The 287713-nt window shown below is 44.8% G+C and overlaps 6 protein-coding genes, 2 long non-coding RNA genes, 1 other non-coding gene and 1 pseudogene across 17 annotated transcripts; 6 read left to right on the top strand and 4 right to left on the bottom strand.

Moving 5' to 3' along the window:
- Nucleotides 1-27137: 27137 nt before the first annotated feature.
- Nucleotides 27138-57741, top strand: Dlgap5 (DLG associated protein 5). Of its 2 annotated transcripts, NM_001135802.1 has the most exons (19): nt 27243-27290; nt 29308-29543; nt 32091-32278; nt 32478-32540; nt 33833-33917; nt 34009-34134; nt 35651-35721; nt 36577-36833; nt 38832-38926; nt 39408-39534; nt 44223-44308; nt 45475-45635; nt 47241-47333; nt 49900-50119; nt 51463-51640; nt 54102-54162; nt 55043-55283; nt 56260-56306; nt 57388-57741. In NM_001135802.1, the coding sequence occupies exons 2-19, from the start codon at nt 29309-29311 to the stop codon at nt 57499-57501; spliced, it is 2448 nt and encodes an 815-aa protein (NP_001129274.1). In that variant the 5' UTR covers nt 27243-27290; nt 29308; the 3' UTR covers nt 57502-57741. The 2 variants fall into 2 exon arrangements, with proteins under 2 accessions (XP_063130164.1, NP_001129274.1); XM_063274094.1 differs by lacking the exons at nt 54102-54162; nt 55043-55283; nt 56260-56306; nt 57388-57741 and adding an exon at nt 51806-54083 and having other exon boundaries at nt 27138-27290.
- Nucleotides 57742-59687: 1946 nt separating this feature from the next.
- Nucleotides 59688-71624, bottom strand: Lgals3 (galectin 3). Of its 2 annotated transcripts, none has more exons than XM_039093700.1 (6): nt 71177-71376; nt 65563-65584; nt 64745-65104; nt 63688-63776; nt 60781-60946; nt 59688-59964 (listed from the first exon to the last, which is right to left on the bottom strand). In XM_039093700.1, exons 2-6 carry the CDS (start codon nt 65578-65580, stop codon nt 59809-59811), a joined length of 789 nt encoding a protein of 262 aa, XP_038949628.1. In that variant the 5' UTR covers nt 65581-65584; nt 71177-71376; the 3' UTR covers nt 59688-59808.
- Nucleotides 71625-81078: 9454 nt separating this feature from the next.
- Nucleotides 81079-85312, bottom strand: Tpt1-ps8 (tumor protein, translationally-controlled 1 pseudogene 8; annotated as a pseudogene).
- An 18994-nt stretch (nt 85313-104306) lies between these two features.
- LOC120097123 (uncharacterized) lies at nt 104307-106709 on the top strand. The gene is made up of 3 exons (XR_005494379.2): nt 104307-104871; nt 105310-105540; nt 106127-106709. It is a non-coding gene; the product is annotated as an uncharacterized LOC120097123 (long non-coding RNA).
- A 13520-nt stretch (nt 106710-120229) lies between these two features.
- Mapk1ip1l (mitogen-activated protein kinase 1 interacting protein 1-like) lies at nt 120230-146662 on the bottom strand. 4 transcript variants are annotated; one of them, XM_063274394.1, is made up of 5 exons: nt 146518-146658; nt 144875-144973; nt 136502-136523; nt 134283-134972; nt 120233-125103 (listed from the first exon to the last, which is right to left on the bottom strand). In XM_063274394.1, the coding sequence occupies exons 3-5, from the start codon at nt 136517-136519 to the stop codon at nt 125092-125094; spliced, it is 720 nt and encodes a 239-aa protein (XP_063130464.1). In that variant the 5' UTR covers nt 136520-136523; nt 144875-144973; nt 146518-146658; the 3' UTR covers nt 120233-125091.
- A 7141-nt stretch (nt 146663-153803) lies between these two features.
- Nucleotides 153804-168289, bottom strand: Socs4 (suppressor of cytokine signaling 4). Its single transcript, NM_001107256.2, has 2 exons — nt 168212-168289; nt 153804-155740 (listed from the first exon to the last, which is right to left on the bottom strand). Exon 2 carries the CDS (start codon nt 155645-155647, stop codon nt 154337-154339), a length of 1311 nt encoding a protein of 436 aa, NP_001100726.1. The 5' UTR covers nt 155648-155740; nt 168212-168289; the 3' UTR covers nt 153804-154336.
- A 309-nt stretch (nt 168290-168598) lies between these two features.
- Wdhd1 (WD repeat and HMG-box DNA binding protein 1) lies at nt 168599-213927 on the top strand. Of its 4 annotated transcripts, none has more exons than NM_001107255.1 (25): nt 168599-168899; nt 170316-170427; nt 172184-172335; nt 172775-172886; nt 173089-173139; nt 174027-174122; nt 176026-176118; nt 177260-177366; nt 177815-177956; nt 179202-179394; nt 180346-180527; nt 182150-182334; nt 184266-184507; nt 186714-186851; nt 187974-188130; nt 192135-192249; nt 192837-192968; nt 195256-195470; nt 195568-195683; nt 196045-196098; nt 197694-197737; nt 198072-198242; nt 198386-198513; nt 199506-199644; nt 201562-202399. In NM_001107255.1, the coding sequence occupies exons 1-25, from the start codon at nt 168823-168825 to the stop codon at nt 201760-201762; spliced, it is 3354 nt and encodes a 1117-aa protein (NP_001100725.1). In that variant the 5' UTR covers nt 168599-168822; the 3' UTR covers nt 201763-202399. The 4 variants fall into 4 exon arrangements, 3 of the variants coding, with proteins under 3 accessions (NP_001100725.1, XP_038949190.1, XP_006251857.1); XM_039093262.2 differs by lacking the exon at nt 201562-202399 and adding an exon at nt 212364-213927 and having other exon boundaries at nt 168760-168899; nt 196039-196098; XM_006251795.5 differs by having other exon boundaries at nt 168760-168899; nt 196039-196098; nt 201562-202398.
- On the top strand, nt 175446-175549 carry LOC120097314 (U6 spliceosomal RNA). The gene has a single exon (XR_005494523.1). It is a non-coding gene; the product is annotated as a U6 spliceosomal RNA (small nuclear RNA).
- A 14798-nt stretch (nt 213928-228725) lies between the features above and the next one.
- On the top strand, nt 228726-237682 carry LOC102548428 (uncharacterized). The gene is made up of 3 exons (XR_359879.4): nt 228726-228906; nt 237046-237181; nt 237403-237682. It is a non-coding gene; the product is annotated as an uncharacterized LOC102548428 (long non-coding RNA).
- Nucleotides 237683-254006: 16324 nt separating this feature from the next.
- Nucleotides 254007-287413, top strand: Gch1 (GTP cyclohydrolase 1). Its single transcript, NM_024356.1, is given in 6 exon segments — nt 254007-254449; nt 273185-273294; nt 275894-275949; nt 284585-284616; nt 285589-285673; nt 287124-287413. Coding segments are annotated over 6 exon segments (726 nt in total). The 5' UTR covers nt 254007-254133; the 3' UTR covers nt 287251-287413.
- Nucleotides 287414-287713: the final 300 nt, after the last annotated feature.

Below are 287713 nucleotides of genomic sequence, written 5' to 3'. Positions count from 1 at the left end.
AGTTAATTAAGATCACAGGCCTGGAGTTAGGCAGTAACACCCCATTTTGCTTACTTCCTTCTATTCTTTGAGAGGAAATTTTGATTCCACAACATACTGTAACATCGTGCTGGAAAAGATGACAGAGTCCAGATCACCGGGAAAGCCTGTAAAATGAGGGAAAAAATAACAGAGCGTTCTATTTTTTGTCTTAACATGTCAAGGAAGACGTAAGGTGTGCTAGGAAGTACAGTAGACCAAGGAAAAAATACAGGCTCTGTTTCCAACGTATCACTAGGAGACTGGGTAGTTTTGGATTAGACTTTAGCAGCCACATGAGCTCCAGGGTCTACCTATCTAGATTCCCTGCTGACCTCTCATCGGCAAAATCAAATGCTTGTTACAACCGACTTCCTAGGTTCTAGTTCCAGAACAACTGGACCCGATGTTTGGAGCCTTAGACGAAGGAGTCCATCAGAACCACAAGGTCAATCGAACAGCCCTGACTGTCCTAGAACTCACTCTGTAGACCAGGCTGGCCTTGAACTCAGAGATCCATCTGCCTCTGCCTCCTGAGTTCTGGAATCAAAGGCATGCACCACCACTGCCCGGCTTCCTAGGTTTTAAAAAATTACCATATAAAGTTAGGCATGTGGTTAAGAAGACAGCTGTTCCCTTTTTCTGGGGACAGGATCAGCATAATTTGCTTCATCCTTCACAAGGTTGCTTTCCCACCCAGTGAACACATCGTACTCAACAGTCATTCCCAAGGGGCTGGAGAGATGGCTCAGGGGTTAAGAGCACTGACTGCTCTTCCAGAGGTCCTGAGTTCAATTCCCAGCAACCACATGGTGGCTCACAACCTTCTGTAATGGTATCTGATGCCCTCTTCTGGTGTGTCTGAAGATAGCTACAGTGTACTCACAGACATAAAATAAATAAAATCTTTTTCTTTTCTTTTCTTTTCTTTTTTTGGGGGCTGGGGACCGAATCCAGGACCTTGCGCTTGCTAGGCAAGCACTCTACCACTGCGCTAAATCCCCAACCCCAATAAATAAAATCTTAAAAAAAAACACAAACAAAAAAAGCAGGCATTCCCAAAGCAAGTGGTATTGATTTGCTGTTTGGCAGAATCTGTAGCCCCCTAATTTTCAACCAAATGTCTAGCCTGGGATTGTGGTCTCATTAAGCCTGAAGGCCACAGAGCAGGCTGTAGATAAGGTTGGATCTGTGCTCCATCCCCATGGGACTGGGTTGTAACTTGTCCACAGGAGTCAGGAAGGAACAGTGAAGGGGACAGCAGAGCAATGACAAACTCAGCTGTGCTTCTGGGCCTCTGAACTCAGGACAGACTTACACCCTCCTCAGAGAAGGCAGTGTAAGCTCTTCTTGCTGAAAATGATCACCAATATTGAACCACACAACAGGCCACCATTCAAAGAGATGGAGACTAAGAAGTGCTCAGTCCTAAATGGGATGTCCCCACTGCCCAAGGCTCAGGGATCATCTTGTAAGATTGTGATCCAGAGGTGGTAGATGACATCAGGCTAACAGTGTTTTCCTGACACAATGGAGCAGCTGCATATAGGAACTCAGAGCAATTGTGAAAGCAAGCAGTAAGGCTCCCAGCACGGAAGGGGGAGGTAGACAGGAAGTCTCACCCCTTAATGGACCAATCAGCATTTGATAGCTGCTGGGAGAGGGAGAGTCAGCTTTCTTTAATGATGTGGCCCTGGTAGGTCCACCATGTTACAGGGCCAAGTCCTACTCCCAAGAGTAGTTGGGTTACACAAATTGGGCTCAATGGTTTGAGAGAGAGAGAGAGAGAGAGAGAGAGAGAGAGAGAGAGAGAGAGAGAGAGAGAGAGAAAGAGAAAGAGAGAGAGAGAAGGAAGGTAGGTTGGTAAGGATATAGGAGTAGATCTGGGAGGAGTTGAAACACTATGATTAAAATACATTGTAAGAAATTATCAGAGGATTAATAAAGTATTTAAAAGGTAATAGCTGAGATACAACTAACACACAACAATTATAATTTACCTGTTTAAAATATTAAATCAATTGATTACGGTATATTCTTATATCAATAGCCACAAGGTAATGGTTCTAGGACCTTCCACAAATGCCAAAATCCATAGATGGTGAAATCTCTTGAACATAATGGTATAGCATCTATATATCATCCATGGCCATCTTCCATAGAACGTGAGTCACTTTCATATTACTTATAATATATAATAACATAAATATATTGCACAAATAGTTATATTGTTTAAAAGATGGTGGCAAGACAGTGAAAATCTGTACATTTCAGTAGAGAAGTATTGTTTTAAAGATGTATTTATTTATTTTATTTTATGTATATGAAAATTTTTCTGCATGTATGTCTGGGTAGGATGTGCATGCCCAGTGCCCATTGGGTGGGGCAGAAGAGGCATCTGAGTCCCCAAACTGGATCCAAGTAAAGCAGTTTTGATTCTCCGTGTGGGTGCTGGGAATCAAACCCAGTCCTTTGCAAGAGCAGTGAGTGGTCTGAACTGCTGATCCATCTCTCCAGCCACAGCAGGAGCAATTTCAAAAATAAATTAAGGATAAAGAATAGGAGAGGAAGGACAATAGAGGGCGGGGAGAGGCAAACATGAGCAAGGTACGGAATGTCATCCTCTGTCATCCTTAACAAGTTAGTAAGGAAGAGAATAAATGTTTTCACGCAGCTTGGGGTATCGCCTTCAGCTTGGGGTATCGCCTAGTGGTATGACATATGGTAGCATGCACAAGGCCCTGGGTTTGATGCCCAGTGTACATTTGTATACACTTGCCCCAATTTGTGGTTGGCTCAAAGTGAGGATGTGGGCTGATAAGATGGCTCAGTGGTTAAGAGCACCTATTGCTCTTCCAGAGGTCCTGAGTTCAATTCCCAGCAACCACATGCTGGCTCACAACCATCTGTAATGGGATCTGATGTGCTTTTCTGGTGAGTCTGAAGACAGCTACAGAATGTTAGCAATCTAAGCTCCACCCCCACGGTTACCTGGCAACAGCCAGGTATGCCTGACAGTATAAAAGGGGCTGCTTGCCCCTCCTCACTGTCTTGTTCTCTCTTGCTCATGCTCTCTTCCCCCTTTGTCCCTTCTCTCCCCATTCTCCTCCCCTTTTCTCTCCACCTGCTCACGGCCGGCCTCTACTCTTCTATTTCTTTCTCTCTCTCTCTCTCTCTCTCTCTCTCTCTCTCTCTGCCTTACTACCCTCTTAACTCCCCTCCTCATGCTCTGAATAAACTCTATTCTGTATTACACTGTGTCCCTCAGGTGGAAGGGATGCCTCAGTATGGACCCACTGAGGCACCCCCTTTCCCCAGACCCCCATAGAACATATCCCCCCTCTCTTCTTTATCCTTCTATTAACAACACAAAGTAATACTCATATACATAAAATAAATAAATAAATAAATCTTTGGAAAGTGAGGGTGTGGGACTGACTATGTCACAGAAGTTTGGTTGGCATCTCCACAGTCAATTTTAGAAGGCTTCATCCTCCCCATGTGCCCCCACTCCCTCCCCATGTGCCCCCACTCCCTCCCCATGTGCCCCCACTCCCTCCCCATGTGCCCCCACTCCCTCCCCATGTGCCCCCACTCCCTCCCCATGTGCCCCCACTCCCTCCCCATGTGCCCCCACTCCCTCCCCATGTGCCCCCACTCCCTCCCCATGTGCTCCCACTCCCTCCCCATGTGCCCCCACTCTCTCCCCATGTGCCTCCACTCCCTCCTCCCCACGAGCCTCCACTCCCTTCTCACACTCTCCAAACTCTACAACCAAGCCCTAGTCAGCCATATGTGTCTCCTTAGATTTATTGGTTTGGGGGACTGATATAAACACAATCAAGGAACAGCAAGACTTCCATCTCAAAAATAAAAAGGGGGGAGAAAGAGGAGGGAGGTTTCGTGTCCTGTCTTACTCACCGTTTTAGGCAGAAGTCAGTCTTGTGACATGTGAGCTAGCATTTGACTTTTCATAGGTGCTTTTTTGTAGGTTGGGAAAATGCCCTTCTATTGCTTTTATCAAGCAGAGGTATTAGGAGGTCCTCCTGGGACAACCTGTAGAGGTGAGTCTCCTGCAGTCCCCTGAGTCTCATCTTCTAGCTCTTGGCTGGCTCTTAGGTCTGGAGGAAACCTATGGGACCCCCCAAGAGCCTCCTGCTTCCTTTTGGAAACCTTTGAGGAGCCCAGGATTAACTGCTTGGAAACCCTGCTCCACTAATCCTATCCCAGTCAGATCAGCCTGCCATCCCAGTTGGATCAGACTGGGACAGAGCCTGCAGAGTGGGGTCTTCCCAGGACACAGCCTGTGCAGACTAGACTAAAAAGACCAATCAGCCAGGCAAATTGTATGTGTCCACCTGGTGAAAAATCTCAAATCAAACAAAATAGCTGTAAACATGAGACAATTGGGGAAAGGCGCAAGATGAGCCTGTCAGCTCTTGGAAGGATGACCAGAGTTTAATAATGATGCTTCTGAAAAAAAAAATCTGTTAACTCATTGGCTGCCAGGTCAGTTTTGTCATGGATGGCTATGGCTTCCTAAAGGCTGTGTGCTAAGGACCACAGTTCTCTTCCGGCATTTTGCACTTCATATGTGCAGGACACCACAGCTGAGGAACGGATCAGCTAACGTGCCTATCAAATATTTTTACTCTTTAACAAGTCTAATAAAGAGAGGTATCCTTATGCTAGTGAGTTAGACACTAGCTCTCCAATAGGAGAAAAGGAGATATTAACATGGCAGCTATCACTGAATGTATGCCACAAAGACGTTCGCACGGGAGTCAGGTGAATAACCAGACGCAGCTGGAACTCCGTTTAGGTTGTTGTTTCCCTTCTGTTAACAACAGAAGAATAAAATGAATAATATTTATTCACGTCATATCCTAGTCACAGCCCCCTCCTTCCTCTCCTTCCAGTCCCATCCCCCACTAGCCCATCCCCTTTCTCCTCAGAAAAGAAGCCCCCCCTTGCCTGCCCTGGCTTGCAGCAGGATTAAGCAGACCCTCTCTCATTGAGGCCTGACCAGTCAGTCCAGCTGGGGAAGGGATCCAATGGCAGGCAACAGAGTCAGAGACAGCCCCTGCTCCAACTGTTAGGGGTCCCACATGAAGACCAAGCCGCACATCTGCTACAAATGTGTTTGGGGCCTAGGTCCAACCCCTGCACCTTCTTTTGTTGGTGGTTCAGTCTCTGTGAGCCCCCATGGGCCCAGGCTGATTGACTCTGTATGTCCTTGACCCCTCCAGCTTGCTCAATCCTGTGTCCCACAATTCCATATGACTCCCTGAGTTCTGTCCGATGTTTGGTTGTGGGTCTCTGCACATCAGTTTCTTTGGAGATAGTTATGCTAGACTCCCCTCTGCAAGCGTAGCAGAGAATTATATGGTGGTAAAAGATCATAATCTGACTCCCAAAATCCAAAATCCAGAGACAGCACAGGGAAGAAGACAAGAAAAAGACAAAACTATAAGCAAAGGTCTTGTGAGTATCACTGGGTAGAGTTTTTGCCCAGCACTCACAAAGCTCCAAGTTTGAGCCTCAATGCTAGAAAACTAGGTGTGGTGGTGCACTCTGTAATCCCAGCATAAGAGGGGGAGGGTGGAAGAATGAGAGAGACGTTTAAGGTCATTCTTCACTATGTGGTGAATTTGAGACCAGTCTGTGCTCCTTGACCTCTTGTTTATAAATAAATAAATAAATAAATAAATAAATAAATAAATAAGAAAGAAAACAAAACTTCAGGCTAGGGCTGTAGTTCTGTGAGAGACTGAACCTTTGTGAGGCTCTGAGTTCAATTCCTAATAATGTCAGAGGGAAAAAAGAAACCACTGACTCACTTGACAGTACTTCATGGGCTTAGGACTGCAGCTCTGTGGAAGTGAACTTGCCTGCCATATATGAAGCTCTGTGTTCAGTCTCCAGTACTTGCTGGAACAAAAAAAAAGATACACAAAAACTAAACAAAACCCCTCTGAGCATGACCGCACATGTACAAAATGCACAGACTAGGTACCACGTGATGATGAGTTACACTCCTACCAAAATCATAGACTCTCAGATGTGGGTCAGCAACAAGGTTCACGTGCTGCTACTTGAGGAAACAGTAAATGTGGGAACCATCTTGAAGAGCGGTTTGGCAGTTTCAGCCAAGAGGTGAGAATGGCCTAAAGCCAAGCCGTTTCCTTTCAATAGTTGACAACCTAGGGAAATTCTCAAACACGTGCTTAACACAGTATTTATTCTAGAGAAAAGGGGGGCATAAATAACCTTATTAATTTTAGAATACAAAAATCAGTTCATAAAAATGAATATATACTACCCAGGCCTGATGGTGTACACCTTCAGTGCCAGCACTCCGGAGGCCGAGGACGTCTGATGCAAGGCAGCCTGGTGTGGATAGCAAGCGCTAAGGCTTTGTGGTGAGACCTTGTCTCAAAAATGAAAACAAAGACCAAAAAATGAGTTAGTCTTCTACAGGGGTTACAATGTAAGGTCCTGTTGAACAAGGACAGCTAACAGCAGAATGAAAAGCACTCTGTGATACAATTTATACAAATTCTCAAGATGCATCTTAAACACTTTTAAATGGTAAGACCATAGAACTACACTGCTTAAAGCTTTCAAAATCATCAGTGATTTGCTGGCAAAGGCCATGTCTAATTTAGGTTTAAAGTAAGGGATTAAGAAAGATAAGGTAGAGGCTGGAGAGATGGCTCAGTGGTTAAGAGCACTGACTGCTCTTCTAGAGGTCCTGAGTTCAAATCCCAGCAACCACATGGTGGCTCACAACCATCTGTAATGGGATCTGATGCCCTCTTCTGGTGTGTCTGAAGACAGCAACAGTGTGCTCATATTCATTACATAAATAAATATTTTAAAAAATTAAAAAAAGAAAAAAAAAGAAAGATAAGGTAGGATGTGGGGTGGCAAAAAGAGCAGGAGAATCAGTAGTTCAAGGTCATTGTTGGCCGTGTTGAGTCCAACTTAGGATATTCGAGACTGTGTAAAAAAGAAAAATAAGATAATACCCTAGAGATCATTAATAAAATTGTTTAAAAAACTTTTTGGATGATCTGCATATATATATATATATATATTCTTCAATGTTGTACTTAATGTGTGTGTGTATGAGAGAGAGAGAGACAGAGAGAGAGATATGTCTGGACATCGTAGTGAGTATGGAGGTCAGAGACAACTTGCAGGCGTGGGTTTCCTTCTTTTGCAGAGATTAAACAGACAGACATGCCGGGTTTCATACTGTCACCTTTAAGCACTCGGCCATCTCTCAGCCCTGCTGACTCATTTTCAAAAGGAAGAAGAAAGAAAAATTGAGCAGTGGTATTGACTACAATTCCAGCACTTGGGAGGCAAAGGAGTTCAAGGCCAGCGGGCTCTAAAAAGCCACTTTCAGGACAGCCAGGGCTACACAGAGAAACCATGTCTCAAAAAAAAACTCAAAGAAAGAAACAAACAAGCTAAACTGTCATTTAATTCTTTCTGCAAAACTGTTCCACTCTGGTTTGGTGGCTCATGACAGAACTTCATCAGCCCTTGGAAAGCAGAGACAAGAGGACGTCAGAGAATTCAACACCACGATGCACAAGGCAGTGAGTCCAAGGGTAGGTTTGACTGCAGAGGGAAACCTTGTTTAAAAGAACAAATCACAACAAACTAAAAAGTGTTCCGCTCTCTTCTCACTGGTCCTATTGCTTTGCTTTTCTACTGTATCCTTCACCCTGCAAGTGCAAGCAGACCCGAGAATCTCCTCTCCAGTACCCTCGCCTTTCACACAAGCAGAACTCTTGTCCCCTTCCAAGGGAACAGACAGATATTACAACCTAAAAGTAATCTCTTCTCCTGGGGTTGAAATAAGTTCTAACAATGGGATCTAATCCTACATTGCTGGCTGTGCTAGGACAGGTTCGATAGACAGGTCCTTCTGTCCTTTATTAGCAACATTAATCGGGAAAGTACCACAGTACATGGTCAGCCTTTCATGGGAACCTTCATGAAGTCTCACAAAATCCTTGCAGACCCTGATGTGACTTGTTCAAGGACCAACTGTTTTTTTTTTTCTTTTTAAAGATTTATTTATTTATTATATATAAGTACACTGTAGTTGTCTTCAGACATACCAGAAGAGGGCATCAGATCTCATTACGGATGGCTGTGAGCCACCATGTGGTTGCTGGGATTTGAACTCAGGACCTCTGGAAGAGCAGTCAGTGCTCTTAACCGCTGAGCCATCTCTCCAGCCCAAGGACCAACTGTTAACAGTTTGTTTATTCAGTCTTTTGTTATTTCCTCTCTCATTTTACCTTGAAGAATAAAGGAAAATATTTAAGCCTTTGGTGCATAGGAGGAAAGTTTCGGTTAGGTAAATGATTTCCAGCAACTCACACACATCAGCTGTAGAAGAGTGGTTTCCTCTAGGGAGTGGCTCTCAACCCTTTGGGGTTGAACAACCCTTTCACAGGGGATGCTTAAGACCATCAGAAATAACAGATGTTTACACTATAATCCGTAACAGTAGCAAAATCACAGTTATGAAGTAGCAATGACGATTGTTTTGTAGCTGGGGGTCAGCACAGCATGAGGATCTGTAGTAAAAGTGGAAGCATTGGGAAGGCTGAGAGCCGCCACTCTGGGGGGGGGGCAGGGTTGAGAAGCATAAAGGCAGAAAGGTTTGTAGGAAGGTTTTATTAACTTGTAACCCTCCACTCTAAAAAGAAAAGCGTCTGGACTGGAGAGATGACTCAGCCGGTTAAGATGCTTGCCACCAAGCCTGACAGACAACCTGAGTTTGGTCTCCAGGAGGCGCTTGGTGGAAGGAGAGCCAGCTCACAAATGGTGTGTCCTGGCCTCTATACATGCGCTGTCATGCACATGTGTGTGAGCGTGTGCTCACTTACACCGCAGCTTGTGACTCTTTGATTCTTTGGGAACTTCACATCCTGCACCCCAATTTCACTCATCTTCCCGTTTCTCCATATCTGCCTTCTGCTCTTGTAATGTCCTCCCCAAAAGAAAAGTAATAATAATTACTAATAATCCTCATCATCATAATAACTTCTCCCAGTGGAAGCTGTAGTGTATCACTGTGTGTCACTTAGGACACCCTTTTGCCTAAACTCTTCCCTTTCAGATGCTCCTTGCAGTGAGCGTTAGTCTGGTTTGAGGCTTCTGCTTTCTGCTACACTATCAATACTGGATTCTCACCGGGACGCCTCTCAGATAGCCTATTGCTGCCCTGTAACTTTTTTTTTTTTAAACCTAGCCGTCTTTCTGGCTTTATATAAATATTCTTACAGAGATTTTTACATAGTATATTTTACCATGTTTTTCCTCCTCAATTCTTCCCACACCCTTACCTCTGTACCCATCCAATTCTGTTTCTTTTTTCTTCCACCCTCCCCCCCAAAAAAAAGGAAGAGACAAAAATACTCCCCCAAAACACTAAAAACAAAAACCAAAATAAAAGGCAAAAAGGCAAAAAATAACAACAAAATTCTGCCAGAACAAAGTAAAAATATAATCAACAGAAATATATAACGGGGTTTGTTTTGTGTCGGCTCTATTTTTTTTTTTTTCGGGGCTGGGGATCGAACCCAGGACCTTGCGCTTCCTAGGCAAGCGCTTTACCACTGAGCCAAATCCCCAACCCCGTCGGCTCTATTTTTGAAGGCTGTGGAACTTTCAGGAGGCAGAGCTTAGGTGTGGGTCACTGTGGGTTCACTTTTCCTCCACCATGATGGATCAGACCTATTCTTAGTATATGAGCCCAAATCAACCCTTCCTTCCTCCCTTTAGATACCTTTCGCATGAATTTGTCAGTACTGAGAAAAGAAACAGACACACACACATCTCTGTAAAAGTTTAAAGCAGTGTAGGTCTTACCCGCCAGCGCGCATGTGCAATGGGTATAGCTGATGCGCTCTTAAGCCAGGAACCAAAACATGGAAATAAGAAGTCCTCCTGGTCTTTTATGGTTTCAGGTCAGGCTGACACACAGGCGACAAGATTGTACCTGCTCTAACACTAGGTGCATCCATTGACTCAATTTAACTGAAACATCTGAGGGTGGTTTCCAGTCCCTCCTGGGGCTCCTCGATGCGACCATGCCTTTTCTGACTGCTCGAGTCACGAGTTGCACACATGCGTGGTGCCTTCTGGTGGCGTGTACTCACCGCTCACCCTTGCTATCTGAATGGCTGACTTCGAGTTAGCAATGTGGTCACTCCTTACCAAGCTTTACCATTTTCCACAGGAAGATCAACAGAAGAGGGAATGCTTACATCCCCCCCCCCCTCCCGAAGTATCTTGGCTTGTCACTTCTAACTGTATTATGTGCTCTTCCTGGAATCATTGTCTTGGGACCAATTCCTGCCAAACCAAATAGCAAATAAGGCATGTTAGATTGTTTCCCAAAAGAAGGGAGACTGGGCAACAAAGAACAGACAGCCACTGTAGCTAACTAAACTCCACCGGGCCTGTCATCCCATTTGTGTCTATGTCACCAATATTAGAATCTACAGTTGTGTAGTCTCTAAGACCCATAAGAGGGGCCTATGTCTGTGGCCTTAATGTCACCCTGTCTTTTGAGCTCTCCTCAGTTTCTGACAGCAAGCCATCAGAAAGAGAAAGTCGCAGATGCAACAAAGTAGTGTAGTTTGCATCCGCTCCAAATCAGAAAACAAAAAAACAAACAAACAAACACCATCAGGTCTAAGTGAGCATAACCAGGAATATCTTGCATTATATATTCATCCAAAACTAAGAGAAGAGAGTCTGATGCATTAGGAGATGATGGCTCTTTGAAACACTTGCCAACACTGCTTTTGGCTGATAGAAATTATTTGAGACGGCTTGCAAATTCACTTAGAATGGTTGCAACAAAGATTGAACTTAGAGGATTCATTTACACCGTTATTCGAAAGGAGCTTAGGGTCAAACTAATTTATTTATTTTTCTTCTTCTTCTTGAGGCTTGTCTGGTCATCACTTTGCTTCTTCTTGTAAAACTTACATAATGGAGGTTGCAGGTGTTAGGGTTCTACTGGAGTAAAGAGACACCATGACCATGGTAACTCTTATAAAGAAAACATTTAATCTGGGGCTGGCTTAGACTGTCAGAGGTTTAGTCCTTTATTGTCATGGTGGGATACATGACAGCATAGAGGCAGACATGGTGCTGGAGAAGGAGCTGGGAGTTCTACATCTTGAACAGCAGGCAGTAGGAGACTGTGTATTCCACTGGGCATCCTCTGAGCATGAGACTTGAAAGCCCACCCTCGCTGTACTAATACACTTCCTGAAACAAGGCCACACCTACTCCAAAAGGCCACACCTCCTAACAGTGCCTCTCCCTAGAGGCCAAGCATGCAGACCGCATGAGTCTGGGGGGGGTGGGGAGGGGTGTCAGTCCTATTCAAATGATCACAACAGGTAAAATCTTTGATGCTTCATTTTATGTAACTTCCAGATATATAATAATCTTGATCATTTTAAGTACACCCGAGATGTTATACAACACCAGCTATTAATTGCATGAAGATATATTATTGTTAAAGATTGGGTATAGCTCAGACGTAGAGTTCTTGTCTATATGGGTTTGACCCCCCCACCCTACAGAACAGACCACAATACTTGTCATGTACGTGAAGATTACAACTAACTGGACACCCTGTGTTTTCATTTTCTAGAGTTCTGTATTTATATCTCTTAAAATCTGGCCACCCAACAGATAATTCCAGATACTTACGACTATTTTTAGTTTGCTTTGGGGCTTCTTAGAGTATAAAATTCTTAGCTCCTGGATTATGTGTTTTTGATCTTCCTTTTGCTCTAGGAGTTATTCTTTTTTTTTTTTTTTTTTTTTTTTTTTTGGTTCTTTTTTTTCAGAGCTGGGGACCGAACCCAGGGCCTTGCGCTTCCTAGGCAAGCGCTCTACCACTGAGCTAAATCCCCAACCCCAGGAGTTATTCTTAGTAGTTATAAATAAAGCCCCACAGGGCTACCACCCAAGCTAAGCACTATGTGGGGGGCTCTTAGACCTTAGAAGCCCTGTTCCCCTCCACAGCTGCTGTCCTTGTGTGGGTCTCATTGCTGTCAAGAGAGACCATGACACAGCCACTCCATAAAGCAAAGCGTTTATCTGGAGCTGGCTTACCGTTCCGAGGTTTAGTCCATTGTTGTCATGGTGAGTCGCACGATGGCACGCAGGCAGACGTGGAGCTGAGAGTTCTACATCCACATCTGCTGACAGCAGGAAGAGAGTGAAACATTGGGCCGGGCTTGAGTGACCTCCAAGTCCATACTACTCCAACACGACCAGGCCACCTAATAGTGCCATTCCCCTCTAAACCAACACAGTCCTCCCTCCCCACTATCCTGATTTCACAGGACAACAATGACAGTTCTCTGGCTTTTTGTTTTTTTTTTTCAGTATTTTGAGACAAGTTTTCACTATGTAACAGCCCTGGCTGTCCTGGACTCACTTATGTAGACCAGGCTGGCCTCAAACCCACAGAGATCTGCCTGCCTCTGCCTCCCGAGTGCTGGGATTAAAAGCATGTGCCCATGCCTGACACTCTCTGGTACCTTTTTTTTTTTTCAACACTTGCTATCCTTTTTTTTTTTTTTTTTTTTTTTTTTGGAGCTGGGGACCGAACCCAGGGACTTGCGCTTCCTAGGTAAGCGCTCTACCATTGAGCTAAATCCCCAGCCAACACTTGCTATCCTTACGGACATCCCTAAATACACTTTATTTTGAATATTTTTGAACTTACTTTTATAGAAAAGTTTACAGACAGGTGAGCGTTGTGACTTTTTACTCAATGTGTTTATAAAGTTTACACGTGTTAACAATGCATACAGACATGGTCTCGTAGCCTTGTTTTATACAACGTTGTTTTCTGTCATCCTAATGTTCATGGTTTAGCCACCTGTGGGTTTTACATGAACTACAATAAGCTAAAGCAAATATTCTAGAAAAGCTCTAACCACCCAGGAGCTCACACTTGGCCCTTCTCGTGAAATTGCATTACTCTGTTCAACAGTGGGGGAGAGGGAGTATGATTTCTTATGTAAAATGTTTCTTGTTCATCTGTTTTAGGTGCTATGAACAGACACCATGACCAAGGCAACTCTTATAAGAGACAACATTTAATTGAGGCTGGCTTACAGGTTCAGAGGTTCAGTCCATTATCATCAAGGCGGGAGCACGGCAGCATCCAGGCAGGTGTGGTGCAGGAGGAGCTGAGAGTTCTACATCTTCATCTGAAGGCTGCTAAGAGAAGACTCACTTCCAGGCAGCTAGGATGAGGGTCTTAAAGCCCACACCTGGGGCTGGAGAGATGGCTCAGCTGTTAAGAGCCCTGACTGCTCTTCCAGAGGTTCAATTCCTAGCAAACATATGGTAGCTCACAACTATCTGTAATGGAACCCCACACCTTCTTCTGGTGTGTCTGAAGAGATCCATGGTATACTCATATACATAAAATAAATAAATCATAAGAAAAAAGCCCACACCCACAGTGACACGCCCACACTCACAAGGCCACACTTTTTTTTTTTTTTTTGGTTCTTTTTTTCGGAGCTGGGGACCGAACCTAGGGCCTTGCGCTTCCTAGGCAAGCGCTCTACCATTGAGCTAAATCCCCAACCCCAAGGCCACACTTTCTAATAGCCCCACCTCCTGGGCAGAGCATAACAAACCATCACATCATCCAATTTTTATTTGTTTAATTATTTTTCCATTTCTGTGCATCAAAACACTTCTTTTCATTTAGGAGGGAGAGAATATTGTCAGTTTTAGCTACTTCACAAATTTGAGCCATCCTGGGCTACATGCAACCTCATATCGAGAAGAAGAATTTAAACTTTTTGCTAATGTATAAGATGTGTGTAGTAAGATGTACACATCTTAAACACACAGTTTAAAGAATTTTCATATATACATCAGATCTTTAATAGAATATCTGACAACTGCATATTTCCTGCTGCAGCCTGTACACACTGTCAACATTTTTGAACAAATAAGGTCAGGGCTATGTGCATGGTTTCCTAGGCCTCGAGGCGCCCCCACTTGGAGTATCTGCTGTACTGCAACTTGGTTCCTTTAAAGGAGGGATTTAGAATTGCAAAATGAATTGAGACTGTGTAGACTCTGGTGCTGGCAGGCAATGGTAAAAGCAGATGAACTGGTCTATTTACCAAGAAAATAAGGTTTCCTTCCAAAAACCGACTTGAAGGTGGCCATGGTCACCTGTATCTGAAATCCTAGCATTTGGGAGGCTGAGTCAGGAGGATTGCTTTAAGTTGGAGGCCAACCTGAACTATATAATGAATTTAACGCCAGTCTGCATGGCAAAGCGAGAGACTGTCTCGAAACCAAAACAGGTCCAAAAGAAAGAGAGACGAGGGCTGGAGAGATGGCTCAGTGGTTAAGAGCACTGACTGCTCTTCCAGAGGTCATGAGTTCAATTCCCAGCACCCACATGGTGGCTCACAACCATCTGTAATGAGATCTGGTGCCCTCTTCTGGCCTGCAGTCACATATGCAGGCAGAATGCTGTACATAAAATAAATAAATAAATCTTTAAAAAAAAAAGAGAGAGACGATTTAAGATCAGCGAGACAATGATGTCATGAGATAATTACATCACATACTATGAGTATAATAAAATTGAACTATTAGCACACAAAGCAAAAAATGGGGTGTGGTCGCACACACCTGCCATCCCAGCTGTACCTCACTCTCTGCCGTAAACACGTTTTGGCGACGGGTTCTGCCTGTGCACTGAGGTGCTATGGCCTATTTTAAGATAAGCTATGTCCATCTCCCTCACACTTAAGGTAGGTAGGCAGGGCAAGCGTCATCCTGTGGTAGCTGTGAAATGCCTTGAGTCTGACAGTGTATGGAAATGATAAGGTTAAAGCCAGGTGGTTGTCCTGACTGTTGGACTCGCTGCTGTATTGTCGCTATCCTCTATTCTGATGGATCAAGTAAAATCTCTCAAACTGTGCACCAAGTTTTAAAATTATTCACTATCGGGGTTGGGGATTTAGCTCAGTGGTAGAGCACTTGCCTAGCAAGCTCAAGGCCCTGGGTTCGGTCCCCAGCTCCGGAAAAAAAAATTATTCACTATCATGGTGTTTCTCTGAAGTGCCTCCCACTGGCTCGAACTTCAGACACTTGGTACCCAGCTGCTGGGACTAGGCTGGGAGGCCGTGGAGCTCTGGATTTCAGGTGACTTCTCAAAAGAAGAGATGCTGGTCAGCAAAGAGCATAGGGGGGCATAGCTACCATAAGAAGGTCACTGGAGTTAAGCCTTTAAATGCCATCCCTGACCCCTGGTTCCTTCCTTCCTCTCTGCTGTGATATCAACGGCTTCCACTGCCATGAGGGACTGACCCCCCAGCCTGAAACCCTGAGCCCAAATAAAATGTCCTCAGGTCATTTCTGTTGGGGAATCTGATGCAGCTATGCAAATGTAACTAATATACTCACTAAAACACACAACTCTAATAGGTTTTTGTGGTGCTGCTCAGGAAAAGGAGAAAGAGAATCCAAGTCCAGAGAGCTCAATAAACAATAAACAGACATGTACTGAGTCATGTCTTGGGGTTTCATTGCTACAAAGAGATCCTGTAACCAAGGCAACTTCTTCTCTTTTTTTTTTCCTTTTCCTTTTTCAGATTTAGTTAAGTATGAGCGCTCTATCTGTATGTACACCTGGGTGCCAGAAGAGGGCATCAGATCCCTTTATAGATGGTAGTGAGTCACCATGTGGTTGCTGGGAATTGAACTCAGGACCTCTGGAAGAGCAGCCAGTGCTCTTAACCACTGAGCCATCTCTTCAGACCCCCAAGGCAACTTCTATAAAGGAAAATATTTCATTGGGGTAGCTTACAGTTTCAGGAAACAAGTCCGTTATCACCATGGAAGGAAGCATGGCAGTGTGTAGGCAGACATGGTGCTGGAGGAGCCGAGAGGTCTCTATCATGATCCTCAGGCAGAAGAAGGGGAGTGTCTTCTGAGGCAGCCAGGAGGAGGCTCTCTTCTCATACTGGGCAGAGCTTGAGCACAGGAGACCTCAAAATCCCCCAACACAATGATACACTCCCTCCAACAAGGCCACTCCTCCAAATAGTGCCACTCCCTGTGGCCAAGCATTGGGACACATGAATCTGTGGGGCCAAACCTGTTCAAACCACCACAGCAGATAATGGATCCAATGACTAAACAATTTCCATGACGTGCTTGGCTTTGGGCTGGACCCCACTGAGACAGTGGGGAATCCAGAATTGACAGACATAGGAAAGGAAAGTCAATATCAGGAAGGCTGTATGCTAGAATGGATCCCCACTAGCAGTTCAGGAAACTCATCAAGTTCATTCAGTTTAGCTGAATGAAGAAATGGGTTAGCCATTTGGTAGAGGTGGTAGAGAAGGCATGATAAAGCCATGCTCGTGGGGTTGGGGATTTAGCTCAGTGGTAGAGCGCTTGCCTAGCGAGCGCAAGGCCCTGGGTTCGGTCCCCAGCTCCGGAAAAAAAGAAAAGAAAAGAAAAGAAAAACGCCATGCTCGTGACAGGAATGGTCATCCACATATCTTGTTCCCTACTACCAATCAACTCTCAAAAATTTATTTTACATTTGAGTGTGTGCTTTGATCGTGTATCTTCTATGGGTATGCACATATAAATGCCAGTGTCTGTGGAAGGTGTCAGATTCCCTGAGGCTGGAGTTACAGGGGGTCATGAGACATGGTTACTGACCCCGGTCCTCTGCAAGAGCAGTACATGCTCTTAACCACCGAGCCACCTCTTGAGCCCTGATCCAAAGGACGGTGTGGTGCACAGAGCTCTAGATAAGTCTGAAGACTTTGCAACATGGCTAATCCCTCTGAAGCACCATCAAAATCATTGTTTAAAAATACAGCAATGGTGGTCGAAAGGTGGCTCGGTGGAAAGGTGGCCCAGTGGTTAAGAGCACTGGCTGCTCTTCCAAAAGATCTGGGTTCAGTTCCCAACATCCACATAGCAGCTAGCAACCGTCTGTAACTCTGATTCCAGGGGATCAGATGCTGTTTTCTTCCTCCATGGGCAACACTTGCATACACCGCACAGACACACGGGTAGGCAGAGGCACATAAAGCAAAAGCAGATAAATCTTTAAAAACTGTAACAGTGAAGCCAATTCAGGTATCGTTGACAAATCACAAATCTTGAGAAGTGCATGGATTTGAATCTTTGTATCTCAAAACTTGGAAAACAAGTCAGGTTCTTTCCAAGAAAGCTTCAGAGATATTCCAGACTCAACATCAAAGACAGAGCAGGGGACTACAGAGCAGTAAAAGTGATCGCTAAAGATGCTTCTAGTGAGAGAACCAGGGCCAGAGAAGAAAGTCAAAGCCTGACTGGCAACAACGTCAAGATTCGGACAAAAATAAATAAATAAATTAATTAATTAATTACAGGAAAGAAAGAGAAAAAAAGAGAAAAAAACCCACTAAACATGGGACAAGTGAAATGACACTGTGGGTAAATGCACCTGTCACCAAGCCTGATGGCCTTCGTTCAAAATTCCAAACCCATAAGTTAAGGACAGACTGAGTCCCACAAGTTGTCCTCTGACCTCCACACATGTGCCATGGTATTCGCACACACAATAGATAAACAAACAAATGAATGTTTAGAAAACACTAAACAAGGCATCTTGTAACAGCAAAGGGAGCGCTCACAGTGGAGCTGTGACATCTCTTACCAAATAACAGAGCAGCACCATTCACGAAGCAGGAGTTGTAAGAGATGGCGAGACTCAGAATAGAGGAGGGGTACAGGCATCAGTTCAACTTTCTTAGCCTGCGTTAGTGCAGACAGATGAGAAATAGGAGACACTGAAGGATAAGGTCTGAGGAAAATGCTTTTAACTCAGCACTGTCATTAATAGGAACGAGGACTGAATAAAATAATTTGGGAAATAAAAAAGCAGTGCTGCCCATGGAGGAAGTAGACAGTGTCAGATCCCCTTGAACTAGAGTTTCAGAGAGTTGTTTGCTACTGTGTGGAGGTCGGGAATTGAACCCAGATCTTTTGGAAGACTTATTTGTTGTTGTTTTGTTTTGTTTTTTGTTTTTTTGCTTTTTGTTCTGTTGTTTAGTATAGAATAGAGTTTATTCAGGGCATGGCGAGAGGAGTCAAGAGGGTAGTAGAGGCAGAGAAAGAGAGAGAGAGAGAGAGAGAGAGAGAGAGAGAGAGAGAGAGAGAAGGAGGAGGAGGAGGAGGGGGAGGAGGAGGAGGAGGAGGGGAGGAGAGGAGAGGGGAGAAGAGAAGTAGAGGCTGGCCGTGAGCACAAGGAGAGAAAAGGGAAGGGAATGGAGAGAGAGGGGGAAAGGGAATGGAGAGAGAGCAGGAGCAAGAAGGGAAGACTAAAAGCAAGAGCTCGGCCAGTGCTCTTCACCACTGGGCCACCTTTCAACCACCATTGCTATATATATATTTTTAAAGACTTTATTACAGATGGTTGTGAGCTACCATGTGGTTGGTGGGATTTGAACTCAGGACCTCTGGAAGAGCAGTCAGTGCTCTTAACCTCTGAGCCATCTCTCCAGCCCCCCATTGCTATATTTTTAACATTCACTCCGTATATGTAGAACCGGAAACAATACGAAACGAAATGACAAACTCTTAGAATTTTTTTCTTTCTAAATTAGTTCGGATCATACTATTTAACTTACAGAAAATTATATTTATGTGATTAAAATATTATTACACATCCTATTGTCTAATGTGCTTAGATTTTAAAGTGTACATGGGTATGACTGTTTTGCTTACACGTATGTATGTATGTATGTATGTATGTATGTATGTATGTATGTGCACACCGTACATGGTTGGTACTCTCAAAGGTCTACCTGGACTGGAATTATAGGTAGTTGAAAATTATCATATAGGTGTTAAGAACTGAACACATGTCTTCTGAGTAATCCTCATTATAAACCTGACTACACTAAACAGGCCTGAGTAGTTTACCCCAGGAGTCAAGAGGCCAAGAAGGAAGGGTGCCAAAGAATTCAGAGCCAGCCTGGGCTACACAGTGAGTTCTAGATCAGCTTGAACTACAAAGTTAAAGAGAGAGACCCTATACAGAAGAGACCCTGTCCAAGAAAAGAAAAAAATGAAGAAAGGGAGAAGGAGAGGGCAGGGGGAGGGGGAGGGAAGGGGAGGGGGAGGGGGAGGGGAGGGGGGGAGGCAGAGGGGAGGGAGAGAGGCACAGGGAGAGGGAGAGAGAAAAGAAATAACCCCTAATCCATAGGGTCAGCAAAAATGTCGCTGTGGGTAAAGGTGCCACCAAGCCTGATGACCTAAATTCAATCCTCAGAACCTCCGTGACCAATTCCTGGAGGTTGTTCTCCGACCTTTTTTTTTTTTCCTTTAATATTTTTATAGATTTGTTTATTATGTATACAGCACTCTGTCTGCATGTACGTCTGCAGGCCAGAAGAGGGCACCAGATTTCATTGTAGATGGGAGCCACCCTGTGGTTGCTGGGACTTGAACTCAGGACCTCTGGAAGAGCAGCCGGTGCTCCTAACCGCTGAGCCACGTCTCCAGCCCCGTTCTCTGACCTTCTAATGTGTGTGGAAGCACACCTATGCATACACACTCATAAAAAATAAATACATGAATACCATTTAAAAGAGAGGAAAGGAAATAAAGGAAGAAGGCATGCCTATGGGGATTAGTGACGCACACCCTTACGTATGCTCCTGAGGGGGCATCCGGAGACCATTAGCTCCGAGGATTCCGGTCTCATTAGTGGAGTAATTTAACCCCTGGATGAATTCATGATACAAAGGCACTAATGGGTCATAAAGGAAGTTGGGTGTTCCTACTTGGAAGCAAGTCACTCTCAGTGTACAAGGCGGCTGGATCTTGCCCCAGCCTCATTTTATGTCATCAATTTCTCCCCGTTTCCTATATAATGTGAGGTGAAGAATTAATTCCACCAGACATCCCTGACATGGCATATTCCCCCAAACACACACTTGTGACAGGACACATTGCTGCTCCCAGGGAGTGCTGCCCAAGCACACGGGGCCAAGTGACGATGGCTTGAACACTTCAGCCTGTGAACCAGAACGGATCCCCCCACCCTTTAGTTTATTCTCAGGGACTTTAGTCACAACCACGCAAACGATAGCTAAGAAAAATGGAGGGTGGAAAGAAAGAAAAGTGTAGCACTTCCTTTTATCTTAGCTAATCTATGCTAACCTGGGAAAGCCAAGAATTAGACACGTAAGCGTCGGTGCTTGTGATAGCTATTCTTGGCTGTCCACCTGACTACATCTGGTGTTAACTAAAACCCAAAGGCTGGGCACGCTGTGAGGGATTTTCTTTTTCTTAATGAAATCATTTCAAGTTGGAAGACCCATTTCTGATGCAGATCTTTGGAGGTGGGAAGATCCACCTTTAGTCTGGGTCACAGCTTCTGTTGACAGCCTACGTAAGGGACGTGGAAGAAGGACGCTTGTTCTCCTTGCCTGCCTGCTTCACTCTAACTAGCACGTCCATTCCTTCACCGGCATTAGAGTTTACTTCTTCAGGATTCTGTCATACACTGAAGACCAGCTGGGACATTCAGCTTCATAGACTAAACAAGGACCAGACTCTTGGCCCTTCCGTTTGTAGACAACCATTGTTGGACTAGCTACAACACAGCCTGTAAGCCATTGGAAAAAAATACCTTTTGTAAGTTCATTCTATAATTTCTGTTCCTTATGAGGACTCTAATATATTATCTAAATGAAGCAACTATTAGAATATTAAAAAATAAATATCAGTAATAAAAAGGCAGGGGAGTACGCTATAGTACAAGCCCATACCCTCAGCACTCAAAAGACAGAGACAGGAGGCTCATGATCTCCAGGGTAGCTTGGGGTGTATAGTGAAACTCTGCTCCATAACTGAAGGAAGGAAGGAAGGAAGGAAGGAAGGAAGGAAGGAAGCATTCAGAGTTGGAGGGATATAGATACTTCATAATAAAACTATAAGTGTTCATAGAGGAAAATCAATCGATTCTATGCAAATCTGATAAAACTTGAAGACGTGGAATATATTAAACTTAAAGCAGAAAACTATCATCACAAGTTATTTATGGAAATGAATACAGACTGGGAGAGAGAATTAGGCAAAGTAGGGAGATTTAATTTTTTTTCCCTATTAGGCTTGTTTTATTCTAATTTTTATATTATATGAATGTAATACTTTACTAACAAAATTAGATTGATTAAAAATAAATAAGGCTATTTTTATCACACAGTCTCATTAATATTCATAAGATACAGTTAATGAAGAACTTATTAAAATATGCCCAGGGGCACTAGGTTTTTTTACTTTTAAAATTCATTTCTAAATCTCTTCCTATATCATGAACAACATCTAAAAACATGTAAGGAAAACTCCTGGGCTCAGTGAGAACGCACAGAGGTCAGAAGCCCCTGATGCCAAGCTTCTGACCTGAGTTCAATCTTTGGACACCATAGAGTGAACGAAATCTCACTTCTGGAAGCTGTCCTTGAGCCTTCCACATGTGCGCCATGATGCGTTTTTCAATCGAACACAGAAAGAATGAGCAAACAAATACAGGAAAACGAGAAAACAAACAAACAAAAAACTCTTGCCTTTTAAAAATAAAAAAGCTATACATTTATAACTTGTTAATAACAAAAACATTAATGAGGGCTGGAGAGATGGCTCAGTGGTTAAGAGCACTGTCTGCTCTTCTAGAGGTTGTGAGTTCAATTCCCAGCAACCACATGGTGGCTCACAACCATCTGTAATGGGATCTGACGCCCTCTTCTGGTGTGTCTGAAGACAGCTACAGTGTACTCATATATAATAAATAAATCTTTAAAAAAATTAATGAGTAAGAAAACAGCATCAGGGGGTTGGGGATTTAGCTCAGTGGTAGAGCGCTTGCGTAGGAAGCGCAAGGCCCTGGGTTCGGTCCCCAGCTCCGAAAAAAAGACCCCCCCCAAAAAAAAAGAAAACAGCATCAGTGAGCACATAGTCTGTTGAAAAAGGAAACTAGTTAAATATCGATCATGTTATTTGAGCCATTTTATTACATTTGTAACAGACCCCTAGACTTTTTAGTGTCTCCCAGGCCTCAACACAATTGACTCCATGACCGAAGTACCATTTAGCTTGTAAAACTCAGAAAGTAGAGAGCACCACTAGCCAAACGAAAACAAAGACTTAGTCCATCGAAGTCCATAGTCCTGGGAAAGACGCTAAATGCACTAACCTTGATTTCTGTAGTTCTGCTTCTGGCTAACTGTTCTTGTTAACTGAAGTAAATCAACCCAGGATCTGTTTCTTGAGCTTCAAAGCTCAACCTAAAAAAGGTTCCGGGCTACTCTGGGATCCTGGACACCCAAGGTAGTCACTGGCTCACGAATAAAGAGTTTATGTTGGCTTAAACAACTTCTGAAGAGTCTTGTATGGTGGAGACCCTACAACACATTTTAACTAATTTCCTGTGTTTGTGTGTGTGTGTGTGTGTGTGTGTGTGTGTGTGTGTAAATATGTATATATACATTTATACATGGAAGTCAGAAAACTATAAGAAGCATGGAGGTCTCTGCTCACAGACATGCACTAGCCTAGAATGTTAGGCTCACATGGCTGTTCCTTCGACAGAAGGAATGCGAAGCCTGTCTTCCGTCCAGAAGGCTGGAGTGGATGTCCTTTCTAGTCTGCTGACTGTTGAGCAGTATGCGTGGCTGAAGACTTTGCAGACGGGACCCTCCTCCCGACCCATTCTCAGAAGCTTGCTCCTCTCAGTCAATCCGTACCAGGTGTCCTTACGGACGGTGTCACGTGCACTTTATAGAGCACGCAGACGGAGTCACGCTCTGATCTGTATTCCGCTTACTTTGTCCCTCGAAGAGATGAGCTATGCTTTGCTGTGCACACGGGGTTGAGTTGGCCATCCCAGAACAGTTTCTACCAGATTGTGCTGTATTCAAAGATGCCTGAAAGGAACAACTCTTGACGTTTGAACCTACACCAGCTGCTGAGTAGTTTTGAGTTTTTGCCTCCTGAAGCTCCACCTACTTCTCTTCTGCCTATCCCAGGCTGTAGGCATCTTGATTAACCAATCAGGGATCACTTGGGGCGGGGGCAAAGTTTACACAACAAAAGCTGGCAGAGGTGGGGATTAGCTCATCTTGGGGCAACCAGATCTTGGAATACATTATTCAGCATTTAGTGCATAGCAGCACCAGACCAGCCCCAACACATTCTGGCCGACTGGTTCAACCTAGCTGTTCTTGCTCAAACTCCTCTCAGAGCTGACTGATTCAAACTGGCTTCTCTCTTGCCTCAGACAGTGCTAAGTCTCCTCTGCTGCTCTCTGTGACCCCTTCGTTCCTTCAAAACCAGTCTACCTGGGTGACTCGTACAAGTCTGCTGCCAGCACAATGTCTATCTCTGGAACAAAGCTTCTTTGTGCTCCCAGAAAATACTCTCCAGATTTCACCTTAGTGATGCTGGGTCTCCTTTTAACTCCAGCTAACCAGCATCAATTGTTCTGAAAGACCCCCAGAGCGCAGAGACCCCTCACTCAAGTTCCAGTAATCCCTTCTATTCTTGAATCTAAAGCCAGAGCCACATGGCCAAATCTGCCAAGTTCTGCTGCTTGCTGGGCCTGGAAGACTGCCCCCTTGTTCTATTACATTTTACTCAGATATGCATGCCTCTGTCTCCTGGGATTGAAGGTATGTCTGTATTCCAATTGGATGACACAGACCTACAAGATCTTTGTGTTAGGGTTTAAATCTCGGCCCGTGCCGGGACAGAACACACCAAGCCAACATGGTTCCACATGGAGAGGTTTAATGAGAGAAGAAGAGTAGAGGAGAGGAAAAGAGGCTGGCCATGGGCATGTGGAGGGAAGCGGAGGTAGGTAGAGAGAAGGGACAGGGAAGGGGGAACAGGGGGAACAGCAGGGAAGAACAAGAGCAAGCAAGGGGGAGAGGAGGGAGCGAGCAGCCCCTTATGTAGTCAGGCACAGCTGGCTGTTGCTAGGCAACTGTGGGGCGGAGCATACCTGGCTGTTTCCAGGTTGCTGTGGGAGTGGAGCTTAGACAGAATACTAACACTTTACGTGTAATCCTTTGCCAGATCAGCCATGTTGCTGGATTAAAGTTTCTCTATACAAATATGCTCATTTTAGTCATGCAAACATTCCCTATAATCCCATGCTAATATAAAAGCTAAACGGACATCTCATGGAGTGGAGAACTTGGGCAGGACATGCTGCAGGCTTCCACTGGGGAATCTTCTCTGGAAAGGATGCTTTGGAAGCTTCCTGGCTCTACCCGTGTCGGCCATGAAGTCTTTCCAGGCTGAGAGGAAGGCACTAATTGGGGACCAGAAGATCAATGAGAGTATAGGCCAGCATTGACAGGAGGGCAAATGTGAGCCCAGGGACCATGCCAGGAGTGGAAGTCCAGAGGTCACTGACACCAGAGCCACACATGAGCTAATCTCAAGTCCTTTCACCCATGGTTATCAATGAAGATGCTAGAGAGGCCACACCTGGGGAGTGCTGGAGCAAGATCCTAGGGACCATCTCCAAAGTTCCAGTTTCCATATCATTTCGTTGAGCAGTAGCTTTGTGCTTTCAGGGTTCATAGATCAATGGTGGTTTACTAACTTACATATCGAGGCCTGCCTTGGCCTTGGCTCCTACCTGAGCTGCCATGTGGCTGGTGATAAATTATTTCTCTGTCAGTGAAATGAGCCAATTTAAGCCAGATTCGCTTATATTAAATGCAGGGTTATTGGAAAGCTGCTCTCAGGCAAGTTCACTGGCCCCAAGGACCGAGGCCAGGAGAGAAAGGAGTTGGGGCTGAGAAGAGTGTACACATGCAGAGGGAGAAGAGAAGGAGAAGAAAAGAGTGAAGGGAAAGGGAGTCTAAAATGTCTGGATTATGTAGGGAACAGCCTCCGGGAGAAGGGAAGCTGAGCCCCTGGGCTGGAAAGTTCAGGGTTGTAGGCAGGGTAGGACTGGTTGGGACTGAAAGAGGCTGGGAGAACCAGGAGGCCAAGTCTGCTTTGATATGTAAAATATGCCCCTTGTCCAGGGGTTTCGGAACCAAACAACTGGGTCTATTGACACGTGGAGCTTGGTTCTGAGAGGCAAGCTCTCATATTCCAAGTCACACAAAATGGATTTTAGGTTACACAGGGCGTTTTCACGTATGCTCCCAACAGTTTTGTTTTGATTAAGATAGCATCTCACTGCCCCGGAACTCAGTCTACCAGGCTGGCCTGGAACCCCTGGCCTCCATAAAGCGGGGATTACAATCATACTTAGTATGGTCTTAGCACTTTCCTTTTTTAAAGAACTTGTTTATTGGGGTTGGGGATTTAGCTCAGTGGTAGAGCGTTTGCCTAGCAAGCGCAAGGCCCTGGGTTCAGTCCTCAGCTCCGAAAAAAAAAAAAAAAAGAAAGAAAGAAAACTTGTTTATTAAGTGTTTTAAGATTTATTTTGCTTTCTGCCTATAAGTGTTTTGCCTGCTTAAGTGTATGCGCCACATGTGTGCCCACAGAGGTCAGAAGGAGGTGATGGATCTTTTAGAAATGGAGTTACAGAGAGTTGTAAGCCACCACGTGGGCAATGGGAACTGACCCTGGGTTCTCTGCCAGGGCAAGAAAGCTCTCAACTGCCAAGCCCCCAAGTCTCAGCGTTTTTAAACAACTGTGAAGCCAAACCAGGAACCACATCCTCGCACACTGTTACTAAGTCTCCATCCTTAAGTCCCTTACACCTTACAAGTACAGGTCTGTTTCCTGCACATCATGTTTTTCAACTTTTGCTGAACTCCCGACCCCATGATGTGCGCCCACCCCTCTGCCTGGCTAAATTCCTGAACACCTGTGGTGACTCCGCCTCTTCAGGTTGTGTTCCTGCGTTTATCTACCCTACTGGCAGCCTTGAACCCCAGTCGCCCACTCTCCTGTCCAGGTGCTACAGGTGCTAACAGCCAATTATCTCCACAGCTGTTTTCCAGCAACCCTAACCCTTTCCCATAAAAGGCACCTCAAACGCCAGTGAGGGGCTGCTCTCTGGAATCTGGACTTGGGTAGGTGCACCTGGCTGGCCAGTTCTAGATACAGCTTGCTTCAATCAGTTAGTCGTGAAATCCGTGCTTTCCCCCCCTCTGATCTAACATAACCATAAATATTATGTCAGTGATCTATTTTCATCTTTCTCTTTGCATGTCCTAGAGGTCTCGTCGCTGCTAGAGTTGCAGGCACATGGTACTCTGTCCCAAGAGGTTGGCAGGGAAAAGCAAAAGCCAAACTTAAAAATGTTTTCCTAATTTATCTTCCCAGCGTCTACCTGATACCCATTAATCTACAAACACAAGCTCAGCATAGCTGTACTGACCCAGGCTTTTTTATTTTCTTGGTATCTCATGGGATAAGTGCCTTGGTCTATGGGTGCGTTGTTGTTTCTCCATTGATTTTTTTTTTTTTCCCCCGGAGCTGAGGACCCAGGGCCTTGCAGCTTGCTAGGCAAGCACTCTACCACTGAGCTAAATCCCCAACCCCTCTCGATTGATTTCTAACGCAGCTGTTAATTTTGCTGTCAGAGGGAAGCAGAAAAGGAATAAATTATCTCATTTAACCTTACTTAAAACCTTTTTTTTTTCTTTTTTTGAGCATGCTTGCTCACGCCTTTAATCCCAGCACTCTGAGACAGGCAGGAGGATCTATGTGAGTTCGAGGCCAGCCTGGTTTACATAGTGAGTTCCCAGACAGGCAGAACGATATAGTGAGACCGTGTCTAAAAAAAAAATAATAATAAAATAAAAAAAAAAAAGTTTAAGAGGAAAGAAGAAAAAACGGCCAGGAGGCCGGGAAAGAGGAGTTCTCTGTCCCTCAGGCCCGCCCCACCGCGCTTGGTGCCTCGCCTCCCCGCCCAGCCGGTTTACCGCCTCACTCCTCGGCCTCCCCCTCCCAACCCTTTGCCTTCCAAACAATTTAAATGTCGCACGGAACCAACCTATCGCAAGCTTCGTTCGAGGGGAAGGGGCGGGAGCTTCCGGAAGTGTTGGCTGAGGTCCCTCCAATCAGCGGCTGGCAGCGGGAAGTTTCAGTTCGGCGGAGGGTCGGTTCGGGGGTTCCTTCTGCGGATCTGTGGAGTTTTCTGTGTAGCCGCATTGTTGTGGATCCAGAAACTGCTTCAGGTAAGTGGGATCAAGAGTTCAAGGTCCTCCGTGGCTACCTGCCAGCTCGAGAGTGGCCTGGGTTACATGAGACTCTGTCTCCAAAAAATTTAAAGATGGCTTAGAAGAGATGGCTCAACAGTTAGGAGCACTTGTTTTTGCACAGTTAGCTTTCCCAGCATCCCACATTAGGCAGCTCACAAACTCCTTGTAGCTCTAGCGTCAAGAGGTGTGACACCTTCCTCTGGACGCCAGTATGCATTTACCCACACACAGAGATAAACATAAACACACATAAACGACAAAAAAAGCCTTTGGGAAAAGAATTGGCATGAAAAACGTAGTAGATTTAATAAAGTATTAGAGACGAGAATCTACCCGACCTGGATGCTAGAACCTCTCAAAAGAGCCCAGAAGTGGCAGTGGATTCTGCTTTTCCTGGCTGTCATTTCTCTTTAACTTCCTGAGAGTATTAAACTGATAATCTTAGAGAAAGGCAAAAGCTTGAAGTGTTTTAAAATACCGGGGAGTAAGGTGAGAGCGCAGACAGGGAACTGACGTGAGAGGTACATTTGACCATCACCATGACACAAGTTAAGAGTCATCAGAGCCTCAGTTGAGGAAATACCTCCATGAGGTCCAGCTGTAAGGGATCGTCTCAAATAGTGGTTAATGAGGGAGGGCCCAGTACATTGTGGATGGGAGCCATCCCTGGGCTGGAGGTCCAGTACCAAGCGCTCTTCTATGGCCTCTGCATCAGCTCCTTCCTCCAAGTTCCGGCCCTGCTTGAGTCCTGACTTCCTCTGATGATGGACAGCAACATACAAGTGTGAGCTGAGTAAACCCTTTCCTCCCCAACTTGCTTTTTGCTCCTGGTGTTTCCTTGCAACAATCGACACCCTATCTAAGACAACCGTATTACCAAGTTCTTCTTAAACTCTTTTTCTGGTAGTTGTGTTTGTCGTTGTTTTGTTTTGGTGGGGAGAGGATTAAAACGAGGTTTTAACGGAGCTCTCGCCATCCTCCTCTGGAGCTGAGACTGACTGGGAGCACGCCCTCTTGTTTTGGTTTTCCCGTTATGGTCTCCCTGTGTTTAATTTAACAGGCTAGCTTTAGCCAAGGGCTAGAATCACAGACGTGTTTTCCTCACAGTGGGGTGATGCTGGAATGAAGGATATAGGTGGGTTTCTTACTGCGTAGACCAATCTGGCTTTGACTCCATTGAGCTTTCTGTGTCAGCTTCCCAGCTGCGCGCTCGCGCGCGCGCTCTCTCTCTCTCTCTCTCTCTCTCTCTCTCTCTCTCTCTCTCTCATGTGTGTGTGGGGGGGAGGGGGGCCAAGGGCAGACATTCATTCTCCTTATCCCTCTCTTCATCTTCCATATTTTCTTGAGACAGAGGTTTTCACTAAAGCTGGAGCTCCTTGGTTGAGTTAGGCTTGCTGGCAGAACCACCCCAGGGAATTTCCTGTGTCTGCCTGGCATTACTGCAGTGCTGTGGCCAGCCCTTACATGAGTATTAGAGCAGGTACTTAATGACTGAGCCAGCTCCCCAGACCATTGTGGCTTTTGAAGTTGAAATGCCAAGGTTCTTTTATACCACCAGGGGGAGCTAAGGGTTTGTTCTGCAATGTAGCTGTTTTCACTTACATGTGCCTCTTGTGTATATTGTATAGTTTTTCTCTGCTTCATTTTAATCTGTTGAGCAGCTCCCTACTCATGACCCGCCAAATAGGCCACGGTATCTCATCTGTGATAACTTTTCTTCTTTCATATGTACTCATATTAGTTCCGGTGTCCATTGTAATGGTTTCATTTCAAGGAAACGCAGAAGTGGGATAGGAGACGGACTGGTCTTGATTTTATTAGTTTACTTATTTTGCTCTTTGAGAGAGTATCTTACTCTTTAGCCCAGGCTGACCTCGAGTTCACACGATTTGCTCGCTGGGGTTTGTTGGTGGTATAGTAATGAGCTGCCGAAACCTGATAATGATAAAATGAAATTCCACTTAAGTTGGTGTTTGTCCCTCCTTTGTGGCAGGATGCCGGTGTCACGGTTTGCTGGTCGGCTTCGGAAAGATTCGAGCATCGAGATGATTAGGACTAGCTTGGCTCACAGGAAGTCGCTGTCTCAGAAGGAAAACAGGCACCGGGTGTATGAGCGAAACAGACACTTTGGTTTGAGGGACGTCAACGTCCCACTGGAAGGTAGAGACCTTGTTAATATACATGAGATGTCTCAAGACCTCACTCTAGAAAATGCCAGCTCCAAAACAAGTAAGTTAAGAATCTTTTCTAAGTTTAAGTACCTTTGAGAGGAAAGGGTCTGGAGAGACGGCTCAGCGGTGAAGAGCCCTGACCGCTCTTCCAGAGGTCCTGAGTTCAAATCCCAGCAACCACATGGTGGCTCACAACCATCTGTAATGGGATCCGATGTCCTCCTCTGGTGTGTCTGAAGACAGTGACAGTGTACTCATATAAATAAAAAATCATGGGGTTGGGGATTTAGCTCAGTGGTAGAGCGCTTGCCTAGGAAGCGCAAGGCCCTGGGTTCGGTCCCCAGCTCCGAAAAAAAGGACCAAAAAAAAAAAAAATCATTAAAAAAATATTTCACCAGTCACCTAGAGAAAAGAGATCATTCTTACAATTTGCCCAAAGTGGTTTGGGCCATAAAGAAAGGAACTGAATAAATGAAAAAGAATAGTCTCAGAAAAAGATGAAAACAATGAAAATAGTATCCTAGACGGCCAGGAGTTAGAGGGGCGGAGCTGAGGAATGGTTTCCCTCCAACCAGGAGTCGCTGGACTCCGAGCTTGTTCTCTTTCTTTAGCAAGTGTCAGAACTGAATGGCAGAAATACAGAACAAGGGTATGGGAGGAGATGATGTTCTTAGGGCTTTTTTCACACTCCTTGGAGGAGGTCATGTGTGGGAGCACAGGCTCTCCTGTGAGCATGAGGAGGTGAGAGGACAACTCTGGAGTTTAGCTCTCGAACACGTGCTGTTAGGATTGCTTGACAAGCGCTTTAGTCACTGAGCTCTCTTCCTGGGCCCCAGCAGGTTTGTTTTATAGTTTCTAGAATCCATGTGGCACGCACACCCAGTGCGTTTGAGCCTGGTTTTGTGACAGCTGATACTGGGGCCGGAAGATCATATTCTGAATCACCAAGGCCGACTTTCTCACAGATTCAGCACCGTGATTCTGAAGAAACATGAGGGAGGGATAAGAACTGGACAAAACAGTTGCAGGTTTTGTGTTTTCTGACCTGACGGGAATCCTGTGGTAATCTGTTTGGAGAGGGGAAGTCTCAGCCCGTCTAGCGAGTTGGCAGAACAAAGGACTGGCATCAAAGGGTTCTGAAAGGCTGGTTTGTTTTTTGGTCTGAGCACAACTGAAATATACAGTGACTATTGTAGAAGACAGCAGTAGCTTTAGGGACGGGTATTTTAAAAATTAAGAGCTCAATTTTGGACATGTTAAATTTTTACTTTTTTTTTTTTTAAATACATTTTCAGTTAAAGTAGAATTACCTCCCTTTCGCCTCCTCCCTTGGCGAGTTCCTCTCAGACACCATCCCTCTAGACCCTCCTAGCCCTCCTCTCAGATCGATAAGTCCCTTTTATTATCATGTACATATGCATGTATGTGTTTGTATGGAGAAATATATAAATTCAGCCTGCTGCTGCATATGTGGGAGTTATGATGCCTACTAGGCATGTAAGGAGAAAAGATTAATCCCAGTCCTCAGAAGGCAGAGGCATGTTAAAGCCAGTCAGGGCTGTATAGTGAGATGCTGGCTCAGAGGGGATGTGGAGGAAGGGGCGGGTTCCAAAGAGAGTTGGAAGTATCCTCCAGGACATACTGTTTCTTCAAAGCTTGGGCTTGAGTCTAATGAACCCCTCAGATGTAATTTCTACCCTATAGAAAAACATGGAGGTTAGGAATAAGTAAGAAACTTGAAATAAGTAAAACCAAGAGCCCATGGAGGGTCCAAGAACCTAATTTAATGCAGGAGCCAATCACAGGAAAACTTATAAAATCTATGTTGGGTGTGAAGGGTTGCCTTCATAAAGAGGATGAAATCTGAAGAAAGGACCAGGGTATGTGATGTTTCTCAGTCCAAAGATCATAAGCCTGTGAGGGTCTTAGTGTTGGGACAGGAGATGCACTTGGGCCCAGGAGGAAAACCTGTGGGTGCTCATATCCTTGCTGCCCCAGTAAGGGAGGCTGTCGTCTTGGGCTCTGTGTGTGAGTCACATTCCTCCCAAGATGGTTTTGCATGCAGGGTGTTAGGGATTGGACTCAAGGCCTCAGGCGTTGCTAGGCAACTAAGCAAGTGCTTACCATTGCACTGTACTCCTGACTCCCAAAAGAACCTTCTGGTTTTGGAGATCAGGTCTCAATAGATAGCTCTGTCTCACCTGGCATTGCTAATGCCAGGCTGGTCAAGAAAACCTGCATTCCTCTTGCTTCAGTCTCTCAAGCGATGGATGGTAGCCATATGTTAAAAGATACCCAAAGAAATTTTTCAAGCTTGTTGCATATAGGAAAAGGCAAACCAGATGGCCCTTCCTAAAGTTCTTTGAGTGATTTAGCCTAAAGTAATCAGTGTATCAATATTTTTAAAAAGTTGAGCAAATGAAGTCATACATAATATAATATAATTTCAGCACGATTAGAACTTGGAATAACTGTATTAGAGTGTTGAAGATTGAAAGCATGTATTAGCAGATGGAGTTAGACACAGTGTGCCGTTAGAAAGTTGATGTCATATTTTTGTCTGAAATGTTTTATGGATTGTTGTTTGACACCCGCCTCCCCTTAGAGTCAGTGAAAATGGTTCTGAGTGACCAACGGAAGCAGCTCCTCCAGAAATACAAAGAAGAGAAGCAGCTTCAGAAATTGAAAGAACAGCGAGAGAAAGCCAAAGTGTTCAAAGTGGGTCTCTACAGGCCTGCCGCACCCGGCTTTCTTGTCGCAGACCAGAGGGGTGTGAAAGCTGAGCCACAAAAGGTCCGTGTATGAGCAATTGTTCTCTTAACTCTGGAACTAAAAAGTCCATACTTAGCAGTGTCTATATACTGTAAATTTTTAGGGATAAAATTTAAATTTTAAACTGAGACATGAATACATTTTGCCAGTGTGGTTTATGTTTTGTTTTGTTTTGTTTTTTGTTTTTTTTTTTAATTGACCTTCTTTTGGCTGTTTAAAGGCTTTTCCATATACTGGGCGGATTACAAGATCAAAGGCCAGAGACCATATGGAACAGAGTAAGGTCGGTATCATTGTGGATAGATAATTACTACTGAAGAGGACATTATATTTTCCCCCTCCAAGTTTATCATCCATTAAAGCCTGAAACGACGTACAAGCATAGAGGTGCATTTATCAGACTTGAAGTATGAAGATTAGTGATGGCTTAGAGCAGTTGTGGCTCCATGCCAAGGAAGCCGTCACAGCGTTCTTTGCATAAACGCTTCCTGTGTGACCTGTCCCAGGCTTTACCATTTTGTAGCCGTCTGTCTGTCTGTCCGTCCGTCCGTCCATCTGTCTGTGTGTGCGACTGCCATGCTTTCTAGGCTAAGTGCATGAAGTGCAGATCAGAGTGGAGAGCACAGAGCAGTGGGGGATACAGTTCTGGGTTCTCTACTACACCAGTGGGGGGCCTGGGAGAGAATGAAGTCTGCTACTGGGAAAGGCAGCGACTTCAGTCGAGTAAGGAACCTAAGTTTTGTTTTTAACAGATTGGAGTCACTGCCATGTTCCTGTGACTTCTCTAGCCCTGGGCTACACACAGTCCTGAGTAAAATGCCGAGGCTTTATGGGTCTTAGTGTGGGCCTAGAAATAAAACGGAGGTGTTTATGGTATATCGGGAGGGAGAGTACGTGAGTCCAGCCACTGAGTAACGTTTTGATTGGATCAAGGAAACCTTATTGAGATGCCTGTATGTGGGCAGTAGTCTCGAGGTGAATGAACCCCAGGACAAATCTTTTGTCTTTAGGAGAAATGTAAAATTGAGGGATTTTTGCTATTGATTTTTTTTTTTTTTCTCAAGCAGTGTTGAGAATCACAGAGGCCGGGGATCTGTGCTCATTAGGCCTGTTCTATCCCACCTATACCACTGAGCAAATAACCAGACCAGGGTGCCCACGCCATTGACTGTTCACAGCTACTCATGTGCCTGAGTACATGAGCTTGAGGCCAGCCCCACAACACAACAAGGCCTTATTTCAGGGCAAGAAAGCCACAGTTAATGTTTTATTAGTATTTTCAGCATCTAATCAGCATATAAAGAAAATTTTGTTTTCTGAGGTAAGGTCTCACGTTGCTCTGACGGGCCTGGAGTTTAGAGAAATCTGCCTGCCTCTGTCTCCTTAGTGCTGGGATTGAAGGCATGTGGCATCTCCGGATTCCTGGTATGGTTTTGAGACAGGGTCACATGCAGCCCAGATTCTGCTGCAGCTTCCTGCTGGTTGAAGCTAGTCTTGAGTTGATGAATTTATGAGTTAGAAGTGCGCTTTGATTTACTATGCAGTTAAATGACAGAGTCTCTAATCTCTTCACAGACTGGGAGCAGGAATATCCCTCAGGCAGCTCAATTCGGCCAAAGACAAATTTCTGAAAAAAAACCATTAGACAGAGAGAAAAAAGGTAGGAATATTAGTGATGATGGCCAAGTTGGTGCTGCCCTGGGAATGACTCGAGAATGACAAAAGGCATCTGATTAGAACGTTTTTCCCAGTTATGCAGCCCATGGGTCCCACATCAGGGAAAGCGGCTGGATCAGTGGCAGCTACTCAGAGGGCCAAGCAGATGGCTGGAACAGTGCCATCTACCACAAGAAAGCCAGTCACAAGAGCCACCAATGGTAAGAAGAGATCATTGTCTGCATGCATATGTAATACAGTTTATAAAGACCAAGAAAGAAAAAAGGATCATGGCCCTGAAATATGGTGTGTTAATAATATAAAAAGTATTGGATATGCACGCTGAAGTACGAAACTGTTAATGGATCATGGGTGAGGGGTGTGTGTGTATCTGTGTCTGTGTGTGTTTGGATGTATGTGTGTATGGGTGGGGTGTGTATGGGAGTGGGGGTGTGTATGTGTGTATGTGTGGGGGTGTGTGTATGAGTATGTGTATGGGTGTGTATGTGTGGATGTATGTGTGTATAGGTGTGTGTGTGTATATGTATGGGGGTGTGTGTGTGTTTGTATGTGTGTATGGTTGGGGGTGTGTATGGGGGTGGGGGTGTGTATGTGTGTGTGTATGTGTATGTGTGTGTATGGGTGTGTGGGTGTGTATGTGTGTGTGTATGTGTGGGGGTGTGTGTATGAGTATGTGTATGGGTGTGTATGTGTGTATGGGTGTGTGGGTGTGTATGTGTGTGTATGTGTGGGGGTGTGTGTATATGTCTATGAGTATGTGTGTGTGTGTGTGTTTGTATGTGTGTATGGGTGTGTGGGTGTGTTATGGGGGTGTGTGTGTGTATGGGGGTGTAGGCCACAGGTCGACAGTGGGCTTCTTCTCCGTCACTCTTCACCTGGCTTTGGGAGGTGTGGTCTCGACCTGGAGCTTGAGAGTACAGCTAGACTGACCGGCCATTGAGCTCCAGGGATCCAGCAGGCTTCGCTTCCCTAGCTTTGGCTGTAGATGAGCGCTGCAGCTCACAGCTTTTCTAGGCGTCCCGGGGCCCTTGCGAGTACACATGTACAGTAAGCACTTTACCTGCTGGACTGCTGCACCAGCCTCTTGTAGCTTTCTTTCTGGCTGGCTTTTTTTTTTTTTTTTTGAGATTTAGTTTTACTTTATGTGTTATGGCTTTACCTGACTGTATGCCTGTGTACCACGGGACTGGTGCCCCTGGAAGCCAGAAGAAGGCATCTGATCTTCTGGGACTGGAGTTATAGGTGCTTGTAAACCTCCATGTGGGTGCTGGGACTCAGCCTCTGTAAGAGCAATCCACGTCCTCAACCGGAGCTCTGAGTCTGGTTTCTTTGAGACGAGGGCTCACCGTGTAGCCGAGGCTAGCCCGCATTCTCGATCCTGTTGCCTCAGGCTCCCTAGGGAATGCTGCAGTTACAGGCATGTGAGTCTGTTTTGTTGGTTGGTTTAGTGTTGACAGTAAGATGTGTTTTCTTTCATAAATAAGTCTTCATTTAGCAAACAGAAGAAGAGAAAGGAAACATTTTATTTTGGAAGGATGGTTTGTATTTCACAGGAAATTTCATTCGTTTTTGTCCCTTTCTGGTGTGACTGAAATCATAAAAGTTGAAGACATGCGTCCCTGTTTTTGTCTCGTCCAAACTCTGCCAGATTACCTAGCACTTTAGTCTGCAGCATTGATGTTATAAAGTGGATACGCTACTTCTTTTCTGTTTCAGAGAACGGATCAGAAAGAAGGGGACCAAGTAGAGGGAGACCTGCCGGAAAAGCAGAAGGCGAGCTGGACAAGGTAGGGTGCAGGCCTCACTTCCCAGCGCCAAACCTCGCTGTCAGGGAGCACTGAGTCACCTCGGAAGAACATGCTGTTTCCTGTTGGTTGGCCTCATCCTCTCACACTGAGAGCTGTTGTTCTGGTGATAAGATATTATTTACAACCTAAAGCTGTTTTTAAGTTAGTTATTTATCTTTAATTATTTTATGCCTATGGGTATTTTGCTTGCACATAGACTTTGTGCCCCCTGTGTGCCTGGTGCCTGAGCAGCCAGAAGAGGAAGTCAGGTCCCCTGGAATGGACGTTTCAGGTGGTTGTGAGGCTCCCTGTGTGGGCTAGGAATCTCTGGGTGCCCGGAAAGGAAGCCAGTGCTCTTAACCAGAGCCTTTGACCCAGCTCCCATAATCCAAGGTTATTTTTACAAAGCATTTGGTCCTCTAGAACAGGAGTCGGTCAATAAATACTAGGTTCCTCATTCTCAAAGACTTGCAATATTTCATGTAATTTTGGTAAAAACATTATTTTGTTAGTTGGATTTTTCCATTTTAGTTTTAATACATTTTTATTATAATAGCTACAAGGTATGGATTAATAAGGACTGGCTCTGAATTACAGCATTGGCTTAGTATCGCTAACCCTCTGATTTCAAGTGTACATTTTTTAAAGAGAGCCGGAGTTGGAGGCAGTGGTGAGCCTGCTGGGACCCCTCCTCTCTCTAGTTCTCCAAAGATCAGCTGTCACTCTCAAGTACCGAGCCACCACAGGGTCCAACTCGCTTTTCTGTAGCTGCTCTTGTTATCTGTGTCCTTTTGTAATGGTTGGACGAGTTCCTGGGAGAGAAATTCCAACTCTGTGCTGCTGGCTTCTCCCTAGATCATTTCTTCCCAAGGCATTGCATTGGGAAGTGAAGAGAAGCATTTGCAGTCGCAGAGCAGTGTGACAAACGAAGTGGAAAGCTTGCAGGAGACAGTGCCCGCAAAAGGGAGAGAGAGGGAGTCCTTCGCCCCTGAGCGCTGTGCCTTTCAGCCCCCACGTGGTCTGAAGACCTACCAAGTGGCTCCCCTGAGTCCCAGAAGTGCCAACGCTTTCCTGACGCCCAGTTGTGACTGGAACCATTTAAGACCAGAAGTGTAAGCAGACACAAATACTAACACACAAATAGTCTTAATAATGAGCACTTTCCTTTTAAGGGGTAACAAATGCCTTTCTACATTTCTGCTTTTTTTTTTTTCTGCACTGTGTTTAGCTAGTAAAAGTATGCTGGGTATAAATCACAAAAAGTAAATTGTTTAAAAAAAAAAAAAGTAAATTGTTGAGAAAAGTTCTTCAGAAGCCTACGATAATATCTGATAGTTTTGCAATTTCCTCTGAATTATCTTCATCATAAATATGTAGGGTATAAGTTTTTCTGTGTAGCCCTGGCCGTCATGGGATTTGCTCTGTAGACTAGGCACTATTGCTAGTGCTTTTTGCTTTTAATAGGGACTTAATCATAACCTGTAAATAATATTTACCTAATTTATTTACCTTTGTAGAGCTTTATTTTATGTGCATGGGTGTTTTGCTTTTGTGTATACAAGTGCACCACGTGTGTGCGATGCCTGTGAAGTGAGCTAGAGTTCCAGGTGTCGTGAGCTGCCTGTGGGTTTTGGGAACTGAACTCGGAGTTCTCTGCAAGAGCTACACGCACTTGACCCACTTCTCCAGCCCTGTAGTTGTTCTGTTGTCTCTTTTTTGTTGTTGTTGTTTTGTTTTGTTTTTTTTTGGTAGGGCTGAGATAGCAACTCACTCTGTGGCCTAAGCAGTCTTAGGAAATCATTTATGATTTTTAATTATGTGTGTCTTTGTCTGTGTGTGTGTGCGAGCGTGTGTGTGTGCATGTGCAGTGCACACATACTCATGTTTGTATGTCAGTGCTCGTTAGTATTGAGGCCAGAGGCATCAGGTCTCCCTAGAGCTAGTTAGAGGCAGTTGTGAGCCACCTGATGTGGGTGCTGAGAACTGAGCTTGGGTCCCCTGCAAGAGCAATAGGTCCTCTTAACCCGGGAGCCACTGGTCTCTTCTGCCTGCCTTCTTGTCAGCTACCTCTAGTGATAGGAAATCTGTACACTGGGGAGAGGAAGGCCAAGTGGAACCCTCAGAGGAAAAGGCAGATCTGCCCTGCCCGCAAAGACCAGGTTGTTGTTGTACACTACTAGGAATCACTCAGCAGCATCCGCAGCTGCTGATAGCTTTAAAAAGTCTTTTAAGAGTTTGAACATCTTTAGATTCTACTGTAACGAGTTTAATAGAGTTGCCTTAGTCTCATTACTGTTTAAAAATTTCCTGCCCAGAATAGGCTTTTTTAAAAAATTTTTTAAGACAGAATTTCTTCGTGGAGCCCTGACTATTCTGAAACTTTTTCTGTAGACCAGGCTGGCCTCAAACTCACAAAAATCCTCCTGTCTCTGCCTCCAGAGTGCTAGGATGCACTAGCCCAGTCATAGTAAGCATTTTTTTCTTTTTAAGATTTATTTATTGTATTTTATGTGAGTTAACTGTCACTGACTGTTGCTGTCTTCAGACACACCAGAAGAGGGCATCAGATCCCATTACAGATGGTTGTGAGCCACCATGTGGTTGCTGGGATTTGAACTCAGGACCTCTGGAAGAGTAGTCAGTGTTCTTAACCGCTGAGCCATCTCTCCAGCCCCCAGAATAAAAAATTATAAAGGTAGAAAGCCAGGTTGGCTGGTACTAGCTGGGAAGGCTGAAGATGAGGTTTGAGAGTGTGAGGCCACTCTCAGTTTCATAGCAAGATATCATGTCAAAAACAAACAAGAAACCGTAAAAGGTGTCTTTTTATCCCAGCATCCATGATATTGGACATCTGTGGCCAACACCCAATCCTCTGCTGGGGCTAAGGGCATGTATCGCCCCATCTGAAGAGAAATTTATTAAATAAAAGCCACTCTGTGTGTGTTACATAATGAGGCCTGCTCTCTAAAAAGCAAACTTTTCTATTTTATCCTTTTTTTTTTTTTTCTTTTTTTAAGCAACACTTTCAAATCTTTTAGATACATACATATATGTGGACTTCATTTTTTGTGATTTTTTTTTTTTTTTTTTTTTTTTTTGCCTATTTTTAGTGCCACAGCTCAAGACACAGCAAATGAAGTCTTGGTACAGCAAGAATCAAATAAATCACAATTTGGTTTGGATTCACAAACAGACTCTAGGAAAGGTATGTTGTTTTAATTAACACTGTCACTTCTCTGGCTTACGATTTTGTAGAATTTTATGTGAGCTCATTTTCACCGTGTAGTTCTTGTGTTGTGTCCAGGGCTTGGGAAATGAGGAGGAGGAGCTCTGGGGAGGCTGCTCAGCCACTAAGCTCTGGATCGGAAGGGCAGAGCTGGGTGTGGGCGGGGCTCACCCTGGGAGGAGGAGACACTGCTGTGGCTTTCCAGGCCTTGGGAAGAGACCCTTTCAGAACTACAGGAGAGCAGAGAGCATGCTTGAGGGCTGATGCTGGTAGATGACCTGTGACCTCCACACGCGTGGACACAGGAATATTAACAGCCATGACAGAGGAGATGTGAAGAAAGTGACCGAGGCGGAGACAGAGTTTAGATAAAACCGCAGGACTGTAAAAGTCTCCTGGGGAGGGGGGAAGTGTCACTTTATGAATTGGTCTTTAATGAATGTTTTTGTTCGTGCCGTAGAACGTGGCTTAAATCAGAAGGACGCGTCTACACCAAATTCAGATCACCTTTCAGTGAAAGGAATCACATCATCTGAAGCAGGTGACGGTCAGACGGGTCAGCCGCAGCACGACGTGCCGTATTTCAGGTTTGTGGTCGTTACTGTAAGACTTGGCATTCACGGCTAGGCCGCTCGTCCCAGACTGAAGTGTTGGATTGTGTGCACAGACGTTGAGTACGGTAGCTGGGGAGGAACTGGCTTTGGATGTCTTCCACATGCAGGTGGCCGTAAAGATGGTTTCTAGTCAGAGTGGCACGTGTGAGGGGAAGTCTCCTTCCCAGCCCTGGGGTCTGACTCTTCCTTGCAGGCCTTAACTGGCTTTCTGTTTGTTTGATGGTTTGTTTGTTTGTTTTGTTAATATTTTAAGGGATAAATACTGCATTTCAGGACAAACACCTTTAAGTCTTGTACAGTCTATTGTTTTGTTCTCGTCTGTGGTAAGTGTTGCTGGCATCCTGTTCTAGCGCCTGAAGAACTTTCTCGTGCGTGGGTACAAACCCCACCTGCCCTGCTCTGTCTCCGCTCACTTGGTGGGACTCAGTTGGTGTGAATAAACGGGGTTCAGCTGAAGCCAAAACTGAAAAGAGAAAAGCTGGAGGTGTCATTCGGCAGTGTCCCTCCTGGCATCCATTAGGTATTGAATAAATGGGCCAGGCCTGTAATCTCAGCACTCTGGAGGTAGAGCCAGGAGGATCCGGAATTTAAGGCCATCCTTGGCTACATAACAAGTTCCAAACAACTGGGGAAGCATGAGAGCTTGCCTTTTTCTTTTTAAAATCCTTTGCGAATTCCATACAATGTATTTTTACCAGATTCACCCCAGCTTTATTCTTTAATGCTTTCCTGGTCCGTACGTGCCTCCAAACCCCAGCAAGTCTTTTTTTATTGGTTTAAATAACCTAGGACTTCTCTTTGTGAGTGTACTGTCCACTGGAACATACTCGACCTACCAGAAGTCATACCTTTAAAGAGAACCGACTCTTTCTATCCCCCTGAAGTCATCAGCTGTCAGGGCTGAGACCAGACCGTCTTTGAAAATGCAAAGCAAACACTGATTCCCATGCCATTCCCTCAGCAGTGTCGGAAGTTGCTGTTATTTCCCCAGGACAGGTCTCGCAGTGTTTGAGCTTCGTCATCCAGCTAGAGGACATGCCATCTTCCTGTGGTACCTCTGTTGTTGGTTGGTCGGCATGTTATATATGTAGTTGTCATGCTTACACGTATGCTAGCCTTACACGTATGCCAGTGCACTGCGTGTGGCTGCTACCTGCAGAGGCCACACCAGAGGATTTTAGATCCCCTGCAAGTGGAGCGAGCAGAGGGCTGTGAGCTCTGTGTGGGTGCTGAGAATCAAACAGCACTCCTAACTGACAAGCCAGCCTTCTTCTATTTTAATTATCCTTTTCTGAGCCTTTCGTGTTAGCAGCCACTTGAATTGCTTCTACAATTATAATGTAAGAGTGTCTAGAGGTGTCCCTAGTTTTCGATGCCCTAAGACCCTGAGGTGACTACACATCCAGCTAAGTGATGTCAGGGCTAAGCTTCATCCCCGCCCTCATTACCTCAGTCCTTGTGTCTTAAGTCTGTCTGTTGAATGAACTAAGCCTTTTTCTTCCGTTCATTTCTGAGCTTTCCACTGTTTCGTCAAACCCAGAGCCGTGCGTGAGCTGTGGAAGTGCTCTGTCACTGAGCACATCTCTAGGCCTAACTTCTCTTTTAGGAAATCAGAGCTGAGCCCGGTGCAGAGGCTCACGCCTGCAAACCAGCGCTTGGGAGGCTTGGGTTTCAGGCTGTGTGTTACACACTGAGCGCGTGCACAGGGAGTCGACCCTCCCATGCCTTGTTTCGTTTCCTTTTATCTCCCCTGAGTTTGTTGGTATTTTTCTAGTTTTTCTTATTAAGGTAAGGGGTACATCATGTAAGTGTCACTGTATGTGTGCAGCGCACAGGTATTAAATACACTCATAGTGTCATGTGGCCATCACCTCCACCATCTCCATAACCTTCTTCTCCTGTATTCTGTATCAAGACAGATCCCCATTTCTCCTAAGAGCCCCTAGCAAGCGCCTTTCTAGTCTCTGTCTCCATCTTTTCTACTAAGTGCATCGTGCAATTAAATAGAACCACACACTATTTGCCTTTATTAATTAATTTATTTGGGGGGAGATTGGAGAGTTGTTTGAGACAGGGTCTCTTCATAGTCCTTCTGTCCTGGAACTTACTCTGTAGACCAAGATGGCCTTGAGTTCCCAGAAATTCACCTGCCTCTTCCTCCTGAGAGCCGTGCTTGAAGGTGTGCGTCACCACTGTCCAGCCTCTTTTTTTTTTTTCTTTTTTTTCGGAGCTGGGGACCGAACCCAGGGCCTTGCGCTTGCTAAATCCCCAACCCCTTCTTCATTTGTTTTTTTTTTTTGTTTTTTTTTTTTTTTTTGGTTCTTTTTTTTTTGGTTCTTTTTTTCGGAGCTGGGGACCGAACCCAGGGCCTTGCGCTTCCTAGGTAAGCGCTCTACCACTGAGCTAAATCCCCAGCCCCCTTCATTTGTTTTTAAGACAGTCTCAAGTAGCCCAGACTTGGTGAGGCAGGAGATGTTCCTGCATCAGCCTTCTGACTGGTGGGATTTTAGACATTTATCTACCACCCCAAACCAGCGTTCATTTTTGTGACTTGTTTCTTCCTCTTAGCATAGTGTCCTTAAGATTGATTGATTGATTGGTTGGTTGATTGATTGATTGATTTTTGAGTTGTGATCTCAATGTGTAGTCCTAACTGGCATGTACTTTACTTTGTAGACCAGACTGGTCTCCAACTCATGGGCAGTCTTCCTGTTTGTGCCCAAGAAGTGCTGAGATTACAGACCTGTGCTGTTGTCCTTTCTCATGGTTGGATAGTACTGGGGGTGGGAGGCTGGGCTGGAGGGAGAGCTCAGAAATTAAGGGTACTTTGCTGCTTTTACAGAGGAGTTTGGTCCCCAGCACCCACATGGCAGCCCCCAACCAGCTGTCACTTCAGGGAATCCGTACCCTCTTCTGTCCTTCAAGGGCCAAGCATTCATACACATGAAAGTAAATAAAGAAACGTGCTACTGCATATGAATCACAGTTTGCCTCTCCCTGGATCTGTCAACTGTGTTTCTGTTGTTTGTTTTGTTCTTATTCTTGTTCATGACAGCACCATGCTGTGTTCTCCTGACTGGCTTAAAATTCACTCTACACATTTTGAACCTGACTGGCCCAGAGCTCCCTGTAGCAGTCTCCAATGTCGATGGATCCTTCTGTCTCTGACTCTGGTGCCACCACACCCAGCTGTGATGGCACTTGGCTCCTGTCCATCTTTTATTGGCTACAATGTCTGGGAACATGAGTGTCAGTGTGCCTTTGGGACCTTGCTCTCGGTTCTTTGTGTGCACTGTGGGGTGTGTGTATGAGCACAGATTTAACTCCTCCTACGTCAGGTCTCAGCCTTAGCATTGTTCACATTGAGATTGCGTCCTTCTTGTTTGGGGTCTAATCTGCACGTTGTTGGGTGTTGGGAGCAGCTCTATCCTAGAGTGACAATCAAAAACGTCTTCAGCCAGGCTGTGACATACACCTTTAGTCCTAGCCGAAGGGAGGAGGATATTTGAGTTCAAGGTCAGCTAGGACTCTACAGTGAGTCCTGATCTCTTTAAAAAAAAAAAAAAAGTTTCTAGAGCTGCGCTGTGGTGGCACTCACCTTTAATCCTAGCACTTAAGAGGCAGAGGCAGGCAGATCTCTGAGTTTGAGACCAGCCTGGTCTACAGAGTGAGCTCTGGTATAGCCAGGGCTGCACAGAGAAACAACAGCAAAAAGGTCTCTGGACATCAAATGTTGTCTGTGAGCAAAACTGACCAAGACTCACCATCTAATCACCAGCCTCTGTACTGAAGGCCTCACCCTTACTGGAGAGAGTGGATTGTTTGTTCTTACCTCTTCCTTGACCCAGGGTCTTGCTCTGTGGCTGTGCCAGCGGCACTCAATAGGTGACCATGCTGGCTTTTCACTTGCAGAGAGCTCCTCCTCCCTCAAGTGCTAGGCCTGCAGGGATGCACTGCATGGTGAGCTTTAACCACAGACCTCACAGGGTTATCTCCAGCCTTTGGCACTCGGCTTGTCCTTAATTCCAAAAAGAACCATGTGTGAGTATGAATTAGACACCAGACTCGTTAGACTCTAGTGAGCCTCTGAACAGGGAACAGAACATTAGGAGTGGTGGTTGGAACGGAGGGGGGCGGGGGGGGATCTTGGCATCATGCACCCAATGTGAGTTTTAGGGAGAGAGGAATGGCCATACACAAAGTATACAATGACAGAAAATGTGTCTTTCATGAGTTTTAGTATAGTTCATTAAATCCTTACACATAAAGTCTCCACAATTACTATTGTCACTATTCTTTTTTTTTTTTTTTGGTTCTTTTTTTCGGAGCTGGGGACCGAACCCAGGGCCTTGCGCTTCCTAGGCAAGCGCTCTACCACTGAGCTAAATCCCCAACCCCTCATTTTTTTTTAATACCTGATTTTTAAAAAATATTTGGTTGTTTTGGTTTGGTTTTTGAGACAGGGTTTCTCTGTAGCCCTGGCTGTCCTGGAACTCACTTTGTAAACCAGGCTGGTCTCGAACTCAGAGATCAGCAACTTCTGCGTCCCGAGTTCTGGGATTTGTTTTAAACCATTTTAGCTTAATGTATTATGTCAAAATGGTAAGATTGAATTATTGTGGGCAATACTTGGAACACTAACATGTATATCATAATTTTAGAAAAATTCTCCAATCAGAAACTGACAGACTAAACTCACACTGCCTAGACTGGGAGAAGAAGCTAGAACTGGACATTCCCGATGATGGTAAGAAAAAGGCTATCTCAGTTCTGCTTCTTTTGTTGTTGTCATTGTGTTGGTTTTAGTTGTAGAGAGGTTCTCTCAGCACAGGCTGACCTAGAGCTCACTCTGTACTTGAACCTTGAACTCCAGGTCATCCTTTTTTACCTCCCAAGGGCTTACAGGGTCACACCTGACCACAAAAAGTGTTATGTTGTGTATTAAGGGGTGTGTGTGTGTGTGTGTGTGTGTGTGTGTGTGTGTGTGTTTGGTTTTTGTTGTTGTAATAGTAGTAGTAGTAAAAGAGATTCGGCCCAGGGTCTTGTATGTGCTAAGCAAATACTTGAACATCAAGTTCTATCCATAGCCCTTATTTCTGTTCATTTCAAAATTAAAACTCCTGTGTTGTCCAACTTTGTAGTTTTTAAAGATTTACTTATTTACATGAGTACACTGTAGCTGTCCTCAGACACACCAGAAGAGGACATCAGATCCCATTACAGATGGTTGTGAGCCACCATGTGGTTGCTGGGAATTGAACTCAGGACCTCTGGAAGAGCAGTCAGTGCTTTTAACCGCTGAGCCACCTCTCCAGCCCATATTTTGTTTTCTTAATGTGACTTAGGTATAGTAGTGTTATCTAGTATTCCTTTAATCTCGTTGTTCTGGAGGCAGAGACAAGGTGGATCATGAGTTCAAGGCTAGCCTGATCTACAGAAGAAGTTCCAGGATAGCCAGGGCTACACAGAGAAACCCTGTCTCAAAAAAAAAAAACAAGAAAAAAATATATTTGTATGTGTTTATATATGTATATATATGTTTACTCTGAATTATAATTATGTAAATCAGTATGAAAACAAATTTTGGCAAAGGTCCTTAGTCCCACTTATTTGGAGAAGCCATTTATAAAAAGTCACCAGTCCAAGGTCCTTGGATACTTACATGCCTTGGCCGTGTGAGGTTGAAGTCTCATAAAATACAAGGTGGGGGGATCCTATTCGCTGTGAAGCCGTGTATGATTGAGGGTGGACGTTGTTAACTGTTACTGGTTCTTCAAGCAACTGCTGCTCAGTGTTGATGGCCAGTCATTTTTGTTGCTGTAGGAATTTGATCTTGCGAGCTCCAGGGTATGAGATTAGGTCTCAGTTGTCTGGCTGCTATAAAGGCCTGTTTTCATTTCTTAACTTCTTTAGCTAAAGATCTTATCCGGACAGCGGTTGGTCAAACAAGACTCCTTATCATGGAGAGATTCAGACAGTTCGAAGGACTGGTGGATAATTGTGAATATAAACGCGGGGAAAAGGAGACCACCTGTACAGATCTGGATGGATTCTGGGATATGGTTAGTTTTCAGGTATGTGTCAGGTGTGTTGTCTACTTCTGCTTCCAATATCAGTAAAATGGGACGATGGTCGTTCAGCTGCTGTATAGGATGAAAAGAGAGAGCTATCGGGAAGCCCCATGCAGCTGCACCACCTTCTCCCCCATGTTGTCAGTCTGTAACAATGGTGTATGGGAGGAATGAGCTGGTGCGATACTGAGTTCCTGTTGTGCACCAGGCGTTGTGTTAGAGACGACCAAAAGGCAGGAGAGAGCAGGGCATGGTGGCACACACGGTGCCCAATCCCAGGCAAACACAGGTGGGTTTCTGAGTTTGAGGCCAGCCTGGTCTACAGTTCCAGACAGCCAGGGGTCACACAGAAACACAGAGAATCTGTCACCCTTTTCCAGCACCCAACTCAAGTGGGACACATATGACCTCTCAGGCACATGTATATAACATACACACATAAAATAAAATCAGTCCTGAAGGAAGGAAAACAAAACAAGGTCACTTGTACATGGTGGCTCATCGCCCTGGGAAGCTGAGCCTATAGAATTTGCATTCAGAATTGGATTCAGAATTAGGAACAACGTACAGTGCTTTCTGCTGTGCAGGATATTCGTAGGTTACATGCAAATGCCAGGGATCCCACCCTCTCCGGGGTGTGGTGCTGAGGACCTGACTTGGGGCTTTCCCTCTGCTGGGCAGGCACTTGGTCATTAAGTTGTTCCTTCTTCTCTGGATTTGGAATTTGTAGGGTTTCTTCTCTCTCCCTTCCCCTCCTCCTCCATAAAAACAATAAGAAAGAAAGCATGAAAATGAACAATCCAATTTAAAATTTTGGAAAAAAGAGCTGAATGGATGGATGCCTTAGCACAGGACAGAAGCTGGTGAGACGGTGAGTTTCTGAAGTGAAGCTCAGTATCGCTCGCCCTCAGACGTTAACTGATGAAGCAGGAAGGTCGCTAGGCAGGCAGGCAGCCTGGAGAGCTGGCCATGTGTGCGTCCTTTATGCAGGGTTTAAAAGTTGCTAGACCAAACATGTCAACAGTTTTACCACAAAGGTTCTTGATTTGGGTCAGGCACATCTTTGATCCCAGCACTCAGGAGGCAGAGGCAGGCAGAACTATGAGTTCAAGGTCAGCAGGGTCTAGGGAGAGAGTTCCAGGGCAGCTAAGGCTGCACAGAGAAACCTTCTTTCAAAGCAACGACAAAAATCTTGAACACACAATTTCCAGTGACTTTAACTGAATAAGCCCCGGCTTTGGGAGGTGGAGGCTGGAAGATTGGGAGTTCCCGATGTTTTCTTGGACTGTACAGCAAATTGTGGGCTATCCTGGATTGATGTGAGTCAGTCTCTCTCTCTCTCTCTCTCTCTCTCTCTCTCTCTCTCTCTCTTTCCCTCTTTCTCCTCTCTCCCTATCTATCTCACACACACACACACACACACACACACACACACACACACACACACACACTACTCTACACATACACCCCAACACACAGGATTTTAAGTTTAATAACTACCAGTTCTAAATCACCATTTTGTTTTGTTTGACATGGTCATTCATTTTAGAGTCCTAAAGTAGCAATTAACATAACATTAATTGAATGAACTTTGGCTTTTATTACCAGGTCGATGATGTAACCCAAAAGTTCAACAACCTGATGAAACTCGAGGAGTCTGGATGGAAAGACAACAATAATCCAAGCAAAAAAGTCATCCGGGTAGGTTTGTGCGCTTCCTACCCAGTTTTCTAGCATAAATTCTTCTCTGACTTTTGTTTTTTTTTATTTGTCTGTCTGTCTGTCTATCTATCTATCTATCTATCTATCTATCTATCTATCTATCTCTGTGGGTGGGCAGGCCAGTCGGGTTGTGCTACGAGGTGCAGGTGAGGATCAGAGGACAAGTTGGAGGTGCTGGTTCCTCACTTCTGCCATGGAAACTTTGACTGTTCACAAACTAAATTTCATATGGTGCTTATTCTGATTGGTGTGGGGCCAGGGGAGCAAGAATATAGTCAACACAAAATGTCTTCTTCCAAAAGGAAGAAAGTGACACATGAGCGGTGGAGTTGAGGTGACTGAAGCGCTCCTAGACAGTAGGTGGATGGGCATGTGTTTTATTCTGAGAGCTGGACCTGTGTCGATGTGGGCGGTGCGACAGCTTTGTAGTGCCAGCTCTTTGGAGGCTGGGCAGAATGATTACCTTGAGTTCAAGGCCAGTGTGGGTTGTAGCACGGATCAGGACAGCAAGGACTATAAAGCAAGACTCTGCTGTACAAAACCAGAGCAAACCTCCTATGTGTATGTATGTGCTTGCGATTGCAATAGCAGATACTTTGCGTTTTGTTTAAGCTGAACTCTAGAGAGTCACACACATGTTAAGCTTCAGAGCAGTCCAATTAGAGGGCGCTGCAGTCACAGTTTATGGTTGAAAATCCCCAAACTCCAAAAGATGGAATCATTTGCCCAAGGATTTCACTCCAGGTTTGTTTGTTTTTAAGTTTATTTATTATGTATACAGTGTTCTGCCTGCATGTATCCCTGCAGGCCAGAAGAGGGCATCAGATTCCATTACAGGTGATTGTGAGCCACCATGTGGTTGCTGGAAATTGAACTCAGGTCCTCTGGAAGAGCAGTCAGTGCTCTTAACCACTGAGCCATCTCTCCAGCCCCATTCCAGGGTTACTTGTTTCAGAGCGCATGCCCTCAGTGGGCAGATCGCACCCCCTCACTGTTGGCATGCTTCCTGTGGGGCAGACTGGAAAACATGCTTTGCTAATCTAATAATCCACTTAGAGGGCTTAAAAACATGTGTTCTGTGTCTTACACAGAGTAGCTTGCAGAGACCTGTAACTCCAGCTCTCGGGGGCTGGACTCTGGGGGCGCCTGCACTCATGCATATTCTCACACAGAAACACACACATGTACACACATCTTTTAAAAAATCCATCTTACTTACGCCTCATGGACATTTGTCAAATTAAGTGGTCAGTTTTCTTCTGATTTTAGAAGTACACTTAGTTTATAAACTTAGGTTGATACTTTATACTGTGTTATACAAACTAAGATGTTCTGAATTCTGTCTTAGTAAAGAAACTTTATTATTTCTTCTCAATGAAATCTCACTACAAAGATCTGAGAGGAGGAAAGGTTAGATCGTTGAGCATAGTTTAAATCTTCTGTAATAGCAAAGGATGTTGTTTAAAGAGGGGCTAGTGTAATATTTGTCTTTTGGGATGGGTCTTACTAAGTATCCCAGCCTGAATTCAAACATGAAATCTGTTGGGGTCTAAAAGTCACCCCATACCACACGAGTCCCAATCTCAGTTAAAAGGGATGGTTTATGGAACACATACCCCAAGCCTGACTAACCAGGGCAACAGCTCAAGGCTGTGCGCTGGACATCTCTCAGGGCCAGCTTATGAAGGCTAAACCCACATGAGCCCCTACGCAGGTGCTGGAAGTGCTGCCCAGCCCCGGCTCAAGCCGTTTTAAACGCACTTTACTTTGATGGGTCCTACATAAATGAACCTTATAGTCATGGAATTTCAGATTAACAAACCTCAGAACGTTTAGAACGTAAGTTACATGGGGAACATGGCCCTAATCTGAATCAAGTTGTTTTTCTGGGTCAGTGACTGGCAGGCATATTACAGCAATGATACAAAATAGCTGGAACAAAATGGCTGCCGCTATAATGGGGGCGGGGGAGCTTCAAAAGAATCCTCTGCCTCAGCCCAGGGTCCTGGGATTACAGGCTTGCACTGCTGCTCCTGACATACGGTGGGTATTTAATTGCTTAGCTCTCAAAATAATAATATATCAGTGGCTCTATCGTATAATAATTGTAATTCTCCCCGTGACCACCAGATGTCTCTCCTGCATTGTTTAGTCTGGTTGGGGCGAACTTTATGAAACTTCAAGTTCCCCCCACCACCAGTGACACACTTCTCCAACCAGGGCCTACCTACTCCAGCAGGGCCACATCTATTCTGCCAAACAGTTCTCTTGACTGGGGACCAGCCATCCCCACACGTGAGTCTGTGGGTTTATTTTCACCCACATCACACAAGGTGATGCTCAATTGGTGGGGCCTCCTTTAATACCAGCCGGTCCTTAGGTTGAAATGGGTGTGGATTCAAGCTAGCGGGGACAACATAGGGAGACCCTGCTTCAGAATAAAAAGTTAAAAGGGAACTATGTCAGGGCTCGGGGGCAGTCTTCAGTACCACAGGGACAGGAGAAGGCGGGAATGAACACCTTTAATTACTATTCTTCCTTGCAGAAAAAAATTGTGCCTGGTAAAACAAGCAAAGCAAAGCAGGACGAAGACGGACGAACGGCAGCTAGGAGTCGTCTCGCCGCCATAAAGAACGCAATGAAAGACCGGCTGCGGCAGGAAGCACAAGCCCAGGCTGCAGTTCCAGAGATACCAACGGCAGCTGACAAAATAGTGTTTGATGCTGGGTTCTTCAGAATCGAGAGTCCTGTTAAGTCGTTCTCAGGTTTGTCGTTTGGCTGAGGGGCGAAGTGGGGGCTTGAGTAAAAGGTCAAAAGTGACTTTCACTTGAAAAGACCCCATGCACTGATTTCTAGAAATAGGCTCCGTGCTGGCAGGCCCACACGCACATCACGGTTTGAGAGGTGTGCTCATACTGGCTTGTGTGGGATTTGTCTTTTAAGATCCCGTTGGTGTTTTCCAAGTGATGTCATAGCTGCCGCTGCCGTGCAGTCCCAGTCTGTGAGGTTCTATGGCAAGCTAGGTTAGAGTGACATGCTGAGGAAGCGGACCTGAGCTGTCTCACTTCCCTCAGACGTGCAGTCAACCACAGGCCCTCTGCATGGGGCTGGGGAGGCGACTGAGTTGCTGCGATTGAGATCCTTGGGGTCAGACTCAGCTTGACTCGTGCTCGGCAAGCACTTGTCCTTTGAGCTACAGGCTCCCTCTCTGAATTCTCTCAAAGACAAGGCCTGGCTAAGTTCCCCAGGCTGTCCTTGGACTCATGCAGACCTGCAGCCTGCTGTGGTCCTGCTGCCCAGGCCTCTGGAGAGGCTGTGGTGTGAGGCCGCACATCCCTGCACTCAGGGCTTTCTGTGTGCCGCTCACCGGCGGTCATTCCCCTACCTCCTGCTAGGACTGTGCTTCTGGCACCGGCCTCTCACGTGCATGGTGGAAGAAGCCAAGGGTCTCAGCGGTTTGTTTGCAAACACGTGCTTGTTCTTCGTTCCCATGACTGACCTGTGTTTCAACTGTGCTTGGTAACCGTCTACAGCAGGGTGTAGCCTGTCTCAACTTTACCAGGAAATAAATACTCTGAATGATCAAAGGAACTTGTTAACACACTAGGTTTCGTTCTTTTTCCCTCTTTTTTTTTTTTTTTTTTTTTTTTGACACAGGGTTTCTTTGTGTGGCCCTTGCTGTCCTAGAACTCACAGTATAGACCAGGCTGGAGTCAAACTCACAGAGATCTCTTGGCTCCTCCTCCATGCTGAGACTAAAGGTGCATGCCATGGCGTCTCGGAGTCAGCACTTAGGACCTAAGTACTCGCTTGCCTGAGTGAGCTAAGGCTAGCTCGCTTGCTAATTTACATTATGCCTTTAAAATACTCTTACTGTTACCGCTTATTGTAAGTTTTAGTGTTTTATTTTATGTATATGCATGCTTACCTACACGGTTGTCTGCATCGTGGGCACGGCATAGCAAAGCGAAGCATGGGCTAACGTGGTAATCCTCTTGTCACAGAAGGTTCCTGGCACCGGCAGTAACAAGAGTAGGCTCTGTACTGCCTTTCTAAACAAAAAAATGATCGAAAAGACTTGCGATGGAGGTTGTTTTTTCTTTTCTAGTCCTGTCCTCTGAACGTCGTTCTCAATTCGGAGCACACGTGTCTGCCAGCAGAGCTGTGCCTGAGGGCAGGGCTGCAGGGGACCTTCTCAGACAGAAGACGCCACTGAAGAGGCCTGACCCGCAGAGCAGCACGATCGAGCATGTTGATCGGACGTTTTCAGATGGACTTGAAAGCAGGTATCTCTTTAATGTGTATTGTGAGATTAACCGTGTTGACGTGAGCTGCCATTCCATACAGTTAAGCTGGTGGAGTGTGACAGCTGTACGTTTCTAATTAAACTTATAACCCCGCACTGTGGGCAAGTCTGGCTGTATTCTGAGGAAACAGACGTCCTGTTTCAGGTTGGCGTCAACTGGAGTAGTCCAAGCCACTCAGGAGACTGAGGTGGAAGGAGTATTACCAGCAGTTTGGAACCAGCCTTAGCAACAAACACCAGTGTCTTAAGAGAAAGCACCAAGACTGAAGTTGATAAGTGGTCCTGTTGTGAATGGCAAAAGTGCGGTACATGGGAGAGAAGCAGTGTGGTGTCTTCTGTGCACGGCAGATCTCAGCTCAAAGCCACCCATGTGGCATGCAGCTTGAGCACGTGGGACAAGTCATTCGCTCAGCCTCACTCTCCTCATCTGTGGAACAGGAGCGCTCTGCCGTTGGTGGGGGTGAAGAGGCTCGTGCCCTCGTACCGTGGTTATAGAGAAGATGCCCAGTGTGTAGACATCGCTTTAGGACGTTAACTCGTGACAGCCCTTACAGTAGCCATGCCAGACGCTGGAGGAGAAACCCAAGTGTATCCTAGTGAGGTTGAGCTTGCGATTGACCCAGCTGATCCGTTCTCTACACAGTCGCATCAGCTTAGCCTGCTGCGCTTACAGCGGCTCATCTGAGAGGGAAAGGGAACCGTGAGGAGTAGGAAGCTGTACTCTGATGTCTGGAGAAGATGCGGGGCTTGTTACTAATCTGAACTTTGGAAAATATTGAACACTCCTCATTGTAAAAACATACCACTAAGTGTGGCATGGGGTGGGGGCAGGCCCTGTGCGTCAAAATAGAAGAGGCACATGGAAGTCCTTAACTATTCTTTAATACATACCAAAAGCATTTTCACCTTTTAGGGCCACAAAAATGCTTTTTGGTATTATAAAAATCTGTGTTTTTTTTTTTTAATATTTATGTATTTGAGTACACTGTCACTGTCTTCAGATACACCAGAAGAGGGCATTGAATTCTATTACAGATGGTTGTGAGCCACCATGTGGTTGCTGGGATTTGAACTCAGGACCTCTGAAAGAGCAGTCAGTGCTCTTAACCACTGAGCCATCTCTCCAGCCCCAAAATCTGTGTTTTTTAAGATACCAATTTATTATCATGCTGCTTTGTATAATTATATTCGTTATCTGTATTAGGAAGATCTGTAATAGCAGTTGAGTTATATTGTAATTGTCCCTCCCAAAATCAGGTTCTGGGACCAGCAACAGTGGGTAAAGGCATTTGTTTTGCCAGCCTGTGGCCTTCAAATACACACACACACACACACACACACACACACACACACACACACACACAAAATGTTTTTTAAATGTTTTGTTGCAAACATCTTACAAGAAGGCATCTTAAAAATAAACAGCTTAGAACCAGGCAGTGGTGGCACATGCCTTTAATTCCAGCACTCGGGAGGCAGAAGCAGGTGGATCTCTGTGAGTTCGAGGCCATCCTGGTCACAGCAAGACAAAATTGCAATCTGTTTAATTACTTCGAATGTGTAGATTCACGCATGCATGCTGTGACATGTGTGGAAGCCAGAGGGCAGCTCTCAGCGAGCAGTTCTCTCTCCCCAACATGTGGCTCCAGGGGTGAGCTCAGGTCACCAGGCTTGGTGGCAGGCTCCTTTACCTAGGAATCACCTTATTGGCCCCTGAAGAGACTATGACAGATAAATTTTTTAAAGTTTTTTATTAACATACGAAAGAGTGGGTTTGTGGTTCTGATTTTGGTGGTCCTGGGATTGAACACAGAGCTTTCACATGCTAGGCAAGCACCCTCTGCCAGCCCTGGACTTCGTTGTCATTGTTTCCAGTTGCATTGTTTTCTATGTTCGTTGTGTCTGTCTGTGTCTGTGGGCACAAACATGCTCAGATCTGGTCTCTACTTACGTTTATGATTAAAATGTATTGAGTTATACTATCAAGTAAGCATGGCCAACTTGCAGGCGTGATAGCCCATCTGTGGATCCAGCACTTGGGAAGCTGAGGCAGGAGAGTTGAGAAGCCAACCTGGGTTATGTAGCAAGAATGGTCACACAGGACACAGCAAAGTCGCTTCACAGTGCCTGAGCTGCTTTGCTTCAGAGCCCAGCCTCACCCTGACCTGTTCCAGTCCTGTGGCTCTGGGTTTGGCTGACAGTCAGCATTGCAGGTGGAACCGTATTAGCCTGAGCGGTTGGCATGGGAAGGGGCCTGTGAGCTTCTAGGGAAAGAGGGCGTCGTCTGTGTGGCCATCATAAACTGTCCAGTCTGTACAGAGGAGCAGGCTCCTGGGCCAGGCTCTATGTTCAGTTCCACTATGCAAGCTAGTGGCCTCCATGCAGGGTGGATGACTGTGATGTGTTTCGTTACTGGTGTATAATACCACGGCTCGTTTCAGGTGCAGCCAAGTAGAAGACATCCTGTGTCCCGTACAGCAAGATTCAAGTGACGTAGAGCGTGTAAGTCCTTGTGCGCGGTGGTGGCAGGCAGCCATGGGTGTGGTGTTTATGAAGACACTAACAGGCAGAGTCGTCGTTCCCGTTCGACTGTTCCTTGGGGTGTTTGAAGCCATGCTGTGTTCTTCAGGACACATCAAGATGGCCTCTTTAAAGTTCTTTGAAAGAATTGCTTTCTGTCTCTGTGTTTTGCCTGCATGTATATCTATTCACTGTGTGCATAGTCTCCTGGACCTGGAATTACACACGGTTGTGAGCTGCCATGTGGGTGCTGGGAATCAAACCCAGGCCCTCTGAAGAGCAGCCAGTGCTCTTAACCTCTGAGCCATCTCTTGCCATGGCCTCTAATCTTTGAACCAGATTTGATGGTGACAGTAACTACTCGTCTGTGTTATTACATCTGGTTTCCTTCACTCCGTAGGCCTTGAACTGGAACCTTCTTGCCCCAGAGTCCTGGGGACACCAGGCCCAGTTTGCTCTTGTAATTTACTTTCTCTTCCCAAAAACATGTGCCACTCTGTGCTGAGTGGGCGCTTGCTGAAAAGGCTGCTGTCTTCCTCACGGTGTTCTTTATGATCTGTGCAGATGTCCTGAAGCAAGACAGTGAGACTCAGGACGGTCTTCACACGTTCTGTTTTGTTTTTTCCGGGTAGAGTTTTTCTGTGTAGCTCTGGCTGTCCTGGAACTTGCTCTGTAAACCAGGCTGGCCGAGAACTAGCAGAGATCTGCTTGCCTCCGCCTCCTGAGTGCTGCCTTCCATTCTTTGGATTTTTTTTTTAATATGTCAGCTTTCTTTTTTCATATATTTAATAGCAGTAAAACTGTTTTCATTTGACTCAATTATGGGTGATTGGAATCTATAACGCCCACTTTTTGCCTCTAGGATGTAAATAAGATAAAGGTCAAAATGGAGAGTTTTTCTGTTGCGACAATGAATTTGCCTCTTCCTGCTGGTGAAGTGGCCGGCGATGCTAATAGTAACCAAAAGGACGCAGTCTCGGCTGCAGCCGTGGAAGGAGTGGGCTCTGCAGTCCTCTCCCAGGATGTGCTGATGAGTCACCCTGAGACAAATGCCTTCTCACAGCGTGACTCCTTACAAGAAGGAGCTGAGCTGTCCCAGTCAGGTAAGGTCTTCAGATACAGTGAAGCCGGAAGAGAGGGTGAATGTAGGTGATTGTTGTGGAAGTCTGAGAACCAGGTTCTCACTGTAACTCTCTCATACTAACTAGTTTCAGAATATGTTGTTCTTCAACCAGCGGTGAAGGGCCACACTTATAATCCTGGCAAAAGAGAAACCGAGACAGGAGGCTTACTCCTAGGTCAGGGCCAGCCTGTCCTGCACATAGTGTTCCAGGCCAGCAAGAGCAGCACAGTGAGACCTTGTTTCAAAATGGGAAGAAAAAAAAAAGTGGTGCTTTTAGCACGAAGGCTTCAGAGAGAAGCGCTGATGCGCACTGGAGAGGAGGAGCCTCTGATGTTAGACCTGCTGACGATTAGACTGAGAAAAGTCCCTTCAGCTCTCTTCAGCCCACATCCAGACACTCCTTCAGAATGTTCTGCTTTTCCTCTCTGGTGCATATTGTACTAGGCATTCCTATGTACTATGTAGCGATTGCTCTATTAAGGGAACCGGGCCTCATATTTGTGTTACAATGCAGCGGTGGCCTGATTTTCCTCTGCTATCCTGTAGGTCTGTTGGAGACCTAAGGTAAAGTAAAATGTTACGGCTGTGCAGTCAGTTAAGGTCTTTTACCTGGGTTTCTTTGTGTTGTACATGATCTCACTATGTAGCCCTGGCTGGCCTGCAACTGGCTATGTAGACCAGGATCCAGGACCTCGTGGAGATCCACCTGCCCTGCCTCCTATGTGCTGGGTTACAGTGCTGGGTTACAGTGTGTGCCACCACACTGGCCTCTGTCTGTTCCTCTTCAAGCTCTGGGTCCCTTCAATATTACAAGTATGGTACTTTCTTACAGAAGACTCTTATGCTTAAAGAAAGACTTCACCTGAAATCTAATTGCATTTAAACAGTGTGACATAGTCAAGCCTGGTAGGTCTTTAAAAGAATGTTCTTTTAAAATCATTTCTCTTATTTTTCAGTACTGCTACATAAAAGTCTCACTTCTGAATGCCATCTTCTTGGTCCAGTAAGTTTTCATCTTAACTCTGTTTTGAGTGTGTCTTATTTATGGTTATTGTGAGGGAGGGTGTGTGCATGCCAGAGCATGTGTGGAGGTCAGAGGACAGCGTCGGGGAACCAGTCCTCTTCCGTGGGGTTTCAGGGATGGAACTAAAGTCCTCAGCCCTTTAACTTGCTGAGACCTCTCAACCACCCTGTTTGGTTTCAAAATAGGGTCTAAATTAGAGACCAAGCTGGCCTGAACTCTCCTCTCTGGTACCGAGATTACAGGTGTCCCAGTGCTAGATTTGTTTTATAAAATGAACATTATTCATCTTTCAACCTGTGCAAGGTTTAGAATGTATGGTTTCCCATTATCTGTACATGTGTTGAGTTTTATACAGGATCTGTTCTAAAACTGAAAGAGGGCTGGAGGGCACTCAGAGCACCGGGGTTATTAGTTCCTAGCACCCACTCTGCCCATAGTGCCCACCACCCTCTTATGCCCTCCATGGGCAAAGCACCCATGTACATAAAAAAATGTTTTTAATTGAGAAAAGTCATACAATCTAATTAGTCATAAACCCTGACATGTATCTTGCTATTCAAATTTGATAGGAGACATTGGATGAGTGTCTAATATTTAGTGAGTGGCTTGGATTATGGTAGATGTTTCTAAGTGACACAAGTTTTTATAATAAAGTATATTTAAAAAGAAAACACAACATAAGACAATGCTTCTGCTGCTCTGGAAAGCCAGGGTGTGGTGGGCAGGGTCTGCCCCCATCACAGGGCTCCTCAGCTGTGTTCACCCTGAAGTTCCTTACTCCAGCCGTGCTCTGCTGTGGGGTCTTAATTTTGGGGTTCAGGGAGTAAAACGAGGTTTCTCTGCATAGCCCTGAGTGTCCTCTAACTCACTCTGTGACCAGGCTGGCCCCTTGAGATCCACCTGCAATGGTGGCACACAGGAGTAAAATTAAAGCTTTACGTTGGGTCTTACGCTGTTAATTTCATGGGGAAGCTTACTCTTTGGCATTCAGTTGACTAGAAAGCTCATTTGGGGCAGCTGTTGATGGTGGATTCCGTGACTGCTCTGCTGTGTTCTTTAGCCTGACCTCAGCTGCACCAGCCCCTGCACTCGAGAGGACACCAGACAGCAAGATCGAGGCCGACAGTTCTCCTTTGGCGGTAACCTCATCGTCTTCTCACCGCTAAGACCCTGAAGAGAACACCAGGAGGGCTTTTAATTTAAAAATTATTGCAAACATTCTTTTCTTCACATTGTTACTTCTTTGATACATTCTTAAATTGTTGAAAATATGCACTGGTATGCACTTCTCTTTGGTCTGTTTATATTGCATTGCAGTGTTTTAATGTTCCCTGTTCATGGATTTTAATGGTGATACTGTAGAAACCCTGTAGGATATTTAAAATATTAAACGTGAACCAAGGTTTTGCATCTGCACCCTCATTTTATAGATTTTTCATTTGAGCGCTGTATCTGTAGACATCAGATCGCTTTGTTTTCCTGTATTCCTTTAGATGAGGGTTTCTGAATCCGGAAGTCCACTTATTTTACTGTTCAGTCCTTGCTGCCTCTGGTCATTCTCCCTTTACCAGAGCTGGCTACCACTGACAGGGTTGAGAGAGAATAATCTTCACAAAAACTCTAAATTGCAGGCTGCTGCGAGCTGCTTCACGTGGACTGTGGAGAGTTTTCTGGAAGAGCCGTGCGTGCTGAGCCGCCACTCCAGCCCTTACGTTATAAACCCTTAACTTTATGATTGTAGAACGCTGCTGATAGGGAGAGAGACAGCTCAAAGATAAAGACACTTGTCCTCCCACACCATGTCCATGTCGTAGCATATCCAGCCCTTCCCCCATACATACATACATGTACATATGTGTGTACACAGATATGTAGTAGAACATAAGTAGACAACTGAGTGCTGCAAAGGGCACTCAGCAAATGCTAACAGCCCTACCCTGTGTCATGATTTGGTCTGCATATGAGCGGAGCTTTGGAAGAAGACATTCCACTCGATAGGAACCTTGTAGGTATAGGATTAGACATTTTCAAGAGAAAGTTCAGTCTTCTTTTGACGTCAGAGTTAGATGTGTTTGGCTTTGGGGAAAGGTGGTCTTATCATGATGCCCAGACAACTTCCTGGAAGGTTACATAGGTGTCTGCATAGAGAATGTTCATAGGATGCCACCCCTTACCGATGCATGAAGACAGATGAAACGGCCTAGTGATGGACAGTTGTGTATGGCTTCGGGGATCGCTCAATGTGTAAGGACACCAGACCTGACCGGCTGAGGTCAATGCCAAGACCCAGCTCTCTGCATGTTCCTGTCCTGTCAGCTGTGACCGCAAGTGCTTGCTTTTACCGACCTCCTGATTTCTGGTTTTCCTGGGACTCCAGCTTGTGACATTTGCCAGTTTAAACTGAGAAGATAACATCGTAGAACAAAGAACCTTGACGTTTTCCTATTTGCGCTTGCTGCTGATAGGAAAGATAGGAAGTGTTAAGTGTGAGAATGGACGTAAAAGCCAAGACAAGTTCTCAGCGGTGTTGAATACTGGTTTGAAGGCAATGACCTGTGCCTTTAAAGGGAAAAAGAGGTTTAAGACCGGCCTCCTCCACATCATCCATTTCAGGACTGCACACATGATGGTCCCGGAATTACAGAGATGCGCGTGTCCTAGAACAGAGCAATGCTGGAAGACAGTGCAGGCTCAGCGCCAGCCATGGCCTCACATCGCTCTCTCCTGTCCCCTGATTGGCCCTTACTTAGGGTTGTGTACTTGGGCCCTTTGATCTTCCCTTGGGATCACTACAGCGGGAAGTAACACAACTCTATCCAGATGTCAAGGGTAACTATCTACTGGTGAGCTGTTCAATGTATTTCCTTTTTAAAATTCGGGATGTGGGGGTGGGGATTTAGCTCAGTGGTAGAGCGCTTGCCTAGCAAGCGCAAGGCCCTGGGTTCAGTCTTCAGCTCTGGGAAAAAAAAAATCAGGATGGTTTATTCATAATTCCATATTTCCCTTTACGTACTTACACTGCTCCAAATCAAATCACATATAAAGGCAGGCAGCTGGAGGTCCATCGGTGGACCTGACCTGGCCCGAGTGGGTAAGTCAGTCACCCACCCTCAAGACTGCTCTCCCACAGGATCTGAGTCTGGTTCCCAGCACCCTAGTTGGGAGCTTACAACCACCTGTAACTCCAGCTCCAGCAGCCTGATGCCGCTGATGTGAGCAGGCATCTGCACCCATGTGCACACAACACACACACAAAGTTCAAAAGACTAGGGATGCGTGACTCAGTGATAGAACACTGGCTTACTGTTCACAAGGATTTGACACCTACTATCAAAAAAAAATAAAAGCCAAAGCGACAGGTATCTCTCAGCACGAGACTTTATTAAATGGATGTCTTACAAGAAGTATAAGGAGAGAGAAATGCAAAGTTTCCCGCTCATAACACACAGGGCAGTTCTGGTGCCGGCCCACCCCTTCTGGCTTAGATCATGGCGTGGGAAGCGCTGGTGAGGGTTATGTCACCAATGATCCCCAGTTGGCTGATTTCCCTGAGGTTCTTCATCCGATGGTTATACTGCAACAGATGAACATCATTGACCGCAACCTTGAAGTGGTCGGCTTCAACCAGGACCTGTATCTAGAACCGAACATGGAAGCCGTCAGAAGCATGTAATAGCCAGTGCAGTGTGGGCATTCCACCCTGTGTGTATCCCAGGACACACTGTCTGCCCTGTGTCATTCTCGTCTGTCAATTTCTATGTGTAGCATGAGTTCCGGAAGTTCCGTTTTTGTTTTACTTGTGGGATGGAAATGATCCAGAGCAGTAAACTGAACAGGAAAACTGATGCTAGGTTGTCAGATTTAAAACACAGTAAAAGGATAGCGAAGTTATCGAAGGACAGATAATGGCCACCATGAAAACTGTTTGCATACATAAATGTTTAGTTTTAGCCAGGCAGTGATGGTGCACGCCTTTAATCCCAGCACTCTGGAGGCAGAGGCAGGGGGATCTCTGAGTACCAGGATAGCTAGGGCAACACACAGAAACCCTGTTTCTGGGCTCCAGAGATGGCTCAGTGGTTAAGAACACTAACTTCCAGAGGTCCTGATTCAAATCCCAGCAACCACATGGTGGCTCACAACCATCTGTAATGGGACCCAATGCCCTCTTCTGGTGTGTCCGAAGGCAGCAACAGTGTACTTATATATAATAAATAAATCTTAAGAAAAAGGAAAGCAGTGTGCTATTAGAAGACTGGAGAGGTGCCAGTGGCAGCGAGGAGGCTCCTGAGGGAGCTGGAGAACACGCTGCTCGTGGCTGCATCGCTAGCCTGTGGAGGCTGGGTGCTGCGTGCTCAGGAGGATCCACCGGGTGCCCAGGGCAGGTTTTCCAGTGACTCCTTCGATAAGAGAACGCTGTGTGCATACAGCAGCAGCTGCAGCAGGAACTTACTTTGAATGGTTTGCCGCTCTCAAAGGGGAAAGCTGACTGTCTTTCTTCCCTTCCCCAGTTATTGTCCTGCTTCGTGTTGCACACGATGACTCTTCTGTTGTTCTCATTGAAGCGGGGGTTAAAGTGGAAGGCGATGTCGTTCCCTTTCTTGAAATTCAGAGTGATACTGTTTTAAACCAGAAATCAAGGATAAGTAGTTAAGTGTGTATCAAGACAAGAACATCTAGCTTTCTAAAATGCAAACCCTTTCATAATATGTTGGAACTGTTTTTCTGTTCTGGAGACAAATACGCCACAGTATCAGATCCAAGAACTGGCCCATCCTCTCGTTACTGCGATTGCCTTGTCTGTTTATTGAGACAGGATCTCGCTGTGTAGCCCATGCTGGACTCCAGCTTGCGAGCCTCACATACTTTAGCCTCCTGGGGGCTGTGATTCCAAGTGTGGGACACCAGCTGGCTTGTTTTGCTCCTGACTGTAGTGCTCTCTTTTCACAGACATTCTCTTGTGTACCTGGGCAAAGGTTTCTAGATAGCCTCATAGCTTCAGACCCATCCCGAGAGCACTTCGTACCTTGCTATAAGTAATAATAATGGTTCTCTTCCTGCCCTGTTAGATTGCTCTTAATACTTGGCAAGCCAGCTCCCAAGTATCCAACTTTGTCACGGTTAACGGGAAAGCTCAGAACAGCAGGGTACACGGATGTGGCTGATGTTTCCTTCCCGGTTGCTATGTTGTAAAGTCAGGACGTGCAGCGCTCTGAGGTGGGACTGGTGAAAGTGCTACTTGAACTTTCTGACCCTTTTTGTTCTTGTGTGTTAAAGCAAACACGAGTCTTCTGTTAAGGGACTGGCCCTACTGGATTTCTTAAGGTGAGCTCCCAACAGTAATACTAGAGGCTGATGTGCGTGATCTAGAACTAACAGCCATTCTTTGGGTGTTCTGAATAACTTAGCAGTCAGGGAAAGCGACAGTAGTGTTTGGGTCTAGTCCTCCTGTGAATAGAGATTGTCATCTCTGTCACACAAGCACATTTTTCCCCATAAATTTATTAGAGTGTGGATTCACACAGTTAATTTTTCTGTTTACTATTTGATCCAGAATCAGTTTTGAGTGTCGGTACACAGGCTACACTGCCAGTGTTACTGGAACAAGGTTATCCAGTACAATAGCCCTCAACTGTTAACATTAACTCTATGGTTCTGCATTAGGTGGGGACAGATTAAATAAATGTATATTTTGAAAATAACATATACATATATAACACATATACATATAAGAGAGTATTATATGTATAAGTGAAGTTTTACAATGTGATGGGCACTGAACTTAGAGCATCTCTCCAGGCCACCTGGGAAGAAGAGTGGCTTGGGACAGTGCTTCCCACACAGAATGAGAGGAGCTTGGCTGGAGGAGTATGTCAGTCTATCTAAGCTGTGTCCATCTGGTGACAGAATGTTGCTCCCATTCCTCTACCACGTACAAACTGATACAGAGGAGTTCATAGCTTCTTTGTTTGTTTGTGTGTTTGTTGAGATAGAATCATATAGCTCAGGCTGTCCTTGAACTTAGAACCTTCCTGTTCCCATCTCCTGTAAGTTAGGATGTTGCGTGTGCACCTGCATAGCCAAGCCCATACTTAATTCTTGAACAAACCTGTACATCTGCTGAAATGTCTACCTTTTCCCCATAAGACAGACTCCCTGATGGTGACAGGAGTGTTTGTGGCACCACTAAGCACAGGGACAGGTGAAACAGGTTGCTGGGGACATTCAGCTTCTTCATATTATATGTAATTATGACTGGAGGTAATCATTCAGTTCAGATATCTCTGGGTGACTATTAATTGGCATGTAATTACCTCCTCACAGCATACCTGGTCTACCCTCGGCTAAACCTGTTCCAGTGGCAAAGGCTGATTTGATGACATCTTTAGCAGGTATGTGGTGGTTTGAATATGTATGATCCCCATGGACTCATGTGTTTGAATGGGCCATAGAGGGTGACACTAATAGGAGGTGTGGCCTTGTTAGAGGAAGTGTGTCACTGTGGGAGACAGGCTTCGAGATCTCCTATGCTCAAGCTACATCCAGTGACACAGCCTACGGATCCTGAAGGAGAACTCTGGGCTCCTCCAACACTGTGTCTGCCTGCACTTGGCCATGTTCTCCATCACGATAATGGACTAAACCTCTGAAACTGTAAGGCAGCCCCAGTTAGATGTTTTCTCTAATAAGAGTTGCCATGGTAATCTTCTCAAGCCCTTTGAAGAAATGACACCTACCCAAAAGGCTGGGCTTCTTAACTTGCTATTCAGTAAACATAAGACCCAAGCCTCGGTTTTATTTGTCTAAAGGGGAGTCAATGGTGTCTTAGGGTTTCTGTTGCTGTAAAGAGACACTGTGACTAAGGCAGGTCTTATAAAGGACACCATTTAATTGGGGTTGGCATACAGGCTTATAGGTTCAATCTATTATCATTATGGGGAGAAGCATGGCAGCATCCAGGCCAGCATGGCGCTGGAGGACCTGAGAGGTTCACCTCTTGTTCTAAAGGCTGCTAGGGGGAAGCTGTCTCAAAGCCTTCTTCCACAGTGACACACTTCCTCCAACAAGGCCACAGCTCCTAATAGTGCTACTCTCTGGGCCAAGCGTATACAAACCACCACAACTGGCCACCACCCTGCACTCACTTATAAAGATCAGAGCATAGGACACACACCAAAAGGATGTTACCATTTACTCTGAACAACCTGACAGAAAAATCACATAGAATCAAGTACTACTCTGAGACAGTCTATGTGATAGCCCAGCTTGGATTCTAACGTGTAGTTTCCAAAATCTTAATTAAGACTGTTTTTATTTCAAAACGATTCAAACAGTCTGATCGATGGGGTCACCCTTGTACCTGTTTGCGTTGGGCTTCACTGTGCCTATGATTGTGATCAGCATGCGAGGCATGACTCCTCCAGGCAAGGGCATATCGTAGGGCACTGTCTGGGATAGACAAGAATCCCAGGGTCAGCAAAGCGTTGTGTTTTCTTGGGGAATGTAAGAGTACGTTGCAAACATTGTTACAATGCATGTGACAAACATAGAACACTGTGTGGCTTCTGAGGCCACCCTGTCCAGGGCCTAAAGAGATGGGAGATAGCGTTCCCCGTGAGCATGAAAGTTAATTGAGAAATTAACAAATTAGGGAACAAGTGTTCCTGAACCGTCCCTGGGGCCGTTTCCACCCATAATTCATCTGCATGGAATCATTTTTGCAGCGTTTTAAGCGAGACTGTTGACCGACAATCTTCGTGCATAGGTCCCTGGGTCCCCTTGACATGACATACAGAACTGTAATTCTGCCCCCTGAGGAAAGGTTTGTGTCACCTGGGACTTCTGTGCTCCCAGGTCACCAGCAGAATGCTTTACGCATGAGCTCTTCTACAGTTCATTCCACAAGTGTTAGGCAAAGTGCTTACGGGCTGGTGGACTTCCCCGGAGCTCTGTCCCTGCCTCTGGTCTCTCCACTACGACATTTCCTCCTAGGTTCTGCTGTCTCCCAAACGTCCATCTCTAGCCTTGGTCTGCACTAGGCCTTGCATATGCGTCCCGCAGTTGCTCCTCCCCACCCCCCGGGTGACTAGACTGGGTGACTGGAAAGCCTGCTTGCATGGGTACGAGGTGGAGGAGTCACCTCTACCCCATCATTTCCCTCCTTGCATCCCTGGTTTGAGCTAAAGTTTTGCAGTCTTGAAAAGCTCTCAGTGTTTACTGGAGTTATAGGTGTAAGCCACCCAATGCCTTATCATAACAAGTTACAGAATCAACTCAATATGAACACATTCCTTTTCCTACTTGACTGATTACACCCCTGCCATTGACTCTTAAGACATGGCTAAGCAGCAGGCTTAAATTCCCTCTAATGTCCTCCCCACTGGTACAGCAAGCCCATGAAACAACTTCCTCCTTACCAGTGGTCCAGTCGGGGCACCAAAGGGGCCAGTAGCAGGATAGGCCCCAGGAGCACTGGGGTAGGCCCCAGGAGCACTGGGGTAGGCTCCAGGTCCCCCAGGTTGCCCTGGGAAGGCTCCGGGGGCAGTTGGGCCAGGATAAGCTCCAGGGGCAGTTGGGCCAGGATAAGCACTAGGGCCAGTTGGGCCCGGATAGGCACTAGGAGGAGCCTGTCCAGGATAACCCCCTGGAGGAGCCTGTCCTGGGTAGGCCCCAGGATAGGAGGCCCCTGGGTAGCCTCCTGCCCCAGGCTGGTTCCCCCATGCACCAGGCCATCCTTGAGGGTTTGGGTTTCCAGAGCCAGCTAAGGCATCATTAAGCTGTAAAGAAAGACAAACAATTAGAGGATGGGACTCCTTCACCACGGGACTCCAGGCACTTGTGATCTAAGAAGCTGAGAGTACAGGAAAAAGATTCATATTCTTCCCTCGCCTTTTCTGCTGTTTTGTGTTGTATTTTATTCTGGTCTCTCATCTTCGTGGGTCGGGGTGGGTTAAGCTCTTCTGGTTTACACCAGGAACTGGCTGGCTATAAACACACGCTTTCTAGTCAACACGAGAGACAGCTGCAGGTGTTGGCATGAGCGCACCAAGTCACCGTCTCGCTGCTTCCAGGAGGGACATCTCCGCTGTGCAGGCCACACCTCTCCCTGTAATCTGCTGCTGGGAAAGCAAGCCTGCTGCTAACAGGCCTGAATGCACACGAGAGCCAGAGGGAGTTTCACAGTAGGAGGGTCAAAGGGAAAGCTCGGCTAAGAGAACACACATGAAATACTTACTGAGAAGCCGTCTGCCATTTTCCTAAGAGAGAAAAGCCAAAGGGGGTTATTAGTACTTGAGCCTAAAACATTTTACAAAATCTCACGAGATTAAACATAAATAGTTCATGGGCAATTCTGGTCAGTCTACAATCATTTCACCTAGATCAATGGCGCTGGATCATAAAAACATCTTGCGGACAGGCGGGATACAGTCTAGCTAAATTCCAAACCCACTCAGGTTCTGAAGTCAGACCTTGACGCCAGGAGCTTGTGCTCTGAGAGTAAAAGGCCTTGAGGGCTAAGGGGTAGGTTGAGAATTTCCTGTCTCTCCTCTCGGTGAAAGACGGTAAATTCTCTTGGCTCCCTGCTTCCCTGAGTTTTTCTACCCTTGCAAGGATACATGGGAAGTACAACCCTCCCTCCTCTCTTCCCAGCCACAGATTGGAGGAAATCCATCTGTCGGTTCCTACCGAGATCTCTAAGACAGCTGATATGGCTGCTGCCTGGTTAGTTACCCTCGCTTGGTGCACCCTGACGCCTGCTCTGAGCCATCGCTTTCCACACCATCCCAGGGCCCCCAGGGCCCCCAGGCCAGTGAGAGATATGAGACGCATGCACACCAGAGTGTGGTCGGTGCTGCTGGGACATTCAAACCTGAGAACTCACTTGTGAGCTGGGAAGGGCGTTGGTGGTGGACAGGCGGCATTTGGGAGTGTTTGGTTGGATTTCGAAGTATTGTAAGTATTAAGGTCTTTCTATGTAGTTCATCCTGACTTTGAACTTAGGATCCTCCTGCCTCAGCACCTCAAGTGTTGGCTGTGGTGCCTGTGGGTTTTTGCTGTTGTTTGTTTGTTTGTTTCCAACAACAAATAAAACAGCAGTAAAACAGCCAAGCAAAGGCCAGTCAGGCGGCCTGAGGCAGCTGCCTTCAAGATACTGCCAAACAGGTTTGCCTTACACGGATTGGTCACGGGGCTGGTTTGCAGACGTACCCTGTTTCCTCCAGCTCTTGCTCCTGTGCCACACCTATCAAACCACAGGATGCATGAAACCTGCCCCCCTTTTCAGCAGATTCCCTCAGAATGCAGCAGAGAGCAGCTGTGGTTTGGAAACGTTCCTTTCTTAGGGCGCTGGCGATTAAATTAACAGCAATTGGCATATTTGGCAAAGGCTAGCACTAAGGCACGAAACAATGCAAGCAGCCACAGGGAGGGCAGCTTTGGACGGGAATGAGATCGATCAGAGCTCAGAACGACTGCAGCCATCTTGCTGCCATGAGAATCACCTGAACATGGGGTTGGGGATTTAGCTCAGTGGTAGAGCGCTTGCCTAGCAAGCACAAGGCCCTGGGTTCGGTCCCCAGCTCCGGGAAAAAAAGGGGGAAAAAAAAAAAAAAAGAAAGAGAATCACCTGAACCTAATACATAATCAGACTCTCTTCTGACTTCATTTTGCCCATCTGTGATAGTTTACTCAGTTATCCCGAGAAATAACATGATTAGGTGAGCACCGTGTCCATCATGCCTGTGAGCGCAGCATTCTGTAGCCTGAGAGTTTGAGGTCAGCCTGGACCACATACCAAGCTCCAGGGTCTCATTCCAGCCTTGATCACTTACAGCAACCCCCCTTCCTCAGCCTCCCAGGGACTGGCATCAAAGGCAGGACCCGCAGTTCCTGGCTTCAGATTTTTTCTTAAGAAAATAAAGCCTAGGCTGGGCATAGTGGTACACAGCACCCAGAAGGCAGAGGCAGGCAGATTTCTGTGAGTTTGAGGCCAGTCTGGTTTACAGAGCGAGTTCCGGACCAGCCAACGCTACATTGTGAGATCCTGTTAGGAAGTGGTTTTGAAGCTCAAAGTGGACAGAGAACTTAGCACTTCTGATTAAACCTTTCCCCACCCCTTCAGCAATATCTCTGGCTTCAAGCCGTTAGATGCCGGTGGCACACTGCCCTGTAACTTGTGACAACCCAAAATGTTTTCAAAGGTGGGAAAAATCTCTAAGGCCAAAAATCACCTCTGGTTGAATTGAAGACTACCAATTCAGGCTGTCAGTGTCTATCCCTAGATAAACTTACATACAAGGGGCCATAAAAACCAACAAGGAATTTTAAAGTAGCGAAGGTTACCAGGGAGGATGGTCACCACCTGCCACCTCAAGTCTAGGGGGGGCTGAGGTAAGAGGAGCAGAAATGTGGAGCCTGTCTAAGCTGCACAAGCAGACAAACAAGAGCAATCCTCTGCTGGGCATGGTGCCACACACCTCTATCTTAGGCTGAGGCAGGAGGATTGACTTTACCGTTAACCTAGGCCACAGAGCAAGACTGTCTCTAAAAACTAACCAACGAGCACTTCCCCATAAAGAAACCCTTTTCCCCTCTTAAGTACGCTTCAGTTTTAGTTTGTTTTTTGTTTGTTTGTTTGTTTGTTTTTTTCTTGGAGCTGAGGACCAATATGCTTCAGTTTTGTTTTGTTTTGTTTTGTTTTGTTTTGATTCTTTTTTTCGGAGCTGGGGACCGAACCCAGGGCCTTGTGCTTCCTAGGCAAGCGCTCTACCACTGAGCTAAATCCCCAACCCCTGCTTCAATTTTAAGAGACTTGAAGATTTACAAGTTAAACTCTTAGGTCTGAAGGGTCAAATCACTGTTAAATAATATGTCACTCAAAAGAGCCTACATGGGAAAACAAACAAACAATCGAACTTTCCCATTCTCCTCAAAAGGTGCTCTATTAACAGAACACCAGTCAAATTCTGTTTAAAGAGTGATACATCTAGAAACGCTAAGAGATACTGTGCAAAGCCTCTGATCAAGGCTGGCTGGCTCCATCTTCCAATCTGACCAAATGAAATCCCAAAGGCAGCAGATTTCACTGTGACTCACGTGGGCCTTTGGATGATGTCAGGGTAACGACGCCCTCCCTGCACTGTGATTTTCAGTTCCCAGAGAACTTTCACTGAGCTGTTCTTTTGTTAGCAATCTGGTAACGCTGGCTGGAGAGAAAATATTCCCACTGTGAAGTGAGGAATCCGAGAGCTCATTCAGTGGCCCAAAGCATTGGCATCCTGGGGACAAGAGCCCAAGTTTCCTGACCCTAACTCAAGTCTGACCTATATTTGTTTAAAACTGTACATTTTTGATATTTTAAAATAGAATCCTTGGAACTTTTTAGTTACATCCCTGAAAATTCAGCTTGTTGGTTCACCCAGAGCGACACGACTGAAATAGTAAACAGATTTAAAATAAAAAGGAGCTCTGGGCAGACACTGACTCGTGAGTCATTCACTCAGTGACTCGTGAGTCATTCACTCAGTGAGTCAATACACGGGCTGCTGGGTATAGAATGCTTTTGCACACAGCCACATTGTTAAGAAAAACCACATTTTAACCAATACACTGCATTTTTCCAAAAAAAAAAGTATTCATTGTTTTTAGTTAGAATTTTCTTTACAGTATTTACTTCTCAAATATAGATTTTTTTTAAATTGAAGTGTATCTGTGTGTGTGTTTGTCTCTCTGTGTGTGTCTGTCTCTCTGTGTGTGTTTGTCTCTCTGTGTGTGTCTGTCTCTGTGTGTCTGAGGGGTGTGTGTCTGTCTGTCTCTCTGTGTGTGTCTGAGGGGTGTGTGTGTGTGTGTGTGTGTGTGTGTGTGTGTGGTGTTGTGAATGTGTGTGCAGTGTCTGTTGTAGCGAAGACTTAGATTTTGGCTACTGAGGGTGCTGGGCAAATAGGCACCCGAATCGTCAATAAGACTGACCTAGGACACGAGTTCACTGGCAAGAAGTAAGAAGCTTGTTTATTTATTTCAAGGCAGGTCTGTCTTACTCTTTGGCCCCGGCTGGCTTGGAATTCTACATGTAGTCTACACTGGCCTCGAACTTGAGATTCTTTGAGTTCTGCTTCCTGAATGTTGGGATTATAGGCGCTCACTCCCACACCCACCTGAGGAAAGGTTCTTTGGAAAGCATCTGTGCAGACCCAGGAGGCAGAGGCAGGTGGGTATCGTAAGTCCAGGCCTGCCTGATGTATGAAGTTCCAGCCAGTGCTACTTGTGAGACCCCCATCTTGAAAAATGATAAACCAACACTTTTGACCCAGTGAACTCTCTCACTGATTGAGAACCCTCGAGCCAATCCTCAAGCAATTCTCTACCCCTTCTGCTTTGTGTACAATTTAGTGAGCTGTCCATTAAACACTTCTAAGCATAGGCCTGAAAGACCCCATCAGAGTCCTCTCCAGAATATGGAATGAGTGCAGATTTCAAACCAAACTCCTAAACATTGTGAATTTAGGAAGCTAGTCCCCATCAAAGAGAAGTGTGACTATCTTAGGAAAAGAGTCTAGGGTAAAGATGGCCACATCTATAATCCCAGCACTCAGGAAACCATGGTAGAGAGAGTGCCATAGGTTCAAGGCCAACCTGAGCTCTGAACTGAGTGTGAAGCCAAGCAAGGCTATATTGTAAGACCCTATCTTGAGAAACAAGCAAAACAAAGCAAAAAGTATCAGTGACCAAGAGGACAATTGCTAGGTGTGGTTGTACTGGCCTGGAAAATCACAAGTTCTAAACCAGCCTAGACCACGTAGGAAGACCTTGTCTGAACAAAAAATTCTTTCAGTCTCAAGGTCTTGACCTGCACCACCCCCACACCAAAGGCTATTGTTGCAGAAAAGCAAGCTTTTCGTTATTAAACGTCAATATTTAGGGAAACAGTTGGGGGTGGTAGTTTAACATCGTTGGTCCCTGCACTTAGGACACTGAGACAGGATTGAAAATTGAAAGCCAGCCTGGGCTATGTAGTGAATTGCAGACCTGCCTAGGCTGCAGTGGCATCCTGCCTCCCTGTGATGGTTTGTAAAAGCTCAGCCGGGGAGTGGCACTATTAGAAGGTATGGCCCTGTTGGAGTAGGTGTGGCACTGTGGGTGTGGGCTTTATGACCCTCGTCCTAGCTGCCATGCTCCCGCCTTGATGATAATGGACTGCGTCCCAATTGAATGCTGTTCTTCTAAGAGTTGCCTTGGTCATGGTGTCTGTTCACAGCAGTAAAACCCTAACTAATACACTCTCCCTTCCCCTCCAACCCCCCCTAAAGTAAATAAATAAAAATAAGGAAGTATAAACTTGAAGCAAACAACTTGGAATGTTAGAAATTGGTGAGTTTTTGTACATTGTGATTCCTGTTGTTTTTCTCAGAATTAGCCGGGTCACTAAGTCCAATTGTTATCATCCAGAAACCCTACTCTCCAGGGATTGCTTTACTAATATTCTAGTTTCTAAAAATAGGGGTCACTTGCTTCCTACTAGGGTTAGCCTAAACCACAGCCGCGATTCCCCCATCATCGATTTCCCGCATTCCTGTTGGAGTAACAGATAATTCGGGATAAATGCAACTTTCGAAAGCCTCTAGCTTCTGCATTCTGAAACAAACACCACCACACCCAAGACTTCCTCCACCCAGACCTAGAGTTTATTGCACAAATATGCACCGGTCAGGGATAAGTCACTTGGCTTACAACGAATTTTAGAGGTTACTGTAGTTCTCCATCCCGGCACATGCGCACTAGAGCCTGGACAGTGTGTGTGGTCAGTATCTAGGGAGTGGCTGTAGCTCCTACCTCCGCTGAACCTGACTCACCGAAGGAGCCTGCTGGCCTGAAAGCAGGGCAATGTCTGCCGAGTCCTCAAACTCCCACCCGCAACGTGCCAAGAGTGGCACCTGATTCCTATGGCCAAGCTAGGGGCAACCGCTTGGAGCCAGCTACAAGGTGGATCTCCGTAGGTTGTGGTTCACTCGAGCTCAGGGCTTCGAAGGCGTGCCCGGGGCCCGCTGGCATCCTGCCGTGCCAAAGAGAGTTAGTGTGTTAGGTCGTGACTAACTCTCTCCGAGAGTTACCCGCAGGAGAACCAGGGCGGTGGACCGGCACCTGGGACCCTGAGGTCACCTCCCGGGCTGCAGAGCCTGGGTCCTCCATCTCCCGCGAGCCCAGCCCTTTCTCGGTGCACCGTGCAGCACCGGTCCCCTCGCCCCGTCGCCCCGCGCCGCTCACCTGGTTAGTGCTCCTCCTGCCGCTCCGCTAGCTGTTAGAGCAGGGCGGTGGCTCGGCGGCTTCTAGTACACTTTTGCCCGGGCCCGCCCTCCTGGGGCGGGGCAGCATCCCTCGCCCTGCAGGCGCCTGGCTGGACCGCACCCTGCGGACCCCGGAGCTTCCCCGTGGTGGACAGGGACACACCCGCCAGCCTATGTCCCTCACCTGTGCCGGACAGTGGACCCTGGCTGTCCACACCCAAACTCTCACACTCACCCGATTCCCTCGTCTGAAACTGCCCCTCATGGTCTCATCCTGCCCCTATTCCCTTCACCGGAAGCCTTCCCTAGAAATGTGCAGTGACTTTGAGTGTGAGGGGAGGGAGGACCAGGTGTCCCTGACACATCTGAGATGTAAGAGGCGCCTCCCCCCCAAGATGTTTTCTCAAAGATTATAGGAGAGTACAGCACGACAAAGTTAAATCAAGGGAACAGGGTGTAGCTCGGTCTGTATGAAAAGTTTTTACAAGAAACAGCCGCTTTTGCAACAAGGCTGATAACCAGTTCGGAAGCATTTATATAGATAAAAACTGAGTGACGTTGTTAAGAATATTCAAGATAATGTTCCCCCGGTTTCAGATAGCATCAGCTAACATCCACCAAATGGGTATGCACCCCATCCTGTGCCTAGGGCTTTAATACGTTTATGGATTTGGCATTATTTTAATCCTATTAGGTCCAAAGCAGTCCCCGAAAAATGTCAGCGCTGGTCCTAAACAGAAAGACTCTGGCCGATCAAACAGAAGCTTAGAAGTGTTTTCTGTTGACCACGAATCTCCCTTAGTCTGCCCCCAAATGTCAACTACCTTGGGCAAGGGTATCTACTTCCCTGTCAATCCCAACAGCCTGTAACAGCTCAAACCGCTCCCCCCCCTTCTTCTGACTTCTCCCCACCCCGGGGGGTGGGGGGCTGTTTGTTGCCTTGGTGGTTTGAGCCCCATTTTTCTCCACCCACAGAGTCAGTTCGGTTCAGTTTGTTTTCACTGTGCCCTTGCTCACTAACCCCATTTTAGACATGAGAAAATACGGGTACGAGAGTTAAGAATGATCCGCTAAGGCCACCTGCTGCAAAGCCTCACAGCCTTAGTTTGATCCCTGTAACTCACTCACGAGGAAAGGAGAGGACCAGCTCTTAAATGTTGTTGTCCTTTAACCCACATACATACACATGCTCACATGCATATGTGCAAAAAAAGAAATGCACTTTAAAATATTAAAACAGGTAAATAAAATTTTAGAAATAAATGAATGGGGCTGGAGAGATGGCTCAGTGGTTAAGAGCACTGACTGCTCTTCCAGAGGTCCTGAGTTCAATTCCCAGCAACCACATGGTGGCTCACAACCATCTGTAATGGGATCCGATGCCCTCTTCTGGTGTGTCTGAAGACAGGGACAGTATTGTACTCAAATAAATAAAAAGTGAATAAAAAATATTTAAAAAAAAGAAATAAATGAATGTTTTATTTTTATGTAGGTGTGGTGGTTCCTGCCCTTAACCCTCCTGGGATCTGCATGCTGTTGGGATGCAGAAACAGGCAGATACCTTCGAGTCTAAGGCCAGCCTGATCTGTATCCCTGAACTAGAGGCCACCAGGGATACACGGTATCCCTGTTTCAAAAACAAAAGTTAAAAACCCCAAGCAATCACTGGCTTATGTAAACCATGGAGCAGGCCAAGTGTTACCTGGCTCCCTGGATTTCCTGTAAGCACTAAGGTAATCAATTATTGGTGTGTTAATTGATAGTCTCAGCCAGTTTCCCACAACCAGAGGGAGTTTGCACGCAAACCCTCACTCAGCAGTGGCGCTGAGGAGGCCTGCTCTGGTCTCTAGGATAGATTTACAAGCTCTGCAGAGCCTGTTGCTGGGGATGCATTCATTGCTGCCCCCCACCCCACACACACACACGGAAGTCACTGTGTAGCTGGAGAAGCATTTGGACGCCATGAACTCTCCTCTACACAGGTAGCCTGGCAACCAATTAGTTTGAATGAGTCATGTGTGGATGATTAGCGTGTGGGTACTGAACAGGATGGGCTGAGAGGAATGTCTTTCGTCTCTTAGGAAAACACTTAAAGTCTTAGGACTGTGAATCATGAGACACTCTCTGAAGGTTAGCTAGAAGTGGACAGCCGAAAAGGTTGCTATAGAGATAAGAGATGAGTCACACACACTCTTGCCCTGTGGGTAATCGTTGGTCATTTTTAAGGATCGATTAAAGTTGTGTCTTCGTTACTTAGAAGGCTTACTTCTTATGCCAAGCTGAATCATGAGGTCAGACTTATGTCTTCACTGTCCATCAAAAAGAACACTTTTACGCCAATTTTATGCCAAGTAAAGCTAGCAAAAGGGTCTTGCTATATATCAAGGAGTGTCCGGAGTTTACGATCTGTATAGGAGCAGTAAATGACTCTTTAGAACCCAGCCCAAAGCCTATATAAACTCTTTGAAAAAAAAAAAAGTACAAGACAATCTCATAAAATATCACGGAATGACTTCTAGATATGGATGGTTGTGCTGTTTGAAGTGAGGGGCAAGCCTGACCTGGAGTCTCACTCAGTCACCTGGTTTCTTCTGATACAGAGATGTTAGGAGTCTGACTTAGTAAACGAATGAACAAGCCAACCCCCCCCCCCCCGCCAGCAGCTCCATACAGAGCGAGGAGGTGTGTGTGTGTGTGTGTGTGTGTGTGTGAGAGAGAGAGAGAGAGAGAGAGAGAGAGAGAGAGAGAGAGAGAGAACAGTAGTCAGTCTTTAAACAGGGAAATTAAAATTGGAGAAGGCGGCTGGAAATAGAATAGGAAAATAATGGACACAGACCATCAAGTTGGAGGCTGGTTAAAAATGGAGTATCAAGTTAAGGTGTCTCTCCCACCGAGCCTGATTGCCTGAGGTCAAGCCCCTGGGGCCAGGCAGCAGGAGAAGAAAACTGACTCAAGCACGCTGTCCTCTAACCTCCATTCATGGGCCGCAACAGGCACATGTCCTCCCACACACCAATAACTAAATGAAATAAAAATTGAAGCGTGAAGAATTATGAAATACAGCCAGAAGGAGAAACTTCCCAGAAACTAGCTACTCTGTGCCAAATAAGGAAAAATGCCCCACAAAACTCGAAGCCCTAGGGAAATATAAACAGAACCACATTGACGGTAACTCTCATAGAGAGCAGATGGTTAGAACAATCAGGAAAGAGAAAAGGAAAAGATCTTCCCAGTTGTCGTATCTGGTCCACAGAGAATTTCCTGGTTCTGCCTGTGTCCACGTCCTATCAGCACGTCCAGGTGACAACTGAGAAGCAGAGCTGACCTGGGGACATTTGGTGCACATAATACTCATAGCTGGCTTCTGAGTTGGGACAGAGAGTGAGCCTTTGTGTCATGGGGAAACAATTCGTGCCTTGGAGACAGAACACTTTTCAGTGTTCTGGAGCCAAGGTACGATTGTCATCTGCTGCTAACATCCCAGCTGTCTGAAGCTGGCCCTTCATTTCCGGTGTGCTTAGCAGGTACCCAGTGCGTGCCTCCGCCATTTTTACAAACCTGCTCTTTGCAACTCAGTCAACAGGTAAGTTTGTTGAAACCTCGCCAACACATAAAGTGGGGTCAGTGGTAACATACCAGTTGCTGATTAACACAGTCTCCCTGCCCAGGCTGCAGCCCAGGTCCCCTCAAGAATATACTGGAGCTCCAACCAGCTAGCGTAAAGAGAGGCCAAGAGAATGAGGGATTTTGAGGTATCCTCCGAATGCCCCTTTCCCTACCTGCCTTGGCTCTAGTAAGCTCTGTCCTTTTCCTGCCACAAGCCTAACCCGAGCTGGCCTTTAGTACCAGCCGCACAAAACCCACACACCTACCACAGCACCTCCTGAGAGCGCAGGAGCTCGGCTTGGACATAAGCTCGACACACCTGCGGCCTATGGCTGCCCCTGACAGAGCCCACTTCCAGGGTTAAGCATTTGACACATGTCAGCTGCCCCCGTGAGTAGACAGAAAGTAAGGCAAGGGGAAGGAAGGAAAGCTATGGCTGCTGTGGTGGAATACTGTAGACTGGGTGCTTCAATGACAGATACTTTCTTGCAAATATGTAGGCCATAAGTCTAAGAACAGTTATTTCCTCCTCTTCCTCCTGCTCCTCCCCCTCCTCGCCTTCATCCCTGCTCCTTCCCCTCTTCCTCTCCTCTCCCTCCTCTCTGCTCCTGCCCCACCTTCCTGCTCCCCTTTCTTCTCCTCTTTCTCTTCCTCCTCTTCCTCCTCCTCCTCTTCCTCCTCTTCCTCCTCCTCCTCCCCACCTCCATTTTGAGACAGGTCTCTCTATGTATCCCTGGCTGGCCTAGAACTTCCTATGTAGACCAGACTGGCCATAAACTCGTAGAGATCCATCTGCCTCTCAAGTGCTGGGATCAAAGGTGTGTGCCACCATGACTGGCTCCTCCTCCTCCTCCTCCTCCTCCTCCTCCTCCTCCTCCTCCTCCCCCCCCTCCTCCTCTCCTTTCTTTTTTTTTTTTCTTTTTTTCGGAACTGGGGACCAAACCCAGGGCCTTGCATTTGCTAGGCAAGTGCTCTACCGCTGAGCTAAATCCCCAACCCCAGAATATCCTTTCTTATTCTTTGACAGTTTCAGACATGTGAGAAGTGAGTTTCTTCTTTGGCCTCTCTCCTTGAGGAAATGACTGAGTTCTGTCTGATGCTCATATGATCTTTCCTCTATACATCTCCATGACCCAGTCCTCTCTTCATGGAAGGCCACCAGTCATGCTACCAGATCAGAACTCACCCTGGTGATCTCACATGTACTTCTCAGCCCCTTAAAGGCCTCCCACTTCCAAATACAGTCACATTGAAAGGTACCGAGAGTTAGGTCTTCAATATGAACGAAGGGACACAGTTCAGTCTATCAAATAGGACCAAGGAAGGACTAGAGGAGGCAGTTGTCCTGTTAGCTAAAGCAGTTGATGGCACTTTAGCGGATGATAGCTGAGCCGAGGCCTACGTACTGAGAAGGGCACCTGGGCAGACTGGAGGAAACGGGCAGCAAGGACACTGAGTTGAGCAGGGAGACAGGTCAGACGACACACATCCGGTGGCTTCTCATCTCTCTCTGAATGACCTTCCTGCCACGTTTGAAGGGGTGGCCCTGGCCCTGTCAGAGCTGCTTTACCCCCTAGAGTTGGTAGAGTCAGAGGCAAACTGCCTTCACAGGCTCAGTGTTTGGGTTTTCCCACTGGAGTGTAAGTCTGGGCCCTGAGTAACATCAGGCGGGTGGTAGGAGGCTGTCCCTGTACAGTGTTAGCCTCTAGGTATGAAGGGTGGAGAGACATGGTCTGAGGTAAAGAGGCTTGATGGAGCAGGAAGGAAGCAACGGCGACCAAAGGAAGTATAACGACTCAAACATATGACCGAAACCTCATGAAACCCAGGCCTTTGGGGGCAGTCAGAACTGGAACTGAGAGTCTCACATGTGGAAAGAGAGAACCGTCACCAACAGGTTGTTCTCTGGCCTCCACAAGCAGGCAGTGCACATGGGCCCAGGCTCACACATCTTCCACATATTCAGTCACATACACAATAATAAATACATTTTAAGGTAATTGAGTAAATAAGTAAAGGGCTTAAAACCCCAATTCCTTTGTACCATAACTTAAATTTTTTTATTTAAAAATTAAAACACAGGGCTGGAGAGGTGGCTCAGTGGTTAAGAGCACTGACTGCTCTTCCAGAGGTCCTGAGTTCAAATCCCAGCAACCACATGGTGGTTCACAACCATCTGTAATGAAATCCAATGCCCTCTTCTGGTGTGTCTGAAGACAGCTACAGTGTACTCATATACAAAATAAATAAATAAATCTAAAAAAAAATTATTAAAAAAAAAATTAAAACACAGACAAGGAAGCTTGACGACACTTGGGAGGCGGGGGCAGGAACTTTGTGATTTTAATCTAAGCCTGAGCTATCTTGCAAGAGCCTCCTGAAGAAAACTAAGAAAGAAAAAGAAGAGGAGAGAAGAGGAAGGTGAGGAGGTAGAAAGGAAGGTGAGAGGGGGGAGGAGAAGGCTTTGACGGAGGAAGGGATGATACTCAGGTGGGGTTCTGAAATATTTAGATACCCAATCTCATGTCTGAATTTAGACTGTGCACCCCACTCTCGACCACGCTTGACCTACTCGGACCCTTCTTAAGCATAGTTTTTTTCTAAAGCTTAGACTGACTAAAGCCGGTTTCTCTCACAGGCTACAAAGGGCAGAGCACAGGCTCCCCTAACCTGCTGGCTTGTGCAGGGCTTGAGTGTGGTGGATCAGGCATGAGCCAGAAAGCACTGGTTTCCTTGCGTGTTACCATGGCTACGTAACTCCAGGATTTCCCCCCACGAAGCCCAAACCAACCACCCAACTTCCCTGAGGAACATCTTTTTCTGGATCTGCTGTTGGGGTATACCTTCCAGGTAGTTTCCAAGCTCGGGCATGGGACAGACACTCCACTGTCTTTCCTGACTCGTTCTTATCAGTTTTCTCTGTTACATTGTTGCAGACTCGAGGACTCTCGTCACACTTCCTGTCTGCGCTCAGCACAGTCTATCCTTTTCTCTACTCCCGAGTGAGGCTCTTCTCCACCCCTCCACCACCACCCCAAAAGGAACGAAGGCATAGACTTGCTTAATAAGTTGTTCCTCCAAAAGCTAAAACAAAACGAGAGTCGAAATGAGAGCTGGGAGCAGTGCTGGAGGAGGATTGGTGTGAGTTTGAGGCTAATGAGTTTACGTAGTGAGTTCCAGGCCTGACGGTCTCAAAAGGCCAAATCACAACAGCCCTCTCTGGAGAGCTGCACAGAGCAGAGGAAGGGCAGCTGGTGGGTGGGTACATGGGACGCTCCTGATAAGAATCACTCCCCTGACTTAAACGTGCTCACACTGCAAACAGAACTGTGGGGCTTGCCAGGGCTGTGGCAGGGTGGGAAAACAGGACAGACAGGCTATGAATCTGGTTGGCTGGCAACCCAGTGCATATTTCCAACTGTTTCCTGGCCTGCAACCAGCAAAATTTTTGCGACGAGATGGGGAGAAATGATTTGGGCAGAAAACCACGGAGGATTTTCCTCTCTGCATTTTTGTTTATTTGTTGGAGACGGGGGTCTCACTTAGCTGGGGCTGGCTGTGAACTGCATATATACTCAAGAATGGCTTGATTCTTCTAACTTTACCTGCTGGTATTTGGGACTCCAGGCGTGTGCCACCAAGGCTGCCTTTCTGGGCTTTTGTCTTATTCCCTTCGCTTTCTGTTGTTTCGTTATACAGGTGCGGCCACGCACCGTGTGTACACTTAAGGAGGAAGAGGTCCTGAGTCTTGCTCCTTTGAGACAGAGGCTCTCACTGAACCTGGAGCTAGGCTGGTGATTGGCAAGCCCGGGAGAGACTTTCACTCTTGCTCCTCAAAGGCCCTGGAGTGAGAGGTGGGCGTGGCCACGCCTGGCTTTTTATGTGGACACTTAGATCTGAACTCAGGTCTCCGACTTGCTCAGCAAGTGTTTCTACCCACTAAGCCAGCGCCCTAGCCCTCTCTATACATAACAAAAAAGAATATCTTTATCTTATAAGTACATGTGAATGCCTGCGTGCATGTCCTTGTACCACATGTATGTCTGGGGGGCCCACAGAGGCCAGAAGAGGGCTTGGATCTCCTGGAACTGGAGTTGACTGAGCAGCCATGCTGGTGTTGGGAACTGAGCTTGGGTTCTCTGAGGGAGCAGTCAGTGCCTCTCCAGCCCCTCTCTGCACTTTTGAAGGGACCCCCATGGGTTGTGAAACCACAAGGATCACAACCAACCTTGCAGAGTTCTCAGAGAATTCAAAGAAGCTTGACTTAGCCTGGCGGTCTCCTGTAAACCATGGCGGTCTAGTAATAGGAATGCACTGGAGTTCGAGGCTGTCACCTCTTTAGCTCAGGCAACAAATTCCGGGAGGTCGAGTTCAGAGGGACTAATTCCGTCATCTAATTGTAACCCAACGCTCTCCAAAAACCTTGCCACCACTCGCAGCCATGATAGTCACAATCTCGGAGACCACAGCGTCCATGGTCTCAACAAGAATGAACATCAAGCTGGGCATGGCGTCAAATGCCTTCAGTCCCAGTACTTGAGAGGCTGAGACGGGTGGATCTCTGTAAGTTCTAGGCTAGCCAGAGCTACATAGTGAAAAGAAAGGTGTGTGTGTAGGGGGGCACAGGGTGGGGAGTGTCAGGAATCCTGGAGTAGAGAGGGGGAAGTCCTGTTTGTTCTTTACCTGGAGTGGAACCTGAGTGGCGGAGGAAATTAGTCCATGAAAAACCGCAATCCAGGTTTATGGCGACGAGAATGAGCGTGATAGCACTGAGCTTCACAAACCCCCTCCCAGGAGCAAACAAGTCAGAGCGAGCCAATTCCCAGCTATGCCATAGCAGAAACCAATGTGGTACTCCCGGAAGGAAGGAGGAACCTGCAAGGAAGATAACTAACAACTTCAGTTCTGACCAGTATTGCTACTCAACATCCATCCCTGCCTGTGCCGGCAGTTCATCCACTCCCTAACACAACACCGTTCACCGTCAGGGCTACTGTCCTCCAGACACTCAGCAGAAGAAGCTAACACAAAAGCAGGCAAGGCAGACCCCTGCCTTTAAGGGGCACCCAAACCCTGGGTCTCATGAACACACAGACACCAATTACTGCCTGCCCAGGTACACGCTGGAGCAGAAGCATATGACACACGCCGTTGGCGTGCAGAGAGAGGAACAATTTACTCCTACAGGGAGTGGAGAGAGGCGGGGCAACACCAGAGAACACCCTGACCAAAGCCAAGGAGGAGAAGGGTTCCAGGTGTGGTAGCAATGTGAATGGACATTGCCCTTGGGTTTATTGCACACAGGAGCTAAGGTAGGCATTTTCTGTCCTTTAACCTGTGTAATCCTCACAGCAGCTATCAATGAGTAATGACTGTTCTCCCTTGTTTGATGAGGAAACGGAGGCATAGGGACTTAAATAAATGGACGGGGTCGCCCAGGGGTTGCACAGGTAGTAAGTAAGTAGCCGACGGAGGGGTTGAAATGGGGCAGGGAGACATTGGGTCTTCTGTACCATGAACCACAAGACTACACTACAGTGTGGGGATCAGATAGTGAAGGTCCTTTGGCAGTGGTTCTCAACCTTCCTAATCCCAAAACTCCCTTTAAATACGGTTGCTCATGTTGGGGCGACACCATAACCATAAAATTATTTTCACTGTTACTTCTTTTTTTTCTTAAGTGAATTTAAATGCACTTTATTTTTAGACAACCCACATGATATGTTTTTTTAAATAGATTTATTTATTTTTATTTATATGAGTACACTGCTGCTGTCTTCAGACACACCAGAAGAGGACATCAGATCCCATTATAGATGGTTGTGAGCCACCATGTGGTTGCTGGGAATTGAACTCAGGACCTCTGGAAGAGCAATCAGTGCTCTTAACCACTGAGCCATCTCTCCAGCCCCATGATATGTTTTTTTTTTTCTTAAAAACAAAACAAAACAATGCCTTCACTCCAAATAATCACGGTCAAAATAAAAGCTCGAGATGACATCAGTCCCACTTGTCCTAAGTTCTGGTGTCATATGGATGGTAAGCAGTGGCCAATTATGGTGACAGGCGATAGATCCAATTTCGTTAACATTTTTCCATCTCTAAGCCCTTAAAGAAAATCATGAATGGAGTCCCAGCATCTTCACGGTAGTCCAGGAGAGCAGCCATGCCATCTGGATTCATGTTTTCACCAATAAAAAAACTGGTAGTCATTGAAATTAGCAAGGATGTGCTTAATTGGCTCTGCAGCTCAGTCATGAAAGGCTTTACTCTTCCCAGGTTCTGTTCTTCAAGTTGGCCTTTGAGTGATTTCATGCAGTCTTTGATGGGCTTTCTTGTGGGCCTCTTCTGTGAAGCTGGCTTCTTGTAAGTGATGGTTCCTGACAAGGTCAACACCAGTGACTACTGGTGCCCTTCAGACCTTCAGTGGAAGCCTTTCCACCAATGAGCCAATCATTCATGACATCCCCTGTTCTACTGACCATCTTGCTCTCCGCCTTCAGGCACAGTTCATCTGCCATCTCCCAGATCTTGTAGAAGTCGGAGACCAGCTTGTCATGGCTGATGAGATCCCGGTAGATGATCATGGTGACGGTCAGGGACAGCCTCACTAGCCTGACAGTGTGGAGCGAGTGCTGCAGTGTGTGTGTGTGTGTGTGTGTGTGTGTGTGTGTGTGTGTGTAGAGGGGAGGGGGAGGAGAAGTGGGCAGAAAATCTCCACTCTTCTTGCGATACTTGACAAGTTTTAGAATATTTTTGGTATTCCAAGACTCAGCTTCGTGGACCGCGAGTCACTAAACGTGGAGCTTATTTGAGGGGTGATGACGCTGGGAGCTTTTCAGACCCACGGCTACCCCAGATTAATTCCAAATCAAACAGGGAACAAATCTGAGGGGTTTCCAGCAGTCTTCACCCATCTTCACACAGGATCTCAATGCAGCCTTGGTTCTCAACAGACAGAGTAGCTTTGTGCTGTGGGCGCTGTCTGACGGATACACTGTGTCTCACGTCTACTTTATGAGCAGCAGTGCTTCTGCTGTACGAGACTTTTTGCTCTTAGAAAAACACAGTGGTTTACTTCTAGGAAGCAAAGACTTTTAATATTTCTGGCTGTCATTATTTAGCATGAAGGTATCAAGGTATCAGAAGGCTCCATTTTAAAAATTGCTATTTGAGCTGCTTATTTAAACCCTCTTTTTAAACGGTTAGGGCTAGAGGGATGGGACAGCACTGAAGAGTACCAACTGCTCTTCCAGAGGACATGGATTTGATTCTCAGCACTCCACGGTGGTTCACAATAGTCTGTCACTTCAGGACTTCTTCTGGTCTCCCCGGGCAGCAAGTACACACATGGTATACAGGTATACATGCAGGCAAAACACCCATACACATAAAATAATAATAATTTTTTAATTGTTGGAGGATTTGGGTTTGTGATTAGAATAGAGTTTTTAACAATCTCTGAAATCGCTGTGAGCATATTTCTGCCATCGTATAGTTCCACAAGGCATCATTCTCAGCTCTATCTATCTATCTATCTATCTATCTATCTATCTATCTATCTAGATTTATTTATTTATTTTATGTCTGTGAGTACACTGTCGCTGACTTCAGACACACCAGAAAATGGCATCAGATCCCATTGCAGATGGTTGTGAGCCACCATGTGGTTGCTGGGATTTGAACTCAGGGCCTCCGGAAGAGCAGTCAGTGCTCTTAACCACTAAGCCGTTTCTTCAGTCCAGCACCAACTACTTAAAAAGCAAAATATCGGTCAACTTTGAATAATACGTCTCTACATCTTACAGGATCAAATATTCAGCCAAGATTTAAATTTATGTAAAAATAAGCAGACACACATTCGTCCCCAGCACGTCACGATTACTTTCCTCGATAGTAAATGATAAATACAACACACACCAAAGGGTTGCTTAAAATAAGCTTCTTTATAATGTACTATCAATACATGTGGGATCGCTAGTCCTCACTGACACACCTGTATGTGCAGAGGGGCATCAACATTTCTGTGGTGATGAGCAGTCACAGCGGGAAACGTTTATTAAGGGGCCCTGTCCTGAGAGAGCACCCAGGGCAATGGCAACCAGCAACAGGAGTGGCTGAGCTCCCTTTGTTCACCAGAGATGGTGCAGGGCTAACTAGGAAGCGAAGTGCGCATTCTGGGGAAATCAGGCAGAGCAGAGCTAAATGCTGTCTCTAAATCCTTACCACATTATTCAGGCGAATATGACGCATGAGATGAAACCGATTCACCATCGCTCGTTAGGGCTGAGGGCTTGGGGTCAGACCTAACGCATCGCAGTGGCGGGAAGACTGCCTGGAAGAGAAGGGACAGTGTGGTCACAGATGTCACAGAGGCTTCTGACTCAGCCCCCGATGCCGTTGATTGCAGTAGGGAGGAGTGAGTTCCAAAGGAAGACCATAGTGTTCGTTCTTCTTTCTCATGGATCTGAAACCCAGCAGCATGCCCAAGAAGAAAAGTTAGAGGCAAAATAAGGGTCTGAGGTCAGGGGAGACTCAGGTTAGAGCAAAGAGAGAATGTCACCAAAGTCTTCAAGGTGACCATCATCTCCCAGAATGGAGACAGGAAGGTGGAGACTGGACCCCTATGCCATAAGGAGAGAGGAGAAGGTGATGTCAGCTATAGAGAGATCCAGACAGAAGTAGTCATGGATGACCTCTCTGGGGTCGAAGGCAAGAACAGAGATAACTCTGCCACAGGGGCCAGCAAACATCCTACCCACCGACAGAGAGAGCATTTTCAGAGCCATTGTGTTGGTGGCTGGCCGACTGCACAGCTTGGTGGCTGAAAAGATTAGGAATGCACATGGTTCTTCCTAGAACAACCACAACCACTTCTGGGCGGAAGACAGCCTGATGCTGACTCAGAAAGACTAGGCTGAAGTAAGCGATGGAGCCGGGGAAGTGGGGGTGAGGAGTCAGGAGGTGTGAAGAGGGAACAAGGGTTTCTTCTCAGAAGAAGCAGGCCCTATTTCAGGAAGAATTTCGTGCTTACCAGTGAGCTTCTTGGCGCCAGCTCAGGCTGCCATCCCTTGGTCACTTTGTCCCCAGTTTCTGGCAAAATGCCGGGCATGGACCGCTAAAAGAGGTGGTCGAAGAGGCTGTGTGATTATTTTGTTTTGTTGAGGCAGGTACTTTCTGTGGACCCCAGTTTTTGTCTCAGATTTGGTCCCGTGATTGTGCTTCCTCCTCCCAAAGAGATATGGGCTGTCATGCCCAGCTGATCTCATTCTTCCTCAGACACGATGGAGTCATTGAGGTGGGTGTTCTTGAAAGTAGTGGGTGGCAGAAAGTCAGTTTCTAACTGGTGACCTACAGACTTGTGGGAAGTTTGGGCACTGTGGTGGTCTGAATAGATACGGCCCCCATAGTCTCATGTGTTCGAATGCTTGGCCATAGCGCATGGCACTATTAGGAGGTGTGGCCTTGTGGAGTAGGTGTGGCCTTGTGGAGTAGGTGTGGCCTTGTGGAGTAGGTGTGGCCTTGTGGAGTAGGTGTGGCCTTGTGGAGTGGGTGTGGCCTTGTGGAGGAAGTGTGTTTGCAGGCTTTGAGGTCATATACATGCTTAAGCTCCACCCAGTTGGGGCCCTCTGACTGCCTTCAGATCAAAATGTAGAACTCTAGGCTCCTACGGTACCATGTCTGCCTGCATTTTGCCATGCTTTCCACCATAATGATAATGGATTGAACCCCTGAAACTGTAAGCCAGCCCTAAGTAAATATATTTTTCTAAATATAAATATATTTTGCTGTGATCCTGGTCTTCCTTCGCAGCAATGGAAATCCTAAGACAGGCACAGGAAGGACTAAACCAGATTACCCAGGGCTAGACCACAGTCAGCAGTCATTTCTTTAGGAAATACAGAGGAGAAGCCATGATGGACACTTCCCAAGGTAACTAATGACAGCCATCATCTGCCTTTTAGTTTCCTCTATTTTTGCGAAAGAACACAAGACAAGGGGAAGTAATCATAACTGTCTCCTTCTTTGAGCATTCCCCCGTTAACAGAACCAGGTCTCGGTAACTCTGCCGACACACATGTGCTTTCTCAAGGTAAACGTGTCCAAATCTGAGGAGGAAAAGGGTTCCTTTCACCTGGTTTAAAAGTTTTTTTTTAAATGTATTTTCCTTTGCCACCAGCCTGTGGGAAAGCAAAATTATACAGCTGTTTGACAAGCAAGCAGGCAAGCAGGCAAGCAGGCAGGCAGGCAAGCAGGCAAGCAGGCAAGCAGGCAAGCAGGCAAGCAGGCAGGCAGGCAGGCAGGCAGGCAGGCAGGCAGGAAGGCAAGCAGGCAAGCAGGCAGGCAAGCAGGCAAGCAGGCAGGCAAGCAGGCAGGCAGGCAAGCAGGCAAGCAGGCAAGCAGGCAGGCAGGCAGGCAGGCAGGCAAGCAGGCAAGCAGGCAAGCAGGCAAGCAGGCAAGCAGGCAAGCAGGCAAGCAGGCAAGCAGGCAAGCAGGCAAGCAGGCAGGCAGGCAAGCAGGCAGGCACTACCACTAACCTACAGTGGCAGCAATGCCATCTTGTTAGGTGTCTCTATGATCCAACGAAATGTCAGTTTTTCTATTGGAAAAAAAAAACAACAAAACAAAAAATCCTCAGCTCTTTTTTTCTCTGGGCTAATCGGTTTTCTTAGCCTCCCATTTAAAAAAAAGATTTATTTACTTATTATATATGAGAACACTGTAACCATCTTCAGACACACCAGAAGAGGGCATCAGGTCCCATTACAGATGGTTGTGAGCCACCATGTGGTTGCTGGGAGCTGAACTCAGGACCTCTGGAAGAGCAGTCAGTGCTCTTAACCACTGAGCCATCTCTCCAGTCCTTCTTCCTTCCTTCCTTCCTTTCTTTCTTTCCATCTATCTATCTATCTATCTATCTATCTATCTATCTATCTATCTATCTGTCTATCCATCTATCTGTCTGTCTGTCTATCTATCTTTCTTTCTGAGTAAAACATATTTATTTTGTTAAATGTTATAAACAGGCAGAGTAATGAAAAGTATAACTAAAATTTGGAGTGTCCAATCCTATTCTTTTTTAAAAAAATTTTTTATTGGACATTTTTTTATTTACACTTCAAATGTTATCTCCTTTCCCGGTTTCTCATCCATAAACCCCCAGGGTTCTTCTATGAGGGTGTTCCCCCCATCCAACCACCCACCCCTTCCCACCTTCCTGCCCTGACATTCCCCTACATTGGGGCATTGAGCCATGGCAGGACCAAAGGCTTCTCCTCCCACTGATGTCCAACAAGGCCATCCTCTGCTACATATGCAGCTGGAGCCATGAGTCAGCCCATGTATACTCTTTGGATGGTGGTTTAGTCCCTGGGAGCGCAGCCCTTTCTTTCTTAAAATGATCTTTTGTTTCATTATCCTAGCATGTCTATGATATGTGCAGGCGTGAGCATGTGTGCCCCAACAAGAATATGGGGGTCAGAGATTCTCTGGAGCTGGTTCTCTCCGTCTATCATGGGTTCTGGGTATCAGACTCAGGCTTGTGGAGCAGACTCTCTTACCCACAGAGCATCTCACTGATCCCTCAGAGAAAGAGTTTCATTCACAGTCTACTTGGCCACTAGAGCCCAGGAGGCTAGAAGGCATAGCTGGAAGCAGGAAGGAGAAACGGGGTCATCCTACGATGCTGGGTGAAAAGACTTGAACTCGTGTCTCTGGGGACAGCGATGGCCACAGGCCTTCACTGGAGTTGTGAGACACTCAGCTGTTTGGGGTGGCGTCTGCAGGTTGTGGCCTCCAACTTAGGTTGCAAAGCTGAGTGGACGATTCACTGTCTAGTTCCCCCTCTGTTGCTGTGACAAAGATTGTGACCCAAAGCAGCTTGAAGAGGAAAGAGTTAATTTGGCTTACACACCACAGCTCACAGAGTGCTGAGGGATGCCACAGCAGGAAACCAGAGTAGGAACTTGGAGGCTGGAGCTCCGCAGACAGACATGGATGGAGAAGTACTGCTTGTTGGCTTGCTCTCCATGGCCTGCTCAGCCTGCGTTCACGTACACCTGCCACACCCACTCCAGTAGAGTCTGTGAGACATGAAGCTCTTGTGCTTCATTTCTATCCAGACAGAGGCAGGTGCCTGGAATGGCTTGACCTCCTGGAGGTCCCTGGCAGTCTCCCTACAAATGAATGATGACTAGGGTCTAAGCTTGCGGTGGAGGTGCCTTCTGTGTTCTAGCCTTGGTGATCTTAGCAACTTTAAGCCTGTCAACAATGTCTGATTTTAAGAATATAGCAGTGTGGGAAAATGGTCATGTACCTTTAAATGTCTCAGGAACTGAAAGTTCAGAGACAGAAACATCTCACACCTTTTTTTTTTCTTTTTAAAGACTTATTTATTATACATAAGTACACTGCTGCTGTCTTCAGACACACCAGAAGAGGGCATCAGATCCCGCTACAGATGGTTGTGAGCCACCATGTGGTTGCTGGGATTTGAACTCAGGACCTCTGGAAGAGCAGTCAGTGCTCTTAACTGCTGAGCCATCTCTCCAGCCCGATGTACCTGTTCTAACTGTTAAATCTATGCCAAGAAGTAAAGCTTTTTGCAGCAGCACACACCTCGAGTTTGTGTCTGTCTGTCGCGCCGAATCTGTTCTCTACCTGAAATCCAAGCCTTGGTCCCTCTGCTGACACACTCCCCTGGGTGGTCTGCAGCATACACCCAGGACTACCAGCCCAGGGGTGACATTGTCATCAATGGGCTGGGTCCTTCCAGGTCAATCACTAGCCAAGAAGTGATCTACAAATTTGTCTACAGGTAACTGAGACAGAGGCGTTTTCTCAGTTGAGGTTCCTCTTCCCAGATAAGTCTAGATGTGTCAAGGTCACAAAGATTCAACCAGGAAAACCACAAATCGGAGCGCAGTATTCTTGTGCATAGGTTTTTTTTGGTGTGTGTGTGTGTGTGTGTGTGTGTGTGTGTGTGTGTGTATGTGTGTGTATGTGTGTGTGTGTATGTGTGTGTATGTGTGTGTGTCTGTATGTGTGTGTATGTGTGTGTATGTGTGTGTGTATGTGTGTGTATGTGTGTGTATGTGTGTGTGTATGTGTGTGTGTATGTGTGTGTGTATGTGTGTGTATGTGCGTGTGTATGTGTGTGTGTATGTGTGTGTATGTGTGTGTGTCTGTATGTGTGTGTGTGTATGTGTGTGTATGTGTGTGTATGTGTGTGTGTATGTGTATGTGTATGTGTGTGTATGTGTGTGTGTATGTGTGTGTATGTGTGTGTGTATGTGTGTGTGTGTATGTGTGTGTGTGTGTGTGTGTGTGTGTGTATAAAGTAAAATACAATCCATTTCTTTTAGTTTGTGCAGTGCTGGCTACCCCAGATCCCCCTCTGTAGACCAGGTTGGCCTCGAACTCAGAGAACTGCCTCCCTGGTGCTGGGATTAAAAGTGTGCACCATCACCACCCGACTTTATAGTCTATTTCTTATTGTGGATCATAACTTTGGGGAGATTTGATTGGAAAAGGATGGATGAGGGTGGAGAGGAGGCTGAGAACTCAAGGGAGAAGCTTCAGGAAGGGGAGGATGGGTAGGCATGAGAGACTCCATTGGTGGAGGCAACTCAGGTTGTGACCCTTGTTGGATGTGAGGTTCAGGGGGAAGGAAGAATTAGTCAATGTGACTAAGTCATGTGGGTTCTTGGGAAAATGCTGTTGCCTTCACCATGGGAAGGGTTGGGAGAAGCTAATGTGAGAGGCAGCGCAGAAGGCTAACGGACACACAGAACTATCATCCAGGCCAGTTAGGGCCCAGCCTCAGATGGGATCCATGGGAATGGCTGAGATAAGGACAGGAACTCCCAGAGCTGTGGGCGGATTTAGAAGAACCAGCCTGGGTTGACACGGCTCCAGAGAGTAACTTTAGTAATCTTCTCAGGTCCCTCCAGGCCTGAAGCTTCTAGAACATTCTCTCCTCACCTTCTCTTCTACTCGCCTGTTCCTGAAACAGGTGCATGGCTGCAGAGAGGCAGAGAGAGAGAGAGGCAGAGAGAGGGGGGGGGGAGAGAGAGAGAGAGAGAGAGAGAGAGAGAGAGAGAGGCAGAGAGGCAGAGAGGCAGAGAGAGAGGCAGAGAGAGAAAGGCAGAGAGAGAGGCAGAGAGAGAGGCAGAGAGAGAGAGGCAGAGAGAGAGAGGCAGAGAGAGAGGCAGAGAGAGAGGCAGAGAGAGAGGCAGAGAGAGAGGCAGAGAGAGAGAGGCAGAGAGAGAGGCAGAGAGAGAGGCAGAGAGAGAGAGAGAGAGAGAGAGAGAGAGAGAGAGAGAGAGAGAGAGAGAGGCAGATCTCTGTGAGTTCGAGGCCAGCCTGGTCTACAGGACAACGAGCTGTATAGTGAGACCCTGACTCAAAGCCCAAACAAGCAGACAGTCATGAGCTTACCTTTGACCTCCCCGTGCCAGTCTGCCCTCCCCCACCTCCCCACCTCCTCACCCCCCCAACCCGGTCTTCTTTTTTTCTTATCCCTGGTCTGCCCAATCAACACTCACCCACCGTCACACCCTATTCCTTCAAGTTCTTGTTAGTTCGACCTCTGGAACTGCAGATGCAGACAGGTATGAGCTGACTTATGAATCCTGGGAATTGAACCCAGGTCCTCTGGAAGCACAGTGCTCTTAACTGCTGAGCCATCTCCAGCCCATGCCTCTACTTGCCTCTACTTCGAAAATGTCAAACAACTCGTGCGTATATATTTGAAGTTAACATTTATTTTCCAGTCACTTCTTTTTCTTTTACTTTACAGTATTAGTTCTTTTTCATTTTCCCTTTGGGAAATTTGGACGATCAATGTGTATCGAACACAGCTATCCCCCCCACCCTCTCCCACCCACACAACTTCACCCCCTCTTTTTTTCTTTTTTTTTTTTTTTTTGGAGCTGAGGACCGAACCCAGGGCCTTTCGCTTGCTAGGCAAGCGCTCTACCACTGAGCTAAATCCCCAACCCCCGGTGGGACACATTCCCAATCCTCCTTGTCATGCAGGGATTTGGTCTGGTTTGACTTTACACGTGGCTTCTGTATGCTGTCACAACCACTGTGACTTCATATTTGCAGCCAGTAGTTACTCCTTCCACAGCCACTCAAGGAGAAACCCTTTCGGTTAACAGTAATGACTGGCCTGGTAACTGGCTTACCCATTGCAGCCTATGCTGTGCTCTGCAGTTAACTTACTTCTCCATATTTCTCTGTTACAAGGGAGGCCATAGCTCAACAGCCGTGTGACCGACCAGCAACTATGGGGTCCTAGATCCAGTCACAGCCTTGGCAAAGCAAAATACCGATTCTAGTTGCGAAAAGTAACTATTTTATTTACTTATTGTTTTTCTTTTCTTTCTTTCCCCTTGTTTTGTTAATGCTGTCTTATTTTGTTTGGGAAAAAGTGTTTTTTTTTCTGTGTAATTCTGGCATTTCTGGAACTCTCTGTGGACCTGACTGGGCTTGAATTCAGAGATCTGCCTGCCTCTGCCTTCCAAATGCTGTGTTAGTCAGCTCGGTAAATAGTTTTAAAGCAGCTTACCTCGTTATTTGTTTATTCCTTAAATTGATTCAGGTTTGTAAAATGAAAATTTGGCACACACATGTTAGGAGGCAAGAACTGACTTTTCTAAGTTGTCCTGTGACCTTTACATATATACACACTGTAGTGCGTATATATCTACACACACACACACACACACACACACACACAGACACACACCACACCACCAATATCACATATGTACATACACACAATAAATATAATTTTTAAATTTAAAAGACTCCTTTTTAAAATACTTATTTTTGCAATGTATTATTATCTGTCAATCTTTGCCTTCTATACCCATTTTTATATAGTTATAAGCCCTGAGTTGTATAAAATTTTCTTAGGCAAGAAGGCCCTAGCATGTATTCACATGCCGGTACACGTGCTGGGACACAGACATCCATGTCTTTGACATCCACGTGCTGTAGTGTGGGCCCACCAGCCTTGCCACCTCTGGCTCCATATGCCAGTAGCAGGACACTAGCTTGTTGCTGGAAAAATTGATTTCTGTTGCCACCTTCCCACGTTCTTCACCCCCTTTCTTCAAAAAGAACTCTCTCTGCTCAGTTCAGGAGGCAGAAGGAAAATCAGGAAGGGCAAAGGCAGCAGGAGCCCATTTCCCAAGTCTTCCTCTCACCAGGGAAGACAAATGTCTTGCTAGTAATTAAATGCCAAGTTGTGAAGCCCATGCGAGAGGTGAGGTGGATTCTGGAATTGGGTGTGGCCGCAGCACTCCGGTGTTAGTCTCCCGACTCGACTCTCGCAGCTGATCTTCCAGAGCATTTTGTCCTTAGGACCAACATTACTGTGCCTGCAGGGCCAGGTACCCCACCCCAACCCGCCTCAAGTCACTGCCTGAAGGACGTGCTTTGGAACTGTGAGGAAAATAAATTAGGCCACGAGGCTTGTCTGTGGCGCTCAGGTGCCAGCCCACCCGCCTTCCAGGTCATCTCCTGTAAACTGTAGTTCTAAAGTCAGACATCGGAGGCAGCACTGCCCTGGACTACACAGATCTCAATTCTAAACCAAAACTTCCTGTCTGGGGACGAAAGATGGAGGGGACTTTCTGTCTGCAAAATTCTGTCCAGGCGGGAGCCCAAGACCAACAGTAATTAAAGCCAAAGAGACAGATTCCCAGCTACTTCTTGTCGGAGCTGAGGACCGAACCCAGGGCCTTGCGCTTGCTAGGCAAACGCTCTGCCACTGAGCTAAATCCCCAACCCCCACCCCCCAGCTACTTCCTGCTCATGGACCTGAGCAGGCGGCCAAGCTGCACGTCTGAGTACTGCTGCCTCTCTCTAGAGCAGCTTATTTCGTTCATGAAGTGAAGGCCTCGTGAACTTGTCTTTCAAAAGTGTTACAGGGCTGCTGAGAAGGCTCAGTGTGGGCTGCTCTTCCACAGGACCCGGGTTTGATTGGCTGCACACACCCCATCTGACCTCCAGTCCCAGGCAGTCTGACGCCCTCTTCTGGCCTCTGTGGGCACTGCATGCACGTGGTGTACAGATACACGTAGGCAAAACACCCAAATGCGTAAAATAAAAATATTAAAAGGTTTAAAAAGGTTAAAGGGGGGGGGGGCGTTACAAAACCCGGCCTAGATTCTGTCTGGACTCTGTTAGCTCTTTATGTTGCAAGAATGAAACAGAGGAGTGCCTACACCCAGATGACTCAGCATGGCTCAGAGGCATGGGTGATTTTCCATGCCTCCCTGTGGCGGTACCCGCAGCGACCTGGCCAGGTGTTTCAAGGGCAGGCACCTTGTCCCGTGTCCCGCAGTAGGTAAATTGCGTGCAGGCCAAGTGGGCAGCAGAAAAGGGAGAGCAAACATCTGTCCCCGTCCCCAGCAGCTCAGAGTCATGGGGACACATTTGTTTGCTGTTTGCTGCATGGAGCCTATGAATCATCTGACACAAAACAGCTGCAAGACCTCTGTTCTCAGGGCATGATGGCTGTGCCAGGATTTGCGTCCTAGCCTCCGATCCAGTGCTGCCCAAATTTGCATAGCAAATGCTCCAGCCACTAAGCCTGCCTCGGAGAGTGTCAACCTGCCCCTTCCCACTGGTCTCAAAGTGCCTTCCTTTCCCTTACTCTGGCCCCAGCAAGAAGCATACACCTTCAGATTGACAGACCCAGAGTGCTTGTCTTCTGACCACATCCATGGTCTGCTTCGCTCTTAACTTAGATAGTTGTTGTCAGACAGAAAAATGGCAAGAAAGAACCCAATGTTTAGTTATTATTTTTATGTATGGTTATGTGTGAGTGTTAGGTGCACAATGTTTGTGCAATGTCCACAGAAGACAGAGGGCATTGGATCTCCTGGAACTAGAGTGAGGGTTGTGAAAGCCAGATACTGGAAACCAAATTCAGGTCCTTTTTGCAGGAGCAGTCAGCATTCTTAACTGCTGAGTCAGCTGTCCGGCCCCTCACAGGATTCTTATTCCCCAGTCACTCACTGAGTTCATTTTCCATTGTGACAACAGAGCACCTGACAGTGACTCATTTATAAAGAAAAAGGGTTCATAGTTTTAGGAAGGTCAAGAGAGAGTTGGGCTCTAGGCTGGTTTAATTCACAAAGAAAAGCAGAAACGCAAACAGATTCTTTGTAACAAGAAAAGCAAGAAAGCAGGGACAGGGCACATTGTAGCTGTCTGCTCTTGCGACAGCTAACCCATGCTCATGGGAACTCTGTGCAGGAAGTGTCCAAAGACTTCCTACAGGTCCCACAATTTCTCAAGTCACTTAGAAGTAGGAGAGACAGGGTGGCATTTACCCAGAAACACTTGAGTGCTGTGTTTTCTAAGACATAAAAGACAGACTGCTCTGTTTTGTTGAACTTCTCAGCCTTCAGCCTTCAACCTCTTGCTCCTAAATATTCTAGGATCACAGATAGACGTGCTCCACCTCGTCTAGCTTTTAGGAAAGAATGTTCTTTGCTCAACCACAGTGCAGTTAATACAATCAGAATCGACTGTTATTCTTATTGTTTTCCTTGATTGCTCCAGCAATCTTCTTGGTGTTTTGTTGTTTTGTTATTTTTTTTTCTCTCTCTCTCTCTTCTCCAGAGTCTAGGATTTCCAAGACCACATAACATTTTGTTGCCAAGGTTATTTATTCTCTTTTATTCTGGAACAGTTTTCAAGACTCTCTTTTTGTTTCCTTACTCTGATAGGTCAACCGTTCACAGAATGTCTTTGAATGTGGGCTTGCCTTGTGTTTCCTCATGAGTAGACTTGGGACATGCCTTTTGGGCAGGGCTATCCTAGGGACAAGGATGTGTCCCTCTCTGAGCATGTGGTATTAGACGTTGGTCTATACTAAAACACAACTGTTAGGTGACTTCATGATGTATCATTGGCCACTATCGGTGAGCAGCAAACTGGGTGAAGGCTTGAGCTCCTGGTAAAGACACAGTATTTGTACAGAGTCTGTACACAGCCTTCCCGATGGCCGTGACCTTGATGTGCTGCCAAGGATGGATGTGGATTTCTAGTCCCTCTGCTTTCACTTCCCAAGTGCTGAGATTAGAGGTGTACGTCACCACCCATGTCTTATGGTTGGCATCTGGCCCAGGATTTTGTACATAGCAGTCAGCTTCTCTTGCAACTGAGCTCTATCCCTGGTTCCTACTTCCTTCCTTCTTTTCCTTTCCTTCTTCGTTCCTTCCTTCATCCCTTAGTTTGCTCGTTCCTTCCTTCCTTTCTTTATTTTGAGGGGTGGAGGGGAAGCAAGATGTAGTTCTGCAGCCTGGGCTAGAGTCAGATGTGTGATTCTCCTTCCTATGAGGTTGGCCGTGGACTTGTGACTCTTCTCCAACAGTTTCTGGAGTGCTGGGATCACATGTCCACCGTCGCTTTTACCCCTCCCCCCCCCGTGATAAATTTCACTGATTTTTTTTTTGTTTTTAATTTAATAGTTTGGGCTGAGAGACGGTTCAGTGGTTAGGAACACTGGCTGATCTTCTGGAGGACCCAGGTTAAATCCCCAGTACCCATATGGGAACTGACACCCTCTTTTGACCTCTTTTGGCACCAGTTAGTTACACATGTGGCACATAGACATACATGCAGTCAAAACACTCAGACACTTAAACTAGATTAACTTAAAGAAAATAAAAAAAGAAGCTCTCTTGGCCTCAGCACCATCTTCCTTGAAGTCCCTGTGTCAGGAGAAGCAAATGAACAGGCTAAAGCACAGGAAGGATGAGGCAGAGGCCCAAGTCAAATAGACCGTGCATCCGCAGAGGCCGGGGTGCAGAGCTGATGGACCGTGCATCTGCAGAGGCCGGGGTGCAGAGCTGATGGTGCTGAAGGCCGGGATGCTGGCCCAAGGTGTTACACTGTTCTGTACTGTACACTGCTGTCTGAAATAAGTCTCAGCGGATCTGGGACATCACCATCAGCTCGCCAGGACCACCTGAGACCCATTGCCTTCCTCACACCAAAACAGCCTCCCTGGCTCTCTGCCCTGCCCCTGCAGTGTTCTGAACTAATCCGTTCTCACTCGTGGCCAGGTGTAAACCATGTACAATAAATTATCTTTCTTGCTATCTCTGCTAAGGAATCTAAATAAGCAAATAAATAAAAATAAAAGTAAGGTGGTTGGAGAGGTGGCTCAGTGGTTAAGGGCACTGACTGCTCTTCCGGGGTCCTGAATTCAATTCCCAGCAACCACATGGTGGCTCACGACCATCTGTAATGGGATCTGATGCCCTCTTCTGACCCATAGGCACACATGCAGGCAGAAAGCTGTATGATGTATACATAATAAATAAATAAATGTTTAAACATAAATAAATAAAAATAAGTAGTTTTCACATTAAAAAATATTTATTTTTATGTATGTGAGCACCCTGTAGCTGTCTTCAGACACACCAGAAGAGGGCATCAGATCCCATTACAGATGGTTGTGAGCCACCATGTGGTTGCTGGGATTTGAACTCAGGATCTCTGGAAGAGCAATCAGTGCTCTTAACCACTGAGCCATCTCTCCAACCCTAGTTTTCACATTTTAATAACAAACTTATGGGGCTGGGGATTTAGCTCAGTGGTAGAGCGCTTACCTAGGAAGCGCAAGGCCCTGGGTTCGGTCCCCAGCTCCGGAAAAAAAAAAAAAAAAGATAAAAATAACAAACTTATAAGAGTAAGTGCAGAAAATGAACAATATTAAAAATGAGCATTCCCTGGGACAGGAAAAGTAGCTCAACTGTTAAGATCATGTCCTGACTTTTCTTGAGACCTCTGCAGAGGCATGCACACACACATACATGCACACACTTGCACATACACAGACACACAGACACAATGCACACAGACACACATGCCTATACATACGCATATACCCATGAACAGACAGGAATATACACACAAACACACAGATGCATACACACATAGACACAACCACAGAGATACATACATTCATGCATACATACATACATACAAAGAGAGAAACACACACAAAGACACACACACACACACACACACACACACACACACACACGACCAAAACTGAAAAACAAGTACATCCATGTAGGCCAACTCTGAAAAGCATGGTAAATAGGTGGGCTCTATTTTCTTATAAAATGCTACCAACACCGATTAGTTGCTCTCAGTACAAAATTTTACTTACATTGAAAAGTCCAAATACATAGGAAGGGACTCCAGCCAGCTCGAGCTCTGGCAGGCCTTGCCCTTCTCTGCTGTTCCCTGCCTCACCAACAACCATTAGACTGCATTCCTAAAGCTGGCCACCAAGGTCTGTCCCCTTATTTGGCCACTTCCTTCTCCTGAAGCTGCCAACCCAGGTCCAGCTACCAAAGTAATGAAGTCCAGCAACCAAAAGCCCCCTTTGGCTCGCCTAATTAACATGACCAATTAAAATTAATCACCTTGTCTTAACACGGGCTTTCCCCTTTTACCTTTATAAAGTAAAGATAAATGAGACAAATGCCCCTTCTCCCTCTCCCTTCCCTCTCCTGTCTCTCCATTGTTTCCTTCTCCTTCTCCCTCATCCTCTGTGTCCTGTCCTTGTCTCTCATTCCCTGCCCTTTGTCCTTCTGGGGCGGAAAACCTCCTTCTGAGAACGTGGTCTTGGAGGTTCCTGATCTGATACTTTCTCTTTTGCAGCGTCTGCTTGGTGGCTAAGGGCGTGCGCTGCTCCTGCAGAGGACCCGAGTTCAGTTCCCAGCATCGATGTCAGGCGGCTCCCACCCACCTTCTGTTCTTTTGCTTTCACACATGAACTCATACACATGACTAAGGGTGAAACCGTTTGTATAAACATCCAAACACTGACAGTTCTGAAAACCTAGCAGCTTCATTTTCTTATCGCTGTGAAGCGGAAGGGTTCTCTAAAACATTGTGACCTGTTTCCACATGGCGATGCACAAACCACGGAAACCCGGTAAATGGCCGAAACTTCATCCTGCTCACAGTGACATACTTGGGGACCTTTGACCCCAGGCAGATGTCTAACCATTCCGAACCGTGGATAACAGGAATAAAAGAGAGAAAAGGTTTTGGAGTCCTCTGACCCCTTCCTTTTCGTTTTCTGTATTGAGGCCAAACACAGGGCCTCAGGCTAGTGCCAGTGCAGACCGGAACATTGGCTTGCTCAGGGGTTAAGGGTGCACACTGTGCTTTCAGAAGACCTGAGTTCAGCTGGTAATTACCATGAACCCCCAGCACCACAGCAGAGTCTACACTGTTCTTGTCATCATTGTAGCCGTGGCGCAGGACCAACGAGGTAGGCCTAAGTGTCTTCTCGCACAGGGCTGATAGCTGGGCTCTCCAAGGTACAGCTCTCTTTCGAATTCCTGCGCAACCCCTCACCAGAGAGCATGTGAATGCAAACATGAATCCAGAGCTTCTCACATACTAGGCAAGCACCCAACCACTGAGCTACATTTCCTTATATTTACTTTTTTTTTTTTTTTTTTTTTAGGACAGCCTTGAACTTTTGACTCTGCTGCCTCTGCCTCCCTAATCGCTGGTGGTTACGGGTGTAGCTGCTGCACACCCTGGGTTGCCTTTTTTCTGGTTTTCTTTCTTTCTTTTTTTTTTTTTCGGAGCTGGGGACCGAACCCAGGGCCTTGTGCTTGCTAGGCAAGCGCTCTACCACTGAGCTAAGTCCCCAACCCCTTTTTTCTGGTTTTCAAGTGCAGAGTTTCAGACTCAGGGTCTCATCCACAGGAGGCAAGGAGGCTGCTTTCCACATCCCAGACCTGTAACAATGAAGTTTCTTCATCCCTCCTCCCAGAGGGCATATTCTCCCAGCAGCTTCTGTAGCCACGAGTTCCCTGGGTGCTTTACCAAGGAGAAACTCTCTTCTGCAAGTGGAAGCGGGGCACTGTCACACCGGTATTAAAGAGCAGGGACCCTGTGGTGGCTACTCCATGTACCTCAAGTCTTCTTTAGATTGTTACCTGATAGAAATAACTATTACAGTGTCATCCTTTACAAAATGGTGCAAGGAGAACAGATACAATGTTTTGACACAAGTAAGGGAAATATTTTTGATCTGCAGTTTGTTCAGTCCAAAGACACAGGCTCTGAGGATAAGGAGGGCTGTTACCATTGCCTTTTCCTTACCAAACTTTCACCAGGTTAGGCTTCTCCTCTCGACTCTCCACCTCCATCATCCTGTATTTATTGACACTTTCTTGTAATGAAGGGTTCCCTCATCCTTGCTTATCGTTTATTTATTGCATTATACTGGATTATTTGTTTGCTGAAGATTACTGAGTCAGTAAAGAGCCTTACTCAGTGAGGTGCAGGCGACATTACTTGTTTTGATGTTCGTCCCACATTTGACCAGCGGCAACCCTCCCATACTGCTTTCCAGGGTCTTCCATTTCAGCCTCAAAGGATGACAATTCCTTGAGCACTACTTACTTTCTGGTGCAGCCTTCAATTTCCCTAACCCAAATCAACAGCAGGCCAACCCCCTGTTTGCTGTGTAGAAACTGACGATACCCAGGGTCAAGCCTGATCAGTCTTGCTCATCAGAGAAGCTTCCTCCTACGGAAGACAGGAACTGATGCAGAGACCCACGCCCGACCAACACTCAGAGACAGACTCACCTTGGAAAACTCAGTCTAGAGGGGATGTCTTTATCAAATTCCTCCCCTCAGGCCTCAGGGAATTTTGCAGACTAGGAAGCAGAAAGGCTGTAAGAGCCAGGCGGGATGGGAGACACCAAGGAAGCAGCGTCTCCCAGACACCACAGACTGGTGTTCATGTGAACGCACAGAGACCGTGGCAGCACACGCAGGGGCATAGGTGCAAGCCAGGTGCGGTCCCAGTGCTGGGAGAGGGAGATGGATGGGGAGAGGGACATTAGTTCCCATTCCTAACCAAGAAGCTATCTCTAAATGACAGCCGCTTGGAAAACAATTAGTTTTGTATGGAGTCGCTTATTCTGTATACTCTTTCTTTGTTTTGTTTTGTTTTTTTTTCTTTTTCTTTTCGGAGCTGGGGACTGAACCCAGGGCCTTGCGCTTGCTAGGCAAGCACTCTACCACTGAGCCAAATCCCCAACCCCCTGTATACTCTTTTTTTTTTTTTTTTTTTTTTTATTAACTTGAGTATTTCTTATATACATTTCAAGTGTTATTCCCTTTCCCGGTTTCCGGGCAAAATCCCCCTCCCCCCTCCCCTTCCTTATGGGTGTTCCCCTCCCAACCCTCCCCCCATTGCCGCCCTCCCCCATAGTCTAGTTCACTGGGGGTTCAGTCTTAGCAGGACCCAGGGCTTCCCCTTCCACTGGTGCTCTTACTAGGATATTCATTGCTACCTATGGGGTCAGAGTCCAGGGTCAGTCCATATATAGTCTTTAGGTAGTGGCTTAGTCCCTGGAAGCTCTGGTTGCTTGACATTGCCCTGTATACTCTTAATGGCAGGCCCAATGCCTAGCGGTAGATGGTCAACGCAAAAAGAATGCAATGGTATTTTGGGAGATATTTTGCTTTATACTGCCTTTTGGGGCATTTTTTTTAACCTTACTGGTCTTTTGCATGTATATATGGTTTCCAATTCTATGTTTTTATGTATTTTTTTATGATTGTGTGTGTTTCTAATGCTCTCTCTCTCTCTCTCTCTCTCTCTCTCTCTCTCTCTCTCTCTCTTTTTTCGGAGCTGGGGACTGAACCCAGGGCCTTGTGCTTGCTAGGCAAGCGCTCTACCACTGAGCTAAATCCCCAACCCCCTCTTTGTTTTTTTGGTTTTTTTGTTTGCTTGTTTGTTTGTTTGTTTGTTTTGGTCTTGTTTGGTTTATTTTCATATGTCAATTTGTTTTCTAAAAAGAGAGAAAGCCGGGGCTGGGGATTTAGCTCAGTGGTAGAGCGCTTGCCTAGCAAGCGCAAGGCCCTGGGTTCGGTCCCCAGCTCCGAAAAAAAAAGAAGAAAAGAAAAAAAGAAAAAAAGACAGAAAGTCTGGAGTTGGATAAGGGTGGGGATACGAGGAGGAGGATCCAGGAGACAATGAGGGAGGGGAAGCCACTGTCAGAATATTTTGCTAGAAAAAAATTATTTTCAATGAAAAGAAAATGAAGAGAAAGTGGTATCTGGTTCCTAACTACTCTCACTTCTACTGGTGTCTCTGCCAGAAGGCTCCAACATGGAGTTTTACGTGTGCGTGCACGCGCGCGCGCACACACACACACACACAGAGAGAGAGAGAGAGAGAGAGAGAGAGAGAGAGAGATGACTGGTGTGGTGAGCATCTTTAATCTCAGCACTCAGGAGACAGAGGTTGGTCAATCGCTGTGAGTTTGAGGCCAGTTTAGTCTACATAGCAAGTTCTAGGACAGCCAGGGCTATGCACTAGAGAGACCTTATGTCAAGAAACGAAAAGCAAAACAACAAAAGAAGATAGTGAGGCACGGGTACGTGAATTTACACTGCAGGTTCTAGTTCCAGTGCAGCAAAGACCTCCTATCCCTGTGCCATCCATCTTTCCTGAACACTGCGAGAACCTCTATTAAATCGAAGCCCAGTAAAGCACAGGACAGCGTTTCAGAATTGCCAAGCTATAGTTCTTCTGGAAGGAAAACGAACCAGAATTCACACCGATGGCAGTTCACTTCATAAGTTTTTTTTTTGTTTTGTTTTGTTTTTTTTTTTTTTTTTGGTTCTTTTTTTCGGAGCTGGGGACCGAACCCAGGGCCTTGCGCCTCCTAGGTAAGCGCTCTACCACTGAGCTAAATCCCCAGCCCCCACTTCATAAGTTTTGTAAGATTTATTTTATTAATTTTTATGTGTGTGAGTGTTTTCGCCTTCGCATATGTATGCTCACCACATGTGTGCCTGGAGCCCTCAAAGATCAGGAGAGGGTTTTGGATCCCTTGGGACTGGAGTTGCGGTTACGAACTGCTACATGAGTGATTGCAATGGAACCTCGGATCCTCTGGAAGAGAGACAAGTGCTCTTAACCAATGAGCCACTCTTCAGGTCTTGACTAGAATTCTTCCCTTCCTTCCTTTCTTTATTTTTTTAAGATAGATTTATTTATTTATTTATTTATTTATTTATTTATTTATTTATATGAGTGCCATATTTGCATGTATGCCTGCATGACAGAAGAGGGCATCAGATCCCTCTTCTGATGGTTGTGAGCCACTATGTGATTGCTGGGAATTGAACTCAGGACCTCAGGAAGAGCAGTTAGTGCTCTTACTGTCTGAGCCATCTCTCCAGCCCAATACCTAGAAGTCTTTTGGGCAAAAAGTATGTACAGTGAAGGACAATTCCAAGTACACAACCCTGCAGGTTCACCGCTGCAGCACGCTCGCCTTCTAAGTCCTGGCTATTCTCAGGTTTGCTTGTTTTTGTTTTTGTTTTTTTCCCCAGAAAGCCTCTTTAGTGTCAGCCACCCCAAGTCAGAGACAGCCAGTGCTCCCATGTCTGTGATAGATCTGTAACAGGGGCTAGCGTCCACCTTCCATTGTACCTAACTCCAGCCCTGCCCCCATCACTGGTCCTCCAGTTCCCTTCTGTGGCTTCTCCAGATCTGTTTGCAGTTCAGCTCTGGACGCTTTCCCCAAGCAGGTGTTGTCATGAAGCTTGATGCAGAATTGGTGCCCACAGCCTTGATGCTGATTTGATTCCTGCAAATCTACATTGTGCAGATTTTGAATCCAGCTCTACCCTTGAATCCCAGCATTCGGGAGGCAGAGGCAGGCTGATCTCTGAGTTCAAGGCCAGCCTGATCTACAGAGTGGGTGCCAGGACAGCCAGGGCTACACAGAAAACTCAGTCTGGAGAAAAAAACCCACAAATACACACACACACACACACACACACACACACACACACACACACACGTATGTGGGCTGGAGAGATCTCTCAGCGGTTCAGAACACTGTCTGTCCTTCCAGAGGACTCAACTTCATTTTCCTGCACTTACATGGCAGCTCACAACTGTCTGTGTAACTCTAATCCCAAAGCATCCAATGCCTTCTTGCCTTCTTGGGCACAAACATACATTCAGACAACACGCATGCAAGTGAAATAGAAATAAATAACGTCTCAAAAGCATTAAACTTTCTAAAATTTAAAATTGGCATACAAGGTATTAGAGATCATTACAGCATTTTCTAATCTAAGTGTCTTAATGCTTCTTCCTCTCATCTTCCCGCCCCCGTTCTTATCCCCGCCCCAGCCCTTCCCTGGGGGCCCCTTTCCATCGTTCCTGTCCCATTGTCCCACGCACCCTCTCCCCCATGCCCATTCATCCCTGTCGCCTGTTTTTACCCTTCTTGGTTTCCTCTCTAATTTCCCAAGCCTAACTCTTTTAACTTTGTTTTCCCTGCCTTTCTAGTTTGGAAACATTGCCTCTCATCACCCACAGTGGCCTCGAACTTGAACTTGCTAATCTGGTTTGGATCAGCTCCTCCTGGCTCCTTCTCCCGAGTGCTGGGAACACAGAGGGGCATCACCTCAACTTGCTCTATTTGATGGTTGCAGTCTTCCCTTCCCACTGACTGTCTAGCTGGTGACATTCTCACAAGGGTGCCTTGTGAGCGTTGCTGTGACAGACGGTTCAGCAAGTGTGAAACCACGCAGCCCACCACCAGGACTTGGCAAGCGGACAGCATGGAGAAAATAAGCAAAAGAGGTGGGTGGGCCCCCAAGCACCCTGCAAACGCTTATGAATGACTCCCTTTGATACAACCTAGAGAGGACTCTGGAGGGTAGGAACCAAGGCAAGGCCCTAGAACCAGGAAGTTACACCCTTGTTAATATTTAGAGAACCGTGGGGTTGTAATAGCCTGCTTTCTGTGCCTCCGAAAGAAAGAGTCAGTGTGGTTCAGCCATGAGAGTGTGTGAAAGGGCTCTTTGACACAGCCTCACTCAGCTCCGGTCTTTACTGGGGCCCTTAGTAACACTTCCTTGCTCTGCCATGGAGTCTATACAGAACACACCCAGACAACAAAATTCTCAGCACAAAGGAGAGTACCCCAGAGGGACGAGTGGGAGGGATGGGACTGCCTCTGGGTCAGACAAAGACAAGACAGCCGGTGTTTCTGCAGGAGTGGGTTTTAAGGACAGAGAGGGGAGTCTGTGCTGGGTTGAGTTGGTCAGTCCTGATTGGACAGGCTAGCCAGAGGAGCCAAATTTTGATTGCTGGACCTTGGAATTTTTAGTTAAGTACAGGGAAGTGGCCAAATAAGAGAGTAGACCTTGGGGGCTAGCTTTAGAAACTAAAATCTAGGGGCTGGGGATTTAGCTCAGTGGTAGAGCGCTTACCTAGGAAGCGCAAGGCCCTGGGTTCGGTCCCCAGCTCCGAAAAAAAGAACCAAAAAAAAAAAAAAAAAAAAAAAAAAAAAGAAACTAAAATCTAACGGATGAGCAAAAGAGAAGGAAGGGGGTGGGTGAGACCTGCCAGCACAGTGTTTGCAGTGCTGTTCGTTCTGTATTTCCCACCACCAAGGCTAAAGCCCCTCAAGGGTGGTGGAAGTGTTATAGATCTTTCTGTCATCCTCCTGCCTCAGCTCCAGCTGCCTTTCTAGTAACCAGAAGTGTATAGTCCATAGTTTTTTGTTTTTGTTTTTTGTTTTTTTTTCGGAGCTGGGGACTGAACCCAGGGCCTTGTGCTTGCTAGGCAAGCGCTCTACCACTGAGCTAAATCCCCAACCTAGTCCATAGTTTTAATGGAATCTTCTTAGTCACCCGGATGAATCTCGTTTCCCAATGCAGCCTATTCAAGTTGGTTGGATAATCGATGAACTAATTCCACAGACTCGTTGAACCCAAGTGTCTTTCCTCTCAGGATTCTGCATTTTAGAAGAGGGTAGCCTCGATGGTATTGCTTATCAAGCCAAGTGGGATTAGGTCAGCAGGGGAGCAGTGGGCAGGCACTGAGCCTGGCCAGAGGGAGACAGTTACAAGCGAGGCCTGGGTTGGTACCCTGCTGTCCCTGCTCCTCTCCTGTGCTCCAGGAATACTGGGCAACGAGGGACCATTCTGTCCTCTGTTAGGCCTCTCTTACTCCCCACCTTTCTCCCACACATGCACATCTGTTTCCATTGCTCCAACAGCAGATCAGCCTGTGTGCCTTCTAAACAGACTTACAGGCGGCAAGAGCCTTCTGCTGGACTCCCCAGTGCAAGCCCCACCCTGAGCTTGCTGCTTTTGTCCAATAGCAAGACCAGCCAGTAAGTAACAAGTGTATCCCTTCGGGTCAGGCACCAGCCAGCAAATAACAAGTGTATCCCTTCTCGCCAGGCTACACACATTCCAGGGTTTTGTTTCAATTCCTCGAATCTGTCTTTGGCGTCCGCAACTGTGCAGATTCTATTGGTCGGGGCCCAGCTATGCTGGTCCTATTCCGGTTGCCTCTCACTGCTGTCCTGACCCACTGCAGCCCCAGCATCTCCTACTTCATTGTTTCAACACCTGCTGTCTACTGAGCGTGCCGGCCCGCCGCTGGCTATGGTAAGATGCATCCGCCATTATGTCAGAGTCGAGATTGGCCTCCTACGCAACCTGATCCAATAGCGTTCAAGAAACAAAGACAAGAAGGTGGCCGGTGAAAATGACCTTGTCCAACTTCAATTAGAACGCCTTCAAACTGAGCTCGTGAGTTGCTGCTGTATTTGGGGGGTGTCCCATTTAAATCTAGGGGAAATGGTTCTTTTTTTTTTTTTTTTTTTGGTTCTTTTTTTGGAGCTGGGGACCGAACCCAGGGCCTTGAGCTTGCTAGGCAAGCACTCTACCACTGAGCTGAATCCCCAACCCGGGGAAATGGTTCTTAACTTTGATTTTAGTTAGACTCACATGTTCAAACACACACACACACACACACACACACATGCACACACACACGTAAGTAAATAACTGGTTAACAAGGCTTAGCCAATCAATTTTCATTCATTCATTCATTCGTTCATTTGTTCATTCATTCATTCATTCATTCATTCATTCATTCATTCATTCGTTTATGGTGGAGCTGGAGAACTGTGGTACTGAGCCTTGTCCAGCCCCGTTGAATTCTATGCTTCTCTTCTGCTTCCCCAGAAATGCTGTCTGAGCTGTCAGTTGGGATTCTTAGATTCTGGCCTGGAGCTGTCTCCCTCTGGAATCCCTTTTGTTTGCCTTGTTCGGCTAACTCGACTGGATTAGATACTGGTCTAAGCAAATTTCCTTTTAAGGATTGTATGGACAGGACTCAAGGCAGAGCTGTGGCCCAGGATTACAGGAAGGTGCATTCACCCACGTGCTCACCACTGTAGGGCTCCAACTAGGAAGGTAAGGCTCTGCGGATTTGGGGGGTGTGTGTGCGTGCGCATGTGCGTGCGCGTGTGCGTGCATGCGTGTGTGTGTGTGTGTGTGTGTGTGTGTGTGTGTGTGTGTGTGGTGCCGGTGTTGATGGGAGTGCTTTCCTTCTTTAAAAAAACATTATGACTATTTGTGAGTGTCTGTATATGTGAGTGTGTGTGTGTGCGTGCATGAGTACTCCCGTGCCTGTAACTGAATGTGAAGACTAGTTTTTTACTCCAGCTATATTCTTTTATTGTTCTTCCCTTTATTACAAAATACATTTATATGTATGCGTATATATGTATGCCTGGGTGTATGTATGTGAGCATGTGGGTGCACCTTAGAAACCAGAAAAGGGCATCGTATCCCCTGGGACTGGAGTTACAGGCACCTGTAAACCACCTTGTGGGTGCTGGGAACCAAACCTGGGTCCTCAGTAAGAACACCCAATGTTCCTAACCACTGAACCATCCCTCCAGCATTCTCCAGAATGATAGATAATACCAGACCTGAATTTTAAGTGAGACCCAAACTCAGATCCTCATCTTTGCACTTTGCCCATCTCCCCATCCAGGTTAAGAACACTTACTGCTCTTCCAGAGGACTTGAGTTCACTTTCCAGTACCCGCAATATGGCTTGCAACTGTCCCTAATAGCAGTTAGCTCCAAGGGACACCTCTGGCCTCCAACTTCCACAGGCCTGTACTCATGACCCCACACATGCAAATTAAACAATAAAGGTATGTCCATTCTTAACTGAATAGGGCTGGGGATGTAGCTCAGTTGGTAAAATGTTTCTCCACCATGAATGAAACACGGGGCTCAACCTCTAGCATCACATAACAACTTGAGTTACAAGCAGGAGGATCAGGAGTTCAAGGTCATCCTCGGATGCTCGGCAAGTTTAAAGCCAGTCTGGACAATGTGAGATTCTGCCTCCACAATAAAAAAAAAAAGTCTGTTTTCCAGACATGTGTTTTCCCGTGTTGCCGTGGCTGTATTGGAACTCACTCTGTGGACCAGGCTGGCCTCGAACTCACAGAGATCCACCTGCCTCTGCCTCCTGAGTGCTGGGATTAAAGGCTTGCTCTCCCCAGCCCCCACCCCAACACGGTAATTTCTTTTTTAATTACAGACATATGTGCCCTAAGACTGAGCTACGCCTCGCATTTAGTGTTTGTACTTTGTTGTGTTGTGTTTTGTTTTGAGGTAAGGTCTTGCTGCCTTACCCAGGCAGGCCTTGATGTTGAAATCCTTAATCTCCTGAGCCACTGAGATTCCATGCTTGCTCCAGGCCTGGTTTGGCATGAAGTTTTAAAATACTAACAATGACTACTACAGTTGTGTGTGAGTGCTTGTGCACATGAAGGTCAGAAGACAAGTTTGTGAGTTCTGGGGGATTGAACTCAGGTCACCGTTTAAAAGCACTTTTACCTGCTGAGCCGTCTCACCTGCCCAAGCCGGCCACTCCCAGTTCCTCCTGACAGGAGGCACCATTTGAGGATTTTTAAAGAAGAGTTAGCTCTTTTATTATTGGCATCAAAATAAAGAGTTGGCTATGGTAGTCTCTGCCTGCAATTCAAGAGTCGGGAGGTGAGGCAGGTGGATCTCTGAAGTTCTCTGGCCAGCCTGCCTGTCAGTTGAGGAGCTTCGATCTCAGTGAGAGACACCATCTTTAAACAGAAAGTGGAAACCAAAAACATAAAAAGAAAAGGAAAGACGAGGAGCTGGAGGGATGGCTGAGTGGTTAAGAACACTGGCTGCTCGCCCAGAGGACCTGGGTTCAGTTCCCAGCGCCCACGGGACAGCTCACAGCTGTCTCCAGTCCTGGGAATCCAATGCCTTCTCCCGGCTTCCTGGGGCACCAGGCAAACAAACGGTTCACATACATGTATACAGGCAAAACACTCAAGCACACTGAACAATAAAAAGAAAATAAATCTATAAAAGGAAAAATATGCAAACAAAAGCAGGGTGGAAACAACAAACAAAAATGGTGTGGTGATGCACGCCTTTAGACCCCAGCACCGAGGATGCAGAAGCAGGTGGGTCTCTTAGTTTGAGGCCAGACTTGTCTACAGTGTAAGGACAGCCAGGGCTACACAGAGAAAATGCCTCAAAAAAAAAAAAAAAAAAAAAAAAAAAAAAAAAAAAAAAAGCCAACAGAACAAAAAAAAAAAAAAACCAAAAAAAAAAAACAACCCAAACAATACTAACAATAAGACAAATACATTGTTGTGAACATGCTCCTGTGAGTGTCTTTGCTGTTACACCCATGCTTGGCACAATCCAAAAGGAGAAGCTCCTACTGCGCATGCCCTATGCAGACATTCGTCGTTCATGGGCCCCAGAGGGTATGAGGGTGTATTTTTGATGAGGGAAGGAACGCAGAGCTTGCATCAGGTCCCAGGTTTCTGGTTACCTTCCAGGCTTTGCTAACAGGAAGCCAAAGCAAACCATTTACCTTCCGTGTTTCCTCAGCTGTAAATGGAAATAATTAGTACCTTCGCTCTTTGATGTGTGACGGGAGAGCGCTCTGCAAACACGCACACAGCAGAAATGCGAGCTGTCATTAAAGTGGGAGCTTTTAATTATCAATGAGATCTAAGGGGTTATTAGACTCATGTGGGTTTCCATTTCCATTAAGAAACCAGATTAGATGTGTCTGCTCTGCTAACGAGAGCTGCACGGCCAGGCGTCATGAGGGAATTCCCAAACATGCCCTTAGTCTTGGCTAGAAGATTCCTCTCAGTGTTTTGCCTTCGGTTGGCAAATATGGCAATCTTCTTCTTCCCTCTGGCATCAGCCTGAGTTAGCCTGGTCTGGAAAAGCCAACTGGCTGGGGTCTGCCTGGTTGGACCAACTACATCTCTCGGGGAAAGTCACATGGCAAAGTTGGCCCGCGCCTTCGTGCAGGATTAACTTAGTGGTTCAGTATTGCCGATGAGATGCTCTGGGACCGCAACGAAATAGCAAAGGTTATATAATATACTAAATCAAAAGCTTTAAAAAAAATAATTATTTGAAAGTACCATCATTTCCTGGCACGTTGGATCCCAAGAAGATTGTTACACAGGCAGGAGACAGCGCCCTCTTCTGGCCAGTGTCACACTTGCATGGCTGTGACAGGGGGTTTCCAATCCACTGGACTGGCTTTTCAGTCCTTCGGCAGGACCATGCTGGGGTTATTATCAATCTTGAATGAGTCACTTTTTGTTTCCTTCTGCCCTTTCCTCTTTAAACAAGAAAACTTAAACATGCGATGGGTGATTTAATGAGTCACCTTGGATAGGCAACAGTGTCCAGTGGTTTGATCAAACCATTGCTGTGAAGATATTTTAATTAATTAGTTTCCATTCACTTTCATACAATATTAGACTATTATAAAATAAAATGATCCATTTTCTTATGCTAAACAAGAGTAGCTACATATATTAAGTTGAATTGAAACAAAAAAGCATTCGTTAAGATGGCTTTACTGGGGTTGGGGATTTAGCTCAGTGGTAGAGCGCTTGCCTTGCAAGCTCAAGGCCCTGGGTTCGGTCCCCAGCTCCGAAAAAAAGAAAAGAAAAAAAAAAAGATGGCTTTACTGATGCTTCTTGTTGTTTGACCCAGGTAGGTGAGGATGACATGAACTCCTGATTCTCCTCATACTTCCTTCTCCCCAGTCCTGGAAATGCAAGCCTGCCCACCCCCATGATCAGCCACAGGGCTTGTTTGTCTTGTGCGTGAGCGCACGCGTGTGTGCGTGTGTGCGTGTGTGTGTGTGGGGGGGGAAGGCAGCAAGAAATATCTACTGGGCCAAAGCCTTAGACCCCGCACACCCTGCCCAGTACCTTATACTGTGGCTGTCATGCATAAAAGAAAGAGAGAGGGAGGATGTTGAAGGCTGTGGAGACAAGGAAACATGAACCACAGCTGTGCTCCTCAAGGTTGTCTGCTAAACCCGTCCTCCAAAGCCAGAGTCCAAGCCTCCTAAGGCCCTGCAAAGAAAGGAGTGAAGCCGTCCCAAGAGGGCGAAGCTGATGCGGAGGAGGGTAGGAGAGACCCTGCCCAGAATGTAGAAGCCAAACAGAGCAGACACAGAGGACTGAGGTGCTGTAGATGCTGAGGGAGGTGTGTGCATTGTGACTGAGTACACAACTCTGGTACCTATACAGTTCGTTTCTCTTCAAATGCAAGCATTACATAAGTGGTGGGGTTCATCTTTTTTTTTTTCTTTTCTTTTCTTTTTTTCGGAGCTGGGGACCGAACCCAGGACCTTGTGCTTGCTAGGCAAGCGCTCCACCACTGAGCTAAATCCCCAACCCCGATGGATCTCATCTTAATTTCCCTATGAGCTATGCTATGTCGTCAGCATGCAGGACACTTTCTTTTATCTGTCTGTCTGTCTATCACCTATCATCTGTCTGCCAGTCTATCCATCTGTCTGTCTGTCTGTCTATCTATCTATCTATCTATCTATCTATCTATCTATCTATTCATTTATCTATCTAATGTAGCTTTAGCTCTGGTTATCCTGGAGTTTTCTATATAGACCAGGCTATCCTCAAACTCACAAGAGTCCACCTACCTCTGCCTCCAGAGTGCTGAGATTAAAGGCTTGCACTACCAAGCTAGGCTGCTCTGTCTGTTTTTTTTTGGGGGGGGGCGGGGGCAGGTGCTTCTAACACAATGTTTCCAAAGCTGGGTTGAGAGGTTGTGGGGGAGGGGAATGTCTTTTCTTGCTAGTTTTGAGATCTTTTTGGATCCCAGAAAGAATTCCCTGATAACACACAGAGCTGCTGCAGCCCGAACACTGAGGTGTGGAAACACTCAGATTGATTTGTGTCTTGTCCTCAACTCCCTTAAAACCTGTTGGACTTTGTGGTAATTTGAATAAGAATGGCCTCCATAGACTCGTATATTTGAATGCTTAGTCATCAAAAAGTGGCACAATTCGGGAAGGATTTGGAGGCGTGGCTCCTTACAGAAAGTGTGTCACTGGGTGGTGGGCTTTGAGGTTTCAAAAAGCCCATGGTAGACCCAGTCTTCTCTCTCTCTCTCTCTCTCTCTCTCTCTCTCTTCTTTGTGATCAAGATCACTTTTCAACTGTTTCTCCAGCACCACACCTGTTCCCCACCACCATGTTCCCTGCCATGATGATAACAGACTTCTGAAATTGCTAGCAGGTCCCCAGTTAAATGCCTTCTTTTGTAAGTGTTGCCTTGGCCATCGTGTCTCTTCATAGCAATAGAACAGTGACTGAGATGGACCTGACTTCCTAAACTTGGTTTTGCCAGTGTGTCAGAGGGAAGGGACCTGACCTTCACAATGGCATCACTGAGGTGGCATGAGAAGAGCAGTGGTTCCCCTCTCTGAAGAACAATGGACCTTCAGAAGGATAGCTCTGCTCTTTGTGTATCATTTCCTGAAAGTCGGGGTACGCTTGTCAGATGTCGTTAAGCAGCTTAATGTGACCCGGCAACCCTTGCTCTAAGCCCGCCTTGTTCAGATCACCAAACGAGGATCTCGCAGCTTCCACAGTGGACTCCTGATCCTGGTGAGGATCTCACAGCTTCCATAGTGGACTCCTGATCCTGGTGGTGTACTGTTGGGAAATGGTTCTAGTGCTTTGACTTAATTCAGCTCACAAAAGCCATGCTTCCAGATGCTGAAGGTTCCTGCCCACAGCTGGCTTTGATTGGAAATAAAGAATTGCTGTACAGCCAATGGCTGGGCAGGGAGACGGAGGCGGGATGTTTAGATTTCAAGGGACTGAGGGAGGGGAGAATCACCAGGACTCGGAGGAAAAGGGATGAGACTTAAGAGCTGCAGGAGAGAAATCATCCAGCAATGTAGGGGGAAAGGGAAAGCGGCCATATTGGGGGCAGGGGGATGGGAGGGGCGCTGCCCAGGAGGAAACAGGGCAGCAAAGATAAAATACAGATTTAGAAGGTGCTAAGCCAGGAATACCAGGGGGGAGTGTGTGCTGGTGCACAGAGGTTTAGAAGTGCCCAGTCACTGAGCTAGGAAGGCATATCAAACTTAAGCTGGTGTGTGTGTGTGTGTGTGTGTGTGTGTGTGTGTGTGTGTATGCATGCATGCATGAATGCACGTGTGTGAACGTGAGTGCACACGTCACTGCATTTAATTACGGTTGCCTGTATAAACATGGGTTGGGGCTATTTGCTTGAGCAGATCAATGTGCCAATGGTAACACAACTGAGGAACAGGACTTCCATTCCCCCCTGACATCTAGGCCAATAAATCTTAATGTACACTCCCTACTAAGATTTATTATAGTGTTGCCTATTCTTAGGGGCTCTCATTGCTGTGAAGACACACCATGGCCAAAGCAATTGTTATTATAAAGGACAACATTTTTAGAGCTGGCTTACAGCTTTAGAGGTTTAGTCCATTACAGATAAGGCAGGAAGTATGGTAGCATCCAGGCTGATACGGGGTGGGAGGAACCTAAAGTTCCACATCTTGATCCAAAGGCAGCCAGGAGAAGACTGCCTTCCAGGCAGCCAGGAGGAGGGTCTCAAAGCTCACCCCAAAATGACACACTTCCTTCAACAAGACCACACCTACTCCAACAGGGCCACACCTTCTAAAATTGCTACTTCCTGGACCAAGCGGACCATATTCAAACCACCACACTTACTGGGCAAACATATCAGGAAAAAGATGGGGATTTGTTAGGTTCAGACAGATTCAACATTGGCTTCCGAGGTTCTTCCTTGGGGCAGCTCACCCCGAAATACTTCATACAGTGTTCTACAGAAACAGGCGTGGAATGTCTTTTGCCGGTGGAAGTCTAACGTAGTCTAAGGCAGTCATGCAGATTGCTCACATAGGCATAGTCTGCTGTGTGCCCGGCATGGCAACCAAAAGTGGGTCTCTCAGGATGAGGCCAGGCAAACATCATGAGCCCTGATGGTTTTGGAAAGCAAACCTGACAAACTACCTTAGCAGTCATCAGTCACTAACAAAGGCCATCCAATGGCTGCATCGTCAGCGTCGGTCAAGGTCTTACTAATGGGTCCCTAAGATGTGTGCAAGCTCTAAGCAGGCTTTCCTGCTCTTAACTCTTTCCTCACAGTCTCTGCTTTCTAAGATGCCTGTAATTAGCTCTATATATTACTTTATAGTCATAAATGGGGCTACGAATATAAAAGCATCCAAAGTTAATGATTTTCTTTGCTGCCCATCAGTGTTTTATAATGTTGGCACATTTCCTTGTGCATGCGACACATCTCACAGAGGCCCAGCAGTCTTTTTCTTCTTTGAGGTAAGCTACAAGCTCAAGCATAAAGGAGCTTGTGATACCCAGGGGAAGACCCCCCTAACATCTAGTTCAGCTTCTCCATTTTACAGACCAGTGAATGAGATCATGGAATCGCTTAGATGTATGCTCAGTTGCTGCGCTCTCCCTCTCTCTCTCTCTCTCTCTCTCTCTCTCTCTCTCTCTCTCTGTGTGTGTGTGTGTGTGTGTAATACAGGGTTTCACTATGTAGCCTTGGTTGGCTGGCCTTGAACTCACAGAAATCCACCCACCTCTGCCTCCTGAGTGCTGGGATTAAACTCCTATGTGACTGTGCTTGGCTTGTTCAGTTGCTTTCGAAGGCCTTTAGCATGGGCAGCGTGACGGTGACACTCACTGGATCTAAGCTTGGAAGAGCCAAGCATCTGGGAATTTCCTCAGAGAACTGTTTGGATTAGGTTAACCCAAGTGGGGAGATCCCCCTTAAATGTGGGCCCCACCATCCCGCAGCCTGGGATACCCTAGCTTGATTCTCTGCATGAAAAGGGGATGGGACCGGCTTTATAGTCTCTGCCTCTTGGTGTTAGGTGTAAGAACCTCACCTTTCTGTCTCCATTCGCCTTCTCCACTATGATGGATGGTGTCTCTTCCACCTATGAGCCAACATGTCCTCTCCTCTGTAAGCTACCTCTTGTCGGTTTTTAAATTAAAAAAAAATAATTTATTATATATTTTATGTTTATGAGTGCTCTCTTCATGCACACCAGGGAGGGAATCAGGTCAAGGGAGTCGGGGAGGGAGTACAGATGGTTGTGAGTCATCATGTGGGCGTTGGGAATTGAACTCAGGACTTCTGGGAGGCCTTCAAGTGCTCTTAACTACTGAGCCATCTTCCCAGTACCACATTAAAAAAAAAACAAACACTTTTATTTTTCAAGACAGGGTTTCTCTGTGTAGCTCTGGCTGTCCTGGAACTCTGAAGACCAGGCTGGTTTTGAACTCAGATATCTGCCTGCCTCTGCCTTCCAAGTGCTGGGATTACAAGCGAGCGCCACCACTGACCGACAGATTGTATTTTTTTAATTGTAGTTTTAATATAATTTAAGGTCACAATGCTCTTTCCTAATTTCTCCTTGAAGTCTTATTTTTAGGTATATAATCCATTTTTAGTCTTTTAATATGGTATTAGGTATGGATCAACATTGTTAGGCTTCTTTTTTTTTTTTTGCCATTCTTTTTTTTTTTTTTTTTTTTTTTTCCGGAGCTGGGGACCAAACCCAGGGCCTTGCGCTCGCTCGCTAGGCAAGCGCTCTACCGCTGAGCTAAATCCCCAACCCCCCATTGTTAGGCTTCTAACTTTACTAAAGGTTGCCCTGCTGGGCGGGCTGGAGCATACCTGTAACCCCGGTGCTCGAGCCAGGAGGATCTCGTTCTAGCTTAAGGTCGGCTTAGCTGCATAATTGTGTGTGTGCGTGAACTTGTGGGTGCAAGCGCCTCACGAAGCCAGAAGAGGGCGTCAGGCCTCTTGGGGGAGGACTTACAGTGGTAGTGAGCAGAACCGGATGTGCTGGAACCAAATTGAGGTCCCACGCAGGAGCAGTCCTGGTTCTTAACCGCTGAGCTATCCCCCGCAGCCTTTCTCTTTCTTGAGTCTTATACACGTCCCCAGCTTGATGACCAGTCAGCCTCTAAGTGAGCTGGTACCCCTATGTCTCCACTCTGCCTCCTGAGTACTGAGCTCATATAGGCATGGGCCACCACGCCGCCCTCTTCCTTCGGTCCCTTTTCTGTTACCTTTCCCTCTTTATCTTGTGGTATCATCCTGTGTCCTGGCCTGGAACTCATGGCCCTGCTTCAGCCTTTGGAGTGCTTCCCTAGGGTCAAGAGCTGGACTACTGCTCACATCCTGACTAGAGGTGTTTAGCACTCCTAATGGGTCTAAGACTTTGGGATGAATAGTTTCTGTGTTTCCAAACACAGCGGGAAGGGACGGTGCGGCTGCATGTAGCCAAGAAACAAGCTGTGCTCGCAGGCTTGCTGCTGGCTTTATGGGGGTGGTGATGCATGGAAACCTGTACCCAGTGAACCAGTTTCTGGTCTGTGGAGAAAGTCCCTGCTCAAGGCTGAATGGCTCCTATACACTTGGTTCTTCTTGGGCCAGAGCATCTGTCTACCCTCTGCATTTCCCTAAAAGCCACACCTAAACCTGTTTCCCTCCTATCACAGGGCATGGATTTGATTCCGAAAATATGTCTGAGGATTAAGTAGCTTAAGGGGCCCCCACTCTGAGACAGGTTTTTCTGAAGGGCCAGCTCCTCTGAGAGGTTTTTCTGAAGGGTCCACCCAGAATGTCACACCTCGGTGCACGTCGGGAGGGCTTGATGAGGGGATTTTGAGAGGTGTTCGACTCAGGGCCACAGCAGCAGCTGAGCATCTGTGAGGCTCGCCCTCTTGAGTCAGTTCCCACACCAGTGGCATCACACGGGGCAGCAGGCTCGGCTCTCACTTGTTTCCTTGGCTTGATTCTTAAGTCCCGCAAGCCTGAGATAGAAAATGCCCTCTGAGCCTCAGGAGAATCATGCATATGACATCTGACGCTTAGTGGTTACGGGGCTCTCAACTCACATAACTCTGTGTAGTTACGTGCGTGTAAACTGCGACCTCAGTTCTACAGCTGATGTTTTACAATGACGGTGGTAATGAGCGAAGGTGACTTGCTCAGTGAGATGTATCCAGTGAGCAGTGGGACCAGGACTTAAGACGCAACCAGGATGAAGAATATGGGCTCTTTGTTGTTTTCTTCCACTCAACCTTAGTGACACAACGAGAAGCATCACCCAGTCTGCTGTGTTTGCAGGGCTACACCCAGTGTCTCATTCTCTCCTACACCAGGCCTACCAGGCTGGAGTGTTTCCCCGATGGTCTCTTTGTGTGGCATGCTGGGTGTGGCATGCTGGTCCATGACTCACGGATGTTCTTTCTCAAGAACACGTCTTGGTGTCAGACAAACAGGAGGCTGAGCCAATCGCTGGGGAGAAGACCCTGAACGCTCAGATTCTTTAAGATTTATTGTGCTAATGCAATTAATGAAAAAGAAGAAAAAGGGCTGGAGAGGTGGCTCAGTGGTTAAGAGCACTGACTGCTCTTCCAGAGGCCCTGAGTTCAAACCATCTGTGAGGGGATCTGATCCCCTCTTCTGGTGTGTCTGAAGACAGCTACAGTGTACTTATATATAAATATGATAAATAAATAAATCTTTTAAAAAAAAGAAGTAATGCTAGGTATGGCTTCGTGCTACTGCTTCCTGCTCACGAATCATTTTCCACTGATTTTATGTTTATTTGCCTTTCTCTACTCAAGAGAAAACTAGGGCTTTGATGATTTATGGGAGACAGGCTCTCGCTGTGCAAACAAGGCTGGCCTTGAACTTAGAATCCCCGGAAGTGCTGGAATTCCAGGGATGCACTATTGCACAGATTCTTTTCTGCAACGAGATATCTAGGTTCCATGTACATTTTACTTTTATTGTTTGTGTGCCTGTGTGCATGCATTCCATTTGACCCCAGTGCCTATAGACACCAGAAGGCATCAGTTCCACCCAAGCTGGTTGTAGGTGGTCGTGAGCTGCCTGGCTTGTGTTGGGAACCCAATTTGGAAGAGTAGTCAAGTGCTCCTAACTGCCGCATCATCTCCCTATCCCCACAACAAGCTTTTAAAAAACGTGCCAGTATGCACACAAGTGAGCATTATGTTGAATCTATGACTTTGTACAACACTGGCCCACTTGGTGTATCACACCAAAGCCTATCAGGTCTCCACGTACTTCTCCCCAGCTGCCAACACTCCCCCTCCCTGGTGATGTGAAGCCTTTCTTTATGTGTCGTGTGAGAGTGAGACATTTCCTGATGAATACGGTGTGATTTCTGAGAACAGCCCATGAAAGGCACTCGGAGGATTCTGAGATGCCATGCAAACTTGCATCGAGCTGCTTGTGATGTCAGTCGCACGCAGTCTGCATGGTGAGACAGACGTCATTCACTACATGGAGGTCTAGGTGAAGAACTGCTCGGTCCATTCTGGAATGTTCTATGAGTAAATGCTGCAGATGGCAAGAGCATAGTGTCAACGGTAGGTGTGAGGGACAACTGTGACATTGTACAAAGCTAATTTCCCAATGTACAAGAACATTGCTCCCGAACTGTGAGACAGTCATGGCAGTGATGACCAATGAGCCAAGGTGACAATTCAGAGGCATTTGATTCTCCTGAGGACCACAGGCCCCAGAGTTCAACAAGATGCCTCAAACAGCCAAGAGACGACCGCCTCCGTTTAATAGGCCTTTGCTGTTTATTCCTTGCCACTGAGGTGTCCTGTGACATAACTACTTCTACTGTGCCTCTCCTCTTCCAGTAAGACACTCCCAGGGCTGGAGGAAGTGAGGCGATTTCACCACACACTGGGTCATATTTGTGCAGCAGCCACCAAGATCCAGGAAATATGGACACTGTTTGAGGCTATATGGTTCATTAACTTGGGGAGAAAAAGATAACTGAAAATGCAAGGTGCATTTGAGGGGAAAACACCCAGAAAAGCTGGAACCTTCCCCCATCCATTTGCAAGCCACCGTTCTCTATATAGCTTGTTTATCCTAACACATATGGCTTCCAATTCTGGGAAACTGGAATACGCTCGCTGGTGAGTGTTACTGCAGAGAACGTGGTGCAAGGCATGACTCAGACATTCTTTAGTTTTATAAGCAGCAGAACGAATAGCATCCTAATACACAGGAAGTGAACGTTAGTTTCTGTGCTAATAATTAGTTCGGTTTGGGGGTGCATTCAATCTTCCAAGCTGAACATAAAACAATCTATACTAGTGTGAGTGTGTGTGTGTGTGTGTGTGTGTGTGTGTGTGTGTGTGTGAGAGAGAGAGAGAGAGAGAGAGAGAGAGAGAGAGAAAGAGCGCACATGTGTGCATGCTATACTTAGGATAGCCATAAATATAATTCTTAAAACAAGATACTTTCCAGTTGGGCATAATGCATGCCTTTAATCCCAGCACTCTGGAAGTGGAGGCAGGAGGATCTCTGTGAGTGTGAGGCCAAACCAGTCTACATGGTGATATCCTGTCTTGAAAAGCAAAAACCAACTAAAGAAAAACAGTAGGGGTTGGGGATTTAGCTCAGTGGTAGAGCGCTTGCCTAGCAAGCGCAAGGCCCTGGGTTCGGTCCCCAGCTCCGGAAAAAACAAAACAAAACAAAAAAAACAACAAAAAACAGTAGCTTCCACCCTAGGACTGGAGATTAAGGCCAGGGCTTCACACATGTGAAACACAGCCCCAGCAAAAGGAAGACACCTTTGAAGCAGGGGCAGAGGGTGGAATTAATAATGATTGTGCTTGGAGTTATTCCAGGCAAACTGGCAAGCACGATCACCTCCTTATTGTACAGGTTTAGTGTTTGCTAAGTGTGTGACAAGCACAATGTAATTTCACTTAGCACGACATGTAGCATATTAGACTTACATTACTGTGGTCATTCTAATACAGCATCTGTCTCTGGCTAGAGGGAAGAATGTTCCACCATTTCCCCCCTAGGCCTATGGACACCATCTCGTGGATAAGACAATGAGCACAGATGGTCAATCGACCCAAATTGCACCCCAGCTCCTCAAAGCTTGAAATAAAACTCAGTCCGTGTGCTTAATGGTTTGCTGAATCGAAAGGGGCTTCCTTCTGGAATCCATCAGATTTGATGTGTAGATAATGCACCAGACAGAGGTGGGCATTTCTCACTACCTCACTGGCAAGGAATCTCACTTGAGGCCCCTCCTAAAAAGCCCAAGTCCTAATAATTGGTCCTATATTTGGACTTCCTATGTTAGCCTCTGGTACAGATCTGAAGGCATTAGAGAAGGAACACAGCTGTTGAGCTCAGTACTGGAGTCATTCAGCAACCAGTAAGACATATAACTCAGCAAGATTAAAGGAAGAACTATGGGGCCACTCATCAGAATTGAGGGGGCCAGCCACTTGGTCACCTTTGGCCTAGTCTTTACCACTGCTGGCTACCCACTGTGCTTCTAATACTGGTGACTACAGACTGGGTTGAACTATTGGTCTAACCCTTAGCTGCCTGTCATAGCTGTTCTCAGACCCACGTTTTAAATGCTGCTCAACTCTGACACCCTTGAGCACTATCTGCTTCTGCAAACACAACTCTCAAGTTCTAAGTCAGCACTAGAAGGGCTGCAACTCTCTATGCAATAAGGACTAGCCCTTTGCAGTCAGTGAAGCCCGGAGAAGGATGTGTGGAAGATCTGCTCCACCATTCACTCAGTTCTAGATGGCATTCTGGAGGAAGCTCAGTGCTTGGTGGCACAGAACAGAGAAACCCTTCTTTGGAAAACAGCACCCTACTATGGCACGACTTTGTGGACTCATGCCCAGAACTTTGACCCCAGGCCTACAACAGGGTCTGTAAGAAACCTAGTACTAATCAGCCTTACTGCAAACTTCAGAGTAGCTATTTCTCCTTGAAGGTGTTGGGACGACCAGAAAGGGTATGAGTAGCAGGCAGAGCTCACAGGAAATGCAGCCCAAGAAGTCGGGTGATGGAAGGCCTCTCAAAAGTCATTTCCTTGAAAAGCATCCCCAGAGCTACGACACCTATTCAGGGTGTACTAAGAGGACCAAGCCATAACACAATGACTCATGGTAAAGGTCTAGCCAGACTAGCCATGAAGGAACCATAGGAAAGTGTAGCAGGTGACCGAGTGTAGCACAACCCAGTGGACAGGCAATCTCACTAACAGGAGAGATGGCCTAGGGCTTTTACTTTTGTTTTTTGAGGCAGTTTCTGTGTAGCCCTGGAACTCCATCTGTAGACCTCAAACTCAAGAAATCTGTCTGCCTCTGCCTCCCAAGTGCTGGGATTAAAGGTGTGGGTCACCACCTTTTGGCTTATATAACTTCTTTTAAACTTGGTTTCTTGGGGTTGGGGATTTAGCTCAGTGGTAGAGCGCTTGCCCAGCAAGTGCAAGGCCCCGGGTTCGGCCCCCAGCTCTGAAAAAAAGAAAGAAAGAAACAAACAAACAAACAAAAACACAAAAAAAACCCCACAAAACTTGGTTTCTTACCTCTAAAGAGCTGCTAACCTTTCTTCTAATGACTGTACAATGTTTTACCTGTATGTTCGTGCCTGGTGCCCAGACGTCAGAAGACGAGCATCAGAACCCCTGAGACTGGAGTTACAGATGGTGGGCTGCTACTCAGGTGCTGGCAAACAAGCCAGGACTCAGGACTGCTGAGTTACCTCCAGTACCCCCACAACTACCTTTAAGGAAGACCAGCTGTTCCTTACTATTTCTAACTATGTAACAAGTAACTCAGATAAGAGACGGCTTACTAGGCAATACACACAGTACGAACTTGTTTTTTTTTAATATTTTTTGAGATTTATTTACTGTATATAAGTACACTGTAGCTGCCTTTGGACACACCAGAAGAGGGCATTGGATCCAATTACGGATGGCTGTGACCCACCACATGGTCGCTGGGATTTGAACTCGGGACCTCTGGAAGAGCAGTCAGTGCTCTTAACTGCTGAGCCATCTCTCCAGCCCAAGAACTTGGTTTCAATGCCTTATTTTTGTGCACATGCATTCATGTGTGAAACATTCGTGTGTGTATGTGTGTCACGATACGCATGTGGATGCTTGAGGACAACCTCAGGTATCTCTACCTTCCCTTCCTTGATGCTGTGAGCCCCGGTTACCTTGTCCCCAGGTTACCTTGTCCCCGGGTGCCCAGGAATCCTTCTGCATCCCAGCAGGTTCGAAGAGATTACAGACACCGGCCTTTACAGAGGCCTGGAGGATTGAAATTTACATCCTCATTCTTGTCTGATAAGTGCTTTACCCATTGAGCATCTTCCCAACCTCGTAGCTTCCTCTTGGCTTATGAAAAGCCAAGACTTGAGTAGGGCTAGTGGCCTGGACATCCAAGACTCGATCGCACTATGGCCAACTTCAACCAGGAGTCAGTGTAGTAATGACGTACAATACTAGTTTCCATAACCTAAAGTGGGAAATCTTCACCCCACTCTAAACAACTTATGGGTAAGTAGGTGAAGTTGGTGAAGTAGGTCTCTTCTAGTGGCAGTGCCAAGAAACCCTTTCTACTCCATCTCTGAACTCCAGAGCACCACACAATGGTATCAGGAGGAATTGCTTAATTTGTTCAATTAAGAAAACATACAAGGGCGGGGGAGATGGCTTAATGCCTGAGAGCACTTGCTGCTCTTCCAGAGAACCTAAATTTGATTCCCCCGCATCCACATCAGGCGGCTGAACAGCATCGCTAACTTCAGGTCCAGGGATCCGATGCTCTCCTCTGGCTTCCAAAGGCATATATTCAGACATATGCGAAATTACACATAAAAATAAATATATACAGAAAGAACACAGGTAGATACCACAGAAATAAACTTTACAGGATGGCTCACATAGTTCTTCATGTGTGTGTGTGTTCGTGCGTGTGTGTCTGTCCTTTCTGAATAAATGTGGTCATGTTAGGTTTCAGTCTTATGGTAGTAAAAAGATTTGCTGGGTCAGGAAACCTAGTGTGTTAGAAGATGCCATTTCACAACGAGAAAGCCAATCGACCAACTGGGCCGCCCCCAGGATTGGCTTACATTTCAGTTCCCTTCTTCTTAGCTTTAGTTTAGGTGGGCACTTTTAGGTGCACAGAGTATCATAAACACCCCAAGTTTATTTTAAAAGGTCAAGGCTGTAATCTCTTCCAAAATGTCCCTCTTGGCCCATTCTTTTGAGGTTGTCTAACTCCCAAGGACAGGACCAAGTACATTGGGCGTACTTAGTGTGACCAACTCTACCGTACATGTGACAGTCAAAGCAAAAGGAGTTACTGCTGAAGAGAAAGTGGGGGTGATGGACACAGGGGCAGAGAGGCATGGTTCCCCTACTTTAGTTAGAACCCGGGTGGCCTTGCCTTGGGGACAGTCCTAACCACAGGTACTGGCATCCTGTGCTAAGAGGTTTTTTGCCTGGTAAAGCTCCTTAGAGAATGCAGGTCACATACAAACAGGCATTGCAGACCCTTGTTTCCTTTATTACTACAAACAGGAAGCTAAGAGAGCTCTGAACTTGTTTAGGGAAGCCTAGAATTGGGCCCAGGTAATAAAATACACAAAGAAACTGTGAAATCACGAAAATACATTTCTTAAAAAAGCTTTCAGGTATTACACACAAAAGCAAACAAGTTTACCTTAAAAATATCAATTATCACAACAATAGCCTACTTCTAATTATAATTACTTCTTCAAGCAACATTTGTCTTTGTTTCCAAATACAGCAGCAGGTGACAAAACCTAGATCTTCCATTGCTTATGGTATAAACATATGTCTCAGACCACACTTCAGGCAGCTTAACTTAAAATGCATAGACTGTAAAATATATCAAATTTGACATTATTCAGTAAATGAAAAAAAATCATAATTTCAAAAAAAAGTATTACAAAACTTTTTATAGAGCACATATAAAAAGTAGTGTCTACTTCATGACGTCAGTGTCTGTCAACCAGTGGCAGCTGGGCCTTTTACTTTGTACACTTGAATAGTTGTACTGATGAACACTATAATCTTGAAACAATGTTTGTTTTTATTGTTATTTTTGAGACTTGATTTCCCTTCATAACCCTGGTTGTCCTGTAATTCTCTGTAGATCAGGCTGTCCTTGAACTTGGGAGATCTGATCCCTCCAAGTGCTGGGATCAAATGCATACGCCACCACCACACTTGGCTCTTGAAAGATACTCATTTACACACATGCACACACAACCAGCTTACTAAACCAGTCACGTGCCTTTAATCTCAGCACTTGGGAGACAAAGTTTTTTGTGAGTTCTTCAGCTATATAAAAAGCTTAAGGTTAGCCAGTTATGTGGCGAGACCCTATTTCAAAATACAAAACAAACTGCCACATTTTAAAACATGCCCAAGACAGGTCTGCTATCCTCACTGAGAGCTTGATGGCTGGTAATGGCGCCTCACCCGGGAGCTCCTTGAGCAGAGGGAGCAGAGCTCCACCCCAGACATGCACATGCTCAGTCCTCAGATGGGGTCCGCACTAGAAGCATAGACTCTGTCCCAACTGCCAGTGTCCACTGCTGTCGTAGTTGGCAGAGCTCAGAGCGTCCACTGCACTGATGCAGCTGGTTTAGTCAGGCGTATGCTCCTCTAAATGGTGGAAGGATTGAAAGGCCTACCGAACTTCCAGACTGTACAATCCTGGCACTTGAGAAAGCTAACTCTAAGTCGCTCAGGGCGAGGCATACATGGCACCTGTTGTTTAAGTATAGGAAACCACGGAAAATGAGGCAATATCTTACCAGAAACAAAGTGGGGCTGTCTCCAACCTATAGCTTCAAAAGCTGTCTAGGTGAAGAGGCCACACGTGAGGTGAGTCATGAGAAAACAGACTGTTCACCTCTACTGACACGGAGACAAACCAAGGCAGGGGGAAGCTTTGTAAAGAACAGAGCATTGCAAAACCAAAGACTTCAACTTCACAAAAACTAGCCTTGTACACATTTCAATTATCTTTATTGTACTTATTTAAGAATTACTGTGAGGCCATGTCGACAAATTCTGTATAATTTGGGCTCCTTTAAGACCAAACACTTATTGACAATGTCTCTTTTCAGAGGACCAGTCATGGCCTCACTCGCACTGTGTGCTCTAAAAGCAGTGTTAGTCTTAGGTTAAAACAAACCCAGAAAACCCTTTCCAGGGATTATTTCATTTGGCTACCTTTTATTCATTTTATTTTAACTTTTCCTGATTCTATCTTGAACCCAAAAAACCCTACCCTTAAGGCAACAAGAGAAATGTTCTGAAAACAAAACAAAACAAGAAAACCTACTCTCTTTGATTTCCACTCTCACATTAAATAACAATAAACCCAGTAACCCCCAATTATGCAGTTGTGAAGTCCTAAGAAACCAGAGTTTAAAACTCCGTCCGGAGCACACCACACAGGGTGGGTTAAGTTCCCTAACAAGAATACCAGTGACCCACAAAGAGCAAGACCCCCACACCGGCTGACGACCTTGGCCACGGATTGGTGGAGAGGCGGACAGTCTTGCTGGTAGCAGGGCAGTGTTCACGTTCCAGGGCTCAGATGCTCAGGTTGGCAGGCGGGTTCCATGTCCAAGAAGCTCCCAGGGGAGAATCAGCAATCTTTGTGGGAGTCCAAAAGTCGCTACTTCAGCAAAGCCTAACAGGACAGCATCCAACAGAGAAAGCAATGGAAGAACTCAAGCGTGCCCAAAGGACCATTCCTCCTGGGTGAGAGGAGCTCCTCTACCCACATAGCTTGGGCCTCTTCTTATACTTTAGCGACACCCTGTATTAGTAAGTTTAATTTAACCATTATACCTACTTCTGCCAAAAACGATAAAATGTTTCCTTCAAAACTGCATGGAGGGGGTTGGGGAATTTAGCTCAGCGGTAGAGCGCTTGCCTAGCGAGCTCAAGGCCCTGGGTTCGGTCCCCAGCTCCAAAAAAAAAAAAAAAAAGAAAAGAAAAAAAAAAAAAAAAACCCAACTGCATGGAGCTCCTAGGATAGGTTTCTTGCTCTGACAGAGCTCTAGAAAAAAAAAATGTTGGCACCAAATGCACTTAAACCAAGTTTTAAGGCTTAATTAAGAAGGTATCTTTGGGGGTTGGGGATTTAGCTCAGTGGTAGAGCACTTGCCTAGCATGTACAAGGCCCTGGGTTCCCCAGCTCTGGGAAAAAAAAAAGAAGAAGAAGGTATCTTTGATAAATCTACGTTTTAACCCACACGGCAGAAGACCAGCAATATTTTGTGTAGTAGGAGGAGCTCACATTTCAAATGACTCTTAGTTATATGGGGTGTGGTGGTTGTGGGGTGATTAGAAAAAGTATTTGACTTTTGTCAAGTTGTAGATTCTAACAATAATCCATGTTATTTTATATTTTGAGGGCATAGCTATGCTTTAAACAAATATCAAATGTTATTCAATACACATAATCACATTAACCACACTTGAAATGATTCACTTCCACATATTATCTGATTGTACCCACGTGATGGTCTACATATCCAAATACATGAAGCAGGAGCTGAGGTGCAAAAGTTCTTTCACAAATGCCCTCAACCAACAGCGAAACCAGCCATTATATATGCTTTCGTGTGCATATACATATACTTCAAAAGGCAACACGCCATTTCTTCATCCACTGTCACCTTAATGGTAAGACTGCAACAGAAAAGAAGGGGAAAGAAATCAACGTCTATAACTGCTGGGGTCTCTGAACACCAGAACCAGCAGCAGAACTGCTGGAACACGGCGTAAACTGGAGTCACGTGAGATTTCTGAGGACCTGAAAGAAAACTCCAAGAATTAAGACAGGAGTCTTGTGACCTGTTTCTTCAAAACACAGGGAATGGTTCTTAAGATTCTGTTTTTGTGCCCCTTCCAGATGTAGCAGACTCAAGTGAGTTTACTTCTGATTATCCACTACAACTGGCTACTGTTACTTCTTTATGTCTCTACGGAAAACACTTTTGCTTCATTCGGCTTGCTCCATCACGCGGCTTGCCCTGGTGACTGTACATACATATACTCATATAAATCTCTTAAACCCCAGAGTATAAATTGTCTGAGGGTCTGATTAAAACTGCTATTGTGTGAGACTGTAGGCCACCTCATCTATAATTCCATTCTCCTAGGAGCCACTGTCTCTAAGCAGTGGGATGTGGCACTCAGAACAGGAATCCGAAGGCAGGGATGCTCACAGTTGTCTAAGAATAATGGGGCAGAAACCAGCAGAGGCTTTGTCTGATGCAGTTTGTGCGCCATTCTCTTAACGAAAGGAGCACACGTACTCAGATCCAACTATTAGATTGTTCGCAAGCACTCCTGGTTTCCGGAAGAAGGAACCTTTAGGGGAAGGACATAATTAAAGGTTTAAAAAGGCTCGCACTTCCTATGGACCTACCACTCTGTACTGTTACTGGTATCCTTTTGGTTGGAGTAATACGCCGAGTTGCCATATGATTTTTCATTTAATTGGCAAAATGGTTCTAAGTCCTGCCCAATTTCTTCCAATGGCAAATGTGGCTCATAGATGAAGCCCATGAAAGTTCGCCGACAGGACTTGAGAGGCGACCCCGGGAACGTCTCGTGTGGAATGCTAAGAGGGAGTAGTAGATGGGGACCAGCAGAGCATCAGAATGTACCTGCAGAATCCCTTCCGGATGCTTGGTAAGGGCTGACCTGGGACCTGACCCTGCTCTCGTCTTGTAAGACTCAGACAAGGTCCCTGGCTCGGAGCCCTACGCTGACTGCAAAGGGCTGAAAGATGCTCCTGAGAAATCAGAGGGGAGCAAGTTCAAGTTTTAGTAAACAGCTGGCCTTTGAGAAAGCCAGAGATCAACAAGGAGTCACACCTCAGACAGGAAATGCCATCGGCTTTCTGAAGTGTTGTGGAAATGTAAGAATCTGCAAACACGGAGCAAATCGGCTGCTTTTGAAACCTACACTCTTCAACACAAAGCCAGACTCTTCACCAGTCACTCGAGAACAGGTGGAAAATGGGCACACGGAATTCCTTTTCTCCCTGGAATTCTCTCATTTTTTCTTTTTTTCGGAGCTGGGGACCGAACCCAGGGCCTTGACGCTTGCTAGGCAAGCGCTCTACCACTGAGCTAAATCCCCAACCCGAATTCTCTCATTTTTAATCAATGAATGTATTCTCTCAAATCATGACAAAATCCTCTGCTGTGTCAATTCTGCACAGGTCTCAGCTCCTGAGGCAGGCTTTCCCTCAGGCTTATGCTGCTAGCCACCTCCAAAGAGGAAGAGCTGCAACCCTATGACAGAACTCATATGCTACGTACAAAGGGCTCGCTACTGCACTGGAAAGGTGCACAGACCAGACACTGCGCAGTACGTTATCAGAACTGTTATACCACAGAAGCGCTCATTAGACAAGACAAGTTAAAACAATGACTTTCAAAAACCATTATGAAATAATAATCAGCCATGCCTACCTCAGGAATACCTAATTACGCACTAAACAATTTATTTAAAGTCCCACAAGGAGAGATGGCACTGGACAGTGCTCACATATTCAGAGGCAAAAGAAGAAAGACAGAAATCTGATTCCAGACTGAAAGAAACATTTGTGTATAATGTGGAACCTTCACTGCCTTTTAAACTTATTTTCCCCACTGAATTGTTTGCTCTGGGTATTATATACAAGAGGATAAGCCTTTGGAATGGAGTCATTTACCACAAGGGCCTTAAAATGCTAACTGCTTATCTTACCCTTCTTACTCAATTAGTGAATCAGGAGAGGACTTGATGTCAACCACTGTATGGATTTGATCCTGGCTGTGTATTATTATATGGTCCTCAACAATCACGTGTCCAGAAAACCTGGAGAACATTTACTACACACCAATGCCACTAAGACTCTAAATTATGAGATCTGCATCAGTTGGTTATCAAATTGAGGAGACTGAAATCTCAATTATTGTTATTACTTTATATAACCACTGGATATTTGGTGCAATTCACCAGGCAAATGTCTTTCAGACTATGAATAAAGGGAAACAGCCACGAATAAAGATTTCTACTAATAATAAAGCTTTTATTGGTCTGAGAGATATAGGGTCTGATATTACTAATTACAGAAAAAGACTGGCCCTTGAAGCTGGCCTGTACAACAATTACCTTGTGAAATAAAAGGTATTGGTTCTCGGGGCTGGGGATTTAGCTCAGTGGTAGAGCGCTTACCTAGGAAGCGCAAGGCCCAGGGTTCGGTCCCCAGCTCCGAAAAAAAAGAACCAAAAAAAAAAAAAAAAAAAAAAAGGTATTGGTTCTCATTAACGTCTATTAACCTGTAACCTCTATTAACCAAGGTGTTTAGCTCACGTCTGTATAACTGAAGACAGGAAAACTGCTGCTTTAAAACCTTCCTTCTTACCAGTTCCTGTCAGTACTTTTGTGAGAGATGTCTTAGAGCAGTGGGGTGCTCACTTAACCATATACTCTATGGATGGAGCCTACAAAAATCCTATGGGAAAAATGAGTCCCCCTGTGGACTGAACAGTGGCCTTCAACAGGGCAGAGACACCGCACAATCTTTGGTTGAGGAGCAACTTCAGAAAGGGCACATGGAGCCATCCATCTCCATCTCCATGGAGTCCCCTAGTTTTGTGATTAAGAAGTCTGGGAAGGGAGGTTGTTAACAGATGTAAGGGGAGTTAATTCTATGTATCCCATGGCAACCGGGATTCCTCAGTCATCTGTTACCTTCTTCTTGGCCTGAACTGTAATTGATCTGAAAGATCTTTTTTTTTTTTTTTTAAATCATTCCTGTTCATCATGAGAGAAAGTGTTTTGCTTTCCCAATACCCTATGTAAATAATGGGGGCCACACTGAAGATATCAGTGGGTAGCACTCCTACAAGGAACAATGATCCCCTACTGTATGACAGGTCTATGTAGATAATCTTTGCATCCTATTAGACAGCGTTATCCTCATTTCTGTATTTCTCGTTATATGTATGATATTCTTTTTGCAGGACTTAGCGCGGCAGAATTAGAAAATGTTTTGCAAATTTAACCAGAAGTATTTATCCGTATCTTGGTTAGGTAAAAAATATTTGAAGGTGTAACAACAGCGGCAGTTAAATTGTGACTGGAATGGAATTCTACTACTACAAAGGATGTTGAACAATTATAATACCAAGTGCTGGATGCATTCAAAAATCAATTTCCATCTGACGGTGTATCTGGTACTGCTCAGATATTAGCCGACAAACTGTCTGGCATGGATCCTAGTACTGCAGTAGAGTGTGGCTCGTGGCCGGAGCAGACAGTGGCGTTCTCCTTATCAGCACTGTGTAGTTGGCACTGCTGGACTGGCTATTCACAAGTGCTGCTTTCATAAGCACACTGTAAAAACTCGGACCTTATGGCAAACACTTTTAGAAGCTAAATTAAAAAATAAAAAAAGGAGGAAATTGTAGAGAAATAGCATGAGATGACTACTCCCAGGCTGTTAGGTGCAAGGCGACTTAAGGATACCTATGAATCCAGAACACTGGGACACTGAGAAAGCAAACTTTCTCAGCAGAGAATCCTGATGTTCTGTCAAGTAAGCTGCGGGCCTGAGGAAGCAGCCTTCATGATCATCTTCTCATGAGAAAAATCTTTTGCTTTAATTAAACTAAGCAACTCTAAGAGTTGCCCGGCTGATAGATTTCTTGCCCTGAAAGGTCTGGGGGGTCTGAGGCACCTCGAATCCAGATAAACTATTGCTAGAGAAACAGAAGCTGTTGAATTAGAAGCTGTGGGAAATTTTCATTCTGCTTGCCTATAAAAGATGCTAGAGAATTCAATCAAGTAAGCAGTGGGTCACGGTTACTCTGCATCCTCTGTGTCCCGATTACTGTGACCCTACCCAGGGACACATGTTGACAGAGCTGGACATGGTTTGGATCCCTGATCTTAGTGGCAGAATATTACACACAATGCTTTCTAACCTTACTGTATTGATCATTTGTTCACTTATAGGATACCTGTGCATCAAATGATAATTAGATTTATCAACAACATCTCAAAACAAAACTACTCTGGACATCTTGGGTTTAAAAAAATCAAAATGGGGAAGATATCAGAACATGGTCTAAGAATGGAATCATGTGAGACTTCTGAGTGCTTATGAGAAAACTCCAAGAAACCAAGTCTCGTGACATCAGTTTCTTCAAAAACACAGAAGTGTTCTTAGACTGCTTTCATGCCCGTCCCAGGTATAGCCCATAGGATAAGTTTACTTCAGCTGCTGGGACTCACAGGCCTCTATAGAAAACATGGATTTTTCTGTGAGTGCCTCATCCAGCACACATGGCTTGTTTGCCCCAGGCAGAGGTGACAAGTGGCGATGTGCAGGAGGCAAGGCAGCTCGTTCAACATGACGCAGTAGCTGGCTGCAGAGCCCCACCCTAAGTAGTTTGGGCAAATCTAAGCACAGCACAACTTGGTGAAAAATTCCCTGGCAATAACTCAGTCCATGTGCACAATGGCGCTTAAGACAGGACTACATAACACTGGAAAAACACATGACATTTTCCATAAAGATGCATTCTATAGATTCACAAGTTCACCGTAAGTGTCTGGGGAGGGCTCAGTGTGGTCTTGGCCACACAGACAGGTTATTAACACCAGGTTATTAACCACATCTACTCCCTGTCTTCTGGGAGGAAACAGGTTAAAGGAGACAACCCTGTGTGTTTAACATTCCTGGTTCCCCTGGCGCTGCCACAGCTCCCCGTCTTTTTATTTTTTTAAGGAGAAAATTGTGGCAGAGGTCAAAAGCTTTGTCCATCCGCACAGCTAGTCTAATACAGGCAAGCATAACAGATTGTAAGAACAGCTTACAGAGGATCAAAGTAAGAGGAGAGACATCTGAACTATGACTGACAGCCACTCAAAGGTACCTGCAAGATTTTCTCTTTATGCAAAGCATTGACAACTGACAGTATGAGAAAAGCCTGACACATTAAAGTACCACATACCAGAACAGTGCTGACAGCTAAGATTACGTCTGAGCAACAGATAATCTACAGCAGCTCAATTTTGTTAAACTGTGGTTCTCAATTCCCCTGTATCTTGACGGATTTCTGCTAATATGTTTGTTGTATATTAGCAGTTTTACTAATCATACAGGCCATCTTCGAAACGTCTTTGTATTACAGTAATCATTTCTGGAACTGGCAATAAAAAAAGCCACAGTGGCTGCTCGCACTGCAGCCCGCAATCGGTGTAAAGAAGCATCACAGTTTTCAGGGAGGCTCTGCTCTCGATTGCAAAATAGATGCAACGTGGCCCAACCCACACAAGTCTTAATGACCTGAAGGAAGGGAAGTACAAGCAGCACTTTCTTAAATGAGGGGAGAAAAGGTCCACCCCAAAGGCGGTTGTTTACCAGAGGTAAGAGTATGATTAGGGGTGAAATTGCAACAAGGAGGGATAAAGTACATTTAAAGCATAAACAATGTGAAAAACCAAATCAAAAAAAAAGAAACAAAACACCACTGACTGGACTATCAGAGGAATCCCTTCGAATATGGGCACTCTGTCCTGTCATTTGTAAATAATTCGTTTGAGTAACTCCTGTGCCATATAAATTTCCTTTTAAGAGTCCAGGAATAGGAGCTGGAGATGACTCAGTGGTTAAGGGCAGTGGCTGCTCTTCCAGAGGTCCTGAGTCCAATTCCCAGCAACCACATGGTGGCTCACAACCATCTGGCGCTCTTTTCTGGCCTTTAGGCATACATGCAGGCAAAACACTGTATACATAATAAGTTAAGTCTTAAGAAAAACAAAGCATTTAGGAATAGACCACTGGTGTCTCTTCTGATAGAAGACTGCTCTTGGTGACTGCCATGTGGCACAGGAAGCCAGAGGTTATTTTCTAAACCCCTGGTAACAGGCGGTGTCACTTAGGTACAATAGTATCAACTTGAGTAAGCGACATCAACATCAGTAATTCCTGTTTTAATCTTCACGTAACTCTAATTCCCATTATCAGAGCCTTTAAAAGAGTACTTAGTTATGCTCAAACCTGTTATTATTGTGAATGGGCTGATCAATTAGATTAGTCCCACCAAAATGTGCAATTAAATATTTGCATGCCATCTTTTGTCCAGACAACTGGTCCCAAAGGATTGAAAAAAACAACCCTAGCATGGCAGACCGACATTACACTATCCCCCAAGCAGTCAATTGGGATCTGAACGGTCATGCTGAGAATTAACATGTAATATAGTTATCAAACACAACAGCATCATTTTTGGGTCATTAGTATTGTATCCTTGTTGTTTCCCCAAGGTCTCGGCTTGATAAGTCAAATTCTTGATGTCTCCCCAAGTTAGTGGCTTCCTCTTCCTCTTGGGGTGTCTTTTCCTGACGGGTTTGTCATCTGCCTTCAGAAGCTTCACCTGTCCCGTGGACTCTGGGGAGCTCTTCACCTGTCCAGTGGACTCTGGGGAGCTCTTCTGGTCAGAATCATCAGAAAGGGAGCCACCTGGGACTTCATTCACTTTCTAGAAAGACACAAGCATAACCTCGCCCTGATGTTAGGTGAACATCAGCCCTTTCCACTGACTACTTTCTAGATCTTTTGTTTAACATACACTTTAGGCTGTATCACCTTCAGGACGAAATGCTTTGGGGCCACAATAGAAGGAAGCATTATCCTTTAAAATGAAAAATGTAAAGGTAGCGTGGCTATGTAGCTGGCTGTCTCTACCCTATTGCCATTTAAATATTTGATGGTGTTGACCCTGTGGATTGTAAGGGATTCCTGTAAATGACTGATATTGCATAAATTGCAAAGTTCTTTAACATATTTGCTGGAATAAGCAGGACTATGATCAGTTTTTAGTTGTACTGGGAGTCCTAGAGGGAAACGTATGATAAATGAGTAACAGCATCCAAGGTTTCTCCCCTGTGAGCAGAAGCAACAATTATGTTAGAAAAAGTACCAGAATATTCTGAGGTATGAGTGGTGTCTGTTTGACAAAGATTAGACTCCTTTAGTGGATGGAAGTGTGTGATAGAACAAGGTAGCTTCCAATGCTCTGCTAAGCTTGCTCACGAGGCAGAAAATTGTCCCTACTAAGATTTTTCTTTTGATGAAGTTCATGCGATCTTTGAATGACCTGAAAAGAAAGTATTATGGACGAGGAGGTGGCCAGCACATTGGCTTGAGCATTAGGGGATGTTAACAGATCTGGCAAATTAGAATGAACATGAATACAAGTTTTAAAAAATATTGAGTTTGTTATCCTAAGACATCTGAAGGGAGATAAATAACTGTTAACCGTAGCAGGCTTGGGTAAGTCTTGCAGTTTCTAGAACAATTTGAGCACGATACGCAGAAACAGTTAAAACAGTCAATGGCTGAGAAACACCGAATACAAGCTGACTGATTATGGTGAGTTCAGACTGCTCAAATCTTAGAAGAGAGTCTTTAAGATAATGAGCAAGGTGCTAACGTTGTCTGCCAATCTTATTTAGCGGCACTATGATTTCTGTAGGCCTTTACCAGTAAGTTGTTTAAGATATGTCTTTCCTGTCATAAGTCTATTTCTTATAAGTAAGGAAATATAGATCATTATAGAAAATGCCATGCACAGATTCCTATGCCATTATTTTGTTGATATATAATTCCAGGAGGCGATGAAGAAAGTATAAATAACTGATAAAGAAGTAAGCCATTAATTTGAAGATATAATGCTACCAGTTTAGCACCCGCATTATTTAGTAATATACAGAGGTAGGAAGGGAGGAGGCAGTATGGCTTAGTAGTCAGTTCTGGTTCAAACTTTGGGAGTCTGATGCTGAATAGTTTATTTTAGGCACATTTAAGCACAGCACAACTTGGTGAAATTTTCCTAAAAATAAATAACTCAATCCCATGTGCACAATAAAGCTAAGGACATAACTACATTGAAACTCTGTTAAGTACACCCATTTTCCATAAAGATGCATTCTATAGATTGACAAGTTCACCGTAAGTGTCTGGGGAGGGCTCAGGGTGGTCTTGGCCACACAGACAGCACAAAGGTCACCAGTTATTAACCACATCTACTCCCAGTCTTCTGGGAGGAAACAGGTTATACATCTCCTCCTTAGAGGAGACAACCCTGTGTGTTTAACATTCCTGGTTCCCCTTTGTGTTATCTGTGAGCACAAAGACCTCCATACTTCTGACATATAATCAGTATGTGTAGTTACTGACTCTTGGTGGTGGCTTAAAATAAACTTATTATGTTACTTATTGTGACACACTTTGCAAACATTTTTTTTTTTTTGAGGAAAGAACATGCATCTATCAAGAAGCTATACTAATAAAATCTCGGAGGACACCTCATTAGGAATGTTTCTCTTTACTGCTGAGACAGATGGGTTATTTAATTACTCAGTGTGGACATCTGCTTAGCTACCTGATGATGGGAGTAACAGACTGCTTTAGAATAGTGGCCGGCTCTAAAGTCCCAGGGAGACCTGTGTGAGATGGGCAATGTGTCCCCATGTCCTCTCCACAACTCAGACAAGCTTGTTCTTAAGCGGCAGGCACATCAGCATGATGCAGTAAAAGGACAAAGGATTTGTAGAACAGCCCATGGCACGCGCACTTTAGTCACCTAAGGGTGCGAGGAGCACAGTGCGGTGTCCTTAGGCTCTTCCTTTTCTATCTTCTGCCCTTTGAAATGCCACACCTCACCTGAACGTCTCACATTTACTCAGTTTATAGATCACACCCTTTTAAGTACTGTATTAGAAGGTCTCTATTCCCAATGACCTTTGGTTGAGCCAGCATGACTCTGACTGCACAGGTAATAACAAGCAACACTTACGTGGGGGCCACCAGGCATTGGCGGAGCACCAGCAGGTCCTGAAGGCACTTGGTAAGGATTATTCAGAGTAGGGTGGGGTCCTGGCGTGGGGTATGATCCTGCGGGGCCAGGATATGGTGCTGGTGGTCCCCAGGCTCCCGGTGGCACAGTGCCCCACGGAACAGGCGGTGCTCCCGACACTGGAGGAGGAACAGTGGGGTATGGCCCTGGAGATCGATACGGCATATTAGGATGCTGCCCCGCAATTCCTGGTGCCCAAGGTCCAGAAGAGATGGATCCCCATGGACCTAAAGTACCAGCTGCAGCTGGATCTGTGGGCGCACCGTATGGCCTAGGTAGCTCTGGAAGGGGCATATTTGGTGTAGCGTATGGCCCTGTGGGGCCAGGGCCTGGCACAGCAGGGGCTGGATAAGGAACACCAGGTGGGGGACATGATGGTCCAGAAGGAGGAAAGGGTCCTGGGGGTGGTCCGGCTGGAGGCATGGAGGGATACATTCCTGTTGGTACTGGTCCAAAAGGCACAGTAGAGGGTGCTGCACTACTCGGTGGGAGTCCAGACGGCATTGCAGGGGGGGCGCTTGGATTACTCCAAGGGCTGGAGCCTGGCCAGCCCTGAGGAGAATGGCCAGCTTTTGTGTTGGTCACAGCAGGCGTTTTGGCAGAGGACTGTTCAGGTAGCGCATCTGCCAACTGTAACACAAAATGGGTGAGCGTCAGCTCTCTTCCCCAGCGGTGAGTCAAACCAAACACGATGATAATCCCATACAAACCATGCACAATACCTAGGGATCGCAAGCCTCTACTCATCTGAGGACCTCCTCTTAAAGACCTTGAGATGTTACCTCACACATTAAAACACATTCTTTTTGAGAAGGTTTCATTGTAGCCCAGGCTGACCCTGAACTTTAAAAACAACTTATTTGTATTTATTCTGTGCATGGTGGTTGGTTTGTTTTGCCAACTTGATGTAAGTTGGAATCATCTGGGAAGAGTGAACTTCAATTAAGAAAATGCTTCTACTAGACTGGTGGCCTGCAGGCAAACCCTGGGTATTTTTGTGATTAATGTCCACTGTGGGAGGCATCATGCCTGGAAAGGTAGTTCTGGGAGATTCCTTAACAAAGGAAGCTAAATGTGCCTCCGAGAAGAAGCCAGGGTTCCTCCAAGGCTGATGTTCTAGTCCCGGACTCCAGACCTTGCCCTGAGTTCTGCCCTGGCTCGGCGTCATGATGGACTACAACCTGTGGGATGAAGCCGACCCTTTCTCTCCTACGTTGCTGTTGGCCATGCATCACAGCACCAGAAAGCAGGCTAAAACCATGTGCCTCCATGCATTTAAACGCAGCACATGCATGCCTGGTGCTGGCAGAGGCTAAGGCGGTTTAGGTCTCCTGGAACTGGAATTACAGGTGATTATGAGCCCCCTGAAGTATAGCGGGGCCCAAACTCAGATTCCTGGAAGAGCACCAAGTACTCTTAACCACTGAGACATCTCTCTAGCCCCAGCCGTAAATTTGTAATCCTGCTGCCTCTACCTCTCAAGTGCTGAGATTATAGGCATGTACCATGCCACTATGTCTGGCTGATAACTCTCAATAAATGTGCAAGGTAACATCTCAAGGTCTTTAAGAGGAGGTTCTCAGATGAATAGAGGCTTGTGATCCCTGGGTATTAGGATTCTAATATTACTGCCAGACAAAGAGAAAAATAACAAAAAATTTCATTAAAGACTATAACCATGCCTAGATACTTTACAACCAATGATCCCCCTCCCCCCCGTGTGTGTGTGTGCAGAGACATAGGCAAATCACTTGTCAAGGTCATGTCTAGTGGCTGGCGGGATGGTCCCACTTGTAATTCTAGCTTTATGGGATCCAACACATGGTCTCCCTCTAAGGTCACCTGCACACTAACACACATACATAAAAATAATTCTCAAAGTCATACACCTAAGAAGTCCAAGCATGTATCCTTTTAAGAAAAAAAAAAAAAAAAAGGATGGGGATGGTTTACAGTAAAAACTATGCTTTAAAAGTTTTTTCTCTATTCATAAGGAGAGCGGGTCGGGTCTCACTGTATAGCTCAGGCTTGCCTGGAACTCACACTCTTCCTACCCCAACCTCTATAGGGCTGACAACATTACAAGCATGCTCCACTTTTCTCGCCAGAACTAGGCTTTCCATTACAAACAAACAAACACTTAGCAAGGTTCAACTTACCGAAAATTCATCTGACATTTTCCTAAAAAAAAAAAAAAAAAAAAGTCAAAATTAGTGTTTATACTTTCTTATACGTTTTAGAAGGGTTTTATTTTACATTTTACTTACATGGAGTGTCTCTGTGTAGCCCTAGCTGTCCTGAAACTCTCTTAGAATGCACTGAGATTCCCCCTGCGTCTGCCTCCTGACCGCTAGAATTGTTTCCTTTTAATAGGAAAAAATTTCTACAAAAAATACGATCACCATACCAATTTCATTCTTCTCATGATTGTATATTATCTACCATGGGCTACCACTGCCCAGGATAATCTCAAATTCCTGACTTCAAGTGATCCTGCAGGGGCTAAATCCTTTGTAGAAACCCCTTCAACCTTCCACGTGGTCAAGTATGCATCAGCTCGGCCAGACCCACAACGTACTGATCGATCCCTCCCTCCCTCCCTCCCTTCCTTTTTGGTGGGGAGGGACTACGGGGTAGGGTGTATTTGTTTTACAACCTCCAGGCCATAGTCCATTACTGAGGGAAATCAAGCAGGAACCAGTGTTATAAACGGAAGTAGAGGCCATGATCAAATGCTGTTCAGTGGCTTGCTCGGCTTTTAAAAAAAAATCTTATTTTTGAGATTATAATTCGATCATTTCCCTTTTCCCCCTCCTTCCTCCCAAATACCCCCGCTTGCTTTTTCAAATTCATGTCCTCTTTATAAAATTGTTCCATATGAGAGTGTGTATATGTATGTATGTATGTATGTATGTATGATGTATGTATGTATATATACACATACATCCTAACTCTGACCTGCTCATCTGTGTGACGGTACTGTGTGTGTGTGTGTGTGTGTATGTATGTATGTATACACACATACATCCTAACTCTAACCTGCTCGTCTGTGTGACGGTACTGTGTATATGTATGTATGTATACACACATACATCCTAACTCTGACCTGTTCATCTGTGTGACGGTACTGTGTATATGTATGTATGTATACACACATACATCCTAACTCTGATCTGCTCATCTGTGTGACGGTACTGTGTGTGTGTATGTATGTATGCATGTATGTATACACACATACATCCTAACTCTGACCTGCTCATCTGTGTGATGGACTTGTTACTCTGACTTCTGTGTAGCACAGATTCTTTCAAACATTGGCACAGCAAATAGACACTTCTCTCAAATCTAATTATGCAGAACCAGGAAAATCACCAGGAGGGGATCACAGCCAAACATGTAAGCTTGCCTAACCTGGCACAACTTATGCAAACTTACGCTGTGACCAAAATCTCCTGTTCCCTCTGGATATCACTACAACTTGACAAACTGCTTTAAATCATGACTGAACTCAGGCCTTGATTACATCCACTTCCGTGAATATTCTGCGTCACTGGATGATGGAGCACTTGCATCACTTTACCTATAACCACAGGACCAGAGATGGCATCCAGGGCTTGTCTGTGCTAGGCCAGTGCCCCAATCATCCTGTATAGACCAGACTATCCTTGAACTTGCTATGTAGAATTTCTGATCCTCCCACTACAATGCCTGGATATGTGGTGCCCCATCCAGTAATCAACACTGGATAAAGTACAAAGATTAAGTGTTCACCTTAAGGTCTGGTCACTCTAACAAGATACACTTCTACCTTCCTAGAAAACGTCCACTCCTCTTCGGTCACCTGACCCCTGCTGTCATGTTTTCGTTTGCTTTTATTGGTCACTGACTTTGTAAGACAGCAGGTACCATGGGAGATCATTCCTCCTTGATCATTTAATAATTAGTAGTAATACGTCACTCCATCTACACCATTTTGTCACATGGAGTTGTTCTGAGACAAGAACTTTCTGCAAAGGTCCTTTTAACTCTATTAAATGCTATTTCTTTTGGTATTAAAATTTTTAATGTTTTGTAGCTTATTAATCTGTTCCTATTTGTGATCTCAATTTTGTGCTTAACAAAGATAACCAGGGCTAGAGAGATGGCTCAGTGGTTAAGAGCACCGACTGCTCTCCCAGAGGTCCTGAGTTCAATTCCCAGCAACCACATGGTGGCTCCCAACCATCTGTAATGGGATCTGATGCCCTCTTCTGGTGAGAAGACAGCCACAGTGTACTCATATACATGAAATAAATAAATTATTAATAATAAAAAGATCACCACTTCAAGAGTATGCTTGTGTTTTAACATATTTACCATTTCTTAATTCTTCTAAGTAGTAATTAATAATCCAGTCCTTCTCAATGGAACATGCTGCTTCCTGCCGTCACTGACAGTAGCGTTCACGGAACGTTCACTGCAAACAGGGACATTCTCTGCGATGCGAACGTTATTACCACCCCAGCTCACAGGTGCAGACACTGAGGTGGACTTGTTTAAGCAGAGCAGAGATTCAAACGCAGGCACAGCCTGACCCCAGCTGACCAGGCAGTAGATGCAATTATCTCACAGCCATGGAGGGCTCTCCCCTGCCCATCTGCAGGAAGCACTCACATTTAACTAGGATCCCTTTGCATTTTAAACACAGTTGTGCGAGCTACCTTGTAGTTTCTTCAGTTATTCCTGAATTTCATGGTTACTTTTTCCAGTGTTTTGTTTTGGTAAGTAAGAACAAAACATCAGATCTCACCCAGAACAAGGCATACTCTGATATGTGCTTTCCTTTTTAGATAGGGTGTCACTGTCCCCAGGCTGGGCCTGAACTTGGGCTCAAGCAGTCCTGTCCTAGCACTCTGAGTAGAGTACCAGGGGCCCAACGTGCCACCACAACCACCTTGGTGTACCTTTCTTTTCACAGAGGTTTCGAACTCCTTTCCGTGTGGATGTAATAGCTCCTTGAGCCATATTCTCCGACTGGTTACTCACATCTGAGCAGAATATAACTTTTGAAAGCTATGACATAACTGGATTACTTTCTTCCCTGAGAAAGTTTTTCCAGTTGACTCTATAGTTTCCAAGCAATGGCTTTATCGTATTTTCCCAATACCAACAGATCTTTCTCTTTTGCATCAGCGAGGACTCAAGTAACAAAAGGTTAAACAGTGATGGTAGTATGTGGATCTTGTGATCAACGCTCCTGAAAAGGTTTCTGATGTTTAAGCACTATTGTTTTTAATTTGCGATTTGGAGAAAAAAAAAACCAAAACCAAAACGCGCCCAAGTTTTTGTTTAAATTGTGTGGGAATATGCTCCAAGAAGAATGCCTTAACTCTCGGAGTATAAACTGCCTGAGGTGGTGACATAGGTGGACTACTGTGTGAGACTTGGCTTATCTCACTCATTCACTCCTTTTCTCACCTATTACATTCGGACCAGTCCCCCCCCCCACCTCCCCCACCCCCCGCTCCCGGCATCCACTCCTCCCTCTCCTTTCAGAAGAGAGCAGGCCTCCCTCCCGAGGATTTACATGGTATAGCAAGTTACAGTAAGACTACGCACACACTCTCTTATCAAGGCTGGAACAGCCAATCCAATGGAGGAAAAGGGTCCCCAAAGCAGGCCAAAGTGTCAGCCAACCCCTGCTTCCACACAGCAATGGCACACATGCAGAGGACCAGTTCAGACCCATGCAGGCTCCTGATTGTTCAGTCTCTGAGCCTCTGTGAGCCCTGGTTAGCTGATTCTGTGGGCCATGTCCTTTTGGTGTTTTTGACCCCTCTAGCTCCTACAATCCCTCCTCCCCATCTTCCTCAGGATTCCTGGGCTCTGATCATGTCTGGCTGTGGTCCACCTCATTTACCAACCCCATTCTTCTAGGACCCACTGCCTTTTTAAATTTTTTTTAAACATTTATTTATTATGTATACATCATACAGCTTTCTGCCTGCATGTATCCCTGCAGGCCAGAAGAGGGCACCAGATCTGATTATAGAAGGTTGTGAGTCACCATGTGGTTGCTGGGAATTGAACTCAGGACCTCTGGAAGAGCAGTGTTCTTAACCACTGAGCCATCTCTCCAGCCCCCCTCCCCCCCACTGCCTCTTGAGCAGTGACAAGGGTACCCAGAAATGCGACTTGTTCAATTTTGGGCCATGTGGCCATTAATTCAGACTGTTATCCAAGTGTTTAAGGAAGATAAGAGGGTATCAGTCACAAGGAAGAGATGGTTAGTTCCTTGAACAAACTAGATGACCAAACCTTAAAACTTTTGGTAAAAGAGGCAAAAAAAATGACACTTGTTCTATTTAGGCACCATCTAAAGTAAAAACAGTGTCACCGATAGCTATGCTGGTGACGACTCCCCCAGCTTCCTTACTGGAGTCTCTGTGAGCTATGTGTCCTCCATTGTCTGACAATGACCCTGGAGCAGAGGGGGAGGAATTCGATGATCAATTTAATCTTATATGGACTTAGGAGAATCTATGGAAAGTCTACAATCTAGGCAAGCTTAACATGCAAGGAGACAGGATTCATCTGCCAACTCCTACCCAGCCTCATTGGTATTTCTTTCTTTCTTTTTTTTTTTTCGGAGCTGGGGACCGAACCCAGGGCCTTGTGCTTGCTAGGCAAGCGCTCTACCACTGTGCTAAGTCCCCAACACCTCTCATTGGTATTTCTAATGCAATTTCAACAAAATAAAAATGTTTATATGCACTTACCCATCTATTTAAAAAGGGAGCGATGGTACTGTATAGTCCTCAATACTCTCTCTAAAGGCAGCAAAAGAGCTTTAGCTATTCGAATCCTGACTTATTTTAAAGTATTTAAAAAAAAAATCCTGTAGATTCTTCATTGCCTTTAAACTCACTCATTCTCCTTACTACATGGTTTCCTACAGGTGTTACATAGCACAGAGGATAAACCTTTGGAATGGATTCATTTATACCACAAGGGCCATAAAATGCTAACTGCTTATCTCACCCTTCTTACTCAATTAGTAAGTTGGGGGATGACCTGATATCAACAATTATATGAGTTTGATCCTTGCTGTATTATGTTACCCATAACTATCGGTTTTTACAGAACTCTATGGATTCTCCAATTTCATTTAGTGATTACTATGGAAGGAGATAAAATCATCATGAAGCTGGTAAGCCATGGGATTTTCTCATTCAAACTGAATCTGTGATTTAAAAACTTGACCAACCTTCTCACATTTCACAGGCAGATACTTATCTATTAATAACTCAGCCCAGCATGTGGGAGTGGCTGTTTTGATCTAATCATCTATTATGGTGAACTCATGAACCCATATTGTTCCAGACCCTGCTTATGTTGTAGGCTTATCTCCATCAATAGAAACTGCTTTAATTCTGTCTTCACATTGTTGTGCTTCCATTACTAGAAGAACGACAACCTCTGACTGACATCCTGCACGCGTTCTTTGTTAAACACACGCACACATGTTCTAACTCACCTCACTGGTATTGCTATAGAAGGAGATAAGCCAGCTGATGCACTAATACGCCCCATTTTTACTTTTCCAGAAGAAAACTGGGAAAGGTATGCATCTGTCATTGCATATGGACACACTGAAACACTAAAGATTCTTCTCCGGTTCCTCCAGCCCTGACCACTAAGGTCAATGGTGAGAGCAAGGAGACGATGTAAGTCACTAGAAAGAGAGCAAAGTCCAACTAAAGGGCAGAGATACTGACCACACCATCCTAAGTCTGCCCACCTGCTCATAACGTGGCCCCATACACAAGGGAGAAGTTATTTACTAATGAGTCCATGTCTGTACTTGGACCTTCGGGCCATAAGAGACTCATTCATCTGAAGGGACTGCATTTAATCTTTCCTTGGGATTTAAATCACTTCCTATTTGCACAGCAGAGCATAGCATTCCTATGTCTACTAAAGGCAGGTATGGGCTGACGGTTTACAAGATACTAGAACTACTAATTATAAACTTCTTTTCAAGCTATTCTCTAAATTACTCTTCTTCTTCTTCTTCTTCTTCTTCTTCTTCTTCTTCTTCTTCTTCTTCTTCTTCTTCTTCTTCTTCTTCTTCTTCTTCTTCTTCTTTTTTTTTTTTTCCGGAGCTGGGGATCGAACCCAGGGCCTTGTGCTTCCTAGGCAAGCGCTCTACCACTGAGCTAAATCCCCAACCCCTCTTCTTCTTCTTCTTTTTTTTTTCTTTTCTTTTTTTCGGAGCTGGGGACCGAACCCAGGGCCTTGCGCTTGCTAGGCAAGCGCTCTACCGCTGAGCTAAATCCCCAACCCCTCTTCTTCTTCTTCTTCTTTTTTTTTTTCTTTTCTTTTTTTCGGAGCTGGGGACCGAACCCAGGGCCTTGCGCTTGCTAGGCAAGCGCTCTACCGCTGAGCTAAATCCCCAACCCCTCTAGATTCTTCTAATCAATTTAATGTAACCAATAGTGCTGGACATGGTTTGGATCCCTGATCTGAGTGGTGGAGTATTACTAACAATGCTTCATTGTTCTAAGGCTACTATAGTAATCATGTTGACTGATAGGATATTCATGCATCAAATGGTAATTAGATTTCTCTACAACATCTCAAAAACAAAACCACTCTGGACATCTTGTGCTAAAAAAAAAGGGAAGGATGATGTCTGACCATGGTGTAAGAATGGAATCATTTGAGATTTCTGAGTTCTTATGAGAAAAATCCTAAGAAACCAACACGTGCACCCAGTTTCTTCAAAAACACAGAACTGTTCTTGGAATGAGTTTTTGGGCCCCTCCCAGATACATGAGGTAAGAGTGAGTTTACTTCAGATTACTCATTACAACTGGCTACTGTTATTGTTTCTATGCCTCTATGGGGAAATGTTCTTGGTGAGTACAGAGTTGCCCTTATGATTGGACACTTTACTCATGCATAGACTTTAGTCCAGCTCATTTACTGGCTCCATTTTCCCAGGTCCCACGCTCGACAGCAGTAAACAATACTGATGTTGATTCTTATCATAATAAGGCTTGAGCTAGGAAGCAGAATGTTACAAAACCTAGATTTTCTCAAAAGCCATATAAAACGCCCAACCACACTATGACAAGGTGGATGTAACTCTCGGCCAAGAGTCCTTTCAAGGTTGGGTGAGACAGTGTACATCTATAACATTCTGGATGCCTTGGTACTGAGGCAGGACTGAGAACTTGAGGCTACCCTGTATGTTACGCAATTACCAGCTTTTAGTTAAAAACCCTCGCATTACTATTTAACTGTCAGATTGTATGCATGAAAGTAAGGCACACACGGATATATTGGGAGTTGCTCTCCCTGCTTCTCTAGCTTCCTTCCCCTTTTAGACAAGGTTTCATTGCTTTCAGAGTGAAAAACACTTATTACTTTAGAGTAAAAATAGAAAACACGTGTAAATTCCCTTTGCAAGTCCCAAGAAGAGAAAAACACAGCATGTCAGTAGACTTCATGGTCTTTAAGGAAATCATCCTCAAAGTTTAAGAAAGCTAAAAATCCATTGGGTTATTGATGATAATTGGCAAGCAATTCAGAGAAACTAAGGAAAATCAGGACTTTTGTGATTTTTGTATGGGTGAGTGTGATAGTGTTAATTCTGAGATTCACCAGCGAAAAACCAATCACACTATTTTGGGCCAAATTTGAAGGAAGCTTTATTAGGTATTAAATACTGACCAAGCGATGGGCTTTGGTCAGGAACACTTCCTAGAACTTCCAGCTCAGTGGCCTGGAGACACATGTTGTAGGGGTTTTTATGGACAAAACTCACTGGCACCATTCTTTCCCACAAGGCTTTATTATTTCCCAAGAACTACTCTTAGCATTCCAGGAAGTTACTGGGTCCTTGGATGGGTGGGGCTTAAAGGTTAATTTTGAGTACTACATTAGCATATATTATATTGAAAGCAGATTCTGATTAGAATTGTTAGCATTTAGTACTGGGTAATTTACCAGATTATATTCCATTTTATAACTGGGTACCTAAAAAAGTTTGGAATGTTTTTGAACACCTAAAGTTCACAGTAGAAGCTCTTATAATTTATTCCGACTCACTGGAACACAAGTTCCAATCCTGCTGGGCTTTAGAGTAATTGGTGGCATGGCATGGGCATTCTTGAGAAGTGGTGTCTCTGTAGATTGGAATAAAAGTAAGAGTAGAAGGTTAAAGACAGGCTCCAGGGTAAGATCAGTTTGTATAAAACCAGAGAGAACAGTCTGTGGAAAAGCAGAAGCAGTTCGGGTTGGCTGGAATACCAGAAAGCAGTAAGAAGTTTTAGCAGAGGGCTTTGGACAAGAGTCCTAATACTTTAGCTCACTTGACCGAGTCAACTTCAGTTTCTTCATAAAGTTAGAGTAGGCGGTGATTCGTGGAACCACACAGGGCTGCATCTGACCCAACTAAAACTGGAAGACGGAATGAGCAACAAATACCCAATTCTCTCCTCTTGTGATTTTTAACATTTTAAAAAGGTATACATGGGTTTGCTCACCTCCATGCAGGTTCCCAAGAAGGCTAGAGGCGCTGAATTCCCTGGAGTTAGGAAGCTGTGAGCTGCCTCATGTGAATGCTGGGACAGAACTCCAGTCCTCTGCAAGGACAGCGATGGCTTTCAACCTGAGCCATCTCTCTCCAGCTCCTCTTTCTCACTCATACACATAGAACAAAAAGACTACCAGAGTAGACTGCCTGTCTGGCCTACCGTCAAATCCAGGTCTCTGAGTCTTATACGTAAGAGTAAATGGGTATTTTTCCACAGATTTGCTGAGCCTTATAGAAATCTATAAATAAATCTTTTAAGTCACTGCCTGACACTGAGCAAAAAACTCAACAAAGATTAGCTTTTAAAACCGATACAACATGGCCCCAAACCTTTGTCTATTTTCAAAGCAGAAAACTTTAAAAAATATACAATCTCCTAAGTATTTATTTGGTGGCAAAAGCTGACCAGACATTATTTATCCATTTCGTTTTCCACTCACCCCCAGCTGTAGTCTGAATATTTACGATATTTGCATTTTTTCATCCCCTAAAGTTTTGGGAATTTAGGACCTTGTAGCAAGCCAGGCTGGCGCTTTATCACCTAACTCCAGGCCCACCCTGTACAAATACTAATAACTGATTAACAGTCCCCGAGTCTATGGCTGTTACTGCCCCTCTATACTAACAATCACAGAATCTGAACACTGCTGAATTCCTAAGCTTACTGGCCCCAAAGGCTCAACCTCTCAGTTAGGAGAAAGAAGCTGGGCACCGATTCCTTCTGTAATCAAAAAAGGAACATTCTAACTTCTGCAACTGCATTAAAAAGTTTTTGAAGCAAATTGTTTTAGAGAATGGCTCCTATACTCCACGAATGAGAAAACTGCCCTCCTCCCCACCCAAGGAGACCCACTAACAAAGACTTCTGAAGGCGACTCGGTAATGAGGGTTTGGCTTCAGAACAGGCCTTTAACACATGGGGGATGGAGGGGCCCAACACGTGTGTATTTCTGTGAAGTAGGCTGTAACATATCTACGGTGGGGCCTGGTTTTGATACTTCAACTTCAGGATTAGTGAAGACATTACTTTCGGTTTTCAAGGCAGGGAGGGAAAAAAAAAAATGGTTCAAGCGTTCTAGCTGAGCCCAGATCCTTCAAAAGGAAAACGTCACTCAGCCCATGGCATCTTCTGTCCCGGGTAGTCATTTAACGAATGGGTAATTACGAACAGCAAGAATCCTGTCACACAGAATTATCAGGCGCCAGACCTCCCCGTAAGGGTCTCCCCTCCACTGCCGTTTTTTATTAGAAATTAGTGACTAGGATATTGGTGGAAGGGGTGCCAAACAAGCTGCCCTTTAGGGTTAAGGGAACAAAGGGAATCCGGGATCAACCGGAGCGAACCAGCCCCAGGCCGGTCACGCCGGCGGGATGTGGGGGAGGGTCGCCCGCTCCCGCCCTACCCCCCAAGTCTGGCATGATGTGGGCGCCCCGGAACCCGACAGGAGCGACATTAGACCTCTAGGTCGCCTGGTCCCCGGTGGATCCTCCCCATCGAAAGCTCTAGAGCCTCCAGGCCCCCGGGGACCCCGCGTCTTCGCATCATCTCCCCCCAAGCCTCGCGCCCCACCGCAAGCGCCCGAGCGGACTCACCCGGCAGGATCCGAGTCCTAGGCGCGGCACAGTGGCGACGGTGAATCCAGAGAGACGGGCAATGGAGAACCGCAGGAGGCCTGATGGACCGAGGCGGCACCGACACGGCTCCTCCCGGCACCGGAAAAGGAAGCAGGGAGGCTGGCCCCGCCGCCCGTTATTTCCGCCCGCCCCGCCCAGCTGCACTGCGCCTCCAGCGGGCTGCCCATGGGACTGCAGGCAGGGCCGCGTGGCTGCTGGGGCCTGGACTGTTTCCTCCGTGTGGAGCGCGGGAATGGGACAAGCCCTAGGCTGGTGATGCTCGCCGCATCCCAGGGGCTGCGAGCGCATTTTGGATTCCCTATGTTCAGCGGTTTTTGCAGACAGGCTCCAAGCTGACTGTCAGTAGTCCAGCTAAAATCGAGGGTAAAGAGATGAGGGAAAAGGGAAGTCTTTCTAAAGGTCTTGAGAATGAAAACCTTTGAAGAAGCTGTCTGCAGAAACCGAGTGGCCAATTAGAATTTCAGTACTGTGGAGAGATTGGAATGTTGCAGGTGCAGAGGTCGATTACCTTTTCTTGGGCTAGTGCTAGCCCTCCAGAACAGTCAACTGCGCGTCAAAACGAACATCTTGTGGCAAAAGGATTAAAAACTTTTAGAATCTATTAACAGGCAACTAGCTTCTGATAATCCAAAAGCCAAGAATGTCATCGGATAGTGTCTTAGATCTACAGAAAAGCTACCTCTATCTTGATGTATCTATCCTCCAATGTACCCGCCAGTGTGTTTTAAACTGCTTGGTTTATGGCATTCTCTGTTCTGTAAAGCTAAAAACGTCCTGATACTGGTTTCAGGTTGGGACATAGAATTTGAGGTAACTCAAATGTGTGTTCTGGGGTCATCCTCATTCAAAATGGCTCCAGAATAAGCTATCTCTTATTCCCCTTTAAGTTTTAAATTGAAAACAGTGGTTCTTAACCTGTAGGTCATGAACCCTTTGGGAGTCGACTCTTTCACAGGGGTTGAATATCAGATATTTATATTATTCAAAACAGTAGCAAAAAGTTATGGAGTGGCCATGAACTAATTTTTATGGTTGGGGGTCACCACAACATGAGGAACAGTATTAAAGGGTCACAGCATTACCAATGCTTTAAGATGAGGGTTGTTGGTTTTTGCGACTGGCTTCTGTTTCTGGGAGACTCAAAACTGACATACTGAAAAGCAAAGTCTGAGCATATACATAAACTTTCTAGTTTTTTCCTTCCTAGACTTTTGATTTGATATTTCGATGTATGTCAGTGTAGAACTAGAGTTTCATAAAGATTACTCATTGTCAGAGCCCGAATATGCAGAACTAGAGTTTCATAAAGGTTGCTCATTGTCAGAGTCCGGATGTGCAGGGCCGGACGTGCCTGAGGGAGAGCCAGAGATAGGACTTGCCAAACCAGCTATCAGCCCCAAGGACACTGACCATCCATAGCCACCCCCTCCCCTTCCTTCACCCCCCTGAGTGAGATGAGCCACCCTACCTGCCTGCCGAGCTGCTAGATAACACATACTCCTTGCTGATGTCATTTCGCGCCGAAAGTAACCGTGCACCTTTTGAATTGACCAATCATGTGTAACCTCGAGAATGCCCCTTACCTCCCCTATATAAACCCCCGAGTTTGGAAGCTCGGGGTCGATTCCTCTGTCTCCTGTGTGAGATACGTGTCGACCCGGGATCCCGCTAAGACCCGGGATCTCGTTAATAAAAGCTACCTCTTGCTGTTACATCAAGAATGGCTACTCGTGATTCCTGGGGGCACCCCACCCCGAGATCGGAGCGAGAGACGCGGCTCCCTGTTTTGGGGTACGCTCTTTCATTAGGTCCCAAAGAAACCTGGGACAAGTACCTGTGGTTTCACCCAGCACTTTGCACTCTACTTGCTACAGCAAGCCTATCTAACCTGACCTCTGTATGACTTCATTTTTATTCAGCGTGCTCCTAAATCTGGCCTGCTCTTGTCTCTTCTCTTTTACCCCCCATCCCTCACACTCTTCCTTTCCACACCCCCATCTCCCCCGCAACCCCCCACCATGGCCCTGTTCAGTCTGGGCCCTTCCAGGTGCCACTGGCTGTTCTCTCCCTTATATCCACAATAAAACCTCTCTTCTCAACCTTACCTGGAAGTGGTCACCTCCTCACTTTCATTCAAAGGTAGGAAAGCTTTGCAAACAAACAAGCAAACAAACAAGCCTCACCGGCTTGAGGCGTGGCTCAGCAGGTAAAAGTACTTGCCGAGCAAACTTGACATTCGGACTTTGACCCTTGGAACTTGGTAGAGATAAATAACTCCACAAATTGTCCTTTGACCTCATACCTGCTATTCCCCCATTCCCCCCCCCCCCACACACAGTTCCCAATACTAACTGAAAAACAGAATCACAAGGCTGGGGCCAAGGTTTTGGATTAGCAAGTAAAGGTCCTCACTCAAAACTCCTGACCACCTGAGTTCGATCACTTACACCGAAAACCTAGGCACTGTGGCCAGCAGTTGTAACTCCTGCATGCTATACGGTTGGAGGCTGAGAGGCTAAGCCTCAAAGTCAAGCCACAAGAGAATCCCCCTCAAAAAGCTGTCCTTTGACTTTCACCAGTGTAATTATGGTATGCTCCTGATTTTAACACATGCACACAAATCTTTAAAAACGACAAAGCTTTTGGATTTCATATATTAAGATTTAATTAAGCGAAAATTTATTCAGATAAAAACTTTCAAACCCACAGAAAGTGAAAAGAAATAGTATGGGCTACACACCATGATTAACAACATAGCTTTGTGAAATCATTAAACTGTATATTCAAGTGTATATAGTTCATACTTGGCTCATACAAATGTATCCAATTCTAGCAAAGCCAGCATAGTTTAAATAAACTTTCTTGAGTTTCACACCATGATTCCTAAGTCTGAAAGCTTCGATTTAGCCATGGTAAGAATGATATTTATTTCCTGCAAATGTGATCAGCTTTCAAAATAAGGCAAACATCAATTTACACAGATCTCATGAAAGGCAGAAGGAAACTGTTATTATCTAGTTGTAGAGTTTTAACCATAAACCCAAATTGTTCTATTATCTCCATTTTCAGAGCAAGTCAAGAAAGCTTATTACAGACAAGTGAATATGATTTTATATGCCCCACAAAGGTGCTACTTTAAAAATGTGTCATCCTCAATTAGTACTGAGTAACTGTTATTAATAACTAACAGTTAATAATAACTGTTTTCAACTGTGATCCAAGGGACACCTTTACTGAATGAACATTCAGGAGACCAAGGGACAGCACCATTACCTACATGGCACAGGAAATTAAGACAGGATTTAGGACTGAGCAATCCATTCAAAATTACAACGTAGGAACACTATCTTGGAGTTAGTTTTGTCCTAAAGCCTTTCCCACTGGATAGCTTTTCCTTTACATTCCTTGTCTTCTTCCCCCCGCCCCCCATGTAACCCTGGCCTGGAACTCACAGAGATCCACCTGCCTCTGCCACCCAAGTGATAGGACTAAGGGCCTGTGCCACCACACCTGTCTCCAGGATTGTCTTAGAATTAAGTATGGACTCTGTGAAATTTGCTCTGCCAAAATAAAAATAGAGTTGCCTACTGGATTGTGACTATAGTTAAAAATGATAACTACTTTAATGAAAAGAGGGTGAGAGATCTCGAAGCATCCGTGTCATAAGAAAGAAGCACTCTATTACTGGATCTATAAAGCGATCCAGACTGCAGAGATTGGAAGTTGATAATTTGATTTATTTTAATGGCTTTAGCTTATGAATAAGTGATAAAGGCGTATGTGTTCTTATTATAAAAAGATGAGTCTTATTTGTACATTTGTTCTATGTTTTAAAGGATTCCTAATTACTAAGACATTCTTAATCTTACTTATAATAAGTCAAAACCTTAAGCGAAAGCCATTCTTTGACCAGAGTTAGCCATTAGCTGAAAGTCAGCAAAGAATACAGGTTTGCTTACCAAATCAATAAATCTAGCCACAGGCTGACTAAAAGCTTCCTTTAATGTTCCTGCCAGATCCCCTTTAAATTAACATTCCCTCCATTAATTATTTAGGCCATTGATATGGTTATGGATCTGAAAAATCACATATAATTCTTCACAGAAAAAACACCCAAGGAAACTTATAAAAAGAATCCATTCGGCATATTTCAGTAATCACAGCATGACTCAAGATGTAGGTTTAAATTAACAAAGAGCAGAAGGGTCTGTCCTAAAAAGCCTCAGGAGAAATGGAAAAGTCAAGTTCATTTCCTGGTTGTGCAGGATGACTCCCAGAGCAGTTAGCATCTGGTCCAGATGAGCTATTAGTGATAAAGTGGTTCCCTTTCGCTATCAAGACTTTTTCCCTGAGGTAATGCCTAAATTCTTAATTTTAATAGTTTATCTTGTTTCTTTTAGCTCCATCCTCTCTCACAAATAAACTCTACACATTTACACCATACCAACTGCTTTTCTTTCAACTGCTTTTCTTTCTTCTTTCTCTCGTTTTGTGTTTTGAGACAGGGTCTCACCATGTAGATCAGGCTGGCATTCAACTCTGAGCGACTGCCTGCCTCTGTCTCCCCAGTGCTGGGATGAAAGACGTGGGTATCCAGCCCTGCATTAGACACTTTGTCAACTGGAATCACTACCACTCAAATGTTCCAAATTCAACTAAAGAGTTTTAACATTTTCATTTAATTTAGACTTCCTTGCATACTTAAAATTTATTTATGCTCATTTGGCATAAATTAGTTGCATTTTAGCTATTTAACTCAGTAAATAGTTTTTGAATATTGATGTTCATCACAAGAACACAGTGAATGTGTATAATTTCTCTAAATTTCAATCCTTAAATTTTTTGTCACTCTCTTCTCTTTCCTTCACATTAAAAAATTCTCTTCCCAAGTCTTTGTATATCTCAACTTTCCAAATTTCTTTTATTGTAGTAAGTATCAAAGGAAAGATACAAAGCATTTCAGAGTATACAGGTCTCTCTCTCATCCTCATTTAATACACAGTTCAAAGCTACACATATGGCAGTATTTTGAAAATATTAAGTTGTTAATACCTCGAAATTGAAAAGAATAAAAAAGCCAGAGAAAATATATCATAAGCAATCAGTCTGAAGTATATTAAAAGCTACGGATTTTGACTTTCATATAAATACTAGTTTTACAACTATAAAAGACATATTTCACTTTTCTTTACAAAACTACCTTTTAACAGAATATTCATAAGCTAGTCATCCTTTAGATAGTTCTGTACTGATAAAAAGTTATTTTTAAAAGAAAAATGTTAAAAATTATTGTTTCACAGAAACAGAAGGTTTTATCAAATTCTGATATAGAGCTGTAATTCTGAGTCTTACCATATTATAAATTTTCTTTCATCAAAGATGGACACTTAGGAAATGTTACACTGGTTAATAAGATGAGCATCTCAGTAACTACAAGAGCCGCAACAGAATGAGGTAGTCGGGACTGTCTGCTGTCGGGAGGTCAGCGTCGTCCTGGACACCGGTCACCCTGACACCGGCGTTCCCAGCCTGAGCCTCGTCACGGCTCTCTGTGAGTGGCTTCCTCACAGAGATCAATACTATCTTTAGACCACTGAGAAAAACTCTAGAAGACAATGGTAATTTCCCACTTAACTGTAATTGTTGAAAACTTTAAAGCGATTAAGTTTCTTTGGGGTAGGGGTATTGAGATAGGGTCTCACTCTGTAGCCTAGGTTATTCCAGAATTCATGTAGATCCTTCTGCCTCAGTCTCCCAAGTTTTGGGAATACAGGCATGAACTGCTATAATCAGTAAAAGCTATTGCTAAAGAATGGTTTTACATTAACAGCTCCTCAAGACCAGGAAAGACAACTTTAACATATATACAACAAGGAATAAAAGAATTATTTTTTGAGACAAATTCTCAGCATACAGCTCTGACTGGCTTAAGCTTGCAGCAATCCCTGCCCCTCTGGTTTTCAATGCTAGGATTAGAGGCATGCATCACCATGACAACGAGAAACATTTGTTCTCACTCAGAAATGTATGAGCTAATGTTCTTTCAATCAGGTTGAAGCAAATATTCTAATAGAGCTGAGCTTACATCAAGAAATAAATTATCAAAAAACAAAGAAAGAAAAGAAGGAAGAAAGGAATTATTAGCCATGCATGGTGACGGATGCCTTTAATACTTGGGAGGCAAAGGCAGTAGTATTTCTGGGTTTGATGACAGCTTGGTCTACTCGGCAAGCTACAGGATAGCCAGGATAGCCAGGATAGCCAGGACAGCCAGGATAGCCAGGACAGCCAGGATAGCCAGGACAGCCAGGATAGCCAGGATTACATAGTGAGACCCTGATTTAAAAAAAAAAAAAAAAAAAATCCAAACCAAGTCAAGCAAATAGCAACAACAACAAAGACAAAGAGAAAGGAAGGGGAAAAAGAAAGAAAGAAGGAAAGAAAGAAAGAAAGAAAGAAAGAAAGAAAGAAAGAAAGAAAGGAAGAAAGAAAGAGACCCATCTATTACTAGCTGTTCATGGTGGCTCAAACCTGTAATCCCGAAATTCAGGCTGAAGGAGCTCAAATTTGAGGTCAGCCTACATGGAGAGACACCATCACACACAGAAAAAAATAAGTAAAATAATTAGTACAATATTTAAAAGAGGCAGATAGCTCAGCACAAGAAAAACTGGCAGTCTGTCAAAGTCAGTCCCTGAAGAGGGACCAGGGCACCCCTCACTGTCTGGTTACTGTAGGCCCATGACCTCATATCATGGAGCTATGGCCACGCCACATTAAATACGTGAGTTCTGAAGACAGAAATGAGTGCTTAGGATGTAAATACCAAAAGCAATAGTAAGCTTCCTAAATATTGAGCTGTGTTTTCGTTTGCGTCTTTATTTAAGTTCAATTTAAAATAATGAGAAACTCTTCAGTGTTCTGTTCCTGGTGGATGCAGGCGCTGTTTAGAAGCCATGTATTTTCACCTGGGAACCAGAGCTCCTAAAAAAGAGCTAAGTAGATGCAACAGTCCGTAAATTAATAGAGAGAAACTAGTTGCCTTAGCAACCCCAAGATTCTAACACTGCTATTTTGCTTTGTAAAGCTTCCAGTAAGAAAAACACAAATTACGTTCACCTCTGGGTTAAGGGGATGCTGTATTTGGATTAACTGATGATCCTGCCATACTGCAGAACAAATAACACCTCTGGGACAGAGCATTCTCTCTTCTCATAGAATAATAAGCAAGCAAACAAACAAACTTGTTTTAGTTAATATTTAAAAGGAAAATATGTTAAGCTCCATTTTAAATCATTTTGTTGTTTAACATCCCTATTAGCAAATGACAAAAATCAGTTACATTGTAATGGGTTGATTATAATGCTCATCTTTACTAAAGAGTTTCAAAATAAAGAGGATAGGTAACCATTCTGTCAGATAAGAACACTGACAGCATAGATTAGCAAACTATTTCACACGTAGGAAAGAGCATAAGATTGTTTAAAAAAATACAGAATATTCAAATGTGTACTCGATGCCTTGAAATTGCAAATGTGCCTGGACCATATGCAAATTAAAGGAAAAGTATACAATTTACATGGTAAAAACAAAAACGAATCACCTGCTTAAAATATAACAAGTCTATCAGAAAAAAAAAATTGATCTGGAATTAAAACTTAGGGCACGGTTTTATTTTGGATTCCAACTGCCTTTGTACAAAAATTCAAAGAGGCATAAGAAAAATGAACTATTGAATGAACCTATGTTCGCGGGTGGACATTCTAACCTCTCCACGTCACTGTGGCTCTGGCACGTCAATCCTGAGTAGCCTAACTTTTGATTTGTAATGGTATTCCTTCAGGTACAATTTCATAGGAGAAGGAATTGGAAGGGCATCGATGCCATCGTACGTTGTACAGTTACAAATAACTGTCCTGCAAATGTGCTGCAAGGAAAAGGGGAAAGTCCGGATTAACGGAGTGGATAAAAGTGGCTCAAAGAACATGCAGGCACTTGGGTCCTTATAATGCTCTAGGAGCCCAGTAATATCGGGAGAATGGAAGACACAGGGATCGTGGGCGTCAAAGCTGAAGTTATGATTCCACTGTTCAATTCTAGCGTGAAGAGAACGACTGTAGCGCCTAAAACTAACAGAGAATAAATAATCTTCCTGGGCTGAATCTCGAAGTAAAAAGGTGCCCTCTGGCTTTCCTTCTAGCAGAGCCTCGGCTGCGTATTTGTCCATAACCCCCCAGTAGCACGGGTTGTTACTGATCTGGAGGAGGTCTGGGACAAGGCAGTGCACGTAATCAATCTGGGTGTGGAACTTAGGAGGTGCCTCCAATTGCAGGATGCCGTCATCCGTTTCCCATCTGGGCTTGTTCCTTTTCCTGGAGCTTGTGCACAGTGTTATAATTTCATCCTCTGAGTCCATATCACCGTCTTCCATGCTATTGTCGGTGACCAAGTTCATCAGAGAACCGGTCACATGACCACCTGCACATGAAGCACTGTTGGTAGTTATGACACACGGCTGGACACTGGTATGTGAGAAACAGGGTATGTCGTCTTCTGTGCTTCTTCGTTTCAGCTGAGCATCTCTCGGCCTCCTCTCACACAGGTCTGTGCTCACCCATTCATCTGAACTGGAACTCAGAGCAACAGTGTGCCGTTTAATAAAATGCCACCTAAAGGCTAAGTCTGATGGAGGTGGGAAAGGGCACTTGTCTAGCATGAGCTCACTGATGTGAATCGTTCTTTTAGATGGAAGCCCTGGAGAGTGGCGAGCACCACAGTTCCTTATAGGAAAACACTGCCCCACGGCATCTTGCAGTTTCTGTTTAAGGGATCGGCCTAAAAATCTATGCCCACAGGAATGATCCAAGTCCAACTCAATGGACGAACAGCTAAGTTCCCTTTCCTGGCTCCTCAGAGGGATTTCAACGCTCTCAAGAGTACCTACGGCCTCAGACTCAGAACAGCTCTCACTCTTTCTGGACCAAGATAACTTCTTTCCACTCCACACATAACCGTCCTTCCTGTCAGCACTTCTACTCCGACTTGTTTTAGGCCGCACATCTACATTTTTACTATTGTTTTCAGCCATTTTAAATGAATTCTTTACAATTTCCAGTGTTATAAATACTGTGTTTTCAGATTTTCTGAGAGGAGGTTTCTTCTGGGCACTTTCTTGACGGATCTAAGAAAAAGAAAAAAGGAAGTCATTAGCAACCTGTTCACCTATGCTAGATTGTAAGTTAAGTCTTCCTTGGACACAAGATGAAAAGCCTAATTGGCCCATGAAAGAGTCCATGCTGCAGGGTAGCCCCAGGAGTCTTGTTCCCACTTTAATGTACTGCTCTACCATATTGGGATAGTATTATCTAGTACTATGGAGGCAAGATAATGGATTCCTTTGTCCTAGCTAATTTTCAGTATGTGTCCTCCCTCAGCCATAAGACAAGCTTGGATAGAACTAATTCCCAATTTTGCAGTATGCCTTATGCCTATTTCTCCTTCCCTTATTTTTCTCTTATTGGTCTCTATGTGGCCCAGGCTCGCCTTAAACGTGCAGCATTTCTCCTGACCCCAAATCTATGCTACAATTGCAGGCATGTGTCATTTTATCTGACTTTCACTTTAGTTTTCTTATTTCACAACAGGCCAGTGAATTCTTTTTTTTTTTTTTTTATTAACTTGAGTATTTCTTATATACATTTTGAGTATTATTCCCTTTCCCGGTTTCCGGGCAAACATTCCCCTAATCCCTCCCCCTCCCCTTCTTTATGGGTGTTCCCCTCCCTATCCTCCCCCCATTGCCGCCCTCCCCCCAACAATCTAGTTCACTGGGGGTTCAGTCTTAGCAGGACCCAGGGCTTCCCCTTCCACTAGTGCTCTTATTAGGATATTCATTGCTACCTATGAGGTTAGAGTCCAGGGTCAGTCCATGTATAGTCTTTAGGTAGTGGCTTAGTCCTAGGCCAGTGAATTCTTAAGAAGAATAGTTACAAATCTATGAGCTAGTGGTTGAGAACTAATACCTGTATTGTTTCTTCTCTTGTTTCCATTTCTACTGATTCAAACAAGAACAATTTTAATTTGTAAAGTTTTTAGAATTTATTAAGTAAATAATTACCACTGAGCAATAGGAATGCCAAGTAAATATTCCTAAATGAGCTTTGCCAATTAATTTCAATAAGTGGTTACATCATTATCAATCTATGCAGCTTTTAGATGTATTTTACTCACGTTTTACTCTTACATTCTTGATCACTTGAAAATAAGCAGGTAAATTTCTACAGGGCATTCCTTGGCTACACACACTAGAATTTATAATGGATTTGCGTAACTATTTCTAAAAACTTTTTGGTCATTTTAAATTCTATTTGTGTGTTAGTGTGTTTACGTGTACCATGTGCATGTAGATTCCAGAGTAGGTTAGAGGTATCAGGTCCCCTCAAACTGTAACTATAGGCAGTTGTGGGCCTCCTGGTGTGTATGTTGGAAACCAAACCGAGGTCCTCTTCAAGAGCAGTAAATCTCTTAACTTCTGCACCATCTCTCTAGCCCCACTTTATTTTTAAATGAAGCAAAAGTTAAGCTAGGAATTGAGAGTCACAGTCTTTTGTTTTCAGACACACCAGAAGAGAGCATCAGATCCCATTACAGATGGTTGTGAGCCACCATGTGGTTTCTGGGAATTGAACTCAGGACCTGAAGAACACCAGTCAATGCTCTTAACCGCTGAGTCATTTCTCCAGCCCGAGAGTCACAGTCTTATAATTCCAAATATTTTGCATATAAAAGCTGAATTTTCTATCTGAGAAAAAACAGCCACTTGAATGCTAATTATGATTACATTTCTTAATTTTAGAACATTAAAAATCTTAACAGCCAAGTAATGTGGTTAAAGATGAATACATTTTCAAAGTAGTACATTTTAAAATGAAATCCTAATTTTACCTAAATTTTCAAGCCACACTATCACTTCGTACGGCCATTATATTCAACAGGATTTTTTCCTCAGAAGAGAGGGACATGAGTTTCCACAGTCAAGGAGCCTGCTAAACAGTACATTATTCTAAAAACCTAGAATTCTAGAAATAATGAAGATAGTTTGAGGATCCCTACTATAAATTCTCAAATAATTTTAAAGTGTTTCATGTCACCAGTGGGAGATCCCACACCTCACCACGTGGTTGGCTGCAGGCAAAACATGGGCACATTAAAAATGCTGTGTGAAACATCTGTAACGGGATCCGATGCCCTCTTCTAGTGAAGACAGCAACACTGTTCTCACATACATGAAATAAATAAATCTTTAAAACTGCTGTGTGAAATTACTATCATCTTATATATGTAAGGTGTGCATAAAACGTGAATGAATTTCTTAGACTTGGGCTCATTCAGACACCTCACTATATATGTGTAAAAATTCCAAAATCGGAGAAAACAAAATGTAAAACCCTTCTGGTCCCAAGGGAGACTGAGTTTATGTTGAAGTAACTCTGAGAAGGAGAGCACTGGAAAGGACTACTGATAAAAATGGTTCTCAACAACACTGCAAAGCCAGTTTCTGTAGAGGAAAATTGGCTAACACATCAGCAAAGGAGAGGACAAAATAAACTTTCACATTTATCATCCGTTTTACTTTATAACAGATAGACTGTTCTCTAACAGTGGAATGTAAATCCAAATCAAGAAGACAAGCAACCAGAAGAGGAGGCCTTCTCAGGACTTGGTAGGGATGAGCTGCGATCTGATGCAGCAGGCCAACAGACACACAAGACACACAGGCCAAGTCAAAGATCTTGGGGGGAAACAATGTTTGGGAAAGTCACCAAAAGAATGATAGAGCAAGATTAGACAACTCTGAGGAGTCACCCTCACCCTACTACACACACACACCCCTGAGTTCTGGGGGGTTGAACTCAGGGCTTTGTTCTCAGTAGGGAAGCTCTCTACTTCTGAATTACACCCCCAACCTCTTTTTTTTTTTTTTTACCATGCAGCCCAGGTGGTTTCCACGTCTTAATCCTCCTGCCTCCCGAATGCTAAGACTACAGGAAGGTTTCATGTCAGACTAGAAATCATCATTTTATAAAGTGATTTTTGCTGTATCAATGTATGGTCCAGAGTATCACGCAACTGTTACAATTTTCTTTTTTTTTTTCTTTTTTTCGGAGCTGGGGACCGAACCCAGGGCCTTGTGCTTGCTAGGCAAGCGCTCTACCACTGAGCTAAATCCCCAACCCCTATTGTTTTCAATGTACAATAGTTACCTTGAAATTTTTTGTTTCCTAGAAATTAAAATATGAGAAATTGGTTCTATAGCTCCCTGTTATCTGGAAATGTGCCTGATGCTACCCCGAGGGAAAAGTAGGAGCTCCAAATGCAGAACAGCCAGGCCAGCCTCTTCCTGTCCTACTCTGTACTCCATTGTTGGTATGACAAGGGAATGGATTTTTGGATTGTAGTATTTGAAGTACAAATGGCGAGTGTTTTAATTTCACTTTTTACTGAGCTAACAAGTGACTCTCCAAAGCTGCTAAGCACACAGGATTTTAATAGTCCACTCCGTAGCATAGGTAACCTCTTAACAACTACTAGAAAAGTCCCTTCCTGCAGTAAGGTCATATCGGAAAAAGATAGTTGGGTTGTTCAAGTCATGCTGCAAAAGACATTCAGAATGTCCTCCACTGTACAGAAAGAGAAACAAATCATCATGCGTGCAGCACATGATAGGGCAGCACATGTTAGCACAAATGTACTCCCAGTATTTGGGAGGCAAAGAGAGGAGGATCAGGAGTTGAAGCTTATCTTTGGGTACAGAGTAAGTTTGAAGTCAGTCAGGGCTATATAAGGAAGGTCCTACCTCAAATACTCAAAGCAAACAATGTATCATGGGGCTGGGGATTTAGTTCAGTGGTAGAGCGCTTGCCTAGCAAACGCAAGGCCCTGGGTTCGGTCCCCAGCTCCGAAAAATAGAAAAAAGAAAAAAGGAAAAAAAAACAAAAAACAATGTATCATGTTGAAATAATATAAAAAAAAACCTCTTGTATCTTCCCATTTAGAGACATGGGAGAGAGGTTTCTAATATGTTTCACAGTCTCATTAGACTTGTGGGTGTTTGGGATCAAACCGAGGTTTCACACATGCTCTTTTAATGAGACACATCCCTAGTACCCCAAATTCATTTAAAAGTATTTATATTTGAGACACTCTCGCTATATAGCTCTGACTAGTGTGGAACTCACTATGCAGACCAGGTTAGCCCTGAACTCATAGAGATCGGTTGCCTCTGCCTCCCAAGTGTTGGAATTAATCCAATCATCCTGTCCTCAACAGCATGGTTCCCGTGGTGCTGTGAATGCTAGGTCAGTCGACAGTGGCATTATTAAAAAAAGAAAGATTAGGAGATGTTTTAGTCAGGGTTTCTATTCCTGCACAAAGAATCATGAGGAAGAAGCGAGTTGGGGAGGAAAGGGTTTATTCAGCTATTTCCACATCGCTGTTCCTCACCAAAGGAGGTCAGGACTGGAACTCAAGCAGGCAGAAACCCAGAGGCAGAAGCTGATGCAGAGGCCATGGAGGGATGTTACTTATCGCCTTGCTTCCCCTGGCTTGCTCAGCTTGCTTTCTTATAGAACCCAAGATCACCAGCCCAGGGATGACACCACCCACAATGGGCTGAGTCCTGCCACCCTTGATCACTAACTGAGAAAATGCCTTACAGCTGGGTCTCATGGAGGCATTTCCTCAAGGCAGGCTCCTTTCTCTGTGATAACTCCAGCTTGTGTCAAGTTGACACACAAAACCAGGCAGTGCAGGAGGTGTGGTCTTGTTGGAGGAAGTGTGTCACTGGGTTCAAAAGTTCAAGTCAGGTCCCAGTGGACTTCCTCTCTTCCTACCAATGGATCCAGATATAGAACTCTCAGCTATTCTCCAGCATCACGTTTGCCCGCATGCTGCCACGTTCCCTATCTTGATAATATGAATCAAACCTCTGAAACTGTAAGCCAGCCCCGATTAAAAGCTTTCTTTTATAAGAGTTGCTATTGTCATGGTGACTTTTCACAGCAATAGAACACTGACTAACACAGCTCCAAAGAGCCAGTCATTCATTTTTTTCAGTTTCTTCTATTGTCTTGATCATTACTTCTTACAAGGTTGCTGCTGGTCAGAACCCATGGCTTTATGCATGGTGGATAAGTGCTCTACTCCAAGCAAATTCTTGGAATTTAAACAAAACTTCGTACAGAGGAAGAAGAGACATAGAATGATTGGGAGACTTTATCACCAATTTTGTGCAGTAAAAAAAAAAAATCAAGCAGGAATTGGAGAGATGTTAACAAACTGGAAATGGTTAATAGCTATAGAGAAACTTCCCCTCCTTTTTCTTTTTTAAAGAGAGAAAAGAATCATTTGGAGAAGCTGCTTTGGATCCTGAGTCAATATTAATTTTTTATGAAGGGAATCATGTTATACACAGCCCTGGGGAATCAACAGTGACATTTGAAAAGAAAGCCATTATTTCTTAATGAGTAAGAAGCAAATATTTAAAAAGCAAGTTTACATAAGCACCACTTCAAGAAAGCAAGTTTCCACATTCAACTGGCATGACAGTGGGAGAAAAATCAGTGTCTACCTGCTAATTTCACTAACAAAAGATTTAACTAATATTTTTATTGAGTAAGGCTAGGAAGGTAATTTTAACCCAAGAGTTTTACAGAAAATAAAAGTTAATAATGAAAGGGTTAAACATCTGGAAAACTAATTTGTATTTTCTATATTGCAGGATAATAATGTTTTTTATGTGTTATATAAATTATTTATTGAACTACTTATGCCTACAATGCTAATATACACTTAAGACTAGATTTCTTTCTTTTTTTTTTTTTTGTTCTTTTTTTTCGGAGCTGGGGACCGAACCCAGGGCCTTGCGCTTCCTAGGCAAGCGCTCTACCACTGAGCTAAATCCCCAACCCCTTAAGACTAGATTTCTAATTTCAAGTATTACCCTAAAATAAATTTGATGATTTAAAGAGTAATTCTTTTTTTTTTTTTTTTCCGGAGCTGAGGACCAAACCCAGGGCCTTGGGCTTGCTAGGCAAGCGCTCTACCACTGAGCTAAATCCCCAACCCTGAGTAACTGTATATAATAATTCATAAATACATTATTATTGTGATAGCGATTCAGTCTTGTGACCTATCCAAAAAAAAAGTGTGACTCCGTGTTTACCTGTAACCACCTGCCCCAAATTCCACCAAAACATTCAGATTATAGTTTGATATTTAAGTTAAATGATGAATAAACAATTGGGCTTCAGTAATGGAATTAGTAGACTACAGGGGAATTCCTTGGAATATTACATCAAAAAAGGTTGTACATGAAAAAACTGTTTCAGATGAAGAAAAGCTTTTCATTCTCTAGTGTTTCCCCCTAATAAATTATTTTTTAATTTTCTAGCAAAAAAAATGTTAAATTTATACTTATTTTCTACTAAGCACTTAAAAGTATATCCTTTAAATAGTTAGCTACGGTTGACAAGGATGAACTGGATAATTCAAAAAACAAACAAACAAAAAAACCAAAGAAACAAACAGGAGAGCTGCAAACAGGACGTTAATACCAGCCCTCAGCTCTCTCCTCCCCTTCCCCCCCTTCTTCCACTCTCTTTTCCAAGCACAGCTTGGAAAATTCCACAATAACTCTGAACTTCTGTGTAGGAGGAAGCTTCAGTGCTTCATCATACTGTGTGGTGACAACTGCTAACAGTAGTGTGTATTTAAAAATATGCTAAGATAAGCTTTAATTTTCTTACTACAAAGGCTATGTTAACTTTTGAATGAATCATTATGTATATGTCCATCAGAATGACACTGTAAGTCCATAAATGTGTAAAATTACTATTTGTCAAAATGGAATAATTTGACACAAAAAATATTCTGGAAGAAAGGGTGGTGGTCTCCTTGTTAAGCAAGTTTGAGAAGTGCCCTCTGAAAGACTACCATGCACATTAATGGAGCTTTCCAGTGGCCCTTCAGTAAAGAAAGCTGCTTAGGGCACAGAGTCCTGTATGTGCCAAAAATATCTTTTGTAGAACAGAATTTGGAAGACATTAAAATGAATATACATTGGATGAACTTACGAACTAGAGATAAAAACATTTACCAACTGAAGTCAGCTACTCTGGAGTAAAGGTCAACCAGAGCACTAATGGCTGGGAGCAAACGGGATCCAGGGAAGTCCAGGGAGTAAGTAGTTTAGACCTGGGACTCTACCTGGGTTTATGTTACACACACACACCCATCTTCTCATAATGCACTTAACAGTCTAGCCCTTTCTGCAGGTCCTGTGAGCATACCCTTCTCTGAGCAATGCACCTAGCAACTGCTAACAACAAGGACCCCAACCTGTATCAACCTATACACCTACACCCTTTCCCAATCAGCATTCAGCGATGCAGGTCTCTCTTCCCATAAGGACCAAGGACCAGTTTTTATTCCGATGTATTTGCAGTACATCCTGGATCTGATGCAGTGTAAACCGACTTTAGCTACAAGTACAATAAAGCAAAACTGTGTCTAGTAAATTTTTAGACTCTCCTATTTACTCTTTTGTGTCTATACTCTTGGGTGTGCATTTTATTAAATCGGATGCATTATGGAAAGAAGCAACAGTAGAAAAATGATTTATGAGCTAGTCTATCAATCAAAACAGGATATCACCCTACCATAGCCTTATAACAAATTCTTCTTTGTGCTGACCTCATAGAGGAAGTCCTGAATGGTAACCGGGCTGTTGAGTGCCTTGGCTCATGAGACCCACTGCTCTCTAACACTACATTAGGATCTTTTCTATTGCTTTGTTTAAACTGTTTCCTTGCTATTCTCACAAACCTGTGTGAGCTTTGATTTCAAATTCTTGACTAAGAGGCCAATAATCTGCAAATGCTCAACCCTGGCCCACAGCCCTAACCACCAGCAAAACCAAGCCTCCTCAGAGGAAGAGCAATAGGACACAGAATATTTAAGGTATGCTATTAAAACACGGAATAAATTGGATAGATCTATTTCCCTCCTAATTTGTAATTTTTAATTACAAGATAGTATAAAGTATTTAAATAAGTTTAAGAAAGGGGGTCCAAATCACTGGTAGAGAACTGATTTCAATACCTAACACTGCAAAAACACCAAAAAGTGTTAACTTTAATTAATCTGATTTTCTCATTTGTAAAATCAGGATACAGTTTATACAGTCATAACATCTCAACATTTACTGAGATTAATAAAAAAAATAAATGTTACTGACAACTTTTCTAAAAATGAGGTAAATAAGTGGCAAAAAAATTTTTTTTAAAAAAGGAAGAGGCACTAATGGAGATATATATATGTATATATGTATGTATGTGTGTGTGTATATATATATATATATATATATATATATATATATATATATATATGGCTAGAAACTGTACAAAAATATACCATGAAAGTCTGAACATATAATAGGCATGGTTGTACAGGCCTGAAATCCTAGCACTTTGGAGGTGGATGTAGGGCTATCAGGAGTTCAAGGTCAGCTGAACTACATGGGAGCCTGACTGAACAAAACAAACAATAAAACAAAAAAAATCTGAAATTGAAAAAGCTCCAATATTTCTAAAATACCATAAAACACAAAGCACATTACATTTTAGTAAATGTGTTTCTTTAAACAAGCTTGCTTTGTTTGTTTGCTTGTTTGAAGACTTACTTATATGTCTGTACAGGCATGTGTACCACATGTGTGCAGGTACTCCCAGAAGCCAGAAGAGGGTGTCCCATTTTCTGGAACAGTGAGTCATCAGATGGAGATGCTAGGACTTGAACCCTGGTCTTCTAAAAGAACAGGAAGTGCTCTTAGCTGCTGAGCCATCTCTCCAACCCCAAAGTTTTAAAGTTTTAGATTCCTTAAAAATATGGAGTAAAAATAAATTTTTAGTGATAGCTTCTTAAAAAATGTATTTCATTTTATTTTGTGTGTATGAATGTTTAGCTTGCATAACTTGTCCAGGGAATTAAGCTCAAGTCCTGTAGAAGAGCAACCAGTATTCTTAACTTCTGAGCCATCTCTCTGGCCTGCTCTCCAATTTACAGTCCCTTAAGCTAACTTAACCAAGAGGTAAGCAAAAGTACTAGTCAAGAGGTTGTTTGTTTTTTTGTTTGTTTTGGGGGTGGGTGTTTACTAAGGTCCGACTTTTCTGGAAGAGCCTTATCTAGAGGTAGTGTGACGGCCTGCTCTGGAAAGTGAAAGCCGGAGTCTGACATGGAAAGTGTGTGACGCTGCGGCTGCATCAGAACACTTCTGACTTTCAGTTTTTCACCTATAAAACCCTGAATATTGCCAGATGTGTGGAGAATGTTTTTAATTATAGCACCTGGGAAGGATGGGAAGGCTGAGCTGAGTCCAAGGCCAGCTCAGTCTACCTAGTTGAGTTCTGGCCAGCCTGGGCCACATAGTTAGACTGTTTGAACAAAATAACAGCAAAACTACTAAAGGCCCCAGGGGTCAACCAGGACTACTATTTTGCTAAATGGGTATGGTGTGGAATTGCCTTCTCAATTCTTACCTTTATACAGAGGTGAGAAGTACATCTCTCAGAACTTACCAGAGAAGTTTCTTTGTAGAGTGGATGGTGGTTAACATAAAAATTCTCCATTGATCAAAGTATAAACTAATATCAATGGAGTGTTCATCCACAAATGGGGCATTCAAATCACATGTACCCCAAAACTAAGGGACCATTGTGGAAGGTAAAGAGAGAGCTCTTAAGAGCCAGAGGTCGGGGAGAACTGGAGTGAAACTGTCTCTCAGACATGAGAGGACCATCAAATCCATGAATTCAGCTGCTGTGGCTGCCTGCACAAGATCAGGCCAGTTAACATTCGAGCATGGAGTGGAGAGGTACTTCTGAGAAACTTCTGACGGGTGATGGCTTCTAGGGGAGGAAGAGTCAGATTTCTTAAAGGATGAGGCAACCATGTTCCAGTGGATGGCCCTAGACTCCTGAGTAGACAGGCATCACAAATCGGACAGTGGTAGCTTATTAAGGAGGGCAGTGGGTCTGGGAAGAGTTAGGGGGACAGTGACATGAGGATGAATGTGATCAAAATGTAATGTGTGAAATTATATTCAAATCGATAAAATCCATCTTGCTATGCTCAAAGTCAATCTAGTACTGACAATGTAATAAAAGGACCAAATACCAACTGTTTTCAGTGAGAGGGACTAGGTGGCCAAGAGCAGAGGGACTTTTACTATATCTCCTTTATACGTTATTGGGTTTATACAAGTTTTATTTACTCCCAGAATAAGTATGCTATTAACATCATCCATAATACATTCAGAGAGAGATAAAAAAAATGTTATTTTTTTTCAGTATTTGGTTTTCCTTATTAGCTCTTGTCACCCTCTTTTTCAGCCTCATCTTCCATAGTAATAATGATTATTATATCAAGAACATATTCTATTAAGAGGATAGTTTAGGGGCTGGACTGGCAAGATGGCTCAGTAGTTACAAACGCTTGCTGTGCTTACAAAGAACCCAAATTCAGCTCCCAGAATCCACATCTTGCAGCTCACGATTGCCTGTAACTCTCTAGGGGATTTGACGCTCTCTTCCGGCCTCTGCAGGCTCTGTACTCACAAATACCCCAACCATACATTTTTATAATTAAAAATAAAATCTTAAAAAACAAAACAAAACACCAAAAAGCCTCTTCTGTAGGCAAAACTGTTACAATTTCCTAGGTAACTGTGTAGGATCATATAACATTATTTATATATATTATCTAATCTTTGGTAGGATGCTAATATATCTGTTTCCCTAATCTATTGTCCTTGAGACCAACACTATTTGTGAACCTCAGGGTATTAAAGTGGTCACAGCAGCGCAAACTAAATTTCAGTGAAATTGAATCTCTGATTTTGACATTGTTTTTTATTTAGTTCATTCAGATTCCCACACCAATGAGGTATACACTGGTAATAAATAATTCATTTGGGAAATTTTGGTACCCATATGAGAATTACGGGCGCACTGATTTATTTTTTAAGCATTAGTTATGCAAATTTATCATTCTATATATCTTGTTTAAAATCAATCGCCCTCAACATGCTCATGGACTTGCCCTCAACATGCTCATGGACTTGCTGAGGGCAGAACTCAGTTTCGGATGCATTTAGCATTGGAAGATTTTACAGGCTAATCCCCACTTTAAACAAAAACCAGTAAATACCTAAAGTGGCCCACTGATAACACGAGGCCTGAATAGTCTCAGACACCTGGGACTATCTTTTATGTACTTCAATTTGTGCACGAAGAATCACCTCTATTTTACTTTCCTGACAGTCAGGAAAGTACTCAAGGTCACACAACAGGTTAGAGTTAAAATTAAAAACTAGGACTGTTTAATCACCAGGCCTAAGCTTGTTCATACCCGTGAAATCAGCAAAGGAAATATTATCTTAACCTGTGAAGAATGGCTTGGTTGCTAGGGCAGAGAGAACGGGCAGGTGTGCTGACACCATTCACAGTTTTAAAATCAAATGGTATTAGCGACACTGTGTCTAAAGCATTGACAGCTCTAACTCTTGTTCCTGTTTGCAAGTTTCTGGATGGTAAGCTCTGAAAAGCATTAACTTTGAAATCCCGTTATGATATATTCAACATATATAAGTGAGTACCAGCTCAACTTGAACCCCACACTGTACCTAATAATTTTTATTGTCCAGTTACCCAGGCAAAAGAATTATAAATTGGTCCATCTAAAAAAATGAATTAATTTCAAAATAAAACTAAGTTACTCAGAAGCCATCGTCTCAGGTACCTTTAGTCTTGTGGGAAATTTACAAGAGGGTATTTTTAAAAGAATCTCAGGTTCGACTTGACCAGCTACTCTTCCTTTCTATTCATATACAAATCTATTTAGAATCCTAGTTCTTAGAAATGCCTTACAAAATGCCACCATAGCAAGAATGCCACAGTCTGAATAATAACCAGGCTTGCAACTTTTTAGAAGGAATCTAGATTGAAGAACAGAGGTATATTTCTACCTCTACAGATTTCTCCAGTGATAAAAATAAGTCTGACTGTTAACTGTACAGTGGGTACCACAAAAACTCCGTGAAATTCTCTAAGATAATTATTAACGAAAATTACAATTTTCAACAGAGACCAACTTACTAATATGTCTCCATATTAGTGAAGAAACAAGAAAGGCATAAACTTAACGGGCCAAGAGTTGACTTAGCACAGGATGTGTTATGTATGGGCTGCAACAATGAACAGAAACCTTTAACAATATAAATTAGAACCCTTCTTTTAGATCTCAAAGCACTTTGGTAAACTTTGGGTCGGCACATAATAGGAAATCCGAGTTAAATCTCTTAAGCATTATTTTGCTAGAGTCACAAGAAAAAAGAATCAATCCATCCTTTATTACTATAGAAATGACAAAGTGAGGGCACAAAGGGTGTCAAGAATAAAGGCTTGACAAGGTCTGTCTCTAACCCTGCCCTGAGGAGCTCGATCAGTTCAAGGAGCCGAATAAGGTTGCTTGGGAGAAGATCCTGAAAGGGTAGGCGTAAAATCTCAGACCTCACCACCACCCTTCCCCCTCTCACCTCTCTGAGCACAGCTCAACCGGAGCTGTCCGAGGGACTGCCGCCATCACCATCGCCATCACCCGGCGCTCGCTCAAGTGCGGAAGGGAGGCCCGGGCACTCCCGCTCCTCGTGTGGCTCCCGCAAGGCGGAGGCCTCTCTGTCAGCCCCCGCCCCAGCTCCACGGTCAGCCCAGTGTCAGCTTGCCGCTGTCTCCGCCTGCTCTCCAGGGACCGCCGCCACTTCCGGGTTCAGCTTCCACCTTTTCTTTCAGAACGGCCCCAGCCACCGGCTCATGGCTTCGAGGCGGCGCGCCTCTGACGCCACCACCCGGCGACCTCGGTCGGGACCAGCACTGGGCGGCGGCGGGACGCGCATGCGCACAGGGCGAGCGCGCCAGAGCGCGGGAAGCGGCTCTGTGCGGCGAGACGCTCGTGCACCCGGGCTGCTCTTAGTTCGCGTTTCCCAATCCTGCAGAGGAGAAGCTTGTCACCTCCCCGGGCGTATGTGACATACCCTCCGCCGCATCGTGCTGTCACTCTTCCGGTGAGGGAAACCGGACTGCACGGCTCGCAGAGGACGACCTCCCTCCTGAAAATCCAGTTCTTAGAAAACAGCTCAGGTAGGGAAAGATGCCGGCCATACAGAAGCCCATGAGGTACGGACATACAGAAGGACACACCGAAGTCTGCTTTGATGATTCTGGAAGGTAAGCATCTTTGGAAACAAAGGACGGTTCAGGCGTGATTGTTGGCGGTCATTCGCGGCACGCACAGTCAGTCGAAGATGACCGATGCGGAGGGACCGAGGGAGGAATAGACCAGGAACGCCTCTTTCCCGAGGCACCTTTACTTTGAACTGCCATGGATGGTACTTCTAGGATCTCAGGAAAGTTAAACTCCTTTACCCGGAGGAGTGCCTTCTCGACACTCACATTTTCATTCGGTGTCCTGTTCATTTTATGAGCCAGTTAAGCACCAGCGGTTGGTGTAATTTGCAATGACTGTCTTGCCCAGAAGATGGAATTTTGCAGCTTCCTCTTTCACAGTGTTCCCAGAGTATTAGAGGACATAGTGTAAATGTCTAGTTTAGGGCTCGATATTGAGAAGTCAGCCCCTTGCGCACTCCTGAGTCTACATTGGCCACCATTTGCTGGAAACGGAGACTGCTTTAAGAAAGGCTGAGGGTAGCATTTGTAATGTACAGAAATATTTAGAAGGCAGTTTGAGGCTACGCAGTTTAGCTAAGCAGTAGTACTGAGTACCCCCTAGGGTCTGTGACCACCCCTGCTATGGGCTTCCAAAAGGGTTTTCCAACCAAAAATGGGTTCCCCTTTGTGGAATAGACCTTAAATCCAAATAGCACTTGGTTACCCCCATAACTGTCACGCCACACATGCCCACCCCAGTAGACAGACATATATTGCCTCAGAAAGCACAGGCTGATCTCAGACTTGATATGTAGCTGAGGCTGCCTTGACCTCCCAAGCACTGAGGTTGTAGTCCGTGCTACCACACCCGGCTAAACACTTTCCTATGACCCCCTTCTGGCTTTCTCATTTGGGAGCTAGTCATTTTTTTTCTTCTAAACATTTATTTTATTCATACTCTTTCCTTCCCTCCCTCTCTCTTTCCCTTCCTTTTATTTAAATTATTTAAATTTGCATTTTATGTGTGTCCAGATAGGACATAAACAGAATGAACAAAAGCACTTGGGAGATGAGACGTTTGAGAAACAAGCAGTAATAACAGTTACATGAAGCTATTTTCATAATTATTTTTGGGTCCTCGAGCTCATATATTCAGAGATTCGTTATAGTTTCTATGTGTCACAAGCTGGCACTGGGGATATGGTGGTGACTGGGCAGGCAGTCCTTGCTGTTGCAGAAATTACGGGCTCATTTTTCTCTTATACCAAGAAATAATTTTATGCCAAGGAAGAACCGTAGAGAACATTAAACTCATCTTCATTTTATAGAATGGGAGCTTAAGAGTCTGTTATTGATGTTTATGTGAAAAAAATATTCGCTAATGTATTGGTTTTTGTTTCAAAATATATAAAGGTAGCATTTCGTAAAGAGCTCCTGGAACTGGGTGACATTTTACTTTGTGCATGTCCTTCACAGTTTTATTGTGACTTGTGGAAGTGATGGTGATGTGAGGATGTGGGAAGATTTGGACGACGACGATCCTAAGTCCGTTAATGTTGGAGAAAAGGCATTTTCATGTGCTTTGAAGGTACTTATTGATGTGAAGAAATGATAGCATGTGACTTTTATGCTTGGGTGGAAAAATATATAAAAATATAAATTTCTCCTTGCTGTATATCTTTGGGGAACACTTAGTTTTTTTATTTTTTTTTTAAAGTTTATTTATTTATTTATTTATTTATTTATTTATTTAATTCCATGTGTGTTTGCAGTTGTACGTCAAATCCAGAAGGGGGCAGGCATCAGATCCCTTGGGGCTAGAGTCACTGGCAGTTGTGTGCCAGGAACCCAACTCAGGTCCTCTGGAAGAGCAATAAGTGCTCTTACCTGCTGAGCCTGAAAGTCAAACTGTTTCTTACAGAAGTTTTGAATATGTCTGATACATCTTTCTCCCCGCCCTCAGGCTTTTACTGTTGTTGTTGTTGTTATTGTTGTTGTTGTTGTTGTTTGTTTCTTGAGACAGGATCTTTACAGCCCAGGCTGGCCCCTGACTGACTGTATAGCCAAAGGTGACCTTGAACTCATGGTCCTCCTGCTTCTACTTAAGTGGAAGGCTTATAGGCACGCTCTACCACACTGGGTTTATATGATCTGGGGGAAATCAAACCCAGGGCTTCTCGCTTGCCAGGAGGGCGCTCTACTAACTGAAACCCAGCCAGTATCGATGTTTATAATAACAAAGGTTGTGGGGGGTTGGGGATTTATCTCAGTGGTAGAGCGCTTGCCTAGCAAGTGCAAGGCCCTGGGTTCGGTCCCCAGCTCCGGAAAAAAAAAAAAAAAAAAGAACCAAAAAAAAAAAAAAAAAAAAAAAAACAAAGGTTGGAAGCCCTTGAGGGAATTCTTGAAGGATTAATTTTATAATTTTGGTAGAGCCACAAATTAGATATGTAACTACCAAAACAGGATAGCTTTTGTATATCTACATCAGACATTTGTAATGGGAAAAAAAGAAAAATATTTGTAGGCTGTGATATTTGTTAAAAGTTTTAAAAATACAGATGTATTTTCATGGGTTCAGGAGAAAGTGAAGATGTTATAACCTCTGAGTGTCAGTAGAGATCACTTCATAAGAGTAGAAAACTTCCTCTTTTTTTCCTCCTCCAATAATAACTGTGTATTGTCTTTGTAATGAAAGTTTATAAGGAAGGGAAAGTAAACTAGGTCTTATATATATTAGTTTGTAACAAATTACCGCAAACTCTTGGTGGCCTGAAACACTAGAACACTTGCTTTACAACCCAGGAGGCAAAATGTCTGAGATTTAAGGTGGCCACAAAATTGACTCTTGCTGGTCCGTGAGGGATAGATAATTTCTTTCTTGTCTGCCTTCTGGTTGTCACAGTCCACAGCAGTCTGTCTCCATATCACTCCATCTCAGTAGTGAATTCTGCTGTTCCGAAAGGCTTGATTGTGTTGCCGAAACAGGGCTTTGCTGTATGGCTCTGCCTTTTGATGTCTTCTGCACCCAAACTGCTTTCTTTCTTTGATTAATTAGTCTCCTCATGTTGATACGAGGCATCCTTGAAAATATAACTGTTTTTCTTACCGGAAGTAAAAGAAAATTTATAGGCTAAGGATTGGCTTGTGGAGGTAGAATTAAGTTTTCTAAAGCTAGGAAAGTTTTCTCACCTCGTGTTTAGGAAAATTGTGTACTGAAAAGTTCTCTCTGCATGAACTAGGTTTATGAGGCTTTGTGGTTTTTCCAGGAATTTTCATTATAGCGATGCTATTAACTGATGTGGATTTGTTATGCCAGTATGTCTAACCTCTATTTCTTCTTCTAGAATGGGAAATTGGTCACTGCAGTTTCTAACAATACCGTCCAAGTCTATACATTCCCTGAAGGAGCACCCGATGGTATATTAACACGCTTCACTACAAACGCAAACCATGTGGTCTTCAATGGGGACGGCACTAAAATTGCTGCTGGGTCAAGGTGAGCTCAGCTCCACAAGAGGGTTGAAGAGCAAGAGTTTTAGAACTCAGAACCCTTCCACCTTTATTGTCATGGCCAAGCCTTTACAAAAGCTTTTGGGGACAAACTTGTGAGATACACATACACACACACACACACACACACACACACGAACACACAATATATGTGATATATATATCACATATATTATGTGTGTGTATGCATATATTGCTTTTGTGCTGAAAAAGATCAGAGACAGGTGATAACTTAAATACAAATTTAAAAAATTATTTTTATTGCATATAATCAAACAGCAGGTTATTTGATTGGGATGAGAGTTTGCAGTAGGTCTAAGAGGAGTTCCAGCATCCACTCGTGGTCTTGAAGCATTTTCGGCCAGGCTTTAGAAGACGCTGTGTATTGGCATTTATTCAGGCGGCTCCCTCTTGACTGTTTGCAGTGATTTTCTGGTCAAAGTCGTGGATGTGATGGATAACAGCCAGCAGCAAACATTTCGAGGACACGACGCCCCTGTTTTAAGTCTGTCTTTTGATCCTAAGGATGTCTTTCTGGTAATTCTTTCGTTCCTTTCTCGTTTTTGTTGGGTATGTTTAGAGCTATGAGAGAATTGGAAGAAAAATTCACCCTATTGGTGAAAGACTTTTTAAATCAGTTGAACCAATTTCTATGTGGTACTATAGATATAATAACTATATGCAATTATACACACATAATAGATGGATCTACAGAGAAATAATTCGTTTATTTCTGCAGGCATCAGCTAGTTGTGATGGAACCGTCAGAGTGTGGAATATATCTGATCAGGTAAATAAATTTGAATTTAAAACACTTTGTCCATTTCTAGGATTTTGGGGCATTGCATATTATTGATCCAAATTAGTTATTTATCTTTTTAATCTGTTTCGTGGAGTAACATTAAGCATTACTTTCATTATTCCAAAACAGTCTAACCTAAACATAAACTTGTTAAACAGTAATTGTTTTTACACCAACTCATGGGGGGAACTATAAACAGTCTATAACTTTTAAGCTTGATAAAGGAGGCAATTTAGTGATTATATTTGGACTGTAACTACCCTGCTCTGGGCTTGTATTAGATGTTGCTAATAGAGAAATGAATAAGACAGAGACCACATTGGAGTTGCCTAGTCACATAGAACTTAAGCTTCCATGAATCTGGCTTGGTACAGGATTTAAAGACAAAATGGGGGGAAAAAATGTTCTCCAGATGGATGGAGGGAACGGGTCTGTCTGAGGTGATCAGTGGGTCTGTCATTCATAGAGATTCTGTGGCTGATAGGAATACCCTTAGTAACCACTATGCCCTCCCTGCACGCTTGCCTTAGTTTTAGCTTTGATAAGTTCGATTCCTTAGCGTTTTATGGCAGACCGCTCAAGATTTATTTATTTTGTTGACATGGCTATTTTAATTTATTGAAGGTCTTTTTAGTTTTGTAAGTCATGCTTGCTTAATGTGCACAGAAAATACTCTTGTATAAGATTTGTACTCTTGTATCTCAAAGACTTAAAAACAGCGTGGGCTAATTTGGTGGGATAGTTAAAGCGTATTAAGTTGCTTTTACTCAAGATAAAGCAAGTGGGAGAACCACCTGTTATGTACGTCTCAGCTTTGTATCTATTTCGAGAGAAACTTTTGACAAGGAGAAGTAAATTTTCATTTTTAAAATCAGACTTGTGCTGCTAGCTGGCCGGTACTGCGAAAGAGCAATGATGTGGTGAACTCGGAGTCCATCTGCAGACTCGCATGGCAGCCCAAGACCGGGAAGGTAAATGGCGCTTAGTGTTCAGCCTTAAGTTAGTCCTTTTGATCCTTGTTTATTGTTAGTGTGAAAGTCTGGCTTTTTATTGTAATTTTATTTGTATTACAAATTTTAGAACTCTAAGCCAAATCATCCTGAAATGCTTCAGGAAACATTTCAACTTTAAACATTTTTTGTCGTGCGTATGAATGTGATGCTTGGGCATATGCTTTCATGCCGTCGTGTAGAGAAAACAACTTTGAAAAAGAATCTGTAAGAAGTTGAGATATGAGTTGGCAAGATGTCTCTACTTGCCCAGACAGTGTGAATGTTCCCTTGGACTTTCGTAACAGTGAGAGGATGGGTCTTTTCAAATTGTGTTTTACAGAATTATTTTTATATTTTTCTTTCCATTAATGCTTAATGGGACAACTCTGAAACAGGATTATACGCTGTGTTGAAGAGATTTGGAAGTCTTACTCAGAATAAATGACTCAGCACTGCTTCTAGGTTTATTCTATAAGTGAATTTATACACGTACACTACAGTGTATGTATAACTAAAATATACCAGTCCGTGAGATTGCAGCTGTCTCAGGTGTTCATGGATAGGGAACTGGTTAAATAGATGGTAGTCTAGAAAGTAGGACTCTCTATAATGCTTAGAATGAGGGATGTCTCTTAAGTCCTCATAAGATAGACTTCAATATAGTAAGTGCAAACCATCAAGCTACACAATAGTAGGTATAGATAGAATGATAATGCTTATTAATAAAGAAATATTCTACACATGAATACTTAAACATACACATACACTTATGCATCCTTCCTTGTATTTTGAGAAGGAGCTTATGATCGAGCCTGCTATGTAGCTAGGGAAGGCCTTAAACTCATGCTTCTGCCTCTGACAGCTAAGATCACAGGCTCACAAACAAACACCTGCTTGAATTCGTACTTTTGTAATCCACTTATATTTGCTATTATGAGTAGAACTGGTTTTGATTTGGAGAGACTTTCAGAACAGATCCTTCTTTCTGCATCTTGTAAATATTTACTCTTTGTCACAGGACTAGCTATGTAACCCAGGCTGCTTCAAAGTCAGAATTCTGCCTCTTTCTGAATCCTGGGATTATGGGCATATATGATGGGCATGTTTTATTTTAAGAAGGGGCTCATGGTTAAGCTGACTGTGTACGTTCATAAGCTAAGAGAGCACTTAAGAGTATAGATTTGTCCAGCAGTGGTGCTGCATGCCTTTAATCCCTGCACTCTGGAGGCAGAAGCAGGCAGATCTCTGAGTTCAAGGCCAGCCTAGGTCTACAGAGTGAAGTCCAGGACAGCCGGGGTATTCATTCACATTGGTAGCATATTTACTAAAATTGGAATGATACGGAGAATTTAGCTTGGTCCCTGTGCAAGGATAACATGTAAATTCATGAAGCATTCTATATTTTTTTTTCAAAAATTCTATAATGTTATATCCTTATATGCTGTTTTTTTGTTTTGTTTTTATTTTTGTATATGCTGTTTTAAAATTAGTAGATTTTTAAAATTAATTTATATATGCTTGGATATCTGTGGTTCAAACCGGAGTCTGAGCCACAGAAGCCAGCAAGTGGAAGGAAAGAACAGACTCCCACAAGCTGTCCTCTGACCTCTCTGTAGGCTGCATGCTTGCTTTCTCACACACGCATACACAGTATTTACTACATACAGTAGCTACTACACTGCTGCTTTGTTCTTCGTTGAACGTAATGGAGTGGTGGCTGCTCGCTTTTCTCTGATCAAAATTTCATCAAGTTTTTTTTTTTTTTTTTTTTTTGAGTTTTGTAAGTAGCAACTGAAATTCAAATATGCTCTTATATCTTGTAGATTTAGCTAAATTAATTTTTCTCTGCAAGTTGAATTAATTAACCTTGTCTTTCTCATAGTTTCTAGCAGTTCCTGTTGAAAAATCTGTTAAGCTGTACAGAAGAGAAACTTGGAGTAATCCGTTTGACCTTTCAGACAGTTCTGTCACCCAGGTAGGTCTTGTAACTGTGGAGAAGCTTTGATGAAAACCTTACTGAAAACTGTTGTTAGATATGAAATGTGTGGGCTCAGTGGTAAGACTACTGGCTGCTCTTCCAGAGAACCCAGGCTCGATTCCCAGCACCTACTTGCTAACAACCATCTGGAATCCCAGTTTCATAGAATCTGATGTTCTCTTTTGGCTTCCACAGCAATACATGCAGATGGTATATAGGCATACATGCAGATGGTATATAGGCATACATGCAGATGGTATATAGGCATACATGCAGATGGTATATAGGCATACATGCAGATGGTATATAGGCATACATGCAGGCAAAACACCTATCCACGTAAAGAAATAAGTGTACAGGAAGTAAAATTACTCAGTGCCAAGCAGTGGAAGGACATGCCTTAGTCCCAGCATTCAGGCAGAGGCAGATGGATCTCGGAGTCAGAGCCAGCCTGGTCTACAGAGTTCCAGGACACACAGGCCTACACATAAAAACCCTGTCTTGAAAAACAAAACAAAACAAACAAACAGATAAAAATTATCCTAGCTTGATATTAGAGTGGATTATTCTTGAATTTTATTGTTTCAGTAAGACCTGTGATCTAGTCTTTAGAACTTAATAGAAAAAGATTAATTTTTATTTTATTTTTTTAAAGATTTTTTTTAAAAATTTTTTTTATTGATGTGTGCCACCCTGCCTGGCTAGATTTATTTTAAGTGTACGAGGGGTGTGTGTAAGTTACTGATCTCTATTTGTTCACTCTATACTCGCGTATGCTTTTCCAGTTAAAGTCTTGGGGTGTGAACAGTGATGTGCTAAGGTTCACCTCACTTACTGGCTCTCTTCATTTCATGGTGAATGTTACGATTCCTTGTAGTTCGTATGTTTGTTTTCTTTACAGGGTAGCATTGTTTTATGTTTCATTTTTTTTTTTAATTAGGCAGGTACTAATTTTCTCTTGGCTAACATATGCTAATAGCTGAATTTTATAGAAAAGGATTAAAAATAAATATGCTCCATTGTATTTTATATACCAAATGTAACTAGAATAACTCAGAGTAGAGATTTAAAACTATTGGGAGTAATAAAGTGAGTAGTTTCAAAATGTACAACATTATTACTAACTGTTTCTTTGTAGACACTCAATATCGTGACCTGGTCTCCCTGTGGGCAGTATTTGGCTGCAGGTGCTATTAATGGCTTAATTGTAGTTTGGAATGTGGAAACCAAAGAGTGCATGGAAAGGTACAATTTATTGTTACTGTTTAATTAGGAAACATTTGTATGTTATGACTGTTACTCAAAATGAAAATAGTTTGTAGATGATGAAAGTCGTTAACTTTTGAAATAGTTACTTGCTTACCGTTTGTATATGTGTATACTGTAGAGGCATGCATGCCGTAGTGTACTGTAGAAGTCACAGGACACTGCCTGAGTGAGTTCTTCCCTCCCATTTCGAGGGTTTAGAGATCCAGCTCAGGCTCAGTGACAAGCGTCCTTACACAGTGAACCGTGTCCCGCATAGCACGCAATCTTTTCGAATTGAAGTTTCTCTAGAGAGTAGAGAAATACGCCGTCTTTGCTTGTTTATGGGTGGGGCTAAGGATTGAATACGTGCTAGACAAGTACTGTTTGCTACTGTGTCACATTCCCTAGTCCACATCTTTAAAAGCGCCCACTTTTTAATTTTTAGAGTAAAACACGAGAAAGGTTATGCAATCTGCGGCCTGGCCTGGCATCCTACCTATAGTCGGATATGTTACACTGATGTGGAAGGAAACCTGGGAATCCTGGAAAATGTTTGTGACCTCAGTGGGAAGTTGTCAAGCAATAAGGTAATGGCAGCATAGGGGCGTCTGGTATCTTTAGTGTCTCTTCACGGTCACTGCCTGTTAGCGAGGAAATTGGGGTTCCTTTTGTGGGCTCGTATAGTCTTAATAAAAGAATTTAAAATGGAGTTAGATAGAAACGAGAACTATTTTACTGGAGTTTTAAAGGAAAACAATAGAAGACAAGCTGAAATTCCCACTAGTTGCTGAGAGGAACAAAGAGTTGTGTCTTTAAATTAGTCATGGAGGACAGCAAGCGGCTGTAAAAAAGTGCGGGGTGCAGGGGGAGCAGTGCTTCCAGAGAAACTGGGAAAGCCCAGAGTGTCAGGGACAGTTCGCTTAGCCTTTCAGACAGTATTTTTTTTATTTTAAATCCCAAAAGCAGACAGGTTGAGCAGGGCTACATGGTGATAGCGCCTTGAGTAGCTGCCTGTGTTTGTTTACATGTCTATCCCCCTAATCCTGTCCCGTCCCCAGACTACAAGCCATTTAAAATAAATGCATTTGCTAACTATTCCCCCCCCCCCCCCCCCCCCCCCGGAGCTGGGGACCGAACCCAGGGCCTTGCGCTTCCTAGGTAAGCGCTCTACCACTGAGCTAAATCCCCAGCCCCTTTTAAACTCTTTTTTTTTTTCTTTTTTCGGAGCTGGGGACCGAACCCAGGGCCTTGCGCTCGCTAGGCAAGCGCTCTACCGCTGAGCTAAATCCCCAACCTTGCTAACTATTCTTAAGTCCTAGGTATGTGCTTACTTGGCAGGGTTTATTCTTGTCTTTAGGGATCTGGATGGTTGGTGGCTCCCTGTAGTCCCAGCACTTGGTAGGTGGGCAGCAGGATCAGACGTTTCAGGTCAGCCCCGTAACAGTGAGTTCGAGGCCAATAAGGGGTATAAGAGAAGGTGTTTCAAAAAAACCAAACATGCAAAATGTTTGTAGGTTTATCTCGAACACTTCATTAACAGCAGGAGAAAAAGAGCTGCCTTTTGCCTAACTGATTTTCTTTCTTTTTTTTTTTTTTTTTTTTAAAGATTTATTTATTTATTATATATAAGTACACTGTAGCTGTCTTCAGATACACCAGAAGAGGGCATCAGATCTCTTTACAGATGGTTGTGACCCACCATGTGGTTGCTGGGAATTGAACTCATGACCTCTGAAAGAGCAGTCGGGTGCTCTTAACCGCTGAGCCATCTCTCCAGCCCCTAACTGATTTTCTAAGTGGCTTGCTAATACACTGTAATGCGGTTTGTCAAGGTACCTAGTGGAGTGGAAAAGGATTACAGCGATCTCTTTGATGGAGACGACACGAGCAGTGCCGGCGATTTTCTGAATGACAACGCGGTTGAGATCCCTTCATTTTCAAAGGGGATTAGAAACGAGGAGGATGATAATGATGACCTCATGCTGGCGGCAGATCATGTCTTGGGAGATGATGAAAACTCAGTTGGTATGACTTTGACTTTGCGCACTCGATAGTCCCCTTGCTGATTGGTTTTCCAGATGTTACTAAAAAGCTCATACTAAAAAGCTTAGTTAGTGTCTAGGGCTACCTCCTAAACCCTGTGTTAAACCCTGTGTTAAAGCATTTCAAATCAGCAACCGAAGCCTCTTTAACAGACTGTAAAAGAAGTTGTACCCCAAACTAAAGGAAGTAATAGAGATTGGCTCAATTAAATCAACAGTGGGAAGTTAGAGAGGGCTAGGATGGAGGTGCTTACGCCCAGCCCCATAACCTGTATTTGATTCCCAGATCCCACAAGGTGGCAAGAGAGAACTCACTTCCTGGGTTACCCTCTGACCCTCACAGATGCCTTGTGCACGTCTGCACTCCAAAGCACACAAAACTAAGTTAAAAAAAAAACACCTGAGCCAGTAAATCTCAGGGACCCACAGGTACATAACAGACATTTACCTTCCAGGCCATCTCCACAGCCCACATCTTTAAGGAGATCGCGTGTGTGTGCATGTAACAGCATACATGGAATTCGTTTTCTCTCTCCAGCTTTACACGGATTCTGAGGTTCAAACTTGGGTTATCAGGCTGGCAAAGCAAGTGGCCTCAATTGCTAAGTCTCCTCACTGGTTCACCCGGAACTTTTGAAAAAAACAAAATCTATATTGGTAAAATGAGTGTTTTGCTGTAAGTGAATGGTAACTAACAATGCAGTGACGACTCCTGAAGCCTGGCACTGTTGCCTCCATTAGCGTAAGGCACCCTCTGTTCTGCCTCTCAGGACTTCCGAGTCGTCCCTGGAGCACGGAGGCCATGGTAGAAGAGGCCAGTAGCGTGCCGACCTATGGCTGAGTCCACGGAGGAGCGCCACTGCCATGCTCCATGATGCTTCTCTTTCTCTAGGTGGTTAATCTTATGATTGTCTTATAATTCTCTGTATTGTAGATGTTACAATGCTAAGAAATGATCTTCATAGAGAGGAAGGGGAAGATCGCCAGGCAAGCAGTCTTCACAGTCTCCCCCTTGTGAAATCCCAAAGGCCGCTTTATGACGGGCCCATGCCAACACCGAGACAGAAGCCGTTCCAGCCAAGTTCTACACCCTTGCATCTCACTCACAGATTCATGGTGAGCCGTCTACACCTATCTTTTAAAAAATACTTCAACACCGTTTCTTCTCTACGGTTTGTTGAATAGATTAAAAAGTAGCTTTGAAAACCTTGCTTAAGTGGGCAAAAGCATTGGTTGATCATAATTTTATGGTAGATTTATTTCATGGTTAACTAAAATTTTTAATCTTATTTCAATATTATTATTAAAAAGTTTGTTAATACTGTTTTGCAAAATGAAATAATATAAAGATATGACTATTTATCTTGTAATGCTTGCTGGTATATTCCCAACCTCTTCTCTCAGGATCTCACTGAGTAGCCTAGAACCCACTATGTAGACCAGATTGACCTCAGATTTGTGACACCTTTCTGCCCCTGCTTCCCGAGTGCTGGGATTATAGATAATGCACCCTCATGCTTGGCTCTATTTTTTAAATATAAAAAATAGAAGATGTAATAAGTACTATAAAAAAGAAGAGCTCTTTACACTGCTTCTAGGAACGTAAGGTCCATTAGAACAGAGGTTGTTCTTTTTTTTTTAAATTAGTCTCTTAGGGGAAAGCACTAGCTAGATTCAATACCCAACACCCACGTGGCAGCTCACAACTGTTATTCCAACCCCAGAGAATCAGTGTCCTCTCCTGGCCTCCACAGTGCTACACAGACATTACATGCAGATAAAACACCCACACACATAAAATTAAAAAAATCTTAAAGTAAAAACGGAAAACCTAATATCTTAGTATTTTAAACAATACCCTGCAGGTATTAAGTGTGTTTCTTGAATTGATGAATTAACATAATATTTTTGCTTCAAGTTTGAAAGCTTGGAAAATTTGGTATGTTATTTGCTAGTTATTTTATGTTTTTCATTCTGCAAATTTCGTTAGATGCTTTTATTGAAGATCTAGTCCTGGCATAAAAACTTGTGAAAATATGGAGTGGTGTTTCATAATAAAACTTGTATTGTTAAGAATCCTCATTGAGAATATAACACGTATTAGTGTCAATATTCTATTTACAGTTATGTTTAACATTATTCCCTTCTGACCTTGGTGGGCACTCTAGGTACAGATGTGTACGTGGTATGTATGCATACATATATGCAGGCAAAATAGTTATACATATTGAAAAGAAAAGAAAGACAGGCAGGCAGGCAGGCATGCGGACAGATAAGGATCAACGGTGAGCCTATAGTGTACATCAGTGAAAATTAAACTTTCCAAATGTTATTAATGTTTTTTACAATTTATATGTTTTCATCTTATGACACCAGTTATCTGAACAGAAAAATACATCCGTTGCCATTTATATCTCTAATTTTGTAGATATTTAGAGTTTGGGGTATTTGAAAAAATTTAATATTTTAGTTATTGAAAGGCCAATTATAAGCATTTTATTAATTATATTCTAATGTAATTTTTAAAATGTTGAACACTCCATTTACTAATTAATTATCTGACTTTTTATAAAGGAAAGAATAATTAGCCACTGCAGCTCTAATATTACCACTGCTTCCTGAACATATGCTGAGTTAGATAAGCTATGGTAACTCTAGGTGCAGCCTGAGTCTGTGTCTTATAGTATATACAGTCTTAGGAGTTTCTGTTTTTCTTAATTGATCTCGCATACTCTTAGGCGTGGAACTCTGTTGGGATTATTCGCTGCTATAACGATGATCAAGACAGTGCCATAGACGTGGAGTTCCATGACACCTCCATCCATCATGCAACCCATCTATCCAATGCTTTCAACTACACCATGGGCAGTCTTTCCCACGAAGCTGTTCTGTTGGCTTGTGAAAGTGCCGATGAATTAGCAAGGTAAACAGGGAGCATCCAGCCTTGTTGAACTGTTAGAGCAAATTGTATCATTTATAGTCTGGAAACCAGAAACTAGAATTGTCTGTAAACACCAGTACACCTCAGAATATGTTTTTCTCTAGTTGTCTCCTCATTGTATCTTCTGCATATGAAAATGATAGGATATAGTTTATAACATAAGAGAGATGACACTATTTTATATTGTAACAATAGTTATTACTATTAGAATAGCAAAACTCATAGAGGACTCAGAAAATCACTTTAGAATTCTTTTAGAATTAATAGTTTGAGCCAGGCAGTGGTGACGCAGGCCTTTAACCCCAGCACTGGGGAGGCAGAGCAGGGGGATCTCTGAGTTCAAGGCCAGCTCTGTACAAAATGAGTGCCAGCACAGACAGGGCTACAGAGAAATCCTCTGTTTCAAAAAAAAAAAAAAAAAAAAAAGAGAAACCAACCAACCAAAAAAGAATAATTTGCTATGTATCCTTCTTGGCATCTGTCTCCATGAACCCTCCTTTAAGTACAGTTTACTGTAGGATAATTTATATACAATAAAATGTAACCATAATTCAGGTTAATGAGCTGACAGGTTTGTAGGTGCTGCAAAGTACAGAACATTTTTTCTCATCTGAAGAACTTTTCTATTTCTTTTTTTTTTTTTTTTCTTTTTTCTTTTTTCTTTTTTTCGGAGCTGGGGACCAAACCCAGGGCCTTGTGCTTGCTAGGCAAGTGCTCTACCGCTGAGCTAAATCCCCAACCCCTTTCTATTTCTTATAATTAATTCAGGCCTAGTCCTGGGTAACTCCTGGCCTGGGTTTGTTTTGTTTTTGTTTTGTTTTATTTGCCATATGATAGATTTGAAATCTTCCCTTGAAAAGAACATTTTCAGAGGAAGATAACATCAAAGTGTAATATTTATCAGGTTTTTCTTTTTCCTTGGTGGATTGTGGACCAGTTTACATGGTTTGATAGGTAGATGGTTATCCTTTTTGTTTTCCTTTCTTTCTCTCCTTTTGGTCTTTGGTGTTAATTCCTTTTGTCACTCAAGGAGAATTGTTGCTTAAGGTTTTGGTACTTCGTATGTTTTTAAAGTCTTGGTTGTTATTTTGTGTGCACTTATGGTATAAAAACACTTTATAGACTTTACCTCCAATTCTCCATTTAATATTATCTTTTTTTTTTTTTTTTGGTTTTTTTTTTTTTTTTTTTTTGGAGCTGGGGACCGAACCCAGGGCCTTGTGCTTCCTAGGCAAGCACTCATTTAATATTATCTTAAGAACATGTTCTTATGTCTTCAAATACTCTATAAAAATGTGTGTTAACAGTGTTAATGTAGATCATTTTAAATTTATTTCATGGGCTTGGGAGGTCAGAGTATTTATCACCTTCAATGCAATGGTTGTATCCTTGGTACTGGACATGCACATCCCAGTGAATTTCATAATTATTTCATTTTCATAAAAAACAGTTATAAGAGGTTGGGGATTTAGCTCAGTGGTAGGCCCTGGGTTTGGTCCCCAGCTCCGAAAACAAAGAAAAGAAAAGAAAAAAAAAAAACAGTTATAATCAGTTTTGTTATCATCATTAGTTTATATATGTATATATATATTTACATGTATATATATATTTACATGTATATATATACACATATAAAGTGTGTGTGTGTGTGTGTATATATATATATATATATATATATATATATATGTATGTATGTATGTATGTATATGTAGTATTACAGATAGCCAGGGTGGTGCACCCCTTTAATCCCAGCACTCTGAAGACAGAGGCAGGTAGATCTCTGAGTTCTAGGCCAGCCTGGTCTACAAAGCAAGTTCCAGGACAGCCAGGGCTACACAGAGAAACTGTATTTCAGGGAAAGGCAAAAAGATCACATAAAAATTTGGTGGTTTCTGTCTCGTTTTATCTTTTAGCAAGCTTCACTGCTTGCACTTCAGTTCTTGGGATTCAAGCAAAGAGTGGATAGTAGATATGCCTGAGAATGAGGATATCGAAGCCATATGTCTCGGGCTGGGCTGGGCCGCCGCTGCTACCTCTGCCCTGCTCCTCCGACTGTTTACTATTGGAGGCGTTCAGAAGGAAGTCTTCTGCCTTCCTGGACCTGTGGTGTCCATGGCGGGACACGGAGAACAGCTTTGCATTGTTTATCACAGAGGTAGGCTTTCCCTTGTCTTATCTGGCGCCTTAATTTACCTTAAGTTAACCTTGGTAAAATGAAGCTACTTGAATTTTGGTTGTTGTTGTATGTCATTTTGTTGTGTATTGTATACCTCCCTTGGCATTTACAGCATTGTAGTCTTTGACTTTAGAAAATGCTGCTATATTGCTAAGCAAGAAAAATAAGGACGCTCCACTGTGTAGACTACTACTGAGGGAATTCAAAGGTAAAATTCAAAGGTAAAAGGTTATTTGCTTGTGTAAAGTTTATCTTTTGGCAAGTACATTGTTCGGTTTAAGTACCTCAGAAATAGCCCACAACTTCTAGTGCAAAGGACCAAAGCAATTAGGAGGGACTTTCAGAGATTGGGACCTCCTTTTCCTTGCTTTCTGTCTTTAGCAGACCTTAGCAAGGTTAGTGATCAAGGTTATTTGTTTGCTTTATTTTAAACACTGGGGGAAACACTGTCCTCTCTTGGCTGAGGACATTCTTGTCCAACTGTTTTGCTCGCTGACAGCTCTTTGTCCTTTGGCTCCTCTGGTGTTTGCTTGAGGCTGTAGTCAGCCTCCTCTTCCCTGCTCCTCTCCAAAGCTCGGAACCTTGCCGTCTATTGACAGCGTAGCTACAGTAAAAAATAGACTTTTTTATTGCTATTTTGTACATATCTGCAAGTGTAACTGAAACAAAGGTGTCATGGACAATGGGTACTCTTTGGTTTCACCTTTTAAAAATGTTGCTTGTACCCCAAATTGATAGTCATGACTCGTGTCAAAAGTATGGTTTGAAAGCAAGGTGTGGTGGTGCACACCTTTAATCCCAACACTTGGGAGGTAGAGGTGGACAGATCTGCGTTCAAGGCCATCCTAGTCTTCAGAAAAGTCTCAGGTCAGTCAGAACTGTAAGATGAGACCCTGTCTCAGAACAAACAAAAACCACCCCAAAACAGTTTGAGAAACTTCTTTAGGGGGTGTTATTTTAAAATGTGGTTTTAAATATGTATGTCTGGGACTTCTAAATTGGTATACCAGCCCTATTTTATAACCACGTCTTTGAACTTTCATATTCCGTTACTCATTTGAAATCTGTGTGTTATGTTTAAAACTAAGTGTGTACCCAGTCTGTGGTGTTTGTAGCGGTGCTTGTCTCTGCCGGTATGACTTCACGGCAGCCTGGGTTCTGAGTGCCCAAATGCACACCTGGAACTGCGCCTGCCATTCCACCCCTGAGCACCAAAGAGCATCTGAAGCAGCTTGACTCAAATGTATGTGTTACAAGTACAGTGTGTTTACTGTACGCAGAAAGTTTCCTACTCCTAAAGAAATGTAATGGTTTAACTATTGGAAACAGACAGTTTTTTGCTACATCACTCCTCAGCAAGTAAGAATCAAATAAGGGTTAGACTGTGTCAAGATGCTTGATGGCAAAACTTGCTATTTTAGTCCCATAAAAAATGACGACTGGATTTTGGATTGGGGTTATGACAGAGTATTCAATCATTTCTGAATGACCCTGTTTTAGAGTCTCTTTCTGTTGTGAAGTACTGAGGCAGGTGGTGGCAGTGCTAGCCTTTAAACTCAGGAGACAGCATGCAGAACTTGGAGGCTCCAAGTTCAAGGCCAGTTTGGTGGACAGAGAGAGTCCCAGGACAGCCAAGGCTGTGCAGAGAAACCCTGTCTCCATAGCACCTGCACAGGCAACTGGAGGGTGAAAGGTTTGTTCTGGCACCATCCATTGTGGTGGGGGCGTGAAGACAATTGAGCTTAGTACCCTAGCTGGTCCTTCACAGTCAAGAAGCACAAAGTGATGGACACAGTTGCTCGGTTCCCTTTAGACCAGGATCCTAACAGGGAAATGGTGGCCACTATGGTCTCCACAAATGTTCAGTGTAATATATTATTCTGCTTCTAATGTATCAAAAAGACTGCTCATATGGGTTAACCATAAAAATGGTGCAGTTTTAAGAATGTGTCATGGGCTATGATACCACGTGACTTTAATCCTGGCACTTGGGAAACAGGCAGGCGATCTCTGAGACCCCTGGTCTACAAATCAAGTTCTAGGAAAGACAAGCGACTTGGGGAATCGCTGTCTCAACACGCCCCCTCCCCCCAAAATGTATCACGAAGTTAATTCACAGGAAATAACTTAGACTTGATGATGGCTGAATAACCGCCATGTGTAACACATATGTACACTTCTCTAGGTACAGGGTTCGATGGAGATCAGTGCCTTGGAGTTCAACTGCTAGAGCTGGGGCGGAAGAAAAAACAGGTTTTGCATGGTGACCCTCTTCCTCTTACAAGGAAATCCTACCTTACATGGCTGGGGTTTTCTGCTGAAGGCAAGATAATTTTCTTTCTATTAAAGACATTTCAAGAAAATAATTTCACTATCTTAGTCTTAATTGATTTAAAAATACTCCATATTTAAATTTTTAATTTTAATACGAATCAAAACTTTGGTTGTTATGCAGAGTGATTGTTTCACTATTCGTGAGAATTCTGGTGAGAAAGCTTACAAAGAAAATTGTTTTTATTATTTTTTATTTAATTATGTGTGTATGTTTGTGAAAGGTCAGAAGAGGACATTGGATCCCCTGGGTTGTAGTTGTAGTTACAGGTGGTTGCGAGCCACCTCTGCGGACTAAACTGCAGTCCTCGTTAAGAATGGCAAGTGCTCTTAGCCACTGAGCCACTTCTCCAGCCCTAGAAAATATGAAGATACAAATCGTTAATAAATTTATGTCTTTTCCAGTTAATTCTATACTTGTTGTTTGTAAAATTGTGCTCAATCTATGTGTGGCTGGCTCTTGAACACTTGAGATGTGGCCAGTCCAAATTGAGATATGCTATAATTATAGAATGCTGAATTTGAAAGACAGTACTGAAAACAATTTAAAATATAAAAAGAATCAGTTACTGGTTTACATTGACTACATAAATGTTTAAGTCATAATATTTTGACTATATTGGATTAAATGCTAAAATTTCTTGTTAAAAACTATCACAATGAGATTAAAAGTTACATTTGTCATCACATGATATTTTCTTGGACAATTCCTAACCTGTTTGCAGGGGTTTGTGACAGGTGCTTTACAGAGAGCAGGTGCTGGTCATCTTATGATCTTAACCAGGAGGCTTAAGACACATGGTTAAACGTTTTTAAAAAGTTAAATGGGTCTTAAGAAATTACTGTTATATTCCAGCAGGGGGCATAACGTTCACTGAAACTGGTGGGGGTTATTTTGTGTGTGTGTGTGTGTGTGTGTGTGTGTAAATTTAAGTCAGATTCAGAGTCTTTTCTTCATTTGGGTCTCTGTGAAAATAAATTTTACAGGAAGCAACTCTGAATTATCTCCCCCCACCTTTAGCTTTTGAAATTAAAATTGAACCCTCGGTGTGTATTTTTGAAAGGTTTATTTAATAGTACATTTTCAGTTGACTTCTTTGTTCCGGGTGTTTAGGTACCCCCTGCTACGTGGACTCCGAAGGCTGTGTGCGAATGCTTAACAGAGGACTTGGGAATACATGGACTCCTGTATGTAACATCAGAGAGCACTGCAAAGGAAAGTCTGATCACTACTGGGTGGTTGGCATTCATGAGAACCCCCAGCAGCTAAGGTGGGCCGTCACAAAGTGTAGAAGGTTAAAATGTAGGGACAGAGGTTGAGGTAAGATCTTGTACCGGTACGCCTGGCTCCAGCTTCCTCTTTATGAGACTCTCTAAGTATATTTATTTGCTTTTCTTCTTATGCCAACCAGTGAGGGGAAAATTAAAATGTGGTCTCTCTGTATTATTGATCTGTGGAAAGGTGTAAATTACTGATACATGCTTACAATGCAAATGAGCCTTGAAACACATACTAGTAAAAGAAATCAAAGGACTACGTACTATATGATTCCACATATGAAAATATCCAGAATAGAGTAAGACAGTAAGGTAACAAATTCTGTTCCTGGCATCTCTAGGCAGATTATAAGGCAGGAGCAGGAATGTTTGCAGAGGTGGTAGTCGGCATCATGGGGATTTGAGGAGAGAAAATGTAGTCTCTTTTGGACAATGCAAAATTGAATTCAGTAGAAAGCCATAAAAGTCTTAGTGTTTATTTCCATGTTTGCCTTTAGAATCTGCAGAATTCCATTGTTAATATATTTGTTATTATAAACTATATTAGTTGGCTGGGGATATGACTTAGTGCTTGCTTAACATGCAGGCGGTCCTGGATTCCTTCTACAGTACAGGGAAAAACATTTTTATTTTTTAAAGGAAAACCTGAGTGTGGTGGCAGCACTCAGGGCAGATGCTGGTGTATTTCTGTGTTTGAGGTCAAGGTCATCTTAAAGCAAGTTGTGGGTCAGCCAGGTTATGTAATAGGACCCTGCTTTTTGTTTGGTTTTGTTTGGGGGACTAAATTAGTTAAACTTCCTTTTTTTTTTTTTTTCTTTCTTTTCTTTTTTTCAGAGCTGGGGACCGAACCCAGGGCCTTGCGCTCGCTAGGCAAGCGCTCTACCGCTGAGCTAAATCCCCAACCCATTAGTTAAACTTCTTAATCAGTGTTAGGATGTATAACTGTCTTCAGAAATTTCTTTCATTCCTAATTCTAGAAATCAAATTATTTAATAGTTTGAACTAAAGAATTCCTGTTACATCAATAGGGGGTTATAGTTTGAACCCATGAACCCCTCTAGTGCTTACTCAAGATGACTCACTTTGTAATTAAGTGTTTTATCTTACTTTATGAGACGGTTTAACATTAGACCAGGCTGCCCTCAAACTCAGAGATCCACCTGCTTTGCCCTCCAAGTACTAGAAATAGAGTTGTGCAGTTCACACCTGCAACTCAGCTCCAGGGGACCCAGTGCCGTTTTCTAGCCGCACAAATTCACACTCAGACGTATTCAATATTAAAAATAACTTTAATTTAAAAATTATTTTGAGTTTCCTGAAATTGAATCTTATGTAGTCCAATCTGGGTTGAACTTAACTTATGTAGTCAGGAATAAACTTGAACTCCTGATTTCCACTTCCCTGAAGTGCTAGAATGAAATGTTTGCGCGGCCACATTTAGGATAGCCTTACCCAGTACACGTTTGAAACACTGAGGTGCTAAGAAGTCTGCATATGGGGTCTGGGGAAACGGCTCAGCAAGTGAGACCACTTGTTGCTTTTGCAGAGGACCTGGATTCCATTCCCAGTGCTCACTTACATAGTGGCTCACAACCTCCAGTTCCAGAGGACCTTCTTCTAAATCATGGTTTGAGGCATGGATGTGGTGCACATGACATTATATATACGAAATGAATAAATCCAAAAAACAAACAAACAAATTAAGCCAGGTAGTGATGGTGTACACATCTTTTATTTCTTGAGTTCAAGGGTGGTCTGGTCTACAGAGTGAGTTCCAGGACGGCCAGGGCTACCCAGAGAAACTTTGTCTCGAAAAAACAAGGGGGGTAGGGGGTGGGGTGGGTAAAAGTCAGCTTATGAAAATGTATTTCTACCACGTGTGGTGGAATTGGAGGAGACATGGGACTTGAAGGTCTATCCATTGTGACTATGGCTCAAAAACAGAAAGGGAAGATGAAAATAAAATTGTATTTAGTTTTGCACATTGAGAGAGTATTTTCATCCTTTTCTTGGTTTTATTCTAAATAATGAAGTTTTTTCAGAGGTTGGAAACTGCTACTCGGTCGTTCCCTCTTCCTCCTTTTGAGAGCTTCTTAAGGACTTGAGCCCGACTGGCTTCAAATTCATGATCTTAGGCCGAGCCTCCCAGTGCTGAGACTACCACCCCCCAGGAGCTGTGCACCCCATGCCTGTCTGTCATACTATTTATTTACGCACACTCAGAGGTGATTGATTTCCTTTGTGTGGCTAGAGATAACTAAAGACCAGGAAAAAACCCTACAACTTTCTTCAGTCGTCTACGGCTGCGTTGTTGAAGCTTATCTGTCCTTGCTCAGGAAACTTCATTCGAACCTCTCAGGGCATCTGTGTGCTCTTTACGTTTGTGGTAAATATAGCGTGGGCTGTGTTACTCTGAACGGCGGTGTGATGTCAGGACCACAGCTCAGTGCCTGAGTCACACCGCCTGCTATGTAGCCAGGTCCTGCCGTTTAGACTTTGTGCCTTCTGGTCACCCTCAGGACAGGAGTGCCTATCAGAATTGTGAAATGACTTTGTGTGTAGAGTATTCATAGAAGTTTCTGTCCATTGAATGTTACCTGATAAAAATTATTTGTTTGTTTGTTTGGGGTTTTTTAGGTAATTCTTTTTGAGACAGTGTCTCACTCTGTGGCCTTGGTTGTATGTACTGGAACTTGACTTGTGGCCAATTCAGGGCAAAAAGTAAATCATGACTACTGCAGACGATTAATCTATACATTGACCTGTTTTCTACAGTGTTGTTTTTTTTGTTTTTTTGTTTTTTTTTTTCCAATTCTTCATTTAATCTAATAACAAAACAGATTTGGGATCAGTTTGAAAGACAATTGAGGTTAATTTTGCTGCCTTAGTAATGTGGTTCGCCCTTTCACATTTCCTATTCCAAACATACATTCATAGACAAACCCTACTAAATTAGCAGCCGAAACGTGTTGTCGCTTCCCCCACCCCCAACTACTCCATAAGGGAAAGCCTTTAAAACTAAAATAAAAAAGAAAGAAAGAAAAAGTAAGAAATATTAGTGTCCTGCTTTGATGTATAATGACTTGGAAAGTGACTTTTAATAAAATCCTAATCATATTTTTCTTTGTGATGAAATCAATAAAGAATTTGAGCTGGGAAAGGTTAAACAAAAGGCTGGTTGCTTCATAGAGTGCTCAGACAGACACTAGTGTTCTTCTTCTTGTTGGTGGCCCGTATGTGTGTTCTTTTCCTCCCTGTGAACACACATGTTCTGCCTTGTCCAGTCACCACGTAGCAAACTGGTACTTGTGAGTAAGTGCGTGGCAGTTACCACAGCAGATTTCTCACATTTGAAGTATTCACGCTCCAATCTCATGCTCTGTGCCATGGTCTCTATAAAACTATGAAAGAGAAGAAAATAAGTTTGGATATTCCAAAAACTTAGAACTTTAAAACCATATTTGTGGTGTTTTGGTGATGGTGAGTTTTGGGGTTTGTTTGTTTTTTCAAGGTAGGGTTTCTCTGTCCTGTAATTCACTTTGTAGGCCAGGCTGGCTTCAAACTCAGAAGGGATGCGCTGTCTGCCGGGATTAAAGGCACGTGCCGTCACAGCTGGCTCACAAAGTGTATTATCACACAGTATAGGAAAGGTTCACATCTCATGACAAAGGGGCACATATCATGTGAACAGCGTTTGTGGGTATGGCTGCCTTTTCATTTCTCTGGTGAGCATTTAACATTAGTAGGATTGGTTTTTTTTTTTTTTTTTTTTTTTGGAGCTGGGGACCGAACCCAGGGCCTTGCGCTTCCTAGGCAAGCGCTCAACACTGAGCTAAATCCCCAACCCCTAGGATTGGTTTTTATAAAAAGTTTCAAACCCAAAGGCCTATTAGAATAGTATTACTGTTCATAGTCCATAATTTTTGTAAAGTTTTTAGCACTTTTTGTGATGTTGTAAAGTCTTTAGCATGGAACTTTGTGTTTTTTAAACTGACAGGTGCATCCCTTGTAAAGGTTCTCGGTTTCCTCCCACCCTTCCACGACCTGCTGTAGCAATATTACCTTTTAAACTTCCTTATTGTCAGACTTCAACAGAGAAAGGCCAAATGGAGGTACGTGGATGCCTTAATACTGTAAATTTTGTAGTAAATACTTGTTACACAGAAGATTTTAGATCATCACACAGTCAGTGTTGGACATTACTACACTTATGATTCAATAATGCAGTAGGACCCTTTGATCACAAAGCTGTCACAGCTTCCAGGGCTGACTGCAGAGGAGATGGTTTTGACTGGGAGGCCCTCACCAGGGGTAGACCTTCCCTGGTAGGATCAGGTAAGCCCTCCATACTGACCATAAACTCATCCTACTTCTGCACCCAGCTCTGCTTTTAAAAGGCATTTGAAACCTTGCAGTTAGTTATGTTAGGTAGGAAGCAGATCGTCTTCAGAACTGGTTTACGACGTTCTCTGAGGGCTGATCATATAGGAAACAAAAATGCTATACACATACACACCTCTTTTTAAAGGCTAGAACATAAAGCCAAGCCATTGTAGCACATTGAGATTTGGATTGTAAGTAAGATCATATAGAAGGGAGGGTTTCAGAAAATAATTTAAAGTTGGCACCTTAATGTTCACCTAACACTTGTCCAGTATTAGGCAATGTTCAGTCTTGTGTACTTCTATCCATTTTCCAGGAACAATTTTGGCATTCGGTTCTGTTTCACAACTACCTTGATTACTTGGCTGAAAATGGTTATGATTATGAGGAGAGCATTAAAAAACAGGCAGTAAAAGAGCAGCAGGAACTCTTAATGAAGATGCTTGCGGTGAGTAAAATATGTTGCAAAGTTAAAGTTTAATTATTTTCTTAGGTTGAGAAAAAATTTTTTTCTTTTGAGACAAGTTTTCTGTATGTAGCCCGGGCTGTCCTGGAACTTGCTCTGTAAACCAGGCTGGCCTCCAACTCAGATGTCTGCCTGCCTCTGCGTTGTGATGAGTAAAGGCGTGCGGCACCATCCCAGCCTTAGGTAGAATTCCTTAAATATATGTAAGTAAAGACTAAATTCAGGGGTTGGGGATTTGGCTCAGTGGTAGAGCGCTTGCCTAGCAAGCGCAAGGTCCTGGGTTCAGTCCCCAGCTCTGAAAAAAAAAGAAAAAGAAAAAGAAAAGAAAGACTAAATTCTACCTTCTAGGATACACAGCTTTTTTTTCCCCTTAAAATTTCTATCACAGTTTTGCTGTTACAGTTAAAATATTTGAACTATTTCCCTACAGCTAAGGCTGCAGGTGGGAGAGTAAGCTTTTCTGGCGTCGTGCCCACCACCGGGCTCTAGCTGATGCAAGTGTGACAGCCACTGTTGTGACTCTTACTCATCTACGCCACAGGGTTTAGGTATGGCTGTTGTAGATCTCCAGGGTTGGACACTTTTAAGACCGTTCTTAGGCTTCCCAATTTCCCAGCCTTTTGTCAGCACCAGTGGCTAGGTTTGCTGCCCTGGCTTCTTCACTACATTTCTCTTTGAAGCGGAGTCTCTTAAGGGTTGTTGTCCTGTTTTCAGGTTTTTGTTTATTGAAAGGAATGTAATTCCATTGTTGACCTTTGAGGGAAGTGACCGCTAATTCATTCTAGCCACTGCAAGAACCATGCTGCCCTCTGAGTCAGAGTTCCACTTTGCTTAAAAGTGCTTCTTCTAGAGTAATAGCAGTCCTGAGGAGGCTGTGCTGAAGATATAGAGCTTCTTCCTCATAGGGCAGGAGCGTAAATTACAAAATGCTCCTGCACCGTGAGTCATAAGAGCTCTTCTGTCCCTTAGAGTACTAAGAACTTACTCTGAGCTCGAGTTGTCATGTGCTGGGTTGTCAGTTCAAACCAAAGACAAAGGCGAGTATTTTCTACGATGCATTAAATGAATAATGTTCCTCTCACCTCCTCCTGTTCTTTGTAAGATGTTAACGGAGGCCAGAAGAGGGTATTAAGTGGAGCTCTGGACAGTGAGGAGCCTTTGTGTGGTGTTGGGAATAGAACCTAGGCCCTCTCCAAGAGCAGCAAATCTTCTTTGAAAGAACTGGAGTTGGCCCAGGACTCCCTAAGACCAAGTTCTCAGCACAAAGATTTATTTCCTTCACGAGGGACAAGGGGGCAAGGAACAAGGAACAGGAGACAGGGTAAGGGGGAAGGAAAAGGAACAAGGGAAAGGGAGAAGGGTATTTGCCCTGGAAGGACAAGGGTGCCTCTGGGTAGAAGGGACACAGATGGCAAATGACAGTTTGTAAAGGAAAAAGAGAAACCTGTTAGGAAGATTTGGTTTGTTTTTGGCTGGGCATGTAAATTAGGTGACAAAAGGGCTTTTGGTTGCTGGAATTCGGTACTTTGACTAGTTAAGTAAGGGAATAGACCTTGATGGCCAGCTTTAGGAATGTAATCTATGGTTTAGCAAGGCAGAAGGGAGTGGGAGGGGCAAGGCCTGCCAGAGGCATGTGTGCTATGCTGGTGCCTCCCAGAGCCCTTCATTCTTAACCACCGAGCCATCCCTCCTGCCCCAGAATACCCTTATTTTATATTATAGACATAGAAAGTGCAAATGTTAATTTAGAAGTTGTATATCTGTTCTGGTAGTTGAAGGCCACAGACAGTATTGCACATGAAATTTTAAGCATGTCTCTTTTTCCCATCCACATTCGCTTAGTAGCATTTGTTGTCCAGTTCTGAGCAAAGAGTAACTGGTTTTTGTCTTAATTCACTTTTTAAAATTCCCTGCCTTGTGGTGAGTGGCAGCTGGAGAAAAAGTGGAGAGTTACGTGTAGGTTTTGAACAGCTGTACTAGTTCTTGTGCACTTTACATCTGAAATGTGTCCTGTCCCATTGAGTCGAAGCTGCTAGTTGTGAACGCACCATTATTTCACTCACTTAAGCCTCTAAGGGACACTGTTGATCAGACCAGCACACCATTAATTATAAGATAGTCCGCATTTTCTAGCTGTACGTGTGCATTTTAGAAGCATTAGATCGTGCACTCAGAAGACTTAATTGCACTAGTCCTGTCAGTCTTTCCTTTCCTTTCCTTTTTTTAAGTGTGACTTAACATGATTTGATTTTGAATCTCCCCTGATTAGCTGTCTTGTAAACTGGAACGAGAATTCCGCTGTGTGGAACTTGCAGATCTAATGACTCAAAATGCTGTGCATTTAGCCATTAAATATGCTTCTCGCTCTCGGAAATTAATATTGGCTCAAAAACTTAGTGAACTTGCCGCAGAAAAGGCAGCCGAGTTGGCAGAAATCCAGACAGAAGAGAGAGAAGAGGATTTCAGAGAAAGACTGAATGCTGGGTAAAAGAACATCAACTATTTGAATTTTCCTTACTGTCTTGAATATGAAGTTGGTCTTTGCATTTGTTTCTTATGCTATAACACTACGACCCATCAGTTACAGCCATACCACTACAGAGTGGAGTCAGCCACGGGTCAGAAGTCAAGTTGAAGAAGATGCTGAGGACAGAGAAGACACCGTTTCAGAAGGAAATCCAGAGCCACAGAACCATGGTGAGACGAGTTTTCAAAACAGTGAAAGATAAGGAGGTTCGGCAGATGGTGGTGCTTGCCGTGCAGTGCTGGCAACCTGGGCTCCACCTGTAGAACACACTGAAAGGGGGAGAGCTGGCTCCGTCCACAAAGTAGTCTGCTGACCACTCTGTGCACAAAGCGCCACCCCCAACAACAACAAAATAACTAAGTAGTAAGGAAATACCAGCTGTCAGTGGTGTTGCCTTTTCCATTTTGGTGGGCCAAAAGAGACTGAATTCCCCCCCCTTTTTTTTCTCGAGGTAGCCCTGCAGTCTAGATGTTGAACATCTGGATGACTCCATTGTCCTCACTTACACTGTTTTATTTATTTTAGTTATAGGGCAGAACTTAATCCAAAGTGCAAATTCCTCTGATACCCCAGCTATGAAATCAGGTAAGAAATAAATGTAAACTTGGAGCTTATAGCAGTGGCTGTAATCCAGTCAGAAGATAGGTATCCTTCTCAAGGAATGCTGACGGCAGAGACGAGAAGATGAACCAGCCCAGAAAGGGAGCGGTGGGTGGGAGAAAGAAGGAGCAGAGGAAACGGTCTGTGTGCAGACTGCGGAAGAAGAATGTAGGGTTCAGAGAGAGCGGTTCTGTGGCGTCTTGGAGGGATATACAAGAGATAAGTCCTGGGGATTCCCAAACTCTGTTGAGAATCGCGGTCTTCATTCTAAGATCCCTGGGAGGCTGCTGTAGGTTCTCAGCAGGCCTACATCATCACACGTGGTACCGAGGGGGAATGGACGTAAGACTACCAAAGCAGGCCAAATGAGACCAAATCGTTTGGCTTGGGCTGGAATAGTGACAATAGAAAAAACAGGGAGAGTTGTTGGTGTGTCTAAGGTGGAAGATGGTTCAGAAGGGAGAACAGTATAGTATCAGAAGCACTAGAGAAAAGCAGACAGGTTCACGGGGAAGCTGATGAATTACCATTAGCTAAGAAAGTTACATAGTTAGGCATTCGCTGCAGAACCTTATGAAATAAACGTTAAGCCATTGGCATAAGACCAGTTTATACCATGGGCACTGGTAAGCTCTCATTACAGTTTGTAAAGTAAGAAGAAAATGGAGCCCTAGTTGAGGGGATTTTCAGCGTTTAAATATCAAGTTCAAGAGAAGGAGCACTGAAAGAGATCATTGGTCCAGAGACAAAGGGCTGAGTCTGGGATGTAGTGTCTAAAAAGTCAAGGGAGGAGAAAATGTTGAGCAGATCACTGTATAGAAAACCACTGAGGGGGGCTGGAGAGATGGCTCAGCGGTTAAGAGCACTGACTGTTGGGGCTGGGGATTTAGCTCAGTGGTAGAGCACTTACCTAGGAAGCGCAAGGCCCTGGGTTCGGTCCCCAGCTCCGAAAAAAAGAACCAAAAAAAAAAAAAAAAAAAAAAGCACTGACTGTTCTTCCAGAGGTCCTGAGTTCAATTCCCAGCAACCACATGGTGGCCCACAACTATCTGTAACAGAATCTGATGCCCTCTTCTGGTGTGTCTGAAGACAGCTACTGTGTATATTATATGTAATAAATAAATAAATCTTTAAAAAAAAAAAAAAAGAAAGCCACTGAGAGGTCTCAAAGGGGCACAAAGTAGCCATCACCTTTGGTCCCGTAGAAATGGGTTAGGGACTTAGCTGTTGTACAGGAGGGTTAGACCTCATACCATAGTGTGGAGATACGTGTGAGAAGGAGGAAGCAATAGTAAAGTTACATGGGGCTGAGCATGGAAGGACCCACCTTTAATACTAGCACTAGAGAGGCAGAGACAGGAATCTCTGTAAGTTTGAGGCCAGCCTGGTTTGCATAGCAGTTCTAGGCCAGTCACATGTACATAGTGAGACCCTGTCTCCTCCCAAAAATAGAATACCTTTGTCTTCATATAATACAGGCTAAAATATTCTGTTGAGTATTGTCAAAGTAAGAAGTCTTGATTTAAAAAAAAACAAAACAAAAAAACCAAAAACACTATTGAGTTTTCTTCTTGTAATAGGTGCAGTTTTCTCTAGCAGCCAAGGACGGGTAAACCCCTTCAAGGTAACCAGTGATATTTTCTGTTTGAATATTACCCATACAAAGATGTTTCCAGATGACCAAGTGACCTCCTTAGACTCTGGGGGACTAAAGACCGGTCGCTGTGAAGATGAGGGGGAAGCCGTTGCCATCTGATCTCAACACCCATGGCTCATTTAGTTCTGAATACCCAGTGCTGAGGACTCGAGAGGTTCTCCCTGTGTGTCCTTGGGATGTGGGATTTGAGAGAACTTGTTTCCGTCTCAGTTTGGGTTGTACTCCATGAATCCATTTCCACAAGGGATTCCACAGTGGGGCTGTCTTCTTCTCCACATGTAATATTCTCTTGTCTCTCTAGGTACTAGTCAGTTCCAAAGAACCAGCCGTCTCAGTGAATGCAACACGCTCAGCTAATATTTTAGACAATATGAACAAATTATCCAGGAAGTCCACTTCTTTTAATCGAGTAGCAAATAATGAAAAGTCTCCAGTTATAAAGCCTCTCATTCCCAAGCCAAGGTGTAAGCAGGTACTGCTTTGGAGAGCCTCGTGCGCTCCGCTCTGGGGTAGATGAAGTGACAAGGGCGTGCATCCCATCTTGGTCTAGCCCAGAACCCCTCTTTTAAATATTTGTAGGTTGGTCCCCAGGCTCACACACGTTTGCTTTCATAGGCGTCTGCAGCATCCTATTTCCAGAAAAGAACCTCACAGGCCGAGAAGACTGAAGAAGTAAAAGAAAATCCTAAAAGTTCGTCATCTGAAGCTCCAGCCGTGTGCCTTCAAAACTCAGAAGTCCAAAGGTGAGTGAGTTATAGAGAAGCTTTGTGTTGGAGACGCGGTGTCCCAGCCAGGCATGCTGACCTGCCCTTTATCCCGGCACTCAGAAGCCAGAGGCCGGTGGCTCTCTTTGAGTTTAAGGCCAGCCTGGTCTACAAAGCAAGTTCCAGGATAACCAGAGCTATGTAATGAGACCCTGTTCAAAATTAATTAAAAATAAAATTTTAATTGTACATACCTTTGTCATTCATTCAGTCTAATAGTTAGGATTTATGAAGCTTCTGAACGGTGGGGGCAGATGGACTAACCAGGGACTCTGGTGTCAGGCTGCTTAGCTGTTCAGTTTCATCCTACTCTCAGTCCCCGCGTACCCAAACCAAGTCATTTCATCCCTCTGAACCCCAGTTGGCTGGTTTATCAGTTGAGACACCAATTATTTCCAGATCATAGGGTTTTGCTATGAGGTAATACACATAAAACATGTAGGATGCATGGTAACAAGTTCTCGGAGCCTCGATTATCTTCATTAAGCCTTCCGGACACAGTAGTTTGTGCAGAAGGTATAACAGACTTAAAAGTGTGTTTGTCCTTGCTTTCCCAAACAGTGGTGCAGGGAGAACCCGGGTCAGCAGTGAGTGGGGTGAGGTGATGGGAAGGGGTGAAGAGGAGGCGGCCAGGTTTCACACAGCTGCTTGCTAAATGGCAAGAGCCTATGAGTGACAGCCAGAGGGGCTCAGAGAGGTTGGAGGTCTTGAACCGATAAACACACAAGAGCTGAAAATGCAGGGTTCGTGTTCCTACACTGGTAGGTGTAAGGATGGGTGATCCTTCTCCAGCTCACTGAGCCTGCACTCCCCAGGCTGTTGAAAGTAACATGGATATCATTAGCTGATGTAGTTGTGTCCCCTTACTCTGTATAAGTATTGGAAAGCTGGTGGTTAACTGCTAATTTGAAATGTCACGTGACACTTTAAGTAATATTTGGCATAAATTTTTCATGTTATTTTTATTTTAGGCCGAAGACCGGGTTCCAGATGTGGCTGGAGGAAAATAGAAGTCATATTATGTCCGACAACCCTGACATTTCAGATGAAGCAGATATAATAAAAGAGGGGATGATCCGATTTAGAGTACTGTCCGCCGAAGAAAGGAAGGTAAGGATTGTTCTGCTGAGGTGAGATCTTGGCAGGTCTCCCAGGTTTAAAAAGTTCTTACAAGGGGTTGGGGATTTAGCTCAGTGGTAGAGCGCTTGCCTAGCAAGTGCAAGGCCCTGGGTTCGGTCCCCAGCTCCAAAAAAAAAAAAAAAAAGAAAAGAAAAAAAATTCTTACAGAAATGCCCTTTTCTTTGGAAAATTGAATACATCAAAAAAGTCTTGGTGAAGAGGAAATTAGACGTAGATGAGTTTTGACAAAGTAGACAAGAGTTTGACGGGTGTGGTTGTCACTGAGCACCTACGGATGGTTTTAGAGGCCATTCGTGTAACGGTGTGTCCTTAGGGAACTGCTGCCCGCCCCTAAAAAAAAGATGCTTTAGGGGGTTGGGGATTTAGCTCAGTGGTAGAGCACTTGCCTAGCAAGCGCAAGGCCCTGGGTTCGGTCCCCAGCTCCGAAAGAAAAAAAAGAAAAAAAAAAGAAAGAAAAGATGCTTTAGTTATGAACTGAAAGCAAAAGAAGGATTAATAAGGAAAAATGAATTTAATTTATATTTTAAACTACTACTGTCAAGTCCATAAAAGTAAAAAAAAAAATGCTATCTACTTACATGAGAATAATTCCTTTGGTTGGAAAACCTTGGTGCTTTGGTCCAGCCTTTCATACAAAAATTAGGATGGGGAGCTGGCTAACGTCTGCCATGTTTGGGGAGAAAGGGAACAGAATGTGGGCAGTGTACCAGTTAAACCTCAGACTTCATTCCCTCACTGTACATGTGTAGGCACCTCCCAGTGCAGTCACTGGCTGTGAGGGACTGGGTTTTATGAATAATGGGTATTGTGTGACCCAGAAGACAGAAACTAGGCTAACCACGTCCAGCCTCACTGAGAGTCTTTTTTCTTTTTTTGTGTTTCTGTATAAATTTTCATGAATGAATTTGTTACAAAAGAGAAAGAGACTAACAAATTTGTGATTGTGTGGGTTTTGTCTTTTAATTTGGGGGAATTCTGTATTTCTGTGTATGGAAAGTAGGGCTTTGTGAATGCTAGGTAAGCATTCTTCTGCTGTATTCTCATCCCATGATTATGGCTTTGGGGATTGTTGTGTTCTATGATGGGGCCTTGCCCTGTAGCCCTGATTGGCTTGAAACTCACTGTGTAAAGAAGGCTGGCCTCAAACGTTGGGCAATCCTCCTGCCTCTGTCCCCACTTCCCCCCCTCGCCTCCCGTGTACTGAGATTACAGTGTTAAGCCTAGTTGCTGATTGTGTTTTAATTAAAAAAAAAAACAAACCAACCTGTCCATGCATGTGTATCTGCCTGTGTGTATATATGTGCACCATGTGTGTCCTTGGTGTCCAAGGAAAATACACTCTTCTTTGGTTCACCCTTCCACCCCCAAGTAAATATGGTTGCTGTTTTGAGGCAGGATCTAATTAAGTAGCCAACTGCGCTTGAACTCTTGACAGTCCTGTCTCAGCCTCCCAAGTATCCAGAATTACACATGTTCCTCACCATACCCACGTGCACATTACCTTAGTGAGTCTCATTTGCACCCTGATGTTTAGAGATGCTAAACCTTTCCATGTACCCATGACCATTTGTGTGTATCTTAGAATATCTTTCAAATTTATTGTGTATTTTTAACATGATTACTTGGGGATTTGCTATTAAGTTTTCAAAGTTGCTTAAATATTATGGGTATCTATTTCTTCAGATAGTTACTTTGCAACTATTTCCCAAGAATATGAAATCTAAATTTGTTAACGATTAGAACCTTTATTAATAAACTTAAAATCTCAAATACTAATTACTGTTCTGTATACAAAAGAACATTACCCATGAAGTAAGTGACCATTCTCATTCTTGTCTTCCTCATGCATAAAAATCTCCTCACCTCCCACCCCACTGTTTTTCAAAGGAATGGACTAACAAGGCCAAGGGAGGAACTGCCAGCGATGGAGCTGAGGCAAAGAAGCGAAAACGTGGGGTCAGTGAGATCTGTGAGACGGAGAAGCAGGAAGAGGCAGTGAAGGAGAATCTGGAGCTGTCTAAAAAGCAAAAGGCATTAGATCTTTCTACTAATCAGAAATTGTCAGCTTTTGCATTTAAGCAGGAATAAAGGAAGGGAGTGTGGGGAAATAATGAAACTTCTGATGGATCCTGGACTTCTAGCCTTTAGGGACCGTATGTTATGTCCTGTGTGTTTAGAGACAGCTTTGTTTTCTTAAGGCAGTGTGGGGGCAGGGCTGCAGCTCAGTGCTAGAGGGCTTGCCTAGCACTCACTCCATCCTTACTACCACAAAAAACCATACCAAACCGAACGAACAAAAAGTAGTCATTCTCCTGTCTCAGGAGCACCAGGTAAGAGCTGTCTGGGGGTTACTCTGCCTTCCAGGAACAGAAGTATCATTGCGGTTACTACCAGGGACACCATCATGTCCCTGTGGAAGCCATTATGTTTAAAAATCACTAAATGCTTTAGTCTTCAGACCTCTATACATTATAGTGCCTTCTAGGGCTTTCTTGCCTTCATTTAGGTTCTGTAGAAGTGCCATGGTCATCGGTTTCCCAAGTGAGTTGTCACAGACTACTCTTGTCAACTTGACCTCAGGCCCATGGCTTTTAATATGGCCCCAAAGTGTAAATAGTCTGTAAATGAGATATGTTATTTTACGTGTTTGGAGACATTTTTCATGTGTTACTTTATGTTTGTATAGCCTGTGTCTTTGGAATAAATAAGACTTTCTCATTTGCATATTTGTCTTGCCATGGTTTTAACACCATGTTTCTGTGTCCCATCCTCTTCGCATCACTTGTGAGGTGGACAAAGGCTGCAGGCCTTACTTTGAGATTGCGACTGAGCACTGAGCATCCGTGCTGACGGGTGATGCCCTTATCAGCAGCAGCAGCGTTGCTGGGTGAACCTCTGAAGGCTCGATAAGACAGTAGCTAGAGGAAAGGGAAGTGTCTCAACTGCTGTCTTACAAAGCCACAGTTTGTGCTGTGCATTTTGCCTATTTGATGTGTGTGTGGGGGGGGGGGGGTTCGTAGGCCGTAGCATGCATATGAAGGTCAGAGGACAAACTTAGGTATCAGTCCTTGCCTGCACTTTGAGGTAGGGACTCCTGTTTTCTGCAACTGTCTCTGCCTCCCGTCTCCCTGTAGGAGCCTCGGATTGCAGATGTGAGCTATGTGCTCAGTGTTCTGTGGGTTCCAGGGACGTGAATTCAGGTCCTTAGGCTTGTGTGGTGAGTGCCTCGCCCTCTGAGCCATCTCCTCGGCCCCACATTTTGTCTGGTCTACGCAGAGACTAATGCAAACAAAAACATAGCAAAAATGTGGGTGCAAATAGTGGTGAGGTGACTCACAACCAGGGGTAGTTTATAGGTTGAAAGGAACCAAATAAGTTGAAAACTTAGGTGTATTGGAGCCGAGTGATAATTCTTATTCCACCGTGATGAAGGTTGGAAAGATACAGTTCTGCTTCCTAAAAGCAGAGCTGGTATTGAGTGATGCTACAGCAGTCACTGGAGTATAGTCTCCAAAGCCAGACTGCCAGACTTGAAGACCCACTAACTACTTGCCAGATGGATAGCCCTGGGCATGTTTACACCCCCTGTAAAATGATTAATAATGCCATAGGTGTAGTGGGAATTTTAGCTACCCCACTTTGTGCACCCAGTGGGTTTTGAGCCACTCTTTGGATTCTCAAATGGAAGAGACACGCACGCACGCCATTTTAAAATGCCTTGGCCAGTTCAAAACCAGGGCACTCCTAAACCTTCCCCTGCTACCCCAAGCCCCATCGGGGAAGTGGTCAGTCAGTGGCCACCCACCCAAATTCTTGTTGGCCTTTTCTCCTGCAGCCCTTATGTCCCGTCCTCCTGAGTCATGGGTGATCCTCTATCCTTTTTCCCAGTTCTAGCCACACAAATCTAAAAAGGTCTGTCCTGTCTCCCTTTGCCCAGCCATTGGCTGCTGGCATCTTTATTAATCGATTAAAAACCAATTGGGGACAAGGACCTTCAGCCCTTGGACACGCAGATTCCCATTAAATCAGAGCATAAGATCCAATCCCCATCACACGGTTATGATGAGAATGAGAGGAAAGAGCTTCATGGTTCTTATACAAAGGTTAGCTGTTCACACAGCTATCGCTGATTCCATCTTGCTCCCGCATGAGGTCTGATTCTGAATACATTTGAGCGATTTTCAATGTCAAGATCTTGCAGTAAGGGGTTACAATATTTTGGGAAGGCTTCCGTATACATGTGATTGTTTTCTCAACTCTCAAAATGCACTGAAGGATATAACCCTTGAGTGTTAAATCTCAGAACCTCAGGAACCTTGTACCACTGGGGATGTACAAAAGCTCTTTTAAAAAAAAAACCTACCATTTTTATTGATTTTTATATTGTTTTGATCTAACTTACATATCAGAAATTTAAAACCAAGAAGTACCACATTTTTGCTACGAGTTAACCTGCTTTTTTTTTCAGTTTTTTTCACCATACCAAAGCAGTATTGAAATATAAGTAGTAATATGTGAATCGTCATCCTGATATTAATGATACTGTCTACTTTGGGCTTATTAAATATCATAAGGTTTTCATATCTTAATTTCATTCTCCAAGAGCAAAAACTCCAGATGAGGTCATTTTACAGCTTTAATACTCATGACATCAGTCATCCTGGCTTGCATAGCATTGTGTGGGTAATTGTTTATAGTCAAGACCACTTGGGCTGGAGAGATGGCTCAGCGGTTAAGAGCACTGATTGCTCTTCCAGAGGTCCTGAGTTCAAGTTCCAGCAACCACATGGTGCTCACAACCATCTATAATATATATTAGATAAATAAAAATTAAAAAAAAAATCACCGATCTATGTTTCTGGACCCTGAAAAAAAAAATCAATTTAGGGGTTGGGGATTTAGCTCAGTGGTAGAGCGCTTGCCTAGCAAGCGCGAGGCCCTGGGTTCGATCCCTAGCTCCGGAAAAAAAAAAAAAGACCACTCAGTAAACTTATGTGAACTATAACGTAAACTCACCACCTTACAGTAACCTTGGTGTTAGAACTGACCACTGCTAAGAACGGAGGAGACAGGGAAGAAACAAACGAACCCGTCCGTTCCCAGTGTTTCTGGGTTTGCTGTCCAGGTAGGACTTTACTTTTCACCTTTTCACTGCATCTGTTTCATTTAATGTGTGCACACATGTGAGAACCAGAGGACAGCTTGAGTGGGCCTTTAGATCATATGTCCCAGGGACAGACTTCAGTCCGTCCGACTTGGTGACAAGCACCTTTCCAGGTTGGAGCATCTTGTCAGCAAGAGGCTTGAGAGATTTTGTTTGTTTTTAAATGAAATGGCTTCGTTTCCTGCAGGGTAGATTAGATATGCTAACCTTACACACTGGCAGTGCTTGGTAACATTTCTAAAACGTCCACGTGTAGTAAAGTTAGGAAGGAATTTTTAGCCACAAATGGCTGTGTAGACAGAGCAAAAAGTTGAAGCTGTCTGTCTGTCCTGGAGGCGTTTGCCAAGCTCATGTACTCCATTACTGTGACTGAAAAGCAAACTATCCCAATATGGAGGGCTTTTAAAACAGTAAACGTGAATTGTGTTTGCCAGTCTGCAATTTGGATCTAACCAGCAGCAGTTAATCTGCGGTTCTTGACATCATCAGGAGTTGGACTTAATGAAGGTTCACTCCATTAGAAACATGACAAATGATGCTAGATTCTATCAATCTTGTCTGCTTATGATCTCCATGGGTTAACTTGAACTTCCTCACAGCAACCATGCTCAGGGGAAGGACAAGCACCCCAAGTTGGAACTAGCCGCTGAACCCCTTTTTGTAGCCTCAGAACTCAGCAGGGTGACTTAGAAGCAAATCGTTACAGCCGAATCGTGTTCAGGGGGAGAGCACTTAGCCCTTTGCTTCACACAGAAGATTATACAGGAGGAAGCATGGGGGGTTGGGCACACTGGTGTATGTATGCATCTTTGGGAAACAAGCTGCCATTGTTGTGTGACTTTCAAAGGGGGATGCCTTTTCACCCCAGAAAGGACACAGTGACAGACCAAAGAAATGATCCACTCATGTCTGACCTGGTGAACCAATTAATATAGTTGGGGTTATTAATAGTATGAATAAGGGCTTGCCCAACTCAGGGACAGCCACAGCACTGAAGAGCAATCTCTAGTTTGGTTTCTATGGCTGGGATAAAAATCATGACCAAAAGCATTAAAAACTTGGGAAGCAAAGGGCTTATTTGGTTTTATACCTTATAGTTATAAAGGGAAGGCAGTGAGGAGACTTAAGACAGGAACCTGGAGGCAGGAACTGTAACAGAGACCATACAACTTACTGGCTCGCTCCCCATAACTTGCTTAGCTTGCTCATGCTACCCAGGACTATCTGCCCAAGAGTGGTACTGGCCATAATGTTTTGGTCTCTTCCATATCAATCATTTAGAAAATATCCCACAGACTTGCTTACAGGCTAACCTGAAAGGTATTTCCTCAATTGAGAGTCCTTCTAGGTGACCCTAATGACTGTCAAGTTGACAAGAAACTAACCAAGACACATACCTTGGTAGGGGCTCTGATGCTGAGTAATGAGACCCTGCTCTACTGCAGGAGCAGGGAATTCCTTCATTATTGATGGAATGTTAGTGCGCCCAATCTTGTGCGGATCTCGTACAGGTGACCAAGAGTTGGCCTGCTCACATCTGGAGGACAGGACCCCAGCTGAGAGAACTACAGTTTACATGGCCTCATGGAATAAGTACAGTGAACGGGAAACACCCAACAGCCATCTGTAGGGAGCCTCTAATCTCAACACCATGGGATTTAATTGGAGATGGCTTACAGTTTCAGAGGTTCAAATCCATTATCATCGTGCCAGGAGGCACGGCAGCACTCAGGCAGACATGATGCTGGAGGAGCTGAGAGTTCTGCATCTTGATCCAAAGGCTGCCAGGAAAGGGCTGTCTTCCGAAGGCAGCCAGGAGAAGGTTCTCTGCACTGGGCAGAGCCTGAGCATGGGACCTCAAAGCCTGCCCCCACAGTGACGCACTTCCTCCAACAAGGCCACACCTATTCCAAAGAGGCCACACTTCCCATGGGCCAAGCATATTCAGACGTCCGCACTCCCCATCCCCCATACGAACTTTGCGGGCAACTTTGATTCGGGGAATCTATTCTTAGGTATATGATCCTATAGTTAGGAATTAATAACTATAACTGGCTCTCACATGTTGTGTAGTATAAATTCATGTTCCATATAGGAAATGACAAAAAAATAAAATAGCTAACCATTTTAAAAGGACGCACACCTAGAATTCAAATTGTGTCTTTGTGCCATGAAAGGCAGAAGGTCCAATGTCTCCTTTTTCTGAGATGATGTTCTACATACACTGAAAGGGACTTGATGGGAAGTAAACAGCAGTGTAGAACAGTCAGGGAAAACAATCGTTTAGAAAGATCTCTGACACAAAGAGAAAGGGACAAATACAAATAATGCTCTATGAATGAAAGGGGAATCATTGTCTGCAGTGTAGATTGAAAATGCCTGGTGACGCTCAATTTATGTATCAACTTGTAAAGGCTACAGGCGCTGGTCAACGGCAGTCTGCTGGGAAAGTACTTCAGGGAGCGTAATTAAATTCAATAATTAAGAGACCATAGTAAGTAAGGGAGAATAGTCTAGAAAATAGGATGGGGCTGGTTAGGTCACTGGGGAAGAGGGAATTACAAGTCATGGCTACTATTTCAAACCTACTCTACCGGAAGACCTGCCCCTGTAGACTCAGGATTTCAGACCCTTCAGAACCAATTCTTCCTTTGCAAGAGACTCATCCCTGCTCCTCTCTTACACTTAAAGATGTTATCACTTCCAACCTCTCAGTGCATGAAGTAAGTTATTTCAGAGGTAGAGGTTTTTCGTGGTTGTATGCTAAACAAGCCTTCTTGCCTGAGTGAATTTAGATCTTCTATATGTCATATATTGAAAGTGGCAGAAAGGCAGAATCTGTTTACAGTAGTTGGGAAACGTTCTCTTTACAATTAGAAAACGACCAAAGGATGTGTGCCTTGTACTTCCAGGACTCTGGGGAATGCCCTGAGAGTGGGGAGGGGATAAAGAAAGGACAGACACAGGGATGCAGAAAAAGCTGGATCCAGTGGGTGGCTGTGTTCTGATGGGGAAGCTGCACCACTCTGGAAGCTCGGTGTTTATTATGAACAGTTGAACAGGGCAGCAGGGTTATTGCTGAACAAGGAGGCGGGTTTGACCAATCTCTGTCAGGGCAGTCTCTTCAGGGAAACAGCAGTATAGACTGTAAGTATGGATGGTGTGGGGAGGGGAAGCTGCACGGGAGTGGGGAGGGAGTGGATACTTTCTGCACACACTATCAACGCTTGCATTCAGATCAGGATTTGCCATCCCTCTGAGCCTCACCTGGGGAAGGCTTTGCTACTCCCAAGGGGCTGAGGGTTGGTCCTTGATGTGGCTGGTCTATGCCAACGGCACACATCCACACAGAACTTCTCTCGCTCTCTACAGATGTGCTGAGACATCGACTGGGACATGCGGATGGCGAATAAACATATAAAAAAGATGTACCATAGCACAAGGTTTTTTCTTTTTTGAAAAATACATATGTAGGTTCTGGAGAGATGGCTCAGTGGTTGAAAGCACTTACCGCTCCTGCAGAGGACCTGGGTTAGGTCCCAGGCACATAGATCAGGCAGCTGGCAACTGTCTGTAACTCCAACTGCAGGGGATCCATGCTTCCAACAGTAGCAGCCATGTACATAGTACACAGACATACATGTAGGCACTCACAATACACATACAATAAAACTTTTTTTTTAAAGATTTATTCATTTATTATATATGAGTACACTGTAGCTGTCTTCAGACACACCAGAAGAGGGCATCGGATCTCTTTACAGATGGTTGTGAGCCACCATGTGGTTGCTGGGAATTGAACTCAGGACCTCTGGAAGAGTAGTCAGGTGCTGTTAACCGCTGGGCCATCTCTCCAGCCCACAATAAAACTTTTAATAAAAGAATATACACGTATATTCTTGGAGAATAGTACGAAGCAGATCAATGGCAAAAAAAGATTGCCTACTACCAGGCGTTAGTGTAATCCCAGCACTCAGGAGAAAGAGGTGGGTGGATCTCCGTGAGTTCAAGGCCAGCATGGTCTATGAAGTGAGTTCTAGGACAGGCAGGGCTATGTAGAGAAGCCCTGTCTTCAAAAACCAAAGCCGACCAAGCAAACAAAAATGTTTGCCTACCGTTGTAAATGGTCACCTTCGAAGAGTGTTTCTCGCAAGGCAGATGGCTTACAATTGATAGTTTTCTAGAGGGAGGATGTTAATGTGGCATAGCAAGATAAGGACTTTATGACATTTCCCTGTACACATGTTATAGCAGCTGATAAAAAGTTGTAGCTGGGTGTACTTAGACGTATAAAGAAACTTCAAACCCTGCATTGGAAAATAAAACCCATAAATACACAGTCCAATTACCAACATACACAGACCAGTGAGAAAAAGTTCAGTAGCATTTACCGTTTCAGGATGCACGTTAAAATCACAGTGAGGTATCACTCCATGTCTGCCAGAGGAGCCAAGATGAGACGTGGTGGTTACAGCAACTACTACTGAAGATGTGGACCAACCGATTGTGCACGTATTGCTGGCAGGAGTGAGACACCGTCATCACCCCACAGTGCAGTCTGGCAGGTTTTAAAACTAGGATAGAGCCATGCATTGTGGGAAGCACTCATATACCAGCACTTGGGAGGTAGACACAGGAAGAGTGGCAGGTCTGGGTAGGCCAGCCATTTCTACACTGCCAGTTTGAAACCAGATTGGGCCAGAGGAGAACCTATTTCCAGACAGCTGGGGATGTCGGTGGAGTGCGTGCCTAGCACTCACAAAGCCCTGGGTTTGCTCCTCAGCACCCCATAAAACCAGGGCTGGTTTCTCAAGTCCCTAAGTAGCTCCTGTCTTCTGCCAGGACTCTACCTCTTCTAAAAAAAAAATCACAGAATAGAGGCTGAAGAGATGGCTCAGAAATATAGGAAAATGACTGGACCCTTGCTGGATTCCCTACACCCATATGATGGTTCACAACCATCTGTGACTTCAGTTCCAGAGGAGGGACACCGCTTCTGATCTCCAGGGGACACAAGGCTCGAATGTGATGCATATACATGCATGCAGGCAAAACAGTCATACCTATAAATAAATCTAAAAAGGCACTTAAAAAATATCACATCAGCTGGGGACCGTACACTCCACATGCAAGCCTGTAGGAAACGTCGCCTTTCAAACCATAGCAATACTGGAATTGGGCATCTTGTTTTCCTTTTTTTTTTTTTTTTTTTTTTTCAGAGCTGGGGACCGAACCCAAGGCCTTGCGCTTGCTAGGCAAGTGCTCTACCACTGAGCTAAATCCCCAACCCCCCGGGCATCTTGTTTTAAGGGTGGTTTCAAGAGGTTGCACATACAGAACTGCACTCTCACGCACATACGTGGACACCAATGAACCCACACCGGTAAAATGTAAGTTCACCATTGCTCTTCTAGTTTTGATACTGTGCTAAGATTATATATATAGTTTTGCCTACATGTTTGTATGTGCACCACTTGCATGTCAGAAAAGGGCCTTGAAATGGTTGTGAGAAACCTTGTAGTGCTGAGAATTGAATCCTGGTCCTCTACAAAAGCAACAAGTACTTTTAACTGCTGAGCCATGTTTCTAGCTCCTACATTCACTCATTCTCATGGTGTGTGTGTGTCTGTGTCTGTGTATGTGTGTGTGTGTGTCTGTGCGTGTGTGTGTGTGTGTGTGTGTGTGGTTGTATGTGTCATGGGACATGTGCTTAGGTGAGAGGATAACTTTCAGGAGTTGGTTTTCACCTTTTCACGATATGGGTTCCTTCCAGAGATCAAACTCGTGCCATCCAGCTTGGCAGCGAGCAATTTTACCCCCTGAGCCACTTTGCCGACTTAAAAGGAAGTTCCTTTTGATTTCTCTTTCTTTACTGTATCTGGATTTTGGTACCCTCAGTTATAGTGGTCATTTGAGTCACAGAGTGGAGACACGACAACAGTCTAGAATGACTGTGGACAAATTTGCCGAGCTCAACAGACTTTACAACAGACCGAATGCCCAAGCTATGCTTACGACACCACATCCAGGCTTTGGATGTCTATATAGTTAATACTCAGCCTTGGGGACTCCCACCAATGGGATCGGCTCTCTGTAGGAGGGAGGCAGCTTCTGGTGATTCCAGTGCACATCCATGAGAACCACTGGCTTTTAGTGGATAGCCAGTTTTTAGCAGAAAAAAAAGAAATTACCCGGGATAGCATCTTATCGAAAACATTTATTTCCAGTGAGAGAGAAGCCAGGGCTCTCGAGTATTGAAAAGATCAGAACCAGTTCAGCTTCCCATCCGCTTTGGTTCACCCGTCTGTGAAACTTTTATAACGTTGACATTAATTCCCATAAATACCTGGATGACTGGCGGGGACAAATGCACAGCGAAGCTGCAATGCTTTCTAAAAATAGAACTGGCCAAGAACAACAGAGAAATGTGGTTTGGTCTCCTGCCTTGCTGGAACTTCTCATTTGCATTGCTAGGGCAGGGTTTCTGGCAAGATGGTGGCCCTCCATCTCAGGGGCAGCAGCGTGGCTGCCCTTTCCAGAAGCTAAGCAATGAAGCAAAGGCTAGAGACGCTGGTGTGAGGGTCTCTTCCATTAGCTTCAGAAACATCTGTCATGGTTTGACACATCACAGCAAACATAAAGAAACAAGCGGACAAAACCTAAGAGTTGGGACTAGGCATGGTGGCACACGCCTTTAATTGCAGGCAGAGGCAGGCAGATCTCTGAGTATGAGACCAACCTGGTCTACACAGAGAGACCTTGTCTCAAAAAACCAACCAACCAACCAACCAGCCAACCAAAAACCCTAAGAATTGTTGGTCGCTCCAGTGTCTAAGCCATGACTCTGACTGGATGTGGTGACCCACACCTTTAATCCCAGAGCTAGGGAGGCAGAGGTAGGAGGATCTCTGTGAGTTTGAGGCCAGCCTGATCTAGAAAGCAGGTTCCAGGATAGCTGGTGCTGTTATATAGGAAATCCTGTCTCAAAACAAAACAAAATAAAACCCCCCAAACTGAACAAAGAAAAAAATTTGTTTGAAAGACTCTGAAAACCAACGAATCACTTCCTGAGTCGCTGCCTAAGAGTAACTTTTCCTTTGGCCTTCTTAGAGACCCCCCACTAAGCAATAAAAATGGAAAAATAAGCCCACAGAATTAATAATGAAGTGTAAACAGGGGAGGAGGAGTGGGAAGATATCCACGTGTAGAATTCAATACTTAGAAAGACAAACAACAACAACAACCCCAAGGTTGCTGTGAAAAATGCAGATTCTGACTGAGACAGTCTAGGGTGGGACACGACAGCCTGCGTTTCTGACTCCTTGCAGCTGACACTGGCCCACTGGCCACTGTCTCCCGGCTCTAATGTGGGGTCTGAAAACCCATCCCCCCACACCGTCCACACAAGACGCAACGAAGCTGCGGCCAGTCTGTTCGGTAGAAATCAGGTTCAGAGTTACCCGATCTTAGTTTTTTTAAAAAACCTAGACTATCTGCAAATCGCCTTGCCTTTGTCTTTTGACAGCAGATGGAAAGAAGGCTTTTGTACTGGAGAAGATAAGCGGATTTACTACGGAGAACCAGAGGCGCGCATTCCAACACTCCTGGGTTCCGGGAGCAAGATGAGGTGAACCGGGTGCCGAATGCCGTTTGAACTGAGGATTTGGAAAAATCATGAGGATTTGATCAAAGGATCTTACACCGGTTAGGTTTATGTCAATTTGACACAAGCTCTGGAATGAATGAGAGGAGGGATCTTCAATTGAGAAATGCCTCATAGACGGAGCCAAAGGCAAGCCTGTAGGGCATTTCCTTAAAGGGTGATCAGTGGGGGAGGGCCCAGCTCTTTGTGACCGATCGCCCTGGGTTCTATAAGAAAGCAGGCAGAGCAAGCCACCAAGCAGCACTGATCTAGGGCGTCTGCACCAGCTCCTGCCTTCAGGTTCCTGCCCTGCTTGGGTTCCTGCCCTGACCTCCTTCAATGATGACCAACAGTTCACCTGGCATGGTGGTTTAAAGAGAACAGAGCAATAGGCTCGTGTTTGAAGACTTAGTTGACAGTAGGACATTTTGGGATAGATTAGGAGATGTGTCCTTGTTGGAGTAGATGTATTCTTGTTGGAGAAAGAATATCTCTGTGGAGTGAGCTTTGAGGTTTCAAAAGCCCATACCAGGCTCTCTCTCTCTCCCTCTCTCCTCCTCCCTTTCCCTCTTCCTTTCCTCCTCCCCTTTCCCCTCCCCTTCCCCCCCTTTTCTTCTCTCCTCCCCCTCGACCTCCCCATCTCTGTCCTGTGCCTGGGGATTAGGATGTAAAGTTCCAGCACCTTGGCTGTCTGCTTCTCACCACTGTTGTGTTTATAAAAAGAAAAAGAGAGACGGGATTGTGTTCTATGAAGGTGTGATGAGGTATGAGGAAAAGGGGTGCCTCTGTGCACCCACGAGGAGGCACTCCTTCCCCCTGAGGGTATAGTAGAGAAGAGCATTTATTCAGGGCATGGGGAGGGCAGTTAAGAGGGCAGTAGGGGCAGCGGGAGAAAGAGGGAAGGGGAGAGAGAGAGAGAGAGAGAGAGAGAGAGAGAGAGAGAAGGAGGAGGAGGAGGAGGAGGAGGAGAAGAAGAAGAAGAAGGAGGAGAAGGAGAAGGAGAAGGAGAAGGAGAAGGAGAAGAAGAAAAGAAGAAGAAGAAGAAGAAGAAGAAGAAGAAGAAGAAGAAGAAGAAGAAGAAGAAGAAGAAGAAGAAGAAGAAGAAGAAGAAGAAGAAGAAGAAGAAGAGACGTAGAGTTAGAGGCCGGCCATGATCATATGGAGAGAAGTGGGGGAGAGAATGGGGAGAGAGGGTACAAAGGGGGAAAAGGGTAAGAGCAAGAGAGAGCAAAAGAGCAGCAAGAGAGTGAGGAGGGGGCAAGCAGTATCTTTTATAGTGTCAGGCATGCCTGGCTGTTGCCAAGTAACTGTGGGGGCGGAGCATACCTGGCTGTTGCCAGGTAACTGTGGGGGTGGAGCTTAGAATGCTAACAACCATGATGATCATGAACTTATCCCTGAAAATGTAAGGAAGCACCCAATTAAATGCTTTTTTTTGAAGTAAGAGTTGCCTTGGTCATGATGTCTCTCCACAGAAATAAATAGAACAGTCGCTAAGACCCCTGGGAAACACTGTCCCCAGAACAATACATGATCACAGTACCCGCCCAGTGGAGAACGAGCCCAGCAGGCTGCTCGCTCGCTCTGCAATGGGCCTTGGCAGCAGCGATGAAAATGTAAACCCTTCCCCTTTTCCATGCTCTTTTTTCTTTAGGGTTTATTTTATGTTTTAAATAAAACACGCACAAGCAGAGGCCAGAGGCTTTGCGTTGGGTGCTCTAGAACTGGTGTAGCACACAGTTGTGAGTCGCCCGATGTGGATGCTGGGTATCGAATTTTTGTCTTCTGAACGAGCAGCAGTGTGTGCTCCTAACCGCTGAGCCATCTGTCTGCTAAGGTAAATAAACTATGGATATTTCAACAGTGAATATCAACATGAAATAACTGGTTTCTTTTGGGTGGAGGGGTAGCAGCCTTGGTGGAAGACATTTTTTTTCTTCCATTTTCATTAAATTGGGTATTTCTTGTTTACATTTCGAATGTTATTCCCTTTCCCCGATTCCTGTCCATCAGCCCCCCAGCCCCTCCCCCTCCCCTTCTATGTGGGTGTTCCCCTCCCATCCACTCCCATTACTGCCCCCCCACAACAATTCCTACACTGTGGGTCCAACCTGGGCAGAACCAAGGGCTTCCCCTTCCACTGGTGCCCCAACAAGGCTATTCACTGCTACGTATGAAGTTGGAGCCCAGGGTCAGTCCATGTATAGTCTTTGGGTAGTGGCTTAGTCCCTGGAAGCTCTGGTTGCTTGGCATTGTTGTTCATATGGGGTCTCGAGCCCCTTCAAGCTCTTCCAGTCCTTTCTCTGATTCCTCCAACGGGGGTCCCGATCTCAGTTCAGTGGTTTGCTGCTGGAATTCGCCTCTGTATTTGACATGTTTTGACTGTGTCTCTCAGGAGAGATCTATATCTGGTTCCTGTCAGCCTGCACTTCTTTGTTTCATCCATCTTATCTAGTTTGGTGGCTATATATGTATGGGGCCCCATGTGAGGCAGGCTCTGAATGGCCGTTCCTTCAGTCTCTGCTCCAAACTTTGCCTTCCTAGCCCCTCCTATGGATATTTTTGGGTGGAATACATCCAAAAGGGTGGAAAGCCCTCAGGACACAGAGGCAGGTGGATCTCTGAGTTTGAGGCCAGCCTGTTCTACAGAGTGAGTTCCAGACCAGCCAGAGCTACACCGAGAAGTCCTGTCTCAAAAACTAAATAGAAACCAATCAGTTAGTTAACAATTTGTTTTGAACTAAATATGGAGGACAGTGGAGGAACACGGTTCAGGTTTGTGCTGACTGACGTGTCCCACCTGAAGAGGTTACTTCAACTGTTCAATGGAATGAGACCAACAGATTTTCCAACTACCTTGGTAAAAGCATCAGACAGTGTGTTACAGCAAGGTGGAAACATCTCGTCTACAAGCCATACATATTGCTGTATTTATAGTGTCAGCTTGTGGAGGCTAGAGGTCTCTGAAAAGTTAATGAAACATTCCGAGAAGCCCACCTATTCGCTTTGAGACTCTTAGGTCACGTGCAAAAATAAAGACAAATGGTTGTTAAGGGGCCTCCAACCACCTGAGATAGTTTAGGCTTCTGACATATATGACACACACATGTTACCACGCAACATACCCAAAATACACACACACACACACACACACACACACACACACACACAGACACCACACATGCACACCCCATACACACCATGCACATATATCATGTACACACATACCATGCACACACACACACACCCCACACACCCTACATACCATGTACACACACACACCCCACACATCCCACACACACCATGCAAACACACACACAAGAACGCGCACACGCATGCATGCACCATGCACATGCACAAACGCCACACATACACACCATGCACATACATCTGCCTCCCCGAGCAGTGGAGCACTGTGGTGGAGTGGAAGTGGAAGTGGAACCCCATAACCCTACAACTGGTGCCCAACATGGGGCTGGGGGATGGGCAGAGTTGGGGGCTAGTTGCTACTGATCTAGAGCAAATTAAATCCAAAATAAGATTTGGAGAGTGTAGCTAAGAGTCAAAAAAGGGGAATTGAGGGGAAACTGGCTAGGAACATGTGAGAGGGAGAGAGAGAGAGGAAGGCCTAGGTCTAGGTCTTTTGAACTAGGTCAGGGGTTACTCACAGTCCTTGAGTAATATGGAGTTCTGATGTGGGTCTCTGTGGGTCACCAGCTGGAGGTACGCTTCAGCTGGGCTTGCCTCACGTTGGTAGTGCCAGTTGTAGGGTTGGTCGGGTCCTGTGTCTGCTCTGCCACAGGGCACAGATGCTGGGTAGGCAAGACAAGGGGAGTTGGTTGAGCTTACACCATGCTGTCTCTGGGCGGGCGTCAGGCCACAGGGAAGTCCTGGGACACTGATCAGGGGTGGGGAAGTGCAGTCTGAGGTGCAGGGCAGCCAGAGCTGGCTCAGGGGTCCCTGGGCCTGCAATGAGTCTGGTTCTCAGGCACCGCTGGAAGCCACAGACGAACTGAAAACAGAGTTAGGGCCTGCAGGCTGGATCTAGCTCAGGGCTGAGGGGCTCCAGCTGGTCCCACAGGGAGAGAGTCCTTGGCTTGATAGTGGTGGGCTTGAGGCTTAAGCTTGGTGGCGGGTTGTGGATGGGAGCTCAGAGAAGCCTTCTACAGGAGTTTAGATGGCGGCTCTGTAGGCAAAGACCTTTTTTTTTTTTTTTCAAAGATTTATTTTTTATATATAAATACACTGTAGCTCTCTTCAGACACACCAGAAGAGGGCATCAGATCCCATTACAGATAGCTGTGAGCCACCATGTGGTTGCTGGGATTTGAACTCAGGTCCTCTGGAAGAGCAGTCGGTGCTCTTAACCACTGAGCCATCTCTCCAGCCCCAAAGACCTTTTCCATGGCTCCTCATGGTGAATCCGAGTGAAAAGAGACAGTCCATGGCTTTAAGACATTTATTGTCATGGCAGAGAGTGGATGAATAAAACTGTACCCCACTTCTCAGGGTGGGCCCGAGGTTAAACACCTTTTGCAGGGAGGGATGTCTGGGAAGGAAAGCTTATTGGTTAAGCCCTCTAGGCCTTTAAGTATCTCATTAAAATGGAGATGTGTCTTGAACCCAAGTGACTACAAGTCATGCCCTGTATATGTGGAGGGGCTTGGGGCATTGCCTTTAAGTGACCGATGACCACAAATCAATGGCCACAAATAATGACAGGGGCCTGGTGCCAGGGAATTAGGTGAAATGCCAACTGTCCCTTCAGCGTCTCCCGGGTTTCTAGCTTTAGCTCAACAAGGAACCAGGCTACCTCTCATGGACTCTCTGTCTCTCTCCCCTCCTTCTCTCTCTCTCTCTGTCTCTCTGTCTCTGTCTCTCTCTCTCTCCCTGCTTCCCCCAACTCTCTCATAGTCTCTCTCTCTCTCTCTATCTTTCTCTCTCTCTCCCCCTCCTTACCCCCTCCCTGTCTCCAGCCCAGCCTAAAGAGGGACGAGGTAGCAGATGAGGGAAATAGGCAGGGAAGCCAACAGAGAACCCTCTGCCTGTGTCGCTGCGCTCTGTAATTTACCTGACATTTCTCCCTGCGTCTGTAGTCAGCCGGCTTTCATTTATTTGTTTGATCGTTTACTGTTTTTAGGGCCGTGGTTCCTTGTCACCTAGGCTGGCCCCCAGCTCTTCATAAAACAGAACCTCCTGTCTCTCCCTCCCCCTTAGACTCCTGCACGATTTCCACACTAGTTCTCAAAGCACTCACGGCGATCCATTTTCTTCCAGTTCCAAAGCTATAGCCTCACACCTCAGAGTGGCTAGTTCTGAGAAGTGTGGATCTTGAGTGTCGAAATGGTCGTGACTCACACTCCACTCATAGCTTCATTTGTTATGTTATTGTGATAGCTTTTACAAGTTCCTAATTTATATCGATGCCACGTGCGGCAGAGCCACACAGCCCTAGCTTCTCATTGCTGTGATAGCACACGCAGTCCAGCTAGGGCAAGAACAGCTAGACACACCCTAAAGGCAAGACTCCCACTACCAGTGAATGGAAAAGACTGGAAATTGTTGACATTGCTGGGTGTGGTGGCACACGCCTTGTCTCCCAGCACTAGGGAGGCAGAAACCTGCAGTTCACTGTGAGTCCAAGGTTAGTCCGGTCTACATGAGGCCAGCCAGGGCTATGGAGTAAAACACCCTGTCTCAAAACAACAAAAAAGGGTTTAAAATGTTGACACACGGGGTTGGGGATTTAGCTCAGTGGTAGAGCGCTTGCCTAGGAAGTGCAAGGCCCTGGGTTCGGTCACCAGCTCCGAAAAAAAAAGAACCAAAAAAAAAAATGTTGACACACAATTTATAAAATAACTACTCTAAATGCATATGTATCCTATAGCTGCTCCTTCCTTCCTTCCTTCCTTCCTTCCTTCTTTCCTTCTTCTCTCTCTTCCTCCCTCCCTCCCTCCCTCCCTCTCTCCCTCCCTCCCTCTCTCCCTCCCTCCCTTCCTTCTTTCTTTCCTTCCCTCTAGGAAACTGTAGAGTATATTGGTTAAGACTTGTATCTTAAAAAAAAAAAAAAAAAAAGACTTGTATCCTTAAAAAAGAACTTTTTTTAACCTTCATTTTTATTTTGTATCTATGGATTTAGGTGTTTTATTTATTTGTTTGTTTGTTTGTTTGTTTATTTATTTATTTATTTGGCCTGTGTCAGTGCAACAAATACATGCAGTGCCTACAGAGGCCAGAAGAGGGCACTGGATCCCCTGTGGGACTGGACTGGAGTTATCAATGGCTGTCAGCTGCCTGGTTGGTGCTGGGAATTGGACCAGGGTCCTCTGGAAGAGCAGCCAGGCTGGGCCATCTTTCCACACTCTCTCCAAAAGCAATTTATTTATTTATTTCTTAACACAAAGCACAAAGATACGGGTTCTTTTTTTTTTTTTTTTTTTTTTTTTGGTTCTTTTTTTTCCGGAGCTGGGGACCGAACCCTGGGCCTTGCCCTTCCTAGGCAAGCGCTCTACCACTGAGCTAAATCCCCAACCCCAAGATACGGGTTCTTTGACTGCAGGCAAATGGACTAAAAAGTGAAGAACACTCACACATTCCTACCATGAGCGGATCAGGGCTTCACAAACTCTATGGCTTAAGCACAGGGGATCAAACTCCAGTTTTGCTCAGTGTGTAGGAAAATCTGTGAATACGTTCATCAGCTTGCTCACACTTAAACGTGATCTTTCAGAAAAATCCTGTTCCATTTAAAAACCCTTTTCCAGCTCCCCTAAACTGCTCTCAGGCTGTGGAAGTCCTTGGCTCTGGTCTAGGCCCTAGGCCTGTTTGAGAACCACTGTCATCTTTGGAACAAAGAAAACCCTTAAGACATCTTCCTGTTCCAACAGAGTAAGTTTTGCTTTCCTTACTTCTGAGTTTCCCCTTCCTCCTGTTAGGTGGTGTTCTCAGCCCTTGGTTATTGTATGGGTTGGTACTTTTTACAGACATATGTTTTTCTTATAAAGTGGCTTTTAAAAAGTGATTTAAGGGGTTGGGGATTTAGCTCAGTGGTAGAGCGCTTGCCTAGGAAGCACAAGGCCCTGGGTTCGGTCCCCAGCTCCGAAAAAAAGAACCAAAAAAAAAAAAAGGGATTTAAAAACATTGATTTTTTTTTTTATGATGGGAGCGTGTACAGGCCTTGGCGCATACGTGAAGGCTACAGGCACTCAGGGGTCTCACCAGCCCTCCTAACACACTTTTAGGTGTAGAAACGGATCCAGATATATTAGCATTTTTCCTTCTGTCATAGGAAAGCAAAAGGCTATGGTATGTGGGCCTCAACCTCATGCTTAACAACTGATGCTCTGGGTTTGGTTTCCCAGACAGGGTCTCTCTGGGTAGCCCTGGCTGTCCTGGAACTCTCTGTAGACCAGGCTGGCCTTGAACTGAGAGATTGCTGGCCTCTGTCTCCAGAGTGCTGGGATTAAAGGTGTGGGCCATCACCTCCCAGTTTATTTTTAGAAATAACCTAGATACTCAATAGTTATTACCAGATTATTATACAACCTTGAGGTTTCAGGTTGTTCAAATAGGTTGTGACAGCAAGTGGAGTAAATAAACATTTGGTCCTCTGTCTTTACCCAATGTATCCATTCTTCACAATTGTCAAGGTGCTCGTGTGTGTTGAGACATCAAACAAAACTGGCGAACTCTAATGAAACATTGTTTTTCCCTACAACATTTTATCAGTCTTTATTTAACAAGAGCTCTGTAAAGTTACACATAGATATTTTGTATATCATATGACAGGGTCCTTTTAAACTTATTTTTTTTTCTTTTTTCTTTTTTTTTTGGAGCTGGGGACCGAACCCAGGGCCTTGCGCTTGCTAGGCAAGCGCTCTACCGCTGAGCTAAATCCCCAACCCCCCTTTTAAACTTATTTTAAGTATATGAGTACATTGTAGCTGTCTTCAGACACACTAGAAGAAAAGGGCATCAGATCCCATTACAGATGGTTGTGAGTCACCATGTGGTTGCTGGGAATTGAACTCAGAACCTCTGGAAGAGCAGTCAGTGCTCTTAACGACTTAATATGTAGGTGGAGACCCCTACATATACTCACACTTGTAAACTGCACATATACACATAGTTTTAAAAACTGTAATTAGGGGGTTGGAGATTTAGCTCAGTGGTAGAGCGCTTGCCTAGCAAGCGCAAGGCCCAGGGTTCGGTCCCCAGCTCTGGAAAAAAAAAAGAAAAGAAAAGAAAAAAAAACTGTAATTAGAATATATTAATTGTAAATAATGAGTTTTTCAAAAATATTTATGTGTTTATGCATATATATGCATATGTGTGCACCACAGCTGTTCGTCCTGGGTTTCTCTGAGACCTAACACTTTTCATGCTTTATTTTGTTTTCCCCTCATAACCCAACGAATTGAACCAGACTTCCTTGCAGTCTGATGGTTATTTATGGGCATCTGGTCACTTTGCCAGTCGCTACACTACTAAAGAAAATGTCTCTCTCTCCTCCAGTAACCATTAATCTCTTATAACTCCTCAGGGAGGGGAGGGGTAGGCCTTGTGAGCTCCTCCCTTCTCTGTGATGAAATGCTAATGAGCCAGATCTTGTTACAGGTCTCCGGCAGATAAACCCGGCTGCTGTGGGTTCAAGAGTTCATTGGACAACCCTGTCACACCCAGAAGACAGTTCCACATCCCCCATCCTCTCTGTTCCCACTTCCGTGGTGTTCTGAGGCTTTGAGGGGGATTGGTAAGCATTCAACAGCCGCTTATCCTCAACACTTCAAAGGGTCGCATAATTGTTTTGAAACTAAGTCTTGCTGTATAGTTCAGGCTGACTTTCCAACCCAGGATCCTTCTGCCCCAGCCTCTCCCAGATGTTGAGATTACAGACCTGTACCGGCACATTCAGTGAAACAAAAATACTAAACACGTCCTTTATTCTTTTTTTAAAAAGTATGTGCATGTGTGAGTCTCTGTGTTGGGGTATGTGTACATGAGCACAGGCTTCTGTGGAGCTGTCAGGTCTGTTTGAGGCTGGGACTTTAGGTGGCTGTGAGCCACTCAGAATAGGAACCGAAGTCAAGCCTTTGCAAGAGCATCAAGTGCTCCCCCCCCCCCCCCAGCTGAGGACTGAACCCAGGGCCTTCTTGCGCTTTCTAGGCAAGCGCTCTACCACTGAGCTAAATCCCCAAACCCACATCAAGTGCTCTTAACCATCGAGTCAGTGCTCTAGCTCCATTGAACGAAGCTTAGCTACTTAGGATTTCATCCAGGTTGCCAGGCATGATGGTATGCGCCTGTAATCACAGGACTTGGGTAGTTAAGGGGAAAGGTTGAGCTAAGATCATCCCGTGTTACAATATAGCAAGTTCAAAGGCCAGCCTGGGCCACAGAGGAAAAAAAAAAACCTCCAAGACATTTTAAGGTTGGGCTGAAAGTTGCAATGTAGTTGACTGAGGATGAGTTTGGGCTCCCGAACCTCCTGCCTCCGTCCTCTCAGGAGTCGGAATAACAAGCAGGCTACCGTAACCTGCTCCGGCTTGTGTCTCTAGGTTAGGTTATGAGTGCCTATTTGTTTCTGAGTCTATTTTGTTCCATGCAAACAATATGCAAACACACGTAGACAAGGTACACAAACATGTGAAGCTAGAAAACAAATACCGTGCGGCGTCCATTTAAACTCATTTGCCAGTTTTCCCGTTGTATAATTGGCAGCAGGAGAGGCAGTCGCCGGCTGTGTAGCCTGAGGACATTTAAAATAGAAGGTTAAAATTTTAAGTATTAAAAAAAAGTGAGCCAGTTTATTTATTTCTCTTTGGTCCCTCCCCCTCCCCCCCCCCCCAAGGTGGAGGTGGCATTTCAAACCTTAGCCCAGAGCGAGCTGAGGCAAGAGGACTGTAGCCTGGGTTCGTCCCATGGGTGGAGAGTAAAACCACGACCACGATTTAAAGCCAAATTTGAAGTGAGCTTTAATCAAATAATGGCCAGGTTGAGGGAGTCTCTGGCTAGGTCTATGTCTGGGTTTCCAGAAAATGGCCACCAGTTACACCTTACAGAGGCTTAAGAAGGCAACCCTACAAGGCTACCATGTTTATATCCTGACATGTTTCCTGCTACATACCTCCTGCTTACGTCCAATCAGGGGCAAGCGTACATCCGGTCGTACCTCCCGCCCACATGTGATCAAGCACATCTGATGGGTCAAACAAACTTGCTTACGGGAGTGAAAGCTCATATCTCCCAAAAACAACAGCCTCCAGCCGGGCAGGAAGTGTTTGTCCGTGGGCAAGGGGGGCTTTCGGGCTAGAGGCGTTTTTTGTTTCATGGATCTCTTAGGCACGGCAATTAAAACTTAAAACATAGCTTTGGCTCCCACACCTGGGCTACCTCGAGAATGTCCAAGCCAGCCAGGGCTGCAGAAAACAAAACCAGACTGTTTTCTTTACAAACGAAATTGTAACGCCGTCTGGATTACGTCCATCATTCGGATTTACAGATGGGACAAGACTGTTGATAAACTCAAAGGCCATACACAGCTGACCATGACGGTGCACACAGTGGGTTCCAGGACAGCCAAGGCTACATAGTTAGACCCTGTCCTAAAAACGAACGAATGAATGAAAAAGGAACGAACACACAGGCCACACGTAGTTTGACTTTGACCATGACTGTTAGCTTTTTGGATGCTTTTGTTGTCAATGGCTCTCAGAAAGGAATTGTAGGCAGGCTCTACAGTGGCTCTGTCAGGCGTCGGAACTCTCTTTTGAAAATCGTTCACTTATTTTATGTGTAAGGCTGTCTTTCCTGTGTATCCATACGGGACATGTGGGCCTAATGTCTGAGGAGGCCAGACCCTGGGACTGAAGTTTCAGACCTTTGTGAGCTGTTCTTTCGATGCTGGGACCTGAACCAGGGTCCTCTGGAAGAGCAGCCAGAGCTCTTAACCACTGAGCCACCTCTCCAGCCTGTTACTGACATTCTTGACTCTCAGTGGGCTGCTTATTCCAATGTATAATTTCCCATCTCTCTACCTCAGCTCAGTTAAACTGATGCCACCTTTTCCTTTGCAAAACTGTGTGTGGGCGGGATAGGGTAGGTATGGTATAGACACGTCAGGTGTACTGATTGCTCATCCCCGTGAGACAGGGTCTATCACCAAACCTGGGGCGAGGCTGATGGCAACCAGGTGACATCAATCCTCCTCCATCCCCATCTCCTTTTTTTTTTTTTTTTTGGTTCTTTTTTTCCGGAGCTGGGGACCGAACCCAGGGCCTTGCGCTTCCTAGGTAAGCGCTCTACCACTGAGCTAAATCCCCAGCCCCCCATCCCCATCTCCTATCCCTGGGTTCACAGATGTGTCTGACGTCACACATGGCCTTCTATGGTGTTCTGGGACAATGGGTTCTGATCCTCACGTCTGTGCAACCAGCACCCTCACCTGCTGAGCTAACTCCCCAGCCCCTGCTGAGAGGTTTTAAGTGATGAACTGAAAAGTCATCTGTTGTTATCACATAACTGGTTGATTAAGTCCTTTTAACCCAGCTTCTTCTCTCATCAGAGGTAGCCCTTTAATGAGCAGAGAGTTCTATGTCCATCGACCTACAAAAGCCTCCCTTGAGTTTTCTTCTCTCCTTCTTCTCTGTGTCTCTGTCTCTCATTCTCTCATTCCCCCCCCCCCCCCTCTCTCTCTCTCTCTCTCTCTCTCTCTCTCTCTCTCTCTCTCGTTGTTTGAGACAAGGCCACTCTATGTAACCTTGGGTGGCCTGGAACTCACTTTGTTGACCAGGCTGACTTTGAACCCATAGGATTCTTCTTGCCAAATGCTGGGATTAAAGGTGTGCAGCACCATGCCCAACTCCCTTCCCATTTTATCACAGGGTTTAGTCATTTTAGCAATTCACTGTAGGTTTTAAAACACTTTCTATAGCATCTAAATTTAGACAGTCACAAATTGTTTATATATGTGTATATAAGTGTGTGTGTGTGTGTGTGTGTGTGTGTGTGTGTGTGTGTGTCCAAAGTATCTAGCAGATTAAAAAAATTAGGAATATCCTGGCTGATGGTGGCGCACACTTTCAATACCAGCACTTGGGAGGCAGAGGCAGGCAGATCTCTTAAATTACAGGCCAGCCTGATCTACAGCCTGAGTGAGTTCTGGGACAGCCAAGGCTCATAGAGGAACCCTGCCTCAAAACAATAACACAATGGTTAGGAATATCCAAATGTTCCCCATTAAGGGAGCTATAGAACCAGGTTATGGTCAGGTAAATGATCCCATTTTCTAAGTATTTACAAACCAAGACACCATAATTATGAAACATGAATCCATCTGGAGCGTCAGGAAAACCTCCCACTTGCCTTTCCCCTCATCCTGAAGTCACAGCGTTCTGTGACAAATCATGGCGCATATATGGGTGGGCTTAGAGATGAGTTTTGAAGGTAGCTTCCTCAGCTTTATCCCAAGGCTGCTTCCTCTACTACTCAGGTCTGTCCTGCATATTTACTTCATGAGTATGTGTGTACTGCTGGTCACTCCTTAAATTTCTCTTACTGGAGGAGCCAATAAAGTGGCTTCTGACCCAAGAATCAGGTCTTTTGGTGGGGGGAGCTTTTCTATAAAGACAATGTACACATGGGGGGGGGGGCGTCCCCTGATTCTCTCACCTATTGTGTTGAAGGCAATGAGTGCCTCTTCAGTGTCTTTATGATCTGGTGTTCATAGACCGTCACTACAGAAAGGGGTGGGGTTGCACTGACAGGAGAAAGGGTCTGTGGTGGTACCTGAACTGGTGGGGGAAATTCCAGTGAATGCTCATCTCTGGGTACTGTGTTGGGTGCCACAACTGTCACCGTAAAGCAAGGACTGCTTTAAAGAAGACACCTCACGCCGAGTCATACAAGGGTGACCGTGGCCAAGAAATTAGAATTCAAGTTGCCCTGAATTCCAGAGAGATTACACAAAGTGTTTCCTGTCATAGAACAAAAGAAAGTCATAATTCAATACCTTTGCCAACCGCCGCATTCGATACCAGAACCCTCGTGGGCGGATGAGGTAGGAGGGTTGCAGCAAAGAAGAGAGAGCTCTTCTATATCGTCATGTGCTGCACGCTTAGCTTTAGGTGTGACAGGAGCTAGAAGTCTATTAACGTTAGTGACACATTCCCAGAACCTGGTCTATTGGTTATGGCAGTGTTTGGTCTCGTGCAAAGGCTAAGGGGCTTAAGCCAAGCCAAGATAATTTTGGTTCCTGAGATCTTTCCACAGTTGTCATGTTCTCATAAGCCAAGGTCAAGTTGTTTGCGGAATCTTAAATATAGATGTAGTTTCTCTCATTTAAAACAATTTAAAAAATATATATCCAGTTATTTATATATTTTAAGTTCTATTTATTTCATATACGTGAGTACACTGTCGCTGTCTTCAGACACACCAGAAGAGGGCATCAGATCCCATTACAGATGGTTGTGAGCCACCATGTGGTTGCTGGGAATTGAACTCAGGACCTCTGGAAGAGCAGTCAGTGCTCTTAATCGCTGAGCCATCTCTCCAGCCCCGGTTTATTTTGTGTGTGGGAGGCACATTGGGTATGTAGAGGTCAGAGGTTAACTTGTGGGGAAATAGGTTCTCTCTACTATGTGGGTCTTGGGAATCAAACCACAGTCACCACGTTTACCTGTAGCGTCATCTTGCATGCCCTTTACATTTTTTATTGATGATTATTGTGTTGGTGTGTGTGCGAGCATGCATGCCACATTGCCTGTGTGAGGGCCAGAAGGACAACCATATGAAGTTGGCACTCTGCTTCCTCGTGTGTGAGTATTCCCAGATGTTGAACTCAGGTCAACCAGACTAGTGCAGGAAGTGCCTTTACCCACTGAGTCGGCTCACTAGTGCCAGATACGACTTCTTCAGAGAGCTTCAGTTCACCATGCCAAGAGGTCCGAATAAAACCGGTGTAAGTTGACAATGTGAAAGTAAAGCGGTGGCTTCCCCGAGGGGAGCAGGGTAAGGCGTGGGCAATACTATCATCCCTTGCTTACAAAGTAGGTCAGTTGCCTTTCCCTAGTGACTAGAACAGATGTTGAGAGCACTTGTTGACTGAAGACACCCACCCTTAGAAGAGTTCAGAAAAGAGGTGTCAGTATGGAGCATGGGTGGTGAGTACGTGGGCTAAATTCTTGTCTTTCATGGTAGTGAGTGAAAAGTGAATGTCTAAGTTAATAAGTAAGAAGTAACAGTAAGGACATCAGGGTCACCACCGAAAGCCCAGACTGGTTAAAAGCTGGTGTCTCACATGCCTGGAGGCATTTCCCAACACTGGCTGCTCTTGCAGAGGACCTGGGTTCAGTTTTCAACACTGATGTGGTGGCTCACAGGCACTTGGAACTCTAATGTCAGGAAACCCAACACCCTCTTGTGGTCTCCACAGACACTCGAACACACATGGGTATACACACAGGGAAACACACACACACACATACACACACACACATACACACATACACACACACACACACACATACACACATACACACACACATACACACACACACACATACACACACATACACACACACATACACACACACATACACACACACATACACATACCTACCCCCCATATATCTATGCACACATGTCATACACACCTACGCACATATATACACACCACACTATCCTTAAATACCTACACATACACATCTACACACCCACACCCACACACATAATAAATAAAAGTTGATAATATAAGGAAACACATCAAATCCGTACACAGTACGGTCTGACTTAAAAGAGAGAAACAAGTGAGGCCGGTATAGATGCTCAGGGCTCTGCATGACGTCACACGTGTGGGGGAAAGGTTTTTTTTTTTTTCTTCAAGTTTTCTTTAAATCTGAAGTTACAGGGGCTGGAGAGATGGCTCAGCGGTTAAGAGCACTGACTGCTCTTCCAGAGGTCCTGAGTTCAAATCCCAGCAACCGCATGGTGGCTCACAACCGTCTGTAATGGGATCTGATGTCCTCTTCTTCATGCAGATAGAACATTCATATACATAAATAGATAACTTTAAAAAATGTAAACTTACAAGTTGAAATGTTAGTTTTCCTTCCCTTTACGCATTGGCTGTTTTACCATCTTTGAGAAACAGAATAATCTGATTATTCAAAAGAAGACTAAGAAAGGAGAATGGGCTGCCAGTAGCAGAGGACAGAGCAATGGCTAGGCCAGTCCAGAAGAGAGAGTGCCAACCGTCAGGTCAGTCACTCTAGTTCCAGCTTTGGTAAGAGAAGCTTCTCTATGCACAGGGCAACAGTTAACCCAGAGACCCACAGCTCCTCAGAGCGCTGAGGAGAGTGACTGTTAGGTGCTCCCTGAAGCAGCCGTCCAAATCACACTCTCTAAGACTCGGAGAGAACTTAGAGAGGGGGACAGAAAAAATGCAGGGGCACAGCCTGGCTGCAGTGCTGTGAACCGCTGTGGGCTGGACATGCGGCGGCCACTGCACTCAGGAACGCACACCAGCAGCTGCACAAGATGGGTTCCGTCAGGTAGAGAAGGGCTTGGCAATCTCCACCCTTCCTGGTGGACCCCACTGGCGATGAATGGTTGTGGTAGAGAGGGAGTCATTTTGCAAAGGGCCCTGGTTCAGTTCCCACACTTAATCACTTGTAACTCCAACTGCAGGGGATCTGACACTCCTTTCTGGCCTCCACAGGCCTTAGAGACACATGCAGTACATGGATGTACATGTAAGCAAGGCACCCACACACATAAAATAAACTTTGACCAAACAAACAAATAAACAAAAAAACCCCAACAACTCAGCAAGTCAGAAGAAAACAAAACGACCTGAAAATGGAGAGGAGCGCTTGTTGGGAAAAGGGAAGGGTTCTGAGGGCATAGGGGAAGGTGGGGGTGAGGGCGGTAGAGTGCATCGTATATATGAATGGAGTCATTTAGGAATAGTAAATAAAGTGATTTTTAATGAAGTGCTTCTCAGCCTTTTGGGTAAAATCAAGTGAAAACCAACTTTCAGCCAATTAAAAAAATGTCCAGTTATTACAAAACTGTGTTTGAAATAATATTTAACCACACGAGGACTAAGGACACAGACGTACTGCTCTTTGAGTGACCCGTGCGTTGTCTGACCAAGCCTGAGATTGGCTTGGTGGCTGAGAAGGTCAGACTCTGCCCAGAGGCTCGGAGTGGAGCATGGCAGGCAGGGGCTACTTGTCTTCCGGTCTGGCTCTCTTGCCTTCCGGTCTGGCGCTCTTCCGCAGAGACGCTGGCAGTTCCTGACAGAGGCAAGCGTGGCCTTTCTAGGTCAGCAGATAATGCTTTTTATCGATCGCGTGGAACATTTTTTCTTCAGGCTGCCCCTTCGTGTTGGCTAATGACATAAACTAATTTGAAAGCTGTTAGGGTAAGGCCTATACTTTTCTTTCTCACTCGTTTGACTTGTCATTAATCTTGTTGAAAACATACATCTCAGGGCTGAGAATGTAGTTTGGGGTTAGTACCCTTCCCCAGCAATGGATCCTCAATACCACAAAATCAAGACCAAAATGGATCTCACGTATTAATAGGATTTTCTGACTGCTTAGCAAGTCAGAGGCGCTGGAACCACTTAAATACATGGTACACGTATAAACTAATCTGAGTCTCATGTAGCCCAGGCTAGCTTCAAAATCACTACGTAATGGAGTGTTGGGATTACAGCTGTGTGCCACCACATCCGGTTTGTTCAGGGCTGGGGATTAAATGCAGAGCTCTGTGCATGCCGGGCAAGCATTCTACCGACTGAGCTACGTCCCCACCCCAAGAGACTATTAAATTATTGCCAGTGGACATTTGGTCCTACCAGCTGGCACATAAGATCCGCAAATGTGAGGCCTGGCCGGTGAAAGTAGGCTGCAGTGCCTTTTGCTCTACCTCTGGTCTGACCCCATCGGGCCCGTAGTGAGGTGCCCTATAGTGAGATACCACCCCAAGGTCTGAGCTAGCAGGGGTTTCAGCCTTGAAAACTCAGGGCGGCTTGTATCCATAAAAAACCAACACCATTGGCGTTTCTGTAGAGCCAAGGAGACACAACAAACCCACCGAATCGCTACGGTCCAGTGTGCAGTTCCCAGAGGGATACTGCTCCAAGTTCACACTTCCCCTCATCCCTCCCCGAAGCCTCCAAGAAGAGAGGCAGTTCTGCTGACCGTCCAGCTACCAGAACCTGTGATGCTCATGGACGATGTCCACGAAAGGGAGAAAGCCAATGTCATGGCAGAGGGAGCGAAGAACTTCAAGACTTTTGCCAAGCTTTCGAGCCTGTCTCTTTGGCATCGGAGCAAAACGGGTGACGGAAACTGGGAAGCTGCAGAACAAGATGTTGAAAGGAACAAGGAAGGCACTGCCGGAGTGTTGCAATGCATTTTCAGTAGAGCAGAAACAAAAAACAATACCTCCCCAAACCAAAGAACTACTTGTCTTTCAGAAGAGGAGCATTCAGTTCCTAGCGCTCACAGCACATGGACCTAACAACCCCCAGTAAATCCATCTCCAGAAAACTTCATAGTTTCCCAAGGTCAAATCACTTATGATATTCCCTGTACCTTAGATTTTTTTCTTTTTCTTTTTTCTTTTTTTTCGGCGCTGGGGACCGAACCCAGGGCCTTGTGCTTTCTAGGCAAGCGCTCTACCACTGAGCTAAATCCCCAACCCCAGATTTTTACAAATGCAGAGTAAGAGGGTGTCTTAAATGCAAACAGTAAGTCGTTTATCTACATTTAGGACAAATTTATAATTCTGGTCTCAGAGATTGTCCTCAAGTGACAGTAAATGTTGGACGCGATTGTTAAGATATTTTATCAAACTGATTGGATGAAAATAAGCCTTTGGGGCTGGAGAGCTGGCTCAGCAGTTAAGAACACTGACTGCTCTTCCAGAAGTCCTGAGTTCAAATCCCAGCAACCACATGGTGGCTCACAACCATCTGTAATGTGTCTGAAGACAGCTACAGTGTACTTATATATTAAAAAATAAATAAATCTTTAAAAAAATAAGCCTTTAAAATTTTTTTAAAGATTTGTTTCTTTACTATCGATACAGTGTTCTGATTTGGTATATGCCTGCAGGCCAGAAGAGGGCATCTCATTATAGATGATTATGACCCACCATGTGGTTGCTGGGAATTGAACTTAGGATCTCTGAAAGAGCAGCCAGTGCTCTTAACCGCTGAGCTAGCTCTCCAGCACCAAGCCTTTTTTTTCTTTTTCTTTTTTCTTTCTTTTTTTTTTGGGGGGGGGGGTCAGAGTCTCACTATGTTTTCTTGGCTGGCCTGGAACAGGCTATGTAGACTAGGCTGGTCTAGAACTCCCAGAGATCCTCCTGCCTCTGCCTCCTGAGTGTTGGGCTTAAAGATGTGAACCATCAAACTGACAAAAGCCATTTAAAAAAACTGGCTATGTAAAGAACATATGGTCTCGACATACAGTGGAACAGCCTATGACTCTAAGAAAATGGGGCTGGGGATTTAGCTCAGTGGTAGAGCGCTTACCTAGGAAGCGCAAGGCCCTGGGTTCGGTCCCCAGCTCCGAAAAAAAGAACCAAAAAAAAAAAAAAAAAAAAAAAAAAGAAAATAATGTAGCATTACCATTTGTGACAGGAATGAAATGAGATCATTCTGTTAAGTGGCTTACACAGGAAGAAACAAACAGAGTCAAGTCCCACATGATCTCACTCACTGTGGTGGTTTGAGTGAGAATGGTCTCCACAGGTTCATGTTTGTCCCCAGTGGAACTGTCTGGGAAGAATTAGAAGGCGAGCATTGGAGGAGGTGTGTCACTTGGGAGCGGGCTGTGAGGCAGTGGCTATTTCCAGTTAGCTCTCTCTGTCTCTCTGAGGATAAGGATCCGAGCTTTCAGTGCCATGCGTGCCTGCTGCCATGCTCCCTGCCAGGATAGTTGCTAGATGTCTGAGGAAGCATAAAGAGACAAAGGCAGAAAGGACTATAGTCTGACCTCAACAAATGAGGCTGTGTGGGTTAGCCACAGTGAGAGTCAGCCTCTCTCCCACAGCAAGCAGAGAGATCTGCCAGGGATACAAGATGGCTGGGACACTTTCTAGGAGCGGGTGAGGGACTTGAGAATGAGGAAGCCATTGCAGCTGTAGGGGGCTACAATTTCTGCTTCCGAAGTTGTTTGCCCAAGGAAAGATAAGACTTCTTTGATTCAACAGACACCACTGCTTTCTGGAAGTCTACTGATAGATAGTTCTGACCCTCTAGAACAATGAACACTAACTAATTAAATGCTTTCTTTTATAAGTTTCTGTCTTAGTTGGGTTTCTATTGCTGTGAACAGACACCATGATCAAGGTAACTCTTACAAAGGACAACATTTAAATTGGGGCTGGCTTACAGGTTCAGAGGTTCAGGCCATTATCATCAAGATATGATCATGGCAGCATCCAGGCAGGCATGGGGCAGAAGTTGAGAGGTCTACATCTTGTTCCAGAGGCAAACAGAAGAAGACTGGTTCTTTTAGAGGCCACTAGGTAGAGGGTCTCAAAGTCCACCCCAACAATGATACACTTCCTCCAACAAGGCCACACCTTGTTGGTGTGCCACTCCCTGGACCAAGCACATTCAAACCATCACAGTTTTCTTCGTCATGGTGCCTTATCACAGCAATTGATAAATAACTATGACACCAGTCCATGTAATCTTTTTTTTTTTTTTTGTTCTTTTTTTCGGAGCTGGGGACCGAACCCAGGGCCTTGCGCTTCCTAGGCAAGCGCTCTACCACTGAGCTAAATCCCCAACCCCCAGTCCATGTAATCTTAACCTGATCTCATAGAGGCTGAGAGTGAATAGTGGTTACCAGAAGCCAGGCAGAAGAGGGTGAGGAAGAGTTAGGGGAAGGTTGCCTTACAGGTATGAGGTGATGGTGTCATGTTTCACGTACAGGGGATAGGTTTGTTTCTCTACTGATTGAAGAATTAAAGGACAGAAAAAGTTTGAAAATCAAAGAAAGATTTTTTTTTTAAGGAGAATAGTTTTATTAGGGTTTAAAAGAAAAAATTCCAAGACAGGTAAGCTTTAAATTTTAGTAGCTGCCTGGAAGAGAGAGGAAAGAGAAGAGAAAAGAAGAGAAGAGGAGAGGAGGGGAGGGGAGGGAAGGGGAAGGGAGGGGAGGGGAGGGGAGAGAAGGAAACCGTCATGTCTCGAGTTACACCAGCATACAGGTCACAAGGTGGGGGAAGAGGGATTTAGAAGAAGAACAAAGCCAAGGTGTTAGGAAAAGCATGCTTGGAAAAGTAAAGAAACAACAGCTTTTCAGAGTAATTCATTTAAAAAAAGGGGGGGGGCTGGTTTATGAAGCAGTATGGCTCCACTTGTTGAGATTTGAGAGGGAATTCTGGGAAGCAAAAGAAAAATATCTCCTCATAGGCGCAAGCATTCCTCCTGCCTCCGTAGGATGGCTCAAGACAGTGGTTCTCAATCTTCCCAGTGCTGAGACGACTTAATACAGTTCCCCACGTTGCGGTGACCTCCAACCATCTCATTATTTCCCTGCTATGACACTGCTGCGGGGTATTCAATCACACTGTGGACCCTGGGCTTCACTGGGAAAACCTGTTTCTGGTGGCCTACAACCATCTGTAATGGAATCTGATGCCCTTTCCTGGTGTGTCTGAAGACAGCGACAGTGTACTCACATACATGAAATAAATAAATCTTTAAAAAAAAGGAAAGAAAACCATAGAGAGGGAGTTTGAAGAAAGTTGCTTTTCGAGATGGCCTGAAAGTGGGGCATTGCTGGTGGGACGTCAGCTGAGGAGGAAGGTCAGCCGGGAGTTTTCTCTGCCTCTCTGAGCTAGTAGGCTTTCACCCCGGCATCTGGCTCCCGAGTCTTCATTGGTAAAATGATTGAGATTTTGTTAAGGAAACAACAGAGCTTTAATTTTGCTATTGTTGTGGATGGCAGTGTAAACATCTGATATACAGAACATCTGTGAGAACCCAAAAGGGGGCATGGCCCACAGGTTGAGAATCGTTGGCTTAAGGCGAGCCTGCCTCCCTGGAAGTGGTCCTTGGCTGGTGTTGGCATGCATGGCCGCATGAACTTGCTTTGGGTAGCTTGGAGGGTTAGGATTCCACCCAGGCCAGAGGTTTCATGTTCTTGCCTAGAAGGAACGGGTTTCCCTTAATGGGTCTCTGTACTGTTGCAATGTCAGTGACCGTCGGATGACAACGAGGATGTCCCCAGGGCCATTGTATGACACCGGTGACTATAGATAATGATAATGTACCGCAACCTAAAAGGCTACGAAAAGCAGCCGTGAAGATTCTCTCCATCAAGGAATTACCTACCATTGGATGGGCGTGGTGGCGAATGCTATTAGTCCCAGCGCTCACAATGCAGAGAGACAAGCAGACCTCTGGGAGTTGTGGGCCAGCCTGATCGGCACAGAGTTCCAGGACAGCCAGGATGGCATAGTGAGAAGTAATAAATGTCTAAGAAGAAGAAGTAGATGCTTGAAGACACCCTGGTTTACATGGTTCAAACATTACACAATGTGTACATGTAATGGTTTACTTCTCTTTTTTTTTGTAATTAAAAATTTTCATTGTTTCCTTGTGACTTCACATCATGCACCCTATCCTACTCATCTCACTGTCCCTTCATATCTGCCCTCTGTCCTTTTAATGTTCCCCCCACCCCCAGAAGAAAACCAACCAATCAACCAACCACAAAAATCTCTCTGTGGAAGCTGCAGTGTGTCACAGTGTGTCAAGGTGTGTCACCCAATACACCCTTTTGCCCAGATAGCTTTACTTTCAAATGTTCATTGATCTGGCTCGAGGCCTCTGGCTTTTGCTGCACTATCAATACTGGATCCTCACTGGGGCTCCTCTCAGACATCCTGTTGTTACCCTGGGTCATGGAGGCCCTGTAGATTTGGATCTGTAGAAGCAGGCTTTTCACACAGTCCAGCGGTTCATAGATGTTGGGGTGGACCAACTCAGAGTCCTGGATCTGGGCCTGGGTGGTAGCTGAGTTGGGCCAGCTCTCCTGAGCCCAGGCCACCGGGACCAGCTCTCCCACTTTACCCAGGGAAGGGGCAGGGCCAGTTTCTACTCTCACCACCTCGGGGCCAGCTCATCCTTCCCCTGACACTAACTTGTCCCAGCTCTGCTGTGCAGCCCAGGAAAAGAGCAGGGACCACTCTTCCAAGTGTTGCAGCCAGTGAGGGGCGCAGATAGCTCTCCTGCACCCCTCAACCCTCCCACCCACCCTTGCTATCAGAGCCAGCTCTCCCTTGTTGCCGGGTGAGAGGCAGGGCCAGCTCTCCTGTGGCAGGTGAAGGGCAGGGACAGCTCAGCACAGTACTTGGACTCAGGTGGCAGTCTAGACTAGGGACATCTGCATAGCCATTGGTAGTAGCTTGGGCCACAGACATCAGCACAGACCCAGCTGCAGTAGGGTCACTGACCCAGCCATGGCCCTTGGTGGTGTCCCAGGCCCAGATATCACCTTGACTCCTGGTGGTTACACAGGCTCCTGGCATCTGCCTTTTTATCGCTGCCGTCACGTCTGTAGTTCCACCTCTCTCCACAGTGGGTGGCACTTGGACAGCAAGAACTGCATAGATCTACATAGTGAGACCCACTCTATAACAACAACAGCAACAACAACAACAGCAGCAGCAGGCTGGGTGGTGATGACACATGTCTTTCTTCCCAGCAGCACTTGGGAGTCAGAGGCAGGTGGATCTCTGTGTTTGAGGCCACAGAGCAAGCTCCAGGACAAGGCTACACAGAGAAACTATGTCTAAAAAAACCCCAAAAACCCAACAACAATAGTAATGATAATAATACCAATACCAACAACATGTAAAAGCAAAGTGGCTGCCCTAAGGAATACAAAAAATAAAAGTGGAACTGAAACGTGACAGAAAGTTTTGTTGTAGAGTATGAAACGCGCATAATGGTGACATAAAAACGCAGATTATTAATGGAAGGCAATAATGCAAAGGAAAAGAAGACGCTTGGATGTAGGAACAGGAAAGACAGCTGGACAGGAAAGACAGCTGGACACGGTAATCCCAATACTCACGGGGTGGTGCTGTAGGATCAGGAGTTCAAGGCCAGCCTGGGCAACATAGTAAGATCTAGTCTCATACAAGTCAAGCAAGACCCAACCAATCCACCAAGAGCAAACAAAACTTCAAAACTACCTAGGCAGAGTGACTCAGCACCCACAGTAAAGGCACTGGTTTCCCAATGACCTAGGTCAGTGTCCCGAACCCACGTGGGGAGCAGCAGAAAGAACTGACTCCACAAAGTTGTTCTAGCCTCCTTCACACAGGCACTGGGCCACACCTGCCCCTCTCCCTCCAGTCGCACACAAAGACACAGTAAACAACTTCAAAAAGACAGCACAAATAGGAAATAATCAGAAGTACAAAAAAAATGACTATAACAGGTAAAATTATGGGGGTTTAAATCTTCTAATTGTTATTTTTCTAATAACAACAACCTTCTCTTCCTCTTCTTCTCCTACTCCTTTTTCTTCTGGTTTATTTTCTTTCCTTTCCCTTTTCTTTCTTTTCTTTTCTCTTCTTTTCTTTTCTTTCTTTTCTTTTCTCTCTCTCTTCCTTCCTTTCTTCCTTCCTTCCTTTCTTTCTTTCTTTCTTTCTTTCTTTCTTTCTTTCTTTCTTTCTTTCTTTCTTTCTTTCTTCTTGTTGTTGATTTGTTTGATAGTTTGTTTTTTGAGACAGGGTTTCTTCGTGTAGCCCTAGCTGTCCTGAACTTTGTAGATCAGGCTGGCCTTGAACCCACAGAGATCTACCTGTCTCTATTTCCCTGGTGCTGGGATGATTGAAGGCATCCTCTTTGCCTAGCCAATAACAACTGCCAATCAGGGGCCAGAGAGGTGGCTCAGCTGGTATGAGCACCTACCACCAAACCCGATAAACAGAGTTCAATTCCCTGAGTCCACATAGAAGCACCAGACCCAGTGTGTATAGGCTGTCCCCCTACCCTCTCATTATTAAAATATGATAAGCTTGTTTATCAATCACAAATAAAACTCCTATTTAATGACTAGGAGAGGAAATGTCCTATCCGGAGGGATTTAAGCAGTACTGGTTTGCTTTCCTTTTAAATCAGATGTGGAAAGGACAAAGGGAGTTTAAAATGAAGAATATTTACACTTAAAACATGGAAAATTTATATACTGTTTGCTAAGTGTCTTGGCAATAACCCGACAGGGAGAGAAAGAAAATGTCAGGGTAGACCCCTGTGCAGGGAAGTCAGAATATTTCCTGGGTCCTCCGTGACTGTTAACAAATGATTTTGAGGGTTCACAGAGTGACTGTATCTTTTCCTTAGGATAGAAGACCCCGGAAACGCAGCTGAACATCTGCGTATTTACATGCTGCACACTGTGACCTCGAGGCTTCCGAGGGTGGGCGTCGGCTCAGGAAAGGCTCTTTGCTTAGCGTTATAAAATCCCAGAAGAAAGACGGTGTACAAACATAACATTTGCTCATTTCCCTTAAGCAGGTATAATACTAATATTTATGGAAGCTCACAAAGAGACACTTGATGGAGAAGCCTGAATCGGTTCAAATGCGCGTTGCTGGGAAACTCTGTCGGAAGGCAAACAGCTGCATTGATTTCCAGGATACGGGGACTCTAAGTAAGTGTCCGGGCAGGTGCAGCGCACACACAGCAGGTAGCCGTCTGTTGTCTAGAAATAGCCGAGAGGCCTTCTGCTAGATAGAAGCTGATAGAAGGCAGAGGAGGAGAGTAGGAGGCCTTTGTTCTAGGCATCCCAGCAGCCATCGCTCAGGGACACTCACAGACCCTCTCTGTTTATAATTGTTCTTATTTTCCAAATAGCTTTTTCTTTTCTTCCAGTGGCAATATTGCATAGCAGAGAGATGAAGCATTCTTCCAAGGCCACAGAGTGAGGACATCTTGGAATTCTAGTCTGCCGGGCTTCTTCAGCCTTTCCCTCAGCCCTGGTCTCTTCACCAGCTGCCAAATGGTCATAATTATGTGGTCAGAGGAAAAAAACAATTTTTTTTTTTTTTAGTACTGGAGATTGAATTCAGTGATTCATTCCCATCCTTGAACTAAGGTACATCCTCAGCCAAAAGAAAATCTTTTAAAAATGAAATAAAATATGAGAAAATTCGGTCTTAGTTAGGGTTTCATTGCTGTGAAGAGACACCATGACCATGGCAACCCCTATAAGGGACAACATTTAACTGGGGCTGGCTTACAGGTTCAGAGGTCCAGTCCATACTCATACAGGCAGGAGCCTGGCAGCATCTAGGAAGACATGGTCATGGAGGAACTAAGAATCCTACACCTGTTCTGACGGCAAACAGAAGACTGACTTCTCAGGCAGCTAGGAGGAGGGTCTTAAAGTCCACACCCACAGGGACACACTTCCTCCAACAAGGCCACACCCACTCCAACAAGGCCACACCCACTCCAACAAGGCCACACCCACTCCAACAAGGCCACACCCACTCCAACAAGGCCACACCTCCTAATAGTGCCTCTCCTTGGGCCAAGTATATTCAAACCACCACAGATTCTCTTTGGGCAGAAAAGTTGATCATGACTTTGAATTCAGTTTGTGGGAATCAGATGTATGTTTGCCAGGAAGAATGTTTTCTGGAGTTTCCCTGATACATTCTATAGGAAACATTTATGGTTCCAAACTAGGTTTCAAATGTGCTCAGGGCATATTTTCAGTACATGTTCTTTCGTCTTGGTTTTGTTGTTTTTGATTTTTGAAACAGGGTTTCTCTGTGTAGCTCTGGTTGTCCTGGAACTCAACCAGCAGACCAGGATGGCCTTGAACTCACAGAGATCCGCCTGCCTGTGCCTCGTGAGTGCTGAGATTAAGGGTGTGCACCACCACCACCCTCTTGACACTGGGTAAAAGGAGTACGTTTGAAGACTCCTAAGATGGGAACAGGTGCACATCACTTGTTAACTGTGTGACCTGAAGGGATCTCCTCAGTCTGGTTGGGCTTCATCTTTGTGTAAGGGTTACAACACCCAGGTTTCAGATATGTCTGAGAGATCTGAATTTCCACAATCTTGCATTAAGAGCCACACTATTTTTTTCTGAATCAAGTTTAGCCTAACCCCAATCCCTATTAGTCAAGTTTGTTTTGCAAGGACAATATTGGAATGGGGAGGGGTGGATGAGAGAGAGAGAGAGAGGAGAGGGGGGGGAGGGAGAGGGAGAGAGAGGGGAAAGGGAGAGAGAGAGGGAGAAGGGGGAGGGGAAGGGGGAGGAAGAGAAGAGAAGAGAGAGAGAGAGAGAGAGAGAGAGGAGAGGGGGGGAAGGGAGAGGGAGAGAGAGGGGAAAGGGAGAGAGAGAGGGAGAAGGGGGAGGGGAAGGGGGAGGAAGAGAAGAGAAGAGCAGAGAGAGAGAGAGAGAGAGAGAGAGAGAGAGAGAGAGGAGAGGGGGGGAAGGGAGAGGGAGAGAGAGGGGAAAGGGAGAGAGAGAGGGAGAAGGGGGAGGGGAAGGGGGAGGAAGAGAAGAGAAGAGCAGCGAGAGAGAGCGAGAGAGAGAGAGAGAGAGAGAGAGAGAGAGAGAGGAGAGGGGGGGAGGGAGAGGGAGGGGAAGGGGAGAGAGAGAGGGAAAAGAAGGGAGGAGAGAAAGAGAGGGAGAAGGGGGAGGGGAAGGGGGAGGAAGAGAAGAGAAGAGCAGCGAGCGAGCGAGCGAGAGAGAGAGAGAGAGAGAGAGAGAGAGGTCTTTGTTGCAGTGTTGCAGTCCATCTGTTTGTCATTGAGATGCTCTATGACCCAGATAGCCAGTTCCCTCAAGGCAACCACTTCCATGTGCACTGTGAACTAACGTCTTACTCTTATACACCGAGTGATTCTGTGACCCAGAGAAACTGTTACTTGGCAACACACCAGGATTTCAGAGAGAAGGAGGGAATGAAAGGGTAGAGACAGAAAAGATAAAGAATTTTAATGTTGGGCTGGAGAGATGGCTCAGCGGCTAAGAGCACTGACTGCTCTTCCAGAGGTCATGAGTTCGAATCCCAGCAACTACATGGTGGCTCACAACCATCTGTAACGAGATCTGATGCTCTCTTCTGGTGTGTCTGAAGACAGTGTCAGTGTACTCGTCATATATAAAATGAATAAATAAAATCTTTAAAAAAAGAATTTTAATGTTTTATTCTTTGATAATTTTATACACAAACACAATTCATTTTCACCCCTATTACCCTCCCTTAGCACCCTGTCTTTCCTGCTGAAAACTTTTTCCTAACAAGCCCCCTATTATTTTGATACTCCCCTTCCCCCACTTTGGTGTTTTGAATAAAATGCCCCCTCCCTAGGACCATAGGGGGTAGCCCTATTTGGAGGTGTGGTCTTGTTGGAGGAAGTGAGTCACTGGGGATGGGCTTTGAAGTCTCAGAAGCTCAAGTCAGGCCTAGCAGCTGGCTTGACTCTTCCTCCTGCCTGCAGATCCAGATGTAAAGCTCTCAGCTCCTTCTCAGCTGCATCTGCCTGGGTGCCGACACACTTCCCACCATGTTGACAGTGGACTGAGCCTCTGAACTGTGAGCCAGCCCCAGTTCAATGTTGTCCTTTATAAGAGTTGCCGAGGTCATGGTGTCTCTTCACAGCAATAAAACCATAACGAAGACGCCCATTGGGTTTAATTGTGGTTGCTTGAATGATCATGAGTTGGCAGTTATTCATTGGAGCAGGGACAGACGACTTGTCAGTGGCTACACTGCTGAAGAAAATGACACATGGTGATGGGCGGACTGAAAGTCTCGTATAAAAAAGCCACATTTGCAGTGAGTTTGTGAGATGACCAGGACATTGTTTCACTCCTCCCCAGCCTCTGGCTCTTAAGTCCTCCTCTCCCTCTCTCTTGATATTCCCTTGGAGTCTTCGAGGGGGTGATGATAGATGTCTTATTAAGGGCCAACCCTCACCATCATTGTCCCTGCACCTCAGGAGAGGCAAGTCTACCGTTGCCTCTCTTCAGATATTACACACCTTGCAGTCAAGCCCCAATCCTTACTGGGGTTTTAAAGTTAAACTCCATTCTTGTTGAGTCTGCATTCATACATCTTTTTATAAAGTATATTGATTTATTGGTAGATTTTTTCAACTTCTTATTGATTCTTGTGAGTTTCACATCAAGCTGCCCAATCCCACTAATCTCCCTGTCCCCGCATCTCTCTGTCCTTGCAAACTCCCTGAACAATAGAATAAAAACAAGACAAAACAAACGAGTAAACAGAACCAAAGCATGGAAAACATCTCACCGTGGAAGCTGTATTGTGTCACAGTATGTCCCACAGTGTACCCCTCTGTCCACACTTCTCCTTTTTTAAAAAAATAAGTATTTTAAATTATATGTATAAGTGTATGTCTGTGTTTGGATATGTGCATGAGGGTGCGTGAACCCATGGAGGCCAGAGGAATTGGATCCCAGTGGAGCCGAAGTAACAGGTGCTTGTGAGTGACCGTCTAACAAGGGTTTTGGGAATTGAATTTTATTTCTCTGTAAGGTGAGCACTTTTAACTGCTGGGCTCTCTCTCCAGCCTTGTGTTTTATTTCTTCCAATACAATTAATATTGTATATGTCATGGGAGTGTAAAACCTGACTCTGACACTTAGAAGCCACAAGAAGAGGCTTCGTGCTCCGTTGAGTTGGAGAGTTAAGGAGGGACATGAGTTTGCTTGTGTGCCAGTCATTCACCTCTGTGACAAAACATGAGAGGCACCCTAATGGAGAAGGCTTCCTCCCAGCTTCTGGTTCCAGGGGTAAGGCCCACCATGGCGGGGGAGACACAGAGCCGATGGCTCTTCCAAAGCAGATGTACAAGGCAACATGCTCACGTCCCAGTGGGTTTAGAAGCAGACTGTCCTGCTGGAACCAGAGGGTACCTTGCTCTACACGGGAGCCAAAGCTGCCTCTGTGCAGGAGCTACATAGGGAGTGTGTGTGTGTGTGTATGTATATGCATGTGTGTGTACATGTGTGTATATATATGTGTGCATGTGTGTGTATATGTGTATGTGTGTATATATGTGTGTGTATGTATGTATATGTGTATATATATGTGTGTATATATGTGTGTATATGTATGTATATGTGTGTACATATGTGTGTTTATGTGTGTATGTGTATGTATGTGTATATATGTGTGTGTATATGTGTATGTATATGTGTGTATATATGTGTGTATATGTGTATGTATATGTGTGTATATATGTGTGTATATGTGTATGTATATGTGTGTATATATGTGTGTATATGTGTATGTATATATGTATATATGTATATATGTGTGTTTATGTGTGTATGTGTATGTATATATGTGTATATATGTGTGTATGTGTATATGTGTATGTATATGTGTATATGTGTGTATGTGTGTGTATGTATATGTGTGTATATATGTGTGTATGTGTATATGTGTATGTATATGTGTGTATATATGTGTGTATGTGTATATGTGTATGTATATGTGTATGTGTATGTATACGTGTGTATATATGTGTGTTTATGTGTGTATGTATGTGTGTATCTGTGTGTATGTATGTGTGTGTATGTATATGTGTGTATATATGTGTGTATGTGTATATGTGTATGTATATGTGTGTATATATGTGTGTATGTGTATATGTGTATGTATATGTGTATGTGTATGTATACGTGTGTATATATGTGTGTTTATGTGTGTATGTATGTGTGTATCTGTGTGTATGTATGTGTGTGTATGTATATGTGTATATATGTGTGTGTTTATGTGTGTATGTATTTGTACATGTGTGTATATATGTGTGTGTACGTGTGTGTATGTATACGTGTGTGTGTGTATATATATATGTATATATATATATATATGTGTGTGTGTGTGTGTGTAGTGGGAGCTGTAGGAAGTGAAGCTGAAGGGAAAACGGCTCAGAAGCAGGTAGTATGAGGCTGTGTACCTCCCAGCCACATACCTATGCAAGGCCCGCAAGCCACATGTTCAGCTCTCAACACAGCTGACAGAGATCACATTGGTGGGCCACCAGCACAATCAGTCCTGGCATCACCTCAACTTAGATTCAGTATCTTTTCAGGACGGCCTCGTAACAGAGACGGTAAGTGCTCAGTGAGGGGCAAGCAGTGTGTGTGTGTGTGTGTGTGTGTAGCACCCAGATGTTGTAGGTGGCCAACACTCTGTCCCCTGCCCCTGGTTGCAGTACGGAATAGCTACAGCAAGCCAGGCCACCTCCCGAGCTGGGCCACTGAAATCCTGGTTGCAAGACACAGGTTCAGGGTTCTCCTTCCCAAGATTCCCTTCAGGGAGCCAGAAATAACTATCATTTCAGAAATAAAATACTTCGTCTTTTTTTAGGATTCTTTTTGAAAAATTGAATTAGGTATTCGAGCAGTCCTGCCCATTCCAGGAACAAGATGGCTATAAACAAATCACATATCACACTGGCATAGATTAGCATATTCATTAGACTTAGAAAAACCGTATGCACTGTGTAGTCAGAGCCCAGAGAGACTGTTGGGGCCTTGGGTCGATACGCTCTCGGTCAGGAGTCTCTTTATGGGTTAAACTTTTCCACAGATATGAAAGGGCAGAACTCTCAAAGAGCCAAGAGAGACTTGAAGAGGCTTTGGGATTTTAAAATAACACAGCAGGGGAAGAAAGGCCCATTTGAGTTAACACAGCATTCTGCTTTGATGAGAGACACATCTTTGGTAAGCGAAATATCATTTTGGGATGAAAACCTACAGGGATCCCCAGGCTGGGCCAGGCTGGGGCCTTAGCCCCATGTGTATGCTCATAAGACTTCTCTGTGGCGTGAGTGGTTTCTTGATTTTAAATAGAATTTACAAGCTTTGGTATAGAGTCTCACTCAGAGTGTTTCTCTACAATGTGAGTTGCTTTGTGAATTGAAAGGGGTTGGGGAAAGGAACTGCTAGCCTCCATGTGCTCTCAAGTCCAGGGTGATACATGAACCTCTTACCAGTCTGCAGACATTCATATCCGTTTGTCTCCAGAGAGGGTTATATCATGATCTCAGAGGTCCCATGAGGTCTTTATCTACTGTGCATTCGTAGGATGACGCTTGATACAGCGGGGGCAGCTGAAGGCTCTTCCACAGTTTCCATTTATAGGGCTTTTCTCTGGTGTGAGTTTTCATGTTCTGAGGGAACCGGACCATCTGAAGGCCTTATCACATTTTTCTTTTTACATTCATTCTATTACATCATTGAATTCCCGATACTTACACGGTACACACTTACAGACTGAAGATGTGATTCATAAGGGCTACTTCTCCACAGACATGGCAGTCATGAAATTAATTCCAGGGTGAAATTTCTCGTTCATAACAAAGTCATTACGCTGTCCTTACTACCTGCACAGTGAAGGAGAGGGCAGAACCATCATGGACTCAGTAAGTGTTCTATGTTTCTCTTTCTGCTCAGTAGTCTTGAGCTTGGTCTGGTGGTCTCCTGAACACAGGAAGGCTAATGCACTGCTGTCCAGATAAAGGCTAATGTAATGGGATTTACCCACTGAGTGTTATTTCTTTAAAGACCTTCACCAGAAGTACTATATTGCCAGTGTGTGAGTATCGGGCGTAGGTCTGCGGGGATTGAAAGAAAACACGTACACGGGTCACCCGCTTTCAGAGCGTGCCACCAAGGCTTTACTGAGATCTCCTTATATACCCGAGGCAAAAGCCATGGAAAACAAGGCAGGTGGAAATCCCCAACCAGGAAAACAGGAAAAGTCTGTGTGGTGGAAAGTCCCGGGCCCAATCAGGGGCATAAACGACAACCAGCTGGAAGGCTCAAAATCCCAGCCCCAAATCAGGGGCTAAGAGCAGCTGCCAAGAGTATAAACAACTTCTTGCTATAGCAGGCTAAAAGGCTCAGTGAGGGGGAAGGGAAACACCAAGGTAGGGCCCAACACCGTCTGGCAACAGTAATAACTTGTTGGATAAACCATGCACACTGCCATCTTAACTGTCAGGAATGTGAAAAATGTGTGCTTTGTTACTGTTGGTGGTGTCTGTTTTCTCAGTCAAGTCTAGGAACAAGACTTCTTTAAGCAAAACTGGAGATCTTTTAGTTTAAAAAAGCAAAACAAAACAAAAACCACAGGTGTAAAAATATGGGATTGGGCATCTAGCACTGCCTCCCATAGAGCAGGGCTCCAGTTGGTTCACAGCTTGGTCTCCTTGCTCTGCATTCCCTAATGAGACGCAGCTAGGTTGGCCACTGAGCTGCTTTTCTACAGAAGCTATTGACTTATCACAGATTTCTATGGGTCTTCCGTGGTTCACCCAGTAATAAAGATATTTTCAATGTATAGAAGTTTCTTCCTCTGATGATTCAACAAGTTAGTGGGATCTAGGGGAAAAAATGTATTAAATTTACTTCAGATCCATCAGCTGTCATGAGTGGTGCCAAAAAATAGTTAGCAGAAGCCAAACATTTGAACAGCTTTAAACAAGGCATCAGATAGACTGCAATTATATTCAAGGAAGAACTGCTTGATGTGTGACATTAAAATGCAGTTCCCCAGGCAACTGGGGGAAGATTCATTCAACAGCAAGAGAGCTTCCAAGAACCGCTAAAAATTCTGCAGCACCTTTTCATTTATTTTTTTCCCCATTGACAGTTAAATTACCGCTTGAAAGCATTTGTTGACTAGAAAACAAATCTTCCATTCTGGGTAAACCAGAACTTCTCCACAAACAGCCACTGTCTAATTGACAGATCAGGAGGAAGCCAGAGGGAATATACAGATTGGATGTGTATGGACTCACTGTCAGATGGTGGTCACAGATAGGTATCCATCCATCTGCGATGTCCAAGTACCTCCCCTGGAACAAGCAATGCTTTGGAGTATGGCTCCTCTTCTCTGGTGATTGGCCTTTAGCCTTCTGATTCAGTATGGAGTCCATGAGTCTTCCCTTCCATTAACTGAGTGTCTTCATTTTCTCTCGATTTCTTCCCCAAAGTCGCTCCATTCCTTTTCGAAAGAGAAGATGGCTTCAGTTGAATTCCTCCCATATCGGCGGATCCCCAGCGTTTTAGGATACTGTTGACTCCACGGTCATGCTTCTAGTGTGTCAGGGTTGAAATAAGGACACCTACCCTGTGTGTTTACCTTAGGATTTGTATTGCTGTGATGAAACACCATGAAATCCACGGGGGTGGGGGTGGAGGGGAGGGAGGAAAGGGTTGATTTCACCTCACAGCTTGTAGCCCATCATCCACATTGAGGGAAGTCAAGGAAGGATCATGGAGGCAGGAACCGAAACGGAGACCATGGAGAGATGCTGCATATTGGTTTACTCCTCGTGACTTGCTCAACCTGTTCTCTCATAGAACTCAGAACCACTTGCCAGGGGTAGCACTACCCTTAAGGGCTCTCATACATTAATCCTTAATCAAGAAAAGGCAGCACAGGCCAATCCGATGGGACATTTTCTCCATTGAGTTTCCTCTTCCCCAAATGACTCTAGTTTGTGTTGAATTGACATAAAACTAGCCAAAACAGGACCTTTCCACCAAGACCCAGACCCTCCCCAAGAGCTTAACTTTCAAACATAGGACCTTTATCAAGTTTATCTCAAGACATTTCTAATCAGTGTTACTAAATATCTAAGGCCACTTCACCTGCTGCCCTTGGCAAGTGACTAGGCTGTCTCCCTAGTCTGGTCAGTCTTTGACACCAAGCACCTCTATTGTCTACCTCCTTTTATGACACATGCCCTAGAAACAATAGGATTAAAGAAGGTCCTCGGACTTTTGGAAGGAAGAAATTGCTAGACTGGGTACTGCTACTGGACCTCTAATTGGGGTAGAAATATGGTGTCATGACAATTCCTATTCGTAAATGCTTACAGGTTGGTGCTGAGTTGTCTCTGCTAATGAGTTCTGTAGGACACACCTTTCTCATTTAGTCTATGCCTCCCTTTTCTCCCATCACTACTTAAAACCAGCCCTGCCGATGGTTTACATTCTGCTACTAAACTGTTTACGTAATACTGGTGATTTCCACTCTTCCTTCTTTGCATCGCCTTCGGGCGCTGGCAGAACGGCACTGCTGTTACCAAACGGTGCTTTGCCTGTGTATGTGACAGAATGTTGTAGAAGTAGAATTCTTTTTTTTTTTTTTTTTTTTTTTCCGGAGCTGGGGACCGAACCCAGGGCCTTGCGGTTGCTAGGCAAGCGCTCTACCACTGAGCTAAATCCCCAACCCCTAGAAGTAGAATTCTTATGAGGGTAGAGCTGACCATGCTCAAACAGCTATTGGTAGGTCAGCCTGTCTCCCAAGGTAGCCCGTCTTGATGAATCTGAGGAAGAAGAAACGGCAGGCTTGTACATAGCCCCAGCAGTTGTACTCTCCAAGCCTCCTATAAAAACTCCAAGTGTCGGGGTTGGGGATTTAGCTCAGTGGTAGAGCGCTTGCCTAGGAAGCGCAAGGCCCTGGGTTCGGTCCCCAGCTCCGAAAAAAAGAACCAAAAAAAAAAAAAAAAAAAAAAACTCCAAGTGTCCCCCACCCCTTTTACAGATACATCTTCCCTGTGGGAGAGTGTCTGTCCTTCACTGTTTGAAACGAATTGTCCAGTCTGTTGATATCAGTCTCCAGCGTCTTTTCTGCCTCCCGTGTCTTTAAGTTGCTTGGGAAATCTAACCGTATGCCAACCATTGAAATGCCCAATTTTGGAGAGTTTATACAGGAGGTGTTGAATATGAATGGCTGGAGCCTCAGGCCTCAAATCCTCCTCCCTGAGGATAAGGGTGCCCATTGGACTGAGTTGTGGGGTATGGTAGGAGGTTAGTATGCCTGAAATGACTGGTGCTCCCCGTACAAATCAAACTGCATAGTTCTTCATAGAATTCATGCTCAGAAAGAGTGGCATCAGTGTTCTTGGTTGAGGGGCCATCCCCGGCCATGGGCAGGTGACATATTGGTGGTTTTAACCACTCTGAACTTCTTCTAAGCTCCTGAAAAATCTACTCTGTCGTCTGGAGCTTATTCACCACACGTCTCATACATCGGACTTTGCGCTGATCTGAGAAAATACTGGAGAGAACAAGGGAAGGGGGGGAAGACTGATTTTGTTCATGCTCTTGGGCGGTTCAGTCTGTGAATGAAAGTACCTGGTAAGAACTGCCCCTTATGCTGAGACTTCTGCGAGGCTGACTCAGGGGAACTTGTTCCAAGTCCACAGCCAGTTATCCTGTGCCATCTACTTATCCCTCTTTTTTTTTTTTTTTTTTTTTTTAGTTTTTTCCGGAGCTGGGGATCGAACCCAGGGCCTTGAGCCTGCTAGGCAAGCGCTCTACCGCTGAGCTAAATCCCCAACCCTTACTTATCCCTCTTAATAGACATTTATTACCCTTCTTTATCTTGACTTCTCTGCAGTGTTCGACAACATTAGTTTCTCACCAACCCAAGAAATAAGAATGCAGTCAGATAGCATGTGTGGGGGATGGGCAAGCCCCCCAACTTACCAAAACCTGCCCATTCAGTGCATCCATCAAAGGATTTTAAAAATGGGTTGACTTATGACCTTCTTTATTGAGTTTCTATTAAAACTTCATGAGGGGGGCTGGGGAGATTGGATGCTCTTCCCAAGGTCCTGAGTTCATTTCCCAGCAACTACGTGGTGGCTCACAACCATCTGTAATGGGGTCTGATGCCCTCTTTTGGTGTGTCTGAAGACAGCGACATACATAAAATAAATAAAATAAATAAATCTTAAAAGGAAGCTTCATGAGATTACTACTTCATTAAATCATGGTATTTGGGGAATACCTAAATCTGTGTTCTCAGGCCATGGTCATTCATTTTCGGCTCTGGAATAGATCTTCTCTTGTTCGTTGGAAGCAAGAGCTGTTTCTGTGGCGGACAAGTCCATTACTTCTCCAGGCACCTGAGAGTGTGTGGCACGTGGCAATCTTCACTTCGTGGCTGTCAGGAAACAGAGGAAGAGAGAGACAAAGAAGCTCCTGGAACAAGGCATTGTGGGATGAAAGACGACCCCAGTGACCTGCTTCCTCTCAGCCCCAGTGACCTGCTTCCTCTCAATACAGCGCCACCAGCGGGGGACTGAACATTCAGTACATGAGCCAGTGAGGCTATTTTGTATTCGAACCATAGCACAGACACTCTCCTTAGAAAGGCTAGGGTACTGCTTAACTACCTGGCCTGTGAAAGCAAGAGAAACCAGAGGTTTACTCAGGCTTCCCCTACCCACACCCCAGGCCTTTGATGCCTTATTTGACATCACATAGCACAAATCCCGAGACTCTGTGCTGAGAATTGGTGACATCAGGGGCATCAAAACAGAAATGTCATTAGGAGCTCTCTGTAAGGAATCAGCTATTAGTTAATGTTTACGTTTGTTTTTAAAAAGAAGGAACAAGGGGTTGGGGATTTAGCTCAGTGGTAGAGCACTTGCCTAGCAAGCACAAGGCCCTGGGTTTGGTCCCCAGCTCTGAAAAAAAGAAAAGAAAAAAAAAAAAAAGAAGGAACAAGATTATTAACCCTAAAACATTCTTTTTTATTTTTATTATTATTGCAAGCATATCTATTTCCTTCACTTAAACAGCATACACTTAAAGCCCCAGGACTGAGAAGTCTCTCGGTGTTTGGTAAGATGTTTGCTGTGCAACCACGAGGACATGAGTTCAGATCCCCAGGAGCCATAAACAAAGCCAAGTGTGGGAGTACATAGCTGTAATCCCAGAATCGAGGGAGTGGAGACAGGAGGATTGTTAGAATTCACTGGTCAGCCAGATTAGTCAGATCTGCAAGCCCCTAGGTTCAGTGAGAGACTCGGTTTCCAGAGAACAGGATGGAGAAAGAGAGAAGCAGCTGCTGTCTGATGTTGATCTCTGCTCTCCATGCGTGAGTGCACATGGTTCACAGGATTATAAATCATGCTCGTGCGAGCACACACACAGACACACACCTCCCCCTGTACCTTTGTTTTTACCTGTTAAGCATGAACTGTCCTTCGAATACTGCTTACAGCTATGCTTGTAACAGTCTAATGGTCATTTCTCGATTTACGTAGTTTGCTATCTGAGATTATCTATCTATCTATCTATCATCTATCTATCTATCTTCAATAATTAGCTTTTTCACAAACCCACTGACACACATATTTCTTATCCTTTATTTACACACACCGCACACACTGCTTTGATGGTCATTTTTCTTTTTACGTATTTATTTATTTATTCTATGTAAGTACACAGTACACTGTTGCTGTCTTCACACACACCAGAAGAGGGCATCAGATCTCATTACAGATGGTTGTGAGTCACCATGTGGTGGCTGGGATTTGAACTCAGGACCTCTGGAAGAGCAGTCAGTGCTCTTAACCACTGAGCCATCTCTCCAGCCCGATGGTCATTTTTTTTTTATTTATGTAATTCTCTATTGGATATATATATATATATATATATATATATATCCAATAATATAATAATTAGCTTTAAAAAAGCCCACTGACATGCATATTTCTTGTACATCACTAACAGATGTATACGTATATTTTGGCAGTGTTCAGGATGAAGCAGAGGGCTCAATCGTGCTAGGCAAGTGCTTTACATTTCTTCCCGTTTTGTTTGTTTATTTAGTCAGGGTCTCCCTGAGCCAAATTAGACTCTAAATCTCTAGGTAGCTGAAGATGACCTTGAACCCCTGACCTACTGCATTCACTTCCCGAGTGATGGGATGATAGGCTTGTGACAACATGTCAGATTCAGGCAGTTCTGCGCATGTGCTAGGAAGGCACACTACCAGCTGAGGTACATCCCAGTCTCATTTCTCCCATTTCAGACTGAGGGTGACTCTGAGATTAAGCAATGTTCATGTTTTTTCCCCAGAATGTTTATTTGGAATAGATAGACATCCGATAAATATGAATTACAATTTACAGTAAGAGACCTTATTAATACAAAACAATCTCAGGGACTTATCTTTTGCTTCACCCGACCTCAAGCTTACTAACATCTACTTGTAGGTCAGAGAATCAGCATAAGATACTCTCTGAAGCAAAGAAGACACTAATTTGATTGCTTGATAAAAATCCACCTTTGGAATTATGACATAATCCCTTCCCTGTGAAAAACAAGCTCCACTCCCCCAATCTCAAAGAAAATAATCAAATCAAAGCACGTGTTACTGCTTACGAGACCATTTGAGTCACCAAGCCTTTAAGTCTGAGCACTTGGGAGGCAGAGGTAGGTGGACCTCTGACTACAAGGGCAGTCTGGTTTATAGAGTTCCAGGACAGCCAGAAGCCCAGTTGATCAATAACATTTATTTCAGTTTGTCCCAACTCCTAGGGAGTGAATCTTTGAACTTAAAATTGGATCAACCTCCTATTTCCCCACAAAACACAAATGGGCTTTAAATGAAAACACTTTTTTCACTTGCTAATCAATTTTCTCAGGGTCAAAGTTCTGGCTACCACAAATGTTAGCTAGCAGGAGGCTTCCTGCAGGCAGGAAGCTAATCAGTAAGAATATCTGATGGCAAGAAGAAGGGAATCTCCGATCTAAAGAAACAGTTTTAGGCTGGGCGGTGGTGGCACACCCCTTGAACCCCAGCATCTGGGAGGCAGAGGCAGGCAGATCTCTGAGTTCCAGGCCCACCTGATCTACAGTGAACACCAGGGCTACACAGAGAAACCCTGTCCTAACAAACAAACAAACACACACACAAGAAGAAGAAGAAAGAAGAAGGAGAAGGAGAGGAAGAAGAAGAAGAAGAAGAAGAAGAAGAAGAAGAAGAAGAAGAAGAAGAAGAAGAAGAAGAAGAAGAAGAAGAAGAAGAAGAAGAAGAAGAAACATCTTTAGGAAAGCTGAGTTGGGGGGCAGATTATACAGGAGATGGGTGAATACTAACTGGTGACTGACTGCCTACTCATGTCTGAAGGTTTGTGGCCAAAGGACTCACAACTAATCCTAATTGCTGGTGAGAAGATGATTTTCAGTTACTCAAATCTTTTTTTTTTTCTTTTTTCTTTTTCTTTTTCTTTTTTTCTTTTTTTCGGAGCTGGGGACCGAACCCAGGGCCTTCCGCTTGCTAGGCAAGCGCTCTACCACTGAGCTAAATCCCCAACCCCCAGTTACTCAAATCTTAAAAACACAGATGCCCATTTCTTCATTTATTCTTTTTTTGAAATTTATTTTTACTTTATGTTAATTGGTGTCTTGTCTGCATGTATGTCTGTGTGAGGGTGTCGGGGTCCCCTGCAACTGGAGTTATAGATAGTTCTGAGCTGCCATGTGGGTGCTGGGAATTGAACCTGGGTCTTCTGGAAGAGCAGCCAGTGCTGTTGACCACTGAACCATCTCTCCAATCCCTCATCTATTCTTTTAAAATTGTTTGCTTCTTTGTTTGTTTATGGGTTTTCAAGACAGGGCTTCTTTGCATAGTTGGGGCTGTCCTGGAACTCTGGAGAGAAGGCTGGCCTTGAACTCAAAGAGATTCATATGCCTCTGATTCCCCAGTGCTGGGATTAAAGGCGTGTGCCACCAACGCCCAGCTCAAGTATTGTTATTATTCTTTTTAAAATTATGTGTGTGTCTGTGTGGGGGTTTGTGCATGTGATTACAAGCACCCGTAGAAGTCAGAGGGATTGGATATCTTGGAGTTGGAGTTACAAGTGGTCGTGAACTGCCAGATGAGGGTGCTGGGAGCTGGACTGAAGTCCTGGGAGGAGTGGCAGGCGCTCTTAACTGCTGAGCCATTACCCAAGCAGCCCCACTCTTGTCAGTGGTTAGTGTCAGTTCTTGACATAGTACATGCTGTCTGGCTAGAGGGTGTAGCTAGCTGCCCTAGTCCTCTTACTGATCACCAAATTCGAGGTAATGAAAGAAAACAAACTTCCCCTAGATGTTGTGAAAGATAAGGTCAGGGCAGGTTAAAAACCACAGAGCAGAGATCTGGCAGCTTACAAAGATTATTATCTTCCTAGGCATAGGGGACCCCCGTGAGTGCCATTTACTGTAATTTGATAGAGGCCAGAGGGTTTTCTTAGAGGGGCAGGCGTGTTGTATACATTTTAAGCAATTGAACACATTTCAAGTCACAACCTCTCTAGCCTTAAAAGCATGAGAGAGAGGGGGGGGAGGGAGGGAGGGGGAGGGAGCGAGGGAGAGAGAGGGGGGAGGGAGGGAGGGAGGGAGGGGGAGAGAGAGAGGGGGGGGCAGGGCAGATGCTTTTTTTTTTTTTTTCCTTTTCTTTTTTTCGGAGCTGGGGACCGAACCCAGGGCCTTGCGCTTGCTAGGCAAGCGCTCTACCACTGAGCTAAATCCCCAACCCCAGGGCAGATGCTTTTAATCCCATTGTTTGGAAGTATGAGGCAGGCAGATCCCTTGAATCAAAGGCCTTCCTGGTGGTCAACGTAGTGAATTCCAGGCCAGACGGAGCTGTCCCACGAGACTTTGTCTCAAAAAGTAAAACAAAACGCAACAAAAGAATGACTCCAATCAGGTGTATATATGGATGGGGTGGGGTTGGGGGGGGGTGAATGGAACAATGACTCATGAGGTCTAACCCTAGACAAAGATCCACGGGTGACCAAGGAATGCTTAGACTGGGGTAGTCTTCCCCAGGAAAGAGAACACCAATACTAGGTTAGCCCTGAAAACATAAACACACAAGTGACATTATACATCCTGAGCGGGTTGTATTTACATACTTAGAAACACACATACATATATAACGACTATTAAAAACAGAGACTGTGGGGTTGGGGATTTAGCTCTGTGGTAGAGCACTTGCCTAGGAAGTGCAAGGCCCTGGGTTCGGTCCCCAGCTCCGAAAAAAAAAAAAGAACCAAAAAACAAACAAACAAACAAAAAACCAAAAAAAAAAAAAAAAAAAAAAAACCCAGAGACTGTGAATTTGAAAGAGAGCAAGGAGGGAGGAGTTATACGGGAAGGTTTTCAGAGAGGAGAAGGAAAGCAGAAATGGGGTTACTTGTGACCTCGGCGGTGGGGGGAGACCCTAAAAAGAAAAAAAAATATTTTTAAAGGAGCTTAAGGCTGCTTATCACCAGTTTACTTGCTCCACCCTGCCTGCCCCAGCAAGGTCACCTGTTAGCTCATCTTTCTCAGGGCAACTAGACCACATTTTTTTTTTTTTTTTGCGAACACGCCCCCTTTTCCCCGTGGAAAGTGAGGGGGAACGGGTGTCTCTATCTTGGAGGTTCTAGCTCCCCGGATTCTTATCTTTTTGCAGACTCTGTCCTTCCCTTCATAAACCGAGGGGGTCCAACCTGAGGGTTGTCTTGTGCAACTGCGGGGTTTAGGGGCCCTCCAGGAGGGCGGGGCGGAGGGGAGGGGCGAGCGCCTTGACGCAAGAGGCTCGGGCCAATGAGAACGCCTCGCGGTGCCGGCAGAGTCGCCCCGCCATAAAAAGAGAGGCGCGGCGGGGCTCCCCAGCTGGCGGCTTGCCCTAGACTTCGAACCTCATTCGGTGCTGAACTCCTGTCCCGGTGACAGCCACAGGTCACGGCCGCCGGCTAAGCCGAGCCGCAGCGCTTGGTAGCACCTTAGGGTGTCTCGGGAGCAATCGCGCCGGGTCCATGGAGAAGCCGCGGGGTGTAAGGTGCACCAATGGGTTCCCCGAGCGGGAGCTGCCGCGGCCCGGGGCCAGCCGACCTGCCGAGAAGTCCCGGCCGCCCGAGGCCAAGGGCGCACAGCCAGCCGACGCCTGGAAGGCAGGGCGGCCCCGCAGCGAGGAGGATAACGAGCTGAACCTCCCCAACCTGGCGGCCGCTTACTCGTCCATCCTGCGCTCGCTAGGCGAGGACCCCCAGCGGCAGGGGCTGCTCAAGACGCCCTGGAGGGCGGCCACCGCCATGCAGTTCTTCACCAAGGGATACCAGGAGACCATCTCAGGTCGGTACGTGCGCCGGGGTGTGTGAGGCGCGGGAGGCTGGTTCAGGAAGCAGGGGCAGCTCCGGGAACTTTCCCGAGTTGCTTCACTTTTGGCGCACCGAGCCGAGCTGTCACGTCCCAGCCTCTTCTGTGGCCCCGGAGCCTCCACCTGGCCGAGGCGAGGGCCCTTCCTGGGTCGTGTGGCTGGCACTCAGGGCTCTGGGGAGGGTGACCTGCGAGTGCATAGCCACTGACAGTGAACTCCCGGGTGGGAGGGAATGTGGGACCCTCTCACCCCCGCGCCCAGGGTGCGATGAGGCACGTGCAGCACCCACCTTCCCCACGTTAAGGATCCGGTGGACACTGGTTGAAGGCGCTTTTTGGGTGAAGCCAGGTTTCCGTTACACCCAGTAAGCCTGGTAAAGTTAGTTACTCGTAATGGGGCGGAGGACTTCTTCGGAGAGTTGGAATTCCCATCTGATTAATTCAAGTTTAGGACTCGACCAAAATTTGACATAATTCTGGATTCAGATTTACACACAGTTTGAGGTGTGGACTTTCTTGAGCTAGAATTGCTGAAAGTCTTTACTGCTTTATTCCCCCAAAAGAAATAAAGGGATCACCTGCTGCTACTCCGAGGGTTGCTGCTCTCTGGACCCGGGATTCCATGCTTGCGTGCCCCCTCCCCCCTCTAAAATCAGCCGTGTCCGAGCCTGCTGGCAGCAAGTCTTTTCCAGTCAGTGATGAGGAGTTGTGGGTACAGAGGCTGGGTGAAGAGGAAGTGGAAAATGACGAGGGCCTTGCTGCCTATTTGGTAAAGCAGTGTTGGCTTTTATTTTAAAAGGAGAAGCTTCTGGTTCCTTTGGCTGAGTTCAGCGGCCTTATTTCCAGTTTACGTCTGGGCATCTCTGTGACATGTTTCTTTGCCTCCACCACTACTCAAAAAAAAAAAAAAACCCAAAAACAAACAAACAAACAAAAAAAACGGAAACAAAGGTACTGTTTTGAAAGGTGGTACTGTTTTGAAAGGTGGTAATCCTGTCTGTTCCTGTCATCTTCCTGAAGGCATTGAGAGACTGAGAACCCGTCCTTGAAAGAACATTATTTCTGCCCAGCCTTCCCCCACCTCAAAGGAAGGGTGGGAGATCAGAGCCTGAGAAGGGCGGGGCCCCAAAGGAAACGAAACTACTTCCTAATAATTCGAGGAAGTGGACTCAGATCTAGTTCTGAGTCTGGATTTCACTGTTTTACATAGATTTGATGGTGAAAGTTTGAACCTCAAAAGCAGAGTTTGAGAATGCAAAGGCGGGAGAGCAATCACTGTGGTTTTTCTGAGAGTTCAGTGTCTGGGAGTGTTAGCGTGTTTGACCGTCCAGATGTAGCCAGGAGGAGCATCTTGACAGAGCCTTGTTCATTCTGCCTCTTGACACAAAAGGTGGCCCTCAATGGCATCCTTCGGCTTGAGTCCCTCCCTCCTGCGGGTCTCATTACTCCAAGGCAGAGGAGTTTCTAGCCTGCTATTTGAGAGCTGATAGCCATGGGCTTACTTCTCAGGAGCTGAGATTCAGCTAAAGAAGCCTAAGGGCTCCAAAGTATCCTCCATTCCAATTTATTCATAAAAGGTCCACTGACTGACCTAGAGACAAGATCTGACAGCTGAGAAGACAGGGCTAGTGAGAGGCATCCTAATGGCTATGGAATTTGCTTTTCCAGCGATAGAAATGTTCTGGGACTAGACAGGTGACAAGTTACACGGCATTGGGATTGCTACTGAAGTGCATGCTTTACAAATGGTTAAAAGGAAGAACCTTATAGATGCTCTGCCACAACAAAAATCACTGCTTATCTGAACATTTTTGGTCACCATCAATTGAGTTTTTCAAACGTAGCATTGGCTGGCACGGATGCCAGGTATGTAGGTAGACCAGATGACTCTAGAACTAGGAGATCTGCCTACCTCTGCCTCTGGCAGGCAGGGATTGAAGGTGTGAGCTACCATGCCTGCCTCAACTGAATGGTCTGGGCTAACCCTGAGCTTTGACATTAAGCATTATTCTTTTATCCTCACAATGAGGAAGCCGAGTGGGAGGTTATACATGGTGGGAACTAGGCAGTATGGCCACCAGTCAGTAGGTACTTCCTCATGTTGCAATACAGCTAGATGAATCAGTGTACTTTTCTAACAAGCATGTGGACAGAGAAAGGTGTGGACTGGCTACGATCAACTTGTCACATGTAATAAAGTATAGTGAAGGTAAATGCTTAATTCAATTTTTACATAATGTGTAATTTTCTATTTCATAGGCATTGGTATTTTGCCTTTGTGTATGCCTACATGAGGGATTGGATCTCCTGGAATTGGAGTTGCAGTTGTGAGCTGCCATATGGGTGCTGGGAATTGAACCTGGGTCCTCTGGACCTGGTGTTCTTAGCCACTGAGCCATCTCTCTGGCCCCAAATGTTTAATTTTAAATGTTTTTACTCTTCAAGAATTCCATTCATACCCAGTGGAGAGTGGAGATAGCAGTGGCACATAGCTTTAATCCCATCAGAGGCTTGTGGATCTCGAGTTCCAGGCCAGCCTGGTCTAGGGAGTGATTTCCAAGGACAGCCTGGGCTACCCAGAGAAACCCTGTCTCAAACAAAGAATGTCGTTCATGCGTACAATGTATTTAGATCAGATTCATCCCTCACCCCTTCTATCTACTCATATCCTTCTGCCCCCCACTCTCCCTTCCCTTCCTGCCCTCCCCTTTCCAACTTTCTGCCTTTTAAATGTTGTATTTATTTTTAAACAAATTTATATTTATAAATTTAAATATATGAAACCTATGGTGTCTATATACTCATGGTTATGTGGCCATCCACAGGACTGTATTTGACTTGCTAGGAGTCACCCCCTTAAAGAAACGGTTGCTCCCCAGAAGCCATCAAGTGAGACAGAGCCTAGGGAGTAGGGCCTGTGACCCTCTCCCCCATTCATGCTGAGTTGACAAATAACCAAATTATTTTTTCCAAAAAAGATAACAATTTCCTAATTTCAAAAAATTTTTTTTTATTTAGCATGTATGAGTGTTTTGCCTTCCTATGTGTATGCACATCGCATGGATACAGGGGCCCTCCGAGGCCAGCGGAAGGCGTCAGATCCCTTGGAACTGGAGTTAGATGTATGAACCAACATGTGGGCACTGCCACTTCACCAGATGCTATATGTAAGAGCTGAGGCAGCCCTTGAGAGTCTGATTTTTTTTTTTTTAGAGTTAATGGACAACCAGGGATCTAAATTGTTTGTATGTCTGGTGCTTTATTAATTCCTTGCTGACTTAGGGCACAAGTTATTTAATACTCTCTGTGTTTTCCCTTCTCCCAGCTTTTCCGTTCATTTCTTGCCCCTGGGAGTTTGTCATTTTCCCACCTCCCTCCCTGTCACACCTTTCTCCTTCCAGCAACTGCCTTTCCATGGGAATGACTCTGGTCATCTGTGACAGGGCTGCCTGCCTACCAGTCTCCCTCTGGTTGTTACTGCTGTATCTTGTGGGCTAGCAGCTCTCCTCGGCACGTATCCTAGGATTCTGGCATCTCTAAACTTGGGGTCTCCGAGGCACTCTAGACTCCACCTTCAGAGTTTCTTTCACACAGTGGCCTCATCTTCGCCTCCTTGCAGGGACAGCCCTGACATACACCTGGCCTCAGTGGCTTTCCTTGGTTGTGGAGGGGTGATTCCATAACTCCTTCTATCATTGACTCTAAAGCCAGAAACGTGGCTAAAGCTGCCAAGCTCTGCTGCTTTCTGTATTGAATGGTTTCCTCTACTGTCTAAATTCGGCTGTCCTGGAACCAGTTGTGTACACTAAGCTGACCTTGAACTCAAAGATCTGCATGCTCCTGTATTGAAGGTATTTATTACCATGCCTTGACTTAAGCTGTTCTTTAATTCCTTTTCACAAGATGGATGCTTAGCTGGGTAGGGTCTTTCTATGCTTCTAGTGTATAGCGGATATAATTACCATTTCAGAACTACAGGGAGGAGCATAGTGTGGAGACACTAGATTAGAGCAAGACCAAAACCAGTTGGATACACTCAAAACTATACCTCCATGGCTGATGTCAAAATGTCCTTTAGATCTCTAATTCCTTTCAGTTGTGTTGACTGCAGCACACTTCTTTCTCCTGGAAATACGTGATCTGATTTTTTTTTTTTAAAAGGGGATTACAGTTACTAGATTTTATGAATCTCAGAAAAGACTTTGAACTTTGGACTTTTAAATACTGTTGAAACTGAGAACACGGGGACTTTTAAAGTTGGATTAAATACATTTTGCATTATGTTATGGTGACAAGCCTATGGGAGGCCAGGGAGTGGAATGTGCTGGTGGTAGGAATAGGTGTAGCCCTCCATAGACTTGTGTTTGAATGCTTGACCCATAGATATGGTGCTATTAAGAGGCATGGCCTGGGGTTGGGGATTTAGCTCAGTGGTAGAGCGCTTGCCTAGCAAGCACAAGGCCCTGGGTTCGGTCCCCAGCTCCGAAAAAAAGAAAAGAAAAAAAAAAAAAAAGAGGCATGGCCTTTGTTGGAGGAAGTGTGTCACCATGGGGCAGGCATCGAGGTCTCCTATGCTCAAGCTCTGCCCAGTGTGGTGCACAATCTCCTGCCTGCACATCCAGACGTAGAACTCTTGGCTCTTCCAGCACCACATTTTCCTGCATGATGCCATGCTTCCTGGAATGACAATAGTACACTAAGCTGCCGAAACCGTAAGCCAGCCCCAGTGAAATGTTTTTCTTTATAGATAGGAGTTACTGTGGTCATGGTGCCTTTTCACAGCCATAAAACCCTAAGACAGTTGAACTCTAAACAGTGACAGCTAAAGGGTGAAGGTAGATAAGAAATGATATTTAATAGGCAGTTGTGAGTGCCGGGGTCTGAACGTGGGTCCTCTAGAAGAATACTACATGCTCTTGACCTCTTTCCAGTCTCAAAGTAGTTCATCCTATATCATGGATGGAAGGTAAATTCATGCCCTTGTTTTTTAACATATATATTATAAGGCCTGTGGAGATGGTTAAGTTGATAATGTGCTTACTGAATAACCCGAGTTTGATTCCTAGCACTCACATGAGAAAGCAAGGTGAGGTAGCATACTTGTGTTATCTTAGCACTGAGGAGGTAGAGACAGGAGCCCTGGGGCTTACTGGCTACCTAGACTAGCAAAACTGGTAAGCTCTAAGTTCATAGTGGAGAGACTGTCTTAAGAGATGAGAAACTGAGGGGAATACCTGACATCACACACATGCATGTGCACATGCACACGCACACAGACACATAGACGCACAGATGCACAGACACAAGACACACATATACGTACACAGTCACATAGATAGATATATACAATACATAGATATGTACACACACATACATGCATACAGATCATACATACAGACACACACACAGAGACATACACATACATACACAGAGAGTCACAGATACACATACAAATACAGATACACACGGATCACACGCACACACACACATACACACACACACATACATACACACACATACACGCACACACACCAGTTCATATAAGGACTGAAATGTCAATGAATAAACATGTGGCACTACTTAAATCTTGACTCACTAATCATTTCTGTTAATTTTGTTAGTGGGTTATTAAATAGAGCTTGTTTGTTTCCAGAATGAGCTCTGTGAATGAAGAGGAAATCAGAAAGCTGTCGCTACAGTGGTTTTGTAGATCAGAGCCGTCAAGACTAGAGGAGAAAAGCCAGGAGTGGGGAGGTACAGGTACTGCATGGAATGCTGGAATGACAAACACGCTTTTTCTGTTGTTGTGAAGAGGCAATTTATAAAGGACATTGAAGTGGTGGCTTTATAGTTTCAGAGGGTGAATCCATGACCATCACAGCAGTGAGTAGAGCAGCAGGCGGGCAGGCAGGCAGGCAGGCAGGCAGGCGGGCGGGCGGGCGGGCAGGCAGGCAGGCAGGCAGGCAGGCAGGGTGCTAGAGGCAGAAGTTGAAAGCTTTAAATCTTATTCTCTGGTTGGAGTCAGGGGGAGGGGGAGGGGGCAGACAGACAGATACCCTGAGAAAGAGACTGGGCCTGATATGGCCTCTTAATCTCAAAGCCTCTGCCCAGTGTCATACCTTCTCCAACAAGGCCACACCTCCTAATCCTTCCAAAAAGGTTCCAGTTCCAAGCAACTGGGGACCAAGCATTTAAACATGAGCCTATGTGGGGGTCCGGGGGAAGCACTCCCATTCAAACCACTACCACAGCGTCCATACTGATCCTAGTTTCTTAGGCTACCAAAGAAAACACGGCAGCTGGGGATTTAAGATGGGGATTGTACAGTCTTGGGTGCCAGGTCTGAAAATGAACCAGCAAACTCTAGCTCCCTCGGAAACTACTGGAGTCCCAGTTTCCGGTTGTAGAACTCAGTCCATGTTCCTTGGTTTGAAGCCATCACTCGCTGTGGTCAGCGTCCTAGCTTTTATCTCCTGGGGACACTGCTGAATTTGTTGAGTTACACCTGCAGCATTGGAGGCACAGATCTTCATTTGAGACAGGGTCTCTCTGTAGCCCTGGCTGGCCTGGAACTCACAGAGACCGGACCAGCCTCTGCCTCTTGAATATTGAGATTAAGGGTTTGTACCTCCAGGCTTGGGGGGCGTTTTTTCCAGGTATTGTGCAGAGCACTGAGCAGAGTGGGTGAAGCCGGATATGGTTTTTGCCCTCCCTGGAGGGCCTTCAGAGAAAAGAGACATTAACCAGTCACGGGGAAGAGAAAGGTGGCTATAGCCACACGGTGCAGAGAGCTGTTAGGAAGGGCACTTGATGTCTTTGCCCGCTGACTTTGAGGCCTCCCTGAGACTTTGACAGGTATCACTTTGCTTTATCTTTATGATATCCCTATAGGACATGTTGTAGACAAGGGAACTGAGGCGCAGGGAAGACTTGCTCCAGATGGTGGCTGACAAGCAACATGGCTTCCAGTCGATGGCAGTGTTGTACTAATTTACTTGGCTTTCTTCTTCTCTTTTGTTTTTTTTTTTTTTTTTTTCTGCTGTTTGCTTGGTCTGGCCCTGGAAATTCCTCCACATCCTGGCATCTCTCCAGGTTTGCATTTGCAGCATCCTTTGGCTACTTGAGTTTAGTGTTTCAGTAAGACTGCAGTACCAAAACTGACCAGGAGAGGGCCGACCTCTAGTTACCGGTTTTGGGATTAGGAATCCAGGTTCCATGGCTCCTAATTTCATGTTATGTGAAAGGAGATGTTTCTGACAGCTGTAGATTCTCCCCGGGGTCTGTGGCAGTTACACTCAGGAACGACCTAGAGTGAGGTAGTTGGGATTATCTGAACCGTCTGGTGATTTTGTTATACGTTATTAAGGCCAAGGATTTACTAGACTTTTGTTTTACAGTAGAACACTTTCAGAACAAAAGAGGACTTGTGGGCAATCTGTTTGAATCTTTAGCCACTTGCCTGAGAGCTAACTGATGAACTTGATGGATACTTGACTTTGTTTCAGGGCAGACCATTCAGTGCTCTGTCTTGTTAGGATCGTTTAAAAATTATCTTTTTATTATCTTTTTATTTTTTTGTGTGTTTTGTGTGCTTATATGTCTCTTTCCCCACCCCCACCCCCTTTCTGTGTGTGTGTGTGTGTTCATGGAGGCCAAAAGAGGGTGCTGGCCAAGGTGCTGGTGTTACAGGCGGTTGTGAGCCACCATGTGGGTGCTGAGAGCCAAACCCAGTCCTTTGGAAGTGCAGGGGGTACTCTGCTGGGCCACCTCTCCAGCCCAGCGTTACGGAATAGTTCTGGTGTGCACGAGGCTAAGCCGTGTCCCCATCATGCAGCCTCGGTGACTGTCAGCACAGTACCTCTGTCCTGCTTTGCCCCTCCCTGCCTCACAACCTTTCTTCACTGAATCAGCTTACAGCGAGTCCCTGATGTGTTATTTCATAGCTAAACATTCTGCCGATCTCTAGAACATAAGGATTTGAAAAACAGTAGTGTGTGCTCAAGTGTGAAGTTGATCACAGCCCCTTGTTATCCAGTCACTAGCAGGTGCTTGCAGCTACTGGTCTCTCACAGGCTTCTTTGTATTAACTGATCTCGATTTAAACAAGATTCTCACATTATACTAGGGAACTCTTCCTTAAGGCCATCTCAAAAAATTTTTCTTCAAACTGAATGTCCCTGCCTTCTACTTCCTGTGTATCTCTCTCTCCACCTGCCTGACTCCATCTCTATGGTTTTTCTTTTCTTTCCTTAAAAAAAAAAATTTTATTTATTTCATGTATGTGAGTACACTGTAGCTGTCTTCAGACACACCAGAAGAGGGCATCAGATCCCATTACAGATGGTTGTGAGCCACCATGTGGTTGCTGGGAATTGAACTCAGGACCTCTGGAAGAGCAGTCAGTGCTCTTAGCCACTGAGCCATCTCTCCAGCCCCTCACCTTGACTTTTTAGACTCTGATAAGTTGCCGAAGAAACGGCCATAGTCTTCTACAGTCCTGCCTTTGTTTATTTTATTCCCAAGAGTTAGTCTATTGTAAGCCTCTCATTTCTCGTATTGCACTTATGATCAGATTGAGAGGCTCTCTCGTCCCTCAAAATAAAAATGTTTAAGTGTAGGCAAGACTGCATAGTAGGAGGCATGTGACTCTGGGGAAGCTAAGTGTCTTTTCTGGAATTAAGCTCAGTCAACCTTAAGTGTCTCAGCCAGTCTTGCCAATTACAGAGTTTCCAGCCAGCCTGTCACCTACTGATTTAGGATCTGTTGGTGACTGCCTAGATCTGGTATTTACTAGAACTGATGAGCTAATGATCTTTGTTCCTTTTATTTTAAATGTATTAGTTGGAATTCTAAGCGGGACTCTTGTGTCCCTTTAAAAAGGGGCCCTATAAGGGGGTTGGGGATTTAGCTCAGTGGTAGAGCACTTGCCTAGCAAGCGCAAGGCCCTGGGTTCGGTTCCCAGCTCTGAAAAAAAGAAAAGGAAAAAAAAAGGGGGGGGGGCTATAACTCTGGCAAGTAAATGAAGCTTTAAAGATTTATTTGTTTATTTATTTATTATATACAAGTACGCTGTAGCTGTCTTCAGACACACCAGAAGAGGGCATCGGATCCCTTCACAGATGGTTGTGAGCCACCCTGTGGTTGCTGGGATTTGAACTCAGGACCTCTGGAAGAGCAGTCAGTGCTCTTAACCACTGAGCCGTCTCTCCAGCCTGAAGCTTTTAAACATAAAAAAAATCTGTGATTTTAAATGTCTTTAATTCTATAATAGTAAACTACTTAACCATGCTTAATCTAGAAACTATAAAATATGACTAACATAGTAATTATTTTTCATATGTTGAATACACTCACAAATGGAGTCAAGTGATCATCTGGGGATGACATCACCACTCATCCCGGGCAGTGGGCTGATGACAGTGTAAGACGAGATGCTGGGAAGTGTTGGGAGAAACGTGAGCCGCACAACTGGAAAAGCCACGCAACTGGAAATTGCCAAAGCCTCTGTAGAGAAGGCTCCTAGTAAAGGAAATCCAAAGGCCTAGGCAAACAGGAAACAGGATTGACCCCCCTGCTCTCCAGGAGAGAAACACACAAGTCCTACGTATAGATACATTGTTCTTTGTTGGATTGACAAACATACAGAAATTTGATACTATTTGATACTATAATATTGAAACTAGAAGAAGAAAAGCATGATGTATGTATTCAAGGTTAGGTACTGTGGGGAAATGGTTTAAATATCCATTGTCTTACAGTTGAGTGAGGGATGCGTGTGAGGATGGAAATGATTAGCAGCTCTCCACAGTTGTCCATTGAGCAATGCTAGACCTGAGGCAGTGTCTCTCTCCCTGAACTTGCAGCTCACTGATTGGCTAGATGGCTAGCAAGTCCCTGGAAATCCTCCTGCCTCTGCCTTTCTATTGTAGAAAATATTAAATTTCAATCCAGGGTGTCTACCCCACCTTTGATCATTCATTTCTCAGATAAATGACACACATGGCCTTTATATTTCTTTTTTTTTTTTTTTCTTTTCTTTCGGAGCTGGGGACCAAACCCAGAGCCTTGGGCTTGCTAGGCAAGTGCTCTACCACTGAGCTAAATCCCCAACCCGGCCTTTATATTTCTAAGAAGCCCTTATTAGCACAGATGCTGGACAGATATCTACCCTCTATGCTATTAAAATCCATTTCCTCCTGATAACCCCGAGTAAGTACTTACATAGTTTCATGGCCAGCCCTCATGGCCATGCTTTCATGACTCCTAACTCATGGTGTCTTTCTCCTTTCTCCACCTTCTCTCTTCCCCTCGTGGTCTCCTACCCCAACCCTGGGAACACCACGCCCTGCCTTCCTCCATGCTGCACAGGTATAGGCTATAGGAATCTTTATTTAATAGTTAGAAATAACTTGGAGGCAAGGTCACATAGTGTCACTTGTGTCTATGTGTGGACTCTTCTTGTCTTTGGGCAACCAGGCCTTGGGGCCTCACCTAGCATTACAATATGTAGCGACAGACAGGCCAACCCCCCATTCCTCAACACCATCCCAGTGCTGAGGTGATAGCTACCATGCACAGTGTTTTATGTTGGTTCTGAGGGATCCGAACTCAGGTCCTGATGCTCACACAGCCAGCACTTTACCGACTAAGCTCCCTGTCCACCCCAAGTATTTTCTTTAAAATGGATTTGTGCATATTTTCAAGGTAGGAAATGATTAAAGTGGACTACTGTCAGGGCATATTCTAAAAATAACCTTGATTTTATAAATGTTGCTAAGCTACCTGATTCTGATAGCCCCTCCCCCCCCAATATCCTAAGCAACCTATACATAAGTGAATTAACACAGTTTAACTTTATGGGTCAACCATACTTTAATAATATTTTTAACTTTTTAAGCCCATGCTTGGATTTTCAAATAAATTAAAAATTACTCTGACAGCCACTGAACGCAGCATTGGCTCAGAGAGAGATCCAGGCTCACCTCCCTATTCAGTGGATGTGGAAAATGGCAAGAGTATGAACTATGCCCAGCCCTGTGATCAACCCTGCCAGCCAGCTTCTCCTGAAGTGGTATGGCAGCTAGCCTGCAGATTCTGACCGCTGCTCCACACAACCCTACCAGGGTTGTTCAGCGAAGCCCACTCAGGGCTCAGCTTGTCCATCCCAGCCCAGTTGCCTCTGGCCCTCCACTTAGCACCGTGCATCCAGTCTTGCAGCAGCAGCTTCTACGGCTATTCTTGCTGTTCACGCCACTTCCCGGCAAACATATGCTGGAGAAATCCTCGGTCCACAGCAGTGTCTTAAAGCAGTTACCATGCAACAGCCAAGACCCTTGGCCGGATTCCATGTTGGCATCTGTGCCCCATCGAGAGCCAAAGCGAAAGTGGGGTGAACAGTTGTTTCTCTAATTAGAGCCACACACCCAGGTCCTGCTGGTAAGGTCACTTGTGTGTTGTTGGGGGTTGGTGACTCAGAACCACTTCATATGCTCCAGTCAGCCTCCGAGTCTCTCCCGTCTGATTGATAGGCATTCTGCAAGCCTTCCAAGCTGAAGATGTCCAGGAAGGAAGCAGTTAGCAGTGCCAAGGTGTTCATGTTGATCAGGGACCATGGATGGAAATGCATACTTCACCAAACAAAGAAAAATAGTTAAACGCCAAAATGTACTATTAGGAAATTTTGCAAAGTAAAAGGGAAAGAAACTTTTGACTCTTAACATCCCAAGTAAATCCCAGGTCTGGCAAACACTGCCTGTCCTAGATTGCTTGACTTAAAAACAATAAACACCCCCCCCAAAAGTAATAAATATAAGAAAAACTCAAATATTTTATTTATATACTCTTGGGAAAAAAGCATTTTCAGCAAAATACAAAAAATTTAAAGCATTCATTTATTCAGTTAATTTTTTACTATAGAATAACTCAGTATGATCTCCCCTCCCTTTTTCTCTCCCTTCCTCCCTCTCTCTCTCTCTCTCTCTTTCTTTCTTTTTTCTTCCTGAGAAAAAAATTTCACAGTATAGACCAGGCTAGCCTAAAACTCATTGAGACTAGTGGATCTTCCCGCTCTAGTGGACTGTTGCTGATACAGTCCAAGAGGGCAGTGGGAGTGGAGATTTAGAATGGGGGTGGGGTTAGGGAGCCCTGTGAATACATACGGGAAATAAACTACACTGAACCTATAGTCAGGCAGATCAACTTTACGTAGGGTGAGTGAAGGCTTATAAAGTTTTATGGGTCTGAGGGTAGAAACATCTAGGAGGGGCAAAAGTCATTGGCTGGGGGCTTAGGGAGCTGGTATGTCTCTTCAGCATGGAGAACCATTTCAGGGGTCTTAGGTGCTGGCTGAACAGGTTTTGTCAGGAGAAGGGAAATTGGTCCTATAAACTAAAGTAACACGACATCCCTCAGAGATGTATATAGGGGCTTAGAATTCCCCAGACGCAAGGTCAGAGAAGGAGATGGGAGTCTCCCACATTGCATGGAGCCCAGAGGCTATCCAAATCATGGTGGACTTCAGTGTTAATTAGCAAAGTTTTCCCACAGAGACCTACCTGCCTCTGCTTCCCCAGTGCCACCACCATGTAGTTCTGTTTCAAGTAATAGATTTGATAATGAGTAAGGAAGTGTAATTTGGATTATAAAAATTCTTACTTTCATAAAAATTCCTCGGGATCATAGGTGCTTGAGGCTGGGACAGTCTCCGAGTGTCCTTGATGAACTCAGGAAGATGGTAAAATATGAGGGGAGCAGAGGTGGGTAATGGTAGGAGATTGGGGGCTGTCTAGACTCAGGCACTTGATACCGGGGGGCCAGGCAGGGCTAAGTGTAGCAGGCCAGGCAGGCAGCCTAGAAGGATCTTTGACAACTCAGTTCTGGGTTTCGAACCATACGACTTTCAAAATAGTAGCGTTGAAGTTTCATTTAATACCCAACTAGCTGTTGTGAGGGGACAGTCCAGTGTGAGAAACACACCGACCAGGCTCGTTCAAACCCAAGACTAACAGACCCGCAGTTCTGTTGGCGTGTAAGCAGTCTTTATGGAGAGACCGGATTCACCACCACAAACGTGCCCTGAGATTAGAGAGACAGACGCGTGTGTGGTTCTGTATGTCCCAAGACTTCAGCATCGCTTGCATATATTGCAGTGACCCCATAAGACTGTAATGGAGTGAAAAACCCCTGTTGATCAGGACAACCCACGACTGCTGTGTGTCAGGCTGCGACGCTGCCAGTAGGCTAGAGTAGGTAGGCCTTAAACAATAAATAGACTATATGTATAAAAATGTAAATATACACACCATTAACATCGAGTGATGTGCAAGCACACAGTAAGTTGTATAAGCGTGCTCCACGACAGTTCTACAGTAACACACTGCTCAATGATTCACTTCGCTTCACGGAGTTCTATCATAGCCAGGCATGATCCCCAGTACTCGGGGAGGTGAGGCCTGGGCTATGTGGGACTCTATTTCAAAAAAGGAAAAGCATATTCTCATCACTAAGAAGTGTAGATTTGACTTTTGAACACAGGAAGGTAAGCGCTTACACACGACCCTGTTCCTCAGTTGGCTCTATGCTTACTGACACGTCTGTGAAGCTGTCCTTATTTTATTTTATCTTATTTTAATACTGCCTCACCTGACTGGACTCTTAAATATATTCCCCGTTTCACGGTGAGAGAACCATGGAATTGGCTTAAAGAATGTAAGACCTTTGGGGGCTTTGAGTCACCATATTAAAAGTCCAGCAACCTTGAGGCTTTTGCTCTGTAGGGATGTCTTGAGCTCGTGAAGCACTGCTCCCTGGTGTGTGAGAGTAAAAGCCCTAGATGGAGAAGAGATGAGGCCAGACGCCTGCTCTGGGCCCTGTCTCATTGCTGGCCCATAAGATAGATCTACGGTCCCAATAAGCTGTGCTTTAGAACACTCACCTCCCCTTATGCAGCAGGGCAATCTTAGATGAGGGTAAGTAGACTTTTTTTTTTTTTTTTTGCTCAGAGTAAAGGGAGAGCCTTGAAACTGTTTTGGGCTCTAGATTTAAACTTGTGAATTACCAGTGGACAGGAGGCTGGCACTTGGAGTGTGCCTGCATGCTATGAAGGAGGGGAGGGAGCTGGGGGAGGGGGACCCGGGATGTTTGATAGTGGGCAGTGTGAGAGAACTCCCAAGCTGAATACTGGAGTCTTGTGTTTAACTTTGTCTTAGTGCATGGTGTGACAAGGGTACTATGTAAATGCCAAGGTCCGGATGGAGCATTCCTTCTCGTAGCCTGTAACCCTAAGCTTTGAGTCTGAGTAACCATGATGCCAGGGGACCCAATGACGTAGTGCCGTGGGCCTTCCGAGCTTCTCTGATGCTAGTGACACAATTTTTTTTTTTCCTCAAATGGGATGGACTTATTCTTTTGGTTTTTCAAAACAGGGTTTCTCTGTGTAGCCCTGGCTGTCCTAGAACTCACTCTTTTAGACCAGGCTGGCCTTGAACTCACAAAGATTCACATGCCTGTTGCCCGACTGCTGGGATTAAAGGTGTGCACCACCATCATCTGTCGATAAACGTATCCTTGACAGCGCCTTTGGGTGATTTAATTCTGGGCAAGAGCAGAGTCCCCATGCCTAGAGTTCTATTGCCCCCGCCTGCCTGGGCTCTGTTCTTCCTTCCCCTTATCTTTCTCTCCAGACAGGATGTAGACCCTGCTATATCTTTCCTGTCCTTCGGATGGTTGCTCATTCAAGGCTCCAAATACATCTTTTATCAGGTTTGAATGCTGGAAGATAAGTCAAGTCTTGCACCCTGGCCTTGAATGCCATTCCCATGCCCAAAATTAATGGTAAAGACAAGATAGAAATTTCTTGTGTCCTTCCCTTTTGCCCCTCTCCCTGGCAAAACAGGTCTGCTTGTCCTAAATGTGCACACACATAACATGGAGGAGGTGTGAAGGTTCCGGGTGGCAACAGCGGTGCTCCACCAAGAGTATGGTAGTGTCTAGGAGCTTTTCAGAAATGAGATTCGCAAGCCCACCCGGACCTACAGAGACTGTGGATGGGACCCAGCAGTTTGTGTTTTAACATAGCCACTGGAAGAGTCTCGTATCCTTGCATCAGAAGGTGCTTAGAGAGCATCACATGTGCGCCTCGCTGTATTTTCGGGAGGGTCCTAGTGGGCCATCGGCTTGAGGAGGGCTGCTCAGCCACGTGACTTCATCTCTTAACGCTGACAAGGGCCGTGGTGGTGTGGACAGACCTCAACTTCAGGAGGCTGTTCTGGTTTCCTTTGTGGTGGTGACTAACAGAGAACGCTCTGAGCCCCGTTTCCAGGGTTACCTTCTTGCTGCTGATAGCAGGCAGGAAATTAAAACAATCTGTGATAAAGCTTTGTTATTAACCACAGATGGCAGCTCCTAGATACCGGGAGCAAACCGTAAGTCAATATAGCTGGGGAACTTCTTTATTGAAGAAAAATGACTTGGTGAGGTCACATGTGACATGGGGGACAGTAGCGTCAGTTCTACACAAAGCATTGCCTTCAGAGGACGGCTATACTTTTTGGTTTGACTTTGAGCATGTGTTTATGCTCAACTCAATGGTCAAAACTACGGGGCGTGGCTGGGGAGATGACTCAGTGGTCGAGAGCGTTTGCTGCTCTTCCAGAGGACTCAAGTTCAGTTCCAAGCACTTCTGACTCCAGGGGAGTCAGTGTCCTGTGGACTCCACAGGAATCTGCATTCACACGTGCCCATGCCCCATCCCCATATACATAATTAAAGAAAAAAATCTTTAAATATGACATTGTATTTTAAAAACGGTTCATTTCCATCTGTTTTCCTTTCTTTTTCTCACTTGTAATCCTTTTATAAGTAATTGTTTTATTAGGCTTGTGATTTAGCCTGCCATCATTTCTTTTGGGGGATAAACGTTTATGCTACACCTGAGGCTACATAGTATATAGTGAAAAGGAAAAGGAAAATAGTTAAATTTATTAAGGCATGGCTAACATCTTCAGACTCTACAATGACAGTGTGAGTTGGGACAGACATGTACCCCCCCCCCCCAGTCAGCTACAAGGTGATGATAGGGCCACCCCCAGATTTTCTCCCTGTCAATTTGCAATTTGTTGCACTTCTGCCCTCCCCACCCCATGAGCCACCTATACCCCATCCCCCAACTATACTTTTTAGCCTTGACTAGAGTTTCACACCTAGAGTTTCAGCAGTAGTATGTCAATTGGCTGTCTCTTCAGATTGCACAAAACTGAGCTGAGGAGACTGTCATGGCCGGGAGATTCGGCCTTCTCAGACACCACTGCATATGTGATCTGTCACTGGCTGAGCGTTGCTGTTTGTGCACGAGAGGAGCCTTTTGTGTTTGTGTGACTTTATGCCATGCAGAGACCTCACAAACCCCTGTGTGTCCACAGCTCACTGTTTTTCACTGAGTTATATATACTCCATCGTTTATACATTGCAGTCATTGGATAGCATCCCTTTTTTTAAAATTTCAAGGCAATTTTAGACTTATGACAATTACAAAGATGATACTGAGGCTTTTCATAGACCATTTAACCAGCTTCTAGCCTCCCAGGCCCACGGTACAGTTACTAACACTTAAGTCAATATTGGCATAATGATGTTAACCAACATGTTTTATTCAAATTCCGATTTTAGTTTTAATTACACTTAGCTATCATATTTCACTAATCTCCTCCACTCTGACAATTTTACAGCGTTTTCATGTTTTTTATGACCTTAATGAATTTTTAAAAGATTACCCATGGAGCCATGCCTGATGGTACACTTTTTTTTTTATAAAAGGTTTATTTATGATATATAAGTACACTGTAGCTGTCTTCATCCACACCAGAAGAGGGCATCAGGTCTCATTACAGATGGTTGTGAGCCACCATGTAGTGGCTGGGAATTGAACTCAGGTCCTCTGGAAGAGCAGTCGGTGCTCTTAACCACTGAGCCATCTCTCCAGCCCCTGATGGTATATATACTCTTATCCCAGCTATTTGGAAAGCAGAGCTGAGAGGATCAGTTCAAGTCAAGCCTAAATAGCTTAGTGAGGCCTTATCTACTGAAAACTCTACTAAAGTGACTTTAGAGTGTAGCCTATTTATTCCTCACCTTTTCTGATGATTAGACCACAGTTACAAACTATGGGTACTACCACAGAGGTGGTGTCCAATGTCATTATGTCCTAGAAGTGGCTGAGTCACCCCTGATCCACCAATTTTCTCTATTGTAGAGATGCCTTTTCCCCACCGTGTGCCTTGCCTAAGGTCCAACAACCAGCCGGTTCCTGCTTGGCCTAGCTCGAGGCGGACTTCTGACATGTGCTGTGTAGTTGTGAGAAGTTTGAAAGAAGATTTCCTTTGCCAGAGTCTGACATCCCTTTCTCTCTTTAGTTCATTTAAACGTTGGTTTGTTTTCACTCAGTCATATTTCTCCTATGACCAAAGACTTCAGATGATACTGAACTCTTGGAGAAATTTAGGGTACTTCTGGGAACACCAAGGAGCTATATTTAAACGGCTTTAAGAAATACAACCAAAGGTTAGGGCAGAGTATTCTGTATAGGAGGCAGCTGCCGGAGAAGGGGTATTTACTTAGAGAATGACAAAGCTCGCCCCTGCTCCCTTCATATCCCTGTTGGTCTGTGTGTTTAAACCTTGCACGTGTCCATCCTTGCTGGCCACACTAGTGACTGTCCTACCAGTCAATCCAAGTGACCTGATGCAAACAGAGGCTTATGTGTGACTCAGTACCTGAACTCCTGAAGGTCAGGCAGTGGGGGTGGGTATTTGTACATCTCTGTGACTCATAGCCTGTCTTACAAGGGGAAAATTGCTGTGGGCAGCTGCAAAGCCAAAATCATTCCCTTCACTTGTCTTATTATACGGTGGGTTGGAGATTCCCCGGATTAGCCGCCTCTGGGTCATCTGGTCTACCAAGCCATAAGATGAGGGTTTCCTTGTGCATGCGTTCGTTTTAGAAAAGTGAGAAAACATCCTCTCGTGACAATGACATGTGACACTTACATACAATTTTAGAGCACCTACCAGTTTGTCAACACCATGACTATATCAACAGTGATGGCTGTGGCTTATATATCCCTTTCATCTTCCTGCAGCCAGGGCAGGATGCTTTTGCTGTCACAGAAGGTTAAGCGAGCTCAGTGCTCCCCTTGGGCATCCTCTGGTTAACCTTCCCCTTTGCAGATGAGGAAGGGGCCGTTACTAAGTGCAGCCTTTAAACATAAGGCATCTTGTCTGAACCGTCTCTTGTCTGCCTGGCCATATGTCTGAGGATCACAGCTTACGTGACTGCTACCTCGTAGAGAGGCATAGGCGTGCATAATATAGGAATTATTTCTTTACGAAGGCTGACGTTTCCACTGGTAATTTTCCCCCTGGTAAACGTAATGCTGGGAAGAGCAACCCCCATTTCTGCCTCCGTACACGGCTGCTCACTTTGTCATGCCCTCTCCCTTCCTCCCTTCCACCTCACGATGCAAATGCATTTGGAATTCTGCATTTCTCCTGAAACATTGTCCTGGGGATGTCTTATATTGATTGAGGAAAAGGCAAAGCTCGCTTAGAAGGGGAAATTAATGAGTTTTCATTTTTATTTCCTTAATGTTTTAGTAAGGGTATGAAAATACTTACTGTCCTTTTGTATTTAACCGGTTTTGCATTTTCCTGGCTCCAGATGTCCTGAACGATGCTATATTTGATGAGGACCATGACGAGATGGTGATTGTGAAGGACATTGACATGTTTTCCATGTGTGAGCATCACCTGGTCCCATTTGTGGGAAGGGTAAGCTTCTCCTTGTTAAGAAAGTATAATGAAATTCTTAAATTCGGATAATTGCATTTCAAACTCTCGACTGATTCTTTTTTTTTTTTAAGAAAGGCATATCCTGGAGGGTCTGCCTTTTTTAAAGATTTATTCATTATATGTAAGTACACTGTAGTTATCTTCAGACACACCAGAAGAGGGCATCAGATCTCATTACAGATGGCTGTGAGCCACCATGTGGTTGCTGGGATTTGAACTCACGACCTCTGGAAGAGCAGTCTGTGCTCTTAACCACTGAGCCATCTCTCCAGCCCCTCTCGACTGATTCTTAATTTTCTCAATGTTTACAGTCTACATAGGTCATTTTTGACTCTTTTCAGTTTTGGCTAACCTAATAATTGGAAATTTAAGCTGGGCAGTAGCGGCACATGCCTGGAATCCTAGGAGGCCAAGGCAGGCAGATCTCTAAGTTCAAGGCCGGCCTGACCTCCAGAGTGAGTTGAGAGTTCCAGGATAGCCAGTGCTACAAAGAGAAGGTAAGAAGAAAAGGAAATTTTAAAAGCAAACCAGACAGGTGGTGGCATATACTTATATAACATTAGCAATTATGAGGTGGAGGCAGGAGGATGGAGAGTTTGGGGCCAGCCTATACACATAGGCTTTGTCTTTAAAACAGACAACCCCCAAAGATGGCCCACACAGACCTTTCATCTTTAGCACTCTGTTTGTAGCTTGGGGTAATGAGGTTAAACTTGCATCCTTTAAGGGTGAGTCCTGTTGCTCTGAAAGGCTTTGGCCTGTATTTTGAATGAACCGTTTACTCCAAGATGCACGGACACAGAACATGACATCGTGACCTGCAGGGATGAATGCAGAGTTTCTGGAGCCAGAGGTTATGGGATTAGTGGGTTTAATTGGATTCCATCCCTTTTTATATTAGGGAAAGAGAATCAAATCCAAGCTAGATAAATCATTAATGCATTAAATGTCATCAAATGCACCTTTGAGGACACGAATGTTTACAATAGAGATGTCCTGTTATGCCTACCCTCATAATAGTTTAATTCTATTTTGACTCTTTTATTAATTTTCCAACAGGAAACTTGTGGGGAATAATATGAATATTTAATGTTTGCTTTGCTTTTTGTTAAAATATTTTATTTATTTTTTTATGGTTGTAAACCATGGAAATGGCACACAGTATGGCCTGAGACGGGCAGGGTGACACACTTTTAACTTTTAACCCCAGGGGCAGGGGCAGGGGCAGGGGCAGGGGCAGGGGCAGGGGCAGGGGCAGGGGCAGGGGCAGGGGCAGGGGCAGGGGCAGGGGCAGGGGCAGGGGCAGGGGCAGGGGCAGGGGCAGGGGCAGGTATCCATCTGGCTTATATATCAAGTTCCAGGCCAGCCAAGGTTCTTATAAAGAGAAACTCTGTCTTGAAAAGCCAACCAATCAAAACAAAACAAAAACAACAACAAAAACCCCAACCAACCAACAAACAATGCTACCCCCCAAAGACAATATGGCCACCAACTGTCTTTTGGCATACATATGCACCCTTTTTTGTTGGATGTGTCTAGAAGTGGGGTTACAGGATCATAGATAGATCATATTTACTTCTGGCTCTGCAAACGTACATGCAGGGGTTATCAATATTGTATTTCCAATAGCACTTGGTACTTACCTCTTTAGTATTTAGTGCTGTCTGTCTACCCATCTATTATCTATCTAATCTCTGCATAATTAAAAAAAGTTTTAGTTGATTCTTTGTGGATTTCACATCATTCACCCCAGTCCCACTCATCTCATTGTTCCTTCATGTCCACCCTTGCAACCTCTCGTCCCCCCAAAGAAAACAAAACAAACCTCCAAACAAACAAACAAAAAAGAAACCAAACAGAATCCTGCCATGGAAGCTGTACTGTGTCACGGTGTGTCACGGTGTGTCATGGTGTGTCACACGGTACCCCCTTTTGCTCAAACAGCTTTCCTTGCAACGTTCATTGCAATGAGGTCTGGTTCAAGGCCTCTGGCTTGTGCCACAACAGCCGTACTGAATTCTCACAGGGACTCCCCTGAATTCCCCTGTGGCTCTGTGCCACCGAGATCCTGCAACTTTGGAATTGAGGGAGCTACCCCTTCACACACTTCAGGAGTTCATGGATGGGGTGGATGTTGGGGTGGGCTAGTTCAGGGCCCTGTATCTGGGCATGGGTAGAAACTGAGTCAGTCAGCCCACCAGCACTCCTGGGCCCTGCATGGAATAACATAGAATAACGGCTCCTGCCATTGAAAGGAGTCTCCCTGACTACTGCGATGTTATGTGACCTTTTTTTTCCTCCCTTATTGAGTATGGTTTTTCTTGACAGGCTTTCAGATTTGAACCAAGGAACATTACAAGTTTATTTTTAATTTGTCTCTCAGTAACAAGTCTGTTTTTCAAGAGTTTCTTCATATGACTTGAGAGAATGTATGGGATTGCTTCAGGGGTTTTAATGATACATTGTCACTGTGATAAACTTACCTGTATGTCTGCTATGGCCTTCCTGTGTCTGTTTGTGTTGTTACAAAGTGCTTAACGTGTTTTTACTTAGCTGATAATCTCTCTCTTCCCTGAAGGTCCATATTGGTTATCTTCCTAACAAGCAAGTCCTTGGTCTCAGCAAACTTGCCAGGTAAGTCTGGGGTTTCTAGAATTGTTCCTATTTGCCAAGACTCTCAAGATTTCTTTGAAGCTGGAGAGATGGCTTAGTGGTTAAAAAAGCACTGGGTTCAATTCCTAGCACCCACATGGCAGCTCACAACTGTCGATAACTCCAGAATCTGACGCTCTCACACAGGCGCATGCAGGCAAAACACCAATGCACAAAAAAATAAACTATAATAAAAGTTTTCTTATTTCTACCTGTATGAATCTAACTTAGAAGTTATAATGTAACTTAGGTCTGTATTTGCATAGGCAGCCCTAACACTGTATACTGTGTCTCTGCCTTCTTCCCACACTGCCTGTTCCTCTTTCTCCAAGCCCCAAGTATGAGCTCAGAAATTTCTCTATAGAGAGTTTTCCTCAAACTGGAAAAGACCCAAGGTTACCCCTAGTCCAGCCCTGGATCTTAAGAGGAGGTTAGTTAACAGTGAGGGATGGGAGGGGAAACATGCATGAGTCTAACTGCACTCTCTCTATATTTTGGGGGGAAGGGGGTAGAGTATTAGCATATGTGGAGAATAGTATCCAGTGCATTGCAGGAAGTACTTAGTACCAATGTACATCGGTACTAAGTCATGTTGCTCTGTTGTATGTTTTCATGGGTGCTAGAAAGGGCTTGCTATGCAGCCCCCTTATACCCTTGGCTGGGGCTTCTTTCCAGTGTGAATCCTTCCCGTTTTTAAATAGAGCTGGGCTGGTCATTGCTTCGCAACATTACTGACACAGATAAGTTTTCTCTCTAGTGTGAGTACATTCATGTTTACAAGGGCACAGAAAGTGAAGGGTTTCATACGTTGCCGTGCAGTAAGGTTTCTCTCCACTGCAAATCAATTATCTATTGGAAAGTTACTCATACAACACACGATAGCATTTCTGTCTGTCAATCAGTTCGTGTTTCAGAAAACTCTGAGCATAACTGAGGAGGGTTCCCCATCCCCATTGTGTTTACATGTCTTCTCTCTGTGACATTCACAGAGCTGAGCTGCATCGAGCAGACTTAGGGATGAATGACTACGTGGGACTTCTGTCCTCACACGGCTCCTGTGGGGTTGTCTCACTCACTGTGTGGTCTGAGTCTGTCTACATCTTCACACTGTAGCTTTCTTCTGGAGTTTTTATGTACTTACACTGGTCGGGCCGTTCCATTGTTTTCTGTTTCTAAGTGTTCTGCTTTCGTCACCAGGAATCTTGAAGGTCACACAGTAATGGTAGCCACGCCATTTGGAGGTCCTGTTAGCACGTGAGATGTGGTTTTAAACTTTTGGTCAGCCTGTATGTGAGGCTCTGGCTTCTTCCTTTTCTTTGCAACTGTGCCTTGGGTATTTCTCAGTCCGGCACCCACGTTAGGTCACTTGTCTCTGTAGTTACAAGGGTTTACCTCCCTTTACTAGTCTTATTCCATTTTCTGCTCTTTTTCCTGCATGTTCATGTACTTAAAAAAAAAAAAATCACTTTCAAGCTGAGCATGATGGTGTCAAACCTTTTAATCCCATCACTCACGAAAAAGAGGCAGGCAGGTCTCTGAGAGTTCCAGGCCAGCCTGATCCACATGTGTGTGTATTTGTTCATGCATAAATGCATGTGTGTGCATGTGTGCATGCGTATTAAGAACCAAATGAAGGGGTAGGTGACGAATGTCCAGTCATTGCATTTAAAGCTAAGTTTGTATCGCTTGCCTGAGCAGGCACATTGGAACAAACCAATCTCCGTGACTACTCTTCTGCGGTGGCTTTGTGCTGTAGTGGGGTTTGCCGTAGTCCTGACAGTGGTTGCCCTCATCTTTTTCATTTCTTACTTGGAATCTGTGGTGGTTTGAATGAGAACGTTTCCCATAGGGTTTGAACACTTGGTCCCCAGTTGGTGGTACTGTTTGGGGAGTTAGGAGGCGTGGTCTTGCTGGAGGAGGCGTGGCCTTGCCGGAGGAGGCGTGTTTATGGGGGTGGGCTTTGAAGTCTCAAATCCTCATGCCATTCCTAGTTTGCTCTCCCTGTTTGTGGTTCAAGATGTGAGCTCTCAGCTTGCTGTTCCAGCGACTGTGTCTCCCTGCTGCCTTGTCTCTTCACCGTGATGGTGATGGACCCATAAGTCCAGATAAACCCTTTCCCTTAGGAGTCGTCATGGTCACCGTGTCTAACATAGCAACAGAATTGAAAGTCTTCCCCTGGGCTGGAGAGATGGCTCAGCGGTTAAGAGCACTGACTGCTCTTCCAGAGGTCCTGAGTTCAATTCCCAGCAACCACATGGTGGCTCACAGCCATTTGTAAAGAGATCCGATGCCCTCTTCTGGTGTGTCTGAGGACAGCTACAGTGTACTTATATATAATAAATGAATAAATAAATCTTAAAAAAAAAAAGAAAGTCTTCCCCTGTTACTTACAAATAATAGTGAAAACAGATTAATTTCAGCTGTGAATGACAGTATCAGCAGTGTGCTTATTGCGAAACATGGTCATAGGTGCCATTTTCTGGTATTCTCTTTTCCATCAAGAATGTTAATTCTGCCTTTATCATGGGAGCTCTGGCACTGTCGAGACTTCGGACGGTCTATTCAGGGAAGACTGAGTTAGCGATGGCGTCCATACTAAAAAGAAGTGTCACAGAGCATTGTAACCTTAGGGATGGCCTATTTACTTTCCTCTTTGGTACTGAGGCTCAAGCCCAGGGTCTCAGTCAATCTAGGCAAGTGAGTGGCCCTACCACTGAGCCAAGCCCCCAGGCTTCTGAAGACCTTGAAGCCCAGCCTCTGCCTGAGAGATGGTATCTAGAGTGACTCAGTGGGGCCATGGAATAAATGATGACTCAGGGGTACAGGAGGACAATCTAAGTTCTGTCCCTTCCTGGTGAAAAGGCCGCAAATAGTTAAATCTTCCGTGAAGCATTACAAAGAAGCCGATTGTTGCAGGAGGCTTTGCCATTGTGTTAATAGGATCAAAATTTAAGAAGAAAATTTTGGAACACCAAACCAAGGCATTGCATTTCTTTTTAAGAAATAAGAATGCTTAGAGATCAAGGGGCAATAAGGAAAGCCGTGTCTTAGCGAAACCTCACTGCTCATTTTAATCCTGTGTGAGCAGCTTGTTGTCTGCTCACCTTTAAATGCATGACCTTTCCATTCCAGCAAAGTCAAATATCAAGCAGGAAAGCCTCAAGTCACAGGAAGGCACCAGAGGTGATTTGATTTGGTTCTAGTGGAAGTCTAGAGTAAACTCAGACCACAAAGCTGCATGTTTTCTTGACTTAGAACAACTGAATGACTCTAACTAAATCCTGAGTTTGGAATTGTAGCTCCCGGGTATTGAGTTGCTCGGCTTGGAAGGGTTCACCAGGTCATCTGCTGCTAGAGAGAAGGAAGCAGCAGCTTCTTCTTGGAGGGGGAATGGGATGAGGTAGCCACAGAAATGTCTGCACTCATACCCCTAAAGCCCTGCCTTTTTAGGTTTGCCTCGAGAGTCTAAGTTCAGGGTAACTGTGATTATAGTGCCGTGCCCAGGCAGAAGTGGAGGGATGCTCAGCTTGCTAAGCAGGGAGAACTGCTAAGGTGTGGCTAATGCTGAAAGAAAGGCAAACCAGGAAGTGCAATCGAGGCCCATTCTAGTGTGTGTGTGTGGCGAGATTGATTACCAGAAATAGGGGGTTTTTAACCCACAGATGGTGAGGAGACACTGAAGTTGGCTTTGGTTACAAAACGATTAAAAGACATGTGGCGCTATGCCTAATATTACACCTTTCATGCGTGCCTGGTGCCCATGAATGCCAGAAGGCATCAGGTCCTCTGGACCTGGAGCTATAGATGTTTTGAGCCACCATGAGGGTTTTGGGAACCAAACCTGGGTCCTCTATAAGAGCAACTGGTGTTCTTAACCACTGAGCCACCTTTCTTCTGGCTCCTTAACAAATTTGTTTCCTGTGTTAAAAAGCTAGGCAGTTGAATGACCAGTCAAAGAAATACAATGCAGCCCTGAAAAGAAAGAAAGTTGGGCTGCTTTTTTTTTTTTTTTTTTTTTTTTTGAGATGGGTTCTCACTGTGTCCCTTTGCTGTCCTAGAACTCAATATATACCAGGCTAGCCTTGAACTCACAGAGCACCCTTGTCTTCCGAGTTAACCAGGTGCCCCACCCTGGCCGTTCCCTTGATAGTGCAGTAAGGGACCCCCATCTTGCAACATGGGGCAGAAGGAAAGCTACCAGCTCACTAGGGTCTATCTCCACCATGGGCAATCACCACCAGCTGAGCCTTCTTGTTCTCCACCAAAGTGGTGGCTGTGTTGACCCGAAGCTTTGAACCCGTGTAGCTTTGATCTAGATTTCCTTAATGGCTGAAGATCCTGCTGTCTGCCTTTTTATCACCGACTTCCATGGCTCCTTTGCTGCTCACACACATCCACGCTTTGCATTTGTCTCTTGATTTTTGTTTTGAGGCAGGATCTTGCTACAGAACTCAGGGTGGCCTCAAACTGTAGCCGAGGCTGGCCTTGCACTGGGAATCCTCCTGCCTCAGCCCCAGTGCTGAGAGGACGGGCGTGCACCGATGTGCCTGGCTGTTCAGTGTTCTGTTTCCCCAAGGAAACTTCACAAACTCTCTCTGGTCCCAAGCAGCACACCTGCTTGTATTTGTACTGACTTCAGGCTTTATTTTTATGTTGAAATCCCTGTACATCTTGATATATTTGGGATCAGGAGTAAGGAAGAAGCCCTTCATGCTCCTGGGTGCTCCTTGCCTCCTCCAGCTCCTCTTCTGGCTGACGAGTGCTTTCCCCTTCCCATCCTGGCTGCCAGCCACTGCTGAGCCTCCACCTTCTTCCTCCTGGTTTCCGTGTTAAGGTCCCGACTCTGCTCTACACCTTCTAAGGGTGCTTGGATCTGCTGCTGGAGTGTTCTTCCGCAAGTACACATTTCATTATGCTGTCCCTTTCCTGACTATCAGTAGCCTTTTCTTTTCTTTTCTTTCCTTCTCTCTTCTTTTCTTCTCTTTTCTTTTCTTTTTTTTCGGAGCTGGGGACCGAATCCAGGGCCTTGCACTTGCTAGGCAAGCGCTCTACCACTGAGCTAAATCCCCAACCCCTATCGGTAGCTTTTAAGACAACATTCAGGTTCTCTGGAGTAATTGAGAACACTGATAGAGAATAGAAGTTACAAGCCCAACCATTGAAGATACCGAATCAGACTGCTGGAGGTTTAATTGACTCAGGGAATCCATGCTGCTATTTAAATGAGAACATATGTATCAAAAAGATAACCTTAAAAGCCCCAAAATTCTTGGTTCTTTTTGAGACAGGGCCTTCCTCTGTACTTCAGGCTAGCCTAGAATTCACGCCAGTCCTCTTACATCAGCATCCTGGGTGCTGACTTTGCAGGGGTCAGTCACCAGGTCCAGCAAATTTATGAGTCAGTTTTCATAGCTGAGGTAAGGTACATTGAAGGTCGGGAAAGCTGCATGTGAACGTAAGTAAAAGGGAACTCTGTTAGTGTTGCCATGGGAGTGCTCAGAGCCGGTCAGTTTTGTGAATATTCCTTGTTGACCAACCGAAACAATTACAATCATTTTTGATGCATGTATCAATACATTCATAGAAGAGCCAGGCAGGGTGGTGCACACCTTGAATCCCAGCACTCAGGCAGGAGGATCCCTGAGTTCAAGGCCACCCTGGTCTACATAGTGAATTCTAGGGGAGCCAGGGCTACCTCGAGACTCTGTCTTACAAACCAAGAAACATTCCTAGAAGAACCTGTGAGGTTGCTTAGGTAAAGTGGTGATGTCACCAACTCCTGACATAGCCTGGTAAGACTGGGTACGTTACAGACTGAGCTGGTTTACAAGTAACAGTTGCACAAAGTCCGGAATGTACAAAGTCTGCTCTAACACGTGAGTTGCAGTGCACACAGACACAGTAGGCTCATTCCTATATGAGTGCTTTACAATCAGTCAACAACTACTTACCATGGAGGCGCACTGAGTAAGGTTGTGATGACCACCCTGGCTCTGTGGTGGGGGCGGCCATGCTTTGGGGATATCTAAGCAACCGCACGGAGAATGCACAGGCCTTACCACTTAGCCGGAGTCTGTCCACATGGCAAGTCAGGGCACAGACCTGATCCTTGATTAGCAAGATCAGGAAGAAGTGCGCACAGGGGGTTGGGAATTTAGCTCAGTGGTAGAGCGCTTGCCTAGCAAGCGCAAGGCCCTGGGTTCAGTCCCCAGCTCGGGGGGGGGGGGGGTGCACACAGGGACACATTCACAAAGCTCTGGGCAGCGGGATACCACCTGTGCAGCTTTCAAAAGGCCTGACAAGGTCAGTGTGGTGGGTGGGGTCGGGAAGATGGCTCAGTCCCACGGGTCTCTAAACATCTCCAAGTTTTCTTTAGAAATCCAACTTCTCTTTGAATCAAAGTCTCTCAACGGTGGACTCCTGTTGCTGTTTTTAGAAAGAACGTTAAAAACAAGTAAATCCTCCACTCCAAGAGGGCACCACCAGGCACAAGCAGGGTACAGTTATAGTCAAATCAGAGCAAAACTGCTGACCCTGAGGAAATATTCTCAGAACACTTGCCTTCCATGATACTGGTCTCTCAGTGGTGTTGGTCTCTTGTTAATCACAGCTTCAACTCCAGTTTACCAGACACAGTCGATTCTTAATTCAAAATATCACATGAGGGCGCCGGTAGAGACTCGCTTACAAACCTGGCTTCTGCTGTCTGCACTGTTCTCAGAGTTGACTTTACAGTTCCCACCACGGCTCCTTGAGCACGGTGGCCTTTCCAGCTCAAAGTTCCTAAATTCTTAGAATCCTCTTATAACACAGCCATATCTGTCACAGTGACGGTCCACTCTCTGATGCCAGTTTTTTGTCTGTAAGGACCCACCATGACCAAAAGCAAGTTGGGGAGGAAAGGGTTTATTTCATCTTAAAACTTTTCGGTCTCACTCTGTCACCTAAGAAAGTCAGGGCAGGGACTCAAGGCGGGTACCTAGAAGCAGGAGCTGAAGCGGAGACTGTGGAGGAGTGCCTTGATGCCCGTGACTTGCTCAGTGTGTTTTATCAGTCGGGACCACCTGCCCAGAGATGACACCACCTCCAGAGAACTGGACCCTCCCACCTCAAATGTAACATTCGTCAAGAAAATGCCCTATGGACTTGCCAATCCTATGGGGACTTTCAGCTACAATGTCCTCTCCCCAGATATATCCAGGATAATGTCAAGTTGACAAAAATCAAACAGTACACATATAGATAAATGGATTTTAGATAGATTATAGATAGATAGATATAGATAGATAGATAGATAGATAGGTGATAGATAGGTGATAGATGATCAATAGGTGAGCTCTCTGAGCACAGGGAACATGCTTGGAACATAACCACATAGTTGCTAAAGGACCATCTGCATGAATGACCTACTCCATGCTTCCTATTGGGAATGTAACCAAGGCCTCATATTCCACCCCTGATTTCCATGATACGGTGCTCGAGATATGAAAGCTGCTCACTACAAGAAGCAAACACATCAGATGATAAAATAGATCAGGCATTCCTGTTAAGGTGTGGAACATTGCCCTCCCAGTATTACCTGTATTTCCTGCTAAGGTGTGGAGTGAAACATGGAAATATTTGTCTAATATTCCATCCTTAACTTTTCTTAAAATAATGCTAAAGTTTTAAACTATAAATCAATGACATCTCCTGAGTATTTGACAAACTAAAATTTTTGAAATTTAGCCCAGTAGCTCTTAACTCTGGTCTTAAAAAACACTCCTTTGCTCAACTAAAACAATATCATATCATATCATATCATATCATATCATATCATATCATATCATATCTCTTACATTTTATAACTACTGAGCCCAAGAAATAGACTCACTCCTGCCCCAAGGGATCTCCGGATTGGGTGGTAAATGTCACGGCGTTCTTGCCACTGATATATCCAGTTTAGCTAAAAAGGAGCATTTTGCCAGAGATGTGTATAGGTGTGTGTGTGTCCTAAACTGTCTCAGAAGAAGTGTGCAGACAGTAATGTTGTAAAGAAATGTCTGTCACTGGCCGATGGACATCCTCACGTGGGCCGTCCATGCTACCACCTGGCAGGTTTCACTGTAAAGCCAGGAGCCTTCTGTGTGGGAGAGCATTAATCCTGTGAAATGCTTATATAAACCTTTCTGAAGAAAGGCCTGAGAGAAATCTAATCTTCTCCAATCTGATTACTCTAATAGATTTAGCTGGTTCAGTAGTTGACCTACTATTAATTAACAGATAGCCCTTTTATTTTTAACTTGAACTTTAAAACAATATGATTAATTAGAGCGCCTGAGACTCAGCCTGAAATTGACGACTGGGGGCGTCAAGATTTGTTACTCCCCTGTAGTTATGTGTTTCCTAAGTGAACTCTACACTTGGGGCTATTAGTTCTCCCTGTCTCTTCAGGGACATAGGAGCAGAGCTGAGGTGTGACCGGAGCTCTCTGCTTGAATGCATCCTTTGGTGCTTCCCACAAGCCATCTCCCCTGCCCACATCCACCGTCGCTGCCACAGAGTCCTTGTCTCACAAGGAAGCTTTTGCTGAATTCATTTTAAACACGTAACTAACCAAACAGTTCTCCCTTTCTAGGATTGTGGAAATCTACAGTAGAAGACTACAAGGTAAGCACGGACTTTATTTACAGAAACATTTCCCATAGAACGAGTAGTTTTATTCTATTACAAATGTGACAAACCTATAGAAGTCGGGTTTCTGAGGGAGGTCCCATAAACTTGTGTAGGAAGCCCTGCTATGCTTTCAGACTCCTCCCATGTCTATGCTTGAATAAACTTTTCCAAATCAGATCCTTTGCATTTACACAAATGTGGGCCCTTATGTAATGGGCCTCATGGCCCTTCCAGTTTCCCGTGTGTGTAACACACCTTAAACAACCTTCCGCTCCTAACTGTGGTTCTTTCAAGTTCCACTGTGTGAACTAATTCACCAGCAGTCTCTGCTCTGGTATGATTCTGAGGCCATCTTTGAGGCCATATTGAAAGACAAGTTGTTTTCGTCAGCATAAGAAACAGACACACACCTTTAGCCTCAGTGCTCAGGAGGCAGGGGCAGGTGGATCACTGAGTTTGAGGTTAGCCTGGTCTAAAGAGGATTTCAGGACAGCCAGGGCTATTCAGAGAAAATCTGTCTCGGGGGAAAAAAAAAGAAGAAAACTGAATTATTTAGGTCCCAGTATTGGTTTTTAACAGTCCAGCAGTTAGCTCCCATGCTAACAACACTGCTGTAAGGTAATTAATCCTTCACTCCACTCTGTATCTATGGAGATGCTTGTGAGCCAGTATCTGTTCTTGATGCTCGACCGAGAGATGCTTGCTGTTCTCATACCTTCCCTGCAGAGGTGCCCGAGGGCCGGGGTTTCCTCAGGGCCTGTGGTGCCTGTGAGGAAACTGACCAGGGACTTTTTCAAGCCTTAGCAGATAGAGTAATCTCAGAGAAAGCTGGTGTGTCTTGGATGTTAAATCCCACAGAAGTCTGCTTTGTAAGATCACAAATGTCCTAGAGGCAAAAAAAAAAAAAAAAAATCTTCCATCCGTTGGTGCCTGGCCTTTAAAACTGTCTCCTTGTCACATCCTCAGTTCAAGAACGCCTTACCAAACAGATTGCAGTGGCCATCACAGAAGCCTTGCAGCCTGCTGGCGTCGGGGTAGTGATTGAAGCAACGTAAGTCTGAACCCGCCTTTGATAATGTCCCAGGAGTATCAATACCAGCCTCTGTGTTTAGTGCCCCCCAGCAGCACCTTCTAGGACCAAGTAAGGCAGCTTGCTGCTGCTGCTGGTGGTGGCCCCAGCCATGGGCCTGCATCTGCATTTTCCAGGGAGCCAGGGATAGAAAAGGTTTTTGTTCTGATTTTAATCTTGTTTGGATCCCATGCATGTGTGCCTGTGCTGCACATGTGGTGATGTTTGTGGAGGTCAAAAGGAGAGCCGCCCAAAATGGCTCCTGGGAACCAAATTCAGGTCAGTTGATATTCTCTTAACCACTGAGCCATCTCTCTGGCCCCTAGCTCTTTATTTTTTCCCTCTTGTGAGAACATTGGGGCTCTTTGAGTCCTAGGTATCGTTGCAGAAGTCTGTGTGCAGTCAGTAGTGTCTTTGCGTCTCGCCTGTTGCCTTAGCTTTTTTTGTGAGTGCATATTTGTCAGATAGAAAAAAAAGGAAGAATTGGTAAAAAGGGCAACTGAAGACACTATTTATATGAACAGCAACAAATGCTTTCTAGTTTTCAACTTCCTTGTTTACTGAAGTTTTAGTAAATCACAGTGTCTTGATAGAGTAGACTGCAGGGTTTAGATGGGGTTAAGTGTGGCTTATTGCTTGGTTGCCATTTCTCTAGGAGTAAAAACGTTCAGGGCTTCCTTGCAACAATGTTGCCATCTCTGCTCACCCAGGATTTCTCACTGCGTTTAGCTATAACTTCAAACCCATCTACCTGCTCAGTGCTCAGAGCCTCTGTGACCGACTCGGAGTGAGAGTGTGTAGTGCTTGTCTTTCTGTGTCTGCCTCATGTAATTGTCTTCAGATACTGTTGAAGTTAGACTGAGAATCACACACGTTGTATAGGCCGTCCCCTCCCATGCTATGGCGGTCCCCAAGCTCTGGCCTTGGTATGCTATCTGCCTTCATGTTGCCTAGACACACTGAGCACTTTTACCTGCATTTGCTGGCAAGATCAATGTCTGAGCATCTCTCTGGACACCCTCGTTAGTACAGAGCCACCATGGTCCTGAGGGTAGATCAAGCCCTCTCTGAAATTTTCAGGCAACCACTCAGTTGGGAAAATTCAGGAAGTGGTCCTGACTAAAGCCTATCTGTTGGTCAGTATTAAATATTTAATAAAGATTGCTTCAAAATTGAAAGAAAAAAGAAAAACTTCTCCTTCACCCAGGAAGAAGATTCTGCTTTCCCCTTCAGTTTGAATGTATCAAGGACTTAATTCACGAATAGGAATAAAGGCAGTATGAGGTAGAATGATTCAAGAGAAAGTTTAATGTTTTCCTAAGAGGGAATGTTTTGATACTCTTGGGAACTGAGACTAATGTTTGCCCCGAGTTTTATTTAACTGAAATAGAACACCCCTGTCTGCTTCTAAACCAGCTCCATTTTCTTGCAGACACATGTGTATGGTCATGCGAGGTGTGCAGAAAATGAACAGCAAGACTGTCACTAGCACCATGCTAGGCGTGTTCCGGGAAGACCCAAAGACTCGGGAGGAGTTCCTCACACTCATCAGGAGCTGAACTTCCGTGTGCGAGCCCCGGTTTGCAGACCCCCGCTGAGGCCAGCGTTATCTGTCTCGATTGTACATTCCAGTTCCAGTTGGTATACTTGTCAACTTTATTTCTCACCATGAATTGTATTTAATAATTATTTATAGAGATGTCAAATAAAGGTGATCAACTTAGGGGTGAGCTTCTGCTTCTTAGTGGCGGCGTCAAAGCGAACTGCCAGGAGTATAGGTTTACACAGTGACTGCCACCATTCAGAGTCCCCCGGGATGCTGGGAAGGAGGGAAACTCATGCGTTTGGTTGAGATCGTAATGGACTCATTAGCAGAGGGCACTGGACATTCAAGGACCTGTGGCCACTATGTAGTTTCCCGCCTCCAGTGGGCATAGCAGAATGTTGAAATGCTGGAAATAGGTGTACAGAGAGCCTTGCCCTCTCATTCAGAGACCAACAGACTCCATTCTGTTTTGATTG

Source organism: Rattus norvegicus, chromosome 15 (assembly GCF_036323735.1).
Source record: "Rattus norvegicus strain BN/NHsdMcwi chromosome 15, GRCr8, whole genome shotgun sequence".
Lineage (NCBI taxonomy): Eukaryota > Metazoa > Chordata > Mammalia > Rodentia > Muridae > Rattus > Rattus norvegicus.
The sequence above is the reverse complement of the archived record's forward strand: the minus strand, read 5'-3'. Positions and strand labels throughout refer to the sequence as shown.

Excerpts from the sequence above, each read along its gene's own strand:
- Dlgap5 (NM_001135802.1), top strand. The coding sequence starts at position 29,309 with ATGCCGGTGTCACGGTTTGCTGGTCGGCTTCGGAAAGATTCGAGCATC. Across the intron at positions 32,279-32,477 it reads TGAAAGCTGAGCCACAAAAG|GCTTTTCCATATACTGGGCG; the intron begins GTCCGTGTATGA and ends GGCTGTTTAAAG. Across the intron at positions 34,135-35,650 it reads AGTCACAAGAGCCACCAATG|AGAACGGATCAGAAAGAAGG; the intron begins GTAAGAAGAGAT and ends TTTCTGTTTCAG.
- Lgals3 (XM_039093700.1), bottom strand. Across the intron at positions 63,777-64,744 it reads GTGCCCCGACTGGACCACTG|ACAGTGCCCTACGATATGCC; the intron begins GTAAGGAGGAAG and ends TGTCTATCCCAG. Across the intron at positions 60,947-63,687 it reads GTGAAGCCCAACGCAAACAG|TATCACTCTGAATTTCAAGA; the intron begins GTACAAGGGTGA and ends GGTTTAAAACAG.
- Mapk1ip1l (XM_063274393.1), bottom strand. Across the intron at positions 131,964-134,282 it reads CAATGCCTGGTGGCCCCCAC|AAAGTGAATGAAGTCCCAGG; the intron begins GTAAGTGTTGCT and ends GTGTCTTTCTAG.
- Socs4 (NM_001107256.2), bottom strand. The coding sequence starts at position 155,647 with ATGGCTGAAAACAATAGTAAAAATGTAGATGTGCGGCCTAAAACAAGT.
- Wdhd1 (XM_006251795.5), top strand. The coding sequence starts at position 168,823 with ATGCCGGCCATACAGAAGCCCATGAGGTACGGACATACAGAAGGACAC. Across the intron at positions 174,123-176,025 it reads GGCAGCCCAAGACCGGGAAG|TTTCTAGCAGTTCCTGTTGA; the intron begins GTAAATGGCGCT and ends TCTTTCTCATAG. Across the intron at positions 177,957-179,201 it reads GGAAGTTGTCAAGCAATAAG|GTACCTAGTGGAGTGGAAAA; the intron begins GTAATGGCAGCA and ends CGGTTTGTCAAG.